This window comes from Neodiprion pinetum, chromosome 1 (genome assembly GCF_021155775.2).
Source record: "Neodiprion pinetum isolate iyNeoPine1 chromosome 1, iyNeoPine1.2, whole genome shotgun sequence".
NCBI lineage: Eukaryota > Metazoa > Arthropoda > Insecta > Hymenoptera > Diprionidae > Neodiprion > Neodiprion pinetum.
In genome coordinates, this window is record NC_060232.1 from 36,656,976 (window position 1) to 36,919,713 (window position 262,738).

At 39.6% G+C, this 262,738-nt stretch overlaps 29 protein-coding genes and 1 long non-coding RNA gene across 53 annotated transcripts; 12 read left to right on the forward strand and 18 right to left on the reverse strand.

Annotated features, from left to right (window-relative positions):
• Positions 1-18,580: 18,580 nt before the first annotated feature.
• LOC124219435 (uncharacterized) lies at positions 18,581-31,511 on the reverse strand. Its single transcript, XR_006883387.2, has 3 exons — positions 31,396-31,511; positions 22,877-23,133; positions 18,581-21,184 (listed from the first exon to the last, which is right to left on the reverse strand). It is a non-coding gene; the product is annotated as an uncharacterized lncRNA (long non-coding RNA).
• On the forward strand, positions 28,516-32,117 carry LOC124219430 (endocuticle structural glycoprotein SgAbd-2-like). The gene is made up of 3 exons (XM_046626964.1): positions 28,516-28,669; positions 28,897-29,045; positions 31,431-32,117. Exons 1-3 carry the CDS (start codon positions 28,658-28,660, stop codon positions 31,699-31,701), a joined length of 432 nt encoding a protein of 143 aa, XP_046482920.1. The 5' UTR covers positions 28,516-28,657; the 3' UTR covers positions 31,702-32,117.
• Positions 32,118-36,910: 4,793 nt separating this feature from the next.
• On the forward strand, positions 36,911-45,429 carry LOC124224838 (collagen alpha-2(I) chain-like). Its single transcript, XM_046637044.1, has 8 exons — positions 36,911-37,067; positions 37,273-37,577; positions 37,710-37,848; positions 38,378-38,569; positions 43,485-43,604; positions 43,760-44,124; positions 44,306-44,444; positions 45,067-45,429. Exons 1-8 carry the CDS (start codon positions 36,981-36,983, stop codon positions 45,217-45,219), a joined length of 1,500 nt encoding a protein of 499 aa, XP_046493000.1. The 5' UTR covers positions 36,911-36,980; the 3' UTR covers positions 45,220-45,429.
• A 1,576-nt stretch (positions 45,430-47,005) lies between these two features.
• Rpt1 (26S proteasome regulatory subunit Rpt1) lies at positions 47,006-49,198 on the forward strand. Its single transcript, XM_046619992.2, has 6 exons — positions 47,006-47,213; positions 47,313-47,350; positions 47,441-47,923; positions 48,169-48,333; positions 48,409-48,575; positions 48,682-49,198. Exons 1-6 carry the CDS (start codon positions 47,141-47,143, stop codon positions 49,058-49,060), a joined length of 1,305 nt encoding a protein of 434 aa, XP_046475948.1. The 5' UTR covers positions 47,006-47,140; the 3' UTR covers positions 49,061-49,198.
• LOC138190716 (sodium- and chloride-dependent betaine transporter-like) lies at positions 49,193-50,744 on the reverse strand. The gene is made up of 6 exons (XM_069134844.1): positions 50,545-50,744; positions 50,322-50,434; positions 50,115-50,243; positions 49,853-50,050; positions 49,618-49,788; positions 49,193-49,529 (listed from the first exon to the last, which is right to left on the reverse strand). The coding sequence occupies exons 1-6, from the start codon at positions 50,738-50,740 to the stop codon at positions 49,296-49,298; spliced, it is 1,041 nt and encodes a 346-aa protein (XP_068990945.1). The 5' UTR covers positions 50,741-50,744; the 3' UTR covers positions 49,193-49,295.
• An 82-nt stretch (positions 50,745-50,826) lies between these two features.
• On the reverse strand, positions 50,827-52,270 carry LOC138191417 (sodium-dependent nutrient amino acid transporter 1-like). The gene is made up of 6 exons (XM_069138183.1): positions 52,184-52,270; positions 51,937-52,066; positions 51,668-51,799; positions 51,373-51,601; positions 51,098-51,233; positions 50,827-51,009 (listed from the first exon to the last, which is right to left on the reverse strand). The coding sequence occupies exons 1-6, from the start codon at positions 52,268-52,270 to the stop codon at positions 50,827-50,829; spliced, it is 897 nt and encodes a 298-aa protein (XP_068994284.1).
• A 134-nt stretch (positions 52,271-52,404) lies between these two features.
• On the reverse strand, positions 52,405-55,041 carry dib (Cytochrome P450 302a1, mitochondrial). The gene is made up of 8 exons (XM_046619979.2): positions 54,753-55,041; positions 54,191-54,440; positions 53,880-54,055; positions 53,573-53,777; positions 53,329-53,491; positions 53,004-53,252; positions 52,691-52,903; positions 52,405-52,615 (listed from the first exon to the last, which is right to left on the reverse strand). The coding sequence occupies exons 1-8, from the start codon at positions 54,922-54,924 to the stop codon at positions 52,505-52,507; spliced, it is 1,539 nt and encodes a 512-aa protein (XP_046475935.1). The 5' UTR covers positions 54,925-55,041; the 3' UTR covers positions 52,405-52,504.
• A 2,398-nt stretch (positions 55,042-57,439) lies between these two features.
• On the reverse strand, positions 57,440-63,932 carry LOC124210634 (venom protease-like). 2 transcript variants are annotated; one of them, XM_046608796.2, is made up of 8 exons: positions 62,787-63,932; positions 60,830-61,475; positions 60,248-60,513; positions 59,645-59,745; positions 59,421-59,527; positions 59,029-59,291; positions 58,782-58,960; positions 57,440-58,281 (listed from the first exon to the last, which is right to left on the reverse strand). In XM_046608796.2, exons 2-8 carry the CDS (start codon positions 61,090-61,092, stop codon positions 58,129-58,131), a joined length of 1,332 nt encoding a protein of 443 aa, XP_046464752.1. In that variant the 5' UTR covers positions 61,093-61,475; positions 62,787-63,932; the 3' UTR covers positions 57,440-58,128. The 2 variants fall into 2 exon arrangements, with proteins under 2 accessions (XP_046464752.1, XP_046464753.1); XM_046608797.2 differs by having other exon boundaries at positions 60,248-60,510; positions 60,830-63,932.
• Positions 63,933-64,092: 160 nt separating this feature from the next.
• LOC124210635 (retinol dehydrogenase 12-like) lies at positions 64,093-66,587 on the forward strand. Its single transcript, XM_046608798.2, has 6 exons — positions 64,093-64,229; positions 64,388-64,469; positions 64,782-65,098; positions 65,282-65,401; positions 65,487-65,700; positions 65,803-66,587. Exons 1-6 carry the CDS (start codon positions 64,112-64,114, stop codon positions 66,002-66,004), a joined length of 1,053 nt encoding a protein of 350 aa, XP_046464754.1. The 5' UTR covers positions 64,093-64,111; the 3' UTR covers positions 66,005-66,587.
• Positions 66,588-67,757: 1,170 nt separating this feature from the next.
• Positions 67,758-70,514, forward strand: LOC124210636 (retinol dehydrogenase 11-like). Its single transcript, XM_046608801.2, has 6 exons — positions 67,758-67,894; positions 68,509-68,590; positions 68,944-69,260; positions 69,481-69,603; positions 69,707-69,920; positions 70,117-70,514. The coding sequence occupies exons 1-6, from the start codon at positions 67,777-67,779 to the stop codon at positions 70,262-70,264; spliced, it is 1,002 nt and encodes a 333-aa protein (XP_046464757.1). The 5' UTR covers positions 67,758-67,776; the 3' UTR covers positions 70,265-70,514.
• Positions 70,515-71,531: 1,017 nt separating this feature from the next.
• Positions 71,532-77,154, forward strand: LOC124224839 (uncharacterized). The gene is made up of 12 exons (XM_069138184.1): positions 71,532-71,808; positions 71,968-72,049; positions 72,177-72,493; positions 72,689-72,808; positions 72,895-73,108; positions 73,250-73,394; positions 74,442-74,616; positions 75,265-75,346; positions 75,436-75,752; positions 76,002-76,121; positions 76,228-76,429; positions 76,796-77,154. The coding sequence occupies exons 1-12, from the start codon at positions 71,691-71,693 to the stop codon at positions 76,941-76,943; spliced, it is 2,040 nt and encodes a 679-aa protein (XP_068994285.1). The 5' UTR covers positions 71,532-71,690; the 3' UTR covers positions 76,944-77,154.
• Positions 77,155-77,834: 680 nt separating this feature from the next.
• Positions 77,835-79,112, reverse strand: LOC138191418 (uncharacterized). The gene has a single exon (XM_069138185.1). The coding sequence runs from the start codon at positions 79,110-79,112 to the stop codon at positions 77,835-77,837; it is 1,278 nt and encodes a 425-aa protein (XP_068994286.1).
• A 2,279-nt stretch (positions 79,113-81,391) lies between these two features.
• Positions 81,392-100,469, forward strand: LOC124210638 (uncharacterized). Of its 2 annotated transcripts, none has more exons than XM_046608804.2 (4): positions 81,392-81,673; positions 96,568-96,827; positions 97,383-97,502; positions 98,124-100,469. In XM_046608804.2, the coding sequence occupies exons 1-4, from the start codon at positions 81,644-81,646 to the stop codon at positions 98,854-98,856; spliced, it is 1,143 nt and encodes a 380-aa protein (XP_046464760.1). In that variant the 5' UTR covers positions 81,392-81,643; the 3' UTR covers positions 98,857-100,469. The 2 variants fall into 2 exon arrangements, with proteins under 2 accessions (XP_046464760.1, XP_046464759.1); XM_046608803.2 differs by lacking the exon at positions 81,392-81,673 and adding an exon at positions 86,912-87,176.
• Positions 100,470-101,587: 1,118 nt separating this feature from the next.
• Positions 101,588-105,240, reverse strand: Cpr49Ah (cuticular protein 49Ah). The gene is made up of 4 exons (XM_046608805.2): positions 105,119-105,240; positions 103,087-103,256; positions 102,657-102,921; positions 101,588-101,941 (listed from the first exon to the last, which is right to left on the reverse strand). Exons 1-4 carry the CDS (start codon positions 105,128-105,130, stop codon positions 101,840-101,842), a joined length of 549 nt encoding a protein of 182 aa, XP_046464761.1. The 5' UTR covers positions 105,131-105,240; the 3' UTR covers positions 101,588-101,839.
• Positions 105,241-105,911: 671 nt separating this feature from the next.
• LOC124224840 (stabilizer of axonemal microtubules 1) lies at positions 105,912-110,777 on the reverse strand. Its single transcript, XM_069138186.1, is given in 14 exon segments — positions 105,912-106,001; positions 106,121-106,216; positions 106,845-106,866; positions 107,121-107,198; positions 107,743-107,983; positions 108,070-108,262; positions 108,395-108,685; positions 109,020-109,174; positions 109,262-109,451; positions 109,529-109,678; positions 109,777-109,821; positions 109,896-109,955; positions 110,079-110,130; positions 110,305-110,777. Coding segments are annotated over 14 exon segments (1,686 nt in total). The 5' UTR covers positions 110,328-110,777.
• Positions 110,778-110,893: 116 nt separating this feature from the next.
• On the reverse strand, positions 110,894-116,739 carry LOC124210637 (folliculin-interacting protein 2). 2 transcript variants are annotated; one of them, XM_046608802.2, is made up of 12 exons: positions 116,517-116,739; positions 115,965-116,163; positions 115,666-115,755; positions 115,153-115,232; positions 114,958-115,043; positions 114,713-114,841; positions 114,285-114,519; positions 113,812-114,126; positions 113,634-113,718; positions 112,073-113,409; positions 111,526-111,991; positions 110,894-111,391 (listed from the first exon to the last, which is right to left on the reverse strand). In XM_046608802.2, the coding sequence occupies exons 1-12, from the start codon at positions 116,612-116,614 to the stop codon at positions 111,179-111,181; spliced, it is 3,333 nt and encodes a 1,110-aa protein (XP_046464758.1). In that variant the 5' UTR covers positions 116,615-116,739; the 3' UTR covers positions 110,894-111,178. The 2 variants fall into 2 exon arrangements, with proteins under 2 accessions (XP_046464758.1, XP_068991663.1); XM_069135562.1 differs by lacking the exon at positions 113,634-113,718 and having other exon boundaries at positions 112,073-113,236.
• Positions 116,740-117,443: 704 nt separating this feature from the next.
• LOC124225044 (dnaJ homolog subfamily B member 13) lies at positions 117,444-120,415 on the reverse strand. Its single transcript, XM_046637453.2, has 6 exons — positions 120,348-120,415; positions 119,309-119,530; positions 119,082-119,226; positions 118,556-118,733; positions 118,153-118,324; positions 117,444-117,747 (listed from the first exon to the last, which is right to left on the reverse strand). The coding sequence occupies exons 1-6, from the start codon at positions 120,413-120,415 to the stop codon at positions 117,444-117,446; spliced, it is 1,089 nt and encodes a 362-aa protein (XP_046493409.1).
• A 5,652-nt stretch (positions 120,416-126,067) lies between these two features.
• Positions 126,068-144,642, forward strand: LOC124225041 (uncharacterized). The gene is made up of 6 exons (XM_046637450.2): positions 126,068-128,903; positions 131,849-132,165; positions 133,650-133,874; positions 135,960-136,071; positions 136,346-136,524; positions 137,409-144,642. Exons 1-6 carry the CDS (start codon positions 128,720-128,722, stop codon positions 138,066-138,068), a joined length of 1,677 nt encoding a protein of 558 aa, XP_046493406.1. The 5' UTR covers positions 126,068-128,719; the 3' UTR covers positions 138,069-144,642.
• A 6,699-nt stretch (positions 144,643-151,341) lies between these two features.
• Positions 151,342-158,034, forward strand: byn (T-domain transcriptional activator brachyenteron). The gene is made up of 6 exons (XM_046637046.2): positions 151,342-151,607; positions 152,474-152,569; positions 153,990-154,233; positions 154,327-154,480; positions 155,171-155,356; positions 156,061-158,034. Exons 1-6 carry the CDS (start codon positions 151,342-151,344, stop codon positions 156,855-156,857), a joined length of 1,743 nt encoding a protein of 580 aa, XP_046493002.1. The 3' UTR covers positions 156,858-158,034.
• A 593-nt stretch (positions 158,035-158,627) lies between these two features.
• park (parkin) lies at positions 158,628-162,047 on the reverse strand. 2 transcript variants are annotated; one of them, XR_006884982.2, is made up of 9 exons: positions 161,583-162,047; positions 161,236-161,449; positions 160,662-161,031; positions 160,376-160,577; positions 160,096-160,272; positions 159,873-160,007; positions 159,715-159,799; positions 159,397-159,579; positions 158,628-158,751 (listed from the first exon to the last, which is right to left on the reverse strand). XR_006884982.2 is itself a non-coding variant. In XM_046637451.2 (8 exons), the coding sequence occupies exons 1-8, from the start codon at positions 161,838-161,840 to the stop codon at positions 159,470-159,472; spliced, it is 1,551 nt and encodes a 516-aa protein (XP_046493407.1). In that variant the 5' UTR covers positions 161,841-162,047; the 3' UTR covers positions 159,341-159,469. The 2 variants fall into 2 exon arrangements, 1 of the variants encoding a protein (XP_046493407.1); XM_046637451.2 differs by lacking the exon at positions 158,628-158,751 and having other exon boundaries at positions 159,341-159,579.
• Positions 162,048-165,802: 3,755 nt separating this feature from the next.
• Positions 165,803-170,384, reverse strand: LOC124225045 (trimeric intracellular cation channel type 1B.1). Its single transcript, XM_046637455.2, has 8 exons — positions 170,103-170,384; positions 167,395-167,551; positions 167,167-167,262; positions 166,999-167,087; positions 166,807-166,894; positions 166,573-166,693; positions 166,275-166,437; positions 165,803-166,124 (listed from the first exon to the last, which is right to left on the reverse strand). The coding sequence occupies exons 1-7, from the start codon at positions 170,221-170,223 to the stop codon at positions 166,282-166,284; spliced, it is 828 nt and encodes a 275-aa protein (XP_046493411.1). The 5' UTR covers positions 170,224-170,384; the 3' UTR covers positions 165,803-166,124; positions 166,275-166,281.
• Positions 170,385-171,181: 797 nt separating this feature from the next.
• On the forward strand, positions 171,182-183,498 carry LOC124225040 (endoplasmic reticulum metallopeptidase 1). 8 transcript variants are annotated; one of them, XM_046637448.2, is made up of 16 exons: positions 172,728-173,118; positions 173,439-173,609; positions 173,819-174,362; positions 175,248-175,375; positions 175,462-175,593; positions 175,672-175,792; positions 176,107-176,415; positions 176,974-177,203; positions 177,486-177,666; positions 177,848-178,032; positions 178,253-178,408; positions 178,479-178,684; positions 178,765-178,877; positions 178,973-179,148; positions 179,251-179,417; positions 179,930-183,498. In XM_046637448.2, the coding sequence occupies exons 2-15, from the start codon at positions 173,607-173,609 to the stop codon at positions 179,413-179,415; spliced, it is 2,649 nt and encodes an 882-aa protein (XP_046493404.1). In that variant the 5' UTR covers positions 172,728-173,118; positions 173,439-173,606; the 3' UTR covers positions 179,416-179,417; positions 179,930-183,498. The 8 variants fall into 8 exon arrangements, with proteins under 8 accessions (XP_046493401.1, XP_046493400.1, XP_046493399.1 ...); XM_046637445.2 differs by lacking the exon at positions 172,728-173,118 and adding an exon at positions 171,182-171,206 and having other exon boundaries at positions 179,251-183,498; XM_046637444.2 differs by lacking the exon at positions 172,728-173,118 and adding an exon at positions 171,186-171,210 and having other exon boundaries at positions 179,251-183,498.
• A 13,226-nt stretch (positions 183,499-196,724) lies between these two features.
• LOC124225043 (uncharacterized) lies at positions 196,725-201,717 on the reverse strand. The gene is made up of 9 exons (XM_046637452.2): positions 201,429-201,717; positions 200,733-200,884; positions 200,112-200,433; positions 199,563-199,699; positions 199,298-199,469; positions 198,651-198,845; positions 198,343-198,539; positions 197,588-197,731; positions 196,725-197,490 (listed from the first exon to the last, which is right to left on the reverse strand). Exons 1-9 carry the CDS (start codon positions 201,481-201,483, stop codon positions 197,344-197,346), a joined length of 1,521 nt encoding a protein of 506 aa, XP_046493408.1. The 5' UTR covers positions 201,484-201,717; the 3' UTR covers positions 196,725-197,343.
• A 6,587-nt stretch (positions 201,718-208,304) lies between these two features.
• LOC124210755 (EF-hand calcium-binding domain-containing protein 14) lies at positions 208,305-221,810 on the forward strand. 6 transcript variants are annotated; one of them, XM_046609062.2, is made up of 10 exons: positions 212,801-213,165; positions 214,423-214,511; positions 214,738-215,389; positions 216,495-216,720; positions 218,064-218,200; positions 218,292-218,513; positions 218,769-218,951; positions 219,246-219,374; positions 219,480-219,705; positions 219,971-221,810. In XM_046609062.2, exons 3-10 carry the CDS (start codon positions 215,240-215,242, stop codon positions 220,066-220,068), a joined length of 1,371 nt encoding a protein of 456 aa, XP_046465018.1. In that variant the 5' UTR covers positions 212,801-213,165; positions 214,423-214,511; positions 214,738-215,239; the 3' UTR covers positions 220,069-221,810. The 6 variants fall into 6 exon arrangements, with proteins under 6 accessions (XP_046465022.1, XP_046465018.1, XP_046465019.1 ...); XM_046609063.2 differs by having other exon boundaries at positions 214,915-215,389; XM_046609066.2 differs by lacking the exons at positions 212,801-213,165; positions 214,423-214,511 and adding an exon at positions 208,305-208,768.
• Positions 221,811-222,643: 833 nt separating this feature from the next.
• On the forward strand, positions 222,644-231,183 carry LOC124210756 (zinc finger TRAF-type-containing protein 1 homolog). 2 transcript variants are annotated; one of them, XM_046609071.2, is made up of 6 exons: positions 222,644-223,159; positions 228,797-229,035; positions 229,171-229,382; positions 229,701-229,861; positions 229,988-230,208; positions 230,522-231,183. In XM_046609071.2, the coding sequence occupies exons 1-6, from the start codon at positions 222,914-222,916 to the stop codon at positions 230,547-230,549; spliced, it is 1,107 nt and encodes a 368-aa protein (XP_046465027.1). In that variant the 5' UTR covers positions 222,644-222,913; the 3' UTR covers positions 230,550-231,183. The 2 variants fall into 2 exon arrangements, with proteins under 2 accessions (XP_046465027.1, XP_046465028.1); XM_046609072.2 differs by having other exon boundaries at positions 222,645-223,159; positions 229,988-230,190.
• On the reverse strand, positions 230,547-238,591 carry LOC124210754 (nose resistant to fluoxetine protein 6-like). 6 transcript variants are annotated; one of them, XR_006881292.2, is made up of 13 exons: positions 238,123-238,591; positions 236,354-236,610; positions 235,982-236,202; positions 235,612-235,894; positions 235,318-235,478; positions 235,055-235,223; positions 234,785-234,981; positions 234,566-234,704; positions 234,254-234,449; positions 234,015-234,157; positions 233,750-233,883; positions 231,999-233,272; positions 230,547-231,879 (listed from the first exon to the last, which is right to left on the reverse strand). XR_006881292.2 is itself a non-coding variant. In XM_046609059.2 (12 exons), exons 1-12 carry the CDS (start codon positions 238,451-238,453, stop codon positions 233,239-233,241), a joined length of 2,265 nt encoding a protein of 754 aa, XP_046465015.1. In that variant the 5' UTR covers positions 238,454-238,591; the 3' UTR covers positions 230,547-233,238. The 6 variants fall into 6 exon arrangements, 2 of the variants coding, with proteins under 2 accessions (XP_046465015.1, XP_046465017.1); XR_006881293.2 differs by having other exon boundaries at positions 230,547-231,538; positions 231,646-233,272; XR_006881294.2 differs by having other exon boundaries at positions 230,547-231,562; positions 231,646-233,272.
• A 2,167-nt stretch (positions 238,592-240,758) lies between these two features.
• On the reverse strand, positions 240,759-244,143 carry LOC124224997 (uncharacterized). Of its 2 annotated transcripts, none has more exons than XM_046637351.2 (9): positions 243,986-244,143; positions 243,711-243,873; positions 243,284-243,581; positions 242,844-243,181; positions 242,483-242,766; positions 242,061-242,321; positions 241,735-241,980; positions 241,238-241,632; positions 240,759-241,072 (listed from the first exon to the last, which is right to left on the reverse strand). In XM_046637351.2, the coding sequence occupies exons 1-9, from the start codon at positions 244,059-244,061 to the stop codon at positions 240,989-240,991; spliced, it is 2,145 nt and encodes a 714-aa protein (XP_046493307.1). In that variant the 5' UTR covers positions 244,062-244,143; the 3' UTR covers positions 240,759-240,988. The 2 variants fall into 2 exon arrangements, with proteins under 2 accessions (XP_046493307.1, XP_046493308.1); XM_046637352.2 differs by having other exon boundaries at positions 240,759-241,075.
• Positions 244,144-247,251: 3,108 nt separating this feature from the next.
• On the reverse strand, positions 247,252-249,572 carry LOC124224844 (uncharacterized). Its single transcript, XM_069137186.1, has 7 exons — positions 249,450-249,572; positions 249,145-249,307; positions 248,754-249,051; positions 248,340-248,677; positions 247,985-248,268; positions 247,552-247,812; positions 247,252-247,481 (listed from the first exon to the last, which is right to left on the reverse strand). The coding sequence occupies exons 1-7, from the start codon at positions 249,526-249,528 to the stop codon at positions 247,420-247,422; spliced, it is 1,485 nt and encodes a 494-aa protein (XP_068993287.1). The 5' UTR covers positions 249,529-249,572; the 3' UTR covers positions 247,252-247,419.
• An 836-nt stretch (positions 249,573-250,408) lies between these two features.
• LOC124225001 (uncharacterized) lies at positions 250,409-253,276 on the reverse strand. The gene is made up of 8 exons (XM_046637356.1): positions 253,165-253,276; positions 252,860-253,022; positions 252,469-252,766; positions 252,056-252,393; positions 251,704-251,987; positions 251,267-251,527; positions 250,960-251,196; positions 250,409-250,854 (listed from the first exon to the last, which is right to left on the reverse strand). The coding sequence occupies exons 1-8, from the start codon at positions 253,241-253,243 to the stop codon at positions 250,535-250,537; spliced, it is 1,980 nt and encodes a 659-aa protein (XP_046493312.1). The 5' UTR covers positions 253,244-253,276; the 3' UTR covers positions 250,409-250,534.
• Positions 253,277-254,488: 1,212 nt separating this feature from the next.
• On the reverse strand, positions 254,489-260,043 carry LOC124225002 (uncharacterized). Its single transcript, XM_046637357.1, has 9 exons — positions 259,993-260,043; positions 257,283-257,383; positions 256,977-257,139; positions 256,586-256,883; positions 256,162-256,499; positions 255,807-256,090; positions 255,359-255,622; positions 255,052-255,288; positions 254,489-254,929 (listed from the first exon to the last, which is right to left on the reverse strand). Exons 2-9 carry the CDS (start codon positions 257,353-257,355, stop codon positions 254,610-254,612), a joined length of 1,977 nt encoding a protein of 658 aa, XP_046493313.1. The 5' UTR covers positions 257,356-257,383; positions 259,993-260,043; the 3' UTR covers positions 254,489-254,609.
• Between the last annotated feature and the right edge of the window lie 2,695 nt (positions 260,044-262,738).

The window sequence follows — 262,738 nt, forward strand, 5'->3', positions numbered from 1 at the left end:
GACCCTTTTATTACCAATTGTACCACCAGGAACTCAGAAAATGCAGCGAAAAGAGCGTGAGATCAACAGAAGAGAAATTACGAAGAAAAAAGCAGCAGCCGAAAAATGTCGAAAACTCTGGTTCTCGTTTTTCGGCTCCACCTCTTCATACGTTGCTCGCAGCGTATTGGGACTGTGCCCAATCGTTTTCTATCGCAAAATTACGTCGGAATAGTGCATCAAAGAATTTATTTCAGCTTTTTTTAAAATCGCGAAAATTTTCACCAAAAATACAAAGGTTAAGCCTTTTTTTTCGGCCAAAAAATTTTAGGTCTCAGATTCGATTCGTACGACCCTTTTATTACCAATTGAACCACCAGAAACTCAGAAAACGCAGCGAAAAGAGCGTCAGATCAACAGGAGAGAAATTACGAAGAAAAGAGCACCAGCCGAAAAATGTCAAAACACAGGTTTTAGTTTTTTGGCTGTAACTTTTGATTCGCTGCTCGCACCGTATTCGGACTACGCTCAATCGATTTCTCACGCAAAATTACGTAGGAATAGTACACGAAAGATTTTTTTCAAGCACTTTTCAACATCGCGAAAATTTTCGCCAAAAATACAAAGGGGTTAGCCCTACCTTTTTTTCGGCCAAAAAATTTCAGGTCTCAGATCCGATTCGTATGACCCTTTAATGACTCATTGGACCACCATAAACTCACGCTTACCCTCTCAACCGCGTCATAGTTCTCAAAATCCTTCTGAACTCTGTTATCGATCGTCATCAGCGGACGCCCTTGATTTCATTCTTCGAATACATAACAGAGCTTTCCTTCGGATCGAGTACAATTGTCGATAAGCTTCCGTAAAAGCCATTAGTTCCAACGTTCACTCATAATCGCTTGTTATGCAATGGTCGAATCAGCAATATCTCATTGATATTCTACCCATGTTCCATTAATCTATGGTATTTTATTGAAAGTAATATATCCCTTTCATTCGCACTCACCAAGAAACAGATAAAGCGACGGATATCCGAGCTTCTCCCGTTGAAAATTACGTAATTTCATTTTATCAGTAGGATCGCGCGGCGCTCATTTACGTCGGCATAGCGTGTACCTACATTTTTTCAGCATTCTAACTAATCGTCATATTAAGCCCAAAGATTTAGCGGGATTGCTTTACTGTTTTCTGATTTCATGGGTTCAATCACTCTCCGTCTTTGAATCAGTTTCTAGCATCCGTTTTTCAATAAACTGGTTATCAAGGGTTCAATAATACACAGAGAAACCTTTCGCAAGAAAAATTTCCTTACTGACCGGTGATTCGTAGACAATTTGTACATCTTGGCGATATTCTCAGTACGAAGAATATAAAAAGATAGTCTTTTAATAATATTATTCACTATAAGAACATCAAATTTTTCTATTCTTCGTACCAAGAAATATCATCGTAATATACAAGGTGCCCAAAAATTACCTGTAGTCGGTGCGTGAATTTTTGATACGAAAAGTTTCTGCGTGCACCTTAAGACCTAAATCGATTCAGCTGATTCAAAACGCCAGCCAGATTACAAAATATTTGGGCTCCATTTCTTCAACCATTCCTATCGTAAAAAATTGATCGGACTCGTCGCAAGCAATTGTTTTGTTTTTCATTTTTCCTGAATGCGAATTAAATTATTTTCCATCATGATTCTCAGTGCCCGTAGCCTTTAAATTCGACACCCACTGGATGCCAAGGAACTATTATTGCTAGAAAGGGCCATTCAAATACATTCAAACTATCGAGTTCCAGCATTACGAGCGATAATTCCTTTTGTTAGCCGCAGCCTCGGTCTGGGCGAGCCTGGATTATGCAAGTACGAATTCAATACCGTATCAGATGGTATTTCTAGAAATTTGCAAGCGCGTCAAAATATGAGACCGTCATTTCCACGAGATATGTATATTACGTAGAACGGGCTTCAACAACGCTGAAACATAACTCTTCCATCCTCTGAGAATCTCGTATAAATAAGGGATGGAGTACCACTCGCAGCTCAGTATCCATCACCATCGGCGAGCTTCCGCTCGAGGCAGCCACCCAGTTTTTGGAAATCGTTTTCTCAGACGATAATTTATTTACCATTCAGTACGACGAGTAGTTCAAATCAACACGTCGATTGTAAACCGACGATCGTGATCTATCAGGTAAGATTGATATACGAATATCTAGTTCATTACAGATACTGCGTTTTACGATACACATTCAGGATCAAACACTTTTCCCACATTGACAAAATATCCCAAATAAGATTCGGTTGAATTCGAAATTGCAATTCTTGGAGGGAGTTACACAATAAGATGCGGTGACTTCCAGGACGTCCAAATTCACTTTTTCATTAACTTTTACATCAATTCAACGTTCAACACGTGATCTATCACTGAAGTCAGATGAACCAACAACGCCAGCCAATCACAACTAACAGTTAGGCATACGCTCGAATGTAAAAAGCATTCTCAAGTCTTGTCAGATTTGTTGAGCACATGATTAAACAATAAGAGCATCATATCTTCATAGTAATTCTCACATATTTTTTACCCATTACATTCTGCACGTACACCTATAATTCTTAATAAGAATATATATGTATATATATATCATCATGTGTCATGTGTGTAGCGATTGCATCACGACCGAACTGATTATTTTGATAGTTTTACGGTGAATATAGCAAATTCAATTTATTGTTCCGTGAAACACCCTTGAATATGGGACATTCTTTGACGAATCGGAGAGATTTAGACAAAAATCGACCGACACAATTTTGATGTAACTTAAAATTGTTTCACGGGTTCGATATCGAAAAAATAGGGATACGTATTCGAGGATTTTTTTATTTTACATATTTCGTAACATAGAGGGGATCGAAAATTTGATAATTTGGTGTTTTCTGGCACGGAGAACTCATTTTCAAAAATTCATAACGCCGGCTCTGTTTGAGCTGAAAAGTTCGTTTTTTCAATCCAAAGCTAATAAATTAAATTTTAATGCAACAATTGTTTCATTTACGATTATTCCGAAATTTATATTGTTATAAATAATTAATGTGTTTAAATCGATTTTTAGCAATTGCCTTCACTTCGTAGCGAGTTCTCAGCACGACCATCGTATTCTCCATTAATTCAAAATATGTTATGGATAAAAAATTTGACGCAGAATACGATGGTTGTGCTAAGAACTCGCTACGAGGTTGGGGCAATTGTTAAAGATCGATTAAAACATATCAATTGTTTATAACAGTATAAATTTCGGAATAATCGTTAATGAAAGAATTGTTGTAATAAAATTCATTACATTAGCTTTGAGATGAAAAAAACGAACTTTTCAGCTCAAATAGAATCGGCGTTATGAATTTTTGAAAGTGAGTCTTCCAAGCCAAAAAACACCAAATTATCAAATTTTCGATCCCCTCTATTTTACGAAATATGTGAAATAAAAAATCCTCGAATACGTATCCCTATTTTTTCGGTATAGAACTCGTCGAAAAAAATTTCAGCTGAATCAAAAATGTGTCGGTCACAAAGGTGTTTGGTTGTAAAAGAATGTCCCATATACATTAAAACGTATCGCGCAATATTAATTTTACACAGCACGAAGTATTTTCAAAATGATTTCATAAATATCACCATTCACCATTCGTAAATATTTGGAAATATTTTCAAAAAATACGATTGAAACAAAACGGGTACGAATCGTTGTGGTTTCGTTTTATGAAGTTACGCCATCGGTCGCCCCCCCCCCCCCCCCCACCGCCCCCCGGCCCAACTCCGCTTCTCCTTGTCGGCAAACTTGAATGGTCATGTTTATTTTCCGTCCGTGCATTACATTGTATTCGATTATTCGCTCAGTCTACGGATAGTGACTGTGCGCGAGAAAAAAAAACTTTGTGTCGGCAGACGACTGTGCTCGAACATTTGATATTTCCAAAATAAAGAGTATTTCTCATTCTTCTTCAGAGGTTTTCAATGAGGTACATACATGATTATCTCTGGTGAGTATTTATACATATATATATATATATATATATATATATGTACATTATACAGTCGTATAAAACGTGCACCCCGACTTACGTTTTTTTCGACTTACGCCGTCAATGGCGGAACGACCCATAGCGTAACTTCGGGGTATTACTGTTTCGGAATCATTCTGAAATTGTACATCGCTTGTTACACACAACTCTACTGACAATAATGAAATAATTTTATGTTCGAAGCTATTTTACTAGTGAAAAGGGTTTCGAGAAATGATTATATATAATATTGGAACACTTTATTCATGTTACTATGGATATATGAAACAATTGTTGACATCGACGTTGAGGATTATACCCTCTGAGATATTAAATGCAAGGAAATAGTATCTGAGATTCGAGGTAACTATGAAGCTGCGGGTTGTGCGAAACAGTTCCTTCTCCCGGTTGATGGGAGTTTCTAACATCCTTTGCGAAGTAATGTAATTTGAACATAGTTCACCACTCCACGAAGATATCCTCGCGGCATGTGACATTGCGTCCGTCCAACGGTTACGACGGATTATCCTGTAAAATATAAGCGTGTTCATTTGGTTGTTTCGCTTTTTCAATGCAGAATCCATAACATGATTAGTACTTGTCGATAAAAATATACTTTGGCAGAGAATTCGTGCCCTCCCCTCCTTATCATATAAGGACACATTCAAATACATGGGTCCTCTTCTGTTCTCTTACAGCCATGTGCCGGCGCCATCTCACTATACCCAAAAATGTTAAAAGCGAATGGTCGAATCTGATGAAATGGAATAATGTGATTAAAAATTTTCATCGTCTTGAATAATCCGAAAAGTTGAGATAATCCTTTGAAATTAAGATATTCATTTTTTACGAATCACTCTAGATTTCACCGTGTTCAATATTTTACTACCGGTAGCAGATATCTAACGTATGGTCATTCGGAATGAATATGAATGGGAAATTCCTCCTCAAACCCGACGGATTATTTGTAATCGGAAAGATTTTTTACAGAATGTATAAAATGGTAGAAGCCTCGCCAAAAAATGGTACCATTAAACAATTCGTTCGTTAATAACAATTACAATGTTCAATGTTTCCGGATAAACCAAAGTTTTCTACGAAAGCTTATCCTCTCTGCTCGCGAATGTGCTGTGAATCATTTTTCTACGTCAAATAGAACCGGAGATGAGATATTGATTCTTCAAGTTTACTGCGCGCTCATTTTGCAACAAAATTAAATGACTCGGCGCTTCCGGAAAAAAAATCGTAGAAATAGGTTTTGACTTTTTATGCTCATATATCACTTCGAAAAAGCTTTCATTGTTTTGGAAAATACGCGGTCATTTTTTGTCAGGATGATATTTCTGACTCAAGAACCTAAATTTCGTCCCAACTGACGTTTTATGGTTTATATGATGAAATAATAACAGTCGTATTATTTATTTTCCTCAAGATTTGAAATTTCTCGCATATTTGCATCGTACTTAGGGTATATGTCAACACGTGTAAATTTCACCAATTATCGGATAAAAAAAATTACCGTACGATTATAATAATTGAACCCTCCGAGCATTCGAATCTAGGCTCCGATAAAATTCTTGTTCTGCACACTCCTAACGAAAAATCAAAATGATTATATATCAAGAAAACAGAGAAAAAAAAATTTGCAACACGTATACAATTTGGTTACTGAATATTTTGAAAAATGTATAACAAATCATTTGAACATTCATAAGAGATTACCGGCAAACCGCTAATGCGCCAGTAATCGATCTGAATCTCCGTAGGTCGTAATTTCAATCGAGAGCGGGTGTCGTTCTAGCTGACAGCCGTATGACAGGCTCGATAAACATATTACCCATCAGGATGTTTAGAGATTCTAATGTCTTTATGCCATTATTCATGTAATCATTTCCTGGAATTCTTGTAACGCGTCGCGGCATGCTCACAGGAATGTGTAATGGCTACGTACTTAAATAACATAATATGGTTCTAATTTAAATAATATTCTGATCATCTCCAATATTTCACAAACGAATATCACGCACAGTACTACAAATTCAGCAACATAGGCGGCTGAAATATTTTAAATACCTCACAACTAAATACATATGATAGATATATTCGAAAGCTTGATTGTATGAAAAACTCAAAATTATATTAGTATGGAATTTTGTATTCTAACGATTACCTGCACCACGATAAATGTACAACTCAAATTACGTCACAGGAGATTCGTCACGAAGAATTTTTATCTGTCACACGACTGCCCGCTAGAACGATATAACCCTATCTCTCGATTGAAATTACGGACAACTGTGAGTAACCGTGATTTGTACATTCATCAGAAACGTGGTACGAGGAAACAAAACTGTAATATTATTTATTTGGCTTGGTCCTTTGCCTTACTTGCAGCCCTGTTTTCTTTTTCCTGACGAGCGTCTAAAATGTACTGTGGTTCTCTGATCTCCATATTTCTTAGCAGGCGGCTGTCAATGATCTCAGGCACCATACAACATTTATAGAATCTCGTCAAGAAGGGTTGCATTTTTTTAGACCAGAAGTCGGCGTTGCTCTCAACGACTATACTTTTCATACCTCGTGGTGTCCAAACAGCAAAGATGCGGTACTTTCTACGGGTGACGTGCAGCTGACCTTGCACTTGGTAGAAGTACTCGTGACTCTCGTTCATGTTCTCGCCTCGGCTGTCAAAAATACGATGCACATTTCCTTTTTTTTGTGCGATCGCTTCTTCCGGGGCGAAGTTCTTTATGGAAAACGGGCACCTGATTTCCACAATCCCATCGCACCGATTACACCGTCTGGCGCCGCGCCGATGTACGGTAGCTCCTCATCGATGAACAACCCACACTCCGTGATGTTGATATTGCGCTCGGTGGCCAATTGTGTTCGCGCCTGTTCTTCGCATTGCCGGCCATATTCAATAGCAGGAAGCCGCAACGGTGTCGGAAACACCAGCGATTTGACGGTGTTTTTACACGATGTATCACTTCGCACGCGACACACGCGTCCAAAATTCGATGCAGTCGATATCTTTTTCCGTATTGACAGCCAACGCTCGCTTTGTCCTTGCTGCCTTGTTGTCCGTTCAATTTCATCGCGGTTCGCTCGCCATTCGAGCAGCTGATCGTAGTGATGCTGCGTTTTTATTGCGTTTTCTTCCGCCGACACCTGTCTCTGCTTGCTGCTTTATTCTCGTTCCTCCGAATGCGCCGCTCTTCCATGTGCCTCAACGTCGCTGTTGGTTCCTCATTGACAGCTTCACTCAATACGCTCAAAGATTTATTCGTATTGAACTGTATGACAGCCGCGGCACATCTTCCGGTATACGAACCTCTGGCCCCGTAATTTATTCGTTTACCACCGATGTATTTGCAAATTATGGAATTGTACCTCTCCACGCTATTGCTGTTTACGCCTAATATTATGCTGTCAGAGTAGAAACTCAGACTAGAAAAGGCTTCCTGTATCTTGTCGTACAGTCCGAAAGCCTTTAGAGCTGGAACGTGGTTTTCTTCGCCTTCTTTCAACGATCCATCGCAAAAGTAGCCCAGTTCAGCGCACTTCTTATGCTCACCAAACACGTGGCTCGGGATATTCAAAATATCTCCAGAAAGCTTCCGGGCCTTCAGGCTTGTGGGACCGTCTTCCGTCGATCTGAACTTTGCAGCCTTCGATACGGCAGTTCGCAGCCTGAGTACGCTACCTTCCACAACTTGGCGCAATTTCCCTATGCGACCTTTATTTTTCAGCGTGTCTTTTATTTTCGTTGCCAGATTACGCAACAAATGATTGATGCATTCGACCTTCTTGACAATCATATTCGGGTACGGGTTGCTGTCCAAGATCTTCTTGTACACGCTACTGTCTCCATCGGCGATCAAAGGGGAGTAGATAAGTCCATGCGTATCAATGCTGGACGTGCATCCGTCGACGATAGCGTCACTCTCCATGCTGGTCGAACTGCGGTTCCTTCCCAGTACGGGCCGCCCTCTCACACGTGGCACAAAATTTATTACGCACTCCGATGAAGAGGACCTTCTGCGTATGATACCCGACGATCGCTCCAACTCCAGACAGAGAGTCGTACTTTCCGGTTCGGTAAGATCGTTTCATCCAGCTACCATCCGCTACGACGGGAATATGAGGGATGCCATCAACGACGTCACCTCGCTTGAGAGCTAATTCCTTCTCAAGTTCTCCAGCAGCTCGCATTTCATCGTGGGCGGCATTCATCAACTGGACCGTTATGTCGTTCTCGTACCTCAGATAGGTCCGCTGCGAGATGTTTGGGATATCAACCGCTGCAAGGAGTTGTTCCAATAGTGAATACCCTATTCCGCTCGTTATGCATCCGGCCACCGCGCTATGATGTATGTCCATGGATTGGAGATTTTCCGGTTCAGTCCAGCCGCTGTCTTTGTAAAGGCACATTTGGCATTGAAAAAATACTTGTGTCTTCAAGCCTTGCCGGCGCGAATCCACGATTACCAGGGAACGCATGGGACAATTTAGGGCCGGTGCGTGATTCCCGAATTTCCGGATGAAATCAGTGAAAAGATGCTCCAAGTTTACAATACGGCGGCCATCGATGTGCGCTTCTTCTAAACGGTACGAGTCGGGTTCAGAGTCAGATACAACCAACTCGTAATCGGACAGGCCATTCAAAGTCGGATACTGCAGCGGCTCTCTCTATGTCGCAATCGTTGTCGCGAACGTTATCGTGGTCCCCAAGTTCTTCTGCGTCGCTATTATCATCTTCTGATCGCAAGATGCGTAACAGTTCGGGAGTCGACATGCGTCGGCGAGTACCTCTAGACGTGCTCGGTTCGTCGAGGTTCGATACGACCTCGAGTGGTTCACCTGCCTGCGCAGGCGGGGTCTCGGCGTGCGTAGCAGCAGCTATCGTAGCCGAAGAGTTGGCGGTCTCTTAATAAGCAAATAAGCAAATTGTTGTAAACAACATGTTGGAACATTTTAATTATTGTATGTCGCGTCACCATACTTTTCTAACTGTGTTACAACTCGATCGCCATGCAGTTCTCTAACGCTATGACAACTTGTTTTGGTTTCATTACGCATCTTTATCCCAAATACACCTTACTGATAATTTTTATACTTTCTGAAATACAAGAGGTCATTTTTGTGAAAGCAAAAGATATTTTTTCTTTCACTTCAAATCGGCGCAACTTTATTCAGTATTGATATTTATTTTTGAAAATTTAACACGACAAACCTGAATGTATCCCGCGACTTTGAAGCCCAATAACAATCCTGAATATAGAAAATAAACAAAATTGCGATTTTTTCCAAAGATTTCATGCAGGATTCCTTATTGTACTATACAATGAAAAAGTTGTACGACGAAATTTGAAGTTTTCATTTTTCAATCACACCAACATTTTAACAATGCTTCGAAGAAGTTTTGTGAAAGTTTTCGGCTTCCTACCTCTTATTGTTCTGGAGCATTGTTAATTTTTCTACGAGCGCGTGTCGCGGTCATCTTTATTAATCCAGGCAAAGCGTGATTTCGTTGAGTATTTTGGGTTGAACGCTATTTTTTTTTTAATTCTCTGGGGGGTCGGCCATGAGTGTGAAACTCAGTTTCCGGGTTAGCGAACGGCCGCCATCTTGAAATCAAGGGTGTGATTGGTTTTTGTTATTTACCTCCGTAACCGTGAGGCTGACAAAAATGTTCTCGAGACCTTTTTTGTAGTTGATACAATTACCCATAACTTTTTCCCATAACTTTTTGCACTAATGTTAATAATAAAAAAATTATAAACCAAAAACGATGAAAAATTAGGGAATAGAAAACTTTGAGGCAAGATTATTAATTAATTTGAAATCTGACAATAAAAATGCATCCATCCTTTTTTTATAGAGGATTTTGTTCTAAACAATTTGAATTATCATTTTTTTTTTTCGCTTCGTTGTTATTGATTCTTACGGTAATTAAATTCTATTATTTCTTCTTCATTTAATTTAAACGGAATACATCCGAATTCCTTTCTTCTTTTATTTGTTCCTGAAAGTAAATAATAATAATCCGAAGTTTAGAAATTTATAAGAATATAAAACTCGTGTGATTATTAAATTCTTAATTATTCGTAATCGAGCAAAAAAACTGTCGTCTGTCGAAAGTTTATTCGTTCTGTTTTTAGTTTTAAAAGGTATCCATTGCTTACGGATTATTGGAATTTATTATATGACGTTGAGGTTAATTATTTTTTTATCACACAGTGGCGTGTGTGAAGCGCAAGCGTCGCCGCCAAAGCACACCGAAGAGAGTCAGTCGTTGACGAACCACCGGCAACGATGTGCCGTAAGTAATTTGTTACCAATCATAATATTTGGCGCGTAAATACTTTTTTGCACGCAGAAAATGCATTCTTTCGCATTATTGGTGTTATGGAAAAACATCTGTAGCGTACACAATATTTTAAGGTAGTAGGTCCAATCCAATACCATTCGCAAAAAGCCAAATTCCGTAATAATCAAAATTATGTTAATCCTCACATAATACGTAAAAAATGTTGATCCTACATCTTTTTAGTTTTTTTTTTTTATGTAATGTATGTACATCATTTGAGCTATAAATAACAGGGTGGCTACTGGTCAGGGAATTCTGGAAAACCTGTAAAGGCCTGTGAATTCGGAAATTCTGGAATAGTCATGGAAATGTCGTGGATTTTTTTTCGGAAACTCCGGGAATTGTTAACTATGTTTTTTATTATGAAAATACGTCCCACTGTTTTCATTGTGAAATTCAACATTTTTTACGTCGAAATCCACGCGAAATTATCGAAATCAAAAATTTTGTACTCGTTAATCATTTTTTTCGCATACCTATTCTACGCTCTCTGTTGTTAAATATTTATTAACATATGACAAATGTTGATTTTCACACATGTCTGAAAATAATTAACGGTGAGACGAATGGTACGTGGGTACGATCAACGATACACATAAACATTGTAAATAATTAAATGACAATAAACTTTGCAATGTACCATCGCAGTGTTAACAAAATTTGCGAATAACGCGTAATATTCCGTTACCGCAGCGCACGAACGCTGTTCAAGCCGCTCGCGCACCGAGCGTTTTTTTATAAAATCATTCATAGTTATAATATTTATAACCCGATTACACTGAAACTTTCACAGTTACCTTCTCTAGTACTCTGGTTCGCTTTACTCACAGCAGCAATACGCGTTGCAACTTCCCTTTCTGACGTTTCACTTTTCTTGAGTTAGATCCCCATTACAAACGTGCGTAAGAGCTTTGATTTGGAAAGCTTCGCTTCAAAAAGATCTTGCGGATAGAGAAACGCGATCTTAGTTTATTCAGGTTTTGAATTGGGGCGTTAATTTTTCTATTTGTTTTTTTTTTTTGTTTTTTTGAGCCACCCTCTATTCAGCTTCAGCAGCTCGAGAATATTTGTAAACCGCACCAAATTAGGGATTCGAATGCACAATTTCAATAAAATATCAAATGATCGATGAATCGATAAATTATTACCGATTCAATCGAGTCTTATTCCATCATTTTTTTCTACTCGATTAACCGATGCATCGATTATTTTTAGCTGAGTGGCCATCGCGATCCGGTATATAGGCTGTGAATTCGGAACCAAGATTTTGAATGAATTATATTATTCGTGAGCGATATATTTTTCTGTATTTCCAAGTACCGTATGTATACCTAAACACCTGGCAACTGCCGCACTAGCAAAGCAGATGTAGGGAAGGTCGCTCGCGTTGATTTTGATAAATCGTTGATTTGGCATGGGACTAATTTTGCGAACTTTATTTTTTAGCAAATAACAATCAAGAAGGGATTGTAAATCCAGCGGGGATTCGGGTGGATCCCAACCAGCCAGCACCTCCGGTCGTTGAGGCGCAACCTCAAAGGCCCGGACGTGTGAATGTGCGGCTGAGGCCCCCGGTCCCGCTACGACAGCCGGGGGTGGCGTGGGGGGTCACCCGGAATCCCCCACCTCCGGAATACTACTGGGGCTACGCGCCGCCCCAGTGGTATGGATGGCGGCAGGCGCCTCAACAGCCCCTAACGCCGGTAAGTAATCTTGTGTTTTCGTACAGAATTACGCGTGTGCTTATGCATTTTCTTTGCCTAGATTCCGGAACTGTACGGCGAGCGACAGGGGCTGTTGATGGCGGCCCCTGTACAGCCGCCACCGCCGTCACCGCCGCCACTCCAGTCCCCGACGATGGTGGTTCCGCCCCCCTCACCTGCTGCCTCCTCGGCGGCGAGGCCTGATCGCGCGGCTAGCCCGACGCTAGAGGTACGTCCCCAGCTACATGTTTGATTGTTTCAAATTTTTTTTTTTTTTGCAGTTATTGAAAGAGTCTGTCTAAGAATTAAAAAGTGGTTTAATTGTGTAATTTTCAAAAACTATGCACTAGCCGGTATAATGTAACGATGTCCGTCAGTAGATATCTTCGCGAAGCATACCATATTTTTCTGACACATTTTTATTGCCCTAGGAGTTGGGATGTTATACCCTCGCCGCGTGTGAACCGCTGTATACTGTCATTGCCGTGGCGAAACAGTTTTACTTTTCACTGGCTTCGTATTTTATAATTTCATATAGAATAGCTGCTCATCGGTCAAATATGCTCGTGACATTGGATCACAATTATTTGGTTGTTGATAGGAACGGATCACGGAGGCCGTCCGGGTGACGGTGGCAGCCGCTATGGCCACCGGCGGTCCCGTTCCTCGAGGGGAAGGCAGCCGCCGAAACCGACACCGCAGCCGTCGAGGAGGTGGTCGGGGAAACCGCAGGGGCCGGCGAGGGGGAGGGGGGGGGGGGGAACCAACCTACATTTCATTTCTATTAAATATTTTTTTTTGTAATAAAATATAATTTTTCAAAATACTCTCCTTGATCTGGTCAGTACTATTCATCCCACAACTTCCCATAATCCTCCTATTTACGAATCACGTTGAAGAAAACCCTACCGTGCAGCCCGAGAGGGAAATAACTCGGTGAATTGTCGTGTCGATAGGTTTGTGAATTCATTATAATGCACCTGAATTAATGAAAATTAATTGAATTAATACGAAATAACTGAATTAATAAGCATTAACTGAACTACTAAAAGTTCTAACTGAAATAATGAGAATTAACTGAAAAATAAATGAATTCTGGAAAATGAAGTGAAGCTGATTTGAATTAGTTTGGATTCATGCCCGAATTATCTGTTTACTGCGAAATAAAATTAAGGTATTACTACGGTAAGCTCTGTGGTGTGTAATCGAGCTCGATTTTTTTAAAACTTTTCATTTGGATAACGATTAATATATTTACAAATTTTTAACGCAATTGTTTCATGCATTTACTAGAAAATCAGGGTTGAAGTCAGCACTCGTAACACGTATTCCCTATACCGATACAATAAAACGCAAATGTTTTTTTCATATTGTACTTCACCCGTCCGCGTCAATCTGATGGAGAATAAATATCTGGCAGAGAAGAAATGCAGGTAATAATGTTTGAAATATTAGGAATTTTTCATTCATAGCACTTATTGATACACACGAAAAAAGTCATATATTCATGACAAAATCTCTCGTGCGATGGTTGAGGGAATCAATTTTACTTATTGATAAATGTTTTATTTGTGTATTGTTTGGCAATTTCGCCAGACATCATAGATGTTACATAAGTTATTTCGTCATTAGAAAAATTGCTTCATGAAAGTTCCTCATTTGATAGAAATTCACGGAAAACTGTTATTGTTTAACATTCAATAAACTAGAGGGAGGATTATAATATAAACGAGTGGTATTGAATTTCAAAAAAGAAGGAATAGTACTTGGAATCCGAAGAAGTTGATTCCTTCGAGAGTTCCAAATTTCTGTGAAATCTTATAGGATTGGAGTGAATTCGTAGAAAATTGTAACGTCTTCGGATGATTTTTTATGGTTTTTCGTAGCAATTTTCAGTTGGGCGCATGATTGATCGTGCCGGACTTTGATGTACAGCAGTAACACATACCCTGACTTTTCGTAGGTCGTATACGATGCGGAAACCAACCCAAAACTCACTAGCGTATCCGTAGCGTTTACCATCTACGAGAAGTCACGGTATGTAGTTTTATAACGATTTCTACCAAATGAGTAACTTTCAGGTAATTCGTCTAATGTAAAAAAAAAAATTTGGTAGCATCATTCAGAACTAGGCGTAACTGACCAATGAAATGAAGCAAATTTTAGTATGAAATCCTTATTTGTTGAGAATTAAAAACAGAAAAAATTGGCAAGCAAATCTTCATCAGAGTTTTAACAAGGATCGGCCCTGTAAAATATTTGCAACGAATCTTGAACCATTGTATGCGGTAATTGTATGTATGTACAGTGACATAGATTTTTTGCGGGATGTATTTCTACTATTGTTAAACACATCCGGTTCAGAAACAATTTCACGTATATATTAGGGTAATGTTTAAAACAGGTTCACGGGTGAAGTAATCGTACCAATAGAATTAGAAGGGACTATCTGCGATATTCAAGTTCGCGTTATACCTTCCCTTAGCTTTGATTGTATAATAGGTTTAGATTTCATTCGCACATTTGATATAATAGTAGATTTTACTATAGCGACCGAACGAATTGGTTCAAGTGTTTTTCGAAATCGACTGAAATCTTTCGGAGAAAACGGGAAGGATTTGCCTTGCTTTTTTGTGATATTCAGAGCTCGGAAACTTTTTGTCTCAGAATCGTTTCGTAGAACTATTTTTCCAGTAATTGCACCCTCAAAAATCACAAAAACACATCAAAAACAGCGTAGGACCAACGGCAGAGGAGTGACAAAGGAAATCTTTCATTTTTCGAATGTAATTTTTGGTTCTCGTATAAAATTACGTCGACAGAGTACATCGAAGACATGATTTCAGCATTTTTCGTAAATGTAGAAAATTGCACCAAGAGTTCGAATACTTTTTTCCGCAAAAGATTTGTTATCTCAGAATCGAGTTGTACGACCGTTTGTCGACTGATTCAACGCACAGAAGTGCGAAAAAGAGACTTCGAACAACAAACGATCAACAGCTGAATGAATACAAAGGTAATATGGAAGAATTTGATGTTTTATTTATTTCAATATCAGTTACAGAAAACATAGATAATACAATATCATACGTCATACATTGTATCCTGCAGAAGTGAGTTGTACCAGTACGGAGGTCAAAACTTGAGCTGTATGTTGAAACTATGACAATAAGTAGCTGATGTGGTATTTTTCGTATTCTGCTTGAGACAATGTAAGCTGCGTACCAATTTCCATGTGAAAATACTTAGATTTGTCGTCTACTTTTTAATCATATTTTGGTATTCATCTTTGAATTTCACTTTCATTATACTTGTCAACTTGCTATATTACGACACACTGACACCTGAACACTTGTACTAGTATTTAGGCATATCGAATAAACTGAAACTATGAGCTACGAATTTGTCATTTTTATTTTCCACCTTTTCGAGACCCAGTCGCAAATTTAGATTTTTCCGCATGCACGTTGTCGTTCATTGTTCACAGGGTAAGCCAAGCTGTATTTGCAATTTTTTGAGACTGATCGGACGCTGAGAAATGCAACATGAATACGTGAAATAACGGAGAACCAAGGGCTGAAAAGATTTAGAAGTTGCTCGTGTTATGGCTATAACTCTTAATCGGTTGCGCGCAGCGTATTCGTACTGCGCACAATCGATTTCTCTCGCAAAATTAGGTCGGAATAGTACATGAAAGAATTTATTTAAGCACTTTCAACATCGCGAGAATTTTCGCCAAAAATACAAAGGGGTTAGCCTTACCTTTTTTTCGGCCAAAAAATTTTAGGTCTCAGATTCGATTCGTATGACCCTTTCGTGACTAATTGGACCACCAGAAACTCACACTCACCCTCTAAACCGCGTCATAGTTCCTAAAATCCTTCCAAACTCTGTTATCGATCGTCATCAGCGGACGCCCTTGTTTCCATTCTTCGAATATATAACAGAGCTTTGCGCCGGATTTAGTACAATCGTCGATAAGCTTTCATAAACGCCATTAGTTCCAACGTTTACTCATATATCGCTTGTTATGCAATGGTCGAATTAGCAGTATCTCATTGATATTCTACCCACATTTCATTAATCTATGGTATTTTATTGAAAGTAATATATCCCTTTCATTCGCACTCACCAAGAAACAGATAAAGCGACGGATATCCGAGCTACTCCCGTTGAAAATTACGTAATTTCATTTTATCAGTAGTATCGCGCGGCGCTCATTTACGTCGGCATAGCGTGTACCTACATTTTTTCAGCATTCTAACTAATCGTCATATTAAGCCCAAAGATTTAACGGGATTGCTTTACTGTTTTCTTATTTCATGGGTTCAATCACTCTCCGTCTTTGAATCGATTTCTAGCATCCGTTTCCCAATAAACTGGTTATCAAGGGTTCAATAAGTCACAGAGAAACTTTTCGCAAGAAAAATTTCCTTACTGACCGGTGATTCGTAGACAATTTGTACATCTTGGCGATATTTCTCAGTACGAAGAATATAAAAAGATAGTATTTTAATAATATTATTCACTATAAGAACATCAGATTTTTCTATTCTTCGTACCAAGAAATATCATCGTAATATTCATGGTGCCCAAAAATTACCTGCAGTCGGTGCGTGAATTCTTGATACGAAAAGTTTCTGCGTGCACCTGAAGACCTAAATCGATTCAGCTGATTCAAAATGCCAGCCAGATTACAAAATATTTGGGCTCCATTTCTTCAACCATTCCCATCGTAAAAAATTGATCGGACTCGTCGCAAGCAATTTTTTTTTTTTTTCATTTTTCCTGAATGCGAATTAAATTATTTTCCATCATGATTCTCAGTGCCCGTAGCCTTTAAATTCGATACCCATTGGATGCCAAGGAACTATTATTGCTAGAAAGGGCCAATCAAATACATTCAAACCATCGAGTTCCAGCATTACGAGCGATAATTCCTTTTGTTAGCCGCAGCCTCGGTCTGGGCGAGCCTGGATTATGCAAGTACGAATTCAATACCGTATCAGACGGTATTTCTAGAAATTTGCAAGCGCGTCAAAACATGAGACCGTCATTTCCACGAGATACGTATATTACGTAGAACGGGCTTTAACAACGCTGAAACATAACTCTTCCATCCTCTGAGAATCTCGTATAAATAAGGGATGGAGTAGCACTCGCAGCTCAGTATCCATCACCATCGGCGAGCTTCCGCTCGAGGCAGCCACCCAGTTTTTGGAAATCGTTTTCTCAGACGATAATTTATTTACCATTCAGTACGAGGAGTAGTTCAAATCAACACGTCGATTGTAAACCGACGATCGTGATCTATCAGGTAAGATTGATATACGAATATCTAGTTCATTACAGATACTGCGTTTTACGATACACATTCAGGATCAAACACTTTTCCCACATTGACGCAAATAAGATTCGGTTGAATTCGAAATTGCAATTCTTGGAGGGAGTTACACAATAAGATGCGGTGACTTCCGGGACGTCCAAATTCACTTTTTTATTAATTTTTACATCAATTCAACGTTCAACACGTGATCTATCACTGAAGTCAGACGAACCAACAACGCCAGCCAATCACAACTAACAGTAAGGAATACGCTCGAATGTAAAAAGCATTCTCAAGTCTTGTCAGATTTGTTGAGCACATGATTAAACAAGAAGAGCTTCATATCTTCATAGTAATTCTCACATATTTTTTACCCATTACATTCTGCACGTATACCTATAATTCTTAATAAGAATATATATATATACCTTTATACGTATGATGTATGTTCATTGACTTGACCATCGTTTTTCACTCACACAGTTACAGATTATACACAGAAGATTGAGTAATAGCAGCGATCGGAAGACCGAAAAATCGTTCTTCAAGGAACCAAATAATTTAAAAATAGAAATAACAAGGAACCTCAAAATGCAGGAACCTACGAACAAAAGAGATATAATATGGTTCAAAGACGCGACTGCAAAGTTTAATTCAATAAACGTAGTCTTCGGTTTCTCAGAGATTTATATTTACTACCACGCTGATATGCAAATTCCATGTACCCGCGAGCTGATAGAAGCTTTGTTGCTCAATGGAAAAATTGGACCCGGATTTTATGATTACGTTGCGCATGACGTACGAGAAGTAGATATTGATGCAACGCTACAAGAAATTATCGAATCAAGCGCTGCGCATGAAATATGTATAATCTGGATAAACGACGGAACAATCAGAGCGAAAATTACAATGAACTCTGTAAATTGTTTTTATCAGCGTTTGTTGCTTCTTGATTGAAATGTGAATAAGTTAAATGACGTCTCGGGACAGACTTGACGTAACGGATGCGACAGAACGGGTGTTGTTCGATCCGATGCTCGCGGAATACATTTTTCACGCTAAACGATTTAGTTCCAACAAGTCACTAACAACATTGGTTAAAAAAAAAGTACGGAAATAACGATATCCACTTTGTTTCTCAATGTTTAACTTTGAATGGCATGCAGCTATTTTATTGGAAAATTCTTGAATGCAAATATTTTATAATCAATTTCTGCTTATTGCATGTTTTGTACAGAATATCACATGAGTCACTGCTTGAACTTGCTTCTCTTTAACTCCTTGATGTCAATATAGATTTTAAAATTGAATAATATCTATGCAACTTGTGATTAGTGACACGAATGTAATTCTAACGTTAAAATCTGGCTGAACATCACGGAAGAATCATGGTCGATAAACTGCAGTTCTGATCAACAATTGAATAAGTTGTACATCACAGAAGAATCTTGGCCGACAAACTGTGCTTTCAACATTCGAATAAGCTGAACATCGCGGAAGAATCATGACCGACAAACTGCAGTTCCGATCGACATTCGAATAAGCTGAACATCACGGAAGAATCATAGGTAACATTGTTGCGAAGAAAATTTGAACTCGTTCTTCCTTCACACAATACTCAAATTATTCTCAAATTTGACTATGTCAAAGTTATTTAAATTCTGTTGAGTCTGTGCAAGAGCAATGAAATTCCCTTTCTTCTTTTTCGAGGGCGTAATTTTAGTGAGTGTGGACAGTATCTATGTGAGCTGCATGAATCTGTACTTTTAATTCAAATTAAGGGGTTAGGTGGGTTTCAAAATTTGAAAAAATCGAATTTTTTTTTTTTGCTTATCTTATAATTGAATATGTTGAGAATATTCCTTTAAAATTTTAAAACGATCCGAGTCATATTCTAAGAGATATAGCCTTTGGATGTTTCACCCATCAGGCTATAACCGAGCGTGACGCAGGTATATGGGGGCAGGTATATCGAGGAAGCTGCTTAGCTATTGTTCGTTTATTTTTGTGATGCGAATACTAGGTTTAGGACTTGCCGGATGTAAAAAATTCTGTGGTTTGATGGATATAAGTTCCTCATTCTTGAATGCATCAACAAACAATTTTTACGTTGATAAAATAAATGAGTGCGCCATAACTGTTGCCGAATCAATTTTGTTGTCTGCTGCAAATCAAGAAAAAAAAATTAACGTGTGATGAAAATAATGTTGAAGATACGACAGATGTTACCGTGTCAGGTGATGGCACGTGGAAAAAACGTGGGTTTGCATCATTATACGGTGTAAGTACGATTATTTACATGTTATTTGAATGTAAATCTTCAATCGCGTTTTTCTCGAAACTACATTTTTGAAATCGGTAGTCACGATTTCTCGAAAACTTATGAACCGATCTCTTTCAAATTTTGCACACTTCTTCAAAATAACATTATCTCGTGCTTGAACGAAGGAATTTTTTTTTTTTCTATTCCAAGTAATTTTTCAAGGCCATGAAGGGTGCAAATTTTACTCAAAATAAGGGTTTTTTGTTTTCAACGCCGCCAAAAATGTAATTTTTGTTTTTGTTTTTTTCCTTCGTCCAAGCACGAGTTTTAAACATCTAATGACAGAAAATTTTTGGTTTTTGCATTTCAGATGAATTTGTCATGAGTTATCCTGACTACGCCGAGAGAACTTTTTTTTGAGGGGTCATAGCAGACGACGTGTCCACGCCTTAATCTTCAATATTTTTCAATGAAAATTTCACAAACTACTTATAAAATATGTATCTTTTATGTGTCAAATTAATGGAATGAAATATTCTGTTGATTAAATAAAAAAAAATTCATAAAAATGTACCTATTTTGAGCTTTTGAAACCCACCTAACCCCTTAATGCGTCTAGAAAAAATATGACCAATATATGCACAATTGCAGAATAATATTACAATAATAAATTCGATTAATTGCTGGCGCATCTGACACTATATCAGACACAGTTACGTAATCTTAAAGTAACATTTATCAAACCTAATATAACATGTCATATATCAACTAACTAACAATAGCTTGTTAGTCCCCAAACATCATACTACATATGTCTTATAATTAAATGTCCTCCATTGAATTGTTCTGTTAAAATATCTTTATACGGAATTTGAGCAAACTATATTTTTCATAAACATACAACATATCCGTAAACAGTGTAGTAGATATCTCATTGTGGTATAGACATAATCCTAACTATAGATACACGTACTTGTATTTAATAAATTGTAAGAATATATAAGAGTTATTTTAAGCTAAGCTTTGTCCCTTGTTAATACAAGTACACCTGTATATTTTATTTTTACTCATCTCGTTGTCTCGCTAATTTATATTTCTTGAATGACACTCTCCATCGCCGCATAATACAGATGTTTAAACATTTACGGGCCTACATTACTACACATTGTAACATCAATCATTTTATCAAGATGCCGAAACATCTCTAATTCATTCGAACATCAACGAGAGTAACACAATCACACAAGTCTATATAATATACAGACATGTAAATGGAGGCCGTTACCGCTGTGTATTTGGTTTGCCAAAAACATACGCCATCCTTCTGGCAGCACCGCCAATTCGGCTACTTCAGCGTTGTGTATGTGAAAGGGCCCAATTTTCAGAGTTCAAACTTCCCGAGATCTGTGGCTAACGTCCACTGCCTGTCTGTTGATCGTTGTCAGTATCCCCCAAATCGGTGAATGTGTTGGCCCAGCAATTTCTGTTTTTTCAAAAAGAATAACGGAAATTATAATAGCCAATTGGAAATCATGAATTTCAAACATACCGTTCGTCCTCGAAGCTCTTGATCACAAGAACGTAAAGATCAACCGCAATGGTACTTCAACAACGTTTATTAGTCGACGTAACCTAACGGACTGGTAAGAGCGGCGATTGAAATCATCAATTATTGTCAAACTATATTTTGATTGCCGAAGAGTGGTGTGCTCGAAATGTGTAAACGGAGTTGACGCATTTCCACCGTGAGATATAATGTGTATTACGAAAAAAAAAAAAAAAACAATTGATTATCCAGAATAGGTGATTTCAGATTTCACGGTCATGTAAAGCGGATGTTGCAAAACTTTATATTTTATTTTAGTACACATATTTACTTGCTGTATTTTGATCTAATACGTTACAAAATGTCATTAAAGTGAATCAGTAGATATATAAGAGTGGGTTCTGGGTAAATTTGCCTGACCGACCGAGTACTCTGTCGATAAGGTAGATTGGGTCAGAAGTCCCCTAATATACCTACTTGGATCAGGTACGGACCCCCACAATTTTCTAAATGTTTCGAGTCTAGGTGACTGCAAGTCCGTTGAAATTGAAACACAGAGTGTCGAAAATTGTGGTGAAACTTGAAACGAAATGGAGTTTGGAATATTCAAACATCGATTTTGGCTTACATAATTATACCTTCGCTGCTAATTATTTCTTACAGTCTCTCATCGTCAGCTGGCAGTGAGTCACCGAGTAATTCCTTGGAGTCGAGTACCTGATTATAATTAATTCAATCTCCTAAAAGCTCTTAATCGTACAATGACAAATGGAAATCACAGTAGCCGTTGAAACGTTAAGCAAAACATATATTACACTGTGAAATCGAAGAATCTTGAATTAAGCCTATCAGGTCACTTGGTGTGAATTTCACCCCAAACATTTTTTCAACTTCTCACAGAGTCTCTTAGTCGTGGAAATGGGCCTCGTGGCGCTATTCTTCATGCGAAACAGAGACCTGATTTTTTCACCAAAATATCATGTTTCGGGTCAATTTCACCCAATTTCACCCATTGGCCGTTAGGCGATTCTACTACGGTGTGAAGTACTAGGGTTGAGATACTAGTTGCAGAATCGGGGAGAACCAAAGCCTAACCCCTATATACAGGGTGTCTAATTTTAATCAATCCAGTCAAGTATCATAAAATCCAAAAGTGTGAAGGAAAAATCTTTCGGGCAAAAATTGCAAGGTTCAAAGGGGGAAAGAAGATGAGAGTGTCACATTTTCCGTATGTAGACACGGAGTATCACTAGCTTTGAGTTTTAACCTTGTTTCTTTTTTTACACAGAACAGTGTGTTTCTAATTCATTGGCATCTGAAAAGGCATCAAATTCCGCATCAAAAGATACTCACACTCCTACCACCTAAAGTTTACTACGGAAAGTTCTGTATCGTACTAGATGCTTTTTTTTAAAGTTTTATCTTGAATTGTCTAGATTTTAGAATTTTTTTAATTAATTAATTTTTTTTCACAACTTTTGACCGAAACGTTTTTCAGTCACAGTTTTGGCAGTTCGAGATATTCGACTGAATTGATGAAAATGAGCCACTCTGTATAAGTCGTGTATCCGTCGTGACGAATCGCCGTTTTTTCACAGGGACCTCGCTGACGTCACAAATTGACCTCACCTTGACATTAGGCGTTGTCTTCCGGATGGCGCTCGGAGCATCTCCATTGTCCGATTAATCCTTCTGCTTGTTTTAACTCTGATAAAATCACCGTCACGTACCGTAGAGAAACGATTACGCCGCCGTTAGGCAGAGGTTTCTGCGGCGATGCGTGCCCACTTGCGTGCAGATGACCTTTCCATCTCCGATGCCCGGAGGTGACTTTGTTACGTTATACCTACGGTAGCAGCCTTGGTCCAGCAATTCCGGAATCGGTTCTACAAAGTACGAAACCGTACGCTCATTATACTGAAAAGTAACATAATCCTGAAAATTCAAGGACTAGGAAAAGTAGTCGAGGGTGAATCTACTGAAAATGATCGTGCGTGTATAATTATAAAACGTTGTGACTGAAATTCACGTGTAATTTATTACATGATTTATCTCATGAATTCGATCAGATGTGTAAAAAATCACGTAATAAATTACAACAGTACAAATCATTAGATGTACTAGATCGAAAATCATACAACGATTATTTATAATTCACTGTTTGATTTTTGTCCTAGGATATCTGACGATTCGTGCTTTTGTAATTTACTACGTGATTTTTTTGTACTATATTACATCGAATTCACAAGATGAATAATGTAATAAATTACATGTGAATTTCAGTCACAACGTTTTATAATTTAACACATGATCATTTTCAGTAGAGGAATAAATAAGTTTGGTTGTTTTTTTTTTTTGACGAGTAACAGACGAGTTCTGTGCCGTCGTTATACGAATGTTGGAACGTTGTTTTCAATTCCATCACTTCGATTAATGATACGACACTCGAAAGAAATCAACGGGTCATTATTTTTAACCGACATATAACTCGTTATTGTTAACTTTCGAATTTGCAGGTCAATATGTGCAGTCTGAATTCAAATTTCGAGTCTCTACCTATTCGGAAAATAAACCATCACGTTTGCACAATCGCAAAGAGAACTCTCTTCACTGGTATCACTTGGGAGCACAGTTGATTGTTTTCTTATTTCAGAAAATTACTGCGAAGATACGGTTCCATGGATGCGTTTGAATATTTTCAAAAACTTATGTAACGCTGTACGAGAATCAATGACATATTCATTATTCACCACAGACATAAATTTAAGTGATTTTTACGGTTAGTATGATGATAGAAGATGGGACTTTTACCAGACAGTGATTACGACACGACTGAATTCTTCTTACATACCTACATTTTATCGGTGGAGTTTGAAAGACGCCTCGTTTTTCCGTCGAAAAATTTATAGTTTACAAAAAGAGGTGTAACAAAATATGTAATCGTTCGTCGTTACCTTGTTCGTGTAATTCTCACAATCCGTAACGTACCGTATCACACCGGATGCTTAAGCGACGAGAAATGTCCGAAGAAGAACGTTTCAATTCGTACTATACGTAACCGCAACAATAAAGGAAAGGTCACTGTATTACACCGAAAGAAGGATGGATTCGTTTGTAGTTTAGGCTGACAATGAGCTGAAAGCCACGAGGAAAGAATATTTTATCCAGTTTTTAATGTCAAGGTATCTTTTGTTCCTTTGAAGAACGATCAGCGCTCTCATGGCATTACTTTGAGTATTTTTTTTACGTGTAACATAACACAAGAATAAACGTGTAAGATTCTGGCGGGGGAGGGGAATTCGAGATCCTTGGAATTGGGTCGAGACCCGCGGCTCATTTATACCGGTAACGAAACCTTTACGCGATTGCCTATCGGCTCCTCTGTATAATGGAACAATTTATTTTGACTATCGCAACCCAATGAAAAAGGCGAAAGGGAACCACGCAACGCTTTCGTCCCACCTAAAGTTTTATTTCATTTGCATAAAACACCGCCTTTGCATATTACACTTTGCTGGGATCGCGCTAATATTCACACCATTTGTGCGGAATTTGGTTCATTGGCCAATCCCAAACGCAACACGGCACAAGTGGGCACTAATTTATTATTAAACCTGTTATACAGTTGCAATCGCGTCTCACCCGCATATAATTATTATTTGAAAATTTCTCAGGATCAACGAGACTGACTGAATTGTTATTTGCGATCATGCTGTAGCGTTCAGAAATACATTTTGTTAACGTCAAAACTTCCTGTATACGTATAAAAATACTGCGTATTATATATTTGAACGCGATTTCGAAAGCGCAGCTTCGCATTTATTGTTACATGCATTGAGAAACAGACAAATTTGTCAAAATTTTCATCCCCGAAAGACGCAACGCATCAAATATGTAATATGTGTAAAAAACGGAGGATAAGTGAATAATTCTAGTTGTTACAAATTAACAGATGAAAAGTTATTTCTAGCCAGCATCAACTTTTCATAAACTTTTACAGTTATGCAACACGAAAGAAATTGGACTCTATGGCTAGAGAAAAAAACCGAAAAGGCGAGTATTAAATGGATGCAAAATTCGAGGCCTTCATTTCCGATCATCTTCAAAACAAAAGAATTCATGGATCAATTTATATCATAATCAAGATCATGGCTCACTTTTTTCCTACGCAAAATCGTCGCTGATCCGTGAGAATGAATTATTATTTGCTTCCTCGCTTGTCAAGTTTCATGATTGGGTCCGTCAAGAGATTTTGCGCGAATTTAAGTATGGAACATATTGTCTGAATATATATATATACTGAACATGAAAGAAAAAGCGTCTCTAATCAAATTGACTAAGTAAGATAAATCTCATCACACATACGAGCAATCCGTGCAATTATAACGCTGCACACAACACATCAAAGACTATCATATTTCTAGGTGATTGATGAAGGAATTACAAAAAACAAAAAATCCTTAACCATCACGGAAACAAATTGAGGTTAAACAGTAATTGAAATTAACTAGTTGAATGGATTGGGCACTTAATCCCACGCACAGTCAGAACGATATGTAAAGGTGCCCCAAACCGTAATATTACATCGTATTTTTTTTTTCTCTTTTTGTCCATAAAACTCACCAAAAACTGTGATAAATTTATCCGATTCTCCCGAATCTCTTGATCAGCGGTTATAGCGTAACGAAAATAAAAAAATAAAAATGACTCTGGCAAGTTATAAGATCCGTATAGAATAATATTTGTAGTAAAACGAAACCAGAAAAACAAAAGATGAAAAAAAAAAAACCAAATCCCAAAATAATATGTAAATACATATTTAAATAGGAACGAAAGGATAAATCGCTCAGACGGTAAATGTTACGATATGCAGAAATTAGCACACTCACGTTTAACAGACAGCTGCATGGTGTTACATAAATACATAGACGAGGTGTAACGCACGGCAGGATGATCGTATCGCCTCGACCGATTCCCTACAACGCCGGCAGCATCATTAATTGAGCCGGATGATGAGTCGTCTTACAGAAATTATCTGGCGGCAACGGACTCCCCGTAATTTATTACCATCGATACGCCGCAATGCGGTGACAACATACACCGATTACCGTATAATAATTTTTACTCACGTGTGCGTATACACGAACACATGCGTGCATACATGCGTGCGTATACGGCGTTGCATTAAGTTGCCGAGTGGGCGTTACGCCTCGCACTCTTGCTCTCACTTGAGCTTGCGACTCGTCGGGTATTTCCACCTGATCGTGAGACGGTCCGTCGTCCGCGTGACAAACCAGATATCACAACGAGGCAGGACGATTACTCGGCTGAATAATCGTTTCTGATAAGTGACGTGGGTACCTACTTTATCGGCTCGATCATAGCTCTGCCCCTTAATTCCGGCGCAGGACGATTAATCTCGTCACCCTTTTCGGTGTGATATTACGTTGTATGCAAGAGCTGTTCCAGGGCGGTGCTTTCGACGATTACAATCGCTTTGCACCAGTTTTGCAACGGACTGACTGTGTTCAGCTCGCATAATAAAGCCAAAAATGGGAGAATTTTACGACCCCCGGAGTAGTTACGTCGAGCAACGCGGTTAAGAAGCCAGTTTATAGTTTTTAAAATATTGCAATGGAATGTGGTAATGAGGCGGAGGATTTTGTCTATTATACCAGTTATACAGGTAATAATACACGCGTAACCTGCACAAGCATGAAAATTAATCACTTTTTACGGTGTTGTTTTAACGACGTATATATAGGTATATTCGCCTTAAAATAATGAGACACTTTTTCTCTCGACCAATATATTATTGTAATGTAATATGGTTGGGATACGTGCGGCCTTATCCGTTACCATTATTAATTCCTTTCTGCATTCCTTGGTAATTTTTTATTCATAAGTCGACAATTTCAGAGATTACGAATAAAATTCTTACGTCCGCTCAGAGGAACGCACAGTAAAGTGCCGCAAAGGTGATGGATGTCGATGCCGGGACACGACAGTGCGCCTCTGCCTTTCAACGCGTGAATAATACGTCATTTGCAGTTGGAGCAATAGAGATTTCATACCTGCAATTTCACAAACACGGAATAACGCGTCGACTTAACCGTTTAACGTTATACTGAATATAATTATGACGAGGATGAGAGAATGACCCGTACAATTAGTTGTTTTGTTTTTTTTTTTTTTTTTTTTAACCACATTTTCTATCATCTGTAATTAAGCGAGGAACGCGTTCGATAATACAAATAATAATGCGAATGAAAACTTTGCAATAAGATTGAAATTTAATCGATTTTGAGAACTTGCCAAGAGAAAGCGAAACAAAAAAACAATAAATAAATTTATTCGGGGTCATCCGGGGGAACAAATATACAGAAGATCTCACCCTCCCACCTTGTATGTTTAAGCAAGAGAATAGTCGCATGTTAAGGTTAAGGTGCGATGCTGGAGCATGTATTTATAAAACACAATTTTTTATCGATATTTTTCCGTGTTTTCTGCACTTTCTTTACTTTATCTGCGAACCTGTTATTTAAAAGTGCAAACTAGAATCACAAAGGCCCCGATAATCCAATAATTAATATCGATTTTACAAAATCGACAAATTCCCCGTGCCCCCTGTAACTAACTGGCGACCCGTGCATTTCTATTTACCGCGATCTGAATCTCGTATATACGTATACGAAAGTGCATGCAATAAACGAGCGGCTGCAAGTTTAAAGTTCGATCGATCCCGCGCATCGGATCGGACCGGATCGGATCGGTGCGGAATCCGTCCATCCAGGCCATCATCTGCACTACGAGGGCCCGGCGTTGCAGTGAAAGGAATACGCCCTGCGACGATGATCCGTGTCGGATTTGAATCCAAGCAACCTGCCCGGCCGAGATTGTCTGCGTAATATACATGCATGTCGGTATTACACACACATATGTATATACGTATGATACTCGTGGCGAACGCAATTCCAGATTGATACGTACAAAGGATATATATATATATATATGTGTGTATGTGTGTGCGTGTGCGTATACATGTGTTATAAATGTTATAAATGTTATATATATATATATATATTAGACGGTCGTGTGCACGCGTAGTTCCTTGCCTTCTTTGTGCCTCCCATTGTGTTCGCTGAAAGACGAGGTGCAGGCAGGTACTCTCAGAGGTTGTTTCTTGGGCGCCCGATGCCCCCTCTTCGCGAACCCGGAGGGGGCGCGTTACCCACGGTACCCCCTTATTAACCAAGAACCGCGCTCAGCAAGTTAGTATAAATTCGCATCGTACTCATCCGTATTTGCATCAGTACCTGCAGGACTCGCCTACCGATTCGACCGAGTATCAAATTACCAGCAATTCCCGATTCACTGAGCTCTGCAGCGCGGTTGGATCCCTTCTCAATCATGAAGATCTTCGTGAGTGAACGATTTCCGTTTTTATTTATTTTTTTTTTTTTCTCCTCCCTGTATCATCTTGTACCTACTCCATTTTTTTTTTTTTTTTTTTTTTTTTTTTTTTTCACTCTTTTCGTTACCGTTTCGCGTGACCGTGGATTTTTATTTTTTATATTTTTCGACGGGAATTTTTTTTCCACGCCCGCGTAAATACCCGATTTCTCATCACACCGATTAACGCGTTGCAGATTATAGCGGTATTTGGACTCGTGGCGGTGGCCCAGGCGCAGTACAACAGGTACAACCCTCAGTATAACTACAACACCAACGGGGGTAGAAATTGGGCGATCCTCAAGCAGAACCAGGACAGCTCTCCGGATGGTTCGTACGCTTACAGGTGAATTGCAAACTTCGATTTAAAATAATAATAATAATAATAATAATAATAATAATAATAATAATAATACGCGAAGGTCGAACGGCCGTTGTAAATTGTTAATCTTAGGGCTCGTATTATCCGGTATTAATTATGTTTTCCTGGACCGCATTCCAGTCTGAATTATCGTTATTAATTTTATTTACCGACATTCGTTTCGCAAGATTCTCTGCTTCTTCGTGCTTCATATTATATTTCTTTTCTTCTCTTCGTTTTTTTTTCTTGTTTTTTTTTTTTACGTCAATTGATTCATTTTATGATTCGCAATTATTCTCATACCTTGCCTACTCGAAGGACGTGTCGTTCACTCGGTATTACGTATAACGCCATTATGATCGGCACCTATACTTTAATTGTCCGGCGAATTTGATGGGATGGGTTTATTCTCATCCTTGGAACGTCAGCTCCACCGGCGTGTACGAAAAAACATCGATGATTGCTATTTTTAGACACCATAATTTTCTTTTTCTAATCGCTGAGGGGAGGGGAGCTTTTTGTGTTCTATATCCAGGGTGTCGACCAGATTCTACGGTAGCTTTCACTACCATTTCGAATTTACGGTTCAAGTAGGAAAATACCGATCGCAAATCGGTATCAAAACCAAAGTTGTAGATAATTAAATTTCCTACAAGTTTAGTTATAACGATTTTCAGTAAAAACTTGAAAATGAACGAGTCATTTGACAAAAACGAATTTCCCCATAAATTCAAAATGGCGATCGAAGCTACTGTAAGATTTGGTTCTCGTTCTGGATTTAGTCAAAAAGACTTTGTAAATAAAAAGAGAAAATTGTGGTATGGAAAAATTGCAATTTCAAAAGTACATTATAACTGAACTATCTTTGAAACGACTGATAAAGTGATAGTTGAAATTTCGGTATGAATTTTATTTCCTAATTCTTTGGTGTATATCATTTTTTTTTTCTATCCGAACAAAGAGACGGCTACACAAGCATGCAGGAACGGTGGATAATTACCTCTGATTTTAATCGTTGAAATAATACGCCGTGAGGCTGCAGTACATGAATACAGGCATTATACAGCGGTTCGCAACACTTGCGCAATACGACATAATTAGCCCGACCATGTGGCCCACACGTTTCCGTAATTAAAACTGGGACATCCTTTGTCCGTCTAATCCGAGGACCTTGACCTACGGGAGGTTTTTCTTGTCTCCGTCCGATTAGCTGGCTAGCACGATTTTAATCAGGCGTCAATCGGGTACCCAGCTGGATCCTCGGTCGGTAAAAACAATCGCCAATCGAATCCTCGACTTGGATTAGTCACTTGTCGAATTCTCGGATCGCGATTATAAATTCCGACAGCTTTATTACCGGCAATCATCTGCCGTAATTGACAGCGAATGACCGGCAATTACGCATGGATATCGGCGGCACGGTGCGGAGAGAGGATTAAATTTATCGCTGGCTATTTTTGGAAGGTGGTTGCAGCCCGCGCGCGATATTCTAGTTGGCCAATTATTTCAAAATCCGCTCTTTAGAAATTACCGTTTATATATTCTGCATTCACTGATTCCTAAGCTGAGTGCAGGTGATCATTTTTCTATTCAATTTGTCGGAATTAGATGATGAAAAATTTTAATTCAACTTGGTGCAAAAAAAAAAAAAAAAAATTGGGGAGAATTGATTATGAAATCCAAGAAATCTTGGGCGGTTCGGATTGTGAAGTATTTAAATATTCTTTATTACTTCGTTGCGATGCATTGAGAAAATATTGCACGGAAGCCACGCCTCGAGGCTTTCGTTACAGGATAATCGTTGGGATTCATAATGGCGTTGCGTAAACCGTCGCATCGCGTCGATCATATACATCCTTGAACGGAATCGGATAAAGGGATAACATTTTATCCGACTGCATAATTTTTCTCTCTGATGAAAATCCAGAAAATCAGAATGCTAGCAGCAGCTCAATTATCTAGTATCATTTTCCGAACCGATAATTAGAAAGCTCATCCACTCCGCATAAAAAAATGTTGACTTGAATCAACAGTAAAATCTTATCTTGTTTCTACAAAAAATTGATGTGCTCATTAGACAAACTAGTTTGACAAAAAGTTTCTTCGAATAAGAATTAAATCCGTTTCCCGTAACAAGAGCCTCACGTTCTGGTGTTTTCTGTGAAACTTGCCGCTCAACGCCGTCAGATAGGCAATCTTAGGTACACCTCGAACAGGCAGAGATACACGGTGTACCTTGTATTGCCTATCAGCCGGCGCAGATCGGCAAGTTTCACCGAAAACTCTCGTTATAAAATGAAAAATAGATATCTGGCTTATCGTTAGCTCGACTCACCCTTACTCCATTCTCTCCGCATTCCAATCTTTCAGCTACGACACGGAGAACGGAATTTCCGTCGCCGAGCAGGGACAACCGAAGAGCTTCGGACCCGGCAACCAAGTCGAGGTGGTCAGAGGCCAGTTCAGCTATTCGGCACCGGACGGCACCCCCATAACAGTGACGTACTACGCAGACGAAACTGGGTTCCATCCCAGCGGGGCCCACCTTCCGACACCGCCGCCAATCCCCCGGGCGATCCAGAAATCCCTGGCCTTCAACGCCGCGCATCCGGAGCCCCAGACGCCCTACAGGAGATACTGATACGGTGTGCCTGCAGCGAAATTGAGGAACCGAGAACTCGCACCGATCGCCCCGAATCGCGACCCTATGCCTACATTTTAAGTCCGAGGCCAACCCCCCTCCTCCCACCCCTCCCCCGCCTTCTCCACCCTCCTTTTCCCTTGCGATCCAATTAACCAATTAACGATGCCACAATTATTGCAATTCGCGCGACTGTATAACACCTATGTTTAGCCCGCGATATTCAATTGTTATCTAATTTAAAAAATTATCCAATCATTATCTTAGACGGTAAACTCCGTCGGATTATACGCCTGTCTTATTTTCTTTTCATTGATTAACCCAGTGCAGTGATTGCATAATTATTATTATTTTTGGTATTATTGTAATATCCATGCACGAATAAAAACCTGGCATATGCAGTTTATTTACAGTTATACGAGTCTCGTTGCTGACTTTTTTTTTCCACCCTTCTTCTCCTGTAATTTACATCGATTATTTTGTCTTCTCGGTCGGAAATGGAGCGGAGTAGAAGAGTCGACTGGATTTATAAATCGTTGAGTTTAGTATGGGAATATTTTAAAGAGGCTAATTTCAGAGAGTTGTCAAGACAAGAAGCCAATTACGCGGTGCATCCTTCGGTTGAAACTGTAAAACTTGGCTTCGCAATGCAGTTTTACACGCGATTTAGTACTTGATATAACAATTTTTATGCATATCGACTGGCGCTGGGTCGTTAAATTTTGCATAATTGAGCAAAATCTATTAACACCAAGAGCGACGATTGGCATTTAACAGCTCATTATTTAGTATGGTGCAAGGCGTGGTTTGTCAAGGAGTGGCTGAATAAAAATAAACAAAAGTAAATAAAGTGGATAAAACTTGGAGGTTGTCGAATACCAATTTCGTATCTATAATATGTATAATTGCTATAAACCATGGAATTATTATGTACATGGATATATACTATTGTATGCGTATGTAAATTTTGCTAAAACCGGGTTCGTGTCGATGAATTATTAGTGATCGTAATATCGTGATAAAGGTGAGCCAGTGAAAGCAGGACATCGTCACTTACCTAGACCTATTACACAACAATGTGTCAGGGTCTAACGCGGCATTCGGTCAGGCGATTCACGTACGTTTTACAAAATCAAATAATATAAACCACCCAGATCGCGATTTTGTTCACAGCTTTTAATTGCGCTCGTATTAAACGTTTTCGCAATTTTTACTCTCGAGTCTGAACTGATTTTACAGTTTCGAAAGTACTGCTTGTAATTAGTCAATCAATCGCAGTCTTTGAACCTTATTCATTGTTCACCGTTGCCGATTAATCTTCTCTCGGAGAAAAATTTACGAGGCCTTAATACAACGATGATTGATGTCTTCTCAATTGCACGTGGTGAAAACTACAACAGCGTTGAACAGGGCGCTGTTTCACCATGAGAGATTTTCAATATCTGCAAACCTGTTAGCGAAACGATTTTAATCCGCGAATGGAAACATGTTTGTGATGTATCGCGAAAAATTCATACAATGGATGATTTTCAACGTATGACGTGTGAACAATGACCGTGGGAATTCTTGTTTGAATCTAGACACAAGAGTTCACGTTATGCGGCGCAAATTTATTGTTCATTCTAAGACAAGCTCGGCATTCTCGACTTCGCGTTCTCTGATTGTTCTTCCGCGTTCGTATCAACTCAAAAGCGTTGCACTGGCTTATTAGACTCGTTCATTGTTGAAAAATTGTCGCATAATTTTTTTCTACCAGAGACGAATAAGATTGTTACGTAAATTTTGTGTTTTGGAGAACGTACGCTTCTCGAGATAGACAATGGCATACAAGCGAAAACAGCAGAGGCTCTGCTTGTGACGACACGATTTACGCATTTAAACCGAGATTTGAAGATGTGTAGCCAAAATACCGAGTTACGTAAAATTAATTGCTGGTCTGCAAGTAAAATTTCTCTTTTCATCTCGCGATCTTCATTAATTACGTTTAAACACACCGGTTTTTGAATAATTGTTATTGAATGTTGTTTCTGTTCCGTGGGCAGAGTGCAAACTCTATCGATAAAGTCAACGCTGTATAATGTTATCCCCACTGCTCCTTATACCGCTGACTTTCAGGTCACTTTTAATTACGCAGAATGAAAATAACAATGGAATTTTTCCAAATATCTTCAAGAGGGATCAAACGCGTCTCGAAATAGATACGAGATGGAAATTTTCAGGGATAAACAAAAGATTAAAAATCCCACACCGCGATAAATTTCAATACAAAATAAAAATCAGTTTTGTAACCTCGACCAAAAAATCTGGATACACGATACTATTCGGCTCGGTTTTATCATCATTTGTACAACTTTTTTTTCCAATTATACCAAAAATTTTATATTGGTTCCAGGATAAATCAATTTTCAACCTTATTCAATTAGAAAAAAAAAATAATATGGTAAATTAAATAAATTAACTTGACGTTGAAGTAACCAGAAAATTTAGTATTCGTAACTAAAACGGTACTGAATAGTTACTTGTACCACATTTTCTCGCAATTCAAACTATACTTAAATCTTTATTGCAACAAATCTTGTATTTGACTACGATTCTCTGGTGACTACAACAGATGAAATTTAAAACTCGGTAGAGGAAGCGTAGATTTCATCTGTGTGTGAAATTCTATGATATACGGTCGATTGGAACTATCGGATCTTCGGCAGGGCCAATTAGCGTTTCTAAAATAGGATTAACGATCGTTTATGTAACGATATCAGTATAACCTGTGTAACAGAGCACAGCTGTAATAGATTTGAAACTTGACACGTTACCTCACCTCGCGGTGTGCAGGAGGTCAAATTTAACGCGTAATATTTTTTGCCCAATTTTAAGGCCCTGTAATTAACGTTGAAAATTGACGAGATTTCGATCCCTACTATATAATTAAATTGTAACCCATAAGTGTATAAATTTTAACGATGAGCAAACAAATATCAAGCAACATCGAATCCCTTTCCTCCAGGTAAACGTGTTCACTTTGACAGGCGTATATTTTGAATTAACACGGTATCTAGCGGTTAAAAATTTTCGATCAGTTATGGAGTTGCGATATTACATCTCTCCGGCATGCGGCGATTTCTATCAAACACGAGGGTCTTGGACAAACGGCCGAACATCCTTTACGTCGATACGATATTAATCGCGATAGCTCGTGAGAATCGCACGCACCACGGCCCGAATCCCTTTCCCATTATGGTTATAAATTCTAACGATACACACGAAATCTGTATTTTGCATACAATCGGAAAACGGCGCCTCGGTCTACCGTTCCACTAGAAATATTTCGGCCAAGGTGCAACTGCGCGCTACAACGCGTACAAAACAATTTCATTACAGTTTGATCTTGCGCCAGAAATACAATTTTTTATTCTACTTTTATCTCGTCATTATTTCCTCCCTCCGATAGGTTTTGTTCTCATCTTATCTATCGACGATCGACTCGCGGATGATCTGGGATTCTTGTTTCCGCCGATTCTACACGTACGCGGTGAGACGGAGGCTCGGCGATTACGTTATACAGCGCAAGGCTGTAGGCCGTCTGGGAGGCGCGATGAAAATCGAAATCGAAGAGAAGGGAAAAAAGAAAAGTAAGAATGAATAATAAAAAAACAGAAAAAAAAAAAATAAAAAATACGAAATCTGTGGGTGGATCCCGCGTTAGCTCTCAATGTTGAGTGACGATAAACAAAAAATCACTTATTTACAACGTAATAAAATTTTGCACAAACCAGCAGACGACCATCGATAAAGAGAGAATCGCGAGTTGGAGGGAGAGAGCGAGAGGGAGAATATAATATCTAGATTAACGCCGGGATTTCCAATTCCGAACCGAATGGATGTCCTTAAGTATTTTTAAAAAAGCACTTTCTCTGCAACGCAATTACTCCCTGAAAGATTTCGTCGGCACGAATTGTCGACTAAATGTTCAAAATGCAAACAATGATTATCAGGCATTCCGAATGATCAAGAAGACACCTGTCAGCATGGCTCTTGGTTGCACACAAATCCGATTTCGAGTATGCGATACGAGACAGGTGCGTTGCGAAACATCCGCGAAAGTAACGATAAGCCCGTAAATCTCTAAACGATGTGGCAGGTGAGATAAGATGAAAAAAAATTAAACTCCCTCACTTTCTCAGAGTTATTATAATCGTTTCGATTGTAATTAGCTGTGACAGATGTTACGACGGGACGGTAATTGCAGGGGTTGGCTGTTAACGGATAACGGATAATTGTGCGCTGCGCACACATTCGAAAAATCTACATTGCAAAATTGAGTACCACGGATAGTTGCAGTCTGCAGGTGCAATTATACAGTTGCGATGCGGTTCTAGTTCTTGATCCAGCTCCGTGTGGAACATGCCGGTCTGGTTATAATGAAGCACGGAGTTCGCATGAGTAGTTATAATAGCTAAGGTACCAGCGACTTGATCTCGGGATTGACCTTTGTAACTTTATTGGCTCATCACTCGAGCGCAGAGGTGAGGATAGTTGGATGCTGAACCGTCTGGAAATAAGTGAGAATATCGTGCAAATATCGGCTGACTGAGTGCAGTTTTATCGCCGCGACGTTGGGGCTGCAAAAGAGTCGCGGGGGAATCGTAACGAGAAAGGGTCGCGATCACGGCTCGGAGCCAAGGCTGCTGGGCTATATATACCTGCCATGTACGACATCGGAATTTCATGATATTTTGAATTCTGTTGATCAACCTTCGAAAAATGAAAAATCCATTTGTAAATGTCTAGGTATAATATGGATGTGTGATATAAATTACGGATCGCGTCCGGGCGACATTCCGGTATCGGTAACAAATTCGCAGGGAATTTGAATTCCACACGTGGTATGATAGTGTTAGCGCAGGGTCGTCATGCGACATCCGTTTTAACGACAACTTGAATTCGATATGTATGCCTGAGGCGAACAAACACGTAGAAACCGCGAAATCCGTGTACGTGTACGTGCAAATTTAAACTGCCGGGGATCTATGAATATTTGTAAATTAATGGATGTACACCGGACAAGTGGTAATAATATTTGTTTTTTACCATTTTTAATTCTGTCGTTTGGTTTTGTTTTATCTTTTCTTTTTTCCCTTCACATTAACTCATCCTCGGATTTGCGTGCGCGAATTAACATCTACAAGTCGAGACTAATCAAGGGATGAGCCGATTTGACAATACCGCGCCGGCACCTGATTGGAGGAGACGATTAGCCGCTACTGATCAATTTGGTATAAATGGTGCGGGATCCGTATCCAGAAATCAGATTCATCCGAAGTTTTATCCTATCGGGAGCATCTTCTACTCTGACCATGCAGTTCCTAGTGAGTGATCTATCCGAATAGTTATCGAGTTATTATCACCGGACGATCGTTTCTACAGTCACTTATAATTTTTGATCGATAAAATATACCTAATAATCGAAAACGAGGCAGAGTTTGTACTCGGTAATCGAAGCGAAAAAATAAGGGAGTAAATTACTACCCGAGGAATTATTGTCGTACGAACTTAATTGTTCTTTAATTCCAGATCGTCGCTTGCGCTCTTTTGGGCGTGGCTCTTGGCCAGTACAACACATACCAAGGCTTCCCAGGCTACCAGGGCTACCAGGGATACCCAGGATACCAGGGATACCGGGGATACCAGGGATACCAGGGATACCCAGGATACCAGGGATACCAGGGATACCCAGGATACCAGGGATACCGTGGCTACCCCGGATTCCAGCCCGCCAAGCCTGTTGAGACCAAAGAGAAGGAAATAGTCCCGGTCAAATCGGTCTTCCCCGTCAATCCAGTCGTCACTCCAGTCTACACCAAGGGAGCGTACGAAAGGTAGGCCAGAATTCGAATCCTGACTATTGACTCGGTCGTCGACAAGGGGCCTTCGACTTTTTGACCGTTTATAAATGGTAATTTTCTACCCTGGAACGAACGTCGATTGTAAATTTGCATCATCTTTCCCAGCGGAGTCTACGCCCGTATTTTGGCCCAGGAACAGGATGTCTCTCCGGACGGTTCTTACTCCTACAGATACAGTACTGACAACGGAATCTCCGCTGCCGAGAGCGGCTCTCCCGCCAACGGTCCCACCGGTCCAGTAGAGGTAAATAATACTCGGTCTAATTGGTGGCAAAACATTTTTATCCCCGAGTAATCGATTCTCTCGACCGGTTACTGCCCAGTTTATTCTTCTTCGCTTTGCCTTTTAATTAACCTCTCTCTCTCACTCCTCCCCCTCCGTTGAAAGAATTACGATTTCTCGTGAAATTCTGTTGCGCACGCCAGTCGTAAACGATTGATTATTACCAGCAAACCGAATTGGGAAGGGGAAAATAAGGTAAAAGAATCAAACAATACCCGATGAGTAAGGTCACGATTTTAAGGCCACCGCAGTTAAAAATTTCGAAACACCGCCGTGCGAGGTATAAAGTCGACCGCGATGTCAGGATCCAGACAAACCCCCCGACATTTTGCATCGGACTTTACGTCCCCTTATCTCACTTTATCAATCGTCGATGCACACGCACCTTCGCGTACGAAGACCGCACTCCACTACTCGTACCGCTCTCGATACGGAGCGATAACCCTTCTTCCTCCCGGATGTCAAACGCTCATGCGCATTTCCGTTCCAGGTTGTAAACGGAGAGTACTCTTACGTCGCCCCCGACGGTACTCCCTTCCAAGTCCGATACGTCGCTGACGGAAACGGCTTCCACCCCCAGGGTGTCCACATCAGCACTGTAGGTTCAGGATACGCCCGACAGTACGAGGGTCGCGCCCTTAACGTTGCGGCTAAGCCCGTAGAAGCAGCAAAGAACAAGGAATAAGGACCTGCGTATTTATTTGGAAACAAACTAGCGTTAGTTATTAATCTGCTTGGCTTGAGGGCCACATTTGTTGTAATGTGCAATTTCACCGACCGACATGAGAATTAGAAGTGGAAGATGAATTAATAAAGTTTCAACTATAATTCAAACAAAACAATTTGCCTTTATCATATTGTTACACACATCCTGATCTGATCCTGACGAGTATCACATTATAGATATTGTTATTATAGAAAATTTCAGCAAAATCCAGGGTACAGTTGCAAAAACGATGCGAATAATTTTAGAATTGCAGGAAAATGTGACGCAAGAAACTATTTGTAGTATATAATCGTAGTGATTGTCGCTGCTATTACATTTTATGGTTATTACAACATCGAATGTGTTTGTTTAGATTTCTGCTTCTTGTTCGGCTAAACAAGGTCTTGATATCAATCTATTGTTGTACAAACGTGAGATGATCGAAATGGCTGGAAAAAGTTTGGAACGAACAGTGACCGTAGATCAAAAACTGTACAGTAATACATGCTAGATTTTCAGCAGATTACAGGTACAAGACTGATTTTCGCGTCACACTCAGAACTATACTTTTCAGTGATGGTAAAAAATGAGAATAGTCAAGGACTGTGTACTACAGTAACCTACGGAACTATGGAAATTTCAATGCTGGCGAATCAAATTCTCACGTCTGTCTGCCTATTATACCTTAAGTTTTAATGAAATTCCGTGATTTACGACCGTGTAATACAACTTCCTCGTAGCAAGAGGCATCCACGTTCAATCTCACGGGCTTGGGCAAATTCGAAGGTCGAGATGAGTAGCCGGACGAACACGTTCTCAATGCGATATATGGGGCATGCCACGTCAAATTAGCAGCCCATGCATCTCACCCTCTTCGATTCTCATCATTTTTTAGTACGATGTTCTTGTCAACCCAAAAAGATCCCGGGAATTCTTTCAGATTTTTTTCAGCCACCAGTGAAATTGGTAAAAACTCGCAGAAACAATGACGAAAACGCGATTTAAATTTTTTTTTAACATTTCACACTGATTCTGTGATTCGAAATATGGGTTTTACGCAAGACATGATAATGAGGTCTCAATATTATTTATTATTTTTACTATTTACTATTTCCGAAGTGGTCGTGCTTTTTTATTTTTCATGCGCCTCGATCTAAATAGACTGCAGAATCACATTATTTGTATGATTCCGTGATCTATTTAGACCGGGGAATGGGAAAATAAAGTCCAATTCGAACATGGGAAAACTAAAATGTTAAAAAAAAAAAAATAGTAAATATTGAGATCCCGTTATCATGCGGTGCTTAAAAATCACATTTCTAATCATAGAGCCTGTGCGAATTTGTACAGTTTTAAAAAAATGGTGTTTTTGGAATTGGATATTTACTTTTTTCTTCCAAATTTTACCGGTGGCTGAAGAAAATCTGAAAAAATTCACAGACCTTTTTCGAGTCGGTATGAACATCGTATCAAAAAATGATTAAAATCGAAGAGGACGAGGCACATGGACGGTTAATTTGACGTGGAATGCCCCAATACACATACAACGTCAACCCGGGTGGAATAATTGAGTATAAAATAAAAATTCAAATTTAAAATCGAGACCATGCCATTTCGTTTAGACCTTTGGATAACTTAGTTGCTTGGAATTTATTCACGCTGACACATGACAGACCAAACCACTTTTTGTCTATTACTATTTTTTTTTCCCTCTTATTTTTATCTCCATCTTCATTTCCCCCCCTTCGAACCGATGTCTGGCACTGAACAACACCCGTGTGTGTAAGCTCAGGGCGAGGCTGCGACTCGGCCCGCCTAGGCAAAGGTGAAAGTGCTCTACGCATCCCAAGTATCTTCCACGATTTTGCATTTTTTATTTTATTATACTGGTCAAGGACCGTCTAATATACGTATATTTGCGCTCGTTTGTCGGTGTGGAACCGTTCCAGTGTAGGCGGACGTATATAGTATGCCTACCTATCAAAAGGTGTTGTTGGGCAATGGCAAATGATATTTTCAGACGTATAAACGCTCGTAATATTTCGAATTACACGTTACGTCAACCAACCGCATGTACGCTCGATAGACCTTTTTACAGAACTGCATATCGTGATCCGTGCAAACTGTTCGTTGCATCGATCTAACGAAGTATTTGGCACAAAATGCCACGTCTTCATATCCAATTAGGTCATCGATGAAAAAGTATTCCCGTATTTCAGCGGATTGTGATATCCCGGATATGGAATTAATATTCTCTAGAACTTTCAATTTCGGGTAATCTCAAACTGCTGTGCGGTATGACTAATTGTATAATTAGCCACGAGTGTATTATTGACAACTATTTGCAAATAGTGTCATAGATTAAGATTGGAATTCGCAAACTGAGGCCATGCACTTCACGTGCTACGTTTCGATGAATAAGAAATTAAATCTGCTGGGAAAAACAAGCTTAGGCGTGGTTAAATTCCTGTGAACAATGAAAACAGCATTAATTTAACATTATTTTTGTATACATTGATGGCATGTTGTACAGTATTTGCAAAATATTGTCATTAGTCCATCGTGAAACATTGTAACGCAACATTATCCTTATAAGCGAGACGCGCATTATCGTTGACAAATTACAGTAATCAATCAGACAAGATAAGTAATATACAAGAACTTCTATTTCGTAATGCGAGGCGAATTTCATTTGTGCATATAAATCAGAGACCGAATAGCTTGACAGACCTTGATTGAACCGTATTTTACAAGGGGATGCGTACCTACCGATGTGAATCGGAATAAAGTGAATCCTGTTTCGCAGTTTTTTCAACCCCTTCACTTTAAAATGAAAACATTGACTCAAAATGCCTTCATTTGAGTAAAGAAACACTTTTTGGCCGATTTTGAGATGTTTTGGACAAGTTTCAAGAGCTGTTTTTTTTTTTCAAAATTTGCGTTTTTCTCGCAATGTGAGAATAATTTTAAAAAATAAATAGCGGCAATCGATTTGTCAGAAATTTTACCCCCACTTCATATACTTGACAATTATTTAATATGCAGTATGTTTCGAGAAAATTGTAAAAAACGAAAATAAAAATTGCGTAGCGAAAGGACTGATTTCGTTATTCTGTTGATTGCTAGCCAGAATCGAACACTATAAGAAAATAATATCAATATATTATTTTCACGAAGTTTGAAACACTGTACGCTTTCCAAAATTCACGAAAGCCGCGCGCACGCTTCTAATTTTATCGTATGTCACATATTTAAAATAGGTTTATAATAATAAAAATTAATTTATCGAGGAGAAACTATTTTATCTTTCGCAAATTAAAAAAATGTATAGTTTCCTTTTCGTCCTAATTATTCGCATCGGATTGCGAGATTCTCGGGCGAATTCAAAGTCGCTGCCGCAGCTACGATGAACGTTGTCCAAATTTTTGCCACCGCTGTCTCTATCTAGCGGCAAGGCAAAGTATCGACTTCGCGAAAATAACACAACCCGATGGATCGCTATATCGGTAACATTAATGAACCTATGGCAACTGCTCGTATGCATCATGCTCTGAAACCCGCTTCGATGCTTCAGACGCATTTAAATACGTAGGTGAAATTCGGCTCGCTCTGCGAGCGGTATTTTGAAATTTGCGCGCGGTTCCGAAGCGGGTAATTAGAAATTCGATCCCTTCTTGAAAGCATAGCGAGTTCGACACGACTTAACATTTTCTTTCCCCTGCCAGGTTCTCCTGTCCTTTTACTTTAAATCACATATAGATTGAAAAAAAAAGTTTCTAATATCGGTTGGAAATGAAGTTTTGTAATTTCAATTTTGACATTTTTGGAACATTATAATAGTCAAAAAATGATTGCCAGAAAGATTTCGGCTTCTTCCGACAAACTCTCGCGATGATCTCGGGAACGGCGCGATAGAAAAATCTGAAATTTGCAGAACTTGACAGTTAATTGATGGCCATGAAACATTGCTATCAAATTTGGCAATGAAATCACTCGTTCTAAAATATTTTTATGATAATTGACGGTACTTGTTCCAGTGATCGCTTTGGGTTCAATGGCGATGAAGAGTACCCCGAAAAATTTTGTCCTTACGATTTGTTTTCATTACTTCACCTATAAGCCCTGCGAATTGGCGATAGTACGTCATAATTAGCGTGGCGCCATTTCGATTACATCCGGCTAGATGTGGTTCGATCAATGAGATCATCTGCCTCACGGATTAAATTTATTGTATCGGTGTTTCGATCCTTAGCAAATCCGAAAACATTTCCGTATGATAATTGGCTTCAGTGCGAATAAATTTATCATCGTACCTACGTGTTCACACCTCCATAAAGCTTTATGCGGCTGTTTTTAATGTCCTGTACAATTGGCGCCTGGAAAAACAATGTCGTCCTGATAATTCCGCAGTTTTGTGGTATACCAGTTTCCAAATTGACACGAGGATTTAATCTTATCTCAAGTCCAACGATTGGCCTTCGAAAGCCATTAAATATGTTATATAAATAAACGATCGACTGTTGACATTCCATAAATGGTAACACCCACCGAATTTGAATTCTCTCTAATCTGGTGACATTGAGATCAATGATGTTACTCGCATAGCTGAATTCGTCACATCCGTTCATCATCGTATGTTTACGCCTACGGGCATTGAACACAGTCCTAAAAAATTGTATAAATGTTAATGTTAATAGTTCGGATTGAGAAATATTGGTAAATTGATGGGTGTGTACCGGACGAGTTTTAATTTTGTCTTCATTTTTTATTATTATTATTTTTTTTTTTTTATTCAAACTCATTCGCCGATTCACGTGCGACGATTATACACATGCTTTAACACTGTTAAGGGATTGAACTGGTTTCAGAATACGGGCGATCCGATTGGTAGATACGGAGAAGGAGTCCTGATCACTTTCATATAAATAGAGCGAACTCGGACTCCAGAAATCAAATTAACCCGGAGCTCAATCCTCTCGACAGCATCATATCGTTGAACATGCAGTTCTTAGTGAGTATTTTTTCAAATATTACAAAGACTCGACAAACGCATTAGCCCTTTTTCTATTGTCTCGAAAATTGGGAACAGTGTGATATTTATACTCGAATCTGCGGAAACATCGGAAAAAGTGAAACTCATCCAGCGTAACTTCTATATTATTCCAGATCGTCGCTTGTGCTCTTTTGGGAGTGGCTCTTGGCCAGTACATCGGGTATCCAGGATACGCAGGATACGCTGGATACTCCGGTGTGTACCCAGGAGACCGAGGATACTCGGGATACCCAGGATACACGGGATATCCAGGATACCGAGGATACTCGGGATACTCAGGATACTCTGGATTATACCCAGGATACGCAGGATACGACGGATACCGTGGCTACCCCGGATACGCCGGCTACCAGACCGTCAAGCCCATCGAATCAAAGGCGAAGGAAGCATTCAAGACAATTGCAACGGTAGCCGAGGTTAACCCAGTGTATCCGGTAGTCGCTCCAGTCGTCCCGATCGTCCCGAAGGCGTTGGGAAGGTACGAAAATTTGATTTGCTACTCGGGACCAAGGTCTTCTTTCACTGACGAGGGAAACCCTTGGTGAAATTGCTCTCGAAGGACCAGATTCGCGGATGAATCGCCAGTTTTTCCAATTCCGCGGCGGAAAGTGTGGATTGGGTATTTTTTATTCAACGATTATCCTTGTTTTTTCTTCCAGCGAATCCTACGCCCGCATCGTCAACCAGGATCAGGCCAGCGCTCCGGATGGTAGTTACAGGTACAGCTACCAGACTGAGAATGGAATCACTGCTGCCGAGAGCGGCTCATCAGTCGTTGGTCGCAACGGTCCAGCAGAGGTTTGCACAATTATTGAACAGCCGTGTAATCCTAACTCCATTCGTCACCATCCGTCTTTCCGATGTCTTATATATTGAAGAGCGAGTCGATGCGTTTAATCAGCCCAGAAACACTTTCGATTCGAGATAATATCAAATGAATTGATTTCTTGAAACTGGTCGAAGTTCGGATCCATTACCGAGGGGAAGAATCTAGACGAGCTTGATATCGATCGGCACTTAAAAATCAGCGCGGCGATATAAAGTGGTTCGCGAAGCTAATCAAAGAGCTATAAAACTTGTCGAAACATTCGTGTTATTTAAATTCTTACGAAAGAAGATCACCTCCGAATGAGCGAACACTAGTTCTGAATTTGATTTAACATTGAACGCGAGCTTCTCAGTTGGTGGCATAAAATTGCCACGCCTAGGTGTTGTAATCGAAATTGATGTGTGAAATACTCTTTTTATTTTGGCAAGACCATCATCCTTAATGAGGTTTACCGTCTTTGCAACCATTCGACTCTGCAATACCTCTCGCGTTCTCTATGCGTTTCCCTTTTTCCTTCTTTCTGATATTTTCGGCTTTCTCGTTTTTTCCAACGGAAGTCACTGCTCAACTGCCTTTCAATTTTTGTTTCAGGCTGTGGTCGGAGAGTACGCTTACACCGCCCCCGACGGAACTCCCATCCAAGTCCGTTACACCGCTGATGAAAACGGTTTCCATCCCCAAGGAGTCCACATCCCGAGCACCGCCAGATACCAGAAAAGAGCCGCTTCTGCCGCTGAAAAATGAGACTTGGCGAAAAGACTGTCAAAGCTGACCGACAAGGCTACGAGCTGCGACCGCCGTCGAACCCTAAAACGAACTAATATTAATTATGACACATAAATTCATGTTAGATCTGTTTCATTTTTTACCGATAATCCAGCTATATGCGATTAACGCTATTGTAATTAACGTCCGATGTATAACGGGATTTGAATAAAAAACATATACCCACGACCATAAGTATTTCAATCCCCATTTTTCAAAAATATATAAAGTCATCAGCATGTGACATTTACCGTTAGTGAATCGTTCTTGTACCACATATATTACTTATATATACTTTAGTTTGATTGGAATTTAGCGAGAATTTATGACCGTGTTACAGAACATCCGGATCACGGTAGGTGTGTATATGACACGTTTAATAACACATCTCTAGATGAATCCCAAGGTGGAGATCACTGTTTAGATAACATATGTTTTCCAATATTTATCGTCCCGTAACTCGAACAGCAAAAACAGGTCTAGAATTGGAACGCAATTGCCCGCATGAGAAATATATTTGCGAACATTATTTGCGGACACGTATTCTGTTGCACTACGTCGCATTAACCCAATGTATGAGGATCATATATCTTTCGCAAAGAAATATGACCTCGAACATTTTTCTCATAGAATATAAATGTTTTTTTATGCGTACTCAGGGAGTGCTAAGAAAAAAACGAGTATTTCGCTGTTCCAGATTAGGTGGGCGTATCTTTTAAATGTTTCGCAAGAGCAGATGACATTTGTAGACAGAAATTTTAGTGAACAATATTAATGATAACATTATGATGATAACGATCAATAAACATTAGGTTTTGTGGAACTGGAAAGCGTCAATTTATACAAGCCTTAATCTGAAACATCGATGTACGCAACGTTTATACAAAATGCCAACCGCTGCCACCCAAATAGGTCATGTCAATATTCTTTCGCATATTTCAATCGGTAATACCAGAATTTATAGTCATAGTCACCTTAAAAATATCGACAATTCAAACCTAGTGGAAAGCGAGCTGCGGCTTAGAATTACGTCAGATCACGATTAGAACACATCTATCGTGATATATGGTGCTATCTCCAAAACACAAGGCAATATTGTGTACCCGGATGTAAATAACTTCTACTTGTATATTCAGAACAAAAAAATTCCAAACCCCGTTCACCTAATATTTTCTATAGATCGAAAATGAACACTTAACAAAGGGGAAAATTCTTACGGATAATTCAAATTTCTATGAATAATATAATTATACAGATGTAATACAGTGCAGTGCTAAAATGAATCATGAAAGATTTATACACAATAACGAAATACCGTCTGCGTAATACATTCTCTTCATTCCGTCGTTGAGACGTCGCATTCCTTATAAGTAAAACGAGCGTCACAACTGTTGACCGATTATCCCAATAAATCGACCTCAGATGTAATACGTAAGAATTGTCCTCTTTGCAATACGAATTATAAAGATTTAACACATTCTTCTATCTTAGATTCAAACAGGCTGTGTAGAACTGCTACAGAAACCGTTCTGCCTCCCGTTTTCAACGTAAAGCTTTGTATCACCATTTTTCGCGGTTGGTCGTGATTCCAACGGTGATTCGAACGAATTCGAACCGCCGATGGTAACATAGGTACCAATTTGGACTAGTTTTCAATACTGCTGCTTCTATCTGGCGGCAAAATAAAATACTACTTGAACGAAGCCTATCCATTTTGATGATTCGCCTTCGCCATCTATGCATACGTAAAAAATTTCATGCCCATCTGTCACGAACGGTAATTCTGCTTGTAATACAGATTGATCCTAACCTAACCTAGTCGACCGACCGTTTGTCATTCTCAAATTTACGAAGTGTAACATATTATAATTCCGGAGTATTGATAATAAAATCAATAAAAATGCCGGACCATCTAGGAGACGATATGCGTAAGGTGAAACCGGAGAAAGAGAAGGAAGAAAAGGAAATAAAATGTGAGAATCCTGCCAGGGAAACTTTCGCTTGATTCGAAATATCGATGCTCTGTTACACGGCATTTTATTCGGTTATTGAATTGTATTTTACTGTTTCAGCTCTTGACGAGGGAGATATCGCATTACTTAAAACATACGTAAGTTTGTAAATATTGCGATAGAAACACCTGTGTTAAAACACATCGCAAAATTATATTCAATCTGATTCACTCTCTTTCCTGTTTCAGGGCCAGGGACAATACACAAAGAGCATAAAAGTCGTCGAGGAAGACATTCAGACAATAATAAAGCGCGTAAATGAATTGACGGGCATCAAAGAGTCGGACACGGGACTGGCGCCGCCTGCGCTCTGGGATTTGGCAGCGGACAAACAGACGCTGCAGAATGAGCAGCCGCTGCAAGTAGCGAGATGCACCAAAATCATAAATGCCGACTCGGATGATCCCAAGTACATAATAAATGTGAAGCAATTTGCAAAGTTCGTCGTAGATCTCGCCGACTCTGTCGCCCCCACGGATATAGAAGAGGGAATGCGCGTCGGTGTCGACCGCAATAAGTACCAAATCCACATACCTCTGCCTCCGAAGATCGATCCCACCGTCACCATGATGCAAGTAGAGGAAAAACCTGATGTCACCTACAGCGATGTGGGAGGATGCAAAGAGCAGATTGAAAAGCTTAGAGAAGTTGTTGAAACGCCACTTTTACATGTATGAACAAATTTTGTCAATAATTCATAATCGCGGAGACAACTGTTAGTAACAAATATGGATATTTGTTACTGTTTATTAAATAATTTCTTATGAAAACTGTTATTTTTCGTTGCACAGTCGTTAACTTTTATGCAAAAACTCGGCGTCACATACTGTCGGGAGTACTTGAGATTGGAAAAAATGCTAACATCAATTGTCGTTGTTTTTAATGTTGATTAATTTTTTCCTCTGCACGTTTCTAGCCTGAGAAATTCGTCAACCTAGGTATCGAGCCACCAAAAGGAGTCTTACTGTTCGGACCACCAGGTACGGGAAAGACACTGTGCGCTCGAGCAGTAGCAAACAGAACCGACGCTTGCTTTATTCGTGTTATCGGTTCTGAATTAGTTCAGAAATACGTTGGAGAGGTATGTAGCAAACAAGGAAAAGCTCTGTTCGTGAATGAAATATTAATTATAACTCATTGATACTTACCTGAACAGGGTGCTCGAATGGTCAGAGAACTGTTTGAAATGGCGCGTAGCAAGAAAGCCTGTCTAATTTTCTTTGATGAAATTGACGCGATTGGTGGTGCAAGGTTTGACGATGGCGCCGGTGGAGACAATGAGGTACAGCGTACTATGCTCGAGTTGATCAACCAGTTGGACGGGTGAGTTTTAGAAATACTATAAATAGAAGTGTGTTTAGATAATGCATAACCAATCGTCGCCAGGTTATTGACTACACAGTCCGATATAATGACCACAATTTTCCAGGTTCGATCCGAGAGGTAACATCAAAGTACTGATGGCAACTAACAGACCAGACACTCTAGATCCGGCTTTAATGCGTCCTGGACGTTTGGACCGAAAAGTAGAATTCGGATTGCCTGATCTAGAGGGCCGAACGCATATATTCAAAATTCACGCACGTTCCATGAGCGTCGAAAGAAATATTCGGTTCGAACTACTCGCTCGATTATGTCCAAACAGCACAGGGGCTGAAATTCGCTCAGTTTGTACCGAGGCCGGCATGTTCGCAATCAGAGCGCGTCGCAAGGTAGCAACGGAGAAAGACTTCCTAGAAGCTATTCACAAAGTGATCAAATCGTACGCCAAGTTCTCCGCCACCCCGAGATACATGACCTACAATTAATCTCGCTAGGCTTCAACCATTCTTTGTATCAACAGTTTGGTAAATTTGAACAACTACTCGTGCTTTGAATTTTGCTAATTTATCCAATGCGAATTTTCATTATGATAATTTGTCTTATAAAGAATCATCGTATTGTAATATTGTCGTTATTTAATTGTACCCTCACCTCCTCGATTCACTGATTACCAAGAAACGGAACTTTTTTAGGATTTCAATTGGAGTATCATAGGGCTCTTCAAACGCCGTCTTTTAAGGTTTTCAATCCGTACTGTTTCAGCTTGTTTCTGATAGCTTCCCTCTTTCGGATTTCCGCCTCCATTCGCTTGTTGTCGAGCAGACAGATGTGAGCGCACGGCTTATTCACCTTGTAACGCAATTCTCTCCTGGGATTGAAGCCTCGTCGTGTTACGTTCATCTCCTCGTCGGGGCAGCCCCAGTATTTCGTCGGATAAAATAGTAGCCCCACTGTCTACCTTGTCGTATGCATATAGTAACTAAGAAACGATCGATCTTATACTGATGATTGATGATTTTCGCTTACTAGAAACATTACTCACATGAGTTCGTACGTGTATGCCGTACGTGATTAGACCAACAATGAGAAGAGGAATTACGAGGCTGATGCAGGAAAGGATCAGGAAAGGCTCAAGCTCCCAAAGTTCGTCATATAGAGTATTTATCCTAGTGGGCAGAGAGAAGAAGACTGCGAGGTGGTAGATCGTGTAGTACTGGAATTGAACAAGCATTTAGAAATCACCTCGTGTACATGGACAAAAAGCAAGATTCACCAACCGTGGCAATCAGCGGCGTCAAATAGAAGATGGCCTTCATGAGAAGATTCGGTTCGAATTTGTACATGAATTGTATATCGTCGCAGAGCCGTGTTACGGAGTAAGAAAATAGGATAAGCGAAGTCATGATCGCAAGGATCAACAGGGTCACCAAGGTTCCAACAAAGTCGAGAAAATCGTTGATAAATATTCCTCCAACCTGAAGAGGGTGTCGGATTGAGAAAAAAATTTCATCTCCAGGACTGTTAAACCGCATTTTATACCTTTGTCGTGAAAATAAGGCTAACTGCAAAACAGGAAAGCGTCACTATGCTGACAAGATATGACCGGTACGATTTTACAGATGGAAAAGCTTCCAAGAAAGAATTGACCGTTGCGGTGAAGACTATGGTCTGAAATCGAAAAGGTATCATTTGTCGGCGAAAACACTGAACAGTTCGGTCGCATGGACATACATAATAAAGCCTCACCATCTCCATGACTCCCTTTATAAAAAAAATCAAAAAAACCGCAACGATCCAAAGCTTTGCCATCGGCAGCAAGGATAATTGGGTTGGGATAAAAGCCGTGACGACCACCTCGTCTGCAACAAAAAAACCTGGCTAGTTGTTGTCTCGAGTTTACTCGAGGTGAAGAACTAAAGGCAACCGAAGTCAACGCAACGCCGGTATAAAGAATAATTATTCAACGAACGTGGCCAGATGAAGCAGCTCATATCAAGGCCCTGATTATCAGCCATTGACCCGTAACAGGAAAAGACATAATAGATTCCAAGGTACTGCAGTATGCTGGCAAGAAAGCCAACCAGAAGGACGTCTGTGTCGGGCATGGAGTTATCTGGGCCGTAGCTTCCCAGTTGTATGACGGTACCCTCGCATATGTGCGACATGAGAATAGCGTGAGTCAATGCTTTGACCCAGATCTTAAGTCCAAGAATGAACCAGGTTTCAGCGCACCAGTAAAAAATGGGTTAAATCAAAGAGTTGAAAAGCTTAGGAGACATCGTGATGTCAACTTAATGCTCACTTTGTAATTGAACAAGCCACTGAAGTCCAGCATGAGAAGGGTGCCTTTTTCCGAGTAACCCTCGCTCGCCCAATCTATTAGTAGCATCAGGAAGTAGATGGTCGTTACGGAATAAGCGAGCTTAGCAAACATCTGGGAAAGAATGAATCAAAGTCAATTTCTTCTTCGGTAATGATTTGGAATGAGATGCAGTGAATGAGTAATAAGCAAGGCCTTGTACTCCTTTGAACGATCCGAAGTCACGAGTGGTCAGAATACCGACGATTATCCAGACCAGCGCTGAGGCCGCTACCCATTTTGAGTTTACCGGACCGATACCGTCGGGTTTTTCATCCGGTCGCCAGAGGTTCGACACGCTGCAGACCAAAGTATCGAAGGGTTCTTTAACGCCCTAGTATTAAGCAGATGGAATGCATTTAGGAATGAGCGAAGGGGATGAACTATGTGTTCGCCACTCTTTGGTGAACACCTTACGGCTACCGAACTGGAGCTCACCGATAGTACTGAGCGATTCCTGGATAATAGGTGTTGTTGCAATCGACATTTTTGGGTTTTGAACTGAGCTCGAAGCACGGTGGCAAGTTTTCAGACTCGTAGGTACAATCGGTCCAGTAATTTTCCGGCATGAAGGGTATCAGGATGGATTGTAGGACGAGTTGACCGGTTAACGCACTCCAGTAAATACAGGTGTATAAAGAAAAGGCCATCATGCTCGCGCCAATGCCTGTAAATTATTCGCGAAAATTTGGAGTTGTTGGTATCACGTAATCCGTGAAGCGAAAATCCTTACCGTAACCGATTGGGAAGATGTTCCATATCTTTATGTAGCCAAACTTTGAATAGTATCCAAGGAAGAGATGTTGACATTGAAGCGGCGCTATCACGATGTGGTGAATTCCGTAGTAGAGTATCAGAAACGATACTGTAACGTAACCCGAGAACCAAAATAACATTGGCAATGTGTCCCTCAAGGAGAATTAAATCGGAATCAATTTCTGCATCATATTTCGAAACGGGTTTCTCACTTTTGGAGTTCAGTTTGTTACTCTGAGTACGTACTTCCGTTATACTGAGCGGACTTTGTAACGGTAACGATGAAATTGTTATTTCCCGACTGCAGAATGAAGAGGATAGCCAAATACTCCAGGCGATTTCGAAATACCTTGTTCTCATCCCACCGCCGATTCTCCTGAAGATGAAAAGACACTCGAATTAAAAATTCACGTAGCGGTTAGGGTGTAATCGGTCAACTCTAGCTTAAATCTAGGAAATCGATCGAGATAATAACAGAGTGTTTATGTCCGACAGATTCCACGTCGCTTATGGATTCGTGTTTCCGTTCTTCTTCGTCTTCGGCGATCTTGTCGTTTTCGTCATTCCTTTTCGCAATCATCGCTGTTAATATGGACAATTTTTACCTCACCTGTCAAGATTCGATCTCGACATTCGGACTGAAACCAAATCGCTACTGTTTCAAAAGTGGCGAATCGAGGAACGGGTGATGAAACATTAGAAAAACAATGTGAATATGCTCTGGCATAATATGCGAAAGATTTTTTTCTTCAAATTTCGAACGAAAATAGATGAAGATCAGTTACAAAATCTGATTTTCCAGACCGAATTAGCCTTATTTTCTACGGCTAAAGTTCAGTTTTATTGGCACGTTGGGTACGTTAATGAGCAGCGAAACCCAGTCCAACAGTTTTCCTTCCCACGAGAATTTCAAGTCCCGACAGATCTGAAGAAGAAGGATGAGCATGACTTTGTCTTCCGGAACCAAGGATCTAAAAATACTATCAAACTTTCAACACACCCTCAGCAAGAATATTTGAATATTCTGCTCTGCCAATCGTCTCGCGATACATGATCGAGGACCGTGGCCAAAAGGAATAACCAAAAAGGGGTTGAAAGGTGCATCCGATGACGCTTCGCCCTCCCGAATCCATCGTTCGGGTTTGAACTTGATCGGATCGTTGAAATTTTCCTCAAGTCTGCATATCACTTGGTTCTGAGTCACGATAACGGTCTGAAAAAAATCGATGTTCACAGATAAACGTCGTGCGACAGTCGGTCTTGGGTAGTTTCACGCAGCTAAGCCAACGAATGATCGAACTCCTTTTACTTACACCTTCCGGCACGTGATACCCGTTCAGAACTGCGTCCGTTTGCAGAATCCTTCCAACACCAACGGAAATCGGATTCATCCTGAATGTCTCCTTGATCACTGCCTTGGTGTAAGTCGCGTTGTTCAGCACATCGCCGTCGATCGGTTTGTCCGTCGTCGGCAACAAGTTGATCGATTCTCTGTGCAGCTTCTCTTGAACTTCGGGATTTTTGGCCAGATGATAAAGCACAAAGGACGTGCTATTCGCCAGCTGAAATAACCCGTAAAAAATTAAGGAAACAGTCGTATCGGTTGTTGCAGTCCGCAAGTTTTTGATTATTCTTCACCGTGTCCATTCCCGCAAGGAGCATGTCGCACGCCATTCCGATTACATCTTTCTCGTCGATGTTCGGATTGCTCAGGTACATTTCAAGCAGCGATTGCTTTTCGGTTGGTGAGCTCGTCTGTTTCATCGATTCAATTTTCCTGCTCACCATGTCCACAGCGACTCTTTGCAAAAAAAAAGAAAAAATGGAACATTAACTGGTGCAACTAGAACGAAGGTGGCCTCTGTTATCTTAGCGCGCTTACTCCTCCATGAAGCTTTGGGCTTTGCACAATTTCCGGTACATCGGCGTATCGAAGAACCTCCACAGCTGCGGCCCGTTGTCCAACTTTAAGATAGTAGTGTTCGTGGAATTGGCCGCGTCTATTAGTCTCGAACTTCGCGAATCACTGTGCAATTCATCGGGCGAAAAGCTGTGCAGTCTAACGTCAAAGGCCACGAGACACGTTACTGGAAATTAACGACAGGTCATTTTTCATCGCACACTCAATAGTCGGATCGCGTTTTTCTTAATTTTACGTTATCTTTGTTTGAAATTCCAATTCCCATTACATTCCAAGTACAGTCTTGACAACACAGGTAGAAAATCTTCATGCTTCGACTGCGTACTGAACTGGATAAATTCGCCGATCACCTCGTCCGTCTCTTGCAAATAACTTCGAACGTTTTGAGGCCGACTCAAACCCTTTTGAAATTCCCGTCGAATCCTCCACCAGTCTGATCCATTACTGGAGGGGGGAAAAAAAGAAAATTCTTACGATTCTGCGTCTCATTGTCATTCTGATAGAAATTTGAGTAAACTTAATTTATACAGTGTTCCCAATTCACAAATGTCGAAACGCTTATTTCATGTTTTTACATACGTAGGCAGAAGACCGCCAGTATTGTAAATGGCGGGTCTGTCGGTGCGGTATTTTTCCAGTGCAAGATGACTCCTTCGTTTCGGATACAAGCCTCGTTCGCGACTCTCCATGCGAAATATTTCCTCTATATCTTCAGGGCGAAAGACCCAGAGGACGTTAACTCCCGGTATAATCTCTTCACGAACCAGCGGACCGTACTGCTTCAATTTCTTCGCACCGTTCTCGTGGAGTTTCTCAAAATTGTATTTTCCTATCGAATCGATGAAAATTTTTATGACCAGAGAAAGTCTCAAGCATCAATCGATTTGCTAGGCTTATTTCGCATCCACGGTCGTGAGTGAAGACGGCTTAAGATACCAGCTTAAATGTAACTCGCTCTTAATTTATATTTTTGTTTGTAAACAGAGATTATAATTTGCCGAGATCTTGGAGTGAATCAGCTACGATGTACCATTCATTAATGGACTATTATATTACTATCCGCGATCAAACGGTGCCGAATTCAGCACACAATGAGAATAATAATTGTATACCTGATATTGTTAATAAAGTTTATACTGACCAAAATACGGCAAATAGTGATACAGGGTTCCAATTACAGGGAAAGATCTCGGCCCCGGAATATCCTTGAAGGGTTTGACATCCTGCGCTGTTTTTACTCCGCTTTGAAATCGTTTTATCAATCGCAACGGTCTCAGGGCACGAGCGTGAAGCATTTTAAACCGTAACTTCATGCCTACTTTACTCGACGCACTATTTTTCAAAAATAACAACCTTTGTGTCACGATGTAAGCCGAAAACTAAGAGCTGTTCAAATTATTGGACGTTCTGTCGACGGCTTCTTGCACGTATCTCGTCGCCCATCTTTGCTGTCGCTTCCCATCCTCTCTCCGTCTCTTTCGTCTCCTTCTTTCTTGCAGAAGCGATGAAGCTAGCCTTTTCCTTCCCCTGGATCGTCTTATTCATATAATCCGTGTGCCCCAAGCCGATAGAATTTCAAATACCATGCATTAATTTGATCCGAGGTAAGATTGTTTAGTGCTGAGTAACCGCCATGTGCGATAAACAGTTTTACTTAGGTCGAAATAAGATTCTAGCTGCGGAATAATCAAAGCGTAAATTCTGCTTACACGATCACTGAAGGTTTTAAACCGGTTCCGGGCTTCGGCAGTTCATATCGGTTATAAAAACAAAGAAAGCATTTTGCATGTAGAGTGCATTACACAACTCTATAAATTGTAAATTTCCCCATTCAGAAGTCATACTTATTACAATCTGGGGCTTTGCATGTGAACTCGGCCACCTCTGCACCTTGACAATTTCAAGATTGAGCGGACCTGCCGTGATTTTTTGAAAAAAATTTCAAGACCCGGTACCGAAGATCTCATTAGCGAAAGTTTTGGGGTCGAAGAAATTGAAAAATTCCTGATCAATGTCATGTTGGAATCGGAACGTTATATCAACAAAAAGAAAGTGGTCTATTATGATTCGTCTTGAATCGTACTGTTTGAAAAAGAAACATATTAATTGCCTTTCTTCGGATAGAAGGTCAAACAAAATGTGATCATTCAGTAGATTGGGGGTGTCCATTAATTACGTGAAGTGTTTCTTTTTTATTTAAATTGAAACCCCCTGATCCTTGATGAGATTTGGTCAACTCCTTCCCCCTTATTTTGAGCTCACGTTATTAATGAACTCATGTAATTCGCATTCCGAAATGTTTGTTGATCTTCTCGAGCCAGATTCATTCGTTTTCTGAACCGTGACCACGAACCAGTTTCCAATGCCATTAAAATCATCCATCACGAACCTAAGCATGTCCTTGAAAATTTACAGAGAATCGGTCAAGAATAATTTGCCGATGTGAAATAAATGAAAACACCCCGATAAATTTTCACATGACGCGAAAGTAAAGAAACGGCATGCTTTCTACGAATTTGCTATTGCGATTTCGTAGAAGGCCATCATCGTCTGCAGGATCACGTTCACCTCGATTGTCTGGTGGAGAACGATTCTGCGGAAGACGGACTGCCAACTACTTTACCGAATGCAGGATCTTTTTCTCAGAGAAATCATGGCCATGTGAAAGTGCACACCAATCTCGGCAATGAGAGCTATACTAGGACCATCGCACTGTCCTTGTCACTGCAGGTCAGGGCGGACCCAATAAAGATCATATATAGACTCTGCTTCGATGGGTGCTAGAAGACAGATAGCAAAGTGCAGTGACTTTTTCGGACAAATTAGAGAAGCTCTAGGCTAAGCCGCTATGCAGCTTGAGGCCGACAAGTTGCGGTTAAGATTAGTACGTCCTGTTTACATGCAGAAAAATATTTCTGAAACTCGATATCGACGTCGACAATTTGAAAGGCCTAATGACCCGCTGGCATTGTTTACCAAGCAGTGAAGAGCGATTAACCGTGAAGTCGGTGGCTAGAAACTAAAGTCCAGTGCCTGCGGCTTTGCGCAGATTCCTTTCTCCCCCCCAGAGGTCTTCTTGACAAACACTTGATTTTCCCGCCCGTACGATGAGACCCAGACACTTGTCGTTCGTAACTGAGTTCTGAAGTGCAGGAGATTGCCGTTGGCGATGGCCGATATATCTTGAACCTTTATTGGCTTAATCCCTGGACTTTATACCGTAGTCAACGAATAAACTATCGCGAGCACGAACGATCCTGTGCCGACCACCTGAGCTTAAAAAATCTTCAGTTCCCGCACTATCCGAAGAGTAGTCGAGACAGCCAGGCGTTGATATCGCGTCTGCGAATTTAGTGTGGTCCGAATATGACCAGCCGGTGGTTGCAGTGCTCCGAGTGAGGCATCTTTGTTTTCGTTTCTTAATTCAAGAATCATTCAGAGTCGAAAGGACTGGTCCTTGTTACAGGACCATTAATGTTTCGTCTCTGACTCACAGGTGTAAGTCTTCCACCGAAGCGAGGCGTCTAATATCAGGAACCGTGTGTTGATTATCATCGAGACTTTCTCTACTCATGCTTGGTTGAATTTTCATTCTCAAACGGAATTGAATTTCATCAATTTCAAGCAAATAAACGTATAAACTGACCTTGGGGTAGTATTAATATTGTGAGAACTGATCTTCTCACGGAAGGTTTTTCTTTTTCACAGTTTCGACTGGTACCGACGTATTATGAACTTGAGTACCTATAATATTATTATATCTGCAATGACTGCAAAAATACTGTACATGACTTGACTTGCCGTGTTAGGGGAGCAGTAAAAATGTTTTATTACACGATTATTTCTCAAACTATACACGTAAACTTTATCCATCAATAAAATATTTTCTACGCCTACAAACTTGTGAATTTTCGGACCTCAAACGTACATTTTCTTTTTAACAACCTTCGATAATACCTCTGCTAATGCCATGACTCAGCCTATAAATCACTGTTTGAAGCAAAGCTGCAACTGCGAAAATAAACTAACAATGACAGTCCATTAGCTGCATTTTTTTTTTTTTTGGTTTTTTTTTCATGCCTTTCGGACGAAAAGGCTTTAATGCACTATTAGAATAAGGCGGTGTTGAATCTAAAACCGAAAATATTTTTTTGTTTCTCAATCCCGCAACGTTCTAAATTAGTTTGGAAATGGCTATTTATGCATTAGGGCGAGGAAAGGTTCGTACGGAAATATTTTTTTTTTTTTGAGTTTTCTACCAACGACTAGATTCCAAATTTTCAGGATCTTATTTATTAATGAATTATAAAACACCCGATATTCACAACTCGTAATAAATTAATTGCAAATAAATAGACATAAATACTGCCAAAAGTTAGTGAGATACCGAAAACTAAAAGTGAGATTTCAAAATTGCGTATTATTTACCGCGCAATTTTCTGAGCATTTTAGTTACTGAGATCAGTCAAGTTTCGGATTGTTTATCCTTTAAATTATAATCTAAAATCAAAACCACTCTACAAGAAGCTGCGAATCCAGTCGGTGTAACGCGAAACCCGCGTATAAATTCCCGGATGATCTCTTTCTCCGCAGCCAAGTCCCGACGATACGATGCCTACGACGATCCGTCTTCTTCCGTCATGCCTGACTATCGGCCCTCCAGAATCCCCCTACAAATAATTTTCATTCCGTATTAACAACGGGATATTACAATTCTTGCGTCGATTTCAATACGCGAGTCAATCTTCACGTTATCATGGGAAAAAAAAAAGAAATTATCCTCGTGCACTCTGTGCGTCGGTTTTATCGACGGAAAATGTTTCAAAAAGTCCGGCAACTGTGTAGCGATTTCTCAATACGAAAACGCGGCAGGTCGTAAATTGACGGGATATTTACAAGTAGACCGCTAAAAAAGTAGGAAAATATTGAAAATTTATATATCTCGACAGCCAATCATTCGATTCTATCGGGGTTCATTTATTTATTTATTCTTTTTCTCATTACACGGTGACTGTTTGAATTTAAAATTTGATATCTAGATCAAAATAATTTTTAATGAAACAAACCCTACTCGAATCGAATAATTTTCTGTCAGGGTATAAAATTTCAAAATTCAAGCACATTGTCAGCTATTGTTTCGCCAGGGCTTAGGTACTGTATAATAACTCACCTGGCACGCATCTCTGCCTCCAAACCTGTCCTTGGCGCACATTTGAGAGTCAATAATACCCCTGGGCAAGGCCCGGATGTTCCGACTGGTCTTCAAAGCATCTCTGTACCTGTCGTTGCACTGAGAGTTGGTGATGACGTTTATCTCCACTTTATGAAGCAAAGGACTGGCTTTACCGTCTGGAGAAAATAAGCAGGATTAGAACGTCATTTTCGAAGTCACCGAAGGACGATCAGGATACACTTACCGGACTTGACGTCTCCCCATCCGGTCAGCGTGACTACAGCATTCTCGTACAAATTTCCGTCGTCCGGAGGAAGGCATATCGGTCTGACATACTTGGAGTACCTGACCGGGGTCTTCAGCCTGACAACGGCGATGTCGTCGTAGTGGCGAGGCTTGCTGTAATTCGGGTGAATCGTCGATGACTCGATTTTTAAGTCCTGAGGCTCAGCAGGTTCCGTGTTTGAATTCATGTCCAGCTCGCCGACTCTGACCATGTTGGGCGACCTGCGAATGCAAGATAATGTAAGTACACCGTGGTCGCCTTTGTTCAAAGACGAGAAAAAGCGAGGAGACGGCCGAAAGAATAAGCATGACTTTGCAAAAGACAGCCGAAAGTAAAAGCGCAATTCTCACCGTTGCGTAACGCAGTGGGCAGCGGTCAAGACGATTGTTTTGCTGAGTAAAGCTCCGCCGCAAAAGAATTCTGGCTTCCCGGTTGGCTCAGTTTGCCCGATCGCAACCTGCGTCGGAAGAAGAGATTAACGAACTCATTCGTGCGCTATAATTATTCTCAATACGTTTATTTTTGTGGTGAGAATTTTTTTTTTTTAAACAACCACAAAATTTTATGTGTTTACCATCCATGGAGACGACGCGGCTGTTTGAACGGGCGTGCCGTAGAAAATTCGCTCCGGTACCTTGTCGTTTGTTTCTTCCGCCAAAACGCCGCATTCCGCATCTACGGGAAGTGAGAATGTGGTGTGAGCGTAATTGCAATTAGTCGTTTTTATCACATCAGCCGAGTGTCGCGACCGTTTATTACATACAAGCGAACGTACTGCTCGGTCAGGAAACCGCAGGATTGATATTCTATTACGGTCAAGGGTCACGGATGTATAAATTCAAGGTTTTACGATTTTCTCCTTTTTTTGGACTGATAATGATAAGCGACTTCTGTCGTTGCCTTCGTGGCGGTGAAACGTATTCGATTAAACCAACCAACTTCCTTGATTCTTGAACTAGATACCGTCGCGCGTATCCGATTTAAAACAAATTATACTTTTATCCTGACAGTTTTATGCAGGCGAAATTTTTCCTCGCAACGCTACGTAATGAAGACAGGATCAATGACAGGATACAGCTTAATATATTTCACAATCGGTGTGCCGACGTGACGTAAAATCCAAACCTCAAGAAAGGATAAAGCGTTGAAACGATCGAATGAATTACCAATTTCTTACCGTCACTGTCGAATGCACCTCTCGAGCCTATGTTTTCGATTATTACGGAATCGTCATCGTAGTCACGGCCAAAATCATGCTTAGTCCTGTCACCCGCATGTCGCCTATCTTTCATCCACGGCGTTTCCCAGTCATAGTACTCCTGCCTCCAGCCACGATGGTCGTGATTGAAATACTCTATCGAGGATTCGTAGTCATCATCGTCGTAGTATGACTGATACTCTCGCTTAAGTCTCCGGGCCAATCCCCCCATAAGACGATCACTGCTAAAGGTCAGAGCGTTAAAACCACATCCGCAAGGAGGAGGAAAATCTATTCGCCACATTCCAGGCCGATGAAAATCACCGTAGACCAAATTATTCTCAATAACTTTGACTCGAAATCAGTCAAATTTCTACCGACACCATAACACCATAAACCAATTTGTGCTAATTGTTCCTTGCAAAAACGCCTGTATCGATAGTGTAACGATCGGATTTTTACAAGGAAATCACGAATTGTTTCACCGCATTATTTTTTACTTTTATTATTTTTTACACTGAATTTCAACCAGCCACGCACGTGACTCACTCGACTCCTTACCGTTTTTTCAAGCAGCACACGTGAGTCGGTTTGCCTTCCCATTTGCAGAATTTTTGGTCAGCCGGTCGCCTTTTGTCCATGCAATCTTCGGTTCTGACGCACTGGAAATTCGCAGCCGGGATGCTGGAGCAGTTTTCCAGTTGAATCGGCATCACATCCGACGATGTTTCCACCACGTTCAAATTCTTGAGTCCGTTTGACAGGCCGAAAACGGAGATGGCGAGAAAACCGATTCCGGCGAAAAATAAGGGTCGAAGGTCCATCGTCGCCTATGTCACGTCGCGCACTTTTATTTTGGGCAAATCCAAAGACGAGTTCGCGATTAAACTTTAAATTTGCCGGCTGATTTTGGAAGGAAGGGGAAAATCCACAAGCTCCGACCGACTTTCGTTGTTTTCCTGGTGGTTCTGAGCAATGACCAAGGCTGGAATGACTTCGAGAGCGTTCGTTTGCCGGTCTTTAAGTAAATTACGGGGGACGTCGAAGAGTGGATATCTGCTACTCGGATGTGTCATCGGCCCATCCGCTTACGGGACTTTCCCCATTGCCAGCGGGAATCCTAGGCTACCAGGTTCTGTGGGTTTTCAAAATTCCCTGGCTTTTCTGACCTCAGAATAAGACTCCATGACGCCCATAGATCGTGGACCTTGTTTTTTACAGGGAAAGTTTGACTTGGCAGTCATGTCGAACCAAGTGACTACCTGCCTTACGATTATTGCTAAATTACAATATCAGAAAACTCAAATTCTGTAGACTTTTTCACAGGTTTTGGGATTTTCGGCAGAATCGAGATTTCTCATTTTTACTGATAATTTTCTTCTCTACACGTCAAATTTGCGAATTTTGTATACATTTTTTACAAAATTTATGCGTGCCAGAAACCCGCGACAATTTGGTAATTTGATTTACATTTAATTGCATCTATTATTTTCAATGACCAAACTCGCAACGTTTAGTATTTACTTATTTACATTTTATCAACAATGTAATTAACTCTTCAAATTTGGATGCACAAGTTGTACGGAAATGCTTATGATACCTATAACGTTATAAGTACGTGTACAGGCAATGGTGTGAATCTAATATTTTTATGTGGAAAATGATGCGCAATTTCAAAATTCCCATGACAACAGGCATTTTGATCACATTGTGGAAATGATGACGAGAAAAGATATTCGCGTATGACTATATATTTTTTCTATCGATTATTGTCGAATAGACATTATCAGTTATTTGAAACAACTAGTAGGATATAATAAATCAAATCTAGTCCTTAAACACGTTCGTCTGACAAAAATAATAACGTGGATTGAGAAAAAACAAACGCAACGGTCAATGTCGCAATAACTTGATAACCCCCGTTCGGAAATAATAGTAAAAAAAACCCGAAAAATGTCGGATTTTACCTACTGATTATAAAATACCTGTCCAATTAACATTCTTCTATATTCGGACGGCATAATAATAATTGCAGCATCATTCCACGGTTATGCTAATGATCCAGAATTATAATCTATGTCAATAATGTATGAGCTCTTAAGTTTTTACAAATATGAAGATTAAGCGTTAAAGACAACGTCGGATTTTTACCTATATTTTCGTAATGCGAACCGTTTATGTATGAATTTCATCGGATTGCACAAATGATGAAACATATTGCGCGAGTACAAAACGTAATACATATAAATACAATATTACAGTGTAAACGGGTAAATTCGTTCGGTATGTGTAATCGTGAAAAACTCCGGATGACAATAAAGGAAAATCGACTCTATATTGCGAGTCGGCGAAAGTCAGCATTTCCTGATTCGTTATATACAAGTATTGAGCATTATTTTCAAGTATTCCGTGTTACTACGGAAATACTCGTGCATGGATGGTTTCAGATCTTGCCTACGATTTTAAGGAAATCTCTATGATTTACATCATTAAACCGCAGTTTTGGGCAGAAACACACTTGATTTAAAGGGCCTTGTTGTAATCGTTTCCTCACTTTCACGATTTTTTCCGCGTCATATCTGAAGCTCCAGGATGTTTGACGGATGTGATATATGTGGTTCCGTTTAATGGAATTTGCCGACGAGAAAACGCCGTCGATTTTCCGGGATCGTTCTTTACGCAAAACGATTCCGGATGAATGAAACATTCCTAACCGTTCCCACATGACGTAAAATTCAGAATCTGCGAGTACCGCGCTCAGCTCGGTGCCGGGACTTATCAGTTCCGGTTTCGCTTTCCTCTTCTCTCTCATTTTCGTTATTACGTCCTAATGGAGCAAGCTGCGTGCTCTCATGTCTCGAAGCAGATCTGCTCGGGTGTGGCGATAATCTGGTGATAAATTTCGTTTGAAATCCCCGCACGCGTCAACGTCTTCGACTGACGTTTGGCACCGCCGTTTAAACCGCAACATTTATAAATTTCCCACTCGTTCCAAACAGTCTGCGAAATAAGTGGACGTATGAGGATTCCGTCTAACCAAGCGTCAAAAGTTGATAGTATTCTTGTCCACGCGCGTAAGATACTCGTCGACTTCACACGTCCACAAATTTACCACTCGAGTTCCGGAGAATTTTATTTATAACATCTTTCGATATCGTCTCTTTCTTTTCCCCGGGCAATTACGTAAGCCGTTTTATTATTTCCCTTGTGATAGGGGGAGTACCTGCTGGAAAGTTGCAGTTGTGTAATATTTACCCATCACATCGGATAAGCGGGATTCTACAAAAAAGACCCGCAGGCGAATTAGGTGAAAATCCTTGCAAAGATAGGACGAATGAATAACGACGTGATTAGTTTCCCAAAGTGTAGAAGCAGATCTGCACAAATTTGAATTCACGCTGATCGGTATTCAACCGCATGCAATTGATTGGAAATATATGGAAAGTGCGACGACCTTCCAATGACTATAATACACAGTGTTTACGTTCGGCATGAGAAATTGCCGGCTGCTGTCCACGTGCTCCGACTGCATTCCTCCCAGTCTATTTGAATACGTATTTTTATCTCGAAACTCGCGCGATAAGATACTACGTAATTACGTGCTACCGCGTTGCAAGAAACTGACGCCAGCGCCCATCGCAGTTTACAAGTTTGCCTCGAACCGTGGTTACCGATGGATGTTGAACAAGTTTGGAGACATTGCTCGCCGGTGACTGCAGGCTGACGGTAAAATACGTCGAGCGAAAAAGTTCAAGCTGGAAAATCGTGCGGTGATTGTGCCGCGTGTGTTTGTGAAAGGCTTTCATCAACGGTTGCCGTTCTTCGGACAGAGGGTGAACCAAAATGTGGCCGTTCAGTAGCTCCTGTCGAAGCAAGGCGCGGTTGACTGGAAAAACTGTTATAATAACAGGGGCTAACACAGGCATTGGAAAAGAAACGGCGAGGGATCTTTACTGGCGAGGTGAGGCTTTCTGCGGTTTCCTGTTACTGCTGCTGCTGGCACTGTGATAATCACCGTTTGCGGTGACACCGCAGACTAGAATAACATAATACACACTTCGACTACGTGTAAAATGACATGTCTGGTTGTAAGTTCGAATTCGAAATCATTTGTTGCAGGTGCTAAAGTCATCTTGGCCTGCAGAAACGTTGACAAGGCCAACGCCGCTGTGGAGGAACTTAAAGCCGTCCCACCTTCCGAGTACGAACAGAATTTTATGCACGACTCGTGCAAACTGACACACCTCTCAGTATGCGTTTGAACTAAATGTACCGCGGATTTGGAAGATTTTTTTGATCTTCTCGAGCTGGTTTCAATAGTTTTCTGAACCAGTATCCAATGATATTATAATTGTCCATCGCAGGTCTCGGCGTTTTCCTGAAAATTTATAGAGAATCGATCAAAAATAATTCGCAGATGCGAGACGAATGAATATATTGAACACACAAGCGTTCCGCATAAGATACACTTGGATTGAATTTTAAACCGCGGCGTTTCTTCTTCTCATTTCAGTCCAAAACGAGAACAATTCATTGGCGGGCCCGGTGAACTCGTTGTCTGCAAATTGGATCTGACTAGTTTGGCCAGTGTCAGAGAGTTCGCGAGACGCGTATACGAGACGGAGTTGTTCGTCGACGTCCTCGTCAACAACGCTGGGGTTATGATGTGCCCGAAAGGGGTCACGGAGGATGGCTTTGAGATACAATTCGGCACCAATCACCTCGGCCACTTCCTATTGACGCTGTTACTCCTGCCATTGATGGTTCCCGATCGGAAAGACTCTGATAACCGTTCCAGGATAATCAACGTTTCGTCGGCGGCTCATGCGCGTGAGAACTCCACACCTAACAATAAGTAAAAATTGCATAAATCAAACATCAACGAGACTTGTTCACGTCGTTGTTCTTTCACGCCTTGACCTCAGACCAGTTCCAAAGCTCTCATTGCGATCGGAACTTATACTCAATCCGAGTTACACCCTAGATTGATAAATTTTTACTCCACCCCCTCAGGAGGTCAACTCGACTTCGAAGATCTAATGTTGGAGAAGTCTTACGCCCCCTTCAAAGCCTACTGCCAAAGAAAGTTGGCCAATGTGTTGTTCACGCGAGAATTGACTCGTCGATTGAGAGGTGAAACTTATTACGAAATGTGGAGAAAATGAGAAATTTTTTCCTGCAGAAAGGGCAGCACTGACCAAGGAACCCTCAATTTCAGAGACGGACATCACCGGTGTCAATGTCTACGCTCTCCATCCAGGAGTCATCGACTCTGAATTAGCCCGCCATTTTCAGCAAACCATCTCCCGAGGTTTGAGATTAGTTTTCGGATTCTTCCGGACGTTCATTAAATCTGTTGAACAGGGTGCCCAGACGACCATTCATTGCGCCGTTGACGAAGCTGCAGCCGAGCAGACGGGACTTTATTACTCGTATTAAACTTAATCAACTTTAATCCCAACTCCAAATCGAACTGATTTCTGTCATTTGTAATTTTTTTTTTTTTTTTTTACAAAAGATGTTTCTTTTCCCAGAGAGTGTGCGGTACGCCAGCCTTCACCCGGCGCATTGGACTATGAAAAGGCCGCCATACTTTGGAAAGAAAGTGTAAAGTTCGTTGGACTTCCTAGCGAGAATCTGGTGGAAATAATGGAGCATGTTACCAAGGAATTTCGTTCTCCCGGTACGGTCGATGAAACCGATAAACTCTCACAGGAACCTTGCACTTCGGAATGAACAACTTGCATCACATTAGATTAGTTTTGTACCGATCATTTTTATTATAATATCACCTTTGCATAATATCCACCAATAAGATATTTTCTTATTTCCTGTAATTGATTTTGATACTTCAGTTCCGTTTCCAATCGTCTATGTTAATATAGCCCTCGAAGATTTTTAGACGGTCCCACTATAATCGTTTACGGTATTTATAGTCGAAGAACGTGACAAAATTTTGTAATTCCGTTGTGTAACGTGGAGTAACGATAATGAAGTAGAAAGTTAGCCATGGCTGATATCAGATTGTCCCAAAGTTTAGACACTGTGCGTGGATAATAAGTCAAGTAAATCGATGTCGATATTACACCGGAAAAACACAGTAAATGTAATCTTATTTTAATTTTAGTCTTGGTGTTATCGATCAGATCTTCACCTTGCAGTCGCGCACTCATTGTGTTTTTCAAGAAGTTTTGCTCGTTTTCGAATTTTGCTGAGGTCAGCTTTGACGAACAACTCTAACCGATTAGCATAAACGATTAATTGTGACGTTGCAAAGCCAATTCTGAGTAAGCCAAAAATAAATGATAAGTACGACTAACTTACTCTCTAATTATTCGATTAGCGGATTGCTACGGGACGCAGTGCGTGTGCGCTATAGAAAATTCCGATTGGATAATTTGGCAACTAAGCAATTAAGCCTTCCGTTAATGTTTATTAGTGTTGTAACCTTCCGCAAGGACAAATCAATGACCGAGAGTCTCCTTACCGCAACCAATCGCGACAACAATATGTAGAGACATCTTATACCCACCTTGTAAACACTATCATCGATGTTACGAAGGGGGTCACTGATCAAGAAACCGGTAATTTCATTCGTCACTGGGACACTGAAAACAAAAATCCATTGAAAATAATTGTATTCAGTATTTCCTGATAATTGGCGATCAGTTGAGCATATGAAAAGAAGTTAACACGAGGATAGTGAAACCTAACATAGAACGAAAAAAACCCGATTGTAGAAGAACTGCAAGTGAGATATGAGGGTGTATCGTTTGAACACAGGCATATTGTTACACATGCTCGTTATATTCAATACGTGAAGTAATTCTCGAATAATCACGTTTAAACTCGAGCTCGACAAGCTGCGGTTAAGATTAGTACTTCCTGTTTACATGTAGAAACACATTCCTGAAACTCGATATCGACATCAACAGTTTCAGAGGTCTGATGACCCGCTGGCAGTGTTCACCAGGCAGTAGAGACCGATTGACCGTGAAACCGGTGGCTGGAGACTAAAACCCAATGCCTGCGACTTTGCGCACGTTCGATTCCCCCTCCAGAAGTCTCCTTGACACACACTTGATTTTCCCACTCGCACGATGAGACGCAGACACTTGTCGTTCGTAACTGAGTTCTGAAGTGCAGGAGATTGCCGTTGGCGATGGCCGATATATCTTGAACCTCTATTGGCTTAGTCCCTGGACTTTATACCGTAGTCAACGAATAAACTATCGCGAGCACTAACGATCCTGTGCCGACCACCTGAGCCTAAAAAATCTTCATTTCCCGCACTATTCGAAGAGTCGTCGAGACAGCCAGGCGTTGATAACAAGTCTGCGAATTCAGTGTGGTCCGAATATGACCAGCCGGAGGTTGCAGTGCTCCGAGTGAGGCATCTCTGTTTTCGTTTCTTAATCCCACTCAAGAGGCAACCATCGTCATAAATTAACGTCGCGCGTGGCCACAGTTACGTTTCAATACCATTGCTCGTAAAAATTATAGTCAGAATGCCGCTCTTTAGTCAATATTGTAAAAGCAAGTCTCGATTGGAAGGTAAAACCGTGGTTATAACCGGTGCCAATACTGGTATTGGCAAGGAAACTGCGTGGAATCTGTACAGAAGAGGTAAGGCTCCGTGATTGTACTTGTCACAATTGTCAAAACACTGGCACCAACATTTTGATGACAATTACCGAGAAATATTATGATGTCCAAAAAATATTTTCAACTAGGTACTTTTTCTCATAGCATGTCGCGTTCTGGTTTCTGATGTAGGTTGAAACGAGTTTAGATTATTCTTCTTCGCTGAAGAAAAGAGATTTTATACCAGCGTCAAAAACGTTCACATCTAAGCTCCATTACACTCCCATCTAAAAAAAAACAAATTAATATTGAATTGTAAACTTCAGCTCACAATTTTATGGCGAGACTATATCATGACTCGAAACTCTATTCCAAATTATTTATAGTCAATTTTACGCTTGGGACAGCACTTTGGAAAGAGTACAAATATACACCTACCTTGCCATGCCCTATTTCATACACAACAAAACCCATTATCGTGTAATGTGGGAACTTATACCTACGGCGAAGCATTGGAAGTGGACGAGGTTGCTTGCCCATAAAATATTTACCTGAATTCAAGTAGAGAATTCTGACGGAACTAAGCCCGTAATATCTTCTGCCCGTGACCGTACATGCTTAATGAGGCCGAACGTGTATCTTAATATTGATTACAGGGGCTCGGGTAATCATGGCGTGCAGAGATCTTGTCAAGGCCCAGGCAGCGCTGGAGGATGTAAAAAAAACCTTACCTTCCAAGTATGAATATAATTACCACATTGAACGTGTGTTTTATGAAGTCAAACGTGCATGTTATTCAGCTTGAATCGGTTTTTTTTTACTATTTTGAAATTCACTGAGTTGGAATACTCCAAGGCGGTATAAGTGATGGACACATCGATTCTTAATTGGAAGTGATTAAGTTAGTCAATGAACATGAACACGCAAGAGACATACCAAGACTAGAATTTCACACGATAAGATATTCATGTCAAAACACTTTATTTGACAAACATTCCTTTGCCTATTACGTAACTTGCACTTTGAATTTCGAGATCTGTAACATATGCTGACGAATAATTCTCATCACCTTTGTGCTGGACTTGATTCAGGCCTAACAAGGAAGAGTTCAAAGGAGAGCCGGGTGAACTTGTTATTCAAAAACTGGATCTGAACAGTTTGGACAGTGTCAGAGAGTGTGCGAAAAAAATATTGGAAACCGAGCCAGCCATTCACATCCTAATCAACAATGCCGGGGTCATGATGTGTCCGAAAGGGGTCACGGAAGACGGCTTCGAGACTCAGTTGGGCACCAATCACCTCGGCCATTTCCTCTTCACCTTGCTCTTGTTGCCGATGATCATTCAGAGTCGAAAGGACTCTGATCCTTGTTGCAGGATCATTAATGTTTCGTCTCTGGCTCACAGGTGTAAGTCTTCCACTCAAGTAAGGCGTCCAATATCACGAACCGCGTGTTGATTATCGTTGAGCCTTTTCGTACTCATGGTTGGTTGAACTTTCACTCTCGAACGGAACGGAATTCCATTAATTTCTATAAAATAACCGTATAAACAGATCTTGGATTAGTATTAATATGCCCAAGTTTACTGAGAACTGATCTTCTCACGGAACGTTTTTTTCCATCACAGTGTCAACTGGTATCAATTTCAATGATCTGATGTCGGAAAAATCGTACGGTGCCATATCGGCTTACTGCCAGAGCAAGTTGGCCAACGTGCTCTTTACTCGAGAATTAGCTCACCGACTGAAAGGTAAATAAAGTTTTAAGAGACGTTGGGAAATTTCCAGCGTGCGAAAGCTTTCGTCGCTTCTATCAAGCAGCTTTACTGACTGAGCTGGGGTGTCAAATTTCAGAGGCGAATATCAAAGGTGTCAACACTTACTCACTTCATCCAGGAGTCATAAAATCAGAGCTCAGCCGTCATCTCGATGACTCTTTCTTCCGTGGTGTGCGATTTTTGTACAGTCTAGTGGGCTTCATGATAAAGACCGTTGAACAGGGCGCCCAAACAACCCTCCATTGCGCCCTCGACGAGCAGGCTGCTAACGAGACCGGCCTCTATTACAGGTAAGGGAAAATCCTGATATGGCAATCCAGAAAAAATTGTGTTCGGCCCTTTTAAACGCTCTGTCTAGCATCTTGAAACAACCTGTCATTAAATTATTGAATTCCGAAACCTTACGAAGAAATTAATCCTATCGAACGAGTATATCAGCTGCGCTCAGAATCCTGCTGGTAAAACAGTAAAAATAATTTTTTACAGGGAGTGTGCCGCAGTCTCACCTTCGTCGTCAGCAATGAACAAGGAAATGGCCGCCAGACTTTGGGACGAGAGTGTGAAGCTTGTCGGTCTCCCAACGAATGATTTAACCGAACTGATCGAGAAAATTCCCACCGAGTATGTCAGGTAAATAATTGCTCGCCCGAAGACCACGATTGAGGAATTGGCGTACTTTACGACAAGCATCGGATTGGGTGATCCGCAACATATTATGAACTTGAGTAACTATAAATTAGTTTTATCTGCATAGACTGGAAACAACGCGAATGACTTGACTTGCCGCATTGGGAGAGCAATAAGAATGTTTTGTTATAAGAATATTTCTTAAACTATACGTGTATACTTTATCTACCAATAAAAATATTTTATACGCCTTCAAAGTTGTGAATTCTTGAACCTCAAACAAAACATTTTTTTTCATCACTAGACAATTCTCCGTCTAATACAATGATGTAGCCTATAAATCATCGCTCGGAGCAAAGCTTCAACCGTCAAAACTAGCCGCATTTAAACAGAGAGTTGACTTTAGGACACTAGTGCAAAGCTTGTTCCTCACGGAAAAATGCCCACTCTTGGATGTAAATTCGTATCCTCAACTTTTTTCTCATAGGAATTTAGCATTATCTATGAGTTTGGGGTTTTTTCGCGGTTGAGGAGTCGGTCTCTCCACAAGCAATTGAACTAAGTTGATCGAAAAAATCTCCACCGAGTATATTAGATAAATTATTGATCATCGAAGGACGTTGGGAAATAGGTAAGCTGCATACCAGGCATCGGATGGTCCGATCTGAAACAAGTTATGAATATGAGCAGCTGCATGTATTGTATCAGTGATCGGTTGTCACAGTTACTTGACTTGCCGGAAGAAGTTTTGTTACAATTACTTCTCAAATTATAATACATATTATATACACTTTATGTGTCAACAAAATAGTTTTTTTCCAACACATGCTGGGAAAGACTTTCGAAGTCTGTTAAGCGTGCGTAAACTGCCAAATTTCTGAACAGTGCGGTAAAACGCTTTGCGGTAACTCGCTCCGTAACATAAATTATGACCATGTTTGAATTTTACTGCGTTGATGTACACAAAGGTATACACACGGTATCTTTTTCAACCTATCGATAATTTGCTACGAGCATGTCTCAAACGCAAAGAAGCAAATCGTTCTATTCTAAAATAATAAAATATGAAATAAAGTTTCAAAACCAAACATTTTTCACGCGATACTAGATTGGGACGTCTTCGAGTATAAAACCGGTTCTTGGAGCAAACCTGCGGTCTCTTTATCTTCGCTTTTACCCCACCATTAGAGAAAGGAACTGTACTGTTTGGTACGCACAAACCAATGACGACAGCCAGATTTCAACGTTAGATGTCAGCAAATGTACCTTCAACACTTGCCATCATGTTCATTCTTTCAATGACATACCTTGGAATAATAAATTTCTCTCAGACTCGGCACAAAGTTACAGGCATCTGCAGCGTCACTTAAAACTAAACCGTGTTCTTCAAACCAAAACTTAATTGTTGAATTCTGTCTGGATTGTGATTAGAAATGCCGTTGTTCAGTCGATCTTGTAATAGCAAAGCACGTTTAGACGGTAAAACGGTCATTATAACCGGTGCTAATAGTGGCATTGGAAAAGAAACTGCGGGGGACCTTTACAGGAGAGGTGAGTCTATCTACTGCCTACTTGTCAAAATTTAATAATCAAAACATTCTTAGGCCGAAAACGCTTATGCATAGTGATCGCATTTTTGAGTATACGTAGAATCAGCGTTGAATGTTGCATCAGATATATGGTATATTCTACATCTTGTAATTATCACAGGAGCCAGAGTGATCTTGGCATGCAGAGACCTGGCCAGAGCCAAAGCTGCTGTAAAGGATATATACAAGAGTCCACCATCTAAGTACGAATAAATTTATTTATATAACATGCACGTGTGACAGTACGTAAGGTGGTATGAAACGACCTCAATCAAATGACTAAAAACTAAACTAAGATTCTGGTTACGTTTTTTTTCCGATTGATTTCAGATATCGCGAAGAACGGTTCATCGGAGAGTTTGGCCAACTCGTTGTTTACAAATTGGATCTGAACAGCTTGGCCAGCATCAGGGAATGTGCGAAACAGATATGGAAAACAGAACCTGCTGTTCATATTCTCATCAATAACGCTGCGGTTATGATGGTTCCCAAGGGGGTTACCGAAGATGGCTTCGAGATACAATTTGGTATCAATCACCTGGGTCACTTTCTTTTTACACTGCTACTCCTGCCGAAGATCATTCAAAGTCAAAAACACCCGGATACCTGCGGCAGGATCATCAACGTTTCGTCCTCAGCTCATAATTGTAAGACCTTACACTTCGGTGATGAATTTCAAAAGCAGAAATAACGGTAGAACAAAGATCATACTTCCGATCGTCATGCTGATGATTCTCATCGCTGACTGAAAATAGTGACCGTATGTCCGAGATTTACCCACGTTCTTGTCAACGTTCATTTAGTTGGAATTCAAGTTTGATCGAATTCTATTCTATCCTTAGTGGTGAAGATCAAGGTTGAAGACCTCATGTCAGATAAGACGTACAACCCCTTCATGGTCTACTGCCGTAGCAAGCTGGCGAACATATTATTCACTCGTGAATTGACTCGCAGATTGAAAGGTAATAACGATCAATGTCTGTTAATAACGGAGAGATTACATCACTTGCATCGAGACATCGTTTTATCGGAGGATGTTGCATTTCAGAAGCAAATGTCGCCGGTGTAAACACCTACACACTCCATCCGGGAATCTTCAAGTCCAACCTCAGCCGCCATTTTGATCAGGTTTTGTTTAGGGGTGTAAGGTTTTTCATCAGAATAGGAGAATTATTTGTAAAGACTCCGAAAGAGGGCGCCCAGACAACTATCCATTGTGCCGTCGATGAGGGTGCCGCAAAACAGACGGGTCTCTACTACAGGTAAGAAAAAGTGTCGGAGTAAAATTGCCAAGTTGAAAACCACTAAATTTTTCGGCAGACTTTTCAGTCAGGAGACGAATGTAAGTACAGCCATCGTTCGATAATCTGATGGTCAAACTGGTAATCGTTTTTTTATTTCAGTCAATGCGCAGTGGCTCAACCTTCAAACGCGGCGCTGAACGACTTAACCGCAATCAAACTTTGGAATGCGAGTATTGAACTTGTTGGTCTTCCAACAAGCGATTTAAGGGATCTGATCCAAATAATTTCCAAGGAATATGCCATGTGAACGGTTTGCTGATGGCGACGTTTGATACTACGATGTCACCTGAAATTGTTCACAAGTATATGGTATCAAGTACCCATTAAGGGCTACAGTTATTGCATTATTGGTAATTTAGATAAAAATTGTATAGTGGTAGAATATTCCACTGAATTTGCAAAATTTGAATGATAAATTATCAGTTCATTTTAATCAACAGTGTAACGTTAAACAACGAAGAGTGCGGAAATGTTGCCAATACGATTACGTTAACAAATCTGAAAAATGCATTATAGCAGCAATGAATTTTATGTTCTCAGTGTATCGATCTGAACATTGTCGCCTTTGGTTATCAAGGATAAGTAATTGCAGAAAAAATCCCCCGAGCATTACGCCGTGCTCATTTCACAATCTGCAATAATTCGTTAGTACGAGTCCAGCGGTCGGTTATAATTAAAAACCATTTCACTATCCTTTATTCTACATGGAAGTCGGATAATTTTTGATCTGAAAGCACTCGTGTGTTTGAATTGCGAAATAATCACAGCTGAGCCGAGCGAAGATTAAGTCCGCAGTTTTAACAAAAATTTATCAATGGATCATCATCTGAAGAGCACCGTGACGATCAGCCCATTATTATTGCTCGAGCAAAGAAAGTTACATTATATTAAATATTTGGCCTCGACTCAGCCTTTAACCGCACAGTATGTGTGCCGGTGGCCTTAGTACCGTTCGATCTGCTCCCCCACTGCGGTATATTTAACTCACACAACGCGGTCGCATATACGTGATAAGCACCGGGTATGTTCGTTCCAGAGTTAGCGATGACGAGGTCGCCTGTAATTGGCGATTGCCACTTACTCCGAGTGCTGATTGGCTCAGCGAGGAAAAACCGACCGCGACGAGGGAACAGCCGTAACATTCACTTCAAGTGGCTGGTAAACAACGTACAAGTTCAACAGTCTTCCTCACCTTCAGTGTCCTGGACAGAGCAGCTTCGGTTGCGTGTAATTTTGGGTCTTTGTCAGGTTCCACATGACTCGTTCGTAACTGCGTTTTACCCGCGCATAGTCTACGCCCGGTATTAACGACGTTACAAGAAGCTGCGCTTCTGGATTTGTTTCTAAAATGTGGCCGTTTAGTCGATCGTGTCAAAGCACGGCTCGCTTAGTCGGAAGAACCGTTGTCATAACCGGTGCCAATACGGGGATCGGAAAGGAGACCGCACGGGATCTTTACAGAAGAGGTAAACCACGATATACGACTACGACCGCTAAAAACCCATCCGATGATTGATCCAGTTATTACGGTTGGTAAATTGTGGTCGATAAATGCACCTGCAACCCAGTTACACGTAGTTTTTCCGATACCGAAACCGGTAAATGTTCCGGTTCCTTGTACATTTTGTCACCGACGAAACGGAACTTGACAGCTCGTGACGTGTTGCTTCCGTTTCACGATGACACGGCTGTTTTTCCCCTGATATTCTCGTGTGTCATGGGGTTTATCGATTTCCGTGCCGATGTCAGATCGATTAGATTTACACTCGTCGTAGCTCATGACGTATAAGTCTTTAAAGAGGAAAGACAAGAAAGAGTTCTTGACGTTGCGCCATTCTATGTTTTAGAAATCTCAGCGAATACAGACTTCCATTATCGAATACGCCTTCTCTTACTCGAGGTACCGCTACAAGCAAAGAGTCCCGTTCGATTACTGTAACTCGTATCAGAAGTAATATGACGAAGAACAGTTATTATTTAGGCGTGGTTATTTTATTTCCGAGTAACACGCACGTCATGTTCTAATTGATATTGCATCGGCTTGCATAAATATGTGTGTAAGACGATTTAAGTCGAATAACAAGCGCGCGCCTTGTGCTGTTAACTTTTTACAGGCGCCAGAGTTGTCCTAGCATGCAGAGATCTGAACAAGGCCAATGCTGCGATTGAGGAACTGAAAAGCGTTCCACCCTCATGGTACGAACGCAGCAATCTACTTCAATTTTGTGTTCACAGTATAGAAAATTGAAAATTCATTCCACTGACGTACGTTTGGCAAATTTTAGTCCGACCCGGGAACAGTTCGTCGGAGAACCTGGCGAAGTTGTCGCTTGTAAACTGGATCTGAACAGTTTAGCCAGCGTCAGAGAATGTGCGAAACACATTTCGACGACGGAGTCAGCTGTTCATGTTCTTATCAACAATGCCGGGGTCATGATGTGCCCGAAAGGGGTCACGGAAGACGGCTTCGAGACTCAGTTGGGCACCAATCATCTCGGTCACTTCCTCTTCACACTGCTGCTCCTTCCAAAGATCATTCAAAGTCGAAAGGACTCAGACCCCTGCTCCAGGATCATCAATGTTTCATCCATGGCTCACGCACGTGAGAATTATACCTAAGCAGAAACTGTAACGCAAAACCACGCGTTAATAACCGATAAGACTTGTTCACGGTGCTAGTCTTTCCTAGTCTTAACGGGATAAGATTTAAGTAAAAAACTTCTCATACCGCTGCACGAATGACGTTATCATACTTTTGTTCAGTGTCACACTAATGTGGGCAAAGCTCCGAGAACCCGAGAATGTATTTGACTATCGCATCCAGTTTGACGATGTCTTGTTTCACCCTTAGGAGGCGACATCAACTTCGACGATCTGATGTCAGAGAAGTCATACAGTCCATTGAAGGCCTACAACCAGAGCAAGGTGGCCAACGTGTTGTTCACGCGAGAATTGGCTCGCCGATTGAAAGGTAAAAGCGATACAAAAACGATGTCAACGTGCTTTCAATGTTGAAAAGCACTCACCACTTCACACGAAAACACTGATACTGACCTATAAATGACTTGGTGTTTCAGAGGCGAACATCACCGGTATTAACGTCTATACCCTCCATCCGGGGGTCATCAAGTCTGACCTGGGTCGTCATCTCAGCGCAGGTCCCAGATTTTTATTGGGAATTTTTCGACCCTTCATCAAGAATATCGAGCAAGGAGCTCAGACAACCATTCACTGTGCGGTTGACGAGGAAGCAGCCAAAGAGACGGGCCTTTATTACAAGTACGAGAAAAATCCGGGCATTACGACCGTCTTTGACGATGCGTATTTTATAAATAAACTTTCACAGTTCAAAAGCAGTATAAACTGATTAATTCGCAACTAGTCCATTCGCCCCCAAATTCAACAAATCGATGACCGTCAATTGTGAAATTTCTATGTCAATTGCTTTGTCACGTCCGTCTTGGCTTTATCTAATCACAAAAACTGTCTAATGCCTCGAAGAGAATTACGGTATCGTGATCGTTGATAAATCCCAGTTAGCATTCGTCAGTGAATCTTGCCTGCCATCGGCATTACTGTAAATTAAAGTCCAAGTTAGCCTCACTCATAAATCCAACGGTAAGACTGCAAAAAAATTTCTTTCAGGGAGTGTGCGCCAACCTCACCTTCGTCAGTGGCACTTGACGACGCGAAGGCAGCCAGACTTTGGGACACAAGCATAAAGTTGGTTGGTCTTCCGACTCACAATTTGACCGAACTGATTGAGCAGGTTTCCAAGGATTATATCAAGTGAGCGTCTCACTGGTGATTGGGATTAGATTGTCCATGGTATTCCGGGCAAGCAGTGTTCGCGGCATCTTGTGGAAGTTGAACAACTGCTCCCTTCTATCGAACACAGGATAAATTATTTTTATTTTTGATTTAATTAGCGTAGAGTAAGTCTCGCACAAGCTATGTAACGTCTATATATGTATTTTATCAAAAATAAATTATTTTTATGTTAATTAGTTGTTGTTTTTTTTTGTTGTTTTTTTTTGTTTTACGTTAGCCGTGTGTTTCACTTCCAAACGAGTTTTCCGTTCACTCAATGCTCACGGACTCGAGCAGTTTTCAACTGCAGCAATGAAACGTGAAACGATTATTTTCTCATATGTATACTGACATAGGTGTGTTTTGCTCAACATATGAAAAATTATGGTATCAATAATCACAGTCTTCGTACATATATACCTCGTGTTTGGATGAAAAAATAATGTAATATTCGTCAATTTTATTCCGAGATTGAATTGTTCGATTGAATATCAGAATGACAAACAAGAAAATGTTTATTAAAAAACTCAACTTACATTTGAAAAGAGTATAAACCGTAAAGAATAGGCGAATTAAAAATAGCGACAGTAGATTAGGCGTATATGATTTACTCAAAGACGTTCGTTGCACAAGTATTTATACAAAATATAATAATTATCATTGTTATTAGTATTAATATTTTTTTTTTCCAATCGTAGATTACAAGTCGTTGAACAAAATGACACGGCTGTTGAGTATTATTCAATTGGGTAAATAACATGTCAACAACTATGAAATGTCTATTAAATATGTGCATTTCTGCATAAATAGCGTGTAAACACCATTTTTGACAATTCTCCGCTATACGAAGGATCTCAACGTACCCCTAAGCTCCTCAATACGGACCTTGGGCTATCTGCGGAGGAGGAGGAATCCTCGGTAAGACAGGTCGTGGCTCAACAAATTGATTGGAAGTGACCTCCTGGGATATATCTGGCGCCCCATAAGTGATTTGAGGTTGCGGAGGTGCTTCCGGCGTGTTATAAGAGAAAGGCGTCAGAGAAGGTGCTGCCGGAATAATAGGCAGTGGCTCGCGGACGATTGGCTCGGGTTCCTGCACGTCGATAACATCCGTCGGGTAAATTGATTCCGGCTGTTGTTCCACTGGACCCGGTTCAGAAATCTGTGGCTCGTACGGTGCGAATGGCGTTAGTTCAGGTGGTGGTGGAATATCGGGCAGCGATGGTTGTTCAAACGGTTGCTCAGGCTCTGGTGATTCTCTCACTATTGAAGGCCCGCACGTTTCTGGCGGATACGGGGCCGGGGGGCCGTAGACGGGTACGGGCCTCGGTGGCGGTGGAGGAGGAGGTGGTGGGGGTGGGGGTGGAGGTGGTGGCGGCGGTGGAGCTGCTATTTCCGGTGGTCCATAGACTGGCGCGGGTTCTTCGACTACCGGAGGACCGTACTCTCGTGCTGGTATTGGCGGCGGAGGAGGTGGGGGTGGGGGTGGCGGAGGAGGTGGGGGTGGAGGTGGCGGTGGTGGGGGTGGAGGCGGTGCAGGAGGAGGGGGGCCGTAGACGCGTGCAGGCCTTGGTGGAGGCGGTGGTGGAGGTGGAGGAGGCGGTGGTGGAGGTGGAGGAGGCGGTGGTGGAGGTGGAGGAGGCGGCGGCGGCGGTGGAGGTGCAACGCTCTCTGGTACGCCGTAGACTCGTGCAGGCCTTGGCGGCGGGGGTGGTGGAGGAGGAGGTGGAAGTGGAGGCGGGGGTGGGGGCGGCAAATTAAAGACCGGCGTGCTTCTATCCGGAATACCGTAGGTGGCGTGCGGGATGACCGGTGCCGGAGAAGCTATCGACACCGATTCATCGGGATAAGGTCGTGCGGGTGGGTAAGGGTATCCCGAAGAAGAGGCACCGAAACTCGCCGACGCCGAGGCGATGAAATCCCGGTTATTGGGCTCGAATGCGAAGGAGGGCGGAGGCGGGGGCGGCACACTTGGCTTAGGATACCTCGCAGTCCTTTTGTCGGCGCTTGCTAAGGCCACAAGGGCCAGCAGTATCAAAAACTTCTGTAATTTGAAGGGAAAAGGATTAATGCGAGCCTCTTCCAGACGTTGGGAATCACGGATCGGCTTTCCGAGATACCGCGATGGTGTCACGCTTATACTACTTACCATCGTTGAAGTTTTGACAGTGAGCACTGAACAACTGTACTGAAAACCCCGTCTCTCTCGGTATATATACCGGGGATGCAATTTGGAAAATGCCCCCGGGAAATATGTGTTTTTCATTCCGTACACGGATTTCCTAACTCAGGTATTATGAAGCGAAACCGTTCGAATGCCTGTATCATTAGGAATCGAGTATAGATACACTCACACGCGTCAATTTCTCCAAGTTTTCGGTTATTTGAAATCACATTTCCCACAAGGATCCATTACCGGATGAAAATTAACGGACTCTGATCAACGTCTCAGATACCTTTAACTCTCTGGTTTACATTCGTTAAACAACAATTGCCTAGATTTGACCACTCGCAAACTAACGAGGACGTGATTTCAGAATTTCGTGTAATTTCACACGATCGTTGAAATACAACAATGAGAGAAGGCGGCCATAACCGTCAATTCACTTCGAAGGTCGAACGCGAAACTTCTCATTACAAAATAATTCGTCTCCTGAATTACACGACGCGCTAATGCTAATCTTACCTCGCTTTGAAATAAATTTCAGTACTCGATAAAAACATTCTGCGCTACTTCTACTCTAACATAAAGTAACTAGCATAAAATTCTGTTAACATAAAATTGTACTCATAATTAAACGACAATCATTCGCAATCGAATAATCTTCCCGAAAACTCCGGGTCATTCACGATACACGCACGTTTCGTAATAACATCATACCGAACTTGAACCGAAAAATGTTGTACAAATATACATCCGCATATTGTTTATTCTGCTAAAATGAATTAAAATAGTACTTTTCCAAATCATTGGGGAGTAAGCAGGTGAAGTTTCGATCAATGACAATGGCCGACAGTGATAAGGATCCAGTTCCGGTTAAAATAGTGCCATCGCTACGTGACAAGCTCTAAATCGAATAAACAAGTGCTACGTCACGGGCGGTTGAAAAGTGTTAAAAAACATGATATTTATATATATCACTGTTGTTTGTTTCTACGGTCCTGTCCAACGATTCAACGGGCGGACAATTTCCTGCTGGTATTAAACGCATTCGTTAAACTTGAACTGATTTGAATACCCAGCTCAACCGATGCTAATTAATTTCTGCTAATTAGTGGGCATAAAATGTACCCAGAATTATGCGGAACTAGATTAGGTTCGGGGAGTGTTCAATTAGACGCGGGCACTTCATCCTAGTAAAAAAAAATGACCCCTCTGTGAAAAGCTGCGGCCCATGCGGGTCTCGGCTAATAAGAGGATCCGAATCAGAGCCCGTCGTCGTATTCCAGGAGTCGCGACCATAATTTGCCGCGAGGCACATCGCCATTGTGGCGAACGCGTTCATGAATATATAAATCCTCTCCGTTATTTTCACGAGTAAGAAAAATTTGACGAGCAGCGGACGCGGGTTCAACGTACCGGGAATTTGCGAAGGAAGGCAAATTGAATATGTAACCGAACTGCGCTTATTTCCCGGCCAACCCGGTTCTTCCTTATTCGGTCCGTACGTGGGATACCAGGAAGACAGTCGCTGCTCCGTTGTTCAAATCCTCGAGGACATCGATGCTGCAGCCGTTCGTTAGATCCGCGATCATGCGGTTATAAAAAAAAAATTACATTCCTTCTATCAGAAATTACATATGAAATGGCGAATTCTTCGTCATACAGAATAATCGCACGACTGTAATGTGTCGGTTTTGAAGAAAACGCCTGATGAGCTTCTATTCCGGCATCCAATTTACGACTCACGGACCTTTGATGGTTGCAACCTTTTACCAAATTGATCGTTCGAAAAAAGAATCAGGCAACTAATTCGATTTGAAAAGAGCAGAACAAAATTCTATCCAACTTCGCCAGCCGTTATGAGCACGAATTGAAGAAAACGAGAACACGCGGTGTTAACCTCGTCTCGGATTTCAAAAGAATTTCGCAAACTTTGTAGCGCTGTGATTTATCTCTAAAATAATAAAAGAAACGCAGCGTTCCTTGATCGGTCATTAATATTGTTATATTGTTACATTTGGTTCGGATTATCGGTACCTATGTCAAACAATCGTCCTACGCGCTGTGCGTTTGTCACGAAACGAGAATACAACAGCCGGGGTGACGATTTCAATCTCCGTGCACAAGTAATGCGAAACAATTGGCGAATCTGTTGAGCAATCTGCTGCCTGCGCTCCACGCTTTGCTCGCTGATACCGATGTGCGGCAAAACTTATACGTGGGGGCAATTCCCGGGGCGAGTATAAACGGAGGCGTGTGCCCTGGCTTGCCCCCAGCAGCACAGCCTCCGTGGTCCAGATGAATTCCGCGAGTCGCGATCTCCGTGGTTGACAGTCGAGTCTCTGCAGTAGCCAAAGGTCCTTCTTTCGGTGCCGTTTTTATCGTTGATTCGATCGTGTCACGTTTGATCCTTGCCTCTGAGGTCCTTCCGAAGACGATCGACGTCGATGAGAGAAGATTTGCCGTTCATAAACGGCGTAAAATTAATTCGAGCCAACTGGTAACAACATCGCTTGAAAATGATACCCTGGAATTTTCTACTCGCAATGGTGAGTCGTCATTCATGAATGATTAATTATAGGTTTTTAAACTCGTAGAGTAAAGCGAGCCGGCTAACCAATTAAGTGACAGTCGTGATTTCGTCGATTCGACGTTACTCAAACACTGACAATGCCGTTATTTATCGTTTCCCTAATTACTGTAATTACCGGCATGTGTCTGCTTGAGTCCCGTCGTTTAGTCTATTGTGACGTAGCTTCGCCCTCGCCGTGAAGGCGAGAGGTAAACGTAATTTGAATATCACAATACGGTGAAGAACATGCGTACAGGAAGTTACGCACGAATCGTGAATTCTCACCCTCGATTCGACGATTTAGAGGGGGTAAAAAAAATAAAATAAAATACAAGAGTATCAGATCACCAGAGGTAATTATCAACAACTTCAACCGTGTATAATCGGCGTGTATAATCCCAGCGATAAGCCGCATGTGTAATGCATGAGGAGGATCTGTACTCCGGAAAGACAAAGAAGCTGCGGAATCGTTTCATCGCCGAGTCAGATGTCGGAGGTCAGGATCTCCGCGTCGGATTGGCCGGATGCGGCCAATGTCAAAAACCCGCCCATTCGCCTCGCGGATTTCCCAACGCGCATTCCGCGTGCCTGGACGTCCATTAACGTTAATACCGTGGACATAATGTATACCGATGCGTGACAATACGAACGTATCGCTGTAAAGTGCTGGTTATTATTATACTCGAACAATGACTATCCGGCGTACTTATAATTGACCAGAGAGAGGGTTTTTAATGAGGTATCATGGGACTTGATAACCCGGAGGGCAGGCGTTTCGAGAATAGATTATAAGGTTTACCGGAATTCGATTTCGCAGCAATTTGAACGTGACGCTTACGCACTTACAACGCTTATTAAAGCGCTAATGCGCAGGTGTGTGATGAAATTCCGAGCGACGTATGCAACGCTGAAAGTGCGTCAATGAGCCGATAGTTTCGAGCCTATTTTAACCGGCTACGCGCTCTATGAGAAGCTCAAACTGTATTCGAAACTCGGCTGATGCGTGTGAATTTTCTCCGCTCCTGTTCATCGATACGTCATTCAATTAGCGATAATATCAGTTTTTGAAAATGTAGGAACGACTTCATTTAGAGTATAATTTTTTCTATTTAGGAAAACTTGTTTACCGTCCGTTGCGGCATGTTGTACATTTTTGAATGTCATTGTAGTTAACGGAAAAGTTTTTCAAACCGGCGTAAACGCAACTGCTGTTTAAACAATTTTATAAATGTAAATTCACCACCGACCGTTAACAAATCAATTTCTTCTCGCCACTGTCACTCGGCAATTGAACAAAAAAATTATACACTGTTATATATATATTTTTTACCTCTTCTTTTTTTTTTGTGTTTTCCCAAAAATCAACGTTTATTTGAGTGTATAAACAACAGTTCGGTGGTACGGTATGCGGTGTTTGTATTCTACGTTCTCTAGTCTCTCGTTCGCTCGCGTATAGTGGATGGAATGCGAATTCTCACTTGACAAATGTATTCGTAACCTTTTAAGGTGCCTCTGTAGTAGCTGTTGAGATCTCGCGAATCGTTTCTATTCCGTCATCGTAAGTAGTACCATTATCCATTTTTCTTTTCACCGTTATGTAAAACTTGTTTGTAAGTTTTACTCAATTCTGATATAATAAGTTCACCTTGAATAGCAAATATATTTACCATCAGCACTCAACTGCGGTATGCAGCTCTTCGAACAACAGTCGAATGTTCTCCAACCAGTTTCTGGCCGAATTTAAAATACCGTTTGCGATTGTGGCGGTAGCATCCACTTGTTTCGAAGTTATGATCGTTGCTTCATCGAATCTTTGTATATTTTTCGCACTTTTGATGAAGATGATTCCGAAAGTGTCGAGTAAATTTCTCTCAAATAATTCCAAGGAACAACGTTTCGGCGTACGAAGTAAAATTTTAAATATTCATCATGAGAATCAACACCTTCTTTACAAGAATCCACACGGTATCTGAAAAGTTTCATAACATTCTAAACAAGCTTTCTATATCCTTTTAATATTTTTGAAGTGAGTTTAACAGTGCATCGTATTACCGATTGCCAAGTCTATCGAATCATAAATTTTCTCTCAAAGAAGAGACTGCAACACAACGATTTCACATGAAATCATGGGTTTCATAGATATAACTATTGAAACAAGGCGTGACGATCGGAGTTAATATAAAGAGCGTGTGCAGCACCGGTGAGAAAGGAAAAAAATGCCTCACACCGAGAACAACAATTATACCGCAACAAAAGACGCGGTGTCGAAAAACGTAATAAATCCAAAAAGTCTCACCATTGCCACGCATTTTCCCGGTTAACAGCGATACGCGTTGTACAGGCAAAATGTAATTTGCGTTAAACTCGATAGCTGTTTCGTGAGAATAAAGAGAGATTACAAGCAGAGAGAGAGAGAGAGAGAAATAACAATAATAATGTTAATAATAATAAGAAATGAAAAAAGAAAGATGAAACGTAGGCGAAAAAAGGCAAGCATCCACGGACAGTCGCAGTCGGTCGAGTATTCGAAACACTTTAGACATTCGCTCGACGTCACTTCAGAGCGATAAAAATGTACGATACGCAGCGGGCGGCGTTTTGCCGGTATTAAAAGTGAAAGTAATTTGGTGTAAGAGCGTAGTAGAAGGAACGAGGCGCGTGAATCGAAGACGTAGGAATACGCAGGCCTACGTGAGCAGAAGACGGCGTGCAACATAGACGAGAACATAGAGAAGCCGGAGCGCCTCGACGCTCGGCGTCTCCTCTGAGTTTTCGCCATTATGCAGAAATCGCTGGATGATGACGCCGAAGGCTTTGTCCGCAAATTTTGCGGCGGGAACCGCAGGAGAAGTAAGAATTGCGTCGAGCAGGTATCCCACGCGCTATAATCTCATCCGCGAAGGTTTTTATCTCTCATCCGATTCCGAGCGAGTGAGCTCGGAGCGCGTGTTTTATACGTACGTGTTTATTACATGCACACACGCGTAAGCGACGTTACACGTATACCATACGTACGAAAGATGAAAGGTGGAATAAAGATATGCTGAGGGATCTCTCGACGAGGAGCGTGAAAACGAAGTAAAATGGCGATAAGAAAATTGGCAAAAACCGTCCGTCTATCTTATTGTTAACAAATAACTCACACCTCGGTGTAACGTACAAAACGTATCGCAACTCGCTCGATCGTCGACGATTTTAAATCTCCCAGCGCGTTAAATTCGCGCGCGATTTATACGCCGCGCTTTACAATTTATTTACAGTGTACTTTATACCCACCTGAACGTGTGAATCGGAATTGTTGTATATAACTTATGATGTACCTCTCGTACTACTATCGCGGTTACCAGTCAAGGTTCCACCATGTGTATTACGCGGTGAGGAGGATGATCCAGTTTCTCGAAAGTTGTGTACCTACGTTGTAATATGCATTTAGATTCCATATGCATGCTGCGATGTTCAACTCCGGCAACTGGTTGCACTTGATGGGAATAATTTTTCCAACAAACTTGACGAAGAATCTTACCAAAGTCTTTCAGATCCGTTAACGGAACGATGGGAATGAGGAGAACGAAAAACTCACTATATTGCCACATAATTTTGTTATTAGGAATTATAAAAACAGTGCGTAAAATTTGAGTATGATTGTAAGAAATATCAACGAATCGATTTTTCGGAAAATCATTCTTTCTGCAAATTCTTTTGCAGTTGCAAATTGGCTGTATCTCAAAGGCTGCGATTAAGTATCGTTCTTATATTCGAAAACGAAAATACGATGATAAATTATCGCGTTGTCGGAATACAATTTGTAAGAACGCGGCGTTGGTTCGGCAGAATTGATTCGTTTTCACAGGATGTTATCATTTATCCAGGCAAATCAGGTGACTCGGAAAATACTGCGCTTATATATCAGGCTCGAAATTCACCGCGACTAAACTATTCAAATATGCTCTCCAGGAATCGGCCTGAATTCCATGAAGCACAGAAATAGTCAGTGGGCCGCGGTCGTTCTCAACCATTAGATATACACATATATGTATAGGCAAACTGCTCTATACCTGCATAAGTCTGCAGGAATAAGACGACACAGCTGCTTTGAATTCTTGATGGGTCGATGGCGTCATTTTCCGTTTTAGGTTACAGTATTTACGGTTCTGCAGCTCGTAGCGCTGCAAAGTTACGATGCGTTCGGTGGTTGTATTTTTAATTTCTTCTATTTATACAAACATTTTGTTTTTTCGTGGGCGTCGATGCTTCGCCTCGCATTCTACTTTTCCCTTTTATTCTTCGCCTATAATACATAAAAGTCACATCGCAGCGTGTCGCGCACACTTCACGGCTGAAACGGCGCCAATAGGCAAGAAGAGCGCTTAAAGAGGCGAGGCGAGTGCTGCGATTACTTACTTGACGGCTATCCGAAGCTGCGTAAATATTTATAAACATATGCACGTCCGTAGCTGGAGCGTCAAGAAGATTTCGCGGCTTCGACAAAATCGCATAATAATTTTCATCTATAAATTTCGCAAACAATCAGCGAAGACGCTTCTGTTGCGGTTTCTGAGAAACTCGGAATTACGTGTCGGACACGGAATCCTTTCGAAAGCTCAAATGTGTACGCAGAAACGGAGGTGGAAAATAAGGAGATATTCTTTTGGCAAATGACGATACTCTTCAGTAATTTTATTGCTAGATAATCGTCGATACGTTGAATCACAGACGCGGAATTTCCTTGTTTCGAGTAGTTAATTCAAAATTTTCACCTGTTGATCGCAATCGTGGTTAAACATTGTAAAATTAGATATTCAACGATGCCAATAAAATGAAAAAACAGCGCTTTGTCATAAATTTGCGGAAAATAATCGTCTGCGTAAAATCACTCATCGAATAGAAAAATCGAACGAATCTACCAGATTTTGTAAAAATCTTAAAGCAATTCGAAACGAAGTATCGCTATCTGAGCTTTTGTTTAAGACTCCGGAACTTTCAGTTTCTATTATCTTTAAAGAGATTTCTTCGTAACTCAGGGATACGACAATGGAGATAAACAACGAATGTACGACTATCGCGTGGTAAAATTCATAAAATGTAGGTGGCAATTTTTGCCAACACGACTTCCTCAAAAGGTGGATTCGCCACCCTAGAAACGCCGCGGCGTCGTCCGGGTGGTGGCAACGCTTCTACGACAGCTTCTGCACCGCAGTCCCCAAGTCGCGCTCCTCGGGCACAAGAAGTGGAGGCAAAGAAGCCTGAAGTACTTGACGCCTCGCTCGCTCAACGACGACAGTGTTATAACAAGGAAGTGGTGCGCGTGGTTCGATCTCATAGTCAGTGCCGTAAGCGTCTTCTCGTTGCAACCGAGTGTCGCGAATTTGTTCGCGAATAGTTTTTAATCAAGGTGAAACTCGTTTACCCAGTTTTCACACTTTTCAACCGCAATTATGATCACGCCAAGGATTATTGTAGTTGCGCTGAATTTTCTCACGGTATGTGGCTAAGCTTTCATCCCAAATTTCAGACTTTTTTCACCCATGTTATTATCATGGTCAGGATTTTTCGATACATTTATTTCTACCTTCATTGACATTTTAGCAATCTTCTGATGCTTGGATCGGTTTTGAACATCATTTGCTAAATTAAATTAAACTATTACGGAAGTTCAATCAACGTTTACAGACGGAGACGATAACTGTTTCCTTCAAAACTTGATTGCTTACGATTACACGAACGATGGTTGCTGGTAGCAAGAATTATAGTATGACCTTGCGAAAACCCGGTTCAATTCAACGACCGAATCCAGTTTATGGTTATAGCGTACGAAGGTAAAAAAAAAAGAAGATTCCAAGACAGGAAGTGTGTTTGATTTTAATGATCAGGATGCTTAACTCTTCGGGAAAAAGTCTTCCATCATATTTATCTGAAAACAGAAGATTTCTGTATCAAACATTTTTTAACTATGATCTTTGAATCTAGTTTAAAATATTTTGTAAAGTTTATCGAATTTGTATTGTGTTTTTTTCCGAATAACTGAATAAAATAACGATCCAATAATAGTAAATTCGACAAAGAATTCTTTTCCGAATAACGAACACCCTGTCCAACTGAATTGACCAAATCTCGATCCATAAATCGTGGTCACTTTGCCGGCGGTTGGCAAAAATCAGCGAAACGGTTCGAATCGCTGCGCAACATAAAAATATTTAACCTTTCGTTTTTTAAAACCATTAACTCCCGGAAATCTTCTAACGCACGAGAATCTGGCCTTTGCAATCAGACTCTACTCCCAGCGGCAAAATTCGGTATAAATCTAACAGATTATAAAACGTCGGATCTGGGTAAACCGTGAACCTTGAAGATAGCTCGAAAACTTCTGAACGAATATAAGTATTTTCACCCAAACCCACGGTATGTACGTACAACTGGGTATAACTGTATAACTAGCCCTACATTGTCCGACAAAATCTCATTAAAAAGGTAGCGGATTCTACGAAGCTGATCTACACGCGTGTGCACCGAGCCGATCGTACGTGTGTCTCCGACAAAAGGTTTTCTAAATTGCCTCTGAACGTGACCCATTGTCGTTCCATAGAGTGGGCGAAAATCATCCATAATAATGGTTCACCGTTAGAGCGTAATAATTTTTCCATTGTTATCGTCGTGAAAAAAAAACCCAACGATTATCGGTAACGTTTTGCAACACCGCGGATTCATCGTCTATGATGAGAAAAAACGAGATTCACTAAACCGCTCCGTATCGAGATATTAATTATAACGGACGATGAATTCAGCGCGAGCAATTATTCGCGCACCCTGAAGAGAAAGAGTGAGAAGAAGTACAAAAAAAAAAAAAAAACTCTCAGCCGCGTGACTAATCCCAGACATCCTTTCGCGCTCGAATTCGACATGATCGAACCGATCGGATCTGATTGAACCGTTTATGGAGAATCTGCAAGGTTGGAATCGCGAGTGTGGGAGTGGAAGGCAAGGCGTACGGTAGTAACCTTAACATTGGACTCGAAAGATGCAATTCATTACGAGATTCGATTCGAGTGCGCAATCGACATCGTCAGCGCTCGCGGTGCAAATGTCACGCAGACATCGACGCTGTTCCTGATCTCTCACCGTCCGTGTTCTTATTCTTCTTCTCCTTCTTTGCCGTTTAATTAAGAAAATAGCCTGGCGTGCTCGCACCTTTCCTATTATGGTCACATCGCGTGCTGCATTGCGGGCTTGCGGGCGGACAGACGGCGCCGATCCCAGCAACGAGATGCCGTTTATTCTGCAGAGACGACCGTTCCGTTCCGTTCCGTTCCTCGACTCCTCGCGAACCCGCTTACCCATGGGTACCAATGATGTACCCATGCACAGGAATGGAACGGAGGCAACGGCCGGTATTCCGTGAAACGAAACGACCACCGCGCACCGACTTCCCTCACGTTATAACCGAACTTTTATAGACTTTGTGTAAGGTTTATTATACCCACGCAGTGGAAACTGAAATCCACGTGGGTAGAACCCGCGAAGCCAAGCACATCGGAAACTCCGCGAATGCTTTGGTCTTATTTGTTTCCGCCGTGTTATTACACGCGCGATATTTCTTATGCGAGTATTTAACAGCTCAACTCGCGCCTTTCTCCTTCGACGTTTTATCGTCGCATAAATTTCGTTAACTGTATTACCGAATTCAGATTCCGCAGGGCTTACACTCGCACCTTCTCCAATCTCCCGCAGGCATTGGGACGCTGTTCTTGGTAACCGTATTTAACCACAAAAGTGGAGGGAAATTATACGCGAGGCGTTATTGAGTTGAGATATTTGCTGCACCTTGACATTCACCTCAATCTAGAAAGTATCTTGAACCAGAAACTTTGTATATTTGATTTATACTTGCGCGTTCATTCATTTTGCTGCACTTCGGGCTCTCGGAAAAATAATCAAGATGGCCGCCGCTGCTACGCTTGCGATCTTGTTTCGGGTGTAGAGTAGTTTTAAGCACTCGCCGTTTGTCAATCGCTATCTCAGACGAAACAAGAAAATGGCAAGAATACCGTGGCTGCGAATTCACCTTCGACGAAGGTCCAAAAACAGATATTTCAACTTGCGAAATTCACCAGCATGCGTCCACATGTTTTGTCCATAACTCACTTTTAATGTGGCAACGATATATTTTTATTATTTCAGGTTCAGAATACTTTTGGTTATGGTATGTATCGTAACGAGTAAATATACTGTAAAGAAGATTAAAATAATCATCGTCTGCCTGCTACCCAATTGCTTTTTATTATATTCACTCATACCTATAGCTTGTGTGTGACTTCGGTTCGGAGTAAATACGGGTATAATATTTAATAATTTTATAGTCAAATTTCATAGGTTTTAAACGCATGTCGAGTTGAATTGCCGCATAATTGCTTCTCGTGTAATGTTATAGCTGCCTATATTTTAACAAAATTACTATCAAAATCATTTTACTCCAATGTAACCGTATAATTTCGTCAAGGTCGAGGATAAACAAGGATTACAGCTCCGAATTAACCATTATCCATATTCAATGACTCGGCGAATTATCAAACGCGAATAACCTAAATAGATTTGCATAACATTAATAAACAAATCTCACCGATCAAGCGACTTTCTCGCCGTCGTAATCGCGTCGTTGAAAAAATTTGGAAAAATAAAGAAAATGCATTCTTGAATTTTTTCACGCAGTGGCGGTAGATCGTCTGAAAAGTACAACAAGCAACTGCGGTTGCCGCACTTGTATTCTAACATATCGACAAGGCGCTAAACGCAGCGCAGCGAGACATAAACAAGCAGGAGAATGGAATAGAAAATCTAGCGTTCGATAGCGATCATATTTATTCTTTGATATCCCGGGTGAAATTATCATTCTACCGCACGGTCCATTGTAATCGAAAGTGCAGCGCGGTTATTTGCAACAATTTAAATTAAACGACCGGCGCTCAGATTTCACACTTTGTTCGACGCGCGTTGGCAATTCGACAAGAAATCTTCGTCGTTCCTGGAACTGTGGATACTAGCGACGCTGTTAAAAACCGTGTCTCACTAACTCGATTCTCAGCTCGGAGACTGATAAGAATCGTTCTTCGAGTTGCACTCGAAGCCTCGGCAGCCTCGGTCAAGGTATCAGTGTCAGTGGGTCGGGATTACGGGTCGAATCGCGCATTCAAACGGAGGAGTAAAACGTATCGGTTGGGAGAATCGAAGTCTCCCGCAGCCTGCGGCCGGTATTTTGTGCTATTGGAAATGAAATTCAAGGATGTCAAGAGTCCGTAGAGTACAACGTTCGTCTTGTACACATCACACCCACGCGGCGCGAGTGGCGTCGTTTTGTTCAAGATTAATGTACACAGATAGCCCGTCACCTTTGGGATATTATCCTGCAATGGCGTATGTACACCGGGATACCGCTCGGACCCGCAATAGAAAGTAATTAACAATGCTCTCCATCGGTGACGCAACGCAAAGAACAACTTCGACCCGTTCAGCGATCGGACAGATTCCGATCTTGCGCGTGTAAGTTCCGCCGCAATCATACCCGCCGTTTTAAAAGGACATGGCAAGGCTCGATTCGTTCACGCACAGTCATACCTTCGGCTGTATTTTACACAGCTGCAATTACAGGCACGGAGAAACGATGGAATGACCGTCTCTCACCAATTTATAGTTTCGGATTCTTGTTTGATTTTAGCGCCAAAGTGTTCTTCCACTGATCCTCAGAGTGAGAACGTAGATGTAAAAAAGTAAAAAAGAATAATCGCAGCGTACATTCGTAACGAATGACGGTGATTGAGAGTATAAATGGAAAGTGAGGCTGGGTTTAGTGGTCGAGTTCTTCAATTTTCGCCGCGGGCAAAATTCGCATGCGGCCAGACGAGTCCAGGCCACGTGCGTATATGTATTGATAGGTTCTCGAAACGATTCGGTATTACAGGTATAGGTACGTCCATTTATTGCACACAAGCGAAATTGTTCGTTCGTCATTTCTCCTTTACCTTCTCATCGATTAAACGAAGACCGATCGCCACTGGAGTTGTTTGCTGTTTTCGGAACAGCAAATACCCAAGACTCGAGGATAATTCGCGTGTATCCAAATTTGGCATTTCATAACTGTAAAGTTGATATCTTCTCGCGCGACTTTCCTCTCGAGATTTGTTCTCGGATCACGTAATCTACGGCATGGATTCTGTGACTGAATTGCAAATTCGTATACCTACACACACCTACGATTGAGTAACGAACTTTTCTTTTTTTTTTTTTTCTACCTCTTATTAAACAAACCACCTCACGGGATATTCAGAGTAGGTGCCGTTGATCTTCCGGTGATCGAGCAATGCTCCATTATGTTACAGTAAACCGAGGCAAACAAAAGAATTGCGTTTCCGTTTCTGTGTGAAAGTGAAAATCACGGCTGTAACGCAGCCTCCGCGGTACCACAAACAATGGACGAAACCTCTAGAGAGGTTGTAGGTACCTCGCAATTTACCGGGCTAATTGAAAAATACAAGTGTCCGCATCCTGCCGACGCCGGTATTTCTGCTCCAAGGGCGACAAGAACTCAGCGTAATCATCGGAAGAAACGATATTCAAAACGCGTTTACCTTCCGCAGTTCGTCAGCGTTTTCGTGATCATTGATGCGTTCTCATCTTGAAATCGTTTAATTCGAAGAAAGCGCTGACTTACGATTTCCGAAATTTTGTTCAATATTCCGTCAGATGAATTTTATGGTGATAAATATTACTCAGAATCTTCTACCATTGGATTTTTCAGCGGTATTTTGAGGAAGACAGCCAAGTAGCAACTGGGAGCAAAGACCGTGAAAAGACGACGAATATTGATCCGTGAAAGTCGAGATGCGTCACTCACTCGATTACGTCGGATCGGAGATGCGTCTTCCAAATCCGCCGCGCACGCCTCCGATGCTCATGATTCGAGAAACCGTTGTGTAATCTGGCTTAAACGGTAGAATCACCCGCAAAGACGTCGCCACGTTATTCTTGATGTCGTTGCAGCGGGATAATAGAAATTGTCGCAATCATCCTGCGTCGTTACACCGATCGAATTTACAGATAAAACGCCAAGATCAGAAGCTGACCCGGTGAATTACGCAAGGATATTCGGCTTTTTACAACCGCAGTTACATGGCCCAGACTCGATTCTATCTCCTTTTCACTCTCCGCGAAAGAATCCCAATGGTACCTACATGTGACGGGCAGACCCTTAAATTCAGGCTACAGCGGAGCGACGAATGAAACGGGTAATTGGAAACGACTTTCTTCATTGCGAAATAGGTCCGGTTCTTTCTGCAGGAACTCGTAATAACGATCGTCGATATAACGCATGGTTTTGAAATCGATGAATCGGCTTGGAAAAATTATAAAATCCAGGGAAAGGGTCTATTGAAGGACTTTCCAACCTGCGTATTGTTCGTAAACTTTTCGAATTTTTCTGTTAGAAAAAAATAACGACGTATAATCAACGTATTTTGGATGCAGTTCCGCAAATTGATCCATTTTAGAAGATCAAATTTATAGATTCAAGGTTATAATCGATCTAAATCGAATCCATTAAATTGAAAAATCGTACAAAAAAAAAAATAAATAAATAAATAAAAAAACAATCATACAGCTTGTGAGTTTGAAAGCTTTAAACCTTGACTCCGGTTTAATATTAGTTCCATTTTCACGCTGTCGCGAGGTATCCAAATGTGGAATTTCACCTTCGTCCAACCTCTGAATTCATCCCCGATCGTTTTCCAGAAATTAGTGAAAAAAAGGTATATTCGGACAGGATGCGACAATTAAACTGAGAGAATAACGAACGAACGCCATAAAAACCTTCCCGGAGTTAATGTCTACGCGTTTATTTATAGATCGTACGTAACGGCGATGGAATATAATCCAGATAAACGGCATCGCCGCACTCTGAATATCGCAGACTGGCTTTACAAACACGTATACGTAGAAAATGTACGTATGTACAAAGGTGTACGCTGCAGACCGTCGCTTTGATATGGGATCTCTTAATATGGACAGAGGCCGACCAAAGGCTTTCCCAATCCCACGCACCTTCGCCGCCTGCCTGTTACTCAACGGCCGTTTCAACCCGTCGGCCGATCCGTCCTGCAGACGTCGTCGTCGTCGAGGCTTATAACGCGATGCCGATATTACGGACAAGCCCTCGCCTCCGCGATCATACAATAGTTATCATCGATATCTACCGATGTCCGGCCTCGCCTCAATGAAGCAACGATCGAGTCTAACTACGCCGGTTTCAAACGCTGACGCAATGCCGTGACTGATGTTGAAAATCAGGTATCTACCCTTGCTCCGTGAGGCGACTAGACAATCGGTGGAAATATTCGTAGAGGTTTGCGCAGGGGGCTTGCAATGCTTTCGATGCGTGATAAATTTCAAAATTTATTCGGTCGTCGTCAGTCGAGAATGGAGATAATAACGGAGCCGTCAAAAGCAGATTTTTTGGCCCGTATAAACGAATTGTTGAAAATTATTATACCCGTCTCGCCCCCGCAGCTGTTATTTCAAATTTTTTTAATCGTTCCGTGTTTACATTTCTCGATAATGACGTGACGCGGGCCGTGAACGAATACCGATGCAGAGGACGAGGCGAAGAGTCACCGATGCTACCGATTATAAGAACACCGAAAATAGTGTAATGATGTTTTTTTCTGTCGATACAAAATTTCTACTTTTCATTCACGGTCATGAAATTATAACGATTCGGGCCAAACGATATCGCCGGAAAAAGTTACACGATGTTTAAACACTCATCGCGTGTATATAACATGCCGCAGAATTTATCTTTCACCCGTTAAAAATTGAAATCGATTCGGATTCCTCTTCGGATTCCCATTCATCTCAATATCGGGTTTGTCGTGATTAAAAAAAAAGTGCCACCGAATATAGGTATGCTGTATATTGTAAAACGTGAACTTGTTTATTGCAAACTCACACGCGTCACTGTAATATTCTCGCAATCATGTGTCCCGTGCAGTCAAGGTTAATCCGATCGATTTCGAGGCTGAACAGCTCTCGCCTACCCAGAAATGCCGCAAGCTGCCCACCTCAACATTCTTATTTCTCAACGGGCAATCAGCGCAGATTTTTATCATCATGCAAATCGCAACAACAAACATACTCGCTTCAATTTACGAACCCACAAAATCCATCGACCGAATTTTGTTTCGGTGAGTTGCATGAGTGGAGCGAAGACAACTCGCAGCTGCAATTCGGGCAGCGGAAAAAGTCTGATCCGCAGCGGCATTTTTCAGGGCTTAATAAAAGCGGGTCCATTTGAAGAATTTATAACCGAACAACCTACCATTTAATTCCACTGGGGGTTGTTTTATTAAAAAATATGTAGATCAAGCTTTGTCAACGTATCACAGAAACGGCTCAACCGATTTATTTTAAATTTCGAAGCAGTATTCTTAGACAATTTTCGCTCTTCGGTACGACTGGAACTTTTACACATCGTAATTACACATCTTACCTAAACGCCCTCAAGATTGCCTTGACGAAAGAAAAAAAAAAAGTATATCTTCTCGATGCACGGCTTGTAAATTGACGTAAACAAATCATCGGCCGATCGGCGCCTGACGTAACGTTGATGTAACGTCGAGTTAGCCTCGCCCGATAGGCGGACTGACTCAACCGTAATAAGAGGCGCATTGTTTACGAGTCATTAGCGAGTTGTAGGCTCGTCCGCATGTCAATGAGTGGTGACAATCCCATAGATGGGTTCTTGGCATTGAGGCAGCTGTATAATAGAATGCGATGAGTCCTTTGTTTGCATTTGCCAAACGCGTTTAGTTTTTGTAATTGTTTCTTATCCGGTGTTTTCGCTCCTCCTTTTTTCGTCCCCCTGCAGCGTCTTCCACCGCGGCTGGCTTGTAACTCACGCATACATATGCATATCACTTTTTATCCAAGAATTAACATATCTTAGCGAACTCGCGCCGTTGTAATGAATCATTTTTTATCTACCTCCCATTATGCCTCCGTAGAACGCTCGGCTCTTAGACGTCGCTTCAAATGGACCCGTGAAGGTGATAAATTGCTTAATTTTTCATTAGAAAAAAAATATCCACCCGCTCGTTTGTCTCTCCACGAGATGCAGCGCCTTTGACGTACGATTAATCCGTGACCATCCGCACGCTCGGATTTAACGTCTCCAAATTCAGCGATTGCCTACGCGAAACTTTAATATGTATACCTATATATTTATGCCCAACGACAGCTCGTCAGTTTATTTTCTATAACATTACGAACCTTTTCGATGCGTGATTGAATTTATCGTCGATTTTTCATTTCACCGCTTTCATAATACGTACATGCATTATATATATATATATATATATATATTATAATGATACGCGAGACGCGCGACGCTTTCGGAGACAGCCGCTGCCTCTGCAACCTGTTGTTACATCCTTAAAACAAACACAAACGCAAATAGTATTAATCGATGTTCATCCCACACGTCGAACATTTTAAAATACTCGACTAAATGGTACTTGAACACCAGTTTCACTAAACGTGCATCGAAAAATCCAGCATTAATATACACGCATACTTGCTGTGTCTGTATAAATAATATTTTACTTTCCTTCCGGTTATAACAGTTATTTCGTCATCTTTATTATATATAGCCCATCAGTTGTATAAGTTTTTCAGAATTTCTCTCCTCATAGAAACCTCTTTCGTCAAATAAACCATACAGACCGCAAACAATCCGCCTTGATCAATTTCGCATTCGCGGCTTTTTGGCGCGACGTCGATAAATAATCCGTGAAGATTACGCAACACTGAACTATTTCCACGTCGTGCTCGCAGGTTTCGGTATTCTGCTTGACCCCGGGACAAATTGAGGCGCAGAAAAGTGGCTGGAACTTAACGCCGAACACGCAGTACCACATTCAGACCGACGAAGGCCCCGAGCGCTACTTCCGGTATCAGACTCTGAACGGGCAGTACCGGAAGGAAAAACGACTCGCGGATGGAACCGTGATCGGAACTGAGGGCTGGCTAGATCCGCTGGGGTATTTACGAATCAAGGATTACATCGCAGACACGGAAGGATACAGGATACTTCGGTGAGAAAATTTCAAGATAAGGAACAATGAAGGGAACTCGCTCTTTGAACTGCAAATCTATCGGTTAATGGTGCGGGAATCGGAATATGTTCACTCGCAGTCAGCGTGAAAATTATTTGCAGAATCAATTTGTGCAAATTTGATAGAATAAATAATAAACGAGATACATATGTATAAAAAATATGGGCTCATGATGATCCGTAGGATCGAGCAAGTCGTTGCCGCGTTCGTTGTTGTTACGTAATTGTAAAATTCTTAGGTGGAGTCAAGTTTGGTCCGAAAATGATGTAGATAATGGAATTTGAGAAGTAACTTTTGTGTTTAAAAATTCTCATTCAAAAAGAGGACATATAGAATTGAATATTCTCTAGAAAGAAAATTACTATTTGGATTTCGGTACTTCTGATCACGGGCAATGTCAGGTCTACAAATTGAAACTTGACAACTTGTATAAAAAATTTGCGAAAAAAGTACCACTAACGTAAACCATATAATTCACGTTGTGAACAATGACACGGATTAATATTTGCATTTCCAATTGTCTTTGCCCGATAGATCCAAAATGGTTTACGTCGGAGAAGAGAGACCAATCGAAGAGGCAGTATCGATATCGAAGAAGGTGCCGGCGCAGAGTGGAATTCTAGCCAAACCTCAGAGGCCAGTGAATCCGTTCAGGTATGCCATGTGAACTTTTATACCACTCGAGACAGCACAAGACAAAAAGACGTCAAAGTGACGTCTTGTGATCCGTGTTTTTTTTTTTTTTGTTTTTTCTTCACTTAGTCTTAAAATTGCGAAACGCATCTTTTCGAGGCAAAAGAGTAGGGTCATGAAACATCTTTTAATCATCTCTGGGACGGTCATTTTCAGTTTTTTGTAATTTTTATTTTTTTTTTTTCCGATTCCGCTCAGTCCTCAACTATTTTCATTTTTTACGACAACCGAAAAATATAGTTCTAGGTATAAAATGAAAACTAGTTTTTCAGCTGTTACCAGAAAGTTTAGTATCCGTTACTATTCTTTCTCATTACGATCACTGTTGCTATATTTTCTTATAACGTTAAAGCCTTATTTAACTAAAAAAGTAGAGTAAACCTCTGAAAATGATTGTCCGCTGCAATAACCAAAAAAGGATCGACAATGGCGCAAAATGGTAACGAGTACTTCGTTTTTCGTAACTCGAACAATATTCAAACAGTTTTTTTAACGATACATGTTTAACTCAATTTTTCTAGTTACTACAACAAATGAATTTTTTCTCACCGTACCAAAACCATCCCGTTTCTCTTCCCACAGGCAACCCGAGCTGAAGGAGTTGCCGGGCAACGGGATTGAGGCCAACACGGTGACGCCTCTCGGCTCGACGGCGTCGGCGCCCGTCCATCCGGGGGTGCATTACCAGCTGCCCATCTCGACGCCGGCGCCGGTCGCACCCCCGACGCTGTACTCGCCGTACGGGGAAAGGGCGCCTCTTCAAACGCTGGAGGACGGTTACTCGCAGCCGAACACGAACTACCTTCCAGCCTTCACCCCGTACCAACCGCCATACGTGAACCAGTACAACCGGTACAACCAGAACCCGTACAGTGGGTATAACCAGGCTGCGCCGCCCCCGTCGGCGGTTTTCCAGCCGCCTCTTTACGGCCAGAGATACCCGGTAGTAGGCCAGGGCTTTCGGGCTTACGATTCGACCCGGAACGAAACCCTGCGGAGGAGCGAAATCGTCCAGGCGAGTCCTCCGGCCGAACAGAGGACTCAAACTTCAGGCGGTCAGTTTCCGGAGTACGATGGAACGCACACCGTGAAAGACGGGTTCCAGTACTACCTGAAAACGCACTACCACGAGGAGGAGAACCGGCCGAGCGAAGATGAGAAGATCGGCTCCTTTGGGTACATCGATCCCTTCGGGATACGGAGGGTGGTTTACTACAAGGCGGACGCCGAGCACGGTTTCATTCACAAGAAGAACAACCGTTACGTCGGGTTTCAAGCGACTCCCTACGACCCCCAGCTGCCATCAAGAACATAGATTAATCGAGATTGTTGTATTATTGTTAGTTTTTAAGAGAGCCGGGCCTCATCGCGTCAGGGAGAAATATGGGGCGTGAAACTGTTCGCTCGAGGATATCATAAATTTGGCGGTTGAAAATCGAATTGGTTAAATAAAATTGTCGGGAAATCGGATATCGAGATGAATGAAATCGTAGCGTGATTTTCGGTAAGCGACAGACGGTTACGATTCGTTAATGTTCTATCGACATCCATCTTGTCACGTACTTTCATCGTTTGCCAGTTTGTCCAGAAATCAACAAAAATTGCGTAGAAATCTCGAAAAGTATTGGAAATTAACGAAAATCACTGACCGGCACACTGGAAATCTACGAAAACCATGTGACAAGAAAGAAATCGCTCGAAATTAATATTCAATGAATCGAAATGCAGATTCTTTTGATTTCCAAACGAATGGATCCGGTCGAGAATAAATGGAGGGCCGATTTCTTTTTAAATTCGATTTGATTCGAGTCTTGATCTAACGATCGTTCGAACGAGATCTTAGATTACAAAATCCGAGGATTACGCGATCGTCCTATGGGTGACCCTGCAATGTGCCGAGAAGAGAAAAAAAACCGCGGATTAGCCTCGGTGGTCGACGGGCCTTTTATAAGGGGCAAACGCGTGGGCAGGCAGCCGGACCTGCGTCTCCCACGCCTTTGGCTCATTTTCGTTTTATATAATTTCTTTTCTCTCCTTTTTGTACCTTCTCATTTTTCAACGTACGATTCGAGATTAGCTTATCTCACGCTCCCGCCATAAACAAGAGTATTCGCTGTTCGCGGTCCGGCTTGTCACGATTTATCTTTTCCCGAGGCGCTCCACCTGCGTTATATACATGTATTATATGTATATTACAAACGGCAGCTGAAGGACTTTTTGTAATCGCGAGCTTGAACCAGTTTCGCGAAACCCGATTTTGCCCCGGTTTTAACGAACTGTCACGAGTTATGCGAACGATTACGAAATCTCGGAGATATATTACAACGCGTTATAACGCGTCGCGTAATAATATATCATAAATCGCAAGCTGATTGGAATTATTTCACTTCGACGAAAGTCCGACGATCTATTACGTACTTATTCGATATAATGTTATAATCACTGATACATATATGTATACGAAATTGCGCTCGCGTTTCGAACATTTGCGAAAGCTTTATCACGATCATCGCATAATTTTTATCGTACATCATTGTCACATCGTCATCTGGTTTTTTTTTTGATCTTTTTACATTACGATTTTTTTTTTTTTCTTAACCTCTGACTCGTATTGCTAATTAAAGTAGGACTTACATTTTATAGGCGATAACAATTTTAGTCATACATTGATATTAATTTAAGAATAAATTGTTGCTAATATTATTAATAATTATTAGAACCGTACACGTGTACCAGCAGCCCTGCCGATCACTGTATAATGCATTGAGAGAAATTATTTCACGTCGATTTTCGACTGTCCTATATCGGTTCACGATAGTATTATTCATGTTTCACCATGACAATGCACGCTGGTCACAGGGCTGCCGATGAAAAGTTTGCTTTGTAAATAAATAAAATTTATTACTTTTCCTAATTGTGATAAACTAATATATGGCTGCTTGATTTATCTTCCATACCGGTAGATCGGTTATACAACGAAGTAATTGCGAAATCAAAACTTTCCACCTTCGTAGTCAAAAGAAACGCCATCGGCTATATTTGAACTTATAGTCGGAAGAATCATTACACGACGGTAAATTACTGAGGAAAATTTATAACTCTCTTCGCTCACAAAATTCATTACAAATATGTAGATTCTTGGGATTGAAAAAAAAAATAAATAAAATTAATAACGTACGTAGCGTATTACGATGAGGAAAATTCACGTCGTTGTAACATCGCCATGATTGCAACAACGGCGTAAACAACAATCTGACTTTGACGTTATCCACTTACATAAATTTTCTCAAGTATAATTGTTCACTGCGATAGAGGAAACATGACTTCACTTGCAGATTATTGTATAAGCTCATCGAGCGATGAAGTCGTATCTTAATCATTTCTCATGTTCGTTATACTGACACGATATTATATCAAGCTATTTTTAAATTATTCATATCGCGCTACAATGTAATTGCTAATGAGAAAAAAATCGTCATCGAAACGCGCCGTGTATAATATTGATGATCCATGATTTTCACGAACTTCTTGTTACACCTTCGTATTTTCCCATTACCTCACACTTCTTAACATTTTCTTCTTGTACGCTTATATTCGTAAGCATTGTTCATAGAATCCTAATGTAGAGTCACCACCGTATGTTCGTACAATAAGTCAATAACAAGACGTACGTGTAGCGCGAACGATGTTTAACTCACAAATTTGCATAACTCGTTAATTCAGAGACCAGAACTGTTCACGTGACCTCCGTTCAATCAGCCTATAAATCCACGCAACAACATTTATGAATGGCGGATACGATCTAGTTATAAATCATGTCTGATATTAATTCAATCGCTACGTGATGACCGAATTACGTTTAACCGCAGAATCAGAGAGATCAAATAAATTTTATAAATATATTCAGAAGAGCAAAACATATTGTTTTGTAAACGTTTGGTTTTCGTTTTCTTGCCAATATGCTTACGGCTATCACTGCACTTCGTTTCAACAAGAGAAAACAGTTAAGCAAATAAGATAAGGTTAACAGCGCGCAACGAGGCTAGTTTGATTACAATAATTATTTATTTTTTATCATCAGGGATCACTTGGATGCATACAACATACTGAATCACTCCTATTTATACAAGTATATTCGTTCAGGTAACTCGAAAAAAAAATCAATATTCTTATACACTCGACAAATGGTGCAACAACGTCGTATATTATACGCTTCTAGGGATTTAGTGCACGATAAAAGGAACAAAAGGAAGGCTAAGGAAGGTGCGAAGGATAGGAAGGATTACTGGCGATGAGGATTACTGCCGTTGGTAGATCCTGTCTTTCTCGTCTCTTCTGTCACCGGATTGAGCCAGCGCCTGTTGTCCCGGCTTTGAAGCGGCTTCGCGCTTGGCTTCCTCCTGCAAAAAACCATGGCAAAAATTATACGGGGAATACGAAGGATCGATATTGGGTAGTGAAGCATTCGATCGGATGTGTACACATCATATATTTAGGAACTTTAAGGATCTTAGGGGCAAAATTAACGGCCCAATATTCCGCGATGAGTTACTCTCGTGGATTGAAAATTCGCTCTCGATCGCAATCCGAATTTCGTGAGCGACAGAACCGTCGCCGACGCGCAACAGCGTTCGACTACCAATCTACCGCTACTACTAGCAGCGCTACTCAAAAGCTTGATCGGCCGCTCGTTAGAAGCGCGCGCAGAGAAGTGAAACGAATCGGAGTTGTCAGACGCCTGTGGCCGATTATTACCGACTTCTACTACTAGGCGAAAGTTATCCAGATTGCCATCCGTCAGGCGGAACGTGTATCGATTTGTCTCACGACCCCCAATATTTATCATTCTCCTCGTTATCCTAACCCGAGGGACTCTCCACCGATGGACAGTGCGAAAAATAAGCCCCCATTTTCAAACTTTATCAATAAATGCGGTGATTCGTTTTACCTCAAGAAATTGTTTCGTTTCTTTACACTAATTGTAAAAAACCTTTTCAATAATTACGTGATATATTTTTTATACCCTGAAGAATTATGTCACGTCACTCAAGCGATTCAGACAAATTGGTAATAGAGGGGAGGTGGGTGTAAGAGAAGTTTTTCGTCAAGTTTTACCTCCTGCAGACGGATTCCTTCGTAGATGAGGTCCAGACCCTTCTGGATCTCCTCGCTTACCGGGGGCGGGGTGGGGAGGTGATCTCCGGAGACTTGGAATCCATTCTCATTCGCGATATAACGAGTGGTGATCACGGTACCGTCGGGAGCTTGGTACGAGTACTGACCTTCCTGAACCAGAGATGGAAAGGACTCGCCGTCGCTTCCTTGGAGCGTCTTGATGTATCCGCTTTCCTCGGCGATGATGTTGTTTCCAGTTTCGTAGCTGATTGCACAATTATCAAGGAGATTAAGTTCACCGGTTATTACTCAATCGTAATAAAAAAAAAAACAATAAAAAAAATGATGACGACGAATGGTTCCTCAAGAAATATTCACGTCCAACTCGACTTCGAGGCAAGTCGACGTGACGTTTGAAAAATCGAATTACTTGGTCTTGTAGGTGCCGTCGACGTCCTGTTGCTTGTTCCACTGGAGGATGGGGATCTGGGTCGAGGTGATTCGCCTATCGTCGACGGGCTGTTCCCTGCTTCGAACGTCCTCGGGATAAGCCTCACGCTGCGGTCTCGCCGACGCGACGGCCAATAACATTGCCAGAGCCTGTATTATGGATATCAAAAAATCACAAAATGAAAGACAGGATTTTGATAATGTTCAAGTAACACGAATATAAAACTTTCATTCGGTCAGTTCGTTCACTTTTGCAGTTCAGCTCCTGATCTACGAATCCATCGATCGATCGGTATGACAGATTCTATTTTTCATTAAAAAAAAATTTCATCTCTTTACGTCACTTAATCTAATTAATTCTGCAATCAATTCCCGTATAATCAGCGAAAGTTGCATATCGTCGTTGTTTCTGTGACTTTAGATCCATAATTAGCAAACGATCAACCGTCCAGTTATTACGACTTGGTTTTCACCCCGATAGAATTAGTAATCCAATGGTATTCTTCGCATTCGCTTTCAGTCACTACGGCTTGTATAGTACGTACGAATATAGTACAATAGATCGTAAAAATTCAGTTACGTACAGGCCACGTCATTCGTGGGTGCGACTTTGTCCGTACGAACGTGTATCAATGAATGCAAAGATCTGCATAATATTTTTACCTCATTTCAATCCCGATGTACGCGAGTACCGTTGCTTGGTAATAAAACAGCGATTCGAAGCAGCATCTATTCGAGTTTGTTATACATATCCACCGATTATCAATTCCCGATTTTAATCGGTGAAACTTATACAGTAGCTGAGAAGAGTCGATGTGCCGCGAACAAAGCCGCGAAGAGTTCGCGTGGCCTCCATCGTCTTTCCAATCTAAAAACTGCGGGAATGTAAGGAGCGGGTGGAAACGAAGGATCGCGAAGGAATCGCGCAATCGTCGACGTTACGTACATGCGGAGATGATCCCTTCCCGTCTTCTAGCTAGCCGGTGAAGAACGTCGACGGCAGATGAGTGAAAGTGTGGTCGAAATGTCAGCTACGGTCATTTAACTCCTGACCCATCGCATCGCATAGCATCGCATCTCTCGCTTTAAGAGCATTACCGCATCTGGAATGCTAATATTAGCTCGGCTAGAACTCCTTTCCACCCACCCGCTTCGCTAATAGTTTTCGTAACTCGGCCTCACTTATTGGAAAGAAAGTTCTCGACGAGATGAGACCTATGCTGTGAGAATTCTAGGCGGGGCTTCTTGCTGTATCAAGACCAATCGAAATCGATTCGAAGTGAAAACGAGATCGATCTTCTGCTATTTTGAATTTTTTTTTTTTTTTTTTATTCACATTTTAGGATCTGCAGAATTTCGCAAGTTGTATTTTACATTCCTTCGTATTAAAAAAAAAAACAACCTTTTTAAACAGAACGCGGTTTTTTTATATGCGATGTGTTATTTTTGTATTCTAACGATTTGTCCTGTCGTGTCTAAGCTGACTCGCAAGTCTAGACACAATTATTTTCAAATTTGGTTTTTCTAGTCGCAAATAATTATTTAGAAAACATCTACCAGAAAGTATATCGGTAATGATATTCCTCTGAGAACAATATTGAAAATTGTTTCGTTTCTTCCTATCAATAGAATAGATTTGTGCTATTAATGTATAAAATTTTCGTCAATCGGTATTCTCTTAAGTAAAACTAGTTACGGAAAGAGTGGTCACTTAAAGTTTAATTCTTAGCGTAAAAGCTCGATGAAAACTCGGGCAGAGGTGAACAGTGACAACGTTTAATACATCATTATGCTTGAAACTTGTAAAAAAAATTAATTAAAGATTTATAATCGGTTTAATCAAGAGCAGAAAATGAGAGTCGATGAAATATAAGTGAGCGATATTATAGCTTCGAGGAATCGTCTCTCCTTTGTGGAATTTATGAATTAATGTTACATTTTTTCGATCTTTCGGATCATACTGATCAGTGAACGTTGAACCGGATCGAGTGAAAAATAATCAAGGTACTCACCAAAAGCTTCATTGTGGTTCAGTGGGAGTTCGGTAAATTACAGATATAACAAATGAGTATATTAAAGGCGAACGGTTATTGTGATTACAACAAACTGTGATCTCAGGAGTGTAAGGAATCTCCTTTATATAGCAGCTCTCACTTTACCCCTTCTCGGGAAGAGCCATCTCATCGCCGAGCACCCATATACACACATATATAACGAGTAATCCCCAGTGTTCGAAATTCGGGCTCCTTCACCGGCAGGCCGAAGTATTACAAATTTATTGCGTTGCGTCGCGTTTCGTCGCCGTGGGATCGTAAAAAGACGAGAGGACTCCTTTGCCGTCGCCGTCCGTTCCGCCTCGCCCATCTCTCGCGAGAAGAAACGATGTTTGATCTCGTAACTGTATCATCTCACTTTCGACCAGTTTTGGCACACGAATTTCAAAGGTCGCGGTTGCTCGAACTCTTTTTCTCTCGGCTATTCCGTGAAATCGCTGCCGCCGATCTTCTCCGAAGGCTTAGCACCGTTTTATGGATCGTTTTTTTTCAAACTTTCAGAACACTTCCGGAGAATCCGATTATAATGAGATCCACGCCTCGAATTTGCGTATCCGTGATTTATGCCCAATTTGCCGCGTATATCTCATCATTTGTTTCGGAATAGAAAGCTGTTCTATTAGAAGAATTTCGTTAGTCGCATAAAAATTCGTAATATATAAACGAACAATACAGTCTTCGTAAACGATTTTCGGGTTACTCAAGAGGGTGTAAAACGCGGCATAAACGCGCAGACAAGGCCGTCCAAGGTTCAAGATCCCAGCTCCTCGTGCGCTGCATCATGGAGCTTTATCCACGTACACTTTGTCTGGAATAGAATTACCGGAGTCACGGAATTGCCCTGCAATTTCATTTCATTACGCAATGATAATTGCCTGAATTGCATAATGGCGAAAAATGTTTCTTCGTTTGCTTAATTTCGTATTATGTAAAAACAAAACACATGTGAATCCCGCGTACGTGTGTATGAGATAAATAAAGCGAGCCTGGCCGTTGTAACAATTTGATATTATACAAAGTTCAAAGTTTACGTATGCACGTGCATGAATACGTATACTGTGCGTAGACACGCCACGCGGAATGTCACGGCGGCCCAAATTTTATCTTTAAATAGCAAACCTTGCGTTGCATCAGAAACTTGGAGTATGTTATTCAATAAGTACGTTCAATAATACAAAGATCCATTCGGCTCGGCGTGATGATCAAACACTCGGTTTTTTATCATCGCATCAACTGCAACCGCTGCAGGAAATACGCCATGTTTGCGGTTTATCCACTTTCTGCACCGAGGCAGGCGAATTGCAGAAGCTGTCATCACCCACTGCTGGACTTTCACACGGCCTCGTGAAATATTTGAGGAATTCGTAAATGATCGCTGGTCGAAGAAGAATTAGGTACGGTGAATAATTAATTTTCACCGCACGTACAAAGAAGATAATGGGACAAACGGGACTGCAGCACGCTGCACATGATCCTTTTATCTTGTAAATAAACGTTCTATATATATATATATATATATATATCAAAGACAACGGACTGTGTACAAAACAGGAATACGGTACCACAAAAGACGATACAAAAGGGTTAAAAAAAAAAAAAAAACAACGGGAGTAAAAGCACATAAAAATCACGCCAGCGTAGGATAAAACTGTCACGTCTTCTCATCCTGGAACCAGGCGGATACTAGTTGCAGCATTGCCCACATGCTGAAACAAGCGGAAAAGTATTCAGAAATATGTATTCAAAAATTACCATTCATGGACACGCGGACAGGTTTTGAAATTAAAAAATTTACTTTGTAGAAAATTACATGCAAATTGTTCAAAAGTCTTTTCAATGTGCAGCGTTTAATCGTGAAAATCAAATAATTCTATTTCCACCCCTTTGTTCTATTCCCTTATTTTGTCAATTTCGACAACTGTACATTCGCTTCTCGAGTTAACGATCAATACATTTTTACTCACGTTTACAAGTATTCGAGGGTGGACATGGCGGTGCATCTTCTGGCAGAGGAACCAGAGTGCCTGGAGGAATATAGCTGGGAAGAAAGAAAGGTAATCTGGGTGTCATTGATTGTTATAATAATAATAATCAATTTTCACGTGTAATTTTCCCGTTTTTTTTTCTTTCATTCTTGCTTTGATTCGAATGCTTCTCAATATTCAACCGATTGATTGACGTTTTGTTCGTTCACCTTGTTCTTGAGAATACATTGAACGAAAATAATGGAAAGTGAAAGATATTGCAATCCGTTGCAGAAAATCGATGATCAAGGTCTTACGTATATAACCCATTTAAACGATCGTGCAGACAGTTGAAAGATCGTGACACGAAAGTTGGTACATCTTGTGGTAATAACTCAAACCAACGCGCAGGCATGTAATATAAACCTTACCAAGATCACACCTCGTAAAATGCCAATCCACTTGACCGTTGTACAGGTATATCACGTTTCAACAACGTTAATAGAAAAGCGAGAAAAATATTTATAAAAAATAACCCGTCCATTTCCGTTGATAAACAAATTGAAGTAGGAAAAGACAAAGAAACCAAGCGTATGAAGAGGGAACGCGATGTCGCACCTGAGATTGTACGTCGTATAATCGGCCATTGGGGTGGTCGGAGGCTGATAACTGAGCTTCGCGCCCCAAGGCTTCTCGACCTTATCGGCGACTTCGACGGGCTGATAACTCAGCTTCATCGTGGTTTCTCCCTCCATGGGAACGTCGGATCGCCAATACCTTCTCTCAGGCGCGTACGATTTAATGGGAACGAGGGACTTCTCGTTTATCGGCATGTACGATAGTCGGTGTGTCGTGCAGCCTGAAACCGATGGATCGGACGCATTCGAATGGTTCTCCACCTAGTCCACTGCTCTCCAGATTCAAGGGATTTAATAAAAAGCTCACATTCTAACGGTAACGGGGAAAATTCGAGATTGTCAACCGGTCTAAACTTGTCACCATCACCCTCGGCACACTTCCAAGTGTAGTCGTGCTTCTGGGTCGTCACTTCCTGCATCGGGCCTCTTCCCAGCAGCTGTCTCGTGCAGGGAGTTATCGGCTTTTCCGGTTTCACGCACCAATTTCCAAGATAACTTAGCTGCGCATAACGTGGAAATTGTGAAAAGTTCAAACGTAGAACGGAATCCGGATCTTGGCGACATGAATTTTCTTTCGCGATAATTAGTATGTCCATACGGTCCTGTATAAAAGTAATATTTCAGATAAATACCCGATTGGTAGTGTCGTGGGAAAGAGGACAATTGGGCAGCGTGATGTTCTCCGACTGTCGTATCGGCTCCCTTTTCGCGTCGTCTTCACATCCGAAATAGCTGAGTCTGTAAGTTGTATTGTCGTCGAAACAGCATTTCGCATTCAAGATGTTCTCCGTGTCGGGCATCGAGAACGGCTTCCTCGGCTTTGCGTCACAGTTTGGCCAGTAGCTCAACTTGTACGTCGTACAGCCGTCCATCGGATTGACCGGAGGATGATACTCTCCTTTTTTACTCCAAGGATATTCCTCCTGGATTGAAGAGAAGCGTATCGTGATGAGCTTTACAAGAGTTGAACATCCGAATTAAGTTGGTGTTGGTATAACAATCCCAATAAGCTGTTCAGCTCCTATACAAGAGTTTTTATAAACAGTACAATTCAACTTTACAGTTTTGGTGAACAATATTTTGATCTCACGTTTTATCAAGATCGGCTGAAATTCAACATCGAGAGAGAAAGGAAACGATAACCATGAACCAGAGTATCGTTTACGTTGATAATATAATTACACCAACTCTCACAGTAGAACTTGGAGTAATATACGTGTAATTCAAGTTTAAATAATTTGTGGAAAACAAGCCCACCTTGGGTGGTGGAACCGTAGGCCAATAACTGAGTCTGTAAGTTGTGCATCCGTCCATGGGTACGTCGGACTTTGAGTACTCTCTAATAGGGGCGTACGACTTGATCGGTGCCAAGCAATTGTAGTTATAATAGCTCATTCGGTACGTAGTGTCATCTAGTATCAGTGAAAACGGTTATTAGACCATGATAAATACACTAAAAGATCGGAATTAATCATTGTCAAACGTCGAAGTACCCTTACCGGACATCATAGCGCAGGGGGAGTAGATATTCGACCTTCCTTTAAACGGTTCGGAACGCGGAATCAACTTCCACGTGTAGTCGTGCTTCTGGGTGGTAACATCCTGCATCGGACCTCTACCAAGCAATTGCCGTTTGCAGGGCGTTATTGGGACTTCCGGTTTGACGCACCAATTCCCCGGGTAGCTCAACTGCGGCGGTTTATTGATAAATATTATTCATCGGGCCGTCAATCGGCACCCTTAGGTGCCTGATTAGGGGTGAATACCCGGTGCGTTGTGTCGTCGGACAATTCGCCCCCTCCGACAGTCAGGTTATCCTGAGGGTGAAACGGCTCGACAGGGGAATTCGGACCCTCCCAATACGAAAGACGATACGTCGTGTTATCCTCCATGGGGACATCCGGCTTGTAGTAGTACTAGGATGAGAGTGAACAGCAGTCGTCAGTGAAAATATTCAAATCCTTACGCCTGCTGTTATATAAAGCGATCATCGGGTATTGCAAACCGAACTCACCCTCATGGGGGCGAAAGACTTGGTTTTCTCTGGTTGAACATATTTCTGAAAATGATCCGACGAACAAGGTTCAATATGGCGGGAAAAAATACCAAACTCTGTTTGAAGTTTTAACTCACGAGACACTTTGGTTGCGGTGTACAGCAGCAACAGCAAGTGCAACATTCGTCGTGACCAAGCTGTAAATAAGCAGGAAATTCAATTCAAGATCTTTGCCAGGTTCCTATTTATGTTTGACGCTAACGCCGTTTGTGTGTGCCGACATGTGATAAGGGGAACAATCAGGATTTGGACGTACTAACCCGAATTTTGTTCTTCACTTCTATGATGGATAGCGGTGGCTGAACGGAAGTCCTGTGAGAATTGAACAACAAAGGTATATCGAATTAAATCACAAGGAGTATAATAAATTGGAGTGATTGAACCATAGTTTTTAAATATGATTATCTACTGCCGCGAGAGACTGAAAGCAGAATTTTGAACGTTGAAATCAGTCGGTTAACTCAAGTCAAGATTCGAGTAACTTACGGCTCAGCTGGACAGATCAGCATGGTTCCAGTGAGAAGCAGTAGAACCTAAAATGCTGAAATTTTAAAACGCAATAAAAAGGAAAAAGGCCTAGACAATTCCTAGAATTTCATGACATGGAAACGTTCTGACAAGAAAATTGAGCTTCGCCGAAAACAAAATTAGATGGATGCAATATGACGCAATAAATACCGGTGTAAATACCGAACGCAGCTATTCACGAATTCGATCCAAAAATTTAAACTTTTCTTCAAACTACTTTTGCCAAATATCACTGAATAAAACGTTTTTGGATATGTTTTATGTTTCTCGAGGATATAAGATCTTCACTGTAGAAATATAATTTCGTTCAAACCCAGAGAACTGAGACGGCAAGAAATAGCACGGCAATTCGATTACAGATAATTTGTCCACAAAACTATGTTAACCCGAATTTTTTTTTTTTTAAATGTATTACTTGCGCATAGACGTAACGTTGGCGGACAGTTAGAAAAAAAAAATACAATTTTTATTCTATACTAAATAATAATACAACAATATGTGTGTATAATGTGTATATATGTATAATATAGGTATTTGTGTATATATAATATGTGTACCTAAATGTATCATACATTACGTTACGAATCAGAAAAAAAAACATAATATATAACTATTTTCCTATCACTTATATGGTGCGCTTATGTTATTATTAGTTATTAAATTTTTCATTTCTTATTATTTTTTACATCATCGGCTTGCGAGTATTTGGTTCTTCAATTATTTCTAAAATGTACAGAACTATTATGCAAAAATGGAAGGGCGGTGATAGCATAGAGATGCATAATATAAAGACGCAACATGGCGCCAGGAACGACGGTGCCTTATCATACAACTAGGCTAAGCTAAGCCCAAATCTTCGTGCAACTACTGGCGAATGAGTCGCGGCTACTGCTAAAAGTACAGGTATATCAGCTGCGTCAAGATCAAGAGCATCCGTTAAGGAGTCTACGCTGACGTCCTCCAGCTCAGCGCCGATCAGCATCTGTGCCAGAGCTTCACTCCGCAACCACATTTCCCGTAGCTTCCCCTCCAGGACTCGGACACACTGAGAATAAAAAAATTTCGTTTCATCAATCGAGCAGTCTTCATATCTAGTATAATTTTGGTTTTTTGAATGAGACAGGATAGAAGAACGCTAATTTTCAGCGTTTCATGTTTAATAGTAAAATAAAAGCTTACGTGAATGGGCGAGTGATATTTCCGCCAGACGTAGGCAAACGCTTCAAGCATGTTAGCAACAAGTCGAGACATTCCAACAGGAAGCGGAGCTTTCAGGGTGGGCGTGTTGTTGGAGAGAACTCCGACTTGCCAGCTATCGACGTCGGCCACGATGCACAGAGCTTCGGAAATAGGCTGATCGACTACAGGGGAATGGAAAGCAGCCTCTACTTCATCCCTGACACAGCCCAGCCACTCGTCTTCACTCTCTGCATCGAGTTCATCGTCGACGATTTTCTTCTTTCGTTTCTTTTTTTTTCTTTTCGACAATCCCTGAACTACGAGACCCCAGGTATACCCACCAGTGTTGCAGGGATCGGTGTCCTTGACAACACTTATACTACGAACTTCTCCGAATTTTAAAGAACCAGCCAGTCCTGCTTGTTGATCAGGCTCCTCGTCACTTTTAACAACGACTCTTTTTGATCTGGAGTTTAATAGAAAATGTGATGAGAAAACTAGATAATATATCCCAATGAAAGCTCAAATATTTTCGTCGCATACCAACCTTGGCATAGGAAGTTCGACAACTCCGTTTGCCTCCATTAAATACTCCAAACTATTGCGCCGATTTATTTTAGCTCCACGATTATCAACGGAACTTGCACTGTTACACGTGCGAAGTACCTCGGTAGCATTGGTGGGTGTTTCGAGCAGTAGATTATTGCCTTCGTAGGTATGGGAGGGTGCGAAGCTTGCACCAAAACAATTCAGGCAATGGCCCATAGACCGTTCTTTGGTAGAAGTGCTGCTGGTATTTTTTATACTTTTTGACGACTCGGGGAAGTTTCTTTGAATAATTTTTCTGAGTACATCTTCGGGGAGCTGCGCAGAGGTACTCGGCACTCTGGAGAATGCGCATTGACAGTAACATTTTTGTTGTAAACCAACCTTAGACTCAACAGATTTTTCCTCGCCACCAAGTACGAAACGAACGTTCTCTTCTTTGCCAAAATTTCCCTGATTAATACTCGTGAGAGACGACTCAATGCCATCGGTATCATCTGAACACAATTTACTTGCATCAAAGTCGTTCCCTTCATATCTTTTTAATGACTCAAGCTTGGTGTCAACGTATGCAGCCTCTAAATCTCTGTTACTCATTTTACTCTCCAACTCTTGAAGCTGCGTACTGCGCTGTAAATATTCTCGCCGCTTATCTCGTTCCAGAAGTGGACTTTCACTTACAACTATTTTCACAGAATTTGAATTTTGATCCTTTTCCCTAGAGTGGGGAAACGCACTCAATTTTTGACATTCATCGTCGTCAAATGACTTGTACTTGACATAATAGTTGTTATATGTTTTAACCGAGTCCGTGGTAAGGGCATCGAGATTTTGTATCATCGTTTCACTTCTTTTTAACTTTAATGCTTTTCCCTCCAAGTTTTGATTGAGACACAAATTGTGACAGGCATTCGTGCTAGCAGAATTATCGGCGGAAAAATCGACTCGCCGTTTAGAAGTTTTCCGTTGAAGAGACGAAGCCGCATTCATTTGACGAGATGAAAACACTGACTCTGTACCGGCACTTGTATCGTTGGTCGTAGAGTCACGCTTAGCTTTGCATGAAAGAGAACCCTTAGCTTCTAGTTTTTTTAATAAAACAACTGCCTCTTGCAGCTCTCGCTGAGGTGAACATCTCCGCTCTCGTCTCCGCTCAATATTCCCACTGCGTATGAAGTAGGACAAAAATGACAACACTGTATTTATTAAGTCTGTCTTATCTGTCTCACCAACGATCACCGTATGGGCAACTCTTAGGGGTGTACCCAGAGCCCCATACAAATCGCAGAGTTGGGCCCAGAGTGGATTGCACGGATAACGCTTGGCCAACGTTTCTACCTGTAACCCATAATAACATCTACAACAACAATAATGTGGACGGACATTGAGATAGATAGCGATGGGCTCAAATCTATGTGGCATACGAAGCGCTAAATTCAGGACTCTCACTTAGTCAGTTAGTGGAAGAGGTGAAAGACATAAATTGTTTAGTACGCAACTTGAACTGCGCAAGTGTGAGGCTTGAAAGTCACGCATATTCATCAAATATAATTATCATTTACCAATTGACGATCACCAGAGGATAACACGGTGTGTACCCAACCTAAGTGGTGCGTCAGCACAGCAGTGACTAGGGTGCTGAGGAAACTGAAAAATGTAAATCGCTGGTGGTTCGTATACGTCGAAAATATCTGAAGCCAACTCTGACAAAACTCTCAATAATATGGGTCCAATACTCACAAATTTGTCGACTTGGTATCAACATCATCGAACAAACGACCCATCAATTGAAGACTGTGCTGCAACGTATGAACTTTCAATTCCCCGGCTGTGTTTGGAGTCAGCAGAACCTTATGCCACAATAACGGAGTTGGCAAATTTGTTGTATTCATAAACAGTCGCAGCAGCCATAATGTACAGTGTGTCGATGCTCGATGCATTCGCGCCACCAGTCCTTTGCCCTTGTTTTGACCACCTCTATGACATGACCGTCGTAACCGGTCTAACATCCCCTCGAGCAGAGCACCATGTTCTAACAGACGAGCTTCCATGCTCCTGATAACAATGAGTCGATACAGCTTTATTGAAATTAACATCAAAATCAAGTCTTTGAATAAAGTATCTATGAAATAAACAATTGCGTATTCGTAATCTTTTCTCTCTTTCAATAGGAGTAATTAGTAGCAAAGAAATACCCCATAAAAAGCACTAACCGTTCATGACCTTGCGTCAGTTCAACTAAAACTGCTAAACCGATTCTAGTTCTGTGCCGGCGAGTCCGACTATCGTAGTTATCATGTGACCCGTCAAGTGGACAGTATTGTAGTCCAAACAAGTCTTCAGATTCGGATCGGCTCAATGATGTTGAGATAGCTCGAAGCCACCTTCGTCGAAGACTAGATAAACTGCCAACACCTGATGAGCTGCTACTTTCCAACGACTGCGAGCCTGAACAATTTAGGTAAGCATTAAACAAAAACAATCTCTAGTCTTGGCTATATAAAAATAAAAGTTAACTAACGGCAAAGCTCAAGTTTCTTGTATCAGTCAAATAGAAAGAGAATTACAATGAGAAGTCAACTTTGCACAGATCAACAGATGGTAGAAAACGGTTTAAGTGAATTCAAATGTTTATACTTACTACCACCAGCTGGTGGTGCAGCTGAAATGTCGATATCCCAACTGCTGCCGGTGCTGGAACTGGTGGAATTTTTTCTCAACTCTGGACTAAGCCGGTTCCCATATGAATTCATTAGGTTCGACTGAGACACTGAAACACGAATTTTAGATAGATGATAGCGATTCAGTTCAATGCACAGTTTGACTGTATTTTAAGCCATATTCAGGAGAGAGTTTCCATTTGAATATCAGAATTCAATGACTCACCGACAGTCAGCATACTTGAACTCCCGTTGTCATTATTACCATCAATACTCATGGAATTTCCCAAATTCTCACCAGAGTGCCTTTCACTGGAAAATAATTACTGGTTTAGGATTAAATTCGATAAGAAAATTGGAGTATTAATACTCGAACACATTAGATGTATATATAATAGCCCATTAGAATTTGTCAACTTACTTCTGTTTGAAGGAAGTGTGCTCCGGGGCAGGAAAAACCTTTGCACACATGATTCGTCGAGGAGAATTCATAGCATGAATCTGTAATAAATAATACGAATATAATAGATCAGACAACAAAGCACACTTTTTTGGTTAAGTCAACAAATTCGAGTACGGTGCCATATGTGTACACAAATAAGAAGCTAATACTTCAAATAGTCTGTGCAAGTCTATTGAAAATACTGTGCACATATAGGCTCAGCTGTGCTTATTGAAACTGTGTAACTGAAATGTTGGGAATACTTTTTGTGATTACTATTGACATTGTACGACTAGTGAATAATACGACTCATATCATATCAGTACAGAATTTTCTTTCTACGATTCTATTTATGTTCCGCTTCATAAAACTAGTTCCTGGTTCACGTATGCTAGCATAGACTTTAGACTTTAATCACTCAAGATGAATTAACAGAGCCAATTTCATGACTGATTTTCTAGTTTGTGAAAAAAAAAAATGTCAAATCTTCACCTTGAAAGAAGGTCCTCTGTAAGTCATGGCCACAGAACCAAATACCATTTCTTTCAGGAAGCCGACATCGTCACACTCCACCTTCTTATACTAGAAAAAAACATTACAAAATACGTTATTATTTGGCAAACTTTATTTCAACGATAAAACGTCCAGTAAAACAAGGGTCTAAACAATATTTATCCATTGTGAACTTCATTTATGATTATCGATATCATGAACAAGGATTAAAACTGTTTTGTAATTAGTTATGACAAGTTTAGCAATAATGAAATTTTATTGACCCCAAATATATTTACCTCATAAACAAACTCATCGTCAATTTCTATGTAGATATCGTCTTTTTCTGTGACGGAATTCTTTGAACCTCCGCATCGAAACTTGACAGGAATTTTCTCAACGGATATCGAATCGAATAACAGTTTCTGCTCACCCCTGCGCTCACAGTCTCGAAATAATAATACCCTAATTTGGTCCTTTTGAAAAGAGACAGATTTCCTGCAACAAGGTAAAAAATAGATATTATCAGCGTGAATAAAGTCAATCTCAAATATTTCAGACTTAACGTTAAGCAGCAAATTAATGGACGAAACGTCCCAGACAATATCGTCCGTTGTTTGTTCCTTAGAGGTAAAGGTTAGGAGCGCGAAGAAAGTTCGTGAATGACAATTGGTGAACACGCGATTCAGTGAAATGCCCATAATTCATAATGCTCGTTGTTCATAAATAAACTGTCATAGCGATAATTTCATCCGAATAAACAGACCATCCGATGGTCGATATTCAAGTACGAAGGCATTGAGAGGAAGGAAGAAATGAATGAATGAATGAACGATTGACGTGATTCTCACCTATCACTCGGTCCGTTACTCTTATTCGCTGGTAAAATTTTATCAGCGTATTTATTAGACTCGTTTCTAGCTGAGAACAAATTCTTGAACAAAGGCATTATAGACTAAACTACGACTAGAGTTCCCACATTGTTCGAAAAATTCTAATTCACGTCTTATCGTCGTCACATGAAAAACTGCACCATACATATTCGCGAGATCTTGAGCCAACTGTAAATAAAGTCACGTGCTGAACAGTCATGTGATTGTGTGTTAGATAATTTGCGTGAGTAATCATCTTCAGATTACTTCTGACGTTATCTTGTTGTGACGTTCTACCCGTGCCGTCATCTGTCGGCGTTTTTGAAAACTAACCCTGATCGATGTGGTTACTCAATGCGAGATGGCGCACAATTCATGAGTTTCAATCGAATTCGGTTAATTATATAATTAATCATTCAAGAACAGAATAGATGTTTTATTACGCCGAGGCTAAAGTTTTATAGTCCATAAATTAAACGATGTGCCGGTAACTCGGTCTCTAACGGTTGGAAAATTCAATTTTGTAACGAGTTTTCTCGCGCTGAATTATTACGCAGATTTCGAAGTTGGAAACGACGCTTTTTTATCGATTCAAAATTCTTGAATCGAGAATAAATTCGAACAGCCAAAATCAATTTAGAAACAAATGACAATTGACATAAAACTTCACGAAAATATGAAACCTATAATCTCCTGTACTTGCCCATTGACCAAAAAGACATAAAAATAAATGGTATACTCGAATAAATACTGATTTATTTGAATTTGCCTCCAAGTAAAAACATGTTACAGAATACAAATTATCGAGATTTACAGCACGAGCACCTGACTGTGCAATTTCGAGTACGATGCGCAAACTGAGCGGCGATACGCGAGCGATTCAAATATATTAAACAGCATCGGCAATCACGGATTGCAGATATCTCTGAGCTGTCGTTTCTCGTCGTCATCCGACTCTCTGCGTAAAGGAATGTCCGAATCGATGTTCCTCCGGAGTTTATCGGCCAAAATAAGTCGCTGAATATACTCTGCGTCGCCCTTCTCGCCGCCAGCTGACGATACTCTGAATGCCTTCTTGACGTAATTCTTACTCGAGTTCGGCATGTAGGCGGGAAACTCGATGTTGAATCGTATAATAAGATCGCCCCTTTCCTTCGGGTTTTCCACCAACGGCAACCCCTCACCGATCACCAATTTTTCGTAACCTGGCCTTGTATCGATTAAAACGTCTTGAGAGGTAAAAAAATAAAAAATAAAAAAATAAAAAAAGAACAAACAGAAAATTGGCGATTGCATCGATGTACTATTTTGTAATAAATTTTTCGAACAAAAAACAACCTCGGAGATTTGTACAAAAGAAAATGTGTCGGTCCACCTGGTAGGTTGTGAAAACCTTGAATCAAGACGAGCGTAATTAGTCCTTGCCGATGGGATAATTAATTAGAGCTCACAACCCCCCGAAGCACTCTAAAAGCAGTAATTTGACGAACCATTAGACGCGGGGCTAAAAGTGCAGGAAGGAATAATTGTACAAGAGCAGAATGCACACGCCAGAGGAATACGTAATATTTATGCAACAAAACGGATAGAAGAAATAAAGGTGTGGCCCGCTTACGAGACGACGGAAGTTATGGGCACCCGAAGAATCCTCTCGTCGATTGTGTTAACCGTGACGATGAAGCCAGTCAGGGCTTCGCGAAGAAAGACATCGACGATCATTAGGAGATTGGAACCGTCTCTGACGAAGGTGTCGTGAGGACGGTCCTCGGTTACGAAGATGATGTCGGCTGGTGTGGAGCGAAAAATAGAGGGCCGATTTCGCCTGCGTTTCGGCTTAATCGAACGATGGAAATTCGGGGTGGACGAAGGGAGGCGAAGGGAAAATCGAACTGCATTGTTCTGCGGTTTGAACGGGAAACGAGCCGGCTGCGAAACGTCGCTGAATCGCTGATTAACCCCCTTCAACCGACCCTCGCCCACCCGGTGAGATACGTAACGAATCGATATCGCCAATCTACCGGGTATTTTCGTAGGACCTTGGTCGCCCTCTTCGGGAAACAGGATCTCCGTCCCCGAGGGAAGCCCCGGCTTTATCGGGATGGTCAGAATTTTCTCCCTCGGTACCGTGGCCGACTTACCGTCCCCCGATAGGACTAATCTCTGGATCTTCATCTTCTTCACTCCTCCGAAGAATACCTGAAATATACGTACGAAGTTCGAACTACCGATCAATTCGATTCACAGGCTCTCGCAGACGTGCGCTTGTCGGAGTCGAACAAGGGGTTGCGCTTTGTTAAAGAAGACCGAAACCTGCCGCCACTTTGCACAATTTTTTCACTCTGATTTTCTGTACAGCTTATCAAAGACTTGGCGAGTTGAAATTATTTTTTTTAGAATCTGAAGACTGGTCCAAGTGTAACGAAGAACGCGAACAACGTTCCACGCGCGTACTTCTTCCCCTTCGTTGGTGTATACGTATAAATAAAGCTACCAATCAACTACCACCAAATGAAATAGATAATTGATAAGGGGGAAGAAAAAAACCTCATTCAAAGTAAGTAAAAGGGGTTTAATGAGCGGCTCCTCCTTGCGCTTGATTCCTCTTCCTTCGGGCAACTCGTAGAGAGGTAAAGGATTGGCGAGAACGTCAAGGAGGTCGGCGTACGGACTGGAAGTGCCGAAAAAATCCCTGGGCGCGAAAAAAAAATCAATACGGTGTATCCACGTGGAGGGGGTGTATCGGCATGGCGTAGAATGCGGGAAATTTTAACCTGTAGGTCCTGAGGGGATCACCGTGGAAAACGTAAGGCTGGATGTAGTCTTGGGGGCCGGGAACTCCCCTCTTCAATCCCTCCTCGCCGTACTGATCGTAGATTGCTCTTTTGAACGGATCTGAAAGTACATCGTAAGCCTCGGCGATCAGGCTGAAGACCGCTTGAACGCCCCTGTCTTTTTGTCTTTCCGGATTATAATGAATTGCCAATCTCCGAAACCTTGATCAATAATTATGAAGTGATATCGAGGTGTTATAAGCGATTTCTTTCCTTTCAACGTCCGGAAGAACGAAATATTTGGTTTCACATTTATTTCTGTATATATGTACTATGGTGGCTCTTATTTTGGTCATGTTGGAATTTCTTCTCTCTCTCTCACCCCTCAAACATATGTAGAAAAAAATCTGGTTCAATCCCAGAATTTTTCCGATAACTCTAACACTGGAAAAGTGTATGCATTTGAAATTTTTCTGAAAGAAAGCTGTTTGTTACTTTGAAACTATAGATTATAAAAATATTTTATTTTACTATTTTGTAAGAAATCTAATGCTCTACAAAAAAGATCTGTTGGAAAAATTTTCATGCGTCTAATATTTATCACGTCATCAGCGAAGAACTGTCTTCATTTTTTCGATAATAACGTGGTAAATATTAGATTTATGAAAATTTTACAACAGATCTTTCTTACGGAAGATTAAATTACCTATAAAATAGTCACGGGAAATTTTTTTACAATGTATAGTTTTAAAGTAATTACCATTTTCCTTAAAAAAAAAAAAAAAAAATTCAAACGCTTGACCTAGATAAGAACCACCCTAATATGTATGTACATGTGAAAAGGGTAAAATTTTACCAATATTTTGAAAGCTTGGAAGATATTTTATGTTTCCTAAAATCAAGGTTAACAATATTGTTGGACGAGTTTCTTTCAGTTTTCCAAAAGCTTCTTAAAAATTATCCGAAACACTCTGATCTTTTTTGAATGGAAAAATTGTTATTTTAACCAAGCAGTAAATTGATCGACAAACTATCTTACGCCTTTTTTATTTCCAAATCGGTGGAATTTTTCTTCAACGACAAAACGCCGTAGTAGTCTATTCCCATTTCATCACATTCGCATCTGCCGCGACAAGCCATTACGAGTATTTAAAAATGTCAAAACCGCGTGTTTATATTTCTGGATTACGTATATTTTCCGCGCCTTCATTTTTTTTTGATCTTTTCTTTGTCGCGTGGCGGACCGAAGAAGCTCGGGTCACTGAACTCTGCCGCGTAACGAACGTCATTGGTCCTCGTAACGAGCTTGGATTGTTTTTCTCTGAAGCGTTAGAAGAAGACGGCGAGATCGCGAAGCTGTATCGATATGGGAAAAAGATTGTTTATCACAGCCATCTTTGAGGTGAGCTTAAGCCGCTTGACGACGAAAATCTGACAGTGTAGGAAAGATCGTTCAATTTTTTTCAACAACTGCACTCTCTCCAACAACGAAATAGTGTAATCGTATATTATAGCTGTAATATATACATATGCACAACGTTTGCCATTATACATAATTAATAATGTCCATCGTTCCTTTAAAACACAATTGTTAAACGCTGAGTAACAATACGCCGGAAAGAAAACCGACGCTTATTCTCGCCCCGGGGTTATTCGTGACGGTGAAATATCACCCCGGCGTCATGGAAAGATACGGTCTTATCACCAGCATCGTGGGAAGAGGTAAGAAAACCCTTCGTTAACCCCGGATTTTATCTTTCTGCCATTTCTCACCCGAGGAAAATTGGCACGTGATTTGAAAAATTGGCGAGAAAGAAAACGTTGCATAATTTAATCAAATCCGCGAAGCTCTCTTCTCGATCTCTCTCTCTCTCTCTCTCTCTTTCATCAAACACTCAAACATCCGACTTCCCGGCAGCGGAGAAGGAAAATTCACCCCCGGAAAATGGCCTCCAGCAGCGGGGAAAATCCTCCTCGTCGCCGTTGCACCCGCTGCAAAAATGCAGTCCGACGAGACCGACGACGACGGATCAGCTCGTGAGTATCCTCGAGGAAAACGGCGGAAGGACCGATGGTCCTTCGAGCAGGAAAACGATTTGCCTGGAGTCGAAGCCGCCCCGACGACGAGAGTCAAACCCGATCGGAAACATCCTCCAGGTCCATCTTCAACGCGGCGGAGAAATCGCGGCGAAATACGGAGGCGTTGGAAGCTCCGCTGGCAAACAGAAGATACCGAGACCCGCCAACGCCTTCATGCTCTTCGCTAACGAGTGGCGGAAAAAATTGGCCATACAAAATCCTAGGGAGTCGAACAAGGACATCAGTGTCAGGTTTGTACGAAATATGTACGGTGTATCGCATTGTTGGCGAGGCTGACCGTTCTTCTCGTTTCAGGGCCATTCATGCGATACAATGTTGCGCGGTATACGATCCAGAGTCATTTTATTCGTCCCTGTTTTCCAAAGCTTGAGCAAATCTTGTTTTTTTTATGTCTATTTTATAAAAATTCTCTACAGATCTCGATTATCCAGGGACGTATTCTCGAAAGTTGTATTTAAAAATTTTGCACTTTTCAAAGAGAGCATTTTTCAAATCTCAAATTACCGTATTGATGTCAAGTGATTCCTCGAAAAACGGTTGAAAATCATTTTAAAATCGTTCGAAACCGGAGAAGGTCGTTTAAAATAACGGTGAAGGGTGCATAAAATGACTGGATATCTTTGAAAACGAGATGATCCGAAATCGGTGAGATGATGAAAAAAAATCTTGCCAATATCGCTTGTCACTTAATCTGTGAGTGGAATAGATCCTCGGTTTTCGATAAGAGAAAAAATTTTATCAGCGCACATCGCGCAATGAGGCTGCGGACAAAAGATTAGGTTTTTTTTTTTTTTGAAAATATCGCGACGTCGATACCGGGACAAATTGCACATTGTAATAGCCGCAGCTGTAATCTTGAGGTGTCCGTAGTTCTACTTTGCAAGGCTGTAACAATGGCCGCGGAGTCTGCAGATATCTGTGCAGATCTATTGTTGGATGACTTGACGAGATGAGCAATTAATCCCCTCAAGCGGGAATATAACTGCTCCCGATGTCTTCGGAGTCCTTTCAGACGACTTCTCGTTCCAGATTTTCCGCCGATGGGAATATTCCGGACAGGCTGTGACTCGCGGAATCTTAGGAGTTATATATTTGGATCGTATTATTGCACGGTTGGCATTTAGACGGCGGTTAATGACGCACGGAGCACGCCTTCGAGTAGCTTTGATCGTTCGCGTGGAAACGGTTCGACTAGTTTACTCGACAATCAATTAATCGGACTGTATCAATGGAACGAATCGATGTAATCGATACAGCCGAATTAATTCACTGGAACTAGATTTACCTTTCGCTCAAGCGTTAATTCGGTATTCTATATCGGGATCAGGGAGGACACTGATTTTCAACATTACACGGTAGCGCCGAAAGGTAAAAGCTGAGAAGTCGGTGGTCGAATGAAAATGTTTTACAACAACTGTGAGAAAAATCGATATTGTCATTGCAGGTTTTTGGATAAATTTTATACGTATACTTGACGATATTTTCCCCTCTTTCGCCTGTGTGAAACGAAAGTTTCTTATCGCGTTCCGGCCGCGTCCGCAAAGATCAATCCACACCGAAGATAACGCGACGATACGGGCGATCAACCCCCCTAAAAAATGTTAAAAATAGAAGCTAAACAATTGCGTTCGGAGTGCCAAAGTGCAGAGTTAAACTCAGCCGTAGTTTAGGGGGAAAAATGGATTTCTCTATCAACCTTTCTCGCCCAACTTGACTAATTCCCAGTCTGAAACTGCATAAAAATTGTGCCAAGAAAACCTCTAAATTTTTCACCCCTTGAAAAGCGATTGCGTATGGTTTTGGTCAACGAGTGGATTTTTGAAATCCGCTCGATCGCAAGGTGAAAGAAAGGGAATCGAAGTACCTACTAAATAAAGCTCACCATCGGGGTGAAAAATCGACATTGAATACTCGCGGCTGCAAAGCAGTTTCTCTGCTAATCACGCCGATGGTTACGCATGGGAATAAAGCCTGAAAAAATGTACGAGAAGCAGAGATTGAATCTTGGTAAGCCCCTCTGCAGCTTCCGGTTCCCTTGAACAACCGGAAAGAATGCCGTACAAATAAGTCGGTTTCGTACCCGACTTGACAATTTTGTTATTATCAGAAACGTTGTTTTTTTTTTTTTTTTTTGTCTATAAACTTAATTCCGGTTCAATGTGCGCGAAATTTTTCGTGCGCCAATTTTGAAAGGGAGAAAATTTCAAGTATACCGAAAGTCGTGACATGGGACTGGTATGTATGTATGTATGTATGTATGTGTGTGTAAGTTGTGACAAGGAAATGAAAAAAGTTTTCTTTCACGGACCGGAGCGTAAAGGCAATGAGAACGATGGCAATCAACAGATGTTTGAATTTATAGGTTGGGCGTCTTGTGGAAGAACATGGCCAAGGGGATCAAGGAGAAATATTTCGCCCTGGCGCGGGAAGTCGATGCGGAGCACAAGCGGAAGTATCCCGGTGAGAAATTGCGCGCCTAACAAACTATGACAAAAGTATAATCGTGCCCATATTGTACAATATCTCACAAGTTCGTAACAATTGTCGAGCATTCTTAGTGCCATATGTGACCGTAAATTATAATTCGCGATAGAGAGTGTGAATGTGGAAAAAATTTTTTTTAAAAAAAAACAACATTTTTTCGTATAAATTTCAAACGCGGTGTACGTATAATAGATTTTACATATTTCGATTATATCGCGTACGTGAGTCTGAAATTGAATTCTTTGAAGAAAGGGATAAACAAAAATGAACGTAAGCCCCCGGGGTGATAATATCTTCTACTTCGTTTTGGAATATGACAAATACACTGAACAGGAAATTAGAATTTCACTCAGCCATGCACGGTTTGAAAGGAAATCAAAAGAAGTCTTAGATTACATATACAGTCTGCGGTTACGAGGAAAAAAATGGTGTAAGATAAAATTAAAAAAAAAAAAGAAAGAAATAAAACCGAAAGACGATCGATCAAATCCATAGTGCACGCGGTGCTTGTCGATAATTAAATATCTCAAATACTTTCGGTAAATGGAAAATGGTCAACGTAATAAAAACCGACACAGCACGTCGAGTGCATACAGATACGAGATACGCATAGGATATTACAAGCGTATACCGTAACACTAGATCAGAAACAACGCGTGTGACAAAGGGTGTTGCGAAGGGAAGTGAGAAAGAGATAAAAAAAATTTTTTTTAAAAAAACCGTACACAGGTACGACGCCAACTCCATTGAAGAAAAAAAAAAAAACAAACAGGGTCCGACAACGGGGAAAAAAAAGCACCCTGCAAAATCAATGAGATAAAACCGAAACTAGAAAACGAATAAAAAAAAGGGTTGTTGTTGTTCTTTTTTTGTTTTTTTTTCTGTTTTTTTTTTATTCTTTGACTCGACACATGCACGAGTCGACGTGAGGCGGTTAGACGCGATCGCGACCGTCACCCCCTTCTGTACTGCAGAAGCCCGTTCCTCATACATATATCTATGTATATCTATGTAACTCACATGTCCTTCCACACACACACACACACACACACACACACACACACACACACACACACACGCAGCAACACGCAGAGTCCTCCGTCGATCCGCAGGCGGTGATCCGTCTCGCCTAACGTAACGATGATCTTGGCGGGGGAGGGAAAGGCAAGGGTGGAGGAGGGCGGGATGCGAAACGAGTGGAAAAGGTGAGGACGGAAGAAGAATGGTGGGAGGAGGGTGAGGGGGGGGGGGAGGGCCACTGCGAAGGGTGTCGGATCGAAGTGCATGGCATAAGGCAACAGAGACGTCAGACCCTCCTAGGCACTGGGTATTAAGGTGGAAACGCACACATAGACGGAGAAGGCGGTAGGGCAGGGGGCGACGTTCGACGAGGTGAGGACTTCCCCGAAGGGTAGGTGGGGTCGCGGCGTTGGCGAGAGAGAGAGAGAGAGAGGGAGGGAGAGAAGGGCCGGCGCACATCGACGTGGATAAGCCGAGTGGCGAGGGGCGCGGGGGCGGAAGAGGGAAGAGGGCGACGGTCGAAGGTATTGATTGCGTCGCGGCGTCCCGGCGTCGCGGTTTTAAGGCCGCAACACGGCGAAACGTGCGCCTACATCGTCGTCACCTAGATTATATACGGGGTGTACCCTGCGGTACGGCATGCCAAGCGTAACGGACGAAACGTGGCAAAAGTTGATTATAATTACTATTGCTTGGATATTTGACGCGTTGCAAGTGTAACATTGATAACAGCACGGCGACGTTGGATGTAATTTTACATGTATTGTAGAAAATGAACGAAGACAACGGTAGCGGCTTGTTGTTTGTTATCGCGACGCGTGCTTCGACGACGGCGTATACGCGTGCGTATGCATACGCAACTTACGTACGTATGCATACACGATACACCGTCAGAACAATCTCTCCCGACTCGCCCGCATGCCGCGTCCCTTCGAATTCTCCGTCGGACGTAGCGCAGCGTCAGGTAATTAGGCTGATACACCTACATGCGCGTAAAAACTTATACGCCTATCCGCATACCCTCTCCGTCGCGTTACACGCAGCGTTCGGGTTCAACGGACATCTGTCATTACGGACGGCTTCGGCCGGTCTAATCGCGCGACCGTTCCGCGTAGTAGCCTCGGAGGCGACGCGACGGGAGGAAGGATGGATAACGGAAGAGAGCCGAAAGCTCGACGGCGTCGCGGCAAGGCCGCCGGCGCAGTAGCCGCTGGATTCGTCGTCAGGTACGCGGCGTCGCCTTTCGACGTCGACCCTAGTCGCGGGGGACACGCAGTCCGATCCCGCCAGCCCGCGACCCCGAGTCGAAGGGGACGAAGGGACGCTCCTCGGTTCCTCGGCGCGAAAACGCGATGACACCGGATCCGCGTGGCACTCAGGGGATGCAGACACTCGCGATATTCCTCTTCTTCTTCTTCTTCACCTGAGAGGATTGTGCCGAAAGACGAACGGACGGACGGACGGACGGATAGACAGACGGACGGATAGATAGATAGATAGATAGATATATAGATTGAGAGAGAGAGAGACAGGAAAGGAAGGAGGGAGGGCGGAGGGTGAAGAGGTGGCGCTTTGCGGAAACGGGGAGGAGCGGAGTTAACCTGCTGCACTTTTTTGTCGAGCTGCGATTGTAAAAAAATCCGCGCGCGTTTATTGACGGGTTGCTTTACCACCTGCACGCGGGGCATCGACTAACGTAACACCAGGCCAAGAGGGAGCGGAAAACTAGACGGAATAATTCCGGTTGTTCGACACCCTGTTTGTTATTTTTGTTGTACGATAAGCCGGACGCGGAGGGGACGGTGATAGGTGTTTTATTTTTTCTTGTTTTCTTTTTTTTTTTCACCAAACTCTTTTCGCAAAGAACTATAATATTGCAACGCGACACGGGATTTACCCTGTTACTATCATGGATGGATGAGGCCTCGATTCGAAAGTGGTTTTTCGTCAAGAGGAAACGGAAGAAGAGGATGAAAGAATCGACCTTGATTATCGTCGTACGCACTGGCGTAAACACGGATCGTTATAACCTGACCGATAGAATTATTGTTATAAAATGAAGAACTTGTGCAGATACACGTACTAATCGAACTATATAAACGTGTAATGGAACACCGAACAATTTTATCCGAAAATTGAATTATACCGTACATATATATATACATATACATATATATACATATGTGTGTGTGTGTGTGTGTGTGTATGTACACGTATACCCATATGGCATGTATTGCTGTAAGAAAAAGTAATAACACCAATGATAATAACAACGGTGATAAAGTTCGTTTCGTCTGACCTGAACGTGTGACAATCGTGTCAAAGATTTGAAAACACGATGCAGGGGATATTTGTTAAGAGTAAGGAGTACGATCGTTTCAGTAACGATGAACATTTAACGGACCAACACTCAGAAGAACGATCAACTCCTCTCGGACGAATAATAATAGTGTTAAATTTTAACCATTATTGTTACACCGGGTGTCGACGCTTAAATACACCTGATTCATATTCCATGTGACTCGTGAGCAGCTAATTGCGCGACAGCGATGCGTTGCGTCTGTTAATTTCGCAGCTGTCATTTCAAAGATCGTTTTAAACGGACAAGAAAAAAAAAAAAAAAACGCGAGTATAAGAGGAGAAAACTTCCCGCCAAGCAGTTGACCGATTTTTGGTCTTCCTTGTAAAATATATGTACGTATACACGTATACGTGTACAGTTTTTTTTCTTTTCGTTTGTGGCCAACTGCTCCGTTAAGTAGGAGCGAGTGATAAAGAGGCAGAGAAAGCTGTGCGAATAGGAGAAGCGGGAGAATTGAGAGAAAAACGGAGCGAAGTAAATTTTGAATTTCGAACACGAGAATGCATCCGCGCTGTTTTTGTTTGGGTGAAATTTTCAAAAATCGAAGGAGAAATATTTAGCTTGCGTAAACACAGCCGCGTATCCTGTATATCCGCGTGTAAAATACGGTTTTTAAAAATTGTATAAAGACAATATATACATATAATTAGGCGGTAGTGTACACAAAAAAAAAAAAACAAATTAATAAAGTAAAAAAGGATATACACTTTGGTCTTCCCTTAAAGAGTTACGAATACATTATATAAATACATACGTGCGTGACCGAGAATATATTGAGCAAGTGTTTGAGAGAAGAGAAGAGAAGGAGTGAAAGAAAAAAAAAAAAGAAAGAAAAAGTAAACAATCGAGGAAACGTAATTAAGAACACTGCAACGTTTAGAAAAGTGGCCAACGTTATAACTCTTCCATGATAAATTATAGAAAAATAACCCTAATGAATGTCTAAAAGTATATATAATATAATAATCCAAAGTAAATCAAAGTAATGTAAGAGGAAAAAAAAAAAAAAAGACAATGAAACAAACAAATTTTAATAAATGTTTTTGAAACGTGTAGAGAATGAAACGGTTTTTGTTGTTTTTTCGAATATAAAAATTTGAAGGTAAAAAGAAAAATTGTTACAGACATATAATTGATCTAAATTATTGAATATAAAATCAGAATACAATATATGTATACATACATATTATATATATACATACATGCATACATATATATATATATATATATATAAATATCTATACACTGTGCTAATAAAATAACGAAAAAAAAAAAAAAAAAAATCATAGCGACATTAATAATAAAACGAAGCTAAAGGAAAGAAAGAAAAAAATGAAAAGAAAACAATCGCCTCGACCGAAGTAAATCAAAATCATTCCGTACTCTGTGCACCATATAATATTGCAATACACATATATGTATATAGTGCAGAGAAGGTGAAAAAGATGGATTGCTGCAACTACGTGCAGCCTTACAACAGTGGCACCGGACACTTTTACCATCAACAAAATCATTTCTATTATGAAAATATGAACGCGTACGCGTCCTACAACGGCAGCATGACTCCGGGATCGAATGCGATCGAAACAAACGTCCGATACAATCGACTACCACCTGCATATCCGACAGGTAGATGAGAACCATTCCGTTCGTTTCACCTATTTTCGTACACACACACACACACACACTGACAATGAGTAACGTAGCCTGCACTCGCTTTATTATACCTGCACGACAAAACTATCCCGCAGTGGAAATTCCGCACTGCACTTACACTATCATCATGCGTGTAACATCCGACGCACGTGCGACTGCGTCCTACGGGATGGCCACACACCTGGAAAACCTGGAAAACCTGGAAACGTCAGGGAAGTTTTTTATTTGGTCATGAAAAGAACTTAAAATATCGGTTTTCTGCGATGGGAATCAGAAATGATTTATCGACCCAACAAGGTTACTTTTTTTTTCGTCGGGAAAAGAAATTAGCATAGACTGACGTTTTTTCTACAATTATATTTATCTTCCAATTCGAATTGAATTTTAACCGAGCACAGAGTCGATAAGCCGATTCGATAACGATTCAGGGTTCACTAACTAGGAGTGGGGAAATGTCTGGGAAAACTGGTTCTCAGGTCCTGGAAAAGCCGGAAATGTCGGGGAAATTTTCAACTTGGTCATGGAAAGCAAAGTGAGAATATCGGGGTTCCGTCTTCTGTCTGTAACCGAGTTTACTTTTTTTTCGTCGAGAAAAGAAATCAGCATAAGCTGACGTTTTTTCTACAATTATATTTATCTTCCAATTCGAATTGAATTTTAACCGAGCACAGAGTTAATAATCCGAACGATTCAGGGTTCACTAACTTACCAGGAGTGGGAAAGTGTCGGGGAAAACTGGGGTTTAGGTCCTGGAAAATTTATAAATGTCGCGGAATAGTTTTCCCAAAGATCTTTTCGCGGCCACCCTGACTCCGAATGCGGTATTCGCCTCGTACGAATAAAGTACGTCTTCGTACACCTGTTCGTCCGTGCGATATCCTGCGTGGGTGTTGGTGGGTCTGCAGGCCGACAAACACTCGCTCAGCTGGCTGCAGCGTAACAACGCTGCCGCACGATCCATACACCTTGGATCCATACCGCCCCATCTCGACGCCCGCAAACCCTTATCTTCGCCGTTGACCCAGACGTCGGAAATTTATTCTCCTTCCATTTACCCCGCGCGAGTTATCGTCGACTCAGCTGCTTGCGTGGATGCGGAAGTTTCGAATTCCTCCGCGTTACGCCTTACTTCTCAACTTTCCTCCGATGCGTATCGATAGATTATAAGAATTCCGCGGGGCTTTTTGTTGAATTCACGTTGTCCGGTCAAATATCCGGTGGAAATGACCACTGAGCTAATAATAATCGATGCCCATCGATCGATCGATCCGAAAAAAATTATCGAACGCGACTCGCTTGAATCGATAAAAAGTTATCGATTAATCGATTGTTTCGTAGTCTTTTCAAACGGTGCATGTGAAACCGTAATTTCGTAAATTTCGGAATGTAGTCTTAATTACGAAAAAGTTTTTTCATGACTTGCAGTTTCGTTTAAGATAATTTTCAATTCCAGGTGAAAATATTCATTTATATTTCAATTATTGTACATCGGATAGGTATTTTAGTAAGTAAGACAACGGTGATAATTGGTACTTTAATCACGTAAATTGATATTGCATTGAATCGTTCATGGGAATGAAAAACAAAAACCGATTGTTAGAAAAAATAATCGATTATATCCGATTAATCGATTAGTTTTGGTCCTTCTTAATCTTCGCGCGCCTACAGTTTTAAGGCTGAAACTGTTCCAATGCAAGTGTAATTCCTCTTTGTCGTAATTTAATTGTTGAAATTTACTGCATCGGTAGTTATTGACCTCCAAAATTTGACAAATCGTTGGATTTGTGACTTTCCGTAACGCGGTGCCGCCTTTTTTCTATTTTCAAAAATTTCGGTTACCGCACTGTACGATTTTTTTTTTACCAAATTTACGCACCAGTCGATTCACTTCGCGAAGTCAGTCGGTCAGACCGGAACGAAATGATGCGAGAAAGCTTGATCACCCGTAACATCGCGGCTATCCAATTATCGTAATATCCATTATTGACCCACTGCAACGCGTCTCTGAGTTTCTACCCGGTACGTTGAACGCGTGCTAGCAGCACCGATACGACGGTAAATTATTCGCCGTAGAAGATTCGCATGTGCGGTAGAACTCGTCGCGTCTGGACGAAGGTTTCATTAAATCAATGATAAAACCCTCCTCGCTATGGTCCGTTCGACAGAAGATGTACAGCGTGTGAAATTCATCCCCCTCGATCGAATTATCGACGAGGGCAGATTTCATGCGAAAAGGGTAGAATGGTACAAAGGGAAAATAGTGGTGAACTAACGAGAAATTTTACCACGTGCGCTGACACAGCGAATTCAGTCCTGAATCACAGGAGCTGGGAAGTATTTACAAGACACGTGATGCTCGCTTTGCCAATAATCTGACGCCTAGCCAACTCGGTATAGTCGAAGAACGAATGTCTCCCCCGGCATATCGATAAGTTCCGATGGTCAAAGGACACGGCAAGGTCGTTACGGGCTATTTTAGCCGGAAGCCCTAACGACTTCCGGATTCACCCTTAACGCCGAAGGCCTTGTTGCGTAAATGCATGCATGGGTTGCATCGGGTGGGGATCGAAACTTGGAAGGGTTGTTGTTTCGAATGGCCGTTACATCGAAATTTCCAACATTCGAAAGGAAAATAACGAACGATGAATTGTTCAAAAATAAAGATTTCAACAAAACGACGAAAGAAGAATTGTTCGAAGATCAAGATTCCAAACAATTCTCTTTCGTTACCTTATTTTCTATTTACGTTTGAAATTCCGATACAACAGCCATTGGAAATATCGACCCTTTCAAGTTTCGAGCCCCGACCCGTTGCACCGCAGACGGAGAGTTTATAAGAAGACGTAAAAGGACCGCGCCGGATGTACGTAGGTTGTTGAAAATGAAACGGGAGTATAAAGCGTTTCGTCGTATTTCAGATTACGTTTACAACCCGAAAGAGGCGAGGCTGCGAAAGGCGATGAGGGAACAAAGCAGGGAGCTTTCGCGGCAGTCGATTCTCCAGACGGCGATCGCCTCGGCGGCTTCGAGTGGAAACGGATCGGGGAGCGGAGCCGTGACGTCTTCGAGTTTCCTGAACCACCCCCTGAGCTGTTCCTCGTCCTCGACGGGAGGGACGGCTTCGCCCCTGCAAAACGGCAGCCCGTCGGTGAATTCCGGGCGTATTATCAACCCCTGGTTCCCCGTCGGCCCTGCCTCGTCGTCGGCGCATTTAAAACCCATTATCTCGCCGAGGGTGGGTACTCGATAGAATTACCGAACCCGGCATAAATTTCATCGGGCAAAACGTTGCGTCACGGAGCTTCAATTCTAAAACGCTCGGACGACGGCGGCGTGTTGACTTTCACTTGAATCCGATCCCCGTAACGCCTTTTCCACCACGGAAGCAGAACCAGTATATATATATATATAATAAAACATGTGTGTATGTCGGGGTGGTCCAAAAAAATTCAAAATTTGTTTGTTTTCTTTTTTTCTCAAAGTCACACGTTTAATAGTTGTAGGTCGAGGAAGTAAATTGCCTGTTATATTTTAGCCCTTAATGTTATTGTTTAGTGATTTCTGAACTCAATTTATCAATTTCCACTTGATTAACACACGAATATAATTTTAGTTGCTTATTAATCTTGTAGCTCGATAACGAGGCAATTTATACAAGTGCCCGAGGCATATTTTTGGAGAGAATTCAATGCTCCGCAATATGTGTCTCAAATAATTTTCTGGTAACTCAACTCTTTGAAAAATTATTCAAGGTTAAAGTTGAAATCATCGAAAAATTCGCATCCTCCGAGATTAACAGCGAAAATACTAGACTTATTACCAAAATGTTGTCGGTTTTTTTTTTTTTTTTTTTTAAAGCATTTCGATTGATACAAATTCACGTCATTCAATTAATTTTCAACTTGAGCAAATTTATTGTACAATTATTACAAGCAATAATATGTAATTCATGTAATTCCACTTTGAAAGCACCTTTTTTTTTTTTTTACCAAAAACATAAATTTGCTCTAGTTGAAAATTAATTGAATAACACGATTCTATAGCGGTTGAAATGCTTTACAAAGTAAAAGAAAAACAGACAATATTTTGTAATAAGTCTAGTAAAGATGAAGCTTAGCTTTTGAAAGAGTATAACTTTTGACAGAGTCAAGTCGTCGTAAAAGTATAAGAAACCTTTTTCGCGGAGCATTGAATTCTTTGCAAAAATATTTATCGGACATTTATGTACATTGCCTCGTTACTGAACTACAAAATTCAGATATAACTAAAATTATTTTCGCGCGTTAATTAAATGGAAAATATTAACATCAGAGGCTCAAATTACAAGAGGGGTTTTATTTTCTATTTCTACAACTATTAGACGTGCGATTTTGGGGAAAAAAAATGCCCATTTTTTTGGACCACCGTAATAAATATATATATATATATATATATGTATACTTCTGCTTTCTCCCGGGTCATTTTCCAGTCCCGATTACACGTACAATGTCAAAAAACTCACGGTGCCAATAAAATTCCACACCGATTAGTGTAAAATTAAACATCATCGGATATTTTCGGTGTTACAATTTAACACCGAATTTCTAACATCGTGACACAAAGTCTCACTGTTTGTAATTTTCGTCCATCCTTCGCCGTTGCCCGATCTATCCGTATCCGCGTATATACGTAAGCGGTCCAACGACGTTCCGGCTCATCGTCACTTCTCGAAACTTCCAGATGATGGCGGCACACCAACGGACTTTGGAAAAGACCAAGGAGGCGATGCGGAAGCAGGTGGAATGCGCGGCTTCCGGCGTTTTCTCCTCCGGAGGTGCGGCCAACCCCTCATCGGGTTCCGGGTACCCCGGAGAATTTGGGAGTCGCAATTCCCCCGCGACTAGTGCCAACGATTACTGCATCATCGCCGAGTTTGGAGAAGGCCAGAAGTGGCATCCTTATCAGGTGAGTCCGGACCCTTGGACCTCGGTGCGATAACCGCAAGTAGCTTCGAGTCACCGACGTATCGTATTCGAGCCTCTGATTTCAGAGAAAAATACGACTGACAGTGAGTCAGCTGACACGACAGCTGACGAATGGTTCAGAAATTTCGAGCATACTCACAAAGGTCGATTCATTTTTCGGGATCGATTCGGCCAAGCTTGAATCCAGACGCGTGCACTGAGAGAAATTTTTAATTTACGGTCACCGCTCGGTCCTTAATTATTTTCATTTCTTATCACCTCGTTTTTCGTAATTCCAACAATATTCAAACAGTTTTTTTAACGATACCTGCCTTACTCAACTTTTCTAGTTACTGTAACAAATGAAATTTTTCTCAGTGCGAGATACGCGCTCGGAAAATCGAATCCCGAGACGAAGATCTGACGCAATTACCTCCGAACGAATCGTCATGTTGACTCTGCCACCCAGGGTCGAATAATTTGGGCACAAGTTTCGGGATCGGCGACCCCGAAAATGCGCGTGCAGGGGCGAATTTCGCGTCGATACAATGACTTCTATTATTTTAGCCGGCCTTCTCTCGCTTTCCACGGCAGTCTGCAAGTGGGAGGAAGAAGCGCACGACGACCCTTAAGATTCAATATCGTGGTCACGAAACCAGAACTGTACATCGATTTAATTTTCAAACGCGCTGGACTAAAATTGTCCCCCGTATAGAAACGCGATAACGTGTACATTTGGACGTTCTTTCTTTCTCTTTTCTTTTTTTTTTTTTTTTTATTTTCAAGGGTGGCGCACGCGGTTAAAAATCGGTTCGTCAGTTTGTCAGTTTTGTTATTTCTCGTTGTTTTCATCATGGTCGACTTTCACCGGGGCTAGAATCACCATTTGTCTCTCGGGTTATGCCACGCGTATAATTGCGGTGTAATAAATTTAACGGTACCGCCTCTCCCGAGTAGGTACTAACGTAACATCGTACAAGATGACGATATTTCGGAAGCTCCACGTGTCAAAAGTGACGAGACGACGCCGACGAGCACAGAAGTAAAGTCTATGTACCAATTATACCCGTATGAACTGGGCGAAATGCGTTATGTTATTAGGTACGTATCGTCACAAGCTATATTTGAGACTGTAAATTCATTCTCCAACGGTTTTAAAATATACGCCCAGGTACGACACCGTTCACGGATCCGTCCGTTTATTTTTCGAGTTTAGACGTTACACTCGCTGTTTTATATTCATCGCACGTAGATGGATCATATACCGCATATACCACGTATGCCTGTGCGCACAGGGCACAGTTATTGCTCCCATCGGTTCCTGAATTCCTCCAATTTGAAGAACAGTCGGTGGTTTTTTTTTTTTTTTCTTTAAGGTTCAGGGTTTTGAACACCGTGCGATCCATGGATTTAAAAACTAGATCGCGTTCTTCGTTCGTTAAAATTGGGTAGGGGTAAAAAATTACACCGACGATGAGAGAAAAAAGTCGTCCAATCAACTTAATGCTCGTTCACGGGCGGCAAAATGAACATTTATTTGAGTCGATTCGAATTTAAATAGTCCAGTTAGACCAATAGATATTGAATTGACAGATATATGTTCTGAGTGTATAGAATTTCTGATTAATAGAAGGACTTTCATAGAAGGAAAAATCTTATTCGTAGAATTTAAAAATGTGATAAGTTCAAGTACAAAAAATTAAAAACACGAAAATTCGAAATACAGAAAATTCAAGACATGAACCGGCAAAATCGAGGATCTGTATACGATTTTATATTACGCAGAGGACTTCTGGCGATTCTAGAGTTTGTTATTCTGTATTCTGACCTTTCTAATCTTTGACTTCTCCATTTTTCGTCTCCCAACATTTTTAATTTTCTATGCATAAAGTTTTTGCCTCCTCAAAGATTCGATATTTCGATCCTTCGATTTTCCATCCTTCTACATTTTTACCCAAACCATAAAAATCGACTCTCGTCAAGTACCGATCTCCTACACGACGTATAATATATACACGCAGCGTATAATCTACGAGTCCTGCGATGAGAAACGGTGGTTGAAGAACTATGGTTTGTCTGTTCCAAGAACGGAGGGAATCCTTATCACGGTCGAGGAGGAGCCGCGATGCCAAAGGTGGGCCTACATCCGAACGCAAACGTTCACGGACCTTGGACACAGTTCTGTGGTCTCCCTCTGCGTAAGTACACAGTATGGAATGCCCCTTACATTCGGCTAGATACGTTACGTACATCAAAGTATGTATTTTGTTGGAGTTCCGCAGTTCGATAGAAGTCGACGTACGTTTAGTGTTGTCCACGTTACACGTATTACACGAACTGGTTACGATAGATACGCTTGCACCGCAAGCTCTTCAACGGTATATAATATATAAAATAACGTCAGTGCTGCAGTTCGGTGAATAAATAATCGAAGTTACTACCTACGGGCATATTAACGCCGATTTATTGCAGAGACGTCAGCCGTTCAGAACCCGGTGATACGGCCATCGAGACAGATGGTTTTCCTCCAAGAACAACAGAGTCAACACTGCAACGCCTTTACCGACGAAATGCAAATGTCCTACGTCCAGGCCAAGATGGAACCAAATCACAGGCTGCATCTGGCGTATTCCGGCCAAGGGGATCCTCAGGTAGACTTACAGTGCCATGGAGAGCATTAATATTTACCGTTATGGGGGTAGTTTCACCTATCGATGACTTTTTTTTTTTTTATAATTTCTTCGTTTTTCATTATAAAATTTACTCGACAGCTTGAGAAATTTTTCGCACGCAAAGTAAAATACCGAACATTTATTTTGTTCTTTTTTTTATGGTAAATTTCGCTGGTATTGCCGCCTGAAGTTACCTCTAGTTGAAGTATTAAATTTTAACCTTCAAGTATTTGAAAGAAAAAAACAAAGAAATTATTAAAAAGTTCACTCGTCGCTATAGCCTGAAGCAGAATTATATAAATTCGATAAAAAAAAAAAAAAACAGTAAAATGGCGAATCCTTGAAATTTTCGACCTCTGTTTCTTCGATCTAAATTGTTGAAATAACGGATTGAATATTGATAAATAATTTGGATGGTACTTCAGGCTATCGCTATACACGTGCAGAATAAGCCATAAAAATTTCAGCTCGATGAGTGCAATAGCTTTTCTTTTTTTTTTTTTTCTCTTGTAGAATGTCAGTCAGATTTAAATACACGTATGAGTAACTTCGGGCAGTCGTACCGTCGAGATCTATCGTCAAAAACGATGAAAACAATTTTCCGTGTTATTTTATAACTTCCTCTATTACGTGTAAAAAAATTCGAAATTATTAAATAAATTTTACCTCGAAAAGAAAAGAAAATTATCAAAAAAAGTCATAGAGTTTGGCGACTACCCTTTTACACGTTCCGCCCCGATTGAGGGTTGATAAAAATTGGCGACGCGTCAGTCTGAAACAATGCGACACGATATGTTAGAAAGCAGGTAAAATAGACGATCCTCGAATAATTGACTAGCAATATCGTTAATAATTCGCATCAGGTAAAAGCTTCCGTATCGCCGGCGCAAATACAGCAACATCAGCAACAGCAACAGCAGCAACATCAGCATCGGCTCCAGCACGAGGAGGTTAACGAATGCGGCGAAGCGTCTCAGGTTTGGGATTCCGAAGCGACGGCTGGATCATCCTCTGGTGTGGCCGGCGTCTCGAATATCATCGACGATCAGACTCCTCAGGATCAGGACGAGGAGGACGGTTCTCGGCAGACTAGCGAGGTCCGGGAAGAGGCGGCGAGGCAAAAGCCGATAAACGGCAACAAGCAGCCGCTCCCGGGTTTCCACCAGGCGTTCGGCTCGACGGAAATCGGCCGTTTCTCCAGGTCCGAATTCTTCGCGAACATGGTCGGCGACGGCAGCAACGTAAGTAGCAACAGAGGTAATCCTCAGCAGCAGCAGCAGCGGCAGGTTTCCCCCGACTGCGATTTGAAAGGCAACGCGATCGGCCGATCGTCGTCCGCTTTTTTCAACTCGCAACAATCTAACCATCATGGCCCGGGTGTCAGCAGCTTCGGTAACATCAATAACTTTGGTAACGTCGCGCTTGCCGCCTATTACAACGACATACGAAGCCCCGCGAATCCCGTCGTCGCGAACCCTCGCTGGCACAGTCCTTACGTTGGCGTTATAGGTAGCGAAATTTAACCGCGAATGTTGTACGTTGTAGATGCGCCGTAATTATACATTCGTATATATATATTATATAAATTATATTATATACATAGGTATATAGTGAATTATTCCAATTGTTATATGAAATTCGTATACTACTATTACCATTATTATTATTATTATTATTATTATTATTATTATTATTATTATTATTATTATTATTGTGATTGTGATTATTATTGTCATTATTACGGTCGTTGTTGATATCATTATCATTATCATTATTATTGTTATTGTTGTTATTATTATTACCAATGCCAATATTTTCATCATCTTACATATGTTGTGTACGTATGTATATACGATATATTATTTATATACGTATATATTATGATATATAGGTGAATATCGATTGATTATAGGATACATATATGTACATATATATATGTATAATATATGTATATGTACGTACAATCCAATGATGTAATATGTGACGCAGAAGAAACAATAACAACAATAATAACAATATTCGATCGATTTTCAAGCCATTATCAGAATAAATACACATATAATATATACATAATATATATGTATATATATATATATATATATTATACGCATAACATATTAAAAGAGTGAGAGAAATGAAAAAAAGGGAAGGAAAAAAGAACAGAGCAAAGAAAAAGTACGTGTGAGAGTATATAGATATAATAATCGAGAAATTTCAATTAGTTATCAAAATTGTGCCTTTGGATGGACTGGATATCTTAAGTATTATTATTATGATTATTATTATTATTATTATTATTATACTTATTTCATTCTTCATCATCTGCTATGTATATGTATATACATACATGTAGCATTTACCTGTGCCATGGTCTTTACTATAATATTATTCCTGTATTTGTTTAAATACTACATAACCTATTAGGTAATATTATTCTTATTCTTACTGCCATCTTCATTATATCACCGTATGATTATTCAGATTATCATTATTAGCAGCATCATCATCGTCATCGTCATCATACTTGATCATTGATCATACCACTACTATTACTACTATTAATATCGATACCACTACATACTATTATTCTTAAATATAGACAATTAATTAGCATAATGGGAGTTAACCGATAGACATCCACCTCTTATGTCTCGGCTTTTCCATTGTAGGTATAAAAACGCACTTACATACATATACGTATCATACGTCCCAGCGCTATCTACCTATCTGGAAACTTAATTAAATTATCGATTATGTCTCGTAGAAGTATAGGTGTATACATACATACATACAGAGTTAAATTTCTAACGACTGCACGCTCCGTCGTTTGATAAATTAAGTCTAACGCGCACGCGCTACGATCCGAGGTTATCAGTTTGCCAGGGCGGCCAACCGTATCTGACCTCAAAAACTTTGACAGCTGTGAACTGAGCACAGCTGCCACCGACAGTGGTAAAAATTTTTTAGGTTAGACAGTTGGTCACCCTGGCAAGCTGTTAATCTCGTGTCGTAGCGCATGCGCATTGTAATTTAGCAGACTCCGGACAATACGGTCATTAGGGATTCAAGACTAGAAGAAAAAGAAAAACAAATTTCTTCAAAACTGTCTTCACCGTTATAAATTCTTCCATATATATACAGCATAGATTCGTTATATAACGTATTACGTGTGCATCGTAAGTAGTTTAATGTAACACGTATGGTATATACGTGTATACATACCTATAAGTAGTACGTGGTGTATAGATGATCCTTTTACAATAATAGTTGTAAATAGAAAGGTTCATCGATTTTTTTTTTTTTTTTTTTTACCGTTTTATGAAAAAAGGAAGGGTAGAAAAAAACAAATGTTATACGGAGAAGAATTGAATAATCTTTGAAAGTCGATTTTACATCGAAACTTTGATACACGATCGCTAATATAACAACGTAGTCCAGTACTTATTTGTATATGTCACAATTGGGATTACAGCAGCCCGAGGTATATAGATAGGTAGATAGATGGTTACGTGGATAGATAGACAATTACCCATACCCGTATGATATAAGGAAAATAATAACGATAATAACAACAATGATAACTTATTCAAAACGAAAAAAAATAAAAAATAAACAAAAAAAAATACCAATAATTACTATTCTATGCCAGTATATAATAGCAAAAAATGATTATTATTATATATGCATATATACATACACACACATATATATATATATATATATATATATATACATGTATATATATATATATATATTAAATTTTTAAAAACATAATTGAAACAAATCAAACTTTAACAATGCATGCATGTGTATTGTCTCGTACGTTACGTATTATTATATTATACACATAAAGATAATCAAAAACCAAAAAAAAAAAAAACTACACCAAAAAAAAAAAAAAAGTTGATAAAAAAAAGTAAGAATTCTGTATATGTTAACAACTTGTCATTGTTAATATATTGATATATAAATTAATATTATTCATTATTGAAATGATTAAATATGTGATATTGAGTAGATATATTATATATACATATATTATAATACGATATATAGATTCATATTACGTGAATGTTATTATAATAATAATTCTAATAATAATAATAACAACAACAATAATATAGGCAATTATATATATATACATATAGCGTACCGCGGAGGATGATAGAGGAAGGATTATATATCTTGTGAAAAGAAATTGAAAAAAATATCTACATGTAAGCATGTATAAACGAAAGTCCTATATCTATAACAAAAGTATGATTAACGAGAAAGAAAGACGAACAAAAGGAGGAAAGAAAGAAAAAAAATTGGAAAAAAAATCCAAAAATCAAAAAAAAAAAAAGCGGGAAGTTTTGAAGAAAATTATAAAAAAAAGGAATCGTTAATTTATCATTATTCGTAAAGATTCATGCTAGATCGATCACCCATCACGTACCTATAATGGGACCAAAAATTTAATTTACCTTCGCATTTCCAATGCCCATCATCGTCGCATGTTCGTCGTATAAATATGACATGACTTATATAATTATAATCACATTACGCTGTCATTTTTATTCCTTAATAATTGTTTCACTTCTTGTCTTATTATTTTCATCTATGCTTTCTTACTGCTTATAAGTTATTAGCCGCAATAATTTCATACGAGTTTTAACTTTTTTTTTTTTGTTCTTTTTTGTGTCAATTATGCTTATGACGAATTTATGCTATTCCGCATTCCTTGTATCCTTATAAATATACATCCTATAATTGAGCTTCGTCATTCGTATATAATATATCATTCTAGCTTTTAATTTAATAGTTCTTTGTTAAATTAATATATATAAAAGTTGATCTCACGGTGAAGTGGAATAAAAATTCTAACAACTATAACTTCTCATCGCATTATAAATATACATTATATACGTCCATGTAGAATTTTCTTAAAAACCATAAACAAAGAATGAACGAAAAGAAACAAAGAAAAAATAAATAAAAATCACTCGGACGCAATTTTTTCTTTTCTACCGCGTGTGCAAGCGATAATTTTTTTTAACGCATAAACAGACGAGACAAAAAGTATACACGCGGATATAAAAACCCCGAGTAACGATTTCAATTTTCCTGATCTTATCACTGAATCTGCTGTTGTAGCTTCGCGAATAAAAGATTCAAACTCCGTTTATCCCAAATATCGATTTGTCTGTAGATTACAAAACTGTGTCATCGAGACGTTTTTATAGATTTCACTCATTGTCAGTTGCACGTCACGATGTTCGGGATTGATGTTCTAATTCATATCTCTGTAATTATTACTTGCGATACTCCAGGAGTAGTATAAAAGAAATGAAACCAAGAGTTGATGAAAAAAAAGTAAATAAATAAATAAATATATATATTATACAATTATATTAAAAGATAAAGTTAGATGAAAATTTAAGAAAGTGAAGCACTTCCAGTTACTTAATTATTCACAATTCAACCGATAAAATTAACGCTCGATCGTTTCCGTATGAAATACACATTATATAATATGATAAACCGCAGAATATAGAAGTACAATGAATGAATGTTTGTGTAATCGGTAAACCGCATTTATAATTCCATTGAAAAAAAACAAAAAGAATAACATGGAATTAATTATCTGAATTTATTAAACGTCAGTTTGTTTTTTTCCTTTATTCTGTTCTTATTTCTGTAATCCTAGAAGCCTTTATTTCACTGCAGAAGATAAACGCTCGATCTTAATAATATATAATATTCAGATTTCAATGAAATACAGACAAGAAAACAGCATCGATCGAACGATTTTCTCTCTCAGAGTCAAATAATTCCGTAATTACAATGAACAAAATAATATATGCAAATTATAAATTACCAATTAGTCGATTCACGAAATTTAATAATTACGGTAATTAACTCATACTTTTTTCGTTTCATAGTCACGAAAACGTTCCGCTTCTCTTCCAATTCATTTCATTTATCCACTTATCGTTGTAGCTAGTCAAGTTCAACGCCAAAGATTCAAGGCTGAGTAGAAATAAATTTATCCAGATATTAACGATAGTAAACCGACACGGGGAAAATGCATTCAAGCTTCCTATAAAATATAACGACGAGCGATTCAAAATTATGGAATTATTCATCGAATACTCGCGCTTTCTGCACATTGCTTGAAATATTATTATTATTATTATTATTATTATTATTATTATTATTATTATTATTATTATTATTATTTGAAGAATTCCTTCACCATAATTAGAACTTAAATTTTTTCGTTGTCTAATCAATCGAAAAAATTGTTCGTAGCGTAGTGTTAATTAGTCTCTTGTTATACTAGTATTAGATCGTGTTTTTCGAACTGTAGGATAAAGCAATCAGTTTTCTTTTTTCATTCTTTTCTCTATGTATTACTTTATTGTTATTCTACTTTTGTATAATCTTAATATCATCGTTAATTCTTTTGACAATTCCTTAGAGCGTAAAATAAATCATTTTCTTACTTTCGTTTTATTGTAATACGGGAATTGATTGACGCATGATACATTCAATTGTGGATTCTTCGTCATTTGAGAAAAAATCCAAAATTCTAGTGACTCGGATCATAGTCGATCGTTCAACAATGCTAATACAGCATTACTACTAGCGATCTCAGAGGATTTGAATTTACAGACACAAACACACTCAACACACCCAGTCACATGATTACGACCGTCTATCACTCTGTTCAATTTTGAATAACACACGTAAAGGGAACTCGAACAAACACAATGCTAATCAAACACGACACCGTCGTCGAGAAATTTCTAATACTTCTAATACGCGAGAAGAAAGAAGTAATTTCCAGCAATAGTAATGAGAGAAAATTCTCTATTCTCTCGCTCTTTCTCTCTCCGATATTTATCATCGCTATAAGATTTATAATTTTTGTTTAAATATTCGCAAGTTTAATTTTTGTTACAAACAGAATTTTCGGTTAATATGATATCGTTGGTTAATATTGTATCCGCATTATTGTTTATCTACTAAACGTATGTTCTTTTTTTCTCTTCTTCTTCTTCTTTTTCTCTTTCCTGCAGTAAAAAATATATCTATTTCAAGCGCTTACACGTTACACTCAACGATTGATCGATTGTACGAAAAGACGTGTACCGTTTTCTGCGTCGTTTGTTAATTGCAAAGAAATTCATCTATTTTTAAGATCGATTGAACCGCCGTTTTCGATATATAAATAACGGAGTTTAAAATCTGCCAGGCGTTTTTTTTTTTTTTTTGCTCGGTTCTTTTTCAAACAAATCGGTATCCTTTTCCCCCCCAACTTTCTCACTGCTGTCAGAGTAAATTGTTGTTTTCATAAGGATTTTGTGTCGTTTGAAATTGAAGACGAAAAATTTTCCAAATTCTGCAAGTTCATTCGCGAATTCGCCCGGTTAGACAAAATCATCGGTAACTTTGAAATACGTATAGGTATTATATATATATATATATACATAGATAATCCCAGTTATTACAGTTGTTCCGTCGGCGTGGCTCGATAAATCATTTTCATATATATACATACATATATCTATGCACTATTGTTCTGAAAGTAGGTATATGTAAATATGTACTGTGATAGATTTGATCGGTACGAGGCGTTGGAGTTTAGGTGAAATTTTCGCGGATATGTATATAAGTTTCTGAGGCGCGTTATATTTTATATCTTGCCATGGCAAGTGCGATCTTTTCGTACAATTGAACAATACGATATACGATACGGAACATCGGATTTTCGAAAGCCAATTTAACGAGCGTATATAAACTGCAAAAACATTTCAGACTAATTATACGCGTTATAAACACACATATATATATATATATATATTAAACAATAATATGCGGATATAATTAAACCCTGTATTCTGTCAGATAACAAACAAAGAAAACAAACAGCAACAAATCTTCCTCCGATATTATATAAGAAATATCCAATTAGGAAAATAAAATTATTACGGTGGAAGATGTGTTATATTATTACTATTACTATTACTATTACTATTATTATTATTATTATTATTATTATTATCATCATCAAATTATTGAGAAATAAACGTTTATATATATAGAAACCGATACATTTTATGATATCAATTTTCCTTCTATTTCCCCGTCAGAATATTCCCGAAGCCTATCTTCCCGCTCCCGTCTTCCCATTTTCTCCTACTGGCCAAAGTGTCCTCGGCACCCCGACGATGTCTTCGGTTCACGACGAAGACCTGCTTCAAATTTTACCCGAGGATTGTTTCTGGCTCGGCGCCGCTCCCGGTCAATTCGCAGGCCACTGCCAGAGCATCGAAAACGCCACGGTATTTGTTATCGATCGTATTTTTTATAAAGTTTAAAAAAAATTTCGATCAGAAATCTTTTTATCTTGTTGAAAGGATTGTGGGGGGGGGGGGGGGGAAGAAAAAAAAAAAACAAGTTTGTTCATCGTCGTACAGGAATAAGTATACCTGTACGTAAAAGCGGACGATCGAAGTGAAACTGCGGTGAAAATTTGCAAAAGAACCAAATGTGGAGAAAACACTAATGCTATTTCACTCGAGGAAAACGTTGTTTCATAAGTTTTTTTTCAAACAAGGAAACGTTTCTTTTTTTTATGCGTATTTATTGAATTCAACGCGTGTTTGTTTGTTTTTTTATTAATTCGTTTTCAAAAATTTCAACAGAATTACGCTGCGTTTTTGGACTATTCCCACCGGCTGACGATGAGTCAGGAATGGCTGCATCCCGGATCAACGGCTCAGGATTTTCAAGCGGCGTTTATCGAGCAGCCGAGTCTTTTTCACGAAAGTAGCAGCACGCTGCTTGGCCACGAGCATTTATCATACGGCGGCTACTTGTGCCCGAGTTACGATCAGCAGAATCGTCAAACACCGATCAGCAACGGCGGTATTACCGATGAAAATTTCAACGAATTTATCGAGGCGGACAAAGATATTGCAAATTCGAAACAACCGGTGGTAATAAAGCAGAACGACAGAATCTGCGTGATGCTCGAGGCTAATCAGATACAATTGGAAAAAGATATTATGTGACGATTTTTAACGAGTAAGATTATTAATATTATTATTAATATTATTATTACTATTGTCGTTGTTATTGTTATTGTTGTTTTTATTATTATTACTATTATTCATTTGTATCCGATTCATTGAATTATTTTCTACGTTTACTTTATTGGAGATGAGGTATCACGTCAATGCCGCGAAAGGTTGTTTCGCTTATTTCATTATTACACCAATTTCTGCGATCTTAATTGTGCACGCATTGTTATTATTTTATTATACATACTTCAATATTAATAAGATATTTCAATATTTGCAATCAATTGCAAACATCTCAAATTGTAAAAGTAGAACGTAATATCTCGACAGGGGTTAAAATTTTCATTGATACGGTACTGGAATTTTGAGTGCATGAATTATACGAAGCATTTTTTTTTTCAAATGATTTAATAATTGTTTCAATCATTTTCTCATTCATTTAGCCTTCATAATGAAGAACCAGAAACTTTCACTTAAAATCGAACAAACAAATATACTTCAATTACGATATGTTGATTACATTGAATTTTTCAATTTACGAAAGACAAAAATAATATGCATTACGGAATTGGAATGATATTTACATTACATAAAATCGAATTCATTACGAAGGATAAATAAATGAGAAAGTAATTGAAACAATTATTGAATCTGTTGGAAAAAAAAAATGCTAAGTATAATTCATGCAACCAAAATTCCAGTGCCGTATCAAGGAAAGATTTAACCCCGGTCGATATATCGCGTTCCTATTACACAATCATTACTGCCGTCGATATATCGTTAGTTAAATATTACAATCGTATAACATAATACGGTGAATATTATATATTTAATTAAAATTACCTACGACTTTGACAAATAGATATATGAAAAATAAACGTAAAAATTTCGCGGCATGATAAATAATATATTTATCTACGTGCATAACTTGGTCGGTAAAAATATGAATAATAAAATGACGATCGAGCGAAGCGTAGAATATATTCAATTCACGGCTGCCGTGTCGCAGGTCAGGTTTTTCAAAAAATCTTTAAAAACGTGTTCACCGGAAGCAGGTAAGACGCGATTGGAGCAGAAAAGGGCGGGTTAAAAGTCCGGCGAAGACCGCAGGGCGGTTATGATTATTACAGCTTCCATTATATCGTGTCTCATACTTTGACGGCAAACAAGTGGCGGTGAGCCTCAAATATAATAAAATGAAACATGAAGAATCGAAAGAAGGAACGGAAGGGCGAGAGGTAAAAAAAAAGTCAGGTAAAATCCAGCTACGCCACCGCCCACGCGCTCTTATCCAAGGGTTGACCCGGAGGGCCGACGTTCTTTGCTGCCGCAGGTGTGTTGTAAAATGTTAAAGCGCCACTAAACAATAAAGATTGATTGACCCAAGAATTTTTACAACACTCGATCCCACGATTCGTGTATTATACACGCTCACGGCTACCATTGCACGCACGGATTTTAACGCAGATTCGTTTTTCGATACGAAATTTATCGTAATTTACATACGATTTCACCTATTAGTTATATATTACGAGTTGTAATGTTTTTAAAAATACAGACAATCCAGGGAATCGAGAAGGAAGGTTTATACGTAACATTAGGTGTTAAAATCTGCATTCGTATGATAAAAAATAGTCTGACACAAGAACTACGTATAGTTGTACTTACAGAAGTGTATTTAAGCCAAGGACTTGGTTTCCACACACATACCTAAATATTGTATACCGAGGTGTGTTCTATCTCTTCGATTTCGTTTTTTTTTTTTTTTTTTTTTATTATTATTCTTCTTCTTTCCTCTTCTCCACGATCTTCGGTACACAAAATTCGGCATAAGGTAAGGCTGTAAGCCTTATATCGAGCCGTATAGACAGTTTGGAAATTCTTGTGAATTAGTTGGGCAAACTTTGCAGGAGCAAAGTATATAAGAAGAAACGAACTTGAGGCAGATCGCAAACAAACGATCAAACGAACTCCTCAAATATCGGAGCCTGCGGTTCTATACCTGCCTCTTAAATGCGCCAAGGTGGGTATAAAATTACCTTTCTATATATGTGTATATTTATATGTATTTACGTATACATACACGTATATTATACGTGTTGTAATAATTCGTGGGCCTCCGCCATGCAGCAACACTCGCGCAAACACTGTAACCCCGTGCCGTGCACTTTGTTGATTTTTGTAATTTGTCTGCAGGAGAAGACCGGATCCATTCGTTGCGACCGTTACATGTCCGTCCATCTATCCGCCTAATTCGGACTCTTCGTTAATGTGGGATATATTAGAGCCGCGAGGTCGCAGTGTCTTAATAAGAATTACAGGTATTGCGGTGAAATAATTTTAAACACGATACACTGAGAGAAATTTCATTTCTCACAGTATACTTACTTGGTAGAAAAATTGGGTAAAACAGGTATCGTTGAAAAAACTGTTTGAATATCGTTCGAATTACGAAAAACGAGGTACGCCTAACCATTTTGCGCTATCGTCGATCCTTTTTTGCCAATTGCAACGCAAACCAGTTTCTGAGGTTTACTCTACTTTTTTAGTTAAACAAGGCTTTGACGTCAACGTTACATGAAAATATAACAACAGCGATCGTAATGAGAAAGAACAGTAACGGGTACCAGACTTTCCGGTAACGGCTAGAAAACTAATTTTCATTTTCTACCTAGAACTATATTTTTCGATCGTGGTAAAAAATGAAACGAACTAAAAACTTCTCACTCTTGCGAGTAAAGTATTGGATGTATGTATTTTAGGGTAGCTCATTTTTTAACTTTACTTTTCGTCAAGGTGCTACTCGAATAATTTGTGACAAATATTGGATGAAAACAATTGTCGTAAGACTTGGAGGAGGTGGGAAAATATTTAGAGGTCGCTACCAATTATTGTAATATTTTTTATTCACATTTATGTGCACACCTTTAAGGACTTATATTGTGGTTTATATTTTTCGTATCGTGGTCCAATTAATTATTGTTCGTAAAAATTAGTACTGAAAACGAAATTGGAACATCAAAGTAATGCGACACTTTTATTTCGGTAACAAAAATTGCTGTCCAAATTTCTCCGAGACGATTAATCTTTCGGATAAAAGACGAGAATAGCCAATTGCGGAATTTTTAAGCGCAGTTTGCTGTTGATTGGTGAGCGATTAATTGGACCACTGTACAAAAAATATAAACTAATATGCTGTACACATGAAAATAAGTTAATAATGTTTCAATAATTGGTACCGACCTCTAAATATTTTCCTACCGCTTCCAGGTCTTACGACAATTTTATTTGTTTTTTTTTTCAATATCTGTTACAAATTTTTCGAGTACCACTTTAAATAGAAAAAAAGGTAAAAATTAAGCCACCCTAATATATTTATTCATTTCATGACAGAGAAAGAGGCGCGAATAATTCATAAGATATAATTCGAAATAAATGTAATAGTTGGATTTGAATTAACGGTGTTTTTTCGCCGAGTTTAAATCACCCTCAACTCGTGCAGATCGGCCACTGTGTAATATTCGTTTTTCGAATACCAAGCTTTTGTAGAAAAAAGCGAATCTTTTCTACTTACAAAAATGAAAATAATCACGATTTTGTAAATCCAACGTATTTTATACCTAAAACCGTTGGCAAAATTGAATCCTTCTCAAATCAAACTTTTTTTTAATACTATTTTGATTGGATTTGTAAAAAAGACAACCGTATGTAGATTAGCTAAAGTAATTGCTCTGCAAATGGAAACGGATAATTAACTCGTTCGGAATAATTGAAATTGGCATCTTAAAGTACATCGCGATATAATCAATCAACCGGAATTGCATTTATACATGAAAATTTTAAAAACATGACTTTTATCGTTTGCCTTCATAGCTATAATGGATTTAATATGTGCGTTTCTTTGACTACGATATTGGGGACAAAAATACCTTTCTATAAATGTTGTGCATCAGGTGCGTAGCTGCTTTTCAATTTTTCAAACAATTTAAACCTCGCCTGAAGATATTCTCGATCTTATAAACGACAACATTTTTAAATCAGTTTGGTACGTGAAAATAGCTAGTCCTTTTTGAGGCTTGGCCCATACGGTATAAATTGCAACATGCAAAAGAAACCCAATCTATGGTGAACCGGACGATTTATACAGCATTACATAATCATTATCGAACAGGAGAAAAGCATTAAAAATTCTATTCAATTTAAGTAATCAATTGGAAAAAGGAACAACATTGTATTACGTAAAAAATTGAGATATTTCATTAGTGTATTGCTCAACTAGGTATGCAACAGGGTTGCAAATTTTTCAATGAAAAAGTAATGCATTAACCATTACTTTGGAAATTGGAAAAGTAATGGTTAATGCATTACTTTTTCATTGAAAAATTTGCAACCCTGGTATGCAAAGAAGTCCTTTGCAATTCGAGCCGTGGCAATTACGTCCGGCAAATATTATAACAATATGAAAATGATCGACTAAATCGCGAATAGAATGAAAAAAAAAAAAAAATAAACGAATTCCGTTACCGTTGATCCTGCAAGGATTTCGCGTTCTACATGTGGGGCAGAAGACTTCTTCTCACTTCACGCAGCATCCTAACGGTGAACCGTATAACAATAACGGCGACACAAGATGAGTTTCGATTTATATTAGCTGCGAGCCGTTGTCGGAAGTGGACGAATTTGTAATCCGGCGTTGTAAGTTTTTCCCTGAAGAAACAGAAGTCCTTGGTAATAATTACCAGCGTCCGAAGCAAGACGATCGTCATCGGCACCGACATATCGCACACCTACGCGTCGTACATTCTCTGTATAAAAGTTCGCGGGCCAAATCTTGTAACAAGAAAAAGTCACCCGTAAGCTCCGCCTCCTCGGGGATGAGCCGGACAACTTCGGTAGCTCGAATCCCAGGGGCGAAAGCGGACGGCCACGACGTTTGTCATGACACCGTGTAGTAACTGAGCTCGATCGCAGGCGAGCCGCTGGCAAGAGGCAAACACGTAACCGGGGGCGTCGACTTCGGCCGAGTCGAAGGAGTCGGGAGCCGGTTACCTGGAGGCAAACTGACCCAGAGCCGACCAATCGGCTACGAGGTGAACGGCGACGAGGTGTGACAAGGACGCGTCGAACCGTCACCTTGGCCAATGGGAGCCGCGAACGTTGGGAAAAAGACCCGGGTAGGAACCGGAAAAACGGTACCGCAACGCGGAGGGCTCGCTGACGGTTATGAGGGGTGGTGGTGGGGCTGGAAAGAGGGAGCGGTCAGCCATCGCGGCCTTCTAATCGACGCTAATTAGACCGTCGGAGGCGTGGGGGTAGAACGAGGGACGGACGGAAGGACCGGAGGTGAGCCGCGGCAAGAGGGAACCGCATACCCGAGTCTTGCGGCCGCAGCCTCCAGGTTCGCCGAGTAGTGTGAAATATCGCAGTAAAGTGTGACAACGAGGTGTTCACCCACTCGAGGTGTACCCGAGCTACGTCGGCTGCTACGGGCCACCGTAATAATTACTTTGTTTAGTCAAGTGTTAGTGAGCTCGAGCCGGTGATTAAATCGCCTCTAATTGATAAATTCATCAGAAACCTGGAACCAGCTCTCGCCCCCGAAGGCGCGCATATATATTATATATATATATATATACATATATACGCAGACGCACAGACACACGCATATATATATATATATATACGTATATATATATATATATATATAAGCAAATTAATGTCAATGATGCACTCCGCCGGACTGCAGGAGCACCAACGCGGCACCAGCAACGTCCCAGGTCCGTCATCCTCGTCGGCAGCCCCCGACAGTCCGCCGAGGTCTTCCTGCTGCGAAAGGGACCGCGACAATCATCTCGTAGATGAGAACAGGAACGATACTCCCGGTCCCGCAAATTCCGCCGGTCAGAGCCTGTCCCTCACCCTCGAGGACAGGGAACTGTGGACCAGGTTTCAGTGCATCACCAACGAGATGATCGTCACCAAGAACGGAAGGTGCGTTCGTTACGCGATCGCGATGCCTTTGGTAGAACTACGGCGTTTTCGTTCTGAAATATCGTGACGAGTTCTCTATGATTTCGCATGTCAGCTTGTTGTGTTTGGAAGTGTTATGAAATTGACGGTTCTTCTTTTTTTTGTTTCGTGAGAACGAAATTACGACAGTCATGGTTATATCCAAATCTTTGTATGCTTTTTTTACGGCATATTTCAGTGGTGGTTTTATACGCTTCTTGAAGAAGTTTGGTCTACGGAATAAAAGCAGTGACGTTAACGCTGGGTCAGGCCTCGTGGACCTCATTTCGGTCCGTTTATAATCCAAGATTCTTCATATTTTTACAGAAACGATTAAATTATCTCTCGGCAACTCGATTGTTGTTCACTTTTTTTCTACTCTTTGACTGTTGGGAAAATCAGCCTTGGTTTGTTCAAATTCGAATTTATTCACCTTCGCGTGATGAAAACTCGTTTGCTTCTGAGTTCTAGTTGGATAGTCTGAAAATTGATATCTCGGAGGTTTTTTCCTGAATAATCCTTGTTCCATGCGGCTATAACCATCGATTGCTGATAACCGATTCATCAAGTGTCAATAATACTTATCTTCACTGTAATCCGAAGAATTTTTAGATATTTCAGAAAACAATCAGTGCCAACGCGTAGATCGTTAATATAAATTTCTTAGTCTCCGTCGATTAAATTTATTCACCTCATCGCATTTCTCATTCGATATATGAAAAAATCTAAAAATTCGTACATCATTGACCACACTAACCGATCGCGAAGTGCAACATATTACGTGGAATATCCAAGCAGCTTCGCAGTACAAGTTTTTTGGGAAGTTTTAGTGATGTTATTTATTCCAGGCGGATGTTTCCTGTGGTCAAAGTCATCGCCAGAGGATTGGAGCCGGCGGCCATGTACACTTTGCTTCTGGAGTTCGTGCAAGTCGATCCTCACAGGTAAATACGGACCAATCGCGGTAAATCCGGTTTCTTGTCATTATTCGGTAATATGCGAGAGGTGTGCAGAACGTGTAACGAGCAATTCTGTACCGGTTAATACCTCCGAAGGATGACTTCGACAATAATCGTTCTCCAGTTTACGCTGCAGAAATGTCAGCGGTACGATAAGCTACATATATACATCTTTGAAATAGTTTGTTGAAGTTAACTGTGAAGAAGCATAATACTTTTAACGTCGTATTTCACTCCGGGACTCGGCTGACGGGTTTTACAGCTTGTCGATTGACACGTTACTACAATATGATTCCTGAGGACGAGATAACCCGTAGTAAAATATCAGGTTCCTCGCGACGAAAGCTTTTACAACGCCGCACATATGAGGAGGCAATAAATTGAATATAGGTGAGGGTTTTGGATCCACAGATTATTACGCGTTAGAAAAAGTGTTGGAACCTTCGAAGAAGATGATACGCACTACTCGAATTAGGGTAACGCAAAACTTGTTACGATGTAAATGTATAAACTTTTTTCTGTCCAAACTGATCGCGGGAGAGCTGCTAGAAAAAGAGTTTTAGGCTTGGTCGGTACACCTAATGCACTTTGAGAATTTGAAACAAATAGTGCGAGTCAAGCTACATTGAGAACGCGGCGTTAATTAGGCTGATAGTTTGCCGGCTAAATTGGTGAAGAGATCGGACCTGTATTTTTCAATTTTATATTAGACTGTAAACCTTCTGGTTTTTGAATTACCGCTACTGCGAGGCAAGAGTGCAATTGCGAGTCGTAAACACGGGCGTTGACATGCTACGTGTTGTATCGTCTATTTATGTTTAACTATGTCGAACAGAAAGCAACGGCGAAAGTTTAGGGCACAATATTTTCATTTCATAGCTCACAGCTAGTCATTGCAGGAACAAAAATTACGTGGTAACGAAACCGCGCAATGTAGGAGGGGAAAAATAGGAGAATTTTAATGTCACGTGACCGCGACATGAGCTACCGGCAATGTTTGATCAACGTAATGAGATTCCACCTTGCAATTTGCTCCTACGATATTTGTATGGGCGAGATGTTTTCTTTGTTCGCGGTGTGTCGTAATTTTTAAATTGAGAGAGAGAAAGAGGGAGACAAAAAAGGATAATCAGCAATTTCCGATTGTTATTGAAATATTAAATAAATTTTTGTGTTCGGACACGGAGGAAATACCGATGTTTAGGTGCCGTTTGGGAGTTTCGTAACATGACGGTTCACGACAGAGCGTTTCACAGTATTCCACAGTTACCAACGCTAAAGAAGTTTCGCTTCGAAAGAAAAAAAGGGACGAATCTTGCGTTAGTCAAAGACTGCGTTAAAGGAACACGGTTAATCCCAGTTAGGTCCTGTAAATATTGAGAGTTTGACGAAAATTACAATGCAGGTGGAAATACGTGAACGGGGAATGGGTGCCAGGTGGAAAAGCGGAAGTGGCTCCACCGAACCCGATCTACATCCACCCGGAGAGTCCGAATTTCGGTGCACACTGGATGAAGGAGGCCGTGTCCTTCGCGAAGGTCAAACTGACGAACAAGTCTAACGGAAACGGACAGATAATGCTGAACTCGTTGCACAAATACGAACCCAGGGTGCACCTCGTGAGAGTTGGTGCCGAGGAGCAGAGAACGGTAGGGTTTCGCTATTGCGGCGTTAAATTCCTCAGCAGTGGTAAATTTACTCCAGCGAATCGGGAAACTCATCTATTTTTCCACCTATCGCAGGTCCTTACCTACAGATTTCCCGAGACGCAATTCATCGCGGTGACGGCCTATCAAAACGAGGAAGTAACTAGTCTCAAAATAAAGTACAACCCCTTCGCGAAGGCCTTTTTGGACGCGAAAGAGAGACCCAGCGATACTCAATCATATCCGCAATGTAAGTGGCGTGCTAATTACGTGTGTATTAATTATGTATATTCGAATACATTTACCAATAATTGCCAACTGTGATAATACATAATCAGCCTCGTTGCCTGTTCGCGACTTTGTGTAAATGTGGGTACACTGAGAGAAATTTTTAGTTTCGGTTACCGCTCAGTCCTTAACTATTTTCATTTTTTACCACAATCGCAAAAATATAGTTCTACGTAGAGAATGAAAATTAGTTTTCCAGCTGTTGCCGGAAAGTCTAGTATCCGTTACTATTCTTTATCGTTACGATCACTGTTACTGTATTTTCTTGCAACTGTTGCGAAAATCTAATTCTTAACAATAACACACGTTAAGGCCTTGTTTGACTAAAAAAGTAGAGTAAACCGAACGAACTGATTTTGCGTTGTAATAACCAAAAAAGGATCGACGATAGCGCAAAATAGTTACGCGTACCTCGTTTTTCGTAATTCCAACAATATTCAAACAGTTTTTTTAACGATACCTGTTTTACTGAATTTTTCTAGTTACTGTAACAAATGAAATTTTTCTCAGTATACCAGCGACAGCAATCGATGTTTCAATGATCAGGTTTGGTTCACATTGCGGCTGAAATATTTTCCGAGCTTTGAACCGAACCGATGACGTGTTCTTTTCCTGCAGTTGGATTTATTCTAAATATTACTTGACGTTGTAGACACTGGTACTTGGTTCCTACCGCAGCCGACTATGAGCTACGAATACAACCCTGCGTCAGCCCTTGCCGTCGCCCAAAGTCAACCACAAGGCGGCTCGACCAGTCTGCCCACCTCCATTTCGGTAAATCATAAAAACGCCTGTAGACCCGGACCTTACACGCTCAGGCCGAAGTACATTCAGGACGGTGAGTCAAATAAACTCCCCATCACTCCATCTTCATTGCACAGACACACGTGTTTACGATGTTGATTATTCGAGTCAGTATAATATTTTTTTATAACCGAATATGGTGATCCTATACACGAAATGAATTCAGTCGGTACAATTATTACTCGCCTCGAATGGTCTTCAAATTTCAGCTAAATGAAACGAACGATATCTAAATCACTTGAAATCACACGATAGCGGTGAAGAAATCACGCGGCAAACGTTGAAATTTACGAAAATTGTTGTAAGTCTTGCTTACGGTAAACGCCGAATTGTTTCAATTCGTTAAAATTCTATCGATTTCTAGTTTATCGTTTACTTTCGTTGACTTTCGGTTTACCAATTGATTTCGAATACTATCTTCCAGCATTTTCGGTCATTCCCACCGCTGTCCAATGATTTTTTGTGATTCTACCATAACCAATCCGGAAAGCACCGAAAATCGCCTGGACGGCTAGTACATAATTTAAAATCGGGCGTAACAATGAAAATCAATGTCGATAAATTGAAATCATTCGTTTGATTTCCAAGCGAATGGCTTCTCGACTGAGACCAACTGCATAGAGATCTGAAAAATAACAATCGCGACCCGAACATTTGAAGCGCTTTCTAGCCGTCCCTTATCTATTCAAGTCCCTGAACAACAAAGCAACCATATAAAGAGGTTTTACGACTTCTCAGAGCAACACGTCGATCCCTACGGACCGGCGCTGCTGCATTCGACGACGTACGTCGGCTGGGCGCCACGAAGTCCCGAAGCGCTGGCCGCGGGTACTTTGCAGGATTGGCCGCCAGCCTCACCGTCGCCGTCATCCTCGGCGTCATCGCCGTACGCGCACTCCGGGTCGGCTCCAGCGACGACGACGACTTCCTGCACGGTCTACGTGCCATCGGCACCCTGCAGCACGGCGACACACGGCCAGACGCACTGCGGCGATTCGTCAGGGTGGCTGCACCCCTCGGCGTCCCCGAGCGACCAGATGCAGCAGCCGTATCTGAACCTGAACCTGCATCTGCACCACCAGATATCCCCGTATCCCCCGGGCGGTCCGAGCCTCCATCAGCCGCTGAACGGACCCGCCGAACCGGACGAGTATCACCCGGAGTACCACCACCATCCCGGGCAGTCGCTGCATCCCCATCAGCACCACCACCCCCAGCTGCATCTTCAACATCCCCAAGGTACGCCCTCGCCGAATTCGGTCGCCGAGTACGAGGCGCCGAAGGAGATGCAGAGTGTCCAGGGGTACCCGGAGCAGGGAAACCCAGAGGAGGACGTAGCTAGCGAGGCTGGCCGGAGGTTTTCCTCGGTCGTCGATCACCATCATCGGCAACACCATCAGCAGCAGCAACAGCAGCAGCAGCAGCAGCAGCAGCAACAGCAGCAGCAAAGGCAACAGGACGCATCGGCTGCCGAACATCAGTCGAGCTGGTCACCGCTGACACCTCCGCCTGCGCCACAGACTACCGCTATTTGACCGGGGCGAGGTAATCCACCTGCATTACGGTGAATTGAGAAGTGGAAGGGTCAAAAACATGGGCAACGTACATAACGAGTGAATTTCGTAGGCTGAATTATCGATTTTCGTTACCTTGCCGATGCTAAAGGTATGATCATATTATTCTTGCTGTATTTTGCCTGGCGTCGGATAGCGGTAGTAAAATATTTCTGCGCTGGATAAAATCGTGCAGCCGAAACAAAATCACAGGTGAACCAACGGCGGCCATTTTGATTTCACGCCACCTGTGAAATCTACAGGTATCGTGGACACGTTATTTTCAACGAATTGACAAACACGTTTCTCACGATCAGTTAAGGATGTATTGGCTATACATTCTCAACTAAAAGTTAGTCTCGTCGACAATATTGAATACTTTATGATAAAATAAAAATCGGAAAAAATCAACCACTACAATAACGATAAGAAAATTAAATTTGAATAATAATAATGCCAAAAAGTTATCGATAAATTGTCTAAGTAAAACATTGTTTAACAAATTTTCGGGGAATGTTTTTTTGTCATGTGAAATGAATTTGTTGATTTTTCTGAATGCGCATGATTTTTTAAAGAATTTTTGCATTATTTTGAAATTATCGTTAGCGAAAATTTAAAATTTTGAACGATGGAGGAAAAATCGTGAATTTTAGATACGCTTTTCGTAAAAACGTTGTACATTAAAATTAAGAAGTTTCCGGTGCATTGTACGAATAGTATCGTAAAGATAGCCTTTACGAATGTTCGAAAACGGAAATTTCAAAATAATGAGAAAATCATTTAGAAATTCATGTGCACTTGAAAAAATCAGCGAATTCATTTCCTAAAAATTTGTTAAAACTTTTGGACATTATTATAATTCAAATTTAATTTTCATATCGTTTTTATTGTGGTTGATTTTTTCCGCTTTTCATCTTATCATAAAGAATTCAGTACTGTCGAGACTCACTTTTGGGTGGGAATGTATAGCCAGTACATTCTTAAAAATATTCACGCAGAGTAATTTGCTCGTACTTGTACCGAATGATTTACCCTTAACCACGATTTTTTTTCCACCATTTTCCGAAAGTAATCAATCTAAACAATAGAATGTAAACAATGATGATGGGAATCCGTACTTTATCTTTAAACTAATCATGTTTATTGTTTATCGTTCATCGAGGCTCGCGCGACAAATATAGAGCTCGAAGGTAGATGCTTATTTTAAAAAACACTGCAGGCTGCAGGAGAAGATAGTTTCCATTTTTAACGTGAAATATTCAAACTGTGTAGAAGACGCGCGCGTTTACTGTATGATTCCGGTCAAATATAACTAAGACTAAAAACTTTTAATTCTATCACTCCCACTCTCACAAACAAATCTCAACTTTAATGTTTGACTACACCGTAAACGTTTTACTTCACCCTTGTTCCTGTAATATTATACCTCAAATTTTTCAAATACGCACATTATAAATGTTAACGTAATTGTTATCGATAAAACCGAGACGACAGTATACGATAGTAAAGAGATGATTGTTACTGTTATAATGCAATTGAGGAGGCACACACACGTAAATTACAATAATTTTACGGTAGTTGAAGTCGGTAGTAATACCTACGTAAGTCGGAACAAAATCCGTCCATTTGAAAGAATGTCTGGCGAATTCTTGTCGCCTGTAAATAAGATACGGCTACGAATAGGATAATTATAGGTAATTAGCATAGGATTACAGAAGATTATCGTCTCCCAGGACAGCATTAAGGTAGTTCCTGCCATTTTCGTACACACAGACATGCGCCCCTCAAGTACACAAGCTTTGTTGGCGGTCTCTCTCACTCTCGTTGGCTCGCGTCGTACGTACCGTAAAATCCTCAACTTTGGATTAAAATTACTCTGAAACGGTACAGTGAAATATATATTACAATCAGCGAGGGAAGTTTTTGTCCGATGCTTTAACATACTCATTTTTCATTAAGATTCTCAGAGATAGGAAGTCAGGTGTAGATAATTGAAACTTTGACAATTAATATCTCGAGATTGATACGGTCAAGCTCACTCAATTTTGATAGCTGATGTAAAATACTGTTATGAAAGTGTGTACTTTTTTCTTAGAACGATTGTAAGAAAACTCATTTTGGGAGGAACTACCATAATAATATAAGCTATTATCGCGGTAAAGTCCTTATACTGTATAATTAAATACTCAGATACACACAGTGTATGTTTGCCTAAAGCTTAAGTAGTAACGGTAATATCCATATCCTAGAGACGCGAATTGTTAATTTGCCGCCTATCACTTTCCGATATACCTAGAAAATTTTTCAACATCGACTTACACAAATTTACTATAATGATAATAAAACCGTGAGTGTTCAGTGCTCTTATTTTTTATTACCATGTAAATATTGTACAGCCTGTAGGCGATTGAGAGGTTTCAGGTATAGAGGTATAAAGGGTGTATTCTGATGATAAAAATAAAAAATTGAAAAGAACAACAATTTATTTCACTACGTAGGTAAATACCTATCACAATTTTACCTGGCTTTCGAAGTTGCATTAACCTGATCCCATCACAGCATAAACAATTGCTGATATAAATAGTTTCAGAACATCATCCGAACCAATGACTTCCCATACAGTCTCTCGTCCATTCCGTCTGACAAACCCAGCACCACTGGAAACTACAGCCAGCTCTTGTACAAACCATGTGCATACAGCCACCTGCCAATCATTATTGTTCCCCAATCTCAATAGTTCATTATCATTTCCATATCCAAATTATGGCAAATATAACGGGCAAGCGAGTTAAAAACTCTTAATAAGGTAAGACTGAAAAATATACGTGAATAAGCTTACCATCTCGTTCAGTCGGTGTTCTACATTTCGGACATGGTTTCGTCGATATTTGAATGGTCTTCTTACTCGCTTCGTCCCACTTGGCCTGGAATTAAAATTAGGTTATCTGTGTGATTGTTTATCGATTCAAATAAGTAAATAAAAATAGTGTTACTTACCTCGCTAGCTCGCAGAGGATCAATTGCATAGCCTGAAGGACAGGAGACGGCGGAGGTAGAAGAATACGTCGTAGGCTGTTGTGAGTCACATTCACCTACGTGGAAACCTTGCAAGCATCGCCTACAGAAAACATACTATGGGAAAACACTGAATTATAGTGGTTTTTCAGCAGTGAGTAAGAGCTAAATGTCCTCGAGTACTGGCAACAATTTTATCACGTACCCCACAACCACCAATACATTGAATTCTACGACAGTCGTCCTCATCCGGGGATCGACTACGCTCCTCATCAGTCTGATCAGGTGGAATAATTCCCATTCCGCAATCAGGCCTCGGGCACAGAAGTCCTCCTGCCCTTAGAACGTATTCCTCAGTTCCAAATCGTTGGTACTGCTCATACTGTAATTTGAATTGCATTCATTCATTGGTAATCCAATGATATTTATGGAATGAGTGTGACGGTGAAAGTAGAAGAGGCCAATAATTTTAGGTACCGCTGTACCTGCTCAGGTGAGAGAAGACGGAAGTGATGAACTTCGGATATGTGCGAATTTTGGCAACCAGCCGGACATGGCAAGGTATAGTATCCGTGGTTGTCGTCAAACTCAAACTGACGATCCCGCAGACGAGCCACGCAATAGTCCCGGAAGCAGTCCAGGCAGGTTACATGTCCAGCCTCGCAAGGGAAAACCAGTACCGTGTCCCTGAAAAGTATTAACAAAGCTTGTATTAATTCTTCTTACGTTTACTTCTACACCAATTATTTATGTGCCAAATCAAAGCTTTACCTTGTATCCGTGCAAGCCAGACAAGGTACATTTCTCAGATTTGGTTTAATCAAATAAAGCGGTACCGCCTCATCTTTTTCTCCAAGACTCACGTGATTGGCGCACTTGAAATAAAACTGCGCGTATCTCACTTGAGGAGTACCTTCATCCTTCTGTGCTAAGGAAGACAGTAATGTCTGACAATCGTGATTCTCACAATGTACAGTTATTCTACGAGGCTGCTGCACGTCAGGCCAACACTGAGGGTCTCGATCCACAGTCACAGCCCCGCTACCACATGTCGCGCATCTCACTCTCAGCTTTCCTGCTTCCACTGATTTACATGGCAGCGAACAGTAAACGTAAAAATGGGCACGGGCTTGTTGCTGCTCTGTAAAATCATCACAACCACCAAATTCAAAAGAGTATTGTGATAATAATTACAGCTTAAAAACACTGCAGTGTAATTACGTAAACATATATTGACCAATTTTTTTGTTCCGTTCAACAAGAAATCTACTACTCGAGAATTCTATCGTCAAGACTTTAATCCTACAAAAGTCATTGCAATGGGGAAAACTAAATGTATGAATACCCTGCTCGCTGTGATTTTCATGACGGTCCGAATCCTCCAATGGTAAGTCGATCAAAGTTTCGTTCAGAGGTTTGCTTCCACTTTCATTTGCTTCCGATCCTTCATCTATAGATTCTTCGATAAGATTTTTAGTATCTTTTTTTCTATTAAGGCGATTTTTTCCGGGTGGCAATTTTATGGCATGCAAAATACTTTGCTGACCAAGATCGCATTCCTAGACAACAGATAAAAATATTTACATTTCAGATTAGAATTGAGGTTAGGTAGAAAAACACAATTGTTAATAACTAAATTTTGTACCGTAATAAAACGACACTTTACTGCTGATTATACGATTGTTAACATACCTCTATTATCGTGGAATTGTGCAACTCTTTACCAGCAAATATGATCTTGATATCTTCGGGAGATATGCCAAGCTGAGGCCCGACGATCTCTTTTAGGTTTCTGATGTCCCATTTCGGATCCAAATCAATGGAGAGCGTATTTCCCGTGTTAGTTTTCACGTAGATACTCAACGAGTTCGATATCTTTCGTTTTCCGAACCAAATCAACTGCAACATTCTCAAAAAGGCACCCTTCAGAAGATTGAACAGAAAACTCATTATAGAGTCTTTAATATCGAAGCAGTTCTACGTAGAATTTTGCTTTACGGTAACACCAAATGTTATCGCGATAAATGTGGAGGAGTACATGTTTGCATATGAAGCGTATTTTCTGCGTCAAATACGTATATTTTACAACCTTCAAAAAATCATTTCGAACCATTCGAACCCAAATTAGGTGCGAGATATATTCTAGTCAGACGCAGAGTGTGCAGCACTTGACTGTTGGGGCTGATAAAGGACATATTCTATTCGCCATCTTTTGAAAATGAAATGGTTGAAAGACTCACCTGATTGGTCAATATTCGAATATCAGCCAACCGGCTGCTTTTTCCAAAGCTTTCATTTTCAAAACGTGACAAATAAAATGCACCCAATATTTCACGCAGCATCGATTCAAATCAGGTAGCTCAGACCTGTACAGATGAATATTTATATACCGATCTGTTACTAGCCAAAGTATATACTATGTACGTTACCTTAATTATTCGATTGAATTATGAATTTGCAATCAATTCTTCCCCATGCGGGAGTTTTAACAATATTTGAGTTTCGTGCCGATCCCGTGAGCAAATAAAACGCTAGTATAACGGTAGCAACCCACTGAATTTCGGTTGTTTCGGTCAAAGAGTATAGTTTCAATCACGGTTTCAATGCCGAGTAGGCACTGAACTCTGTAATATATTTCGTCTCTACGTTTCTTGGCTTCATAATTATCATCCGATAGCATTGTTTTGGTAAAATAAAGTTCAAAATTTCCACCAGTGAAGATATGAAAATAGCGAAACCTCAATCAGATGTGATTGAAAAGAACCAAAAGTGGTGGCTGCGCTTTGTCCCTGATGCCAAAAAGTGGACCGATGTGAACATTTTAAGGTTTTTAAGCATCTACAAAGTTCATCCTATATTATGGGACCCTACGCATTCATTTTACAAAGATCGATCGAGAAGGATGAAGGCGTACGGTATAATAGCTAGGAGATTGAACTTGCTTGGTGTGAGTGAAAGAGAATGTATCAGATTAATGGAATCTCTGAAAGCCATGTACGCAGAAGAGAAGAGGAAACAGATGATCGAAAAAAGATGCAGTCGAAAATATGTGTTTCCGTCAACCTGGTATCGCATTCTTGAAGAGATGATAGAATCTGTTCAAACAAAGTTAGCACAATCATCCGACAAGGGTCAGTAAAAATTACGTTGTCTGCTTCTAAGGTTGTGTGAAAGTAACAAAAAAAAAACTTCTTTCAAGTCTCCTCAGTAAAAGCAGAACCTGCAAAACCATGGCAAGCCTGCTGCCCAAGATTATACACCGAAGATATTTGGACACCAGAGCATTTCAAAACAAACGTCATGAATTGGTTTCTCGCACTGCAAGACCAGCAACTATTTTGCACCTGTCAACATTTTTCCGAAACAACTGTCGACAATAAATCAGACACAGAAAAGAGCTCCGCACATTCAGATTCTGTGTGCAATTCTAGTAACGGAATAAATCCATCAGATTCTTCTGATACGTGCTGTCCCAAGATTTGTGGAGGTAAGATAATCAAATTACTTACGCAAGCGAACGCTGTAGGGTTGAGAAATAATGCTTAATGTTTGATAGAAAATCCAAGCAATCATCACAGTAAAATTCTATGTTGCATAGATTCATTGTACAGCAAAGAAGAGGATAGCGACGTCAGTGTGGATTTGCTGTCATGTTGCGGACAAAATGATAACAGTAATTATCGGTATAAATATGGCAAGAAATCCACAAAATGTAAATCAAAGAAGCAGCACCGATGTATCAAGGAAGATGGAGGTTTATGTGAAGACAATTCATCCTATACGACAATTTGTCAAGAAAAATTGAACGTTTGTGGGAACGAACCTGCAGAGAAACCGTCTACTGAAATTTCGACGTGTCCAAAGAATAAGTTAGTCGATATTCCACTAAAGAATTTAATCTCCAAGGGTCTCTAGTCTAACTGATTAATTTACGATATTCGAGTTCCCCACGGAGATGCAAAAATATTTGTGTATTGGTTTTTTAGTAACGCACTTTGTGACAGTACAAATGTCTACGGTAATGGATATCAGGACAAACCTTCACTCTGCGGAGGTGAATCGGAAATTAGTAAAGACTCACCAATGCGATGTGACTTGCAAAGTAGCACAGATAAATTCTCTCCCCATGATCCATCACAAATGTCATTCGAAACCCCGATGATCCGCCCTTGTGGGCCTAGGCATGTTCTGGATTTCTGCTCCAGTCAAAGTCTTAGTGATGACAGTAAAGGAAGTGAATTGTCGACAAAACGTGAGACCTCAACCACAACGCAATCAAACGATACTTGTCTCTCAGACAGCGGTAAATTATCATCCTCGTTATCAAACAGTTCCGAACAAACCTCCTCAGTAGATTCAAACTGTAAGCCGATATGTGTAAAAGAAGAATCAGATCACAGATTGGATTATCATGTAAGTAGAATTGACTTGTGCATCAAAAATGTAATGCTTTTATAATCTCACTCGAACTACAATTTGCTTTATTGCCTGCATTATTTCACAGCCCGACCCAACTCTGTGTGAGAAATGCGCAGCGGACAGAGTTCCTGTACCAGCAGTGCATAAGAACGTTTTATTTTTCCAAGACCCTCGAATGCCAGAGCTGGATAAGTACTGTCGCTATAAAGACTGGGACCAGATATACAATATCAGAACTCAAGTTCCCGACGAAGAACCAAATATTCAGATAGACACGGACTGGTTACTCATGATGCAGAGTAAAGACGAACCGTCAAAACCAAAGAGAGACAATCATTTGCACACCCAAGCAGATGTACACCTATTTATAGATCCAGAATCGTCTGAAGCTAGACAAGTGAGTTTGAATAATGAATATAAGCATGAATATGGATTAAATATTCGAATCAAGCAGCCTGGGCATTACGCCTGCAAAGTCCCTGATGCACCAGGTGATAAGCCTGCACAGCTTATGTTGTGAATGGGGAAAATTCGGGAAGTACAAAAAGCTTTCGGTGTTATTTTCATGATGCTTAGGTAACTTTTAGTCTGTATTCGCGAGCTTTCAATGACTGAGGTATGGAATATAAATATTTAATAAAGAAGTTGGTATAGTAAGTTGACGGGTTTAAAAGAACTTAAATTTTTCAGCTGTACTAGCTCTTAGCCTTTATAAGGTTTTACCAAGAGCCTCTTTTTATTTTTATTTCTTGATGCATAAATTTTCATTCTCAACACACTGTGCACTAACATACAATTCACACTGTATTTGAAAATATGTTCGATGCGTTAGGATCATTAATATAGATTCATTATAACGCAGTTATTACATTTACCCAAAACAAATGGGCAGTCAAAAATCGATAATTTCTCAATCATACGTCATATTTATGAACATGAGCTTAGATGTACGAAAAAAAAAAAATCACCATAAAAATGATGAAGAGTTACAATTTTATAGTTTTAAGAATCGAAATATTTTTTATACATCATTCATTTCATGCGCTCTCTACAAAACAGCACCCACTGCGTTATTGGTAGATCAAAATTGAAGCGCATAAAATAAAATAATGATTAAAGTGTGAATAAATATACATAGTTATACACATGCGTACATATAACATATATTGAAGTGTGCACTTCAGTTATAATTTTCAAATATACTCAAATTCATTGCATGAAATTGATAAAATTAATAAAATTCGAATCACTTGATATGATAAACTTCAATATTTACAATAGTTAATACATTATGTTTTTTTCCAATTCTAAACTGACATCGGGCGATTTAATAAATAATGGGCACCGCCACTCGCACTTAGCAGCTATTGAGACCAAAAATAAATGTTATTTAGCATCGTGAGCAGGGAACGTGGTTTGAATGATATTTGTACAATTTTATGGTGTGATAAATGATGAACAACAGTATGATTTTAATACATAAAAATTTGGTCGTGATATTTAACGGTAATTGAAAAATGATTTTTTTTTTTTTTTTGTATACGAGTGGTGGATTTTTGCTTTTTGATCAATTGGCGATGCGTTTACATTTTACGTAATACTTCACACACCTAGGTATCGACGCTTGAACTTCGGTTCACGCTACGGTGTTAGTGTAATAAACAATTGGTTGTACTTTTGGTTTGACAATTTATCAAATGTCATCTTTTAGGAATCGAGTTATTTGACTAGCTTGCGTTTCTATTACTCCCTGGGTCCGTTTAATCTTCTTTATGTCAATAAATAACAAGTCAGTTGCATTTTTTTGTTGTGATTCTGAAAAATAGAAACACAAAGTTTCACTTAGTTGTTGTAAACGATACCCGTATTTATCTTCAGTCACAAATGTCTAAACGAAACAGAATAAAATCACATTTCACTACATAACACATTAGCTAAAAAAATAAAATGATTCACTGAACTTACATTAACTTCAATTGGTTTTCTTGGAGTCTGTCTTTTCATCTTTTGTTTGGCCTCGTCCAAGTAATTTTGCCAACGAGTCCCAGATTCCTCCCATGAAAAGAGCACAAAACAGGTTTTCAAAAGGAACAAAGGGATCATGGATACCGAGTAGAATAGAAGACAGCTGTTAACAGAGACAGAAACATAAAAATAATGCAGGTGAACAAAACAATGCTGGCGTAACTTAAAATTACAAACGATTGAATTAAAAAATTGTCTAAATATATTTCGACAAACATAAAAAGTGTTTGCTGCGTACCTTGAAGTAAACGAAGAAGATCACAATGCCGAAGTAAACAAGAGCATGGGGCGCAGAAATTATGTCAGTTTTCTTATCAAGCACAAATATGATCGAGGCAACCATAGATGCTTTTGTCGGGCTGATAAAGTAGGAGAAAAGTATTAGGGTTAGAGTGTAAACTATTTACATTCCTAATTTTATAGTAGCATACATCGGAAGATTTTGAGATAAATTAAGAGATCATAAACTCACAAACTAGGCTGCATGAATTCCATAGCCGTTGGTGTCCAAACACCACGAATAAGTCGCTCAAACAATTTAGTGAATCCAGCGCCGTTACCTAGTTTCGAATTTATACATATATTAGTACGTTTCAATCAAGTTTTCTGATATTAAAGAATTTATTGTTCTAATAACATGCACAAGAAATCTTTTAAGGCGTACCTTTTAGTGTTCCAATGAGAATCATTATAAGATAAGCATTTGGATATAGTTTCCCTGCATGTGTGACACCGTCATAGACTTTTTTACACCTATGGAGTAATATAAATTGTCAACATTATGTTCGAATGTTATAATACATCGATAAGAATAGTTTCTATTTTTCTTTACCTGTATATTTCCTTCATAGCTGAGCATATTATTTTTACTGGCAGGAATTTCGCTACTTTATACCCGACATCAAATGGTGTGTAAAATATTACATACCTAATAAAGAATTAATTACTTTCAATAACGATAAATTGATTACAATTCAGATTTCTAGAGATAACCGTGTGAAAAATTTTGGACAGTGGGACATTAATGAGAAATGAATATTATGGGATTAGAGTGAGTTACCAGACGACGGTGGCGACTACTAATTGTGGGGTGTTTTTGAGGGGGGCAAGAACTGGCTCTCCAAGTAAACCATTGCACAACATGCCACCAGCAAAAACAACCAGCATCGTCGACAGCCAGCATGATAGCGGATGTTTCCTTGAAAATGCTTGCGCTCCTGTAAAAATGAGGATCGAACGACGATTGGGTACAATATATTTGATTTCTGTTGCCATTATTCGATAACGCAGAGCGAAGTTAATTTTCCTCAAAATATTTTCGTGGTATTTGTGATTTTAAAATTATGCTAGCAGAGAAATTCTAAAGTGTAGAAAATCTTCAAGTACAACATGTATGTATGGTTTTGTAATTCTACCGAGTGCAACATATCAAGTCGGTCAAACAGAATCCTTACAAACGTGGTTGTCCCTGGTTCTTTAAACGTATCAATGCATTTAGCTACAAGCACATGCTGCACGTCTAACTGATCTGGTAAAGAATTTCTGTAGGTAATCGAATTTCAAAGTGGAGTGAGGTATAAAAGGATTCATATGAATCGCAAGCTGCTTGCCAGACTTCTTATCTACCTAAATTTATAATTATGCTATCTGTGTGCTATCGAATGATGGATTGTCACGAAATTCTTATCAATCCATTAAATATATTTTCACATAACTGGCACCAAAGTTTTGCAATCTTACTTTCTGAACTGGACTAGCTATCCAGTTTGCCATTCGTACATTCAGGTAAGACTGATAGATAACTGGTATATCTACCAGTCTTTATTCAATCATTACTGTCTGAATCAATATCACCAATATTAATACCGTCCAGGCTGGCTCAGATAGGGACAGGTATTGATTGAATACTCGTGAAGTTGGCTGACTAGCTTTGTGTGATAGCTGAATTTATATGTTCGAGTAAAACTTCATGATGTAAAAATGTATGAACTTGAAATTAATTTTGCCGTAGCACAAAATACTCGAGCGAAAAATTACTTATCAATTTGTCCACTTACACATTGAATGAACTTGTTTTTTGTAATCTAACGACAGAACATTAGCCATGTCAATTTCCTTTGACCTTCCAAGAATCATTGTTATTTATCTGGTTGAATAGATTCTGAGGTTTCTCAATTATTCAATGCCATTCACGCTACATCGCACAATACTTTCCAACTCGCGGTGGGAATATTTGTTCTTTTAAGCAAACTTTGGATGCAATAAAACGTGAAGGGTATATTTACACAGACATTCCGATCCAACTGTAAGATTTTACCGACTGCAAACTATTTTGGTATGAGGAAAATTGATAGAACTAGAAAATTTGGCGATTTCTTTGAAGACTCCGTAGGAGTGACGAAATGAAATTCGAAAGGATATTTAAGTTTTATTGTTTGTTATTAGTTTTTGGGTGACTCTAATCATTCAGTGCCACATTTCGGGTGGCTTAGAGTCTCCTACATTCCATACAAAAATAGAACAGCTAGGTTCTCTCGGTTAACATTGGGATACGTTAATATTAATTGTGATTTTAGCTGCCAAGAGTTGCCCAAACTGAACATGTGTGAACACGTGCCAGACGTATGTGAATCCTCCCTCTCGCCAGTTTCCATGTTTCAAAAAAAGCATCTAACGTACATTACAGACGGTCATTTCACCTTTAAATCTGATACATCTAGCAATGGGATTTAGCTCGTTAACTAAACTTGACAAGATACCGATTCAATCATGACAGTAAATGATTACTTGTATAATAACGCAAGTACTGACAATTTCATTCCTTATACTTTGATTTTTGGTTTCAATTATTTCTGTTGCTTCCAGACTTACAAAGAATCGACCCCTTTCCACACCCAGAAGTTGTAGTAACACTTTCAAGGTCTCCGATATCCTTCTTTTAATAGAATTCAGCTAATCTAAAATTACAGAGTTAAGCTCTAACTGTCGTGCCACATTATTTATCTATTTTCACATCCAAATGAACCATTCTAAAGCATTGGGTAAGTGCAAGAGCATACATAAATCTCAACTGATATCTGCGCAATTTAATCTATGAGGAAATAATTGAAATTGACTAATGAATATAATAATCTATATAGCATGATCGGTAATCAAACTTGTGTTCAGTAACAATAAGATCAAATGATAAAAGAATGAAAAGAAAAAAAGAAAAAGAAACGACGAAAGATATATCTTTAATCGAAAAAGAGAAAAAGGAAAGGAACAATGTAGTTTGTTTTACTGAAAGGAAAGTAACAATGCATAATCGTAAAAAGGTGTGTCGAATTTTATCTAAAGCAAGAATATCCGTTTAATGTATGTATTTACTTACATTATAAAGTACATATAGATAGCGAGTGCCAACCGCAACGTACGTATTTAGGAAATAAAAATACATTCAAACGGGAATACAGCGAGAGAGAGAGAGAGAGAGATAGAGAGAGAAAAAAAGAGAGTCCACACAACCATGATGAGAAGCGTTAAGCTTGGAGAAAATCGGCAATTTTTCAAGACATTTTTTTTCGCGTAGAATTCAGCAATTTTTTATGTCCGAATAAGAATATGATCCTCGTGATTATAATGTGCAGGTCAACGACCACGGAGGGTTCAAATGAATACAAGTACCGCAGGCACGTATATATCTTACATACGTACAGCACATACATACATCAGATGAGATCTCGAGATAGGAGCTGAGGGCTTTAAATATAGAATAGGTAGGCTTACCGGGTCCTAGGTCTTCCCTGACATGCAACGCGCACAATACACAGTGTGCAATGTCAAAGTACGGGAACATTTTTAATTTAATGACCTGATTGGCCATGTCTAGGAAAGCTTCGGGATCCATGATTTCGTGTTTTTATCTCTACTCCCGGTGAATGAATATTTCTTTTTTATTAAATCTTGAAAATTACCCGAAAAAACTTGTGATGAGAAAAAAAAAATAAGCCTCTTATCAAAAAAACACCCGAGCGCCCGCGCGCTGTCTGCTACGCTGCCACTACGCCGTCTGCTAGTTGTCTGCTCGTCGTCTGCTAGATGATACCGAGTGAAGTTCGCTTTCCATCATCTACTCACAGGTGGCGCTACCATCGATCGAGTTTTCATCTTCGCAGTTGTCTGCTCGTCGTCTGCCAGAGGATACGGTCTGGGCTGAGTTCAGAAACCTTACTCGAGTGACTTGAGTATCGTTGTGTCTTTGTTTAATCTCACGTGTTAGACAGAGACAGTATATATCAGTGCCGAGTTCACTCAGGTAAGATTTCTGAACTCAGCCCTGAAGTTCGTTTCCGCCGCTTTCTCACAGACTGCGCCACCGTCGGTTAAATTTTCATCAACTACTGGCCCCGCTCTTTATTTGATTTATTCAACCTCTGCGCGCTTCTCCCTTCAAATGATGTTACTGTACGATTCTTATTCATACAATTTAATCTGTGTATGTACCTATGCCAAGAGAATATACTTGAAAGTTAACACTCGGTCACTGCCGACTCGGCACCGCTCACGTTCTTCGTCTGTTTTTCGCAGGCTGGCCATCCCATATTTAATTCTAAACTGCGAAAGGCCGAAAAATGATTGCATCGACGACGACGACGATTATGTTTTCATTGAATGTATGGGGCATTTCCTGTCAAATCGTCCATGAATAATAATTTGAATTTTTATGGGTGATCACACCTAATGTGATAAGCTTTAAGGACTTTTTTCGATTTTCGACCTTTCGCAGTTCGAAATTAAATATCGGATGGCCAGCCTGCGAAAAACAGACGAAGAACGTGAGTGGTGCCGAGTCGGCGGTGACCGAGTGTTAACTTTCAAGATATTCTCTTGGTAGGTATGTACAACTGCGCGCAAGATTGGATCGGAGAATTTTAACGTAGAAGATTGCTTTAACAGCCGAATTGTTTCGAACATAGCGCGAAGTGGAGCGATAAATTTTTTTTTATCGTCTACACGTAACTTCAACTCGTGAATGGATGTAGCCCAGCCGGCTTGGTACCATGGACTTATGGAGCGTAAGCTAGGCTTGCGGCGAGGGGTTTGCGCCTTGGGGAGAGTACATGTGGTAGCACGTCGGCCATATTGATGAGCTAAGTTTTCGGACGCCACGTTTAAACGATTCACTTTAGGTAGTATTAGTTTTTTGGACAGATCGGTGCGATAAACTATTTCCTCGAACTGTATAGGTATGTACGAACACAGCTTCAATTCTTTTTGTATAAGAAACTGTGCGGGTAAGCACATTTTTTCAATCCAATTTTAATTCCGGCGTACATTCTATAGAGGTGCGTAGCACTTGACATAGAACCAGAATAATACTGAGTATAGATGTGTACAAAGAAAAAACCAAAAAAAAAAAAAAAGATAATACAACGACAGAATGAACAGAAAACATCGCGTTGAATAATTCGTGAACCTACATAAATAAATGATTTACATTCACATGCTGAAATATATTTGTGTTCAAAAACTATAAATTGAACTCACATTTGGAATAGCATCATCTTTCAGCCTAACTTTGAAGGCAAATGTTCTATCGAATGATTCCGCTGAAAAATGACATGAACATAAACGAGCATACTTTATCACACTTGTGTTCGTCAACCCTATCGTATCAAGCCATATCCTACGCCTCTCAATATTTTTCGGAAAACTTGAATGAATATAGATACAAATACATTACTTGGCATCACAGCATGCACATTATTTACAGTTCCATAATCGTTACTTATACTTACAGATGAAATGTAGCCTTATTCCCTACTTCGACCTCGCATTGTTTTTGTGATTTTGAGAAAGATCTGTTTTTGCAGTTAGGCGCTACACAATAAGGCATGTTGTATTATTCCGAATTCTCAGTCCGTGATCGGCTACCTTCCGAACTAACCTATACAATAATAACGAACAACTGCACGTGCGTACATATCCGTGCGCCCCCGTGGTCCGTAGTATACGTATATCTATTTAGCTCATCAAGATGGCTGACGGCTCTGATTCCCCTTCCGTCTTTCGCCGCATCAGGGTCTTACATGCTGGTCTGGAAACTGTTGGTGGGGGTATGTCCTCTTATTGAAGCACCGGCCGTTTCGCCTAGTGACCACGAGTGTCGCTACGGTAGAGGGATTCAGACTATGCGAAAGAGATGGAAACAGTGTGTTTTGAAACCTGTTTCCGGCTCGCTCACATAGCCTGAATCCCTCGATAGCAGCGACACTCGTAGTCACTAGGCGAAACGGCCGGTGCTTCAATAAGAGAACACCCCCACCATTGAAATTTTGACCGAGTTTCCAGACCTGTATATGTATAAGACCGTGCGCCGCATTCCCGCAGGAAATGGCTCCGTCCATAAGTCCGTGCTTGGTACTTAGGTAGTTACATTTCGTCTGCGCAGTCCACGCACTATTCGTACTGCAGGGGAATCCTGCATCGAATGACTGCATGAGCACCGCAGTCGCCGCGCCGCTGCCTTCGCGCCGAGTCGTTGATAATGTTATGTCATTTATCGAGCAGGTTGCACAGACCTGCAGTTCGGTGTTAATCGAGCGAGCGGCTTGTTCGTGTGTCTATAAATGTAATAAAGAAAAGAAGGTTACATACCTATTAATAGTTTATCGGTAGATCAATTTTTCTACAAACTACTGTACGCACACTGTGATAATCTGTAACACGTCGCTGGTTCGTCGCTCGTCTCTCGCCAAATAATCTCACTTACAATCGAAATTGTTAACAAGCGGTTTTCCTGGTTGGTATAACGTACTGTATAATTGTAATGCACATACGTACGTAATCAACACGAATCGTGATTGTGAATGGAAAATTGAAATATTTATGATGATCGATCGAGTCGTTCTTAACAAAAAACTTGTTTCCTCGAATAGCGTTATTATACCCCCCGCGCATTTTGCACGCGGGTCTCTCACGTTCTCTTATTGCACATGCGGTATTACAAATCGAGCGATTAACTTATCTTTTATACGATATAAATACATATACGAGATAGCCTGATAAGCTGTGGATTTGATTTTTCTTTTTCATATAGACGATTTCTTATTTGACGTCTAGGTGCTCTGTAGATGGAACGTTATGATTAAGAAGAGTTTGACAGTTCATTAGAAATTTGTCGAAATTCTAGACACTGCACACCAAAAACGCAACGTCCGATAATCTTTGTCAGCAATATTTCACGACGCTGTTGAGCTCTTACATTATTGCTTCTCATATTCAGTGACCATGGTAAGTGATGTTTATTCATAAGTCGTTTAACGTCAGCAAAAAATAATCGCGAGTCATTCATAATCTCTGGCTATACGAAAATGCATAAATGCATGCAGAGAAGTTTAAAAATATTAAAGTCAAATTATTTAAGTTTCTACTGATTCGCTAATTTTTAATAAATTTTCTTTCGTTGTCAAAGAATGCCTGGAGTAACAATTCATTTTCAGAACGATGGAGTCAGACTTCGCGTTCACTCGTCAAAGGAAATATCAGATGAAGTATTTTACTCGAAGAAAAGGCAATCGAGGACGTTTGAGACGCTGAATGAAATACACCATTTGTTGTACCTGCTGTTATGCCTTTTGGCAGTGTCCTTGACAGTGATTGTTTTGGAAAAGAAATTGCCAGAGCCGTTGTTGACCGACACCGAGGGCCTTTATCCTGAAAAGTTTGTCGCCGAGAGAGCGAGAAACAATTTAGTCAAATTGACTAAAATTGGCCCTCGGATAACTGGTAGCTATGAGAATGAGGTCATGGCTGTTAATTTTTTGAAGACTGAAATTCAAAACATTGTCAAAGATGCTCATAACAGTCATGAAATTCAAATTGACATCACTAAACACAGCGGTGCATTTCCATTAACTTTCCTGGATGGGATGACCAATGTTTACAGAAATGTTCAAAATGTTATTGTTAAAGTTGGGTCGAGAATCAACTCGAAACACAGCTTGTTGGTTAACTGTCATTTTGATACGTTTCCCGAGAGCCCTGGTGAGTTTTTATTCATATGAGATATTTGATGAATTTCAAATTTTAAAAAACTATTGAGAACATTATGTGTGAGTTTGCGTGGAATAAAGGAGTATTTCTTCAATTGTACAATTATTTGAATTTGTTTTCTTGCTAAGGATCACTAAAAATTGCTTTTTGGACATGCTTACTTGATAAATCTTCTATATATCAGAAAGTTATGAGAACGCGAACCATATTTCTTTTTATCGCCGAATATAACAATGGTGAATAATCAGAGTAGCCATAAGACTTGGACATGCGGAAACTTTAGGAAAGTCAAGAAAATATCATTTTCTATGGTCATTTTGAATCAGTGTTTTAATTTAAATCTGAATTTAAATTTGAATCTGTGAATTGAAAATTTTTTTTAACCATCTATGTAGTTACTTTTTAAACTTTGGTTTTACTTGTCCCTTTTTCTCAATGGAAAAATATGTGGAAGGCTTCATGTAGGATATTCAATATTTATTAGTAGGTGGTGTGTTCGTGTCGTAAAAATCTCATTCTTGCGTCGAGAGTTGAATGGTAATAAAAAATAACTTCAATCATTGTTCAAGGCCTGATTTTATGATCATTAATATTTCCTTCTCTGCAGCCGACCTCGGTTAAAGGCGTTTAACCGAATTACTCTACTTTTAAATGAGCACTTGATCAATTTGACCTCTCAAATTTGAACTTTGGTTTTACAAGAAATTTGGTTCATCAGAAATATCAAATTATTCTTTCTACTCAGCTATTACTAGCCATGCATAAATTGAATAAATTGCACTGAAAAATTACAATTTGACCCAAGATATAAAAAGTTTATATCACAATTTTGATAATTTTTTCAACAATTAATTCATAGCTGTATAAACTGTATAGGTGGTTCAGATGACGGCGCTGGATGTGCCGTAATGTTGGAGATGCTGAGAATAATAGCTCAAAGTCCAAAGATATTGAAGCACAATATTATATTTCTATTTAACGGAGCTGAAGAAAATTTGATGCAGGTTTGTTCAAAGCCTTCATTCCATTTCGGCACATACAGGATACACATTGGTCACATAAATATTTTCAACTCATATTATAATTTCAGGCATCGCATGGTTTTATAACGCAGCACAAATGGGCGAGTGAAGTAAAGTCTTTCATAAATTTAGAAGCCTGTGGAGCAGGCGGACGTGAATTATTGTTTCAAGCTGGTCCTGACAATCCTTGGATTTTGGAAGTAAGAATTGAACATATAATTGAACAACCGAAAACCGATTCTCATACATCTTTTTTATACAGTTGGTATGTTTTGCAGGTTTACTCTGAGTCTGTCCCATACCCATACGCTTCATCATTAGCACAAGAAATATTTCAGAGCGGAGTCATCCCTGGAGATACGGATTTCCGGATATTTCGAGACTTTGGAAAAGTTTCTGGTATGAAATCAAATACTGCAAAATATCTCTTGTAACATTTCTTTGCCAGAAACTTGTCTATCTCAAACCAAGTAGTTCTGAAACTTTCATAAATATAAATTTTTTCCCCGCTTTCTGAAAATGAAAAAGTACTTATTGCCAAGAGTTAATTTGCTGAAAATACGAATAAAATTTTTTTTGAACATTCGCTATGTTTCGTCTTCTGAAAAAATTTACGGAACTGGGTAATATAAAAGTCTATTGATCAAGCCGATGTATTTGATTCATATTAGTATTTCAGCTCTACATGTAACTCTGATGTTTCCATTCAACAGGTCTTGATTTTGCATGGTCAACAAATGGGTATGTCTATCATACAAGGTTTGATAACGTAGATCAAGTGCCGCTAGGTTCCCTGCAAAGAACCGGAGACAACATCTTGGCATTAGTACGTGGAATAACGGCTGGTCACTATCTTTCTGACATAGTAATGAATCATCAAAAAGGAAGTCTAGTGTTCTTCGATTTCTTGGGTGCATTTGTAGTTAGATGGCCAGAGTATCTAGCAAGTACTATTAATATCGCTGGTATTTTGATGGGTCTTTACTCCATTTTCCTCAACATGGAAACTGCTCGTAAATTAGGTGAGAAAAAAATTAAAAAACAATTAATGAAATTACCACATTAAATGTTCTACCCAATCACTTGATGTGAAATTTTGATGGAGTTTTAATAGTTCCGTATACTCAACAATTACAGGGTGGTCATAAATTCTGGAAACGTGGAAAACATGGAAAAGTCAGGGAAATATCAGGGCATTTTTACTCAAGTCGGGAAATTTCTTTTACGGACAAATAAACCTCATAAATAAGGGGGTAATTAATGATAAGCCTGAAAAATTGATCTCAAATGATTTCAATTCACTGTATTTCCTTAATCTCGCTACTTTTGATTATTCTCACACTATTGTATTAGAGCATAAAAACAATTGAAATCTAAAGATTGCCTATTGATTTGAAAATTTGAGATCTTAGCCAAATTTCTTCAAGTTCGTAAATGCAATCCACTTGCTGTAAAATGGTCAGGAAGACAGTTTATTCTTGGTACTAGAAAACGTGGAAGAGTCAAAAATGTTTAATTGAAAATTTTTATGGCCACCTCGGTAATTTACTCAATTTTGTACGAAACTGTCTCTATTCCAGATCTGAGGCATTCGGTCTACATTAAACAATTGGCACTGTCTGTGTCAGCTGTGATTGGTTCCTATATATTCTCAATGATCTCTGTAACAATCGTGGCGGTCTTTCTGACTCATCTTGGAAAAGTTATGAGCTGGTATGCCAGACCAGCATGGTTATTTTTTCTGTACATTTGTCCGACCATATTCTCATCCATGGCATTTTTTTTAGCTGTTTCTAATCATCAAAAAAAGGTACGTCTCACAAACGGGACTAATTAATAATGCCATTGAAAACACCCATTTAGATTTTTATCAGGCCCTTTCAATGGCTCAGCAAATTCAAACCGATCTGCATGCAGAGCTGTGCAGTATCTAGATTATCAATTAACTGTATTTGTTTAGTCATTAAATGAAGATTAAATCAAAAGCAAAGCTGTGCAGTATCTAGATTATCAATTAACTGTATTTGTTTAGTCATTAAATGAAGATTAAATCAGTGACGGAGAAGTCATGATTCGTAATTGGTATTTTCAGGAAAATATCACTCAATGGACGCTTTATTACTTGTATTTCGATGCGTATAACTTACTATGGATTACAGTTTTGTCTACCTGTGTTATACTACGACTCAGATCTGGATTTATACCCTTACATTGGGTGATATTTCCTTCTATAGGAAATATAATAAGAGAGAAATTTTTCAAGAGATGGAGAGGTGAGCAGTTAATATTGAAATTGAAAGCTTCTTGTCGCGTAGAATTTACCTAGTCGAAATAGAAGGTATTTTATGCCATTAGTAACAAAATGTGAATGCAATAAGAGCACCTAGAATCCTATAAGTATTTGACTTCACGCCGACACTCAAACTAATTCACCGTACTTTTTTCTTATTGTAGATGGGAAATGGTTGCTGTACCACATGGGTGTGATTAGTTTGCCTTACATACAGTCGTTTTACTTGACACTAGGCGCGCTCTACCTTTTTATTCCAATAATGGGTCGATCTGGTGCTGGTATTAACGCCGAAATCGTTATTGCGAATATGATATCGTTTATATTTTGTCTCCTTCTGAGTTTCACTGTACGTTCAAAAATTATTCATACCCCATAAAAATTGCACACTTGATTATACGGTTTAGTCGAAAACGGCAAATAGAAATCATATAAACTGTATTTCTGCACGTATATACTTTGTGTTCATACCTGTATTAAATCATCTGCTCTCACGCTCCTTGTAGTGTTTAATCTTGCACTTTGTACTGGAAAGCAAACGTTTTAGCAGAACCATATCATATTTTCAGCTACCCATAGTAATCGTGGTGAAAAATGCGGGCAGATTAATCAGCATTATGATTGGGATATTCTTAATAGCGGTTAGTATACTGATTTTGACACCGTTAGGCTTTCCGTACAGCGGTGATCCGCTTGCTCCAGCACCGGCCCGATTCATGATTGCAGTAAGTATGCCGTTGGTATCGATTGAAATACTCGGTTGAAATGGAAATTATGAAATATTTATTACCACAGCACACGCACAGACAATACTTCAACGAAAACGGTACGGTTCGGCATTCTGGTACTGGATATTGGTTGGTAGATTTGGATATGAACAGCCCACACAACGTGGAAACCATTGTACCAGAAGTAGGCACTGCAGGTTCGACACTAAGAGATTGCGAAGAAGAGTTATACTGTGGATTACCGTACCTGATGCCTGTCACAACGTTTTTATGGTAAAAGTGAGCTTTGGTATAAGCTGAAACGAATTAGGTCTCAACGATTTCCTGACAGATTCCTTCAATTTATACACTAGGAAAACGAGCTGGATTCCAGGTCCTGAGCCGTTGATAAAAATACCCACCAGGTTGGAAAGAATTTCGAAGATAACCAAAGGAAACATCATAAGTTTCAGATTCAATGTTACAGGTAATTTCTGATTTTGTAATTGATGCTTTGCTCAAGTATCAGTCAAAATAGTAGCCAGGAAATGGTCGTTATTAATCTTGGTTTTCAAATTTCAGGTCCTGATCATATTGGCATCATCTTATCACCGTACGAAGGTGTGCGTCTGATAAAATGGAGCGTGTTGGACGATCCGCCTCTGGAAGGACCTCTTTGGAATAATAGACATACTTACTTTATTTATTATGCTTGCGCAGCTGACTGCGACCCTTACAGTTTCAGCGTCGATTTAGAAGTGAGTTGATCGACTTGTGTCGATTGCATAAATTAAATGACATTCCTTGTTGAATAGGTGTTGTAATAATGTCTAAAAACTCGCGTATGACTTTCTCTCCAGATACCGCATGGTCATAAAGGGCCTTCATTGAGCATTGCATTAGCAGGCCACTTTCTGCACGGTGAAAATCAAAAATCTTTAAGGTTCAAGACTTTCCTATCTCAATTTCCGTCTTGGACCGCAGTTATTCCTTGGACTGCTACTTACACCTCTTGGATATATTAGCGGTGAGCTGGGATTATGATTACTATGTTGTGATGACATGGGCTCGATTCTAATTCTGTATAAAACTATTTTATAACGCAATCAAAAGACCCTTTTTTTTTTCTATACAACCCATGTATTACTGCAGTAAATTACATGTTAAAGAAATTGGCAGACTACTGCTACTATAGGAACCGAAAACGCCTTACAACAGGACTAAGACGTATTCGAATTATAGCAGTATGCATACAAAATTCCTATTGCAAATAAATTAGGTAGACGAATTCTCACTCTGGTACTTAGTTTTTTTTTCTATTTCAAATACAATCATTTTTAATTCATATGCAATATACAGGTATTGGATATATAAGTATTGTACCTAAGTAAACTTTTTAGGTTTAGATTATAGTATGCTTATAATTAAGCATAGCACAAATTCATACACCTACGAATATATTTATTCATGACGTTTTTTTGTCTTATCCGCAGCCAGTAATCGGCACCTTGTATTAGCTATTATCACGTGATGTTTCAGCTTAAGCACACGAAAATCTCGCGCTCTCCTAATCGCGAAAGATACGTGAGAAATCTGCTTCATAATAAGCAAAAGTCGTAGTAGCAGCCTACCAGGCTACCTGATTTCCAATATGGTACTATATACAGGCTTTAATGACGAAGAAGAGAACGGACGAGAAATACATAATGTACAAATATTATATATATATATATACACATACACATAGGGTAGACATATGTTAAGTAGTTGGTAACGGATGATTTTTTAAAGGTGGAGAAGATTCACCGTTGTTAGTATAATTATTAAAAGGTCTATACAAAGCAATTTCAGCAATCATAGGCTTGCAATGGTTAGACCAAAAAAACAATATATGACTAATAGTAACTAACAGAATTTGTTCGAGAAACGATTCAAATCACTTGCGACACATGTTGTGGGTTTCTTTCATGGTTACTCCCTTGTTTCGAATTTCTTTGATTATTTTTTCTGTTTTAGATGATAAGTAACGTAAAATAAGATTAACGATAAAGTGCCATTAGATAAATTATAGGCTAAATATACAAAAATGATAAAATAACACATAAAACTTGTTGCCAGGTGCAGCCGCGTACACTTTGGCACGTATGTAAACTGAGCAATTTCTCTTAAAAAGATAACAAGATAACGTTATTCTGAAACTCGAAAGCCTAGAGCATATCAACGAAAGCCAAAATATCATGAATATAATATCTAAAATTGTCATTTGACAATTTATATAATGCCAATTTTATACGATTAAGTAAAATAATGATTAACTAATATGTACTGATGATGCCAGTGCATTCGATGCTGCTCTGACATATAATGTTCATTCATAAAAGTGATAGTAAGAAAACGGTCTCGACAAAAATTTTCGAAAAAATCCATGCCATATATATTAGAGTGTTTCAAAAAAACCGACTATTTTTTTTTTTTTTTTTCGAAGAACATTGAAAAGTCTTCCGAGTGTCCCTCAAAAATGACCTCGGTAAAATATGAGCTCTTAATATTGATATTTAGAGGTGGCGATTCTCAATTTTCTATTTCCCATTTAAATAACATGGGAAAAAATTTTTTAAAAATTTAGAATTTTATTTCTCGAAAACGAATCAATGTGAAGATATGAACAAAACATATTCTTGTAAGAAATTTGACGCTCTACAAAAAAGATCTGAATAAAGATTTGCATAAGGTAAGTCGTTTCGGAGTTATCAGGCCTCAAACATCGAACCGTTTGAAATAATGATGTTATTAATTTACAAATGCTACAAAACTGACTCATATCACTTAAATACACAATATTATTGATTTTAAAATTAAAACTATAGACTTCCAATGAAATGTTAATTAGTAAATTTCATTAATCAACGATATGAGTCAGTTTTGTAGCATTTATAAATTAATAACATCATTATTTCAAACGGTTGGATGTTTGAGGCCTGATAACTCCGAAACGACTTACCTTACGCAAATCTTTATTCAGATCTTTTTTGTAGAGCGTAAAATTTCCTACAAGAATATGTTTTGTTTATATCTTCACACTGATTCGTTTTCGAGCAATAAAATTCTAAATTTTTAAAAAAAATTTTCCCATGTTATTTAAATGGGAAATAGAAAATTGAGAATCGCCACCTCTAAATATCAATATTAAGAGCTCATATTTTACCGAGGTCATTTTTCAGGGACACTCGGAAGATTTTTCAATGTTCTCCAAAAAAAAAATAGTCTGTTTTTTCATACACTCTAAATTATATATAACATGTAATAGATATATCTTTCGAACGAGAAATTTGCAAAAAATGAAATCCTAACAATCATCTATCACGCTCTCAAAAGGCTTATTGGACGAAACAATGATGGAATCTATCGAATTCATCAAACGTATTTAAAGCGTTTATTGTTATTGAATTAATTTCCTAAGTCATATTCAATAAAATTATAAATAGAAATATTCACAATATATAAACGGTTACTGAATTGACTGAGATTTGAAATCTTAAATTATATCTCGAACTGGTTCGACTTTTCAAAAAAATTTTCGTAGCAACGATAATACTGTTGATAGATTTAAAAAATTTTAGAAACAATAATTATACAATAACAATGATGACGATAATAACAATAACAATAATAATAATAATAATGATAGTTTGAATTAGACGAATAATATTTATACGTTGGATGCCTTTTAGTCGTAGATACACGTAATTTGCGTACTGCAGTACTTATTGTTAGACCAGTTACCAGCATGAATTTCACAACAAGGACGCGACTTCTCGAATTGCGTATAAATATCAACTGATTATCATTATATGACAGTTATTTATATTATAGTACCTTGATATAAAGCATAATATATTGTATAGTCAAAAGTACGACTAAAGAATATTTTATCATCCATACAAAACTCGCCGCTTAACGCCTTTAAGTAATACAGTTAATAAAAATAATCTTTCTAAAAGAGGAAAATAATCGATGAAAATAAAGTAATTATAATAATTTTCTATAGTAATTCTAATCGATTTGTTGTTATACTTATAATACAATTCTGGTAGTAGGCTTTCGAAGATTGTTGTTAATTGTTTAAAAAAAATCCTTCTTGTTACTGCAATTTCTGCAGTCCAGAAAAGAATTTTGTTCGGGTTACGTCCATTAAATTTTTTCATGGGTATAGAATATAATATATATTCACATCTCTCCGTTTAAATGCTTTCGCTTCTTATTTGCATTTTTGTCTCTTATTCTCTTACCCGTAGACATAATAGGTACGCCATTTCCCTCCTTACCTATGTAGCTGCGGTAGCTACTATATAGTATGTTACGGGGTTTATCATATCTTGTTAGATATAAAAACAATCCGTCAATTCAAATCATTTACAAATTTATTCTTAGTAATAATCATTGGTATTGTTTATGAAACAGGGTTTTAATTTACGTTGCGTTACTTTTTTTTATACATATTTAATTTTCGTTCCATCTCACTCAATGGTTCATGATCCACCATACGTGTGATATATTATTTATCGTTTTATACTCTACTTTAGTTCAGATTCACATACTTACGTCGAGATCAAGTACAGACAACGATTTTTTTTTCTTTTTAATTTATAGAGGCACGCTTATTTGCAGTGCAAAAGAACCTCTACATGCCTATGTTATATGTAGCAATGTATGTAGCACAAAGCAGGGATTTGCTACCACAAAAAGTGGATCGATCGATTAACGATAATGATAGTTTTTCCAAAAGTGTTCAACCTCGATCCGTAATTTCGCCGATGATTTATTGAGATTTAATGCTTATTGTTATTAATACTATCAGAGTTCCTGTGTTTGTAACGCCGTGATGCGTGCTGCGCATTTATTTTGTGGCGCCTGGTCTCGACGTTCGATTCCTTTTATTATTCTAATCAATCAGTGTACGTATACTATTACACATCAGTCTAGTAATATTATAACGATACATATAATTTATAATATATGTAAAGATTGTTATGTCGGAAAAACTTGTTGACAATTCATTGTAATAAATGAAATACTTTTACGGTGTTCTTCGCTATACAAATTTAAAACATGTATACATACGTGCAAACTGTACACATTCATTAATATTATTCCCTCACTTGTCTCCGTCACTTCGTCATCGTCGTAAAAAAAAATCTCAAATTGAATATACAAGTGCAGCATACAAAATTGTTACAATTAACAAATTTAATACCTACCTATTATCTAGCGCGTAATCGGGTGAACGAATTTGAGATAAATACGTTACACTCAGTGCGAGGAGTGGCTTGACGCAATGGATTTTCTGCCTATATCCGAGTTATACAACGTCGAACTTTTGTTACATACAAGTATGTAATGTAATTTCCTGCTATTGTTAACTTTAATTGATCGCGATTTAGCTTTAGTGTGCAGTGAGATGTATATATACAGATATATGCATATATGCATAGTCGCGTGTGTCTCATAACGACTATAATGAATTTTATCAATCAGACGATAAAAATTGAAATTCGTTGCCTAATTTCTCCTAGTCAGTTCGTTATTTCAATTCACAGATCATACGGAGACTGATTTTTTCCCCCGATTTTCCTGCTGTTCCTGTTACGTAGCAGTAATGGGTCCATTACTCTTTATTACGTAGTTTAACTTGGTCTGAAATCGCAGAAAGGAACGGGCTGCTTAACTCGTTGGGACATTTCCTTGTGTCTCGTTCGTTGTAAGAGAAATATGTCAATATTGACACGCGGCCGGTCCCGTAAGTCGAGAACAGTTTCCTGATGGTTAAAGTGATTCGTGCCGTGCAATGAATTCCGCGCTGCTGCGTATCTCTCAGTTCCCGCGAGATTCATGGGTGTATATTCGTTATATCTCTGCTTCTATACCTACCTGTAACAAACTGATGTAGGAATTTAGTATTAACAGATCCGCTCTTGCGTTTTCGGACTAAACGCCGTGCGTGATGGACAAACGCCTTGCAGAGTCCGCGACACGCGTGTCGTTGATAATTTTTCAAAAGTCAAGTTTACGAATCGTCGCATTTTCATGGTGAATAGTTTAAAGAATTTTTTCTTTATTCCTATAATCTTCGATATTTCTAATAATTATCGATTGCGTCGTGGAATAATCTGTGCCGATAATCGTTTATACAACGTTTAAGAGGTAAGACGAATTTACTTGCATATATACACTGAGAAGAATTTTGTTTGTTACAGTAACTAGAAAAATTCAGTAAAACAGGTATCGTTAAAAAAAACTGTATGAATATTGTTGGAATTACGTAAAACGAGGTACGCGTAGAATTTTGCGCTACTGTCGATCCTTTTTTGGTTATTGTAACGCAAAATCAGTTTCTGAGGTTTACTCTACTTTTTTACTTAAGTAAGGCTTCAACGTCAATTTATTGTTGCACAAGCATTAAATTTTCGCAACGGTTGCAAGAAAATATAGCAACAGTGATCGTAATGATAAAGAATTGTAACGGATACCGGACTTTCCGGTAAGAGCTAGAGAACTAATTTTCATTTTGTACCTGGAACAATATTTTTCGGTTGTGATAATAAATGAGAATAGTTAAGGAACAAAAAATTTCTTTCAGTGTATCGTTGTGATATAGATTGATTACAATCGCACGTCCGACGTATCCTCAAGTGCAGTTTCTTTATAAAAACGACAGAATAACGTAATAATTAGCGATTACATCACTATTAATGCACCGTGCTATGCTGAAAGAACAAGCAATTAGCCAAATGATTGATTTAAATAACTTTCATCATCTCTCAGGCATAAAAAATGGAAATGGCGGGTACTGTTATGTACATATTCGCAAGATTAATGCTCGTCCAAATATTGTTGCACTCATTGTTACATGTTTGAAATAATAATTAATCACGTATCTGTGAGATGGACAAAAATAGAAGTAATTCTTAAAAAAACATAAGGTATTAATTAACAAGTTCAAGTGTAGTATGGGTGAATATTTGCGACGTGCCTCAGGGATAAAAATAAATTCTTCCGCAAGACGTTCTGACAATTATTAACTATTCGCGAATTGATTTGTTTACTGCAGAGATGCGGTTCATCTCGCCTGCAGGTGCATCTGGTTACCGGCTCAGTTTTAACTCGAGTTAATTACTCCACTTCAATCAGCAACAATTAACGCGGGCTCATCTCTGACAAGTTCGCTACAATAGAAAAAAGAAAAAAAAAATCGCAGGCACTTATTATAACACCTCGAGAACCTTGCTCAAAACATTATACCATTAACAGGACGACGACTTAAGGGTATAAAAAAATATATATATATATTGCGTCAGTATCCGGATACTTTCCTACTTTGCGAAATTGCAGATATTCGTGTAATAAATCGTTATTTTTATTCCGTAAATTTATAAAATTTGACTCGTGTCCCTGAAATTTCCGCTCGATAAAACTCGAGATATCCAAAAGTAGCTTCCAATTTTCTCGCAATTAGCATAAAATAAGAAATTCAAAATGGCGCCGAAAGGTAAGACGAGTTCAGCAATCATACGCAAGTTATTCGTCGTCTGGTATTGAAACGAAGAATACACACGCCGGTATGTATATATACACCCAAAGTTCATGTTTGAAACAAGTATACAGCTTGTTCGGCAGCGATTTGAGTCGGGGACGAATACTCGTTCACATTTCTAGACCATCGGCAGCGCTTCTCAGCATCAGCTCACTTGAACTGTACCTGTTTGTTCATCAATTAGCACTTCAGACACGGAGCAGAGACTCATTTGCGCGGCCTACTTCTATTCCGGTTTCTCGCTTCGGTTATATATTTTCCGTATATTCACCTGCGACCCGCTCGCTAAAAGAGGGATAACACAACGCCTGTCTTTATACGTTATATTGTTTTCTGAAAAGTTTTCGAACTCTCGAATGATCTACAGCCACTTCAGGCCGCATCCTCAATACATGTCGAGCCTCAAACAGCCTCGACCTTTTCTTTCCCCTCTTTCTTCAATCAGCCCATAATCATTGCGATTGATTTGCGCAAAGGTTAATTTGAAGCGCGGGAATTTTGAAACTTTCGAATCGATCGATGCGCTTTTGTTCGTCGGGAAATACAACCGAGTGGTGAACGCTTCGCGATTAAACTTTTTTGCTATTGTCATATTTCCGTATAAGAGGAGACTGTATTTGAAGCGACAATTTTAGTTGTACCCACTGGCATTCATAGGTTCATTATTACAGTGAATTACGTTGTTTCTGGTACCCTGTACGAAATACTTAGGACGTACTTCTTGTCTTGCGATAGAATATGGGTGCCTCTCGACGCTGCTGGGAGCCGCGTGTTTGTGGTTTCCAAAGAAGGACGCATCCGCGCTGCAGCATATGTGGTAAATTATTGTCGTTTTATCATTCGAAGTGGGAAAGAAAGGGTTCGGGGTTAAGTTAAACTCAGCTTGGAACGAGTTATGAATATTTTACAAGCTCTCCATTCATCGCGGGAGATCACCTAGTGTCACGGTAATTCGTCCCAGACCGAAGAGCCGCATCCTCGGAAGTCTCGGGCTGAGTTTCACATAGCCGGTACAAGAACCTCGCATTCAGAACTTGATCATATTCTGCTTCTAATTCGGTGCAGACAAGACAAAATAGAGGCGTAACAAGAGCTGAGGGCTTTTTTTCAGAATTGTTATTATTTTTTTCCGTTATTTACAGTACGATAATGCATTTAGATGAATAATTTTTCTCTGCAGTACATTGACAACTATAAAAATCAATTAATCTGTACGTACAAATTTAGGATCCAACCTACTGATTTCACTAATTATTTCGCAGCTCGATCGAGTTCTATTTTTGATTTTCAATCATCGATCGTTATTTGAAGCAGTGAGAGAAGGAAATTTGCAGAAGTATGAGTATATTATATACCATCAGCACGATAGTCAGCCGCCATTTTTGACGCTCGCGGTTTTTCCAGTCTTTATGTATAAATTCGAGCCGATTTCTAATTCGGCTGCTAAATAAGAAGTAATAAACTCAACGCCGTAATGGTAAACATTGAAACGACGTTTTAGCGGAGCTTTAATTGCACGTCGAACATATGAGAATAATTTGAAATAGATAGTTCCGCCAATAGTGCATATCTGCTTACTATCACATTATATATTCACGATGTGATCCTGCAGAGTTGAATGGCATTTCCAAACGTCTGCACAGATAATCTCCGGGTTTCTTTAAGACGATGTAAATAACAAACAGCTCAAACGTTCGGTTCACTGATTGTGAATTTGCAAAAATACTGCTTCCTCCTATAGCCTGCTACCACGAATTTCTACAGAAATTGGACCATTTCCTATTATTTCGTACAAAATTTTAAATACTCATAACATTTCATAAAGAATTGTTAATTTTCTTTAAAAATTGTAGTAGCTTGTATATTTTTTATTGAAAAAATATAAATTTCTATGAAAATATACAAGTTATTATAAGAAAATATGCTTGACAATTTCCTGTTAAAAAATTGTACGAAAATTCGCAGTTTCCCTAAAAATTCGTATCAAATCGTATAAATCATTATCACCAGGGTGACCATTACGGTTAAAAGAATTGGTAAAATGCAGGTTTATTGTTTCAAGCAGCTTTGAAGCGTAGATCCCAGAAAACGTCCATGGCAGGGCCACTTTTGGAGCTCGCGACACTCCCGAGGACCTGACCGGATGGAGTTTGGACGCGGATCGCCAGTTTATGCGTGCGTCGCGCGTGTCTTGGTTACAAATCCGACTCCTCGCAGGAGCTCCATTGTTAACTGCACCGTTGGCCAATCGTCGAAGACTTTCTCCTCAACGGAACCTGACTGCAAGACCTCAGGGTGCCTACTAATCGTCTATTTTTATTCCGTCTGTCGAGGAGAAAAATACCAGAGAAAAATCAACAGGGGAGAAGAAACCAAAAATTTTATTCTCGCGATTTTCCCGTGATTCCGGTCTAACGATATGATTTATTAAAATCAAATTACACGAATACGGTAAACTTTGTGCGAGCCTTTATTTGGAGGAGAATCATGCGCGACGGAAAATTATTATTATTATTAGTATTATTATTATTAATATTATTATATACGACTATTTATATTATGGTAGTGTGGCTTGTTGGAATATTTTCACTCGGAGACTCTGTCCCCTGATATCTTGGAGCCCGATGAAGTCGGTTCAGAAAATCTCTGTGTACAATTACGCATCATTGTTGACGATGATCAAACAATCGGCATACTTTTGTGACACCTATGAGTTCCGCTGCGAGTTCCGAGGCTCACGTTATCTGGCGTGAAGCACACGCGACAGGAAATCGTCGAGATAAGACAAGGCGTAATGTGAATACCGGCATGATCTGATTGCTACACGTCGGGCCGGCTCATCCCTTATCGCCGGGAAGATTATGCCGGAGTTAATTACCGTACATCAGGCTTGTTAACAAGTTTGCAAGATTTTTATCGAGTGAATTGAAATTTTTTTTTCATTCAATCGAAATATTTCAAAGTCTTCTCAACACCAAATCTTACCAACTTCGTTGGTAATCTCCTCTCGTTCGTTTTCTTTTTCCCACCTGATCGAAGGCGTAACAACGACATGAAATAATCAGACTTGCAATGCGGTTCGTGCGTTACGATTTTTACTGTTATACTCAAGGTCCGTATTCCCGTCTCGCTTTTCTACCACTGACGAGACAGCTTCTGCACGGAGTTTGCTTCGCTGCATAACAAATGTCGCAAAGTCTGAGCCACCGGAGGTGAAACGCGGTTACTCGCAACGATCTCAATCTGTAGCTTTTTTCCTTCTCTTTCATTTTTATAAAATATTCAGACGGAATTCAGTAGCGTTCATTTTTTTCTTTCTTTTTTTTTTTCTTTTCTTTCTTTTTAACGAAAAAATTTTCTTCGCATCGCGTTAGTAAAACTTGCGATCATGTAAACATCGTGGTTCTATTCCGAAATTATTAAACGAAAAGACAAAAGTTCGTGTAACAAGTAACGGGTTCTCGAATATGGCAGGAAAAGGAAATGCAGCGTAGAGTCGTACATGTATTTGATAAGATCGTTCTATCCAGATGTCTTGCAGGGATCAAGGGACCCGAAACCGTTGAAGGGTGCCGGATGCCCAAAGAATACCAAAACCGCGATCACGAAAGAATTTAGAACTCAAAAGAACGCACCATATTCAGTCGAGATACGGTCGAAGTTTTGGGAAAGGCTTTCCTTTCCTTGCTCGATATATTTCTTCCTTACAATCTTGGAAGTATTGGTATGTACAGAGTGTACCGTTTCTTTTCGTACTCTTTATTTTTTGACGTCTTTCTTCCTGGTTTTACTCCTTGTTCAAACAAGACCGTGGAACATGGAAATAAGTGAATTTTTTTTCAATGCGATCGCGGTGCAGGCCACGTTACGGTTCTGGATACATAAAACGTAAGTCCTGTAACATAGCCCGTTGAAGTACGTAATGACGACAGACGCTGGCCTGAGTGATGCGATCGATGGTCATTCGCCACATTCCGATTGATCGCGTGGATCGAATGACGATTAGGATCGCTGACTAACACACATTTACGTCGATTTTTACACCCGAGCCAACGCCAAAGATGGATACAGAATTTTTAACTCCTCCTCTGCACGCCGGTCACTCGCCTCTCTACAGCAACTAATATAATACTTACATATATAGACACACGTTATACACGTGCAGATGTGAAAATGTACGCTTCGCTGTTAAAAATTTCTGTATGAAGGAACTTCCTACACTGTGTCGAATGTTTTATTCGGATACGGAACAAATATAATAAATTTACTATACAATTTTGGAAATTTAAATTACTTTTTTGTGTTATTCCTATAAATTTTAGCGAAACGAAACATTTTCGTTGTACATATAACACGAATACGTAGCAATTTACGTCGCCGTACCGAATTGATAAATTTGCAATCTGATTTCTTAAATTGACAACGCTTTTGTACAGTAAATTTTTAGTACAAACAAATTGGTCGTTCGTTTTCTCGCTCAATTTGTAGCTAAAGTGGGTAAGCAAATTATTAAAATTTTGAAAAAAAGCCATTCCAAAAGTACGTCTATCGTTTATATCAAAGACGCGAAAAGAAGTAAAGTTCAACTACATCATGGTAAATTTTGCAACTAACGTTTTTGTAAAGGAAATGAAAGGATATTTTACTCTGCTCTACTCCACGCCCGTGAAATTTCTGAATTTTCGTTTCTCTTCAAGGTTTTTCAATCAAATTTGAGTAACAAGTCGTACAAGCCGCAGGTTGGAAAGAAGAGGAGACTCTTCGCTTGAAAGAAGAAGCGAAGAAGGGTTACCTTCATGTGTCGCGGCAAGAGTTGCGGACAGCAGGGTTGCTGGAAGGCGCATAACACCGCCCACGTAATGGCCGGGGCGTGACTTCCGGTAGCTCAACGAGTTTCGAGCTTCGCTCTTGTGTGGTCAATGCCGAGGTAGATAGACCCGAGCACCCGGATATGGCCAAAACTCGACGCAACGTGGTCATTTAGAAACGTACATAAAGTGAGTACGACCTGCATTACGATGTCAATCACGAACCTGGTGTACCAAATACCGTCTGAACTCTACGGAACGGTGACATCATCCATGGTTGTAGGTACCAGCTTCGAAAGTCAGACTTGCGTTGCATCGCCCGAGTCTTTATGAAAACTAATCATACGTGCATACGTACGTCATCTTCGAAGTTTGTGTTTTGAATTCGATTTCTTCTTTCTTCCGTGACAGTTGTGTCGTCGACCTGAATCAGGAGGATTTAAATTTCAAGAACAGATACTTGTGATACATCCAATTGAACTCAAAACCTTCAATAACGAAAGCTCGATGAATGTTGAGGTAAAAAATTGGGTTTCGTTGAATTGTTAAGTTTGATCAAACTACAGTGTGACAAATATACGAATTGTAAGGACGTTCGTTTGTCGTAAAGTATATTTTCTATCTAATCGAAATTCTAGGATTCTATGTATCTTTTACTGGACGATTCTGCAATTGTTACGAAACTCTTTTTTCATTTAATAAATAATAAATATCTCGTTTTTCAATCGAAGTTACGAGCCGTTTTACAGAGTAAACGACGTTCGCGAAAATTCTCATTCTTCGCGATTTCTCATATTTTGAGACAGTCTGGTATTTTAGTCACGTGGTCGTTACGTATCAGACGGCCATAGAGCATATTAGACCTCGTTGCGTTACGCACGTCGCGTAATACGTCCTGCAACGATTTCGCAACGACAATTATAGCGTTTTACGTAACGGCCACGGTGCTCGGTACAGGTATCTATAATAATAACGAGGCGACGCAAACCTGTAGCAGAAAAGATTACCGACGCAACACTTTTTCAGCTCAACATTTGCCGCACTAATATCAAATTTCGGGAATAATCGATGCTCGTTTGCACGTACGACGCGACTTCTCGACCATATACCCACACATGTTTTTATAACGCGCGTTATCAGCTGTCTCTCCGTCCTTAGCAAAAAAAAAAAGAATCTCATTCAAGTATTTCGCGAACGCGTCATCGCTCCGGCCACCATGGCCAAGGTCGCAAATTGCGATCCATCATCCGACGTTTAACAAACGTCACAATACTCGTAACTCTTGGTCTCCCGCACCCGATTTTCCAAACTTCCCGATTTTCTATTCTTTCCTTAATTTTTCGGACGTTCAGTGGAAATATCATAACGGTTTGGGATTCGGCACGTGGTTCGTTCGGCCCAGAAATCGACTCGCGTATAATTCAATATAATCCTTTTCAAGCCAATGAAACAGCAGATCGGCGATCGTCGTCAGGACGGTAATAACGGGCGCCATTACCTCGGATGATCGGTGATTGGCCAGAAGGAGTGTAATGAGTGACGAAGTAGGTGCGACGTACGTTATGTTAAAAAGAATAAGGCACGTCGGTCACCCCTCTCTGCCTCCGGCTCTTCTTGGACAGGCAAAGGTGAAAGAGGCGAACGTCGTCCGGTTCTTAGACCGAGGTACTTCTGCGGCATCAGTTCTTCGGCAAACCCTCTTCGTGAACAGTGCGGGCGGTATGGGAGCAGTGATTTCCCTCGAGGAGTTCTTCAGTTTTGAAAACTCGATATCGCACCGTGTCTGCCCCGATTCTGATTCGTTGACGTTCCGAAAGTGCGATTTCCGATTTGATAAAATAAAAATTAATAATTCGAGAATTTTAAAGAAATTTAAACGACTACCGAAGTGCAGATCACAGTGAATCGATGCCTAAATTTCAATCTAACCGTCAAGAACGAGGAAAGGGGATTTCGAAACTGATCCAACCCTGCCATCAACTTCCGTTTGAAATGCAATCGGAGAATTTCTGCTAACGCTGCATCGTTTGAGATAAGTATAATGGAATTGCGCCGAACGGTTTTCCTGGATAACCGTAGTGCAATCGCAATCGTTTTTATCTGCACAGTTACTGCACTGAATCGCGTCTTAAAATGTACAATATATGTAGGTACCTATAAAGTTTTTGCATGCAATTTATTTGCATAGACAACAGGGTGGCGACAGACCGAGAAAACCGGGCAAAGTCAGGGAATTATGATGGAGGATATGAAAAAAACTTACTTTTGTTACAAATCGTTTTCAAACTTCAGCTATGCTTCGTAAATTCGATTAAGCTGACTGTCGGAAATGTTATTGTTCAATTTTTAATTATTTTTGTGAAACGAAGCAATACTATGTGTTCTTCAGATACAAATTTGTATATTCAAGGTACGCAATTTCGCTGGAGCTTTTGGCCACGAAAGCTGTCCAAGATTACCCAAGTTTCGTGGGAGAATTTTTTTTATGGGAAAAGTCAGAGAATATTATTTGGGCGAAATTATCGCCACCGTGGATAACGTAACGGAATTCCATGAAGAAATATATTTTTGAAACGTATTATTGATCGTGTTTCTCGACACGATTGAAATCACAGAATAAATCGGTGATTCGAATTTCACGGTTTGTTCGATACTTGAGTTTCATATTAAAAATACTTGTATAGCGTGACTAAAATTTGACAATTCAGGAAAATACAGATATCCTCATGTTGTGTGTAATTATCCTTTGAACGTCTTTATTTTTCAAGCTATCAATAAGATCGATAACGTTCGATAGAAATTCAGGCTTTCTGAAACTCATTTCAGTTCATTCGTTCCTGGCTATTAAAGATCTCTGTGAAAACAATTTATACGAATTACAAACTTTCTACAATACGTTACCAAGTTTTCCTTAAAGTGCCAAATCGCTGGTTCAAAGGAACCTTGCAAAAATCAAGTTATTTTTATAAAAAATCATAACTTCTATGTCAAGTGTACAAACTCTGTTATTAATTGCTGCTGGTGCAACGGAACAAACTTAAACCAGTATTTGAAAGTCGAAAACTTGATTTTTGCCACCGATCGTGTCCGTTTATCGGTGAATGTTTCCAACTTGTAAACAAATAATTGGAGGGAATATTTTAATCAGACCGTGGATCGAATCGAAGGGTTTCGAAAATCAATTTCCGGCTTGGCAAAAGTCGTTTTAACTTCAACGCCGTCAAGTATCTCCGTAGAGTGAATACGGTAGAAGTCTTCCAGATGGCTCGCATCGCAGCGAGTCTTTGGAACGACGTCAAAATATATGTTTAAACACCGCGCGCCGAGATCTTTTGAAGCTTGCTCTGAACTCGGAAATCCAGCTAGCGATGCTGGGGCTTAAATCAGGGTTTGCCTTTCCGGAGGCAAACATGAAAAAGATAGAGCCGCGTGGTAAGAGGCAAACACGTAAGAGAACCTTTATCGCAACGTCATCATCCACTGACGGTTTTTTTTTTCTCTTGGTCCTGTTGCGGAGAGCCTTGATTATCTTGATTAAGTACGAAGAAAATAAACGGTCGCAACGCATTGCGATCGTGTCAATGCCTCAAACCCACCGCAGCAAGATTCTTAGGCCAATACCTTTGTTGTAATTAATAAACACGTAACGCGAGCCGAGTTTTCTGTTTCTTCGCTCGCCTTTATCGCCACGCTTACAATCAACAAGACCCACCATACTGTGTTTTACGTTACATCGTATAACGTGAGACGTTATAATATACGCGTGCGATGATATGGAAATAGTTCAGGAACGGTACAGGGTGTCTGGTCTGGACGCGTATTGACAAACTTTAACGTTTTACTCGAAAATTATTGTCCGGCTTTTTTAACGATAGCTGTTTTACTCAATTTTTCCAGTTACTATAAGAAATGAAATATTTCTCAGTGTAATGCCGAAATTTGATGTTTCAGTTATTCGAAAGAAAATTGAACGGAGAACGAGACACCGACGGAAGCCAGGAAGTTATGCTTCGTGCGCGAAAAGAGAAGAGTGAAATTTAAGGAGGCTCGATTTTCTACTCATAACGATGCCGCGCCTAGAGCGTTGAAAATCGCAGTCCTACAGGCGAATTACCGGGCGTAACTCGTATATGCGAAAATAATACAATACACTGCAGTTTCACGCTTCAAGTTCATTCGGAACGCGCATAATTCACAACGGATGATGACTCGGTGAGAAAAAAACATCACCTTTCGGTCGAAGATGAGATGTATTCAGTATCCGTCGCGGTTGCAGCAACGCTCGTCAGCGACCATTCACTCACTTTGAAACAAGACTAAATTTTAGCCTTCAAATCTGTCTCTCGGCTATCGTGAGAATTTGTTTGTTTGAAACTTTGAAAATTGTCTGACCGAAGTAAGGTCCGTCAGAAAATTTCGAGCCGGTCGACGAAGAGACTTCTCCAATCGCGCATTGAACTTTCGTCATTCTGCCGGTTGCCAAGTATCTCATCACCGATAATTAATTGTACGGCATTAAGATTTTCAACGTTAAATGTGCACCATACGTGACTCCTTAAAACTCCTTAAAAGCAGAAGGCCTCCTTCAACGTTCCTGGTGAATACGTGGTACGAATAGAAAATGGCTGATTATACAGACCGACTCAAGTCCGCAATCTGCATGACGTTTATAATGCAGTAGCCGACAATGAAGGTGAGTAAAAATTAACAGTACGAGCAATTTTTATAGATTGAATATTGATAAATTAGACGCAACAAATTATACTCACAGCTGCACGTGTATAATTCGTTTGTTGAATTTTTTCTTCTTCAAACGCACGACTTGCGTGTTAATTAAGCGTCTTCTTTTCCCTCCAAGAAGGCGTGGACGAAGGTATACATGCGCAAACATAACGCTCACCGTACCATTTATCTAATCTCCGTTGGATCAGTGATTACATTGTTATAACTTGCAGTCGCCAGTCTGTCTTCTTCGCAAAGTACTCAGGAGTCATGCCTCTCGGTTTTTCAACGATACTCCGTAATCGTCATACCGAAAATACAACGGCGCCGAAGACTCGCGATAAATCTTATTGCTAATTCCAAGTTTTTGATTTCCAAGCACTGTAATTGAGATGTTGAAAAAATTCCGAACCACTTGCAGCAGGACGACGACACTGAGAAAATAGTTTTTTTGCTGTTAACAAACGTGTATTTAGATATGGGGCAATAAACGTTTCGTACTGTTATGAAATTTTGCCAAGCCAAATAATGATCGATAAAAATTTGTCGATAATTGAAAAATTATTTTAGGCTCGACTAAAATTTGTCTGTAATAACGAAACATTTATTCCGCCATATCGAAATACACGTTTGTTAACAGTAAATAAACAATTTTTTCAGTGCAATTCTTATATTACACTTTCATAAAAGTTTACCGTATTCAAAAGAATCGAAGTAATCTATTGAACTAATTGCTGTAGAGTGAGTCACGTCGATACCTTGTAATCGTTCTGAAAATACGAAGATGTCAGAGAAGGTTCGAATTAAAATTCTTCCAACTGTTTTAACTCTGAGAAACAAGCGAAGTGGGCGATGTATTTCACGTATTGTAATTCCTGTAACAAAGTTTGATCAGGTGAGTGAAAGACAATGAGGATTAGGTGCTGGACGTCAGGCAGGCAAGATGTCGGCATAGCTGATGGGTTCGAAAGTTCGGCTGTGTCACATCCAGCCAACCGCGCGTCCAGGTAAACAACGATTGAATTGTATATTGTTCACACACCGATCTGGAAGTGACTTAAGTACACCTATGAGGACTATGAGGCTGCAAGCGGTGACGAATTCGGTCCTTTGTAAGATTGCACACTTGATTGATCATCGTTGTAACAACCGCAACGTTTCATTAATTTTCATTGATACGATAACTTAATTATCTCTAATGGTGGAGAAAAAATTGACGATTATAAAGTATTCTTTATTATTGGTATGCACTGATTGTGAGAGAAATTTTTAGTTCCGGTTACCGCTCGGTCCTTAACTATTTTCATTTTTTACAAAAATCGAAAAATATAGTTCGAGGTAGAAAATGAAAATTAGTTTTCTTGCTGTTACCGGAAAGTCTGGTATCCGTTACTATTCTTTCTCATTACGATCACTGTTGCTATATTTTCTTGTAACCGTTGCGAAAATTTAATGATTGTGCAACAATAAATTGACGTTGAAGCCTTATTTAAGTAAAAAAGTAGAGTAAACCTCAGAAACTGATTTTGCGTTACAATAACCAAAAAAGGATCGACAATAGCGCAAAATTGTTACGCGTACCTCGTTTTACGTAATTCTAACAATATTCAAACCGTTTTTTTTAACGATACCTGTTTTACTGAATTTTTCTAGTTACTATAAAAAATGAAATTTTTCTCAGTGTGGTATTATTCTTTGAGCAAGTTAGGGGGAAATATCGATTGTTCAATGCATCATTTCCGTCATGTATCGCGATAGTTTGGAAAAAAGTATCCTGCGAAGAAAAATATAAAAGTAAACCGCGAGGCAGGTCTGATCGATATTTTTACCGATCACTTTCCGATCAAAGGTGAATCGTTCGATCCTCCGGCAGAAGACGCGCCGTTTGCAGAGGCGGGCTTCACCAGCACTTCGTAATTGGTGAACGGAAGTTCCTGATCACCAAAGGGGATGAAACTGAGACGACGGTTTGGTTGTAGCTGAAAATAGTCAGATTTTACAAGGAATTAATCATTTTTTCAGGCCAGATTCGTCGTCACAAGTTCATTTCATCATCGCCATTAGCTCCGGACGCACCTTGCCGACGATAACTTGATCCTCGTGGGAAACTCTGGATACGAAGAGCTTCACATTTCCGGATGTTTCACCGCCCGATATTGCCGCGTCAGGAACTGCGCCAAGGGATGCTGGGAGCCAGCCGAAACGGCAACCCGTTAATACCTGAAAGAGTTTGAGTCAGGTTTGAATCAATGATTTTGTGTTTTATTGCATCGCATTGTTATGGCAAAGTCTTCAATTCTTGGACTATTTTCATTCATTGGGACCCAAAAACTGACGAGATATTCAAACTGACGCGATGTTTATAGGCGAATATCTCTCAATCGGTTACAGTTTGGAAAATTGTATTTCGGTACTTTTTTTTATAGAATTATTATATATTATAAAATTTCCCATAAGAATTTGTAGTTAGATAATTCAGAAGTCAATCCGTTCAAGAGAAAACAAAAACCACTCGATAATATTTTGATTTTTTTCAAACATGTTATTTAAATGGAAAATGGAAAAAATAAAATGGACGCCTCCAAATATCAATATTAAGAGCTCGTATTTGGCTGAGATATTCTATTTGAGCTGCTTGAATTTTTAAGTACGTTTGATAAAATCGAATCACAATCAAATTGAGCAACAAGTTATCGCGGTATAAATTGACGAAATCCACCCACTTTTTTTTCGTTTTACAAATTTAAAATCCTACGATTAAGTGGTCAATAAAAAATGACGAGGTTTCGAAATCCTTGGCAAGTTAGAAATAAGAAATTCAATATTCCTACCTGAAATTCCGTTTTTTGATAGACAAACAGAGACGAAGTCACGTGGCATTCTCCAATCCGTCCTTTTATCGGCACGTAACTTCCGGGTGCAACTTCACCGTCATGGCTTGCGCGACAGACGAAAATTTCGTCGTCGTTGTTCCTTCCGCCCCGAACGGCACCTGGAGGAAGTCCGCCAGAGGCGTCCTTCCATCGGGCTGTAATCGCGAGAATAAAGCGCTTACAATTGGTGAAACATGTTTGTTGCAAAAAAAAAAAAAAAAGAAAAAATTGTTTCAAACTCCTTTGTCAATCAGGTTCCCACTGACCCCTGCAGTCCTGTGTGGCCAACGAATAATCCGGCCCCAGAGCGAATTGGACATCTGCAAAACTGCTCGCGTCCGGATCTTCGCCTCTCTCACGATGCAGAGTAAAACTAAGGAACTGCGGAGACAAGGGACTTGGATCACGCCACTGGATGACCGGGGATGCGGAACCTCCTTTTCCCATCGTCACTGATCCATCTGCAAAGTAAAAATTTTTTTCACTCAAAGGTACGTTGCTTGATTTGTGCAAATTCATCGGCCGGCATGATGCGAGGGGGTAAAAAATACAATTTGCACTTGTTCCTCGTGCTTTTGAGCGTCGAAGCACACGGTAATACTGCAGAATCGTTGCTCTGCGTTTCGTTAATTACTCGTTATAACGTAGTTGAATTTCAACGAATGTAATCCCCTTTTCAGGAATACCGCTGTATACTTGTAATTTGACAAAAGTCTGCACGAAGATTTGTTGAAAAATTTTCACGAACCACCGAATTTAATTTGACAATCGAAAATCTTTTTTATGTAGAAAAATCTATCGCAATTCTTCATTCCCATTTCCGTGACACTGGCAATAAGGAATTCGCTGGTATACAGAATTGGATTCTGACCGTAAGCCACGGGGAAAAACGTGGTAAATTATCAACACATACCTCTGGTGAGTCTGATCCAGTATCGAGCGCGTTCTCGATCATTCGAGAAGCCGTCTTGCTTAAAGGCAGCTTTGTTCTCTCCGAGATGACGTCGGCGAAGGTAAGCTCCTCTCTGGCTGATACCAAATTCGTAGCAATCTCCCAAGGAGCTTACAGCAGGGCTGAGAAGAATCTTGAACGGAGGAACACAGACTTGGGTTTATCTTTGGAGAGTAAAAAATAAGAATAAAAATAAAAATAATAACGAAAACGGAAAGTAACTCACTTGAAACTCTTTCGATGTCCTGACGGTGAAGTAAAGCGTCACAGCGTCGTCCGAATGGCTAACGACCTCGGAAAGCGGATAATACTGACCGTATCCGGTCGAAGTTACCACTGACTGATGTCTGTCTGCTGAAACGCCTGAAACAAGATCGTCGCGAATTTTAACAAGGATTTTTCGGTGATGACGCGTAGTCCTGCGATTAGTTGAAAAAAAGAAAACATGAGAAAACTTTTTATATCATTCCTCTGCACACTTTTTCATACTAATCAAAACTCATACTTGCCAGGTTTCCATCGACGTGAGACCTTGGAACAGTTTTTCGGAATTTTAATATCGGGTACAAGCTGCAGAGTTTTCACATAGATGGAACAATTTCTGTCTCCGATAAGCGCAGAGCATCAAGCTTCGTTTTTTTCGAAATCGAGATCAGAGAGAAAAACGTGCTTCGAAATAATAAAGACGCTATCTCGGAGGACGCTTGAAACGAAATCGAAAGAACAGCACGGCGAGATAAAAATCTCCCGATCACCGGGGTGAAATTTTACCTACCAACAGTGTTCGCCTCGTCGCTATATCCGTACTTCCATTCGGCTGGAGTCCCAGACCGGAAGCTGAGGTATTGAAGGTTGAGGGGCCTCGGGTCTCGCCACTCGTGGAAAGGGGTGTCTTTTCCTCCGATGCCGACCTGGATAAAGGTCCTTCGGGAATCTGACTTTATTCTTATCCAAAAATTTCGGAACTGCTGACGATTCAGCAGGTTCACCGTCCTGATCGACGCGCTCGGCTCCTCCTGGCAAGGACATCGTCCTCTGATGTAGTTAACCGTGTTGTCGTGGGCTCCAAGGACTATTTCATAGACCGGTCCGTCCGCCTGAAGGATATTAAAGCGGGATTAATCCTGCGCAAGTGAAACTGACAAAGTAGTGGCCAAGTATCAGGAAACGAAACCGTGAAGCTGTTGAAATTGTCAGATCAATTCGGAATTAGCTTTCTTTTAATACAACGAGTGCATGAATTAGGAGATGGAAAAACTGACGTGATATATGATTGTGAAACGAACAAGAATTTCTGCCGTTAATTCCAGTGTCGAACCGCAAGTTTGATTTCCTTGAGGACAGAGGCAATAAGGAAAGCTAAATTTGAATATTGAAAATTGAACGTTGATCTCACCTGGTGCGATGGGGCTAATAAAATGTGAGCATCTCTCGGCGCGCGGACAGAAAATCGCAGGGTTTTTTCCGCGGCCATGTTCGATTCGAGTGGGAAAAATTGGCTGTAGTAGTAGCCATTTGTGTAGAGCGTCTTCACGTCCTTGCTCGAAACTGGAATCGGTTATTAATAAATGACGGAACGCCGTTGAGAGCCGTGAGATTTAATGTTGTTTCGAGCCGATGCGAAACACCGTTTCTTTAGCGATGAACTCAATCGATGAGATAGGATTTCAAATCCTTCGTAAAGTAAAAATAATCGATCGTACTTAATTACTGTTTGCAAATTTGAAATTACCAAATTTCGGATAATATTCTGATGCAACGATTATGAGTAAATTCAAGACGAATATTTCACTGTTTGACAAAGTTCGCTTTCCGTGAATCGTGTTTATCACAATCGACGCCAGACTTTCGGTTTGGGAGTAAAAAAATATCGTCAAGGTTTGCATACAGCATTGAAGCCGTTCTCTCGCAGCGTAGAGTGATTACGAATTATGAAATCCTCACTCATCCTTATCCTCGTTTGTATTTTCTTCTTGGGAAATTGACGAATCTCGATACACCAAATCGAATTTGGTGCCAGACTGCGATTCACGCGAAACGTTTTTTCTCTCAGATTCCCAAAGCCATGTAATAAATGTTCGTTAAGTCTTACCTTGAACAGCCGAGACGGCGAGAGTCGCAATAACGATAACTTGTTTGAAGCCCATCGTTTGCCTGGAGGCAAAATCTTTATCCTAGTTAATTCTGACGTAAATATCAAAACCGAAACATGTTGCACAGTCTCTGATATTTTTATAGCTGGAAGTTGCTGCAGAAGTTTGATTCTGCGTACCTCGAATTTTTTCAACTTTGGCAGAGTGTCGAGTTTCGCGTGATCTATAGATTGGGATATTATAGAACTACTCGGTTTCGAAGAGGAGGAAAGACTGGCATCTTAACTGGTTGTAAGACTCGGGTCAGGCTGACCGGAGCGGAATCTGGTTGCCGATGAGCTCATTGTAAGAAAGACGTAGCTTCAACCTTCGCAAGAAAAAAAAAAAAATGGTTTGGAACGAGTTTGCAGAATTTCCAGACAGTGTCTGAAGTGGTCAGATGTTTTCCTATACTGAAAATGTTCATTTGTTAATTCGTAAAATGTTTTTAAAGAATTCAGCGTGTAACTGATTGCATGATTTATCTTGTAAATTCGACGAAATATCTAAGAAATCACATAATAAATTACAAAAGCACGAATCATCGGATATAATAGATAAAAATTTGTATAGTTCAGTATATAATAGTTGATTATATGATTTTTGATCTGGTATATCCGATGATTCGTGCTCTTTTAATTTATCATGTGATTTCTCATATATTTTATCGACTTTACAAGATAAATCATGTAAATAATTACACGCTGAATTCGTTCGGAACATTTTATAATTTGATACCTGATCTTCGCAAGGCTGCTGTTTCGATGAAGGACGCACAGATCGCTTGTGAATTTGTGAAATGACCTTTATTTTCGTGAGATATCGCAGGTGACGAAGAACTTGCGATCCTCTGACTCTGAGCTCTCGGTCAAACCACTCCTGTTTTACAGCTTCAAGGGGGTAAACGATCGGTTCAAGGTTTTCGTGTAGCTTCTGCATTTGTATATTTTTACGTATGACATATTCTGGGAAAAATGATCAAAGAATATCGTAGTGTTCTGTTATACTATAATCGTTTCAAACAAGTTCACAGCAATTATAAACTGGGTAGAAATCTTGAAATCACTGTATTAGGATAATCTCTTTCAGGATAAACACGCCGGTCAACCTGTAGTGCCAATTTTTCATTGCGGAAGTATGTGAATTTTATTTTGCTTAAGAGTAATAAAGAAATAAATAAATAAATGAAGTAAGAAAAATCACACAGGGATCGGCACTGTACACAGCTGTCAGATTGTGAAATTTAGTAAGTTCAGTAGTCGGCTCTGCACGCACGCTTAATTACAACATGCGTACATAATATTATAATATAGTTGTGTTAAATGATACACACAATCTTGAAAAGAATAATTTTATCTTCGTATGTAAATGGTAAAGATTCTTCACAGCTCCCAGAGATGAGATTCGGTCAGAAAACTAGTTATGCTAATGAATTATTTTCTTCATTCGTACGAAAAATGTACTTATTAAATTTGTAACCAGTGCTTATGAGGTGCAAAAATTACATTCTTTTTTTTATTGATATTTGTCTAAAGCAAAAAACCCAGAATTATTTGCACACAAATCGATCATGACGCATTGGAGTAGCGCGAGAAAAAAAATTTCTTCATTCGTATGCCTGCTTGTGTATGTAATTTATTTGGTACCATAAACTGCGATTCAAAGAATTCGAATTGCGTGGAGGGAAAAACCTAAGCCTATAAACATTGTCAGATACAAATTACTTTTGTTAATTAAAAAGTGTATTCAACAGTGTTATACCATGTATGATAATCAAGTACGTAGAATAATCATATGTGATTAGTAATCGTCCCCATCATTTGCAACAAAAGAATAATGTTCATTTTTACGCAAGTTTAACGGCAAGTTGCACGGTTTGAACAGTTTTCAAATTTTCGCGCGTATTCTTTTTAGTTCTCAACAGCCAACGAGAGGTGGCGGCACCAGTTTTGTTCGCGTGTGCTGAATTGTATTTGATTTCACGAGTTCGCGCAGCTGTCGCGATTAACGTCCCGTATCGTGTCGAAACGTCAAAATGTGGTTGAGGTAGTGAAAACAGACTGACAAATAATGGTAAATTAAAGCAATAAAACGCAATAAATACACCACGCGGTTACATCACAGCTTGGAATAAACAGAACTTCTAAAATCTGAAATCACGACGTGTCCTGCGTCGAGGTAGAAAAATCTCGAATACAAAGTGTGATTAGTTTGAGGTTACGTCCACGTGGATTGGCGACAAATCGCGTTAAATAATTCGGGAGTTTAAACACACATTGCCAAGGTTAAGTGGAAATGGACAATGACTCTGCCCGTGATGGCGGAAAAAAATAACAAGGAGACTATCAATCTACTCGACTTGACGACCGACAGCGAATCCTCGATCTCTGACATCGTATTGACACCTAGAAAGAAGAAGGTCAAGAGGTGGGTGTTTCCGAATATAAATTATAAAAAATCTGACCATTATGAAAGAAAAAAATCAGTGATGAATCTTAAATTAGCTTTAAATCTTGACCCAAATTCACGTGCCACCCACGCATGTAACGTAAACAAAGAAACATAACCTATATTTCACACTGCTTATAAAACCTGCGTACATTAAAATTATTCGCAAATAAGCAAGCGAAGCGAAGTGACTCGAGTCTCTTCAGTTTTCCCAAACGCATCGATTCAACTTATTCATTTGATTTTTCGTGAACTTTGTTGCAACGGAAGTCATTGTCAAAATTTAGAGTAGTAATATTTGACCTTTGAATTTGAGCATGACTGATAAAGCATAAGTTGAAAACATGAAATAGTCGAACATCTTCGTCAGGCAAAGTTCACCCTACTTATCGACCAAACTAATTCCTGTAGGATGAAAATATTTCTATCGAAATGAAATATCCATGGCATCATTATTGTCTTTTCTTTTTTTGTTCAAGGCGTTACAGGTCAGGTGTTTCGGCAAAAAACAAATATGGCAGTTCCTGCAGCTGTGGAAAGTCGCAAACCAGGGTAGCCGCCCTGTGGTTAGCGGCGATTTTGATAACTTTTTGGCTATTGGCTTTGTCATGGCTCGCTGCGATACTGCACAACGATATTCAAGAAATGTACGTCAGCGTCAGATCAGGTTGGTATCAAAATCCTGCAACACATTATCTTCTCAAACAAAAATGGAGCTTTATCATTATCTTTCATCGATGATTTGTTCCCCCTTTCGATCCCATCCAAAAATGAATGCCTACCCGTTAATCTGATCGTTTCAATGTCCTACCGTGCAAATCATATTTGCAAATGATTTTTAATCTTGAAACAAATTTTATAGGTATTATTTGTATAATGAATTTCGACACATCTTTCTTCCAATTTCTCAGCGTAATTATATTTTTGTCTTCGCATTTATCGGCGGAACATAAATATTTGGACACGGATTTTACTGTGCTCTTTTTTTCATTGCACAAAAATTTGATCTGCTACAGTCACGTACCGCAGAATTGCGTTTCACAATTGCTCGATGTTTACGCTGGTCATACTTTCTGTGTACCAGTGTGTTGCGTAAGAACCCATATTTGGTGGCTGCCTGTTATTATACGTGTTCTTCACAAGTATTACGTATGTATGCGTACAGGCGACAGGATTGCGAATCAGTAAGTAGCCAAACGTACGGACACCGGTTGCTCGTGAATTTCGCGTCCGGAATTATTTAGTTATTATATCTCCTGTCGTGAGAATGCAATTATCGAAAGAAAAGAAAAATCGTAACAATATTCGAATATTGATGCCGGTGCCTCTCTCTCTCTCTCTTTTTTAAATCTTTTTATTCTTAATCATTCACTAGTGACTACGAAAATTATTTCTCTCTAATTTTGGTGCACATAAAAATGATCTCTATTTTAAAACGTGAGTCGTATGAGGAAACGATGTATTTTTACTATGTGATTTTGCAAGTGGCGTAATAATACCCAAATATCATCTGTGATTTTTGTATTTCTTTGTATACAATTATAGTTATCCAAGTCAACAATTAGAAAATACAGAATGGCACAAAATAATCGATTATTGAAATATTTTTATAAATTTTTTATACGATTGATCGTATAATAGCCGTAAAGCATTCAATCGAAACGAAAAAATGTCGTGTCTATATTCAAATGGATAAATGTTATATTAAGGAAAATAAAAGTGCTTAAAATATGATATTTGTAATGGTAACACCGAGGTAAAAGCTTAAATTCATTGTTACGCGTAAGATGAAAATTGGTGCTTGCGAAAGTAATTAACGAGTGGTTAGCCTCGCGTGTGGATTGATTTTTAATTCAAAGTTTTCAATATTTCACGCGATATGTATTCAAAGAACAATTGCACAGGCCTGCGAGATATAACTTTGAATCAATATACTCGTATAGCGCTAGTTCTTTTTACAGCACATCGAGATTTATTTCTATACAAGATATGCATTTATACAGATTTTTTAAACAATTTTTATGAAAAAAATAAAACATAATGAATGTAAAACTGAATGTTTAGTTATAAGATAAACAGCATCGGTTTTAAACAAGACTCAAGAGACTAGATAAATCAAAAGACTTGCGACATCTTTTTCTACGTTCTTCAAAACTCCTGTTCAATCTTTTTCTCTTGTACTTACGTAGCTCTAAATATGCTTAAAATTACCGTAAACAACTATTGAGGCTAGGTGAATATTTAAATATCAACGCTACCATTAATACATATAATTAACACAAAAATTGAAAGTCAACTCTAGTAGTACTTAGAAAAAAGAAAAAAAAAAAATAATTTCACCATAAAATTTACGTGATAGAATTTTTTAAATATTTTTTTCATAGATTCTTACCTATATACCTACCGAAATTACTGCTCAATTGCGTCGGAGGAAAATCATCGCCGGCCTGTGTTAATTACATCCAGAATACGGATATCTCGGTGAAGAAATCTTATCGAAGAAGGCGAGAAAATCTGAGGTTCATTTATTATCGAATTTTTCTTTTCACATTTTTTTTTTTCTCACCTCATTTTTGCAATCAATTTCTGTCAACACTGGCATTTGCATTTCGCACAAATCTCCGACAAGTATCTGTATCCGCTGCTCTTTTCTAACCCGGAAGTGAAATAAAATTCTCAAATACAGCGTAAAATTGTCAGATTTACTGTGTATGAAAAATAATAAGTATAAGAAACGTTCGCACAAATTGAAAATAAAAGAAAAAACGAAGGAAATCGAAGGATAAATATGTAAAGATGAATCGAAAAATAATCCTAAATTGAATGCGAAAGTGAAAATAAAACGAGAACACGAATGGAAGAAACGATGTGGATATGCTTTAGATTCTTTTCGCTCTCAGTGCTTCCATGCCTTCGGGTAATACGTCCAGCTGTCTTCAAATATTTAAGCATAATGTAGAATCCAAGGCCCTCAAGGCACAGCTGTGATTCATTGGAGGCGTTTTTATAGATTTACCGAGACGAAAAACGTCGCTTGGAATTGAGGATAAGTTGGCTTGCTCTGCAAATTGCTTTGAATGAGTTTCCGTCACTGCGATATTGGTTGCTCCGTGTATACCTATAGTATTTTTTTTAACGTAGTTTGGTATTCAAATAAAATCTATCACTTTATATGAAATTAGAAGAGAAAAAAAGATTTTCAAGCGATGGCGACCGTTTCTCTTAATTTCGTTCAGAAAACAATGGCTACGTGGTGACCATTGATCAGGGAAAACCGGTAATTTTTAAATCAGTCAGGAACCTGATGGAGAATGGCGATAATGAAATGAGAAAGAATAAAGCTTGCCTTGCAAAGGAGCAAAATTCTACGAATAATTTGTGTCTATGTGTTTGGTTCCATGACCATGAAACATATAAAAATATTTTTGACTGCCGATCAACCCTTTCAGTCGTAAGCTTACCACCTATTTTATATCATTTTTTTTTTGCTCTTCCTGATAGTACACTAATAGGTTTTGAATCCCCGAGAGTATATAGTTACCGCGATATGACGTAAATTACTATCGTTTGAAACAAATTGATTGAAACAATGTACGGAATGTATTTCGTTTCCGAGAAACTTACCCCGTTACACATGTACATGTTTTACTTAAATTTTAAGTATTTGGGGTCGCTTGCTACGAATCTGAAATCGGATTTAAAAAATTCAAGATGGCCGATCCAATATGGTGAATAAAAATTTGAAATTCGATCCAATCCGGAGAAAAAACTCTGTCTGGGGTTTTCGAGGTCGTTGATTATGAATCTGAAATCAGATTTTGAAATTTCGGTACGGCGAATTTAATTAGCGACGCTGAAAACGCTTGCACAAATTTTTTAGACCGAATTCGATGAAATTTGAAATTTTCGTCGGCCATATTAGATCCGCCATCTTGGACTTTTAAAATCCGTTTTCAAATTCGTAATCAGCGACTCTAAAAACCACAGAATACGATCTTGTTAGTAAAAATTGTCCCAGCACAATAACGTGTGCTGAAAAGTTTAATTAGGAGCTACGTTGATTCGATACTCAAATCGGCGGTGTATATTATTTCGGATTTTAGTCGTAAAAAAAAAAAAAAAAATTGCAAAGCGGTGAAAAAAGTGAAGAAATTTATTCACCTACAAATTTCTCAGCGGAATAAATTTCAGGGAATCCTTCGCGTTTCGATGAAAATAAATTCAACGGTGAAAAGCGAGAGTTTCGAAATAAGGGAAAAATACGGAGGTGTAAAAGCACCTGAAATTTTGGGTCGTCGGCGTTTCCTGCGCGAATCGATGGAGAGGCGCGCGTCGAGTCGCGTTTTATTCGCGTTTGCGCGGATCGGCCGGCCGGAGTTCTGCAAATTCTTGGATAGTTGGGGGCGATAAAAGCAGCCCTTCGTACACTCGACATAATCCCGACCCTTGCAAAGTTCAGTTTCCGTTCTGCGATGAGCGAGACTCACCGGATTCGCCTTCGATGACGAACTGTCATGCATCCCACATGCTTGTGTCCCTGCATTATTGTGCACGCGTGTGTGTTCAGATACTCTGCACTGTGACAAGGATGATCAGTCTGTGCGGTCGGCTTTGATATCGGCGCTGGAATTACCGAAGCGCCTGCATTTATCACTTTCTTTCTCCTCTCTTTGCGCCAATAATTCATCACCGAATATACGATACAGCCAAGTTTCCTGGTGATTCGAATCTTTTCTTTATCCACTTTCTGCCATGCGCTCTTATTTCGGTGGACGAGTGAATATTGCTGTGAAAAATTTTTGCGTGACAAGTGTGGGAATATAACAAGGACAGCTTCTCGTGTGATTCATGGGTTTGTAAACTACATTCGGATCGTTGATTTTACGAGTGCAATATCACTTGGTATTTTACATTGTGCCGGAAGAATTCTTTTGCAAAAGAGATATCGCTGTATACGTACTGTGAGTTGATTTATTTCGTGCGTAAAAAAAAAAAAAAAAAAAGAAAAGGAAAATATTGTCTTGTCTTATACAGATTATTCCCAGTTGAATAATATATTTCGATTCGAACAGCTTTCTTTCTTTACCGTAGAGTCGCGAAATTTGCGGTAGATAATGTGTGATAAAATTATATCGAAATTCGGGAATAATTTGAAAAATTTATCGATACGCACGGAATTGGTATAAAATTTTTTTAACAAAGGATTACAGTGCAAGGAAAAAATTGACGAATTCCAAAGGTTTTACTTCCGTATTCTTATTTCTTAAATTGATGCACGAAAATTTGATTCGAAATTATTAAATAAAAGTTCTCACGATGACGTCACATCGATATTTTTTTCATATAAATAGCGGGTGTACGAATAATGAAGCTAATCGAACGTCGTTTTATTTCTACAATTCAAATGTTATCGTTAGCTGTAGCGTTTGCTCGCGTATAGTTTGAATAAAAATAAAATAGGAAAAAGAAAAACAAATTGAATAAGTATTGTACGTACGTACGTACGACACAATTGAATTCTCATGGCATGTGACACTGGTTTTTTTATATTTACAGTATTAACCTTCGCACTTGTTCGATACAATACCTTTACAATAATACCCGCAAACTTGTATCAAATGTTGTTTGAATTTAATCTTCAACTTGCTCGTGTTCTGTTTTCAAAATTTCCATACCAGGCTTAGGATTATACTCACACATATGTGACACACTCTGTAAAGCATATACGTTGCTGTTGATTTATGCCTGCCGCAGCAGGAGACAGGTAACAAGGCGTGTCGCTACATGCAGCCCGTAATCGAGCGATTAGATTGATAATTAAGGAGTTGTTAAGACCTCCCGGAAGTTTTGAAATTTTTTTTTAAGGAGTGTTAAAATTGCCTTCAATTTTTCTCTTCTTCCTCTTCTATCTTCTTTGAACGACGGTACATTCTCGGATATTTAACTTGGATAAAAATACGAAGATGAAGAAAAAAAGGCAGAAACTACCGTTTGGTCTTCCATGAACGAGTTTTATTGCGGATATACGTTTTTGCAAGAGGAAAGACAACACAGGCAATAACGGTTGTTATTATCGTTGAAATTCACATTACATTAAATCTCTTTGTTTGGTTTGGTTTTTATATATATTCTTTTTTTTTCTCAATTTATCGTGTCATCGATATCAAATCATCCAAATAATTACAGGAAAATATCGTAACCAGTGATTAGATTTTTAAATTTTCTACAAAACTCGTTTTCAGTTTTTACCGAGAAGAATTGTATTTTGTTTTTTTTTTTTTGTTTACCCGGCAAAATATATTTTACGTAAATTTTACTCGAATGTATGGAAAATTAATTGATCCATAGCAAAATCAACGTATTGTAAAAGTAATTGTTAACATTTCAGTTCATTGTTGTGAGTTTAAAACACTTTTTTCGCATGCTGTGATAACGTTTCCGTCTACCTACACAATTTTTCCGCACGATCTGAAATCGCTTGTTGGCTAATCAGAGCCGTTTCAACATCACGTTCCGCTCTCACCTGAGCTTATCGTTGTACGTAGATACAAGGTAATACATATCAACATAAGAAAAACGTGTCGAGTTATTATCGTTGTTGTGCATCGATGCATAAACTCGTGCAACATCGTAGTTAATACGCGGAGCAGAATTGTGTTTCGACATCGTTATTATTTTGCTGAAATTTTGACGTGCCAAGAGCTGGAGAGTACGAACGAAACGAATTTATTAGGTATATTGACAAAATTAAGTGAAATAAAAGTAAGTTATACGCACTCGACCGAAATAATTTTCTTTTTCATGCAAATAATGCGAGGTATGTTGAACCGAGATAAATGGAAAAAAAGTGATAAATAAAAAACTTTTTAACTAACTTACTCTTTGTTTGACGTGACTCACCTCGTTACTGCTCTTCTGCGGTTCTCGGTACCTTGTATTATATCAGCGTGAGTAACGTATGTATATACATATAGATATACGTCATCAGCATCACATATTTACTCTTGTTTCGTACTCATCGTACGTTCCTTTGCTCATCCCGAAGCCACGTCTGAAGCATTTAAAATTCAGTCTTCAAATTTCATTTTCATCTTCGATTTTTCTTCGTATAAATTGATTCGAAAAAATTTGACGTTCGGTCAATTTTTATTTTCTTTCAACCCGTTTAGTTGAAAAATTTTGTACAAAATTGGGTCTCTCATTCGCGATCGTCGCATTCTCAGAAGAGAAATTCAACCTCGTTCGTTCACATCATCTTATACTTAAATCTATATCGATCTATGCTTGTATGGAGTAAATCAATGAACGTTAGGCGTGGCGGTGACAATTTATTAGCTATAGGTCTCATTGCCATTTACATTAAAGCCCAAGTTCGCAAATATTGGCGGGGATTTTCAGCAGACAATCATTCATAACGATGGTCGAAACGTGTAATCAAGATTTCAACACACATATTGCGGAAGCAGATGGATTAACTTTGTACTGATAAAATATACTTTAGTATAACAAACGAGTAGTTGTATTTGAATCGTTTTTCTTCGTGTGATATCAGTTTGAAAATCTTACGAGATCTAACGATTATACTTATTCGAGTTGAGTTTACTTTCGTTTGAAATGTGCGAAAGGTTTTTTTTCTTCTTAATATCCAAAATATAAAATTCGATATCACGCACGAAGCTTTCATTTCTCAACCGAATCAGAGATCCCGAAAAGAACAATAACTTCATTATTTCAATAAAAATTTTATCAATCAATCTCTGATCACGAACAAACCGAACTGTTTCATGGTTGAATTCCAAAAAAATTTCTCGTACAGTTTTCAAAAAATAATTTTACAACGGGACTGAAAACTAATTGTAATCATGTATTAAAAATTATCCAATTTGTCAAATAATAGAGTATTTCATAGTTATTCGTTTCGTTTAAATTTTGTCTTTTCTCTTCCATCTCGCATTCTTCTTCTTCTTCTTCTTTTTTTTCCTCGGCATTTTTGTTTGAACAACGTTTAGCTCGTCGCGGTTTTTACGCCGCCGCGAAGCTGGCAGTTTGTCGCGGCCTTTAATTATTGTACACCTACCTACCTGTGCCAGTTCCGAGTTTAACGTGTCACGTATACCTATATCGATATCTGACATTGCGTTATATCTGTTTCGAGCAAGGCTGCGACGGTCTATCTTCTTCTCCCATACCGACTTCAACTCGTCGCTTCACAACGATTGATAAGAGCTCTCGACTACTTTGCTCGATACGCTTTACAATATTCCTGCAGTATCGCGCGAGAGCTCGCTGAATAAAGCTCGAAAATATTATAAACTACCTGCATACATATCAAGATAATATTGTAAATTTGCTATTGAAAATCTGCACCACATCGAATTATGACGTAATGTTGCCGATCGGTGTATAAACTCGGGATCTATAACCACAGTGCGTCGTTGTGATTGCCCCGGCTTATCGATCGATCTATCGACGTATCTCGATTCCCTCAAGCGCTAAATTGATCCGTAAACATCGGTCTTCCGAATCTCACGGTTTAAATAAATAGCAAAAAATAAATAAATAAAATCGCGTTACAAAAACGTTTCGATTATTTTTCACGAGGGAGAAAAATGTTTCGTTATGTGTAATAACTTGCAGTTGTTACAGTTGTTGTAAACCATACGTATGCGATAGTAATTTTGCGCGGTAATAATAATCGTAATCTCTGCGAAATGAAAATCTTTGAAACGATGTTCAAGTTATAGTTTTATTAGTACGTTGCAGTTTTTTCAACATTTAATCTTTTCATGTGATTAATTTTGAGGCGTACTTGACTTGGCTTGAGTTTATCTTTTTTTATTAAACTTTGTTGCGTTTTTTTTTTTTTTTTTTTTTTTTTCTACAGCACGAGCGATAAACCTCGTTTGCGGGCTAGATTAAAAGTTCCTGATAAATTGGCGATAGTCTATCGGTAACGTATAGACGACGTTGATCCCAGTACATTATTACAGGCGTGGTTCATATTTTCGTCTATTGTATCGCACCTCCCGATCTATCGATCTCCACGACTATACAAACGACGAATATTAATGTACATCGGACTGCTGAAAAATTGACACGATCCTGCTCGAGAACTTTGAGGGAAAATTGAGGTGTGTGTGTGTGCAAATGTTGAAGAATACATACACAGGGAATTTAGAACACGTTTGTTGATCGATTAATGTACGGGTGTGCAGGCTGAAGGATGAAATAACGATTAACATGCATGAAGTATGTAATATTTGAAACGTATAAGCAACTCAAATGTAAGGATAAAATTTTGACCTAGTTTTTTTTTTCTTATTTTTTTTTTTTGCTATTCATTTGATTTCCTTCTTATCATTACGCGTTATTTTACCGCATGATTAATTTGGATCATCTGCACGGATCGTGGGATACGTTATACTTTTTTGGAATTTCTTTTGTTTGTTTAAGTGTGTCGGGATGTATTATTGAATATTAATTTGCCGATATCACGTGGTATTCTGCATGTGTACATATACGCATCGACTTTGTCGAAACCTGCAACCCGGCCAATATCGGCGAATTTAAGTGAATTACAAAATTGTCAGACGATAACGACGCGTCGTAATTCCGATCGTGTAATGGAACGATGATAAATATTTTTTACTCAAAACGATGTATTCACAAAACTTGCGTTATTCTGAGCTTACTTCAGGACGATTCTGGATAATTATGATTTTTAAAACATAGCGTAATTATCGAATAATCGAAACTGACCAAGAGAGATCGTAGAATAAATTTAATCTCAAAGATCGATAGTCAGTGCAAACAATATGTATTGTTCAAATTGTAGGCCGGACCGGATATACTCTTTCCTACACTGAGAGAAATTTTTAGTTCCGGTTACCGCTCGGTCCTTATCTATTTTCATTTTTTATCACAACCGAAAAATATAGTTCTAGGTAGAAAATGAAAATTAGTTTTCTAGCTGTTACCGGAAACTCTAGTATCCGTTGTTATTCTTTCTCATCACGATCACTGTTGCCATATTTTCTTGCAACTGTTGCGAAAATTTGACGCTTGTGCAAGAATAAATTGACGTTAAAGCCTTATTTAAATAAAAAAGTAGAGTAAACCTCGGAAACTGATTTTGCGTTGGAATAACCAAAAAAGGATCGACGATAGCGCAAAATGGTTAGGTGCACCTCGTTTTTCGTAATTCCAACACATTCAAACAGTTTTTTTAACGATACCTGTTTTACTCAATTTTACCAGTTACTATAACGAATGAAATTTTTCTCAGTGTATAGCTAATGGAAATATAAAATCAGTTTTCCGTAAATTAAAATTTTATCTGTTATATGAAAATGCAGGCTGGTTTATTCGTATATATGTACGAATAGCACAGCACGTAAGGCTTGTAAAACGGCGTACCATAGTTATTATCACCTTTGTGTATTAATACGTTTCCAAAGTAAACATGTTTTTGCAGAGTTTCACGTTATATTCAATTATCTCTTACAGATAAAAATAATAACTCGCTTGTTTTATACCTTAAATCATACGAAGCTAATACGAAATTTATATTTCACGAGAACGGAGTAGATTAAAAGGTAAAAACTGGTGACCTTAAAAAAAAAAATTTTATTCCATTTATACGCGATAATAGTTATATCGTATAATCAATAACGAAACGTAATATCACCCAAGTTTTTATCCTCGTCTTATAATATTTCGTCGACAATAATTATTTACTTCTCTATTGTTTTTTTTCTTTTTCTTTTAGTATTCCTCATTGATTTTAATATAATTCGAATGAAAATATTTGATTCCTTACAGTCCAACTGTACACATATGATGATAAGGATAAATAGATTATTTTCGGGAAGTCAAGAATAGCGGAAAAGAATTCAAGTTCGCATATATCACGTAAAATCCTATATACGATAACGAATAAATACGTGAATATTTCTTGGAATGTAAATATCATAAATATATGTGTAAAAAATTTGACAGTGTACGTCGAATGAGGAAGAACTATACCTGAGAATTCGTGTTGTGCGATATTCGTGTTTCCTGTGATCTTGCGGCGGGAGAAAAAAAGAAGAAAAAAGGAAGAAGAAGAAGAAAAAAAAACAACAAAAACAATAAAAAATAAAAAAAAAAAAGTGGTCAGCGAAATTTGTTCCGACTTTTAACTGCGGCAAATGCGGCAGACTTTTTCCTGGTCTCGAAAAAGACGGAGGTGATAGTTGCTAATAGAACCGGGTGTTGGTTGCATAAATAGTCTAAAGTGGGTGCCCAGGATAATACCGAAGGCGACAGTGTCGTCCTCCTTGAAATGGACTCCGTAGCCGTGACCGTGCCACTTCGACCACCGACGAAAAAAATGAAAAAACGCAAGGAACTCGATGCTTTGGCTGCTCCTCACGCCATCACAAGACGAAATTCTGGCAAACGCAGCTCCCAGGTAATGCAACAAATCAGCAAGGTTTGTTTCTTTCTTTATACGGTCATTGGACGGGGAGGATGTAGAGAAACTAGAAGGATCAGAAAAAACAGGGGTCGGAATATCGAATTTTCAAAGTCAAAGTGTTAACGAACCGGCAGAATGAATAACAGTACCTACAGCAATTTTTTGGAGCGACAAGTCACTTTTTTTCGAGTTAAAGACGAGCCGTTACGAGAGGAGTGAGATTTTATCTAAGAAAATTTTGGTGCTGTCTAATTTTATTATATAGAAAAAAAAAAAAAAAAAAATTTTTACATAGAATTTAGAGAGCACTCTAATATTGATAATATTTTTTCAATATTCCGTATCGAAATGTCTCACTCTTCTTTTTCTGGAACGGCTCGGTTTTCACTCCGTCAAATTTAGAGGGTAAGTTTTTTTACTACAGTTCGACTTTCTATGTTTTAAAATTGAGTAGGACAGATTTTTACCTTTTTTAAAGTTCGGTGTTCTGACCTTTCCGTTTTTTCAACTTTCTACATTTTTACTCAACCAACCTACCGTCCATTTATTTATGTTGCACAGATCTATCGAAAAAAGGCCAATATTTGCAGGTATCACGCAGATATTTAAGCCCATTATTTCTCCGACGATTTCTTTGTTTTCTGGCTTTTTTAATATCGTTTCAATTTGTCGATCACCTACCGTCGATAACGGTCGCGTGAAAACGAAGACGTGATATGATTATTTTCCAACTGGCAAATGGAATTTTATTAATTTTCATAGCTTACACATATTACACCTATGTGTAAACTATAATTTCATCAATTGCAGACGATCGATAAACTGAAATTGCTATAATCAGAGAATCTGAAACATAATTAATTTATTATAGTTTATAAAAAACGGAATCCTCAATTTCGAATCGTTTTTTTTTTTGTTTTTTTTTTTTCTCTTCAAAAACTGTCTTTCAAAATTTCGTTGAAACTACGAATCTTCAATTTTTTCACCGTTTTTCAAGCGTCAAGTCACGTTTTTCTCCGTAACAAAAAAACTGTGCCGATACTTGGCTTCGTGAATTTATATTATGAAAAATATATTTTTTCAATTTCTTCTTTTTTTTTTTTTTCCTATCTCCATTCAGGAACTTCTGACGGACAGCAGCGACGACAGATCCGAATATTGGAGCGTCTCGACTCGGGGGGGTCGCAAGTGTCGAGGAGGTCGAAGAAGTCGGAGTTGTCCTGGTTTTCTTCGAGCTTGCAGCGCATTTTTGGCATGTGCCTCGATACTCGCCACAGCAACGTTGATCTGGTTGTTTATCGACGTTCGTCAGCAGCTCAGTGCTCTTCGTACGGAATTGGACCAAGGTATAATAATTAAGGTGTCAAGAACAAGAAAAGCGAATTTAAGAAAGTTTTTGACAATCTTTACGAACGACGAACTTCGTACTTCTTCTATTATTTACAAGCAGTTCGACCGATCGTAAATCAATCAACAGCGTGTCCAATATTATTATTGTTGTTGTTGTTGTTGTTATTATTATTATTATTATTATTTTACCTCTCTTGTTGTGTCCACGTAATTAATTTTTTTGTACTTAATTTATACTTAATAATATATTATACAAGTAATTGGTAGTCGCAATAAAAAATTTGAATGTGAATTGTGTGAATTTTTCACATTGCGCAGGAAAGTATTTTGATAAAGAATTCATTCATGTCATTGTTATTATGTAGGAATAGCATATGTTGAATTAATCATAAATCTGTGTTATTATTGATGTATATTATAATGATATATTGATTATTCTTGTAATTATGGTATGTTTCCCGAAATTCGATTCACCCGAATTGAATTTGGAAAAAAAAATATGACGAAGTGCTGAATTACGAAATGATCATTTTAAAAGAATTATTATTTTTATTATTATTAATATACCGAAAGCTCGAAAGCTTTGAAGGAAAAAGCGCATTCACAGTATCTCTATGCTGCCTATTTTTCACTCCAATTTTTTCACGCCTCTAACGCGTGATCTATACGGAGCGAAAAATTCCTCTTCCTCTGACTTCACTTCAGATCTCAGTTTCTGCCACCCTGAGTCTCTTCCAATTCACCGGTTCAACTCTCTGGGGTTATAGCTGTACGACTTTTAGATGCAATGTTTGCGAAAAACAGAAATATACACGTATATTATTTTTCTACATTTCCTTTTTACTTCTCTGTAGTTTCGAGGCTTCCTTAGCCTTTGTTGAATAGGTTTTAATCATCATTATAAAAAATTTACGAATCCCTCGATCAGTTTCATGTACTCAGTAGAAAGTCAGAATACTCTATTAATAAGAGTAAAAAAATTCTGTAAGATTACATTCATGTTATATCTTATATATATATGTATTATATGTATCGCTACAATTGAAAATGAAAATTGGTTTTATTTTTTGTGTGATTATTATTAGTCAAGAAGAAAAAGTAGAAGAATAGTGGATATTTATGATATGCAGGTTCATAAAAGAAATTATACGTAACGTGGAAAAATTATTTCTCTTCCCATTCCAAAATCAATGCGAATAATTTAGTATAATATTTGCTGAAATAATTTTCGGGCATCAGATTTTTTTCACTGGTTCTATCAACTCTTTACGTACAATGCACACGAGGTTTGCGAATGTTGTATTAATTTTTGCACCTTCGCCGTACGTTTGTGTTTCAGTTATAGCTGGCAATGAAAACGTGCCGGATACCCTCCAGAAGTATCATTCGCTGTCGAGGGATCTTCAGAACAACCAAACGATCATATTCGCCAATCTGAACGACATCAAACTTCAAATAGCCAATTTCACGACTCAGGTATATAAAATCACGTGTCTTTGGTGTTTGTTATCTCTACGTCAAGACCTGTGGTGACCAAATTTGTTTTCCTTCTTTCGTGACATTTCAGCTATCGACTCTTCAGCACGGGCTTCACGATGTTCAGAATACTATAAAGGCTGCGCCAGAACTCAGCAGCGTTCCCGAAGAGTTGAAATCTCTCAAGGACAATCAAGCGACGATCGGTAGCCAAGTGAATGACTTGAAAAATACCGTCGTCTCCCTTAAATCAAGCAATACCAGGATACAAGATGTCCAAAATAATCTATTGGCGAATATAACAACGTTAGAGGTTCGCTCACTACTAAAACACTTGAGATAAATATTTATTCGTAAAGTTGGTAAATAATTTACACGCAGAATGTTTGATACCATAGATTTTCCTTTTGTGCAAAATATTTATATTCTTTCAAAAATATGGATATACAAGTACTTTCTGTGTTGATACGTCGCTTTCATCAAGATGTGGGAATACTTTACTTTTATATCACGATTGATAACAAGGGGAATTGATTAAAATTTAACTTTGTATTATATTTGGATGCAGAATTCACTGGCGACGCTATCTAACAACATACAGCGTCCTGAAGCTGTACTTTCTGATGAAAGTAAAGCTCAGATTGAATCGATGCGCACGGAGATTACTCAGCTGGTGAGAAACCTCACTCTACTTGCTGAAAATTCGACGCAGTATCTGAAGTGGACAACTGAGAATCGGAAGGCAGACCTGGTAAGAATGCAGACTGGATATAATAATAATAATTATTACTCATTTATATTCCATCGAGAAATGCATGTCAGAATATTCAAAACCTATAGCAGAGTTTTTCTTTCTTCATGTTCTTGTGAATTCCTAAAAATTTCGGATTCAGTCATTTAAAAAGTTCAGGGTCAGGCCTGGAAATTTAAATTCTTGCTTTTGAGAACAAGTCTAAATCAGAGATTTTTTTTTTTTTTTTTTTTTCAATTTTTTAGATATGGATTAACGAATATTTGAACTCAACGCATGTTTTCTTGTCCACAGAAACAGTTGGGTGCGGTACAGGAGCAAGTGGCGAATGTCAGTACGAAGATTGCGTCGTTGGAGAACGAATGCGCGAGGATAACAAATGTGGCAACAATGAAAGACTCGGTTGCTAAATTGTCCGAGAGCGTGAGTGTATTTATGTTATATCTGTTATTGAATAATTGTGCAATTTTCAAATGTTTAAAAAATTTTTTATTCATATCTTACGGATATTTCACATTTCATTCACAGTTGAAGGCTGGTAACCTTGAACTAGAAGAGAAGCTGAAGCAATTGGATAATAGGTACAACACGTTGCAAAACTCTAGCGATGCGATGTTGGCGTCTATTATCAAGCTCCAAAAATTGACAGCGAGTGTCACAGCTCAAGACGCGAACTTGACTGGGAAAGTTCTTAGTCGTAAAGACGTCGGAGAATCATCAGTGACCAAATTGCTAGGGCAGGTGTCTGATGGAGGTCAGTATTTTGAAGGTTTCAGACTAGAATCACAAGAGCGCAAGAGATTATTGACTCTAGACTGGAACTCGCCTTTTTGCTTTATTCGGATAGATTTATATAAATATTCAGTCGATAAATTAACCCAACGTGATTACGATATTGAAATTTAATTGGAGAGAGCAGTCTTTGTTTATTTTTTATTTTGTCCCCTGCTGACTTGTCTACTTTTTCACTGTACAAATAATGCCAGGGATAATAATGAACAGTTTATCGAATATTGTAGGAGGGACAAATGGAAAATCGCCAAGCCAATCGGCTCTGGATTCTGTACCAGTTGAACCAATACGGAAAAGCAATACGGGAGGTGATGGCACTACGTAACTTGGAACCTGCGATTACTTATTGAATTCTGCTGATTGAACAAAGTCCTATGTAAAGTAAAAATTAGTAATAAAAACTCTCGCGAAAGTTAGGGTAATACCTTTACATGTCTGGGTGTATATACATATAGATATAAAATAATTAATCAATTAATTGTTTATATTATCGTATTATTTGAAAGGTATTGTTGTCAGAGATTTTGGTTCGTGTAATCAATATAGCGTGAGAGATACGTACATACTTCTTATCTCAATTGTATCAAAGTCGTAATTAATAATGTGTACCAGTTACAATAGTTACGTAGTATATACATAATTGCATGAAACGAGATATGCTACATATGAGAACGACGTTTCAACGAATTGTAAATATATCATGTGAGTGAGAATGCATTTAATAATTAATTTCAGTCGTATATTATCAATATTTCTATTATTTATTTATATAGTTAATGTGTAACAAATTCCCAGATATATTGAGGTGAACAGTACAAAATCCCTAACGGTTTGAAAATAATTTCTCAATATTGCGCATAAAGGGTGTTGTCATTATTCTTGTACATTTTATATAGGAAAAAAAAACATACAAAAGAAAAAAGTAAAAAAAAGTTCGGTAGACGTTAGTGAACCCCGTTTGAAGCGATGGCAACGGCACGATCAGTCATGGTATCAGTAACTGAAAAGCATAAATAAATAATGCGTGACATAGATAGCAATCAAAATTCTGTGACAAAATTACGGGCGAAAAGAATAAAATTAGAAGGTGAGAAACCATATGAATAATTGTTTTCGTATACAAAGTATACACAGGTGTATGAAATACATTTCCACTTAAAGAAGTGAAAGTGCGGAATAAAGAATAAAAAGATGTATTATAATTAAATACTTTTTTGATTTTGTTTTGCGCAGATGAAATCAAAATTTTTTAATATCAATAGTGTCTGAATACTGGTATTCAATTATTAGTGTTTGTGAATTCGTGAATTCGTTTTGTACTTGTTGAATTGATGACAGTAGAAATCATCAAATTATTAATACTTTGGAAACGAATTATGTATAATTATTTAAGCTTCAGGTTTTTGATTTCGGGAAAGGGTCAGGCTGATTATACGAATTTGGCATATTGTAATTACCCATTAAGTCAATCAAAATAAAAGTTAGGGAAAAAAGCAAAAGTAAAACTAATGAAGTGTCTGCAACGAAAAGCAGAGGGAAGGGATGCTAGGCTTAATAAAAACTAATATGAAAGTGTCAAAACTATTTAAACTTGCGGAATCATCTATTGACACGTTAAATTAATGATATTGGGTATTTTTCAAGTAAAAATGAAATACTTAACTTCTAAGAAGAAGAAAGGATACATTTTCGTGCCAATACGTAAGCGTTACGAAATAATTGAATCGAATTATAAAATATGGCATAACTGTCAAAAGTTATAGTATATTTATAATGTGATAAATTAAGAAATTGAGAAACGTTAATAACTGCAGTCGCTTGCTGCTTCTAGCCTTGAGGCGTATTGACAAATTTTCCCGTGCGATGACGTTGAAATTGAAAAAAGTTTCAAGCCCGATTAAAATCTCTACGCAAAGTTATCATTACCCAGGCTCTTATCGGAACAAGCAATTTATCGTTTCACATACCGTAAAAATAAAAACAAAGGAACATATACGCATAAAAGACAAAGAACGTTGTAACGATAATTGTCTTAATAAAACCTGTGAGAACATATTCAAATTTAAATATACGGTTTATTTTATCAGTCCCTTATACACGACCTTCTCCTATCATTGGTATCAATTAGACGCGAGTATTTAACCACATCAGTCACGCCATAAATTTCTAATTATTCGAATATATTGAAATATAGAGATATAATAAATATTAGTACAATAATGTATTTTTATACATGCGTTTTCGAAACGATTCTCTACTGTCACGTACTATCAATGTTAAAGAAACAAACAATTTTGTCCTGTCTAAGTGTATACGATTTTGAAATTTCGAATGACAAAAGTAGATAGCAAACAGCTGATTTCGAGCGGTAACGTATATTACTTTATCCGATGTGTACCGCAGTTGTCTTTTCCGAAGTTAAAAAGAAAGACATAAACTAAAATCAAAGTGATCGTAACGGTTACATAATTCTCGTATCGCCGTCGAGTCGGTGGATTACAAAAAAAAAAAAAAACCGCATCTCCGCCTGGTCGAATGACAAAATTTTCTAACTGCATAGCGAACGATGATCGCTTAGCTACCCCGAGAAGAATTCATCTAGCCACTTATAAATAACTGCATCGAGGAACGGAGATGCGTACAGAGCAGGACGATCATAGCCGTGGCGTGGGTTTTAAAAATATCGCACGTGCCGCCTGCGAGGGTCTCGCCAGATTGGCCAACGGCTCCTGCTGCGCAGTGTCGGGAGTCGATCAGCTGACTCGCATGCAGCCCCCCCCCCCCCCCCCCCGCTCCTGGCGTTTGCCGCTCCCCCCCACCAGCCATTTGCCCCTCCTCCTCGCCCCCCTCCCCACCTCACCGCTTGGCCGACGTGCCTCTTGAGCTGGGAATTCGACGGCGTGTGTCGCGCAGTCAGTGTCACGCAGCAGCGCGTGTGAGATATCTGACAGAACACAAAGTAATAGGAGGAAGGAATTTGATAGATCGGGTGGATGACGGCAGAGTTTTGAGCCGGGAAACTATCGTCGATTGGCCCGGGGCAGGATCGGAGTGGTGTAAAATAGAAAGATATATAAAAAGAGATACAGAGATATAGAGGAGACAAAAGAGCGGCGGGTGAGGCTCCGCGGCGGCACCCAGACGGTTGTCAAAAAATCAAAACAACAAAAATGGCCGATCCGAGCAGCGAGGCCGCGTCGTCCAGCGGCGCTTCGGATCTGGCGGCCGTCGCCGCCGCAACACCGATACGCGACGAGGCCGAGAAACAACAGGTCGAGGATTTTCTCGAACCGGATAAAAAGCGTAGGAAATTTTCAAGGGGCGACGGAAAGACAGAGCAAAAGCTGGAGCATCGGCTGGGCGGCATCCTCTGCTGTGCCGTCTGTCTCGATCTGCCCCGGGCAGCCGTTTACCAGGTATGTACGTCCCTCTCGCCCTTACGCGCGCCTCCTATCCCTTCTCGCTCTCTCTCTCTCTCCCTACGTCTCTTCTTTGTCTCGACTGCTCCTTCGCTCACCGTGACGCGACAGCGATCCCGAACAGCTGTTCCGTCACGTACCTCTCCATCCATCCACCAAACGCGCATTTCACGTTTTCGATTAATATCCATGTACGGTCTCGACGGAGACTCGTTACGCGTTTCGTTTCGTACGGGCAAATCGCACGTGATTGTTCTTTAATTTTCCTCTCTCACCCCGCTGACGAATTTCTTTGTATTGATTTTTTTTTTATTCCTGAACGAAATGTCCTCATTTTCTCCGATCTTGCGATCTTTTTACAACGTCGAGTCCTGAACCTCCTCCTCGAATATGTATATGTTGTAATATGTGGATGGTTGTGATAGAAGGCGTGTAGTAGGACAAAATGGAGATCTCTTTTACTTATTTTTCTTCTTCTGCTTCTTATCCCTCTTATGCAATATCTGGATGAAACGCAGCGGTGTTTATCCTAGTATTATAAGTAAAATATAACGTACAGACGAACTGTGCAACAACTATAGTACCTGTATACTAATTTTCCTTCATCATTTGCTTTGTTATTCTTTCCTCCCTCGGCAGAACTAGTAGTGTCTATTTTTCGATATTATAAAAAGAAAATTACACGCTAACAAGGTATAGATAAACTAATAAATTGAAAAAAGAAAAAGATAAAAGGAGCAAGGATTGTCAGGCAAGTATACGCTCGATTTTATTACATAGGTATGTCGTACAATCTAAAAATTTGCAGACATCCTCGTAGTTACGATAACTTATAGTTTACAGATCGTAAACTTTAACCTGAAAGCGCACCGAAAATCGAATAAATTATCAATTGTTAAAAAAAAAAAGAGGACACGATGCTCAAAGTATCCACGGCACGTGTGTGTACTGTGTGTATGCGTGTGTGTATGTGCGTGAGTAAAATGTGAATGTGTATTCGATAATTGTTGAGCTAAATAGTATATTGTGTTCAAAAGCTGCATCGTACTCTGGTACATACTACGTATATATTATATATACAAAAACGCGCAAAAACAAGGTAGGTGAATAATTCACGTTCTCTTTCTCTTTCTCTCTCTCTCTCTCTTTCTCTACATAATCAATGAACGACTTTATACCCCGCATGGCGTTCACGTTGGCATTATTCTTGTAACAGAGGAACAAAAAATACCTCCGATAAATAGGATGAAAAAAGAAATAATGAAAAAAGAATAGATTGATAATATTCTGTTTTCTGCATTTCTTTCTTCACCACCGTTTCGACATGTATTCTTGCGTGTTAGATAATTCACCCAGAATCCACTTCTCGAAAGTGCTACACCTACGATAATATCGCCTTCCTGTCGACGGTGAACACATGGGGTTTGAAAAATCAATAACCGGCAATGGTCAAGACGGAGTTGACTCTTCACGATCGGCAACAAAGCCCGGAGACACACCTAGGTACTTATATTACGTTGCGTATCTGATCGTGAATCGGAGTTTGTCCCTCTTTCATATCCGTAAGTCTATGTAATAATGCTTTCAACGGAGGAACGTGGGTATCGAAAACAATTGAACAACGAGGCTGAAGTTGGCTGCAACGTTTAACGTAACGAAAAATTGAGGGGAAAACATGGATTTACTTTAAAATTTTACAACTACCGATGGATTGAGTCATGAGAATATATCAGTCGACCATTTCGCTTTATTCATACGGTTCATCGAACATCGTTACACAATCGTAACGTTGCGAAACATGGACGATTTTTTTACCCAATTTTTAAGCATCGTTAGAATTACGCTGCCAACTTCAGCCTCGTGACTATTCGACGAACGAAATCGTGTGCCGCGGGCCAATCTACTCTATATGTATACGTACATACGTACGTTTGTACGTACAATTATGCAACAATAGCGCAGCTTTCATATATATAAACTGCAGCCACACATATAGGTACGTTCACTGCAGCGTGAAAACCGTTACGCAACCTTGAGAGCTTACCTTAACTTCCGCGGCTTCTACGCAGTAATATTTTTATTTACATCTAATCGTTCCATCATCGCGTCTTTGGCGGTAGTCTGTCGTTTCTCTCCCTTGTATGGATAAAATCGTTAATCTCAAGTTTTTGTATTTAAATACGAATGAGTTATCGCCTTTATTTTCTTTGTTTATTTTAAATATACTCCTTCTTATCACTTATCGGTTCCCTCTGCAATCACGCACGAAGATATATGGTACAGAGAGAATTTATGATGTATTTAAATCGTTCATGTCACGCGACGCCATTTTCCGTCGATTCGATGCTTGCTTCTTTTCTCTTTCTCATAATCAGTGCTTATCATCTTTTGTTCGTTGGATTGCAATCGTTGCGCCATTCGGAGCCAGACGCGTCATTGGCAACGTTCAACATATATATATATATATATATATATATATATATATATATATATATATATATATATATATATATATATATATATATATATATATATAGTTCAAAGTATAATTTATATTGATACGAATTGAGCCGACTTCGTTTAGTGGTTCAAACTATTAACAACTGTCTCTATCTGGTTTTATTGCTTATATAAACAGTCGCGACTGGCGATATCATAATTGTTCGTACTCCAAACGAGCAGCAACCGAGATAATATGTATTCCACGTCTAGCCTGCAGAAGTTGTTAGGTCAAGATAAATAGTGCAAAGATTATCTTTGCCTGATTTGTATTTAAACACACGAGACAGAGAATTCCTGTTATCATTGCGTTCGTTGACTTCGTGATTATTTTTATTTACTGAGATCATTTTCTTTTATTTTTGTTTTTCCATCTTCTTCCTCTCTATTTCGGTCATCTCTCACTTCCGGTTTGATTAATAGATACTCATTTCGGTGATATTGACAAACGTTAATTTCTTTTTGCTTTTCCATGGCTATTTTAGGGACGATTATGGTGCAGATGCATACAGGTATGACCGTACGAACAAATACCAATGAAAAGCAAAATGCCCATTTGCTGCCTCGCTATCTTATCGCCAGTGTACAATACATTCCTGTTACGTGCAAAGAAAATGAGTACAGGAAGGAATTCGGGCGACGTAAGATAAGTCAAATAACTTGTGTACATGTAGACGAGTGTTGTCCTGTAACGATTACCCTCTTCAACAATTTTACATGCTTCGACGGGTTGGAAGGAATTCTTGTAACAGGGTCGTAGTCTCTGTGTATATTTGGTAAACAGAACTTCTTCCGTCGCGATGAAACCTGATTGTTAATGAAACGGTTAGGAAGATTAGAAAGGGATCTCAAAGGTCGAGTATTGGAGTAGTTTTTAACGAGCAGCTGGCTTAGGTCTCGTTATACCAACATTTTGTAAAAAAGAATCAGTCGTCGCAAGTTCGTTTCTTTTCTTCCCTCTTACTTTTCCAATGAACCGAGATTTTTTATGCTATTTATTTATATTTCTTTCTGCTTATTATTTCTTACTCCAATTTCTTGTACAACACGGACGTTGTGTAAAATGCTGACCTACTCGCGTTGAAAGACATTTCGTTTAGGTATATGAAAAAATAATCGATTCGCAGATTTAACGGAGCAAAGAAACCATATATACAGTAGGTTCTGGGTAGAAAATCCTGTTATATATATTGCCTAAATTCACGTTTCTATAATTAGTTTTCGAAATGGAATAAAGAAAATCCCCGTTAAAGTCGTCTCGCATAAGACAAAGAGAAATATGTACATATGTTTATACATCACCTGTGTATCGTAGGTATATAAATGTCGAATTTATTTCGGTGCCTTCTTCGTTTTATATAAATAAATAATTTACGCAAACAAAACCATACAAAAAGTGTACACATTACAATATGCATAATGTACAGAAAAAATACAGCTGGCAATACGCAGATTCGTATTTTTCACGTTTCATTGTTAAATCACGTAGTTCTGATAGACATGTTTCCATCACGTATGAATCCCCGGATAAAATAAGTGTACACATCACGAACGACTCAATTTCATTTATTCACATGCAGGGACAATTTTGTCACTTGATTTCATGAATTATATTGAGTACATACGCATAATTAGAAGTTGCAAAGGGTTTTAGAAAGACGATTTAGAAAAAAAAAGAACCGACTAATATTAATAGTGCAATATACCAACGCCACTTTAACTTTTGTAGTGTGCTGTTATGACATGTAATAAATTAATACCGCTTAATGTACCTATGATTGTTATTGTACATAAACTAGAGATGATACTAATTTAGCGCAATTTAACTTTATAGTCGACAGGCGACAATTATATGTGCCAAACTTTGAATTAATCGATGATTGATCTGCAGAAGCAAAACAATATTGATCTATCGTCAAATTTTTGTATAAAATGTAGCTCGAAAAGGTTATAGAATAAAATAAAGAGATGAGTTAACGATAGTTAATTTTTCAAATTAGTTATTTTGAATGCTACCACCTCTTATGTGTTATCCCTTTCCTATTCCCAATTAATTATGATGTACGTGTGAATTATACGTTCATAATATATACGTATACATCGATAGTTCAATAATATTCATCATACACGCATAATAGTGGTTTGCCTTTCATACTAGGATTCATCTTTAGCGAGAGGGAAATATAGAGGACAAAAGAAAAAAAAATCCTTTATTTATTATCATTTTCGTGAATATATAACAGTAAGGCCATTCCTATGTGACGTATGATCACACATTCAATATTTAATGTGCCTATCTTTTTTCCAATATATTTATACCTGTAAACAAAATTGAGAATTCGTCAATAATTAATACTCTACGTCCGATTTTGTGTTTCAGGTTATAGAACATCAAAATAATGGTAACGACGCATTAGATTGCATATTTATAAGTTATAAGAATTGTTTTTAGCATGTGCGGTGATATAAAACAGCTTCAGTGTATCACAAAACACATTATTTTACAAGTTAATTATACTTAATGCCTTGTCCCAAGTCGATAAAAAAACAATAACAAATATTCTCCCATTTTTACAACTCTCATTCTATTCTCCCGGGAAATGTGATATAATTCAAAATTCTTTCCCATTAACTGGTTTACTTGCCACATGAGTATTTATATGTGTACGTATTTATAAATATTCACGTGCACGTATGCCAAGTGACGATGATGAACGAAGAAGTGACTATAAAGTTCTGACAGCTCGTTCTTTCTTGAGTTTACATATCATTTGTAGAATACTTTGCATTTACAATTTTCATATTGCAATATTCACTTAAATACACAATCAAGTTCGATTATAGCGTATAATAAACACTTGATTTTCCGAAATAGCAGAATATTCGTAGATCACTGTCTTTCGACAAAAATCTCAATAGAAAACAACGGAAAAAGGGAATGAACATATTACGTCTAACTGATTGAGCAAAAATTTCATAGTAATTACCGTTTGAACCTCGCTGATTACCGCGGCATATTTGCTTGATGATAATATACAATATACTACATGAGTTGCGTAATCTATGCGAAGTGTATAATTCGCCATAAGGATTTCCCGAGTTTCCATACTGATTTTTCTGCAATGGTGATTGCAGTGCACCAACGGACATTTGATGTGCGCCGGATGCTTCACGCACGTCCTGGCCGACGCTAGGCTTCGCGATGAGCTCGCCACTTGTCCGAATTGTCGGATTGAAATCAGCAAAACGTCAGCATCGAGGAATCTTGCCGTTGAAAAAGCAGTGTCTGAACTTCCGGCCGAGTGTCAATACTGCGCCAAGGAATTCCCGAGGAATTCTTTGGAACGGCACGAGGAAACGATGTGCGAGGAAAGGTAACTCCTCGACGAAGTTTCAGGAAACACCATTTCACATCCCCCGCATCAAGCGGAATTAATCAGTCGAGAGAAGCCTCGTAACGATTGATCCATCGACACTCTGATTTGAAGCCCCATTTAACGCGGTTCCAGAATATCCAGCTGCAAGTACAGTCGAATCGGATGTCCATGGCGGGGTCCAAGCCACGAAGGAGCCGAGCACGAGACCCACTGCGTCCATCCGCATCGTACAGGGGCTGACGTGATGGAGGCACTTCGAGACATCGATGCCAGAACCCTCGAGGAACGTCGACTCTATGACAGCGTCTTCGATCTACTCTCCTACGAAAAGATCACATTTAACGGTTTGTCCATTTCTCTTTTTCCAGGGAACGGATTGGAAAAAGTGATGAGTGAAAAGAGATGTACGGTATGATTAGAATCATTTCGAGTTATAATACGAAGTAGGCTACTATTTACGTATTTGAATGCAGTGGATTTTTTGAAAGAACGATAATAATCGAATCGTTCCTCTTTTTCCATCCCGACTCTCAAAACACAAAAACGAAGTAACAGGAAAGAGTAGAAAATTTTTACCATCGGCATGGAAATCAATCACGTAGTTAGAGCTATTAGAAATGCAGATGACTCGTATCATCACATTGTTTTTCGTTGCTTCAAAGATCTGCAAATGAAGCCGTACCGAACCGACGAGTTTGTCCATAAATTGTTTTACGAAACATCGAGATTCACCGCGTTCAACAACCAATGGGTGGTCAAGGCCAGGATCAACAACAGTCAACGTGATCCGACACAAAGTTCAGAACGTGACATGACTTATCAGGTTTGTGTCGTCAGCCTACAGAGCAATCCATATTAATATTATCACAGACTTGGATGTGAGAATCCAAGGCTGCTGACTAAGCGCTTAGCTACGAGAAATTTTTGAACGCCTGTTTTCTGTTTCAAGTTAATACTGAAAACGAAAACAACGTATCCTTTGCCGTTACACTATCTCATCCTCAAAGGACCGTTCGGCGACATGAAAGTACAGCCGAGAATACACAGATTCGATTTTACCGAACAGGACAACGAGAGTCCGTATCTACCTTTACCTCTCCCTGACACCGCCGAGTGCAACAGACTTCTAGCTGCAAAGGCTATCAACTTTCGGTACGTTCACATTCCACGGTAATTCTTCTTCTACGTTTTTTTGCTATTTGATAGTTTTCGATTTTAAACCAGCATCGTGAGCTATCCCTTTGTGTAATATTAAAGCAAGACCGGTAATTACTGGGAACAATATGGCGGCCGTTGGTCAGCTGATCGCTCTGGCTCACTTCGAGTTTTGAAAAAAATTCCGTATTGAATGTTGCTAAGTTCACCAGGATATATTTGTTTCTTTCGATTAACACGGATGGCGGGACCAAAAAAAAAAAACGTCAAAAATAATCACATACGAACAACGACGATACTCACGTGTTTACTGTTGAATTGTTTTCAGACTGATCATGTTTTTGGCCTCGAAGTAACGCATTATTCAGAGACTTGATCTAACGCTTAGCGGAGGGCAGAACGCAAGATGTTAATATAATCCTCACTAGACGGCTGATCATTGCTGTATGTATGAATAATTGGTATTCTCATATTATTACAAGTAATGATAGTACGGATTATGAACTATTCGCTGACTGTTGATTGTGTAGAGTGTAGGCGAGAGAATTATATACAGATCTTGACGAGCTATATCATGATTATATTTATATAAATATCTATCCATTATACTCGTATGCGTATGCATATGCATTGAAATATAAATATACATATATCTAAATCTTTATCCACGGTAAGAAATGATTCTGTTAATTGCCTAACACAACTTTGCGTGAAACAGTAGTATTGATAGTTGTTTTTTCTCCTTTTTATCGTTTTTCTTTTTTATACTCATACCATTAGCTGACGCGGTTTTTCAAATTAGAAAACCAGACTTGATATCGTTGAGCCTCGGTAAACACTTTTGAAATATGTCTCATCAATCAATGTAATAAATAACTAAGAACCTATATTATATTTAGCACATTAGATATTAAGCATATAATGAATTCAGCATGTCGATATTGTGAACCCGTAGATTTAAATAAATTCACTATCAAACTATTATGAAAATACTTGACTTGCCGTCTTAATTTTTTATTCCAACAGTTTCAGGTAGTCGTAAAAATGTACACAATGTCTTGCTTCCAACCGTTCTAGATAATCCAGACGTAGTTCCTAAATTTTCACGCACTCAGGTATGTCCAGAAATGGCTTTAAACAAATTCTCAATGTCTCTCGCCGTTATATGTCGATGGTCGTAACTTTTTGACAAACATTTTGCTTCTGCCGTGTCCAGAGTGTACAGAGGTGCTATTCGTAGAAGTGATGAAAGAACTTTGAAAATAACCATGACGGAATAATTGATGGTGTATCACGAAGTGTTTTAAGATTTAGCACATCCGCATTACCATCAGAAGATAGCCAGCTGGAGGAAGAAGAAAAATAAGTGCTTCGAAAGTACAAGCACGAATCGTCACGTTCAATCCTATATAAGTACAAATTCTGAGACGATACATTTTTTTTACAATTCACCATTAGTTCCATAATTACTGTTACGGTGATAATTGCAGTCAAGTTCGGCAGATAACGATTTCATTCTGGTCAGTCAACCGAGATCAACAGGTTGAAGTTTCCTCGTGTCAGAAAGCCTGGGAGTTCAGGTGAAAGTTCTTCTTGAACCCAAAAAACTATTGCCATTCCAGTGGAGAGGTGCCACTCTAGGCAGGGGATTTTCCATCGTCGGTCGAGGTCTAGCTGAAAAAATACCTGCGGTACAATTATCAAACGAAGGTTATTAGATAAGCAAACGACGTTAGTAAAATAAAGATTTGCAAGTTGCGTTATTAACTGTCACGTACAACATCCACAGTTTTGCATTATCTTACGTGAATAATAAGTTTGGAATTATCGACGAGATAATGAAGAATCAGCATGATACGGTAAACGTTGATTGTTGAAAAAATAAGTTTTCGTAAACGGTAAACGGTTTCCTAAATTCTTGGCAGGCGTGCTGTACGATAGAACAGCGTAGGTCTGATCCATTTGAAGAAGAATTCTACGCACAATACTGCAAAAAATGTCCCACTAATCAAGTCAATAATGTAGCCAGAGTTGAGTCGGAAATAAAGTTCTATAAGGGTCCTGCGGTACGTGAATAAAAGTCGATTATTCCCTTGTTGCGTAATGTACTATTTTCTTTCAATGGATTAAAAGTGAACTGTGATAAGAATTTGATAAATTTTATTCAAATAAAAATTCCTACGTCATGTAATACACATTGTTTAATGTTCTATCGGAAAAACATTGTAAAAAAATGGCAGGCTTCTACGGTCAGGACTTTTTGTAGGTACTCTTTCCAGGTAAACCCTCCATTAATGTGGAAAATTTGGAATTCGCATCCTTACGGTGAATATGCGTGGAAATCGACATCAGTGCCTAAAAAATTGAAGAACTAAATATCCGCAGATATACCTGATTTTTGAATCCTGTTAACTCCGTTTGTTCTATAAATTCAATATTATTATTTTTTTTTTTTCAGAATGAAGCAGAAATATCCGTGTAACTTCTTCATTAGTTAGCAACGTTGGTGAGTTTGCATGTGTCAGGTTACGGGTGTATCCTTCCGGTTTTTATTCTTCTCCTGAAATTTACTCATACTACTTTTATAAATTTACGGAGAGAAACCCCGTCAGTTTGGTATTTGATAACAATTATAAATACGATCAGTGTGTAATTACACGCGCGCAAGTTAAGTACAAACCACAAATTTATTTTAGTTGATATATAACTCATCCTTCTCGGTGTTGGCTTGCTACGATCGACTTACTTGCTTATGAAATTTTATATCACATCCTCGTTCTAGGTAACCCCAAATCCTGTGGGTACGCATGTATTACAGGATATAGCACTAGAATTGTATGTCATTGTGTCATTTGTATAATATATGAATCCTATGGTAATCGAGATGAACGATTGTATATATAATAATAACATGATGCAAAATCACAAACTAGGGTATATACAAGTATTCGTACTACAACGTCGATGTTCGGACTACGAGTTTACCTATGCATATATTATACAATGTACAAGGAGACAATTCGCATAATTTCGTTCGGGTCATTTTCAGTTGATCTTTTTGATGCCGTAGGGATTTGATCTGAAAATAAAAAAATAAGATGCAATTATATGGTAGTGAGAGCGGCAACTTTCGAACTTTATACCCTAGTCACCACATAGTGAGAAAATTTGGAGTGTTACATGTCAAGTATTCTGGAATAAATTATATCAACTCCTTAGTTGACGCTATTTCTGTCAATGATTGACGGGAAATAGGTGAATAATAATCGATGCATCGTACTTCAACAGATTGGTGGAATTCACCCCAATCTGTTGAAGCAATGCGTCAAACATCGAGGTCCGGTGCGTCAATGTGACTGAAGTAAATACAGTCAAAGTGTATCGACGTAAATCATTCTAAATTTGCTCTCCGTGGACTAACAAGTAGTCTCCAGGCGCAGAGTGAAATCCATATCTGATATGATAATGCCAAGGTCATGGAAGTTTTGCATACCTGACTATCACGTACGACGCAAATTGTGTAATGTATATTTTTATTTCTTGTACAGAGACTCACCCTTCAGCGGGACATTTGCTTGGTCGTTTCGTGAGTATGAACTTTTCGATCTTTCGTATCGGCCCTTCGACAACCACCGACAGCAGCAGGGATATACCGAAAGTGTAGACCATGTCTGACACGAATTCCCAAAGCTGCAATGTGGAAAATTGAAGAACTTGCGCGTTCGCATTGCAATATGCAATGATATTAAGAAAAAGTCAACGTCTTACGCTTCCACAATTACGTGTGGATGGCAACGTAACGTGAGTTACATGAAACTTACGCAGTTGTTAATGGAAAATACGCGGGGGCTTCTAGTAGCACCGATGTCATAGATTTGCTTAATATTGTGGAGAAGATAAGCACCGTAAGCGAGTCTTGCAAGGGGCGGAACCCAACGTGGTGTCATAAAGTTGTAATGAAAGTCTGAAAATGTACGAATGAAACATTCGATGATCCTGGATATTCAAGGAAAAGGCAATTTCCATCGCGTTTCGTAATCTGCAAGATCCTCCAACCTACCCAAACCATCGCCAATTGTGATCAGAACAACGATCGAACATATTCCAAGAGCATACGCTGTTCTGTGGAAGCCAGCGTAGGCCGCCGTCTCAAGTGGGTGTAGCTCGCTATTGGGGTCGAAATACTTGGCGGCCAGAGCCTGGCTGATGATAGGGAATCCGACGGCCAGTAAAATAAAAAGAACTCGTGACCAAGCCTGAAATTCAGAATGATATATTTTTGACAGCGGGCAGTAGTATAGGCATGACACTTTATGGAGTAGAAACGACGAAGGATTCGATTTCTCGTCGTCGATTTTTTTTTTATCATTACCTTGGGGAGTCTCCACGTGGCATTTTTATGGTCGTAGACAATTGCCCCAGCCAATACGCCAACCATGTAGGAACCGATTCTCATATGTGATTTAACATAGTGACCGACGAAATATGGATCTCTCCTAGCTTCCACCATGCTGGAGAACCACGAAGAATTGCATGATGTGGTTACGATTATGATCGAATTGTTTCACCACTAAGCGTGATTTTTACTCACAAAGGCAATCCCAGGAATATTGGCTGCTGGTCCTGAACATAGGTGATGACGAAGGGAATGGCAGTGCCCAGTGCGATCAAACCACAGAGGAACGGGTAGCCCAGTCTTCTTGGAAGATGCCAATAAGCCCATAAGACAAAGAGTCCCGTGATGTAAAGGTGATAATCCACGGATAAATACCAGGATTGAAACATACACTGCGCAAAAGAGTAGTAGTAGTAGTAGAAATTGATGATGGTTAAAAACCATTTACAGCAACGCAATACTGACCATCTCATTGGGACGCACATAGTTGTTGATGTACAAGAGATTAGTCCACCAGTTTTTCACGCAATTATCTCTTTCAAAACCCACCCTGGATTCCCAGTATGGACCGGATCCCATCATCGGCATCAGGGTAGCATTGAATAAGACGACCAGCATGTAGAGTGGTGTCAACCTGCCGTAATATCATGCAAATTTTTATCTCTGCATCTTTCCTCATCACCATGTATTTAATGAATATGAGAACCAGGCGCGTTCGCTGAACCTACCGTAGAAATCTGCTCAGTATAAGCGCGGTAAAATCCAACCGCTTACGCCGATCAAGTTCATGGAGCACACCGTAGGCCAAAAGAAGACCTCCGATACCAAAGAATCCGTCAACGATGATCGGTCCGTTGAATACTATCATGGAAAAGGGTACGGTGTAGGCCTGATATGGTGAAACGAAAATACCAGATAATTGCATAATTGAGGTGCTTATACGATAGTGAGTTACTTGATTTGGTAACGAGTAAGTAATGTATGATAAACTATTGCTGCTGCAGTAAGAAACATGCACCGACCTTTTCGAGGTACGTTGATTCCACGAGCGGGTAGCCATAGTACTGCATCAATCTGTGAACCAATATTGCGAATGCCGTTAAGAAAAAACGGATCAAATGAATGCAATCGAGACCAGGGTGAATATTTCCAGTGTCAAAAATCGAGCGCAAGTTACGCCGTGCGGAGAAGCATAGGAAAAGGTCTCTGGGTTCGTTGCCCTTGATCGCTTTCTCCGGAGAATAGACGCTGCTGTCGTACCATGAACTCGCTACCACAAGGACAAACAATGCCACAACGATGAAACTGGATGGAAAATTGTTCGTTACGTTATTGTAAGTTGGCTCAACCCACCGTATGCCATGGCCATAAAATAATTTTTACTTCACTTACAGAAAAACCTTTAACCCTACGGTAAAATCCTCAGGGACGTCACTACGTGCCTGGCAAAGCGAAGGCTTTACTGTAACGTCCAGGTCTATCTGTCGGGCGTTCGCCAACTCCTTCAAGGGCTCCGTCAACGCCGTCGTAACATCTTGAGAACTGCAGCTAGCCGGAACGCAAAGCGACAGGTACACAGAGTGTCGTTTGACACGGCGAAAGTCTCCCCTGTACTGCAGCAACCGAATACAATTCGAATAGAGTCATAATTGTACGTATCGAAGATTGAATGGACTCCATTATATGTATGCGCTTTGATTCAATAATTCACTGTGACCGAACTGGTGTTGGAAGTGAATCCTTTTCGTAATGAAAGTCGCTCACCTCAATCGCGTTCCAGACGGATAGGTTTGGATCGAAGTCAAGGTTGAAGGATTGCGGGCGTTTCGGTACCACATCTTTCCGCTGGTAACGCAAGCGAACTAAACAGTAGCGACCCTCGACTTCGTCAGGCTCTTCAATGTCAGAGAATTCATCCGGTGGAAGTACAGCGCGTAAGTTGTAGCATTGGTCAAAGCTTCCCAAATGTTTGGTTTGACCGTGGAGCACGCCGTTTGGATACTTCGTTGAGGCGTCGAACACTGAAATTGTATTCTTCAATTTGATTATGCGGGGAATCCAGTTTTTTTTTTATGTTTCCATTCGTATCTTTCACAGTCATAAATAATATCGCATGTTCGCAGCAAAAAAATTCTATCCTCCAAGTCCGACCGTCAAGATTTGAAATGTGATTCTGCTCAGCTAATTACCTCCATATCATGTTAGGCACATGTTGATTACATTATTGCTTGAGGAGCTAATGAATAGTAATGAGATCCTTGAACATCCTACTATATTGGATAATATCGATTTATAGTGAACCTTGTTTTTTTCAATTCCATTTATAAACAATTTGCACACATTTATGTGTGCTTAAGCATAGACATAATTATTGCGGGCATGCAATGTACGCACATCTAATTTCATTGATGTCAAACAGTGTAAAAAAATCGTTCCAGTGATTAAGTAAAGACAGTAAAATCAATAATGAAACCTCCCACTTGTTGCCCGTATACATTATAGAAGGTATACCTGTATCGCCATACAGCGAGATTGTGATGATTCACGTACTCATGTAATTATCCCTTGCGCGTATGGTATTTCCGAGATTGAAACCAAAAACAGTTTATACGACATATTTGCACCGCATTGAAAAAAATTTCCATACAAATGCAAAGGTCACATACATATTTTTCGCCATTTATATCATGTTAAACTTTTAGGCTGAAAGTAAGAAGATATTCAAGGATAAAATTAAAACAAGGATATAAGAGGAAATACAGCTGACTCGTGGTTGCGCCATGACTTTAACACCCGACTTTTAGTTTTTCTGCAGTTTCACAGGCGAGGCGTACGTAATACACATATATGAAACTTTACAATCGTCACCTGAAGACAATATAAGATCATAAATTAAATTCGAATTCCCGGGACCCCTGAAGTTTCGATAACGTTCTTACTCAAGCAAGGATAACAAAAGGTATTGACGAATTGTTACAATCTCTTCTAGTTTTCACCAATCAGTATGTTCAAATCTTGATTACCAATAATATCTTCCACAATTGCTAATTGCTTTTGAAATAACTCTTAGTTTGAGTGAAGGGCGATTTATTACTCCAAAGAATTGATCTGTCAAATCGGAATGATTTTAAATGCTTGTTAATTTCTGATACATCGTAGTGTTGGGAGACCGAGGCGAATGAAAGGAACCTTTATTGACTTAATTTACAAAATACATTAGTGCAACAACTTGTACCGACAGTGAGTGCAGACAATACGAAGCGTTTCTTATCGCAGCTTCGTACGTAAAAACAACGGTGAAAATATGGGAAGCGAAACTGCTGTTCCATCATCCGTTTAGTGTTCTTAGCAAGTTTCAGTGCGTCACATCAGAAACCCAGAAATGCGCGCTGATAACCTTGTAGGTCCTCGACGCGCATCAAACGCAATGCCCTTAATTTATCAGGGCTTCTACTTTTTGAAAAGTGGGAAAATCGATTGTGGTCATTGCCCGCATCGTCGGTGAAAATTAAAAATTAACGAAATAAGCTCACTCTGGACGGCCCACAGCGTGGAATTGGCAAGACCCTTGAGGTACCGTTGCACCTGCTCCCTGCAAGGACCCTTCGGAATCGTGTTTGAATTAGCGAATACCAACGGCAGAACGGGGAAGTCGGTCCACCATGAAGAACCTCGTGAGACCGGTACTGCTCTTCGGGAATAAATGGGGTTCTCGGTCCGCGATGTCCGATGTGTTCCGAGAGTGTTTGATGAACGTAATTGACTCTCCGAGTAACTGGCGTAGCAAAACTTATTATTATCGGCGAAAACTTGACAGTTCGTTAAACCGAACGATACGCAGAGCATAAAAACTGTCCCAATCATAGCGCAGATGAAATTTATCGCTAAAGTAAAAACTTTGAAAACAAGGGCAAAAAAGAACTTCAGTGCAGTAAAGTTGAAAAGTTGAAATCCGTTCGCGGGCTACGAACTTGGAGTGAATTTACACGCGTTCTCGACAAAAGCATACGGTGCACAAAGCTGGGTGTATTGAGGATTTGACTTTTATATTGGAAAACGATGAGAGGTGGTGGAGCCCCTGGTCGAGGTAGGTACAGCAAGTTTGCAAATCATTATGGACACGTGCAATCGTATGGTTGCTTAATAAATACACAGACACACTGCACGCGGCACTGTGCACTACATGTGACAAAAAAGTTGTTTTACGAGGTTAGCTCAACCTTTGACGTTGATTGGTAACATATTGGTCGCACTGTTCATTGCTGGCTCTGTACTTCACGCAGAAGATGATTAGGGGCCGAATGCGTATTAGGTAACGCATTTTGTGCAAACTTTCGCATCCCATCCCTAGTGATAAAATTTTGTTTTTCCCACTACTGCTTTTTAACGTTAGCTAATGCTCTTTGAAAAACTTGTTCGAAATTCGATTCATTACCTGGGAATGGCAGAAATTCCATTTATAGTCACATCCTGATCAATTTATTCCTACTTTATTAAATATTAATCATTATTAATTATTGATACACATTAACAAGTTCAATAAAATGTGAATGCATTATTCATTCAGTATCAAATTATATATATCGTTATTATATATTATCGTTTTTATTAAATGCATGTAATAAACATTATATTTGCCAAGATATTATTAACCAGCAATTCATGCATTATTAACACCTCTTTTTAAAGAAAATTTTTTCTCATTCTCAAGCCGGCAGCGTGTTGACTTTGATCACGCACTTTGAATCTCCTATGTTAGCTAACGCTTGCCTGGAATGCCTAATACTATAGGGTAACATTTGATAACGTTTCTCTGAATGGCCTACCCCTGTTTTAGCGTTAGCTAATACTTGAATGTCCCCATGACCAGCGCACCATAAATCCCGTCACAAAAATTCATTACACAATTTGAAGTTCACACCGTAATGTTCTTCATGCCAATGGATTGTGGTTTCCGTACCACTCATTTCATTTTTCACGTCGACTACGATCATTTTTTTAATTTTTTTTGTAATTTCACAAACAATTTCAATAGTTTTTTTAAAAGAAACTAGCAAGACTTCCCAATTTTCCTTCAGGTGAATTGCCATATGTTGTTTCCAAAACTAATCATTCCTCAAAAACCTATGATGAAAATGACGATTTTAAGATAAATGCTTAATTTATTTGATAGTAAAACAAAGAGAAGATTCAATTTCACATTGACGCATCAGAAACAGAATAATAAGTATACACGTATTCGTATATCCATAAATATCGAATATATCAATCAATATTTGAGCATTTGACGTGTAACAGAAGAATGTCAAGTTTAATTCAAACAAAATTCTAAGTGTGCTTGATGGAACGTAAAAATTAGTTTGTTTATTCAAATTTACATACCTATGCTTCTTTGCAATAACTCATCTTTTATCGACTACTCTTGCCAATCAAAATATGGCACATTTACTATTTTGACAGCTGCACAAAGCTGCGCGAGATAAATAATGAGATGATGAACGGTGCATTCTATGCCAAATTATCCAGCTTTTGATCATGGTTATTTTAAATTTACCCAATTTTCTAATAATACCATAGATACGTATATGAACGACAATCGCGGACTCGTTAAAATTTTCATATCGATCTATTCTCTTCTTACAAATTGTCAAATAATTCTCAGATGCTGACTGTTCGATCAGGTAATTCCAATCCCTTATATATATATATTTCTCTGTTCTTACTAAAGTTTCAGCGTTACTGATCATTGCAATCTAACAGCTCTGGTAACACCAAAGGGCACAGCTAGAAATCCATATAAAAATCGTAATTGCTCTGATTTTATTCTCATTTGAATATGTTGCGTGCTTTAAGATGTGAGTAAATTCTGAAATCCAAATCTTAATTTATGTAAAAGGTGTCTAAAATCGAAAATTTTAAAATTCTTTTTTCCTCGAAAACTCCACACCCAACGTCTTCGCCGAAGTTGGGTTTTTTAGAAAATGAAAAAAATATTTGCTAAATGTTGAAAATCTCCACTTTCTTCACATTCTCAAAAGAACAGCCCCACCAATTTTTATTAAAATCACGTTTTCCGTCATTAAACTGCAACGGACGTCTTTTTTAAAATCATAGAAGTAGTAAAAGAGGGTAAAAGAAACTAATGAAAATAGAACAGAATTTATTATGCCACCGTTTTTATTGCTAATTCCTCGGACAATACATATTAATATAATTTTCGTCCTTATTTCGGCTTTTGGTCATCTTGCTTTCATAAATGTGTATAATGATTGTGTATGAGAAATTCCGTGTTGTTTCATCCAGCACCGAGCGGTCGTCGACTCCCATTTTCTCGTAACATTTTCGTTATGTGGTGTAGTATTTTAAAATGAACCTGTCCGTGTGCTCTTTTTTTTTTGCTTACACACCAGTCATCTTTCCATGATTGGGAGCAGTTGAACTTCGAATTTTTGGCTTTCGATTTATGCATTTATTCCGTTGGACCTACTGAATATTGTATTTTTTACAATAAATTTGTATTTTCATTTACAAATTGCAGTCAATATTTCACCACCCATCTTTTATCTATCATACCTGTGATTATTTTTCATTGCACCGATTTCATCCCTTTTCATTCATACTTCTACATATCGCTTTTGTCATACGTACCGCAGCTGCGGTGCTTTCGTCCAACAGATCAAAATTGCCGCATTTCGGAAAGCCTGGAGGCCGTGAAGAAACCGTTCCCGTGACTTTGAAGACCATCATCATGCCCACGGACATGTGCCACTCAAAGTGACAATGCATCAACCAAGATCCAGGATTGTCAGCCTTAAATCGCACGATGACAATTCCATTGCTGGGTACGCTGATGGTGTCTTTTAGTGGTGGCACAGTCATATTCGTCGACGAAGCTTCGTCAGATTCTTCGAACTCCCATGTACTGAGGAATTCTTCCACCTCACTTACAGTGAACATTTGGTCTCTCGTCAAGTTTTGATGTATATCCATCACGTAGAAAGAAAAACCGTGCAAATGTATCGGATGATTGAGACTAGAGATTCCTGAAACACGAGGACGAGGAGTGTGAGTGCGGTTGATGCTACGTTACATAACGAGGTCAGACAACGCGCTGGAACATTTTGGTTTCAGGTAGACTAACTCACCGACGTTGTCTATAAGAGTCATCTGAACGATGTCATTTTGTTGCAGAACTACAACTTGGGTACATTCACAGTAAGGAGTGAACGTGGCATTGTCATCGTTCCCCAGACAATTGGCTGGCAAGTTGTCTTTGTCACAGTAGCCGCCGTGAGACTTGTAAGAATTGTACGACGATAGAATTGGACTGCTCGGAAACGTGAAAGATATATTGTTCATCCAAGCCGATAAAATATTCTCTCCTCCGAGATCTGGATAACATAATATCTAGAGTTGGTTCTACAAATGCGAAGAAACTATTCTTATCAAATATGAAGTTCAAGTTTCTCACTCATGAATGGATGGTAACTTCCATCTTCGTGGAACGTATCGACATCAAAAGAATGAAAACCAAATGGGATGATCAAATTGACGTCTGGCTTCGCCGTCAAAATTCTTCTAACTTCATCGGCATCGTCGTACCCGACGGATCTGAAATCAGTGACGCAAAGGCGACTCGCATTTGCGCCACATGTCGTGTTTGGGTCATTAACGACTATCCCCATCGGCAGAGGATTCGATAAAGTTGGTCGACTTCGCGTTGGCAGTATTCCTGCAATTTCAATATATCGACGCGAGGTTATCAATTGAACGAAAAGCACCGAGAAACTGCATTATACGTTATAACAACACACAATTCGCACGTAATAATACGACATGTAGCATATTGAGGTAAATATGATGAGTCGAAACCAAACTCTGACAAGCTATTACCTAACTCGTCGTCAGTGGTGTCATACGAGAGAACGCCGTACTGATCCAGCTTAATAGATTCGCACAACCCTAGAGCGCGAAAGTGTATCCAGAACGCATCTCTTTCCGTAACGTTTACAAGTGGTATCAGCACAAAGTCGTATCGTTCACCAGGATAGTGTATGAGGGAATCAACTGTGACTGGTTCAATCGGCTTGCCGTCGGTGGCTATCAACATTAAGGAGTGATTTTGTACCTGAGTAATGAACGGGCAAACGTGACTGTTAGCGTTGATGATGCGGAACCTACAAAATGGAAGAATTATGAGTAAGGTATTCCCCATTAAAAACAAGGGCGGTGGATACGATGGAACATTGCTTACCTGTATTGGAAGTTCTTCTGGACATGAAAAGTTGCCAATGGAATTGAAGCGTTGACGAGGTCTACGTCTGCCTCACCGTCGTAGTATCTTCCCAAACCGTTGATTAAAATAGTGGTAGGTGTGATTCCGGGCTGTCTGCTCGGCAGACCGGGAAAGAACATCTCTGCAGTTTCGTGCATCCAATCGGAAGACACGATTGTGTGATTCACGGAATCATACGAGTAAAGATTTTCCGACCAGGGCTCTTCGGATTTCGGTGCGTGAACAACTAACGCACCGTAATGCCCGTTAGTCCTGTGCGTGCCTACGTGGCCGTGATAGAAAAACGTGCCGTCATCCTGCGGAAAGAAGATTTAGGATTCACTTACCAGAGTTCACACTGTAGAGCTTACACTTCCACGCCACACCAAATGAAAGAAATTTTAATGCCTCTTACTGACCTCCGCTGGGAATATGTATCTGAAACTCGTGCCTCCGACGGGACATTGGGTTACGTAAGGAACCCCGTCCATCCACTGACTGTGCTTCTGCCGGAAGCCGTGCCAGTGGAGGGTGACGTCCGCGCCGGCCATTCTGTTTATCACGTTGACCACGATCAGGTCATTTTTACAGACGTGAATCGCTGGTCCAGGGATCTTGCGGTTTATGGACATCACTTCTCGCTCGGTTCCATCGGCTGGGATGCACTGCGACCGGTAACAATCCTCCAGAACACCATTGGAGCAATTCCCGCAGGCTCTGCAGTCGAACAAACAAGTAGGTAATAATGAGCGTGCTATTGTGATGCAGGTCAATCGTGATCGAAACAGTATCAGCTTGTTTCCTTTGACAAAAGTGATAATGTGTGATATGTGCGAGGCTGCTTACGTCCCCATTGCTGCGTAGAACTCCATAACGAATGTGAAAAGACACACTCGCGGTAATTCCCCGGCAACGCAGGTCCGAGCACAGTCCGTTTCAGTGTAATTTGCGACACCTAGTTCGATCAGCTCAGTCCATGGGGAAGATCGATTGTAATCCGTCGGTAATTCTGTGGGAAAACAAGGAAAATTTTTTGCACTTACATCGTGGTAGTTGGAATTAATAGGGAAGTTATCAATGGATTCGCGAGCAATTATTTTGACTTCAGTTATTTGTCTTACCGATTACTGTGCCTATGACAGGCACAGCGATTGTTAACGCTGCGATTAAAAGCACAGTCCTGTCTGTGACACGCATTTTCAGTGTTCCGATTGGTTCGCTTAAAACAGCTATTACAATTTACTCGTACAGACCGGACCTACTCAGCGTTATGTGCTTTTATACATAAAGTCCCCTCCCGTAATAGTGCCGCTTCCCCTTATTCTCGCTCGAACGTAACCCCCACCACGGGCTCACTTCGGGTTTCATATGCATCTCCCTGAATAGTCCCAAACGCTGGCTCAATGAAATAGCGTATAATTCTCTGCTTTAAATTCAAATTATAATCATTATTTTCTTAATGTTATATCGTCACAAAATTCGTAATATAGTAATAATATCATTTAAAAAAATGACACAAATTTCGATTATTATCATTAAAATAATAATCGATTTTATTCAAAGAAATAGAGATCATATACGTTTGATGATTTTACTATATCAGTGTGTATTTTTTACACATTTTTTGGAATAAATGGGAATACGTATGAAAGGTTCTCTTAAAATAACGAAATTTAGAAAAAGAAATTGAATTTAGAAAATCGAAATAATCCATTTTTATATGATATGGAAAACGAATATAAATATACACGAGTAGTCACAGTTTACCCGGTGCGGCGGCACTATTACGAGAGAGCGACGAGCATTCCGATGGCATGAACGCGCGTCAGTGGTGGGGGTACCTGGGCTGTAAGAAAAATACTCCCCTACTTTTCCAACGCCGGCACTATTATGAGAGCGGACTGTATCAGCATGCCTCTTGAGCACACATAAGAGATTCACGCTGTTGTTTACGCAGATGGAGGAAATCTGTCATAAGGCATAAACTGTCATTCTGCAAAATTTGTGTGTTTACATAACTGAAAAAGTTGACATTTGCGACAAGACTATGTCAAGCGAAAGGGGAAGATTAAATAACTTTTTGTCACTTTTTTCGTTGAAATACACGTTTCAACGAATACAATTTACAATAAATTATTTCGTTTCACATCTATGTACACACATGCAAACAATGAAAATTTTCCCCTGCTGAAAACGTCGGAAACAAAATGAATTGAATTCCAAAAATATTATAATGTGCAGCTATGCTTCTACGTATTGATTTTAGGCTTCATTTCTTTTCTCATTTTATCAGTTTATGAAAAAGCTCGTAAGACTCCCTAATTTCACTTTGAAAAAATAGTCACCTTTTTCGAAAGTTTGTCATTTCCCAAAAAACGAACATTAAAAACATTCGTAATGATGTCAATCGAAACGTTTAATAAAACTGATGAAATAAGGGTAGAAATGCTTTTATTTTGAATAAATATTAAATATTTATATAATGTAAATAAAAATGAAATATATTCTAAATATACATTTGCCAATCTTGAATGAACCAAGAATATTCAACGGAACAAGTCAGTCACTCAAGTACCCTTGAACATTAATTAGTTGCATTAATTTTAATAAAAATTTCGTTGAATATCTTCGCTGAAAAATCGACTACAATTTCACCTTAAACTCACATTAAAATAGACAACTTATACATGTATGTGAATACGTGACATAACGGAAACACGCCGCGCTTCGTGCAAGCAAAATTTCTAGTGAGTTTGTTTTATCACAATCGTGTACCAACGTCGTGCTTCCTTCAGTAAATTCACTTATTGTTAGTCTGAAAATTAATGACATACAGAATATGACATATTGAAGGTGGAGATTATTTTATCAACTGGATTCGCAGATCAGAACTAAGTGCTTTGTGCTATAACTAAATTACCCATTTTCCATTTCGTACGAATTTTCCATGAAGATTTTAAATTTGGATTTTTTTTCATATTTTCACCTTATTACTGCTATACAAAAACTTTCCGTTGGTTAGAATACGACACGTTCAATTTTGAGGTTGTTTTATCAGCTGGAATGGTTCATCATGGATAAACGCAACTTAAAATAAATTACGAACTATGACAGGTTCCGAACGAAAGTGTCATAAATAATGTTTGATGATATGCCGTGATCTCCGATTTCGGTTATACTTTCAGACTAATACATCAAATAATGTTTCCGATAAAAAATCGATGTCAGGTATGAGAAGACCAATAAGAGCCAAAATAAAAGCGCTAAGTTCAGCTTTCACAAGTGATCGAGTCCCGATGAATAGATGAGTAGGTCGAGATACATGATGCTCCGTGAAGTAAACACTCGACGAAAACAGGGAGCAGAGAAAATAGTTACACCAGGTGCAAACACATGTTCAATTTTTAAAAAATGACAACAGGAAGAGATCATTTGGACGCGGTGAAACCTTCTCACGGTGTATGTCAATTATGATGTAACAATGGGAATAACATTCGAGTAAAATTCTAAAATATTTAAAAACTTATAGCACAGCATTTAATTTCAACTTATAATTGAAAATGGCTTCAAAGTTATCGTTCCGCAATTGCATTCATAGCGAAATGGACTAATACCCCTGCGTAAATCAAAGACGTACCAGAAGAAAATGTAATTTATTGAATACTTATTCATTATAATCAATAACACACGTAATACGACATTTCTATGTAATAAACTAATATGTTTTTACTGACTAAAACATCTAGTCATAGGTACCTGAAACATTAAAACGTAAGCCTTAGCTAGATCAACTGTGATTGACGCTCATATAAACGGAAAAAAGATTTGTGAACCGGATGCGTCCAAGTACAAACCTCACAATAAACATGATTTTGATGCATTTATTTAGATATATTAGATAATTATTCATATTCTGAATTTGACAGTTCTGTTCAATCGACATCCACACCTTGATCAGACTAGTTGAACAAGATAAAATCGCCACATCTCGGGAATCCTGGAGGTGGAGGCAACATATCGCCCTCAACCCAGAATACCATTGCCATACCAGTAGAGAGGTGCCATTCGAAGTGACAATGGAACAGCCACCGCCCCGGATTATCAGCTCGAAAACGGATAGTCACGAGTCCTTCGCTGGGTACATTGACGGTGTCCTTGAATGGTGGAACAGAGGATGTCTGGTTCCACGAATTCTCGTCGTCGTCTGCGCAGTTTCGACCCATGCGCATCACGTAGAAGGAGTAGCCGTGCAAATGGAACGGATGGCTAACTTTCGGCTCTAAAAGGTAACATCATCAAGGCGTACGGTTAGGAATGAAGTCGACCGATGATGACAGAGCCAGACTCGGTAGTCACTTGCTCTTTGGAAAATGAAGCTCACCGCCGGATTGGTCGATCAAAGTCAGCTCCACGATGTCGTTTTCTTGCAAAATGACGACGTTGGGACACTGGCAGTAAGAAGCGGCCGTACTGCTACTAACATTTTGGCACGTGGCTGGTAAATTGGTAGTGTTGCAGAATGTGTCATCGGGTTTATCCTTGAATGTGATTGGACTCAAGGAAACGTGAAAGTTATATTGCTCATTATGCTCGCTCGAATACGGCTGTCGTATAGGTCTAGACAAATTCGAGTTTTTTAGTTGTTATGCGGTAATAATGGATTGAAAAATAAGTCTGCAGTTCTCACTTTCATATTTTTCGTAACTTCCCTTTCGGTGAAAATCGTCAATGTCAAAATAGTGAAAACCAACTGGAACAACGAGTCGGACATCTGGTTCTGCCGTCCAAACACTTGAGTTCCCTGCCTCTGTATCGTTTCCAATTGATCTCAGATCGGTGATGCAGAGATAGTCCGAGCTCTCACCACACGTCGTATTCGGATAATTCAAAACCGTCGTGATGTTCAGAGGGTCGTCTGGTGTTGGTCGAGTTATGTTTGGAATAATCCCTGTAGTTTGAAAAAGTCATTGGTTAAGCAAAGGGCACTGTAAAACGGTATTGATACTAAAACACGGTAATTTCTTACTAATAAGGAAGATTTCATAGGAAAGACAAGTTTGCAAGTACGAATAAAGTACTCGGAAATTGGCTGAATGTTGTATTATAAAGCAGGTATAGACCTAATTCTGTGTTATTTGTGCCATAGGATAGAATGGCGTACTGAAAGATGCCAAAATCCTTGCATCTTCCCAAGCCAGTAATGTATATCCAGAATCCATCCTCATCAAGCGAAGTGTTACTCGTGTTGATCACGAAATCGTATCTTTCACCAGGGTAGCAGACGATGGTATCGACAGTGATCGGCACGATCGGCGTCCCGTCAGTGGCGATCAGAGTCAAATTATGATTCTGAATTTGAATTTGGTACCCACACACATGGCTGACTGAGTTAATAATCCGGAATCTACCAGAAGACCGAGTACCAAATATGGTCGTCAAGAACAATGTTGGATTATAAAACGACGTGCCACAAACCTGTAGCTCGAATTCCTTGATACGTGAAAAGTTGCCAGAGGAAATGACGAGTTGACAGAATCTTCGTTCGTAGTTGCATTGAGGTACCATCCAAAACCGTTAACCAACACAGTAGTTGGTTCAGTTCCTGGTTCTCTGCTGGGTAGACCGGGGTAAAACATTTCTGCGGTTTCGTGCATCCAATCGGAAAGTACAATCGTATGCTCGGGCAGGTCAAAGTCGTAGATATCATTGGACCAGGGTTCGTCAACACGCGGTTCGCGAATAACTAACGCGCCGTAATGTCCGTGAGTTCTGTGCAGTCCAGAATGAGAGTGCCAGAAATACGTGCCAGCTTCCTGCGGAGACAAAAATTCAGGACTCTATTTAGAATCCACGCGAAGGACAAAAAGACGTTCGAAAACTTGCACTGACTTCAGCTGGAAATACGTAGCTAAAAGTCGATTCTCCGACAGGACACTGGGTTACGTAAGGAACTCCGTCCATCCACGGACTGTTCTTCTGCAGAATCCCGTGCCAATGGATTGTAGATCCTGTACCGGGCATTTGATTTTTCACGTTTACTACGATTAGGTCATTTTTGCAGACGTTAATCGGGGGTCCGGGAAGCTGCCGGTTGACGGACATCATTCCTCGCTGAACTCCATCGGCTGGGATGCACTGCGGCAGATAACAGTCCTCCAAGACACCATCGCTACAATTTCTGCAGGCGCTGCATTGGGACGAACGATTAAAACGAGCGAGCAAAAGTTGACGTACTAATTATAAGAAAGAAGGAACTTTCGATCGTATCACGGCTACTCACGTTCCCATCGCCGCATAGAAGTCTAGAACAAAAGTGTATAGACAGACTCGTGGCAATTGCCCGACAGCGCATGTACGAAGACAATCTGTTTCCGTGAGATTTTCAACACCGAGCTCAGTCAGTTCACTCCATGGTGACGTACGATCGTAGTCGTCCGGTAATTCTGCGGGTTTTTACAAAAACTTTGTCATATCTACGGTTTCATTTGACGGCTTTATTTAAAAGTCAATCGTATCGTGATAAAATTATGGTCTTGAGTAACAAACGGGCAACTATTTTTTGAATTTCTCAATTCTTTCTCTCACCAATAATTGTTCCAAAAATTGGTGAGCCACGGATTATCAAAGCAGCGAACAGAAGTAAATTCTGGCTGTAGGAACACATTTTGCATTTCTCAACTCAGTCTTAGAGAATAACCGGACGCAGCGGCACACGGGTACAGATAACCCAGCTTATCTATCGCGGAAAAGAATAAAATGTTGCAAATAGTGTCGTATTTGATGGTCATAAAATATGAACAGCGCTTAAATGCGGCTATTAAAACAGTTTTATAATGGTAGCACTGTTGCAGTCCAATATACTTATACAAAGTTATACATTGAATTATCACTACAACAGGATTTATTTTTTTTTAATTCAAAACTGTTCAGAGCTCTGATGAGTAACATATCAAGAAAGAGAATTGAGCTGCTGATTTTTTAATCAGCGTAAAATCTTATTGAGAAGTATAGATCTAATGTGGTTGGCAACTACACGTATAACGTGCGCATATTTCATATTTCATTTTCATTAATCTTTCGCCATCATGACACATGTAAATCAAATAATATTTGACACCAAAATTTTGAAATCTCAACTCTTACGCTGCTCACCTCCTGTGTTGGACACTGCTGCGACACCGGGGTCGCTGGAAACCACTTATCAAAAATCATAGTACAGAAACGAAAATACCGATTCAAGCAACTTTAAAAAAATTTTGGGCTACTCTTTAGCTATAATATTTTAAGGCAAATTAGTTACCTTTAGCAAAATGAGATTTTGAGTATGAAAAGAAATTTCCTAGAACCACAAAATACCGGGAAATGGATCATTCTACTCAAGTATCATGACTCCTTGAATTTACAATATTTTGAGCTGAAAATCGACTGAGTAACTCGAAAGAACAGATACTTAAGAAAAAAGATAACGAGGTACTGCGTGGTGAAAAAAGGTATTGATTTGAGTGAATTAAGCTGAATTTTTGGAAAAAGGATTAATTACTCTATTAAATATTAATTCTGTTTGATAAACAGAAATTCGATGTATTTATTCAGCCATATTGAATAATTATATACATTATGAACATGGTAGGTCGATTCCATTGGCCCTCAATATCCTCATCTCGATCAAACTAGGTCAACGAGCTAAAGTCGCCACATCTCGGGAATCCTGGAGGTGGAGGCAACACATCGCCCTCAACCCAGAATACCATTGCCATACCAGTAGAGAGGTGCCATTCGAAGTGACAATGGAACAGCCACCGCCCCGGATTATCAGCCCGAAAACGGATAGTCACGAATCCTTTGCTGGGTACACTGATGGTGTCCTTGAGTGGTGGATCACAGGATGTCTGGTTCAAAGAATTCGCGTCCTCTTCTGTATAGTTTCGACCCATATGCGTCACGTAGAAGGAGTAGCCGTGCAAATGGAACGGATGGTTCTCTAACGCATCTAAGAAGTAACATGATCAAGGCGTACGATTGAGGGCAAATTCTAAAAAAGATAAGAAAGCCAGACGACTCGCTAGTCGCTTGATCTTTGGAACCTCAAGCTCACCCCCAGTTGTGTCCACCAATGTCAGCTCGATGATGTCGTTTTCTTGCAAAATGACGACGTTGGTACACTGGCAGTAAGAACCGACTGTAGTGTTACTAATGTTTAGGCACCTGGCTGGTAAGTTGTTAGTGTTGCAGAATGTGTTATCGGGCTTCTCTTTGAATGTGATAGGGCTTGAAGGAAACGTGAAAGTTATATTGCTTGTCATGGCCGCTCGAATAATGGTGTCCTGGAGGTCTAGATAAATTTGAGGTTTTTAATTTTTGTGCAGTAGTCACGGATCGAAAAATTAGATTTTGATTCTCACTCTCATATTTTTGGTAAGTTCCCTGTAGATGAAAATCGTTGACGTCAAATATATGGAAACCAAATGGAATAACGAGTCGGGCATCTGGTTCCGCCGTCCAAACACTCGAGTGCCGTGCGTCTCTATCGTTTCCAATTGATCTGAGATCGGTGATGCAAAGATAGTCCGAGCTCTCGCCACACGTCGTATTTGGATAATTTAAGACTTTCGTAAAGTTCAGAGGGTCACTTAGTGTTGGTCGAGTTCTGTTTGGAATGATCCCTGTGATGTGAAAGTCATTAGTCGAGCAAAAATCATTATAATGCTGTACTATCGCTAAAAACTAACAATTTTCTACATTGCAGAGAAGCAAGATTTCATATGAAAGACAAACTTGCAAATACAGGTGGCATACTACCGAAATCAACTAAATGTTATATTATGAAGCAGGTAGGGACCTTGATCTGTGCTGTTTGTGCCATAGGATAGAACGGCGTTCTGATATAATCCGAGATTCGCGCATACTCCCAAGCCATTGACGAAGATCCAATATGCGTCCTCATCAAGAGACGTGTTATTAGTGTTGATCACAAAATCGTATCTTTCACCAGGATAGCTGACAAAGGCATCGACAACGACCGGCACGATCGTTATTCCGTCAGCGGCGATGAGAGTCAGATTGTGATTCTGAATTTGAATCAGGAACCCACAAACATGGTTGGCTGAGTTGATGATCCGGAACCTAATGGAAGGCCGAGTATCGAGAGTTATTGAGAGCAAAGTTGGATGACAAAACGACGTGCCACAAACCTATAACTTGAATTTCTGGATACGTGAAAAATTGCCAGAGGAAAAGACGAGTTGACGGAATCTTCACTCGCAGTTCCATTGAGGTACCATCCAAAACCGTTAATCAGTATAGCATCAGGTACAATTCCTGGCACTCTGCTGGGTAGACCGGGGAAGAACATTTCCGCGGTTTCGTGCATCCAATCGGAAAGTACAATCGTATGCTCGGGTAGGTCAAAGTCGTAGATATCATTGGAGTAGGGTTCGTCAACGCGTGGTTCGCGAATAACTAACGAACCGTAGTGCCCGTTGGCCCTGTGTAACCCAGAGTGAGAGTGCCAGAAATACGTGCCGACTTCCTGTGGCGACAAAATTCAGGACTCTGTTTAGAGTCCACGCGAAGGAGCAAAAGACGTTCGAAAATTTGCTCTGACCTCGGCTGGAAATACGTATCGGAAACTCGATTCTCCGATCGGACACTGGGTTACGTAAGGAACTCCGTCCATCCACGGATCCCTCGTCATCGGAAGTCCATGCCAGTGGATTGAAGCTCCCGTACCCGCCATTTGGTTTTTTACATTGACTACGATTAGGTCATTTTTGCAGACGTTAATCGGGGGTCCGGGAAGCTGCCGGTTGACGGACATCATTCCTCGCTGAACTCCATCGGCTGGGATGCACTGCGGCAGATAGCAGTCCTCCAAGACACCATCGCTACAATTTCTGCAGGCGCTGCATTGGGACGAACGATTAAAACGAGCGAGCAAAAGTTGACGTACTAATTATAAGAAAGAAGGAACTTTCGATCGTATCACGGCTACTCACGTTCCCATCGCCGCATAGAACTCTAGAACAAAAGTGTATAGACAGACTCGTGGCAATTGCCCGACAGCGCATGTGCGAAGACAATCTGTTTCCGTGAGATTTTCAACACCGAGCTTAGTCAGTTCACTCCATGGTGACGTACAATCGTAGTCTTCCGGTAATTCTGCGGGTTTTTACAAAAACTTTGTCACATCTACGGTTTCATTTGACGACTTCGTTTAAAAGGCAATCTTATCGTGACGAAATTGTTATTTTGAGTAAAAAACAGGTAACTTTGTTTTAAATCTCTCAATTCTTTCACTCACCAATAATTGTTCCGAAAATCGGTAAGGCAGTCATTATCAAAGCTGCCAGCCAAAGCAAATACCGGCTTTGGGAACACATTTTGTAATGTTGAACTCACTCGTAGAAAATGACGGGACGTAGCGATACACGCGTACATATAACCAAGCTTATCTATTGAGCAAAAGAATAAAATTTTGCAGTTACTATTGTTCTTTGCAGTCAGCAAGTACGAACTGCTCTTGAATGCAGCTATTAACACAGTTTTGTAGCGTTAACAGTATTGCATCAAAACTGCTCGAAACTGTGATTGGAGATATAAGGCGACGTTATTGCCACGAAATTCAGTTGATCACTTGATAATCAGCATGCATAAGCATTAAAAGTATACAGACAATATAGTTCGCAATTGTGCACGTGACGTGTGCAAATTTCATTGCAAACCGATCAGAAGTGCTGTCCGTATCTATATTTACTAGTGATTACGATAAAATTAACTGCAATATGTTTTTATTTGGTACACCTCGTGCTTATTGTCACGAACCATCCATTCGGAGACGGGTTTATGTACTTTTAACCGTGAAACATGTCATATCACTGGAACTGGAAATATTTTTTTATTGACGCTTGCACGAACATGCGACAAAAGATAAGAACTAGAATCTTTCGAAAAAGGCACAAATATGTTTAGTACCGCGTTGTCACGATGTTCGACTGCAGTTTTTATCACTGCATAATTCACGGTACGTTATTCACACGTTATGACGATAAAAATGTATAAAAACACATCATACGGATCACAAAATTGCAGACGATTTGCTTCCAACTATACACACAACGGTGAAAATATTCTAATAGCGCCGAGTTCCCGGAAATACAGCAACTAGACGGCTTAGGACGAATTCTGTAAAAACAATGCTTTGTCGCAAATTTGCTCGTCCTTGTACGTTTCTGTGCATATATTTATACATACACGTGTTAATGGTAAGTATTGATTATGAGAAATTGGGAGAATCAACGTAGAGTGGATTCCTCAAAATCTTGGCAACAACGCCAACAAACTATCGCAGATAAGCTAGATATAAACGCGATCATGCGGCATTGCCTGTTGCGGGAGAGCAAAGCGTTTTTCTTCATCTTGTTCGTTACTTTTATTACATTGGCACATTGGTAGCTTTTCGACTATCGTTGCGCTCTGTGCCGTTTCAAAGTATTCAGTTATGATCTGTCGATTTTGAGAGTCTAAAGTACGCCGCGATAAATATTGAAAAAATGTTTCAAAGAGGTAACTGGTATTTTGACAGAGTGTGTGAAAAACAAAAGGAAACTTGCATTAACAGGTATAATTTCATGAATACGAGATACAAGAAGGTAATACTTTTCATAGATTGTAAATTATTTCGCAATTTCCGTTGAATTGAACGATAGAGTTGCCTTAGGCTCGGCACACGACTTCATCGACATCAGCCTAATTCAACGGATCAAAATCGCCGCATCTCGGAAAGCCTGGAGGTGGAGATGGGATATTTCCCTCGACCCAGAAGGCCATTCCCATGCCAATAGCCATGTGCCATTCGAGGTGACAATGCATCATCCAAATTCCAGGATTATCAGCTCTAAATCGGATGGTGACAAATCCTCCGGAGGGTACATTGACGGTGTCCTTTAGTGGCGAAGCAAAGTATGTATGGTTCAAAGAATTTTCGCCTTCGCTTTTGTAATTTTGGCCAACACGCATCACGTGGAAAGAGTAACCATGCAAATGGAACGGATGACTGACTGTAAGGTCTGAAATATAATCAACGAGGCTTGCGATTAGTGGTGAAATTGAACGGGGATCGACGCCCTGCTATTGCTAGAGAGAGCTAGACGACTCGATGGCCGTTTACTTTTTAGGAATTTGTACTCACCGCCATCTGCGTCGGCCAAAACCAGCTCGACTAAGTCGCCTTCTTTCAGAACCACGACGTTGGTACAATGACAGAGAGAATCTATCGTACCGTTACCAACCTTTTGGCACTGAGCTGGTAAATTGGTTGCGTTGCAGAATGTGTCGTCGGGTTTCTCCTTGAATATAATTGGACTCGGAGGAAACTTGAAAGTTATATTGTTCATCGAAGCCGCTCGAATTTTCATTAGGTCGATATCTGAATGAATTAAATTCGTGCGAGTGATTTTGGAGCACTGAAAATCAAAAAAATCATTTGCAATCCTCACTCTGATATTCTCTGTAAGTCCCGGCTTGGTGGAAGGCATCGACGTTGAAGCTGTGGAAATTAAATGGAATAACGAGCCGGACATTTGGTTCTACCATCCCAACATTCGTATGATTCCCCGCCTCTGAGTCCCTTCCAATCGACCTGAGATCAGTGATGCAGAAATACTTCGAACCTTCGCCACACATTGCATGCGGATAATTCAAGACGGTCGTGATTTTCAGAGGATTGTGTATAGTAGGCCGAGTTCGACTTGGATTTATGCCTGAAACTCGAACACTATCAGCTGAGCAAATAAAGTGCTATCAAACTGTACATCGAGTCCTTTTACTACAGAAAGGAAGAATTCCGTTAAAATTGGCGAAATTACGAATCAATTTCTCTGCAAATATCGATTAAGTATATAATCGAAAGTAAGCATCATGTTATACTATAAAGCGGGCACCGACCTAAAGCTGTGCTATTTTTGCCGTAGTCGAGAACAGCATGCTGGTCGAAATTGTATCTCACGCAAAACCCTATGCTAGTGACGTGAATCCAGAATGCGTCCTTGTCAAGCGGAGCGTTACTCGTGTCGATCACAAAATCGTATCTTTCACCAGGGTAACCAACGAATGTATCGACGGTGATTGGCTCGATTGGATATCCGTCAGTAGCGATCAGAGTCATGTTATGATCCTCGATTTGAAATTGAAACTCGCAAGGATGACTGGCTGCGTTGATAACTCGAAACCTTCAAAGGAGCTGACTATTAGACACAGCAGTGTGGAACAAAGTTGGAGAATAGAACGTCCTGCCACAAACCTGTAGCTGGAATTCCTCGACACGTGAAAAGTCGCCAGAGGGAAGGTCAAGTTGACAAAATCTTTGCTCGTGGATGAGTTGTGATACCGCCCTAAACCGTTAATCAATATAGCATCCGGTAAAACTCCTGGCTCTCTGTTGGGTAGACCGGGGAAAAACATCTCCGCGGTTTCGTGCATCCAGTCGGAAAGTACAATCGTATGCTCTGGCAGGTCAAAGTCATAGGTACCATCGGACCAGGGTTCGTCAACAATCGGTTCGCGAATAACTAACGCGCCGTAAAGCCCGTTAACTCTCTGCAGTCCGGAGTGAGAGTGCCAGAAATATGTCCCAGCTACCTGTGAAAAGGTAAATTTAGAATACAATTTAGATTGCACGCCGTCTCATTGATCGAAGAAAAATACAGGCAAATCCCTGCACTGACATCGGCTTGAAACGCGTATCTGAAACTCGATTCTCCGATCGGACACTGGGTTACGTAAGGAACTCCGTCCATCCACGGACTGTTCTTCTGCAGAATCCCGTGCCAATGGATTGTAGATCCTGTACCGGGCATTTGATTTTTCACGTTTACTACGATTAGGTCATTTTTGCAGACGTTAATCGGGGGTCCGGGAAGCTGCCGGTTGACGGACATCATTCCTCGCTGAACTCCATCGGCTGGGATGCACTGCGGCAGATAACAGTCCTCCAAGACACCATCGCTACAATTTCTGCAGGCGCTGCATTGAGACGAACGATTAAAACGAGCGAGCAAAAGTTGACGTACTAATTGTAAGAAAGAAGGAACTTTCGATCGTATCACGGCTACTCACGTTCCCATTGACGCGTAGTACTCTAAAACAAATGTGTAAAGACAGACTCGCGGTGCTTTCCCGACAACGCACGTACGAAGACAATCTGTTTGCGTGAGATTTCCAACTCCAAGCTTGGCTAACTCGTGCCACGGTGACGCCCGGTTGTAGTCGTCTGGTAATTCTGCAATATTTCAAGGAAAAGTTGTCAAATCTACCTATATTATAGCGAGGGTTCTACCGAGAAATCAACTCTGTCCTAATAAAATTGTTATCGTAAATAAAAAATGGACAAGCCTTGGTGAATTCTTGAATTCTATTTCTTACCGATTATAGTCCCAAAAGTTTCTGCGGCTATTGTTAAAGCTGCGAAGAGAAGCAACGCCTTGTAAGAGCGCATTTTCTATCGTCCCTCTATATCGTTGAGCCTAATCGGACAAGGTAAAACACGATGAATTATTTTTATACTGTAAAAGGGAAACTTCGGTAAGCAATGAGTAATCGGGTCGTTTAAATAAAAACACGACAATCGCGCGTACGAACTAACAACGAACAACAACTTGCCGAGGCTTATAAACCCTCACGAATCAGAGGTAAAAGCCCGAGTAAGCCAATATATAATAGCAGATTTATTGAACAAATGCCAAGACGGAGGGAGAATTTTACCCGGTTCGTCGCGGTCAGTTGGAGGGTCAAGCAACCTACTCCGAACCTATCAGTTGAACCATGTGGGATTTCATGCTGCGATCTCGAGCTCGTGAAAAGGCATTTGTATGACATGGAAAAGGATAGACGCAATTAAAATAATTAAGTGGCAGGAGATCCTCTCGCGCTACACTTTAAATCATAGAAGCGCTCTAGGCGCGAACACACGCAATAAGTAGTATGTACTTCTTCGCAAAAGAGTTTACGAGGTTCCCTTTCAATCTGAATGCTAGTACTATGAAACTTTAGTCGCGGTGGCTTTGACGGGTGTCAGATAGAAAAGGTGCACAAAATTGCTGCACAAAAACATCCTAGTATAGAGCGTGATTTGAAAAAAAATCTTATACGGGATATTATTACAAATCACGTCATCCATTGCCGGACACTTTGTATTGTGGAAACCCCCCGCCAGACACCTTTGAAGTTTAATAAGTTATAATTGTACTTAAGTTACAGTATAAAATCGGAATTTTATACGTGCTATTTCCGAACTTGCTAATTCACGCTGCAGGCGTTTGTAAGAGTACCCAAGTCGGTCTTCGCTTTAGGGATTCTATCGAACGTGAGTCATGATATTATTTCTAAACTTATGCAGTTTCCGATCAAATCGTATGAACCAATATTTTCCAATACGAGAAAACAGAGGACGTAGTCGCAATTTTAATACAATTTTATATTGCGTGAATACGTGAATGAATAAACGCTTTAGTTGTACCGCTTGCGCGCTTATATAATTTTAATAATTTATTCACGAGTCTCGTAAAATTTACGGATGTTAAATTAATTGTCAAAAAAAAAAAAAAAGTATCAGAAAGAATTTCGGATTTCAGATCTTTATAATCGTGCTCGATTATTTCACGGACTCCTAAACTCACCTGTTTTCCTCAGCATTCGCTTATACAATTTCATGAAACGAATTTTCCGCGAGAAGGTTGGTCAAACTTCAAGGTCTTTGCAAACAAGGTCAATGAATTTGTACTCCAGATAATATCTCTTCAAGTCACAATATTTGGTCATGTCATTCGACTAACAGGCCAATTTTATCTCGCGTTTCGCGTTAGTAGTTGTGAACTCGACGTCGTTTGGCGTGAATCGCGGTGTTCATGTTGTGTATGAGAGGGGGTTTCGAATCGCGAAGGCTATATTGCCTCATCCGCGGACCAAAGTTCAAATCATCTGCTCCTGCTAACTGATGCACGAGTTAATATGTTAATCCATCTAATCGCTGTTCCTCAAACTTATAGCTAACTATATTGCTTCGCATGCGGGGATGGCAGTCACCGATTCACATATATTTCACGCGATCTTATTGCACACTCGACACGGCGATCTTCCCACTATAGACGTTATTACACGTGAGAACTTTAACAATTTTTTTACGCTGGATTCAATATAGCATTTGTAGGAGTCGATCATGCAAAGTACATGCCCTATACGCAACACCGTTACCTATATGCGATTTGAAATAATATCATGTGCAATAATATCTTGGTTTGCAAAGCAATCGGAGGTGAATCGGAAGTAGGTGAAACTGATCTTTACCCTCAGAAGCAAGGCGAAGACAACCAAGGGCCGATATTTGATGGCATTTGTCAAATTCCGTATAACACACGATGAGGTTTGTTCATCGCACGAAATGGAATTTAGACGAGCGCAGAGAAAATTACCACAGAATGCCACACTCGTGACGTGTGTGTGACAATCTTTTATGCACAGAAATTGGAGAAATTAGATTTTCATTATGAGTTTTAAATTATGACAAGTGTGTTCTAGCAACGTCGGAGGTTATGTTTTCTTAATGGTGACCGTGAAAAAAATACGATATCAACCAAGGACATTCCTGGTATGAGATAACACCCGAAATGAAGACGATCGGAACGTTATTTAATCAGTCGCTGTATAAATATTCTTCTTTTGGTATTCCAATGGAGAAGCAAAGATCTTTTCCTGCAAGATAAACATATCATTTGATTAAAATGCAACTGTAAGTTGACCCTCATCTATCGGTAACGGCTCCACAGATATGATAGCGACAAATTTTTTCCGTCTTCGAACTCTGAAGATGTAGTATGTCATTTTTCGTCAAATCTCGCCTTCTGCTAAAATATCGCCTCGAAGCGATTGAAAAAATCACACCGTATATTAACACAGATTTTAATGTGTGACACTAAATATCTAGTTCAGTTCTGAAATGTAGTGCATCAGCTTTTTTGACGCACTATTTTATATCATACTCTGCGAACGGAACAAATACTGATAAATATTATTAATTGACTCCTCTAAATGAAAATGCTTATGAATTATATTTAGTAAATGTTTATTTATAACCAACCTGATACCTCGGATTAATTACAATGCTTCTTCGCCAAAATGGATTGACTGAAGTTTTGTTCTCGTCAACTGGCTTTATAAGCTCGATTGAATGACTACCCCACTCACTCTTCCAGCACTATCGAATCTTTGATCTGTTGCTCCTACTGACTTTAGACTGCGTGCAATAATTAGCTCTCGCAAAGTTACGTAAACGTGGCGTCTGAATGAATTGGTTTTGGAATTATACAAAATTGCCCAAAATTTTTGGAAGGAAATGCAAAGGAGTAGCCTTCGTTTTCTGCAATTTTTGAAGCTCGAAAACTCTTTGTTGGAGAACCAATTTGCAGAACCCTTGGACCACTTATTCGACCCTCAGTAATCCGGGGTAGACATTTGAACGTTGCAGGACCGATAGCAGAGGAAATAGGAATGTAATACGGCAAAATTCTTCATTTTTCAACTGAAACTTTGCTTTCTTGCTTCTACCGATTCTACACTATACGCAATTGATTTCCCTCGCAAAAATGACTGTTTTGAGCAAAAAATTTCTCGTTTCTGTGTCGATTTGTACGACCGTTTTGAAAGTAATCATATCTTCAGGAACGTGAAACAAACATCAAAAAGAGCAAGCGATCAGCAACAGAGAAATTACGAGGGAAATTTCTTGTTTTTAGGCTCCAACTCTTTATCCCTTACTCGCAGTGTATTCCTACTGCGCGCAATAGTTTTCTGTCGCAAAATTACGTCGATATATAGTGGATAGAAAAATTGATTGTAGCGTTATTGAAAATCGTTGAAAATTTAACCGAAAATTAAAAGGGGTTAGCCTTCCTTTTTTGCGATTTTCAGAGCTCTCGAATTTTTTGTATCAGAATCGTTTTGTAGGGGTTTTTTCTACTGACTGAACCCTCAAGAATGCGAACAAGACATCTGAAGGCGAGTCCAAGTAACAGAGGAAGAATTGCAGAGAAAACCTTTCGTCTTCTGGCTGTAACTCTGAATCCGCTGTGCGCAGCGTATTCAAACTGCGCCCAATGAATTCCTCTCGTTGAATGACGTCAATATATGTAAGGTATGAATAAATCGGTTTCATAATTTTGTTTTTTCAAAAAATTGATTCAAAAAAATAAACCGAACGGATTAACTGATCTTGCTTTTCATTTGCATTTCAAACGACCCTTTCAAGGCCATTTAGGACCCAAGTATGGCAAAATAAAATGATTGGAGCATCCTGTGACCAACACCTGAGAAGATGCGATAAAAATGTGGAGAAATTTATGTAGCTGTTATTCATTTTCTTCCAGTTTACGTGAAATGGTAACAATATAGTATTATGTATCTCGTATCGTGCAGAGGTGCATTGCACCTGCACTCAGGCCGGAACTTAGAATGTGCTGACATACTTCAATACGACCTATTTCATACAATATTGTTGATATTCTGGTAAACGCAATGTAAATAGTGGTATTTTTTCCTCATATAGTGGTCAGACTCCTTATGTAATGTTCGTTCATTGTGCTGATTGTTTTTTTTACTGGAAATGAAATACTATTATGAATATTATACTAATTATATCAATAAGTATATTGTTGTAGTGATTATTGATATATTCTGATATTATTCGAATGAGGTAAGAGTATGACATGTTACAATTGAACCATTCAGAAATTTGGTAGAACAGTATGCACTAATACCTGGACATTTGTAACAATTAATAAACTGGAACTGGACATTTCAAACTCTGAGTATGGGACTACTTATTTCTTCTACCTGTTTGCGAACCCAGTGCGATGTTTTGTAGCCGTAAATTCTGATCCTTTGCTCGCATCGTATTCGGACTGCGCCCAATCGATTTCTCTCGCAAAATTACGTCAAAATAGTGCCTAAAAAAATTGATTCCAGCACTTTTCAAAATCGCGAAAATTTTCGCCAAAAATACAAAGGGGTTAACCTTCCTTCTTTTTCAACCAACAAATTTATCGTCTCAGAATTGATTCGTATGACTCTGTCCCGACCAATTGGACCCCAAGGAACTCAGAAAACGCAGCGAAAAGAGCGTGGGATCAACAGGAGAGAAATTGCGAAGAAAAATACACCTGCTGAAAAATGTCGAAAATTCAGGTTTTCGTTTTTTGACTGTAACTTTCGATGCGTTGATCGCAGCGTATTGGGACTGCGCCCAATCGATTTCTCTCGCAAAATTACGTCGGAATAGTGCCTGAAAGAATTGATTCCAGCACTTTTCAAAATCGAGAAAATTTTCGCCAAAAATACAAAGGGGTTAACCTTCCTTTTTTTTTTACCAAAAAATTTTTCGTCTCAGAATTGATTCGTATGACTCTGTCCCGACCAATTGGACCCCAAGGAACTCAGAAAACGCAGCGAAAAGAGCGTGGGATCAACAGGAGAGAAATTGAGAAGAAAAATTCACCTGCTGAAAAATGTCGAAAATTCAGGTTTTCGTTTTTTGGCTGTAACTTTCGATGCGTTGATCGCAGCGCATTGTGACTGCGCCCAATCGATTTCTCTTGCAAAATTACGTCGGAATAGTGCCTGAAAGAATTGATTCCAGCACTTTTCAAAATCGCGAAAATTTTTGCCATAAATACAAAGGGATTAACCTTTCTTTTTTTTTACCAAAAAATTTTTCGTCTCAGAATTGATTCGTATGACTCTGTCCCGACCAATTGGACCCCAAGGAACTCAGAAAACGCAGCGAAAAGAGCGTGGGATCAACAGGAGAGAAATTGAGAAAAAAAATCCAC

Coding starts and splice junctions, on each gene's coding strand:
- LOC124219430 (XM_046626964.1), top strand. Junction 29,046..31,430: donor GATGGTTCGTACGCTTACAG/GTGAATTGCAAA, acceptor CCAATCTTTCAG/CTACGACACGGAGAACGGAA.
- LOC124224838 (XM_046637044.1), top strand. CDS start 36,981: ATGGTGCGGGATCCGTATCCAGAAATCAGATTCATCCGAAGTTTTATC. Junction 44,125..44,305: donor GTCCCGAAGGCGTTGGGAAG/GTACGAAAATTT, acceptor TTTTTCTTCCAG/CGAATCCTACGCCCGCATCG. Junction 44,445..45,066: donor GTCGCAACGGTCCAGCAGAG/GTTTGCACAATT, acceptor TTTTTGTTTCAG/GCTGTGGTCGGAGAGTACGC.
- Rpt1 (XM_046619992.2), top strand. CDS start 47,141: ATGCCGGACCATCTAGGAGACGATATGCGTAAGGTGAAACCGGAGAAA. Junction 47,214..47,312: donor GGAAGAAAAGGAAATAAAAT/GTGAGAATCCTG, acceptor TTACTGTTTCAG/CTCTTGACGAGGGAGATATC. Junction 48,576..48,681: donor TTGATCAACCAGTTGGACGG/GTGAGTTTTAGA, acceptor ACAATTTTCCAG/GTTCGATCCGAGAGGTAACA.
- LOC138190716 (XM_069134844.1), bottom strand. CDS start 50,740: ATGTCGCACATATGCGAGGGTACCGTCATACAACTGGGAAGCTACGGC. Junction 50,051..50,114: donor GCCTTATTTTCACGACAAAG/GTATAAAATGCG, acceptor CACCCTCTTCAG/GTTGGAGGAATATTTATCAA. Junction 49,789..49,852: donor TGACGCCGCTGATTGCCACG/GTTGGTGAATCT, acceptor GTTCAATTCCAG/TACTACACGATCTACCACCT.
- LOC138191417 (XM_069138183.1), bottom strand. CDS start 52,270: ATGATTGCGAAAAGGAATGACGAAAACGACAAGATCGCCGAAGACGAA. Junction 51,602..51,667: donor CATCTTCCCAATCGGTTACG/GTAAGGATTTTC, acceptor AATAATTTACAG/GCATTGGCGCGAGCATGATG. Junction 51,010..51,097: donor ACTTCGGATCGTTCAAAGGA/GTACAAGGCCTT, acceptor ATTCTTTCCCAG/ATGTTTGCTAAGCTCGCTTA.
- dib (XM_046619979.2), bottom strand. CDS start 54,924: ATGAAGTTACGGTTTAAAATGCTTCACGCTCGTGCCCTGAGACCGTTG. Junction 53,778..53,879: donor GTCAAGACTGTACTTGGAAT/GTAATGGGAATT, acceptor GTTAATTTCCAG/TAACGTGTCTCGTGGCCTTT. Junction 53,492..53,572: donor GCCCAAAGCTTCATGGAGGA/GTAAGCGCGCTA, acceptor TTTTTTGCAAAG/AGTCGCTGTGGACATGGTGA.
- LOC124210634 (XM_046608796.2), bottom strand. CDS start 61,092: ATGGACCTTCGACCCTTATTTTTCGCCGGAATCGGTTTTCTCGCCATC. Junction 59,746..60,247: donor AGGTGCATTCGACAGTGACG/GTAAGAAATTGG, acceptor CACTTCCCGTAG/ATGCGGAATGCGGCGTTTTG. Junction 59,292..59,420: donor GCCCACTGCGTTACGCAACG/GTGAGAATTGCG, acceptor TTGCATTCGCAG/GTCGCCCAACATGGTCAGAG.
- LOC124210635 (XM_046608798.2), top strand. CDS start 64,112: ATGTGGCCGTTCAGTAGCTCCTGTCGAAGCAAGGCGCGGTTGACTGGA. Junction 64,230..64,387: donor GAGGGATCTTTACTGGCGAG/GTGAGGCTTTCT, acceptor CATTTGTTGCAG/GTGCTAAAGTCATCTTGGCC. Junction 65,701..65,802: donor CAGACGGGACTTTATTACTC/GTATTAAACTTA, acceptor TTCTTTTCCCAG/AGAGTGTGCGGTACGCCAGC.
- LOC124210636 (XM_046608801.2), top strand. CDS start 67,777: ATGCCGCTCTTTAGTCAATATTGTAAAAGCAAGTCTCGATTGGAAGGT. Junction 69,604..69,706: donor ATTAGCTCACCGACTGAAAG/GTAAATAAAGTT, acceptor GTCAAATTTCAG/AGGCGAATATCAAAGGTGTC. Junction 69,921..70,116: donor GAGACCGGCCTCTATTACAG/GTAAGGGAAAAT, acceptor AATTTTTTACAG/GGAGTGTGCCGCAGTCTCAC.
- LOC124224839 (XM_069138184.1), top strand. CDS start 71,691: ATGCCGTTGTTCAGTCGATCTTGTAATAGCAAAGCACGTTTAGACGGT. Junction 72,809..72,894: donor ATTGACTCGCAGATTGAAAG/GTAATAACGATC, acceptor GTTGCATTTCAG/AAGCAAATGTCGCCGGTGTA. Junction 76,430..76,795: donor GAGACGGGCCTTTATTACAA/GTACGAGAAAAA, acceptor AATTTCTTTCAG/GGAGTGTGCGCCAACCTCAC.
- LOC138191418 (XM_069138185.1), bottom strand. CDS start 79,112: ATGGTAAGTAGTATAAGCGTGACACCATCGCGGTATCTCGGAAAGCCG.
- LOC124210638 (XM_046608803.2), top strand. CDS start 87,132: ATGATCACGCCAAGGATTATTGTAGTTGCGCTGAATTTTCTCACG. Junction 96,828..97,382: donor GAAGGATACAGGATACTTCG/GTGAGAAAATTT, acceptor TTTGCCCGATAG/ATCCAAAATGGTTTACGTCG. Junction 97,503..98,123: donor AGGCCAGTGAATCCGTTCAG/GTATGCCATGTG, acceptor CTCTTCCCACAG/GCAACCCGAGCTGAAGGAGT.
- Cpr49Ah (XM_046608805.2), bottom strand. Junction 102,922..103,086: donor GACGGCACCTACAAGACCAA/GTAATTCGATTT, acceptor TTGTGCAATCAG/CTACGAAACTGGAAACAACA. Junction 101,942..102,656: donor AAGGAATCCGTCTGCAGGAG/GTAAAACTTGAC, acceptor GGTTTTTTGCAG/GAGGAAGCCAAGCGCGAAGC.
- LOC124210637 (XM_046608802.2), bottom strand. CDS start 116,614: ATGCCTTTGTTCAAGAATTTGTTCTCAGCTAGAAACGAGTCTAATAAA. Junction 113,410..113,633: donor CCTCTGGTGATCGTCAATTG/GTAAATGATAAT, acceptor TATGGGTTACAG/GTAGAAACGTTGGCCAAGCG. Junction 111,992..112,072: donor GTCGAACTTCCTATGCCAAG/GTTGGTATGCGA, acceptor ATTAAACTCCAG/ATCAAAAAGAGTCGTTGTTA.
- LOC124225044 (XM_046637453.2), bottom strand. CDS start 120,415: ATGGGAATAGACTACTACGGCGTTTTGTCGTTGAAGAAAAATTCCACC. Junction 119,531..120,347: donor GATTTGGAAATAAAAAAGGC/GTAAGATAGTTT, acceptor TTATTGATCAAG/GTTTCGGAGATTGGCAATTC. Junction 119,227..119,308: donor GATCCCCTCAGGACCTACAG/GTTAAAATTTCC, acceptor TTTCGCGCCCAG/GGATTTTTTCGGCACTTCCA.
- LOC124225041 (XM_046637450.2), top strand. CDS start 128,720: ATGGATTGCTGCAACTACGTGCAGCCTTACAACAGTGGCACCGGACAC. Junction 133,875..135,959: donor AGAAGTGGCATCCTTATCAG/GTGAGTCCGGAC, acceptor GTCTGTTCCAAG/AACGGAGGGAATCCTTATCA. Junction 136,525..137,408: donor CCGGCCAAGGGGATCCTCAG/GTAGACTTACAG, acceptor AATTCGCATCAG/GTAAAAGCTTCCGTATCGCC.
- byn (XM_046637046.2), top strand. CDS start 151,342: ATGCACTCCGCCGGACTGCAGGAGCACCAACGCGGCACCAGCAACGTC. Junction 154,234..154,326: donor GTGCCGAGGAGCAGAGAACG/GTAGGGTTTCGC, acceptor CACCTATCGCAG/GTCCTTACCTACAGATTTCC. Junction 155,357..156,060: donor GCCGAAGTACATTCAGGACG/GTGAGTCAAATA, acceptor ACGACTTCTCAG/AGCAACACGTCGATCCCTAC.
- park (XM_046637451.2), bottom strand. CDS start 161,840: ATGAGTTTTCTGTTCAATCTTCTGAAGGGTGCCTTTTTGAGAATGTTG. Junction 161,032..161,235: donor TGAAAATCACAGCGAGCAGG/GTATTCATACAT, acceptor ATGATTTTACAG/AGCAGCAACAAGCCCGTGCC. Junction 160,008..160,095: donor AATGTATTGGTGGTTGTGGG/GTACGTGATAAA, acceptor GTTTTCCCATAG/TATGTTTTCTGTAGGCGATG.
- LOC124225045 (XM_046637455.2), bottom strand. CDS start 170,223: ATGGATCCCGAAGCTTTCCTAGACATGGCCAATCAGGTCATTAAATTA. Junction 167,263..167,394: donor GTAGTCGCCACCGTCGTCTG/GTAACTCACTCT, acceptor ATTCTTTATTAG/GTATGTAATATTTTACACAC. Junction 166,694..166,806: donor GAATTCATGCAGCCTAGTTT/GTGAGTTTATGA, acceptor CTACTTTATCAG/CCCGACAAAAGCATCTATGG.
- LOC124225040 (XM_046637445.2), top strand. Junction 178,033..178,252: donor GTCTCCTTCTGAGTTTCACT/GTACGTTCAAAA, acceptor TCATATTTTCAG/CTACCCATAGTAATCGTGGT. Junction 178,409..178,478: donor CGGCCCGATTCATGATTGCA/GTAAGTATGCCG, acceptor TTATTACCACAG/CACACGCACAGACAATACTT.
- LOC124225043 (XM_046637452.2), bottom strand. CDS start 201,483: ATGGGCTTCAAACAAGTTATCGTTATTGCGACTCTCGCCGTCTCGGCT. Junction 200,434..200,732: donor TATTAGCCCCATCGCACCAG/GTGAGATCAACG, acceptor AATATCCTTCAG/GCGGACGGACCGGTCTATGA. Junction 199,700..200,111: donor CGACGAGGCGAACACTGTTG/GTAGGTAAAATT, acceptor ATCTTGTTTCAG/GCGTTTCAGCAGACAGACAT.
- LOC124210755 (XM_046609066.2), top strand. CDS start 215,240: ATGGACTCCGTAGCCGTGACCGTGCCACTTCGACCACCGACGAAAAAA. Junction 218,952..219,245: donor AGAATCGGAAGGCAGACCTG/GTAAGAATGCAG, acceptor TCTTGTCCACAG/AAACAGTTGGGTGCGGTACA. Junction 219,706..219,970: donor AGGGCAGGTGTCTGATGGAG/GTCAGTATTTTG, acceptor CGAATATTGTAG/GAGGGACAAATGGAAAATCG.
- LOC124210756 (XM_046609071.2), top strand. CDS start 222,914: ATGGCCGATCCGAGCAGCGAGGCCGCGTCGTCCAGCGGCGCTTCGGAT. Junction 223,160..228,796: donor CCCGGGCAGCCGTTTACCAG/GTATGTACGTCC, acceptor TGGTGATTGCAG/TGCACCAACGGACATTTGAT. Junction 229,862..229,987: donor AACGTGACATGACTTATCAG/GTTTGTGTCGTC, acceptor TTCTGTTTCAAG/TTAATACTGAAAACGAAAAC.
- LOC124210754 (XM_046609059.2), bottom strand. CDS start 238,453: ATGATTGGGACAGTTTTTATGCTCTGCGTATCGTTCGGTTTAACGAAC. Junction 235,895..235,981: donor GTAGGGTTAAAGGTTTTTCT/GTAAGTGAAGTA, acceptor TTTTCCATCCAG/TTTCATCGTTGTGGCATTGT. Junction 233,273..233,749: donor AGCAAATGTCCCGCTGAAGG/GTGAGTCTCTGT, acceptor TTTTATTTTCAG/ATCAAATCCCTACGGCATCA.
- LOC124224997 (XM_046637351.2), bottom strand. CDS start 244,061: ATGCGTGTCACAGACAGGACTGTGCTTTTAATCGCAGCGTTAACAATC. Junction 243,182..243,283: donor GATACATATTCCCAGCGGAG/GTCAGTAAGAGG, acceptor TTCTTTCCGCAG/GATGACGGCACGTTTTTCTA. Junction 241,633..241,734: donor GACTCTTATAGACAACGTCG/GTGAGTTAGTCT, acceptor CTCGTGTTTCAG/GAATCTCTAGTCTCAATCAT.
- LOC124224844 (XM_069137186.1), bottom strand. CDS start 249,528: ATGTGTTCCTACAGCCAGAATTTACTTCTGTTCGCTGCTTTGATAATC. Junction 249,052..249,144: donor TTCTATGCGGCGATGGGAAC/GTGAGTAGCCGT, acceptor GTCCCAATGCAG/CGCCTGCAGAAATTGTAGCG. Junction 247,482..247,551: donor AAGTTACGAAAAATATGAAA/GTGAGAACTGCA, acceptor GAATTTGTCTAG/ACCTATACGACAGCCGTATT.
- LOC124225001 (XM_046637356.1), bottom strand. CDS start 253,243: ATGTGTTCCCAAAGCCGGTATTTGCTTTGGCTGGCAGCTTTGATAATG. Junction 252,767..252,859: donor TTCTATGCGGCGATGGGAAC/GTGAGTAGCCGT, acceptor GTCCCAATGCAG/CGCCTGCAGAAATTGTAGCG. Junction 251,988..252,055: donor TCCAGAAATTCAAGTTATAG/GTTTGTGGCACG, acceptor GCCTTCCATTAG/GTTCCGGATCATCAACTCAG.
- LOC124225002 (XM_046637357.1), bottom strand. CDS start 257,355: ATGCGCTCTTACAAGGCGTTGCTTCTCTTCGCAGCTTTAACAATAGCC. Junction 256,500..256,585: donor GATACGCGTTTCAAGCCGAT/GTCAGTGCAGGG, acceptor ACCTTTTCACAG/GTAGCTGGGACATATTTCTG. Junction 255,623..255,806: donor CAAAAATAGCACAGCTTTAG/GTCGGTGCCCGC, acceptor TTCGAGTTTCAG/GCATAAATCCAAGTCGAACT.